This window comes from Epinephelus fuscoguttatus, linkage group LG12 (assembly GCF_011397635.1).
Source record: "Epinephelus fuscoguttatus linkage group LG12, E.fuscoguttatus.final_Chr_v1".
Lineage (NCBI taxonomy): Eukaryota > Metazoa > Chordata > Actinopteri > Perciformes > Serranidae > Epinephelus > Epinephelus fuscoguttatus.
Window position 1 is genome coordinate 950,381 of NC_064763.1, and position 257,695 is coordinate 1,208,075.

General features: G+C 42.1%; 4 protein-coding genes across 6 annotated transcripts; 1 reads left to right on the plus strand and 3 right to left on the minus strand.

Annotated features, from left to right (window-relative positions):
* Positions 1-22,047: 22,047 nt before the first annotated feature.
* Positions 22,048-200,144, plus strand: LOC125897973 (WSC domain-containing protein 1-like). Of its 2 annotated transcripts, XM_049591538.1 has the most exons (9): positions 22,048-22,329; positions 23,592-24,229; positions 96,895-97,009; positions 98,064-98,248; positions 115,823-115,944; positions 117,020-117,209; positions 117,624-117,788; positions 117,895-118,095; positions 198,605-200,144. In XM_049591538.1, the coding sequence occupies exons 2-9, from the start codon at positions 23,842-23,844 to the stop codon at positions 198,955-198,957; spliced, it is 1,719 nt and encodes a 572-aa protein (XP_049447495.1). In that variant the 5' UTR covers positions 22,048-22,329; positions 23,592-23,841; the 3' UTR covers positions 198,958-200,144. The 2 variants fall into 2 exon arrangements, with proteins under 2 accessions (XP_049447495.1, XP_049447496.1); XM_049591539.1 differs by lacking the exons at positions 22,048-22,329; positions 23,592-24,229 and adding an exon at positions 57,487-57,533.
* LOC125898007 (uncharacterized) lies at positions 51,420-52,385 on the minus strand. Its single transcript, XM_049591600.1, has one exon. It carries the CDS (start codon positions 52,383-52,385, stop codon positions 51,420-51,422), a length of 966 nt encoding a protein of 321 aa, XP_049447557.1.
* LOC125898006 (uncharacterized) lies at positions 52,627-54,372 on the minus strand. Its single transcript, XM_049591599.1, is given in 2 exon segments — positions 52,627-53,388; positions 53,390-54,372. Coding segments are annotated over 2 exon segments (966 nt in total). The 5' UTR covers positions 53,612-54,372; the 3' UTR covers positions 52,627-52,644.
* LOC125898021 (uncharacterized) lies at positions 54,699-57,374 on the minus strand. 2 transcript variants are annotated; one of them, XM_049591626.1, is made up of 5 exons: positions 56,906-57,086; positions 56,701-56,763; positions 56,478-56,540; positions 56,264-56,287; positions 54,699-56,133 (listed from the first exon to the last, which is right to left on the minus strand). In XM_049591626.1, exons 1-5 carry the CDS (start codon positions 57,050-57,052, stop codon positions 55,771-55,773), a joined length of 660 nt encoding a protein of 219 aa, XP_049447583.1. In that variant the 5' UTR covers positions 57,053-57,086; the 3' UTR covers positions 54,699-55,770. The 2 variants fall into 2 exon arrangements, 1 of the variants encoding a protein (XP_049447583.1); XR_007450550.1 differs by lacking the exons at positions 54,699-56,133; positions 56,264-56,287 and adding an exon at positions 57,153-57,374 and having other exon boundaries at positions 56,367-56,540; positions 56,701-57,037.
* Positions 200,145-257,695: the final 57,551 nt, after the last annotated feature.

Below are 257,695 nucleotides of genomic sequence, written 5' to 3' on the forward strand. Positions count from 1 at the left end.
CTATCTCTCTCTCTCTCTCTCTCAATTCAATAAGCTTTATTGGCATGACTGTAGATTAACAATATTGCCAAAGACATTAAAATTTACAAATAAAGTACAATAATAAAAGTAAGTCAGAAAACTATAAAAAAAAAAGATTAAATATATGATATATAATACAAAATACACCAATCTACAATACAATACACCAATATATAATATAGAAAAAAAATGAATAAAGAAAAATGTAGATTGTGAGTTACAAGGACTGTAAATATAGACAGGTGTGTCGGGTGTTGTGATGGTTGTCCCTCAGGCTGTGGCATAACCTGACATATGTTGCTGCTGCTAAGCTGCTCTCTCTCTCTCTCTCTCTCTCTCTCTCTCTCTCTCTCTCTCTCTCCTCCCTCTGTCCTCTTTCTCTCGTCTCTCCCTCTCTGCATGTTGAGAACTCGGCCGTCTATGTCTGTCTGTCTGTGTGTGTCATACTTCTAGTGTTATTATACACATATGATTAGTGTCACATATGTATACAATCAGATTTTAATTCAACATTTGTAGGTCTTAGTATATATTTGTGTCTGTTTGCTGCACTTAGATCCTCAAAGCAGCCAGTACATATCACTCAAGCTTTCACTAGGTCACATGATTTCAAATGAATATGGATGTGTAGTTTGATCATCACACATGTCAAAGTTTCATTAGGTCACATGGCTTGTGTCTACAAGTTTCAAATTATAAGCTCACACCACCTTCATAAGAACCTTGCATTTTTAACCCTGCGGGCCCCCTTATAAAAAATCACACCTGTCCCCTTCGGAACGGTGTGAACAACAGAAAAATATTAAATATTAACATATTTCTCTACATTTTTTTGCTTAAATCTTTTAAGCAACTTGTTCTCAGATTATGCATATCTAATATTCATTCCTTTTGAGGATTTTCACAATATATTTGCCATTTTATTTACATGAAGTCACTGTTACTTTAATGAAAAAAACATGAATTAAGATTAACTATATAATAAATGTTGGATGGATTTTTTTTATTTTATTTATCACAGTCTGTGATATGTGAATGATAAATAAAAACACCAATTTTGATGCCCCCTCTCTCCTCTCTCTCCCTTCTCTCCCTCTCTGCTTGTCACTAACTGCCGTACTGCATGTCAGTAACTCGGCCTCTTCTCCAGAGCCTTTGTGTTCCACTGTCTTGCAGGTTAACTTCTATCACAGCGGTGCCTGGATAGTGTGGTGTGTGTGGTTGTGTTGCTGCTGTGGTGTCAAATGCGTCCTGCTGATTCTGTTATCATTAGTCATTAGTCAAACTGAACTTGAAGTGCCTGTGCTGTCACCTAAGTACGTGGTCATTAATTAGCATAACAATGGCTTCACTCTGACAGACACAGGCCTGTGTATGTTTGTGTGTGTGTGTTGTTTGATCATCGCACATGTCAAAGTTTCATTAGGTCACATGGCTTAGGTCTGCAACTTGAGCTGGGGGACGACGGCGGGGGGCCGAGGTCCCTCCCAACGCTGCTTGCAGCTTTAATTAGGGACCTCGGCCTGAAAGGGCGAGGACCCTCTTGTTCTTGTAGTGTTTATTATTATTATTATTATTATTATTAGGGACCTCGGCCTGAAAGGGCGAGGACCCTCTTGTTCTTGTAGTGTTTATTATTATTATTATTATTAGGGACCTTGGCTGAAGGGCGAGGACCCTATTGTTCTTGTAAGGTTTATTATTAGGGACCTCGGTCCCTGAAAGGGCGAGGACCCTATTGTTCTTGTAGTGTTTATTATTCTTCTTCTTATTATTGTTTCTTTCTTTCATTATACGCGACTTTGAACTGGAATTTGACCCCCTGAACATGCTCCAAAACTCACCAAAATTGGCACGCATGTCAGGACTGGCGAAAAATTTTATAAAATGAAAAAATTAATCTGAAAAGTGCCAAAATGGGCTCTGTAGCGCCACCTATCTCTCTAGACCACTAAAATGGCCGCTGCAGCCAGTAGGAACGTCGTAGGAAGATCAAACCAAAACAGCCGTGTTCGTCTCATCAAGACCTACAAATCACGCACTCGCACCTTTGACCTAAATCCAACAGGAAGTGAGCTATTTCCTTTCAAAGTAAGATTTTTCCTCAAAAAAAGAAATTCCTTTAAAAATCAACTAGTCCGACACCGTTTATCGTATCGGCTTCAAACTTGCACACATTATTCTTCAACGTGTCCTTATCAATTATTGTGCGTAACTTTTTCAATCCTTGACTGGTTTGGATGTTATGGCGTGTTTCAGGTGATGTGCGCCAAAACCTCCTGATGATTTGTTGTGCCACCTAGACACACTAAAATGCCCGGTGTGACGGGTAGGAACCACTTAGGAAGACCAAACCAAAACTGTCTCGTTCGTCTCATCAAGACCTACAAATGTCGCACTGCAACCCCTGACCTAACTCCAACAGGAAGGGAGCTGTCGGTCTTTGAATGTAAGATGGCGTTTTTCACAAATTCTGTCGATCAAAAATTATTTGCTCCTACACCGTTTATCATAACTGCTTCAAACTTGCACAAATTACAGCTCTACCCCTGCTGAACATTACTTGTGAAGGACTTTGTCATAACTTGAACGGTTTGGATTTTAGAAGCGTTAGAAGGTGCAGGACACAACTCCTCATGATGATCTCTGGAAGAAAAGATGAGGGCCATGACTCTGTAATACTGTGATTAAGGTGACATTTTTCTGTCCATAGACATACAAGCTTTATATGTTTGCGTTCAGAACAAATTTATCTATCTGGTGATGTTTTCAAATTGAAGATGGGACCCACGGTTTGGCATCTGGAAGGATTTGTTTGAGAAAGTTTCAAGCCATTCTGCTCTGTGTCTGAGCTGCATGCAGTCCTTAATTAGCATAACAAGGCTTCACTCTGACACACTGTCAGAGTGAAGTGTGTGTGGTCACACAGACATGACAGTATAACATTTACCAAACTCATTCCTAAAACTTTGTCATACTTATGTGACAATAATCATATGTGTATAATAACAGTAGAATTATGGCACACACAGACAGACACGGACACACAGAGACACACAGACAGACAGACACCCACACACACACTCCACTCCCTTTTTTTATACACATATGATTAGTGTCACATATGTATACAATCAGATATTAATTCAACATATTGTACACACACTCCACTCCCTGCCCCCCCCCCCCCCTCTCTTTCTCTGTCTCTCTCTCTCCCCCCTCTGTCCTCTTTCTCCCTTTTCTCCCTTTCTGCATGTCTAACTCGGTCGTCTATGTCTGTGTGTGTTATACTTCTACTGTTATTATACACATATGATTATTGTCACATATGTATACTATCAGATATTAATTCAACATATTGTACCACAATTGCTAGAATTATAATTTTAATATTATTGCTTTCATTAATGTTGTTGTAAGCTACTGTCATGATCATCTCTCCTGCATCTCTCTCTGTCTCCCCTTCTGTCTCATGGGGTCCTGAGGATAGAGGATGTTGTATGCTGTAAAGCCCTGTGAGGCAAATTGTGATTTGTGATATTGATTGATTGATTGATCGATATTTGTTTCTTGACTCAACAGCATTCAGTGACAGTATTTCAGTTACAGATGTAGTAAATTTAAAGACTCTGCAATGTTGCACCATTGCTCACTCAGAAATATTAACAAATAATTTGCAATATTAGGCTATAGGAATTATGTTCCATCAGTGTGACTAATAACATCATTGACAGAGATTATTAGTCATTGATAGTACGTCTTTGAAGCGTCATAAAGATTTTTAAAATGTAAACAATAAGACCTACATATTATGAGCATTAAACATTTCAGAGCTGATCTGACAGACTGACAGTCTGGTCCTTGTGCACAGTGTTATTAAAACAAATAAATATAAAAACGACAGAGGTTTGATTTGATCAGCACACATGTCAAAGTTTCATTAGGTCACATGGCTTATGTCTACAAATTGCAAAATATATGCTCACACCACCTTCATAAGAACCCTTTACAGTTTTTAAAACTGAGTTTGACTTATGATTCTGGCTATTGTGGTACAACATGTGGGAAGTATATATTAATATCTGATGGTATACATATGACAATGATCATATGTCTACAATAGCAGTAGAAGTATGGCACACACAGACAGACACAGACAGACACACACTCCACTCCCTGTTCTCTCTCTCTCTCTCTCTCTCTCTCTGTCTCTCTCTCTCTGTCCCCCCTCTGTCCTCTTTCTCCCTTCTCTCCCTCCCAACACACTGTAAACCTGTGATTAAGGTGACATTTTTCAGTCCATAAACATACAAGCTTTATATTTTTGCGTTCAGAACAAATTTATCTATCTGGTGATGTTTTCAGATTGAAGATGGGACCCATGGTTTGGGATCTGGAAGGATTTGTTTGAGAAAGTTTCAAGCCATTCTGCTCTGTGTGTGAGCTGCATGCAGTCCTTAATTAGTATAACAAAAAACTCGCACACATTATTCTTCAACGTGTCCTTATCAATTATTGTGCGTAACTTTTTCAGTCCTCAAATGGTTTGGATATAATGGCGTGTTACAGGTGATGTGCTCCCAACCCTCCTGAGGATTTGTTGTGCCACCTGGACCCACGAAAATGTCCGCTGTGACGGGTAGGAACCACTTAGAAAGACCAAACCAAAACTGTCTCGTTTGTCTCATCAAGACCTACAAATGTCACGCTGCAACCCCTGACCTAACTCCAACAGGAAGTGCGCTGTTGTTATTTGAATGTAAGATGACGTTTTTGACAAATTCTGTCGAACAAAAATTATTTGCTCCTACACCGTTTATCATAACTGCTTCAAACTTGCACAAATTACAGCTCTACCCCTGCTGAACATTACTTGTGAAGGACTTTGTCATAACTTGAACGGTTTGGATTTTAGAAGCGTTAGAAGGTGCAGGACACAACTCCTCATGATGATCTCTGGAAGAAAAGATGAGGGCCAACACACTGTAAACTTGTGATTAAGGTGACATTTTTCAGTCCATAGACATACAAGCTTTATATGTTTGTGTTCAGAACAAATTTATCTATCTGGTGATGTTTTCAGATTGAAGATGGGACCCACGGTTTGGCATCTGGAAGGATTTGTTTGAGAAAGTTTCAAGCCATTCTGCTCTGTGTGTGAGCTGCATGCAGTCCTTAATTAGCATAACAAAGGCTTCACTCTGACAGTCTGTGTGTCAGAGTGAAGTGTGTATGTGTGTGGTCACACACACATGAGGTTTTAAATTACTTTAAAAATGACCTTAAAAGTATTTCCATGTATTTTATCAATTTTATGTCTCTGAATCCAAGAGACTGACCTGGAGGGTTGCAGTAAATCACCTCATTTCAAGTACAAGTCAGTAACAGTGTTACAAAGATCAGGAAAGAATATACATCTTTGAGGAAATGTTACATTCAACAACACGGTAGTCTCATCAAACACCTTTCTTTTGATGTAATTGACAGAAAAATTAAATGTAGTCTTTTTGATGCATACAACATTATGTATACTGAGTGCAATCTGTAACTCCCTCTGCCAAAAACAGGAAGTATGTAAACATGTGAGATATGTCAAAATGTCAGCAAACACTCTCTCTCTCCCTCCCTGTCCCCCCATCTCTCTGTCTCGTGTCCTGTCACTGCATGTCACTAACTCGGCCATACTGCATGTCAGTAACTCGGCCTCTTCTCCAGAGCTTTTGTGCTCCAGTGTCTCTCAGGTTGACTTCTATCACAGCGGTGCCTGGATAGTGTGATGTGTGAGGAATTTTCGAAATATAAGCTCACAATACCTTCAAAAGCACCCTTTACATGTGACATTGAGCTTGACAATGATTGCATACATTAGTTGTATACCCAAGCTTTTAACAGATGAAGAGGTTTTAAATTATTGTAAAAATAACCATAAATGTATTTCCATTTATTTGCACCAATTTGATTTCTCTTAATTCAAGTGATTGACGTGGAGGGTTAGAGCAAATTACATAATTTCAAGTGCAAGTCAATCATAGGAAAGAATCTATTTCTTTGAGGAAATGATATATGAAAAATTACAAGCTATTTTGTTTAATAACTGATGAGTCTTTGTAAAAATCATTGTCTTTTGTTATTCACTGTCCTTTATAATTCATGATTTTTCCATGGTAATGTTCTGGTATTGTGTTAAAATTTTGTTTGTAGTTATGCATTGTTATATTTGCAGTATAATGTTTACATAGCAAACCAGAGTGAAGTGTGTGTGTGTGTGTGTGTGTGTGTGTGTGTGTGTGTGTGTGTGTGTGTGTGGTCACACAGACATGACAGTATAACATTTACCAAACTCATTCCTAAAACTCTGAAAGAAATGCCTGATACCAAAAACCTGTAAATACAAGATGTCCTGGTGAAAGTCTTTTAACTCATGAAGAATGGGAATATATGTAGTCCTGCTCACTTTGAAAAATGCCATCTTACATTCAAAGACTGACAGCTCACTTCCTGTTGGAGTTAGGTCAGGGGTTGCAGCGCGACATTTGTAGGTCTTTATGAGACGAACGAGACAGTTTTGGTTTGGTCTTTCTAAGTGGTTCCTACCCGTCACACCGGGCATTTTAGTGTGTCTAGGTGGCACAACAAATCCTCAGGAGGTTTTGGCGCACATCACCTGAAACGCGTCATAACATCCAAACCAGTCGAGGATTGAAAAAGTTATGCACAATAATTGATAAGGACACGTTGAAGAATGCTGTGTGCGAGTTTGAAGCCGATACGATAAACGGTGTCGGACTAGTTGATTTTTAAAGGAATTTTTTTTTTTTGAGGAAAACTCTTATTTTGAAAGGGAAATATCTCACTTCCTGTTGGAGTTAGGTCATGGGTGCGAGTGCGTGATTTGTAGGTCTTGATGAGACGAACAAGGCTGTTTTGGTTTGATCTTCCTACGACGTTCCTAGTGGCTGCAGCGGCCATTTTTGTGTTTCTAGGTGGCGCTAGAGAGCCCAGTTTTCAGATTAATTTCGGCAGTTTATAAAATTTTTGCCAGTCCTGACAGGTATGCCAATTTTGGTGAGTTTTCGAGCATGTTTAGGGGGTCAAATTCCAGTTGAAAGTCGCGTACGCTGAAAGAAAGAAAGAAACAATAATAATAATAATAATAATAATAATAATAAACACTACAAGAACAAGAGGGTCCTCGCCCTTCAGCCGAGGTCCCTAATAATAATAATGATAATAATAAACACTACAAGAACAAGAGGGTCCTCGCCCTTTCAGGCCGAGGTCCCTAATAATAATAATAATAAACACTACAAGAACAAGAGGGTCCTCGCCCTTTCAGGCCGAGGTCCCTAATAATAAACCTTACAAGAACAATAGGGTCCTCGGCCTTCAGCCGAGGTCCCTAATAATAATAATAATAATAATAATAATAATAATAATAAACACTACAAGAACAAGAGGGTCCTCGCCCTTTCAGGCCGAGGTCCCTAATAATAATAATAATAATTAAAGCTGCAAGCAGCGTTGGGAGGGACCTCGGCCCCCCGCCGTCGTCCCCCAGCTCAAGTTGCAGACCTAAGCCATGTGACCTAATGAAACTTTGACATGTGCGATGATCAAACAACACACACACACAAACACACACAGGCCTGTGTCTGTCAGAGTGAAGCCATTGTTATGCTAATTAATGACCACGTGCTTAGGTGACAGCACAGGCACTTCAAGTTCAGTTTGACTAATGACTAATGATAACAGAATCAGCAGGACGCATTTGACACCACAGCAGCAACACACCCACACACGTCACCCGATCCAGGCACCGCTGTGATAGCAGTTAACCTGCAAGACAGTGGAACACAAAGGCTCTGGAGAAGAGGCCGAGTTACTGATATGCAGTACGGCAGTTAGTGACAAGCCGAGCGGGCGAGACGGGAGAGAGAGGAGCCCGGGCGGAGAAAGAGAGACAGAGAGAGAGAGCGGGGGGAGAGGGAGTGGAGTGTTTGTGTGTGTGTGAGTGTTATTGTGTCGCTAAAATTTGCAAATTATGAGCTGCAGGTTGCTCTAAGGTTACATTATTTTTTTTCTCCATGTCTCTCTCTCTCTCTCTCTCTCTCTCTCTCTCTCTCTCTCTCTGTCTCTCTCTCTCTGTCTATCTCTCTCTCCCTGTCTTTCTCTCTCATACATACACCCACAATGAATATTTGGTATGTATACTCTGACTAGGAGTTAAAAATCAAAAAAAAAAAATTAATATTTTTATGGTTGTTTTTCAACAAAGACAAAAAACGTCATGAAGGGGAACAGTTTCTATTTTTATTGAAAAATAGAAACTGCCCCAAAAATGATAATGCATCAAAATTGTGTTGTTATTTATCATTCACATATAACATAATGTGATAAATAAAATAAAAAAATCCATCCAACATTTATTATATAGTTAATCTTAATTCATGTTTTTTTTCATTAAAGTAACAGTGACTTCATGTAAATAAAATGGCAAATATATTGTGAAAATCCTCAAAAGGAATGAATATTAGATATGCATAATCTGAGAACAAGTTGCTTAAAAGATTTAAGCAAAAAAATGTAGAGAAATATGTTAATATTTAATATTTTTCTGTTGTTCACACCGTTCCGAAGGACAGGTGTGATTTTTATAAGGGGGCCCCGGGTTAAAAATGCAAGGTTCTTATGAAGGTGGTGTGAGCTTATAATTTGAAACTTGTAGACACAAGCCATGTGACCTAATGAAACTTTGACATGTGTGATGATCAAACAACACATCCATATTCATTTGAAATCATGTGACCTAGTGAAAGCTTGAGTGATGTGTACTGGCTGCTTTGAGGATCTAAGTGCAGCAAACAGACACAAATATATACTAAGACCTACAAATGTTGAATTAAAATCTGATTGTATACATATGTGACACTAATAATATGTGTATAATAACACTAGAAGTATGACACACACAGACAGACAGACATAGACGGCCGAGTTCTCAACATGCAGAGAGGGAGAGACGAGAGAAAGTGGACAGAGGGAGGAGAGAGAGAGAGAGAGAGAGAGGGGATAGGGAGTGGAGTGTGTGTGTGTGTGTGTGTGTGTGTGTGTGTATGTGTGTCTCTGTGTGTGTCCGTGTCTGTCTGTGTGTGCCATACTTCTCCTGTTATTACACACATATGATTATTGTCACATATGTATACTATCAGATATTAATATATACTTCCCACATGTTGTACCACAATAGCCAGGATCATAAGTCAAACTCAATTTTAAAAACTGTAAAGGGTTCTTATGAAGGTGGTGTGAGCGTATATTTTGAAAGTTATAGACATAAGCCATGTGACCTAATGAAACTTTGACATGTGTGATGATCAAATCAAACCTCTGTCGTTTTTATATTTATTTGTTTAATAACACTGTGCACAAGGACCAGACTGTCAGTCTGTCAGATCAGCTCTGAAATGTTTAATGCTCATAATATGTAGGTCTTGTTGTTTACATTTTAAAAATTTTTATGACGCTTCAAAGACATACTATCAATGACTAATAATCTCTATCAATGATGTTATTAGTCACACTGATGGAACATAATTCCTATAGCCTAATATTGCAAATTATTTGTTAATATTTCTGAGTGAGCAATGGTGCAACATTGCAGAGTCTTTAAATTTACTACATCTGGAACTGAAATACTGTCACTGAATGCTGTTGAGTCAAGAAACAAATATCGATCAATCAATCAATCAATATCACAAATCACAATTTGCCTCACAGGGCTTTACAGCATATAACATCCCTCTATCCTCAGGACCCCATGAGACAGAAGGGGAGACAGAGAGAGATGCAGGAGAGATGATCATGACAGTAGCTTACAACAACATTAATGAAAGCAATAATATTAAAATTATAATTCTAGCAATTGTGGTACAATATGTTGAATTAATATCTGATAGTATACATATGTGACAATAATCATATGTGTATAATAACAGTAGAAGTATAACACACACAGACATAGACGACCGAGTTAGACATGCAGAAAGGGAGAAAAGGAGAAAGAGGACAGAGGGGAGAGAGAGAGAGACAGAGAAAGGGGGCAGGGAGTGGAGTGTGTGTACAATATGTTGAATTAATTTCTGATTGTATACATATGTGACACTAATCATATGTGTATAATAAAAGGGAGTGGAGTGTGTGTGTGTGGGTGTCTGTCTGTCTGTGTGTCTCTGTGTGTCCGTGTCTGTCTGTGTGTGCCATAATTCTACTGTTATTATACACATATGATTATTGTCACATATGTATGACAAAGTTTTAGGAATGAGTTTGGTAAATGTTATACTGTCATGTCTGTGTGACCACACACTTCACTCTGACAGTGTGTCAGAGTGAAGCATTTGTTATGCTAATTGATGAGAGCTGCATCTCACACACAGAGCAGAATGGCTTGAAACTTTCTCAAACAAATCCTTCCAGATTCCAAACCGTGGGTCCCATCTTCAATCTGAAAGCATCACCAGATAGATAAATTTGTTCTGAACGCAAACATATAAAGCTTGTATGTCTATGGACTGAAAAATGTCACCTTAATCACAAGTTTACAATGTGTTGGCCCTCATCTTTTCTTCCAGAGATCATCATGAGGAGTTGTGTCCTGCACCTTCTAACGCTTCTTAAATCCAAACCGTTCAAGTTATGACAAAGTCCTTCACAAGTAATGTTCAGCAGGGGTAGAGCTGTAATTTGTGCAAGTTTGAAGCAGTTATGATAAACGGTGTAGGAGCAAATAATTTTTGATCGACAGAATTTGTGAAAAACGCCATCTTACATTCAAAGACCGACAGCTCACTTCCTGTTGGAGTTAGGTCAGGGGTTGCAGCGCGACATTTGTAGGTCTTGATAAGACGAACGAGACAGTTTTGGTTTGGTCTTTCTAAGTGGTTCTTACCCGTCGCACCGGGCATTTTAGTGTGTCTAGGTGGCACAACAAATCCTCAGGAGGTTTTGGCGCACATCACATGAAACGCGTCATAACATCCAAACCAGTCGAGGATTGAAAAAGTTACGCACAATAATTGATAAGGACACGTTGAAGATTAATGTGTGCGAGTTTGAAGCCGATACGATAAACGGTGTCGGACTAGTTGATTTTTAAAGGAATTTTTTTATTTTGAGGAAAACTCTTATTTTGAAAGGGAAATATCTCACTTCCTGTTGGAGTTAGGTCATGGGTGCGAGCGCGTGATTTGTAGGTCTTGATGAGACGAACGAGGCTGTTTTAGTTTGATCTTCCTACGACGTTCCTACTGGCTGCAGCGGCCATTTTTGTGTTTCTAGGTGGCGCTAGAGAGCCCATTTTGGCACTTTTCAGATTAATTTCATCAGTTTATAAAATTTTTCGCCAGTCCTGACAGGCATGCCAATTTTGGTGAGTTTTCGAGCATGTTTAGGGGCTCAAATTCCAGTTTAAAGTCGCGTACGCTGAAAGAAAGAAAGAAACAATAATAATAATAATAATAATAATAATAAACACTACAAGAACAAGAGGGTCCTCGCCCTTTCAGGCCGAGGTCCCTAATAAACACTACAAGAACAAGAGGGTCCTCGCCCTTTCAGGGACCGAGGTCCCTAATAAAAAACGCTACAAAAACAATAGGGTCCTCGCCCTTTCAGGCCGAGGTCCCTAAAAACGCTACAAAAACAATAGGGTCCTCGCCTTTTCAGGCCGAGGTCCCTAATAATAATAATAATAATAAACACTACAAGAACAAGAGGGTCCTCGCCCTTCAGCCGAGGTCCCTAATAATAATAATAATAATAATAATAAACACTGCAAGAACAAGAGGGTCCTCGCCCTTTCAGGCCGAGGTCCCTAATAATAATAATAATAATAATAATAAACACTACAAGAACAAGAGGGTCCTCGCCCTTTCAGGCCGAGGTCCCTAATAATAATGATAATAATAATACTAACATTAATAATAATCAAAACAAATCAAGATAAAACAGCAAACACAAAATGACAGTAACAAAAAGTGCAAAGTTATTCACCTAGCAACTTATATTTAAGCCTGGACTTCAGCAGTGGAGCAGAGGAACAGTTTTTAATCATAGAAGGTTTTGAATTCCATATTGTAGGACCTCTGAATCTTATACTGAACTGACCTAATGTTGTGCGGGAGAAATGACAATGAATATTTTTTGATTGCTTGGTAGGATATGAATGAATACTGGAATTTGGTATGAAAAAATTATGGAAAACAGCAGGAAAATAATCAACTTTGAATACAGTTAAACATAAAAATAAAAATAAACATAAAAAACATAAAAATACATGTCTGATAACTCAAAATTGATAATATCTTAAGTTGCTTAAAAAGAGGAGCAGATGGTTCAGAGTGAGTAGAAGTAGTGGCAAGCCTTATGAATTTCTTTTGCAACAAAAAAAAGTTTGTGAAGAGAAGCAGGAAATGTACTGGCCCAAATAATATTACAACAAGATAAATATGGGTATATTAAACTGTAATACAATGTCAGAAGACAGGAGCAATTCACTAAAGAAGAAATCATTCTAATTATGCCATAAGACTTCATAATTTGGGCGGCACGGTGGTGTGGTGGTTAGCACTCTCGCCTCACAGCAAGAGGGTTGCCGGTTCGATTTGCATGTTCTCCCCGTCTTTGCATGTTCTCCCCGTGTCAGCGTGGGTTCTCTCCGGGCACTCCGGCTTCCTCCCACAGTCCAAAGACATGCAGATTGGAGACTAGGTTAATTGATAACTCTAAATTGTCCGTAGGTGTGAACGTGAGCGTGAATGGTTGTTTGTCTCTATGTGTCAGCCCTGTGATAGTCTGGCGACCTGTCCAGGGTGTACCCTGCCTCTCGCCCGATGTCAGCTGGGATAGGCTCCAGCCCCCCCGCGACCCTCAAGAGGATGAAGCGGTTAGAAGATGAAGACTTCATAATTTTTTTGAACACAAGCTCAATATGGCTTTTCCATGTAAGGCCTTCATCAGCAATAACACCTAAAAATTTGGCATCAGAGACCTGTTTAATTTCAATGTCAGTGATAAATAATTTAGAGTCTTGTTTTGAATAATTTTTGTTTTTATGTCTGAAAATCATATAATTGGATTTGTTGATATTTAAGGAAAGCCTATTCATCTGAAACCATCTCGAGGTTTGTGCAAGTATAGTATTCGCATCTTTAATCAGGGAACCAAAGTCAGAATGTAAAAAAACTATGTTTGTGTCATCAGCGAAAATAATGGGCAGAGCGGTATCAAACTGTACAGCAAAATCATTTATAAACATCAAAAACAGAAAAGGCCCAAGAATTGAATCTTGTGGTACACCACAAGAAACCACAGTTCTATTGGAATTTATACTAGGCCTATCTATACAACCATATTGCTGCCGGTTGCTGAGATAATCTCTAAGCCAATGGATACATTGAAAACCATAACGAACAAGTTTGGATATTAGGATACTATGATCAACTGTACCAAAGGCTTTCGATAAATCCAGAAAAATGCCAATTGCAAACTTATCATTTAATGCTTCATAAATTTTGTCAACAAGTTGAAGGAGAGCCATATAGGTCAAGTGATTTTTACGAAATCCATATTGGTGCTTATACAGGATGTTGTTGTCAATAAGATGTTTCAACACTCTTGCATAGACCAACTCCTCCAAAACCTTGGAGAAGCAGGGTAAAAACTGATATAGGACGGTAATTATTGAAGAGACAAGGATCGCCTTCTTTGAAAAGTGGCAGTACCTTAGCTACTTTCAAGTCATTCGGGGACTACACCAGTTTTCAAAGAGACAGCAAGTACATGTGTTAACGACATGCTGATTGAGGAAGCTACTTCCTTAAGAAGCTTAGCCTTGATTTCATCATGCCCAGCTGCTGAGTTATTTAATTTATTAATAATTTCAAGCACTTCATTACATGTGGGTGGTTCAAAACTACATAGGGTAGTGAGATAGACCGCAATATTATCAATAGGACAGTCATTTGTAGGTGGAATTTCTTTAGCAAGAGAGTGACCCACCTTGACAAAGAAATTATTAAAACCATTCACTATGTCTAATGAAGTGGAGAACAATTTATCACTGCTTGTAAACTGAGTTGGGAATTTTACAGAGCCTTTATTCTTATTTAATAAATCTTTAATAACATTCCATGTTGCTTTTATGTCTCTAGAAGTTTCTGTAAATTTGTCAGAATAGTACTTTTTCTTTGCTATGCGGAATAGATGTGTATATGTATTTTTATATTTTTTATAAGTATCCACATTATTCTGTGTTGGGTTAGACAAGTATCTTTTATATAATTTGTGTTTTTTTATGGAAGATTTCAATAATCCCAAAGAGAACCAGGGTTTAGAACCAAGGCCTCTCTTGGGTTTTAGACTTAAAAGGGGGAAGCAATGATCAAATATATTCTTGAATATTTGAAAGAATGATTAGTATGCCAAATTAGCGTCATCCTTATAAATATACACATCATCCCAATGAGCATCTTCGATCATTTTCATAAAACGATTAATATTGACTTCACTGAATTTGCGGAATCTTACTGTACTGTTAGAATCACTATATTGATTTATATTTGTCTGATCTGATGTAAAATGAAAAATGGGGAAATGATCAGATATGTCACTAAACAGTACTAGAGAGTTAGAGAAATGAGCAAATGAATTAGTGATAATATTATCAATTAGTGTGGCTGAATTATTTGTCACTCTTGTTGGTTTGGTAATAACTGGATAAAAGTAAGATGAACATAATAAATTTATGAAGTCGATCCATCATCCATTTAATAATCTAAACAAAGGATGGGTAATCTAAACAAAGGATGGGTTTTCTTGTGATGTCATTTCTAAAGTGAGCAGTGGTAAAAGTTACAATATTTTACTATGATTAAGCAGTTAATAAGCAGACAGCATTAGCTAGCTGCTTGAAAAGGTGTCTCATGTTACTTCCACATTAAACTATATTATATGTACATCTCCACAAGATTAAACAGGGACAGTAACACAAATCCATGCATGACAAATGTGAATTTTTAAACTTCTTTATGATGTTGCATTATTTTAAACCACATCAGCAATTCAGTTCATGTAAACCAAACACACACTCCTCTACATAACCAGCAGTGATTATAGACAGTGATTATGGAATATTGACATTCTACTTGTGTATGGTCTTGCACAAACAAACTAAGTCAAACAACTATTTACTGATGGTAAACTGCATTTCATCGCTCAATTAGTATTAACTTTCATTTCATTTCATTTCATTGTTTAATGCATTTTAGAACAATGTAAATACTGCTGCTACTAGGTGTATGTAAATATAGGCCCAAATTTTACTTCATGCTGTAACTGTAGGGCTCTATGAATTGAATATGTGAATATCATGTAGATTTTTTGTTTCCATCTAATTCTAGCAACCATAAAGGTCTTCATTTAGCTTCAAAAAGCATCCTCACCAACAATTATCAATAAAAATAAAGGTTATCTTTTTTAGTAGTCCTGTTATGACATCCAAGAGCACAAGAACACATTTTTATTCTAGGTATCTCAACTGTTTCTCATCTGTGTCCACTGTTTTTTCTGCCACCAGCATTTGTGCGCAACTGCTGTGATGTCCAACATAAATTGGTCTGTAGATCATTCAATAAATGTAATTAAAAAACTTTGTATTCTTTTGTTTTTTGGGAAGTGGGTCACAAAGGCCTTCCAAGCTATGCACTTTCTGGATAACATAACAATTATCACTATATTTACATGACTTTTACATTGTGTGATCTACAGTTCATACACAGCAACATGACATAATTAATGTGTTCTCCACTGCTACATTGTGGACAGAAAAATATAGAATAGTCAATGAGGCACGCATGACAAATCAGACAAATCACACTATGACCCATTACATGTTTAATGTCTCTACTAGCAAAAACTAACATGCAGCTGTTGAACACAGCCATGTTCTGTTTGGACACTAAAAAACATGGGAAAGCAACACATACATGTAGATGTGTAAAATGTCAGTAAGACTCACATATGTTTTTTTTAATCTGATGGAAGGAGTTTGGCCAAATAACAAAGAAATGTTGGGTTTATAGTGTGATGTGCCCTGCCCGCCCCACAGTGGCAGATTTATTCATTTTGGGAGCTCAAGTCAAAGACTCATTTGCAGGGCCTCTGCATCCATTGGTCTAATGTACTGTTAAATGTGTCATCATCTACCATGGGTTTTCAACAGGTTCGAAAGCAGGTTCAGTGTGGTCTTCTATTGTCTCTTCTGAAAAAAATAAAATAAATAAATGTTAACCTTAATCTGTTGGGTATTTAATGGCGCTCCTACACTTTGGGGGCCTAAAACAATCACTCACTTTTGCATAACAGGAACTCAAGTTTAGTTTTTTAGTTTTAGTTTAGTTTAGTTTATTTTGATTAGCATTCAGAAAAACACTCCAAATTGAAGATTTACCTCAACCACAAACATAATACAACAAGGGATAAAGCTAATCGAAAAAGGTGTAGGCTGATGCTCATGCTTATTATGCCTACCCTTTTTTTTTTTTTTTTTTTTTTTTTTTTACAAAAAAACAACTTCAACAAGGCAACTCTTTAACTTCATGATCTGAGTTAGACTATAAAGCTCCAGAACAAACAAGCTTTCAACATCTGAGAGAAATAAATAAATAAATACATAAATAAATAAATTTCCATAACAAAAATCCAAGCAAATACAACCAAGACTTTCAGTATTTTCATACTCTTCTTCATACCTGATTTTTATATTTTTTTTAGGACTTTAGTTTTAAACATATTTTTAAATGTGGAACGTGAACTACACATTTTTAATTCATCTTCACAGCTATTCCAGTTGACACCTCTGACAGAAACACATCTCTGCTTTAAACTTGTTCTTATCTTGATTTTTTTTGAAAAACCCTGTTCCCCTGAGATTATTGCAACTCTGATTTCAAACAGCCTCTGAGTACTGCAGCAAAGTAAATTTTAAAGTCAAAATTCAAGTAAATCATAAAATTTAAGGGTTTTTAAATCAATAAACAATTTGTTAGTTGGTTCAATGTAGTTTGATCGATTTATAATTCGTATAGCTTTTTTTTGTAACTTAAAAATAGGATGAGTGTTTTGTATGCGTTACTCCATATCTCCACACAGTAAGTCATAGATAGAAGTAACAGAGACAGTAAAGCATGTATAATGACTTTTTGTAAAGTATAGCAATGGCTTTTGACATTTTAGTTTTCACATTATTTGTGTGTGGCTTCCAACAAAGTTTATCATCAGTTATCACACCAAGAAATTTGTTTTCATACACTCTTTCAATTTCACTGGAATTTACCTTGATTTTAAGAAATCTGTCTATTTAGTATTTCCCCGTTATTTGAAACAAGGTTAGTAATATTCTTTTTGAAAAATTTCTTGCCTTCTTCCATCCATTCTGCTCTATTTAGATAATAACTTTTATAGGACGTATCTTCAATTAAACAATCTAGTTCCTTCTGTTTATTTTTGTAAGTCGTTTACCAGGTCAGTATCAGTGGAATTTTCTACATAGTGGGTCCCTTGTTGCTCTTTTACATGTAGGCCTACAATGTTATTAGAAATGTACAGTTTTAAATATCATAAAACTACAATACACTATAAACATGGAAGGCACAATAAAATACATATGCCACAATCCATACACACATATACCACAATACATGAACTACAACAGACATACCACTATACCATAGGCGTTTCTAGCCCATTTTTGGGGGTGCTGGTGCCCCTAAATTGAATCCCAGCACCCCTAAAATTTGAGAGATTTTTAATTTTTTTTTTTGTTTTTTTTTTACTGTATGTCCCTTTTTAGCAAGCTAGAAAAGTGTCAAAGCCATACAGTACTTGGTTGCAACGTAATATTTTAACAACAAAAATACAGCAGCACCCCCTCCTCTTGCCTCCAAAATGGTTTGATCCACCCCATCCCTCCCACCTTGCCCCGACTCGGGCTCTGAACGCTCTATATGCACAGAGCAATGTGCTGCCTTCCAGAGTGGGTGATATGCAGTAGTGGTCTAAGTGCCTGGCTTAAACCAGGATATGTGGCACATTTCCTAACTTCTACCACTCAATACCAACACATTATTATCATTACCAGTCCTCATGTTTGCTGCATTTAATCATAGGCCACTGTTCATGTTGTCAGGTAGGAGTTAGCTGACGTTTTTTCTAGCTACAGGTGGTCAGTACCACTGTCCTCTGCTTGAATTGGAATGAGAGAAGCTAGCTGTTGTGTTACGTGCATGTGTTAATATTAAAGCCATAGGCGTAGGATTGGGTAGGGACGGTAGGGACACGTCCCTACTAATATTCAGCCCCTTCTGTATTGTCCCTACCAATATAAACACTGACTGTCAGCGTCCGCTCAATATGATACACAAAGGGTTAACAATCGTTGGTGTCTACCACACGTCCCACCTCTAACCTCATATTGCTCATCGATTGACTCTACTGTTATTTTCATAACGTGTGATTGGTCCTCCCCAGCACCGCTCTCTCCACTGACTTTGTGGGTGCGCGTCACAACAGTTCACGGCAGTTCATGAGGGAACAACACATACACGCGCGTCACCGTTAGCGCCCCATACCGGAGCGCCGAGTGTGAACGGTGAGTCGGTTGGTTCAGCAAATAAGCTAAACAAACACCTGTTGATATTAGGCTAACTGAATGGCGTTCCTTGGCAACTCTTTGCTAGATAATGAGATGCTAACGAGCTAATACTAGCTGAGCTAAGTTTGGCAACTATCAGATCAATATTATATGCCAGAGAACATGAAATTCCACTTCACATGATCCATCAGCAATCATAGATGTCATGTAGTAATGACACAGTTCAAATTAATGTTTGTAGTAAGATGAGATGATAGAAACAGTCTGAATAAATAAAGTGTAAACACTATAAATAATAGCTCCTTCAGTGACAGTCTTCAGCAACCATGGTGTGTGAAGGAGAGACTTAGGAGAACAGAGATCCACTGCTCCCAGTAAAAAGACCCAGTAAGAACACTGAGTTATATTTATGTAATAGATATTGGGTGTAAGTGCAACATTTTGCACACATTTGTATTATAATGGTTTTGGAGCATTTACATTTTTGTTGATTTACTTTATTTATGTTTAACATGATGAAGCTGCCTAACTTGTGTTGACATTATAGCTGATTTTTAGCCTATATACATTCAGATGTTGTTTAATGAATTACACAATTATAAAACATACAGTATGTATTCCTCAGGCTAAAACAATCAAAATCTATGACTGTTGCATCTCAGATTGTCCCACTGTTCACATGTCTTGCATCAATATATTTTTTGTCAGATGACAAGTAGTAGAAAGACTGGAGGAGATGGAGGAGGAGAGGCAGGAAGAGAGACAAAAGGAAATGGAAGAGAGACAGGGGGAGATAGAGCCTCACAGGTGAGAATGAATCGTGAAGGATATATGTTGATAGTGAGATTCAGCACTGTGACTCGGGGTAAGCTAAAATATTGATTCATGCATAATATATTTTTATACCCAATATCAATATCAATTCGGATCACTATTACCAACCCAACTGCAGGGTTGGTACTGAAGGCTGGTACTGAAGTTAAGCCCTTCGGAGTATACTGTTATTGTTATTATTATAGTTTACCCTGGGAAGCACATACGGACAGATGTGGTGAAGTTATCAGTGTATATTCATGTAACTGATAACATTAGAGAATACGTTAACCAAGACATTCTTGTATTTAGTGTAGATATCTAAATATGCATTATAAAGCAGTGATCAGTTTCACATGATGTGAAATTGCATTAAAAAATCATCAACGTACAGGTTGCCGCCATGGAGCATGTTTATGTCCCTACCAATGTGAAAATCAAACCTACACCCTTGATTAAAGCCAAGGTGCTACTGACTAGCTAACTGACTGGATGCCCATTAACATTATAACTACTATTGTGTGTATTTATTATTATTATTTTGTAGATTTCAAGCACTTTTCTTTTTTGAAGTGTATTTTTATTTATGTATTTGTATTATATAATACAGACAAGAAGGAAAAAGGCAGAGACAAACATTGAAAAAGTCAATTACTGTTAATGTGTTAATTGGGGCGGCAGTGGCTCAGTCCATAGGGACTTGGGTTGGGAACCGGAGGGTCGCCTGTTGAGTCCCCCTCGGGACCAAAATATGGAGCGTGGACTGGTGGCTGGAGAGGTGCCAGTTCACCTCTTTGGCACTGCCGAGGTGCCCTTGAGCAAGGCACCGATCTCCCCAACTGCTCGGGGCGCCTCACCAAGGGCAGCCCCCTCACTCTGTCCTGTTTGTGCATGTGTGTGTCTTTCAGACCTGTGTGTAATTGACAAGCAAGAGTGAAAACATTGAATTTCCCCTCAGGGGGATTAATAAAGTAAATAAACTAAACTAAACTTAAACTAAACGTTACATGTTGTGCATTTCATTTCAAACAAAAGTCCAAAAACATAAGTCCAAGGTCCATTTTTGGTATTTTTGGTACTCACTATAGGGGGCTGGTTTACTCCAGAAACATACATACTGTTTATGTGTATGTTGAGGAGCTGCTGTATCAGAATGAGTTATCCTCCCCCAGAAATTAGGGTTACGATATGTTTCTTTTATGATTCCAATCCATTGCTCTTTTGCTGTGGCTCAGCATTTAAATAACCTTTATCAGATTTGATGGTTTAGTCACAGACTTTCCCAAAAAGTGTTGTGCTTTACTTTCACAAATGTGGGAATGAAAATGAGTTAAAATGTACAAAACAGTAAAATTTATCTTGCTTGGCCGGGCAGCTCTCTGGGTGCTCAGCACCCCTAAACCTCTGATCCTAGAATTGCCCCTGCACTTTACTACTACACTACAGTACAAATATCACCACGTACCACAATACATACACTAAAATACACATACAACAATGCATCAATACACTATTACCTCTTAGTTTGAGTGTATTCAGCTAAGAGTGGATACAGCTCTGGTTTGCTTTTAGCCAGCACTCATTGTTAAGTATTTTAAATTGTAAAGGATTTTAAATAATTGTTGATTTTTGATTAAATTATTATTATTTTTAACATTAAGACTCCACACTATGTAGAAATTAAAACTAATTAAAAATGGGAGATGCATATCTTTCGGCACCTTTGAACACAACAGCACTTGTATCTAGGCCATGTACAGTAGGCTACATGAAGGCCTCAATTTAAAATTGAGCCATGACAAAGCGTTTTGTTATGTGCTGTTTATTGCCCTTGTTCATGGGAGGGTGCACAGACAAAGCGCTGTTCATGGTGCTGAAATGTAGGGACGTCAAGGCATCATACATGACTCATTACACAAGTCCACTCCTTTAGTAATTCAATTCCACCAACGTGCACGGCTGAATCCAAGTGGACAGCTGTAACTGATTATCTTCAAACTATCAGCGGCTAACAAGATCTCTTGTCCTGATGGGGCGTCAGAGATATGGCTGCGAAATGATGTATTTGGAAGTTTTGCTTGGTCCTTGTCCTCCATTACAGTGACAAAAGTAACACTACAGTAAAGTCGTAGTTCCTTTGCCAGACACACACAAAGCTGAATACCCTTCAAATAGCTGACGGGTGATTTGCAGTTTTTTTTTTTATCCCGCTGAAAGAAGTGTTGTTTGGGTGCAGCGCGCATGCTGCTTCTTAAGTGATTACCGACAAAATCATGGTCCAATGCAGAGCAGGCTGCATGGCGCTGTGACGCTTGGTGTCGGGAAATATGATATGGTAGATATGGTGAAGCCGCTGTTTATTATCAGGCCCCATGTGCAGCGCGAGGTGCGGACTGCTGGAGACGCGTCAGTTTGCTCAGTACAGGAGCTGTGACGCGTTCACCAATGCAAATGACAAAGATTCCCCTCCTCCTCATCCCCTTTACCTCTCACCAGCACACACACTCACGCACAGCCTACTGCCTGCGCTTCATAGTGCCGCGCCAGCCTTTGAGAGCGACGGAGAGCAGCACTGACTGGGAGAGAGAGAGACAGACAGACAGAGAGAGAGAGAGAGAAAGAAAGCGAGAGAGAGATTATATAATAACAGCGGTGGGAAATGCTGGAGAGCAGTGGAGCCTTCACTGGACAGTAAGCGGGGAAAACAGCAAACACAACGGCCATTAACCGATAACCTGAGTGATCGCACGACACAAGGATGCCGAGCGTCCACCTCACGGCTGAAGGTAAGCCGCGTAGCCTGTGTTCAAATACTATAAATGGTGGAAGCACGTTGAGGGGGTTTAAGATGGAAGACCTCGGATTCTTAAATAGGTGATGCGTGTTTACACTCGGTGTTCATTGATTTATCTTTCAATATCCCAATCATCCCGTTACATCCACACAGATAGACAGACAATGGATTTGTTAGGATCATTTAGTGTGAAATGGGGAGCTGAATAGAACTTGGGGCACCCAGACTTGATCAGATATTGTTCATTGTGCAAACTGTTGCTTCTATCCTCGAGAGCCCTAGGCTACCGCACCCCTACTTTTTTCCGTGATGGTGGTATTGGGGGGTTACCGGGTACATAGTGGCGGGTCCGCTTCACGAGTTAGAACACGAGAGGCCTCAGATGAAAAGTAGAGCTGAAGGGCATGACGGTGTGCGACTGCCACCGAGACAACAGGGCAATAATGGATATCATCGGATGTGACGGAGGAGAGACAGTCACTGGGGGGTGGACAAACAGAGCTGGTGTTACATGAGAATTTTGAATCAAGGGGGGCAAGAGACCATCGTGGCAGAAAACATATACAATAGCACACAGGAGTGGGACAGGGCTGCACATCACTGCTCCTCTTTTCAATCAACGTATCAGGCTTAACGCTAGCAATACTGATCATCCAGGCATCTTCAAAATTGTCATCTTTGCATGTTTTTTAGTCATCATCTATTAATCTTTCTACAGATTGTCAGCATACTGCTGCAATAATCCCCATTTCATAAGCACCCATAATGCTCTCCACACAGATTTTTTTTCATCCCATGATGTCATTTGAGTGTGTTAACTGAGACTAGGGTAATATCAGTGTTCAAATAAATATAATCGGACTGTGCAGGGATTGAATAAAATCTGTGTATTGAAAGGCAATCCCTTCAAAAGTCATATTAGTGAAGGTTGGTGTCATTTTCTAACTTCCTCTCTTTAAAAAAATGAATGTGATAGGAAAGCACCACCAGATGAAACAAGAATTACAGGAATTGCAGAGCACAACTTGAGGCAGGATTTGAACTGAAAACAAATTGCAGGAATGAAAGCAACAAAGCAGCAGACACCAAGGGATGTGTTTCAAGATGCTGCAAGACAGAAACAAAAGCCCATATGTCAACACGAGCTGTGCATTTAATTCACCAGGCATATACTTCTGTTCCATTAGATTGTGCTCACATACAGAGAAATACACTCAAGCTTCAAGTCTGTGCTTTTCTGTTTTTGTGCTCTAGCTTTTCCCCATGATTGTCCTGAAGTCGGTGACCACAGCCTTGGATATTAAACCTCTTTTTTGTGGCATATCCATTGTTCCACCACTGCTGTTGGACTCTGTTGTGACGAAGGACCAAGATACAATGTCTACAACATTACCAGATGCTGCAGGTCTTTCTAAGATCGTGAAGTTGTAAGTAGGTCACAGATCTCCTTACTCCTGATCCATGAAATGGCCTTTCACTGAGGTAAGAGACAGTAAACAGGATAATGGCGCCCCTCTACAGACTGCACTGCCTCTTAAAGCGGGCTCAGATGCTTCTGCTCTGTCTGGGCATTGCCTATCTGATGGCAGGCAGTATCCTGCTCCTGCAGCGCTCCAGCATCAGAGTAGCCCAGTCAAACCTTGCCTGCCAACCACCCTTGCTGTCCCTCGCGGCACCTCCTACTGCCTTCAGGACTGCCGGCCTGGGTGTGAGGGCACGTTCCAGATGGGCTGCCATTCAGCCTGTGTCCAGAGGGGGAGCAAGTGCAGGGCGACACTGGCCTGCTTCCCAAAACCTGGGGGTGCAACACTTGCATCACCGCTGGTTTCACAGTTTGCTGCCAGAGAGCACAGAGCACAGAGTCTCACCCCACAAGAGCAGCAGACATAAAGGTACGTAACTGTACAGACCTAATGGCTGTTTCTGTCAATGAATCCAATACTTAAAATTTTAAAGGCACTCTGAAATGTTAGATTTGTCGCTACATTGAGTGGACACTGTTATCCTTAGTCCAAGACTTACAGGCCCTGTAGTGTGTAGGATTTAGTGGCATGAGATTGCAACCAACAGAAATTTCTCCCATGTGCCAGGCATGTAGGAGAACTACAGGGATTGACATGAAAACCTGAATGGCCCTATCTGGAGCCAGTGTCTGATTTGTCTATTCCATGCTACTGTAGAAACTGAAAGAACTGTAGACTCTGTTTGGACCTGCTCTCTATGTAGATATAAATGGCTCATGTTATGGTAACAAAAACAACAATTCTTAGTTTCAGGTGATTATAAACAAATGAAAACATAAGACCATTATGTTCCATTTCTGCCAATATACCTCCCTAAATCCTAGACACTGGACCTTTAAATACTGAGGTTAACTTCATAAGCATCAGTACAGCTTACCTTATAGCTAACTGGCCAGCAGGCAAAAGAAGCAAAGCAGCCAGTGTGTTAACATCTGACACCTGACTGCTGCTTGCCCTATTTGTATTAATTAATATGCCAGTGAGATGTAAACAACATGAAAGAGATAGTCAGCTGAATACTATTTTTAACCAAGCAATCATGTGAATGCAAAATTAATGTTATTCTTCATCACAAACTGCAGAGAACTGAACCAAGTCTAATGAATTCTGTTGAGAATGTAAAGTTATGCTTTAACCATCAGCTACTTGTTGTCAGCTTCTCTGAAACTAAAATCCAAAACACACCGCCAGCGCCACATGACGGCAGCGTCATTGACACGAGTCAGGTGCTGCCCCCAACACACACAGGGGGTGTTTCTTAAAGTCAAGGATTCTTCCTTGGGGGGATGTGTCCTCCAAGGAAGGATCCTGCAGAAGCAAGGCAAGAGTCCTCCCAAGCATTCAGTGAACACACAATGAAACAGGCTAATAAGTGTCCCCATGTGATCGTCATTAACCCTCAGCAGACTGAGGGGGTTTCAGTTACTGTGATCATTTTGGCACTCTCCAATGTTGTTGGACAGTTTTAAACACATGCATCAGTACTGTCAGAGTCACATGACTTTTAGGGAGAATATATTTCTGGATTGTATTTAAGAGTAAGCAGAGTAATGGAGTAAAGACAACAGCTGAAAAAGTTCTAAATTATCATTAACAGTGAACACAGACTCACACAGTCTGTCATTTCACAGTGATCCATATTTTCTGTGTGTCACCACACACACTGCGCTACAATAATATGAACAGATCTGATCTGATGAGCTGCACTGTTCTGACTCAGCTGATCGCGCCAATTGTACATTAACGGGTAATCCTCTGAAATATGTTCACCTCAAAACAGAAGAGTGATGCTTTGACCTGTAGCATATTCTAATGTCTTTACTGTGGCCATTCTCACCGCGAAAAATTCAGGTGGAGACATTAATCCAAATAAATGACATATTAATCTAAATCCTGCCAAGCTCCGCGGTGCAGGTTTCATTGAGGAGGCCCCGCCCTCACTTCCAGCAAATCGTGTACTGTGCAAAGCACTGTGGGGATTTTATACCTGCGGAGGAGCCACACATGCATCCTTCGATTTCTCTGAAAGAAGGACTCAGTCCTTCGTAAAATTCGGAAGGATCCTTGACATTGGAGCAGTCCTTCGGCGGGGGTCGATGACGTAATGTCCTTCAAATTTGGCCGTTTGAGGATCCTTCCTTGACATTGAGAAACGCCTACAGAAAGCGTCATGCTGCGGGGCATCAACTGGAATTCTATCGTACACTCCACTCCGCTAGGTGGCGGTGATGTGACTAGCTGGTTGCCAACCGCCAATTAGAACAAAAAACAAGGAAGAAGACACAAGAAGAGAAAGACAACACACAACGGAGGACGACCACCACAACCAGACAACGACGGTACCTTCTTCTCTGCTCTTCAACAGAGCTGCTACTACGGGAGTACAAAAATAGTACAAAATAGGCTTTTCTCTGAATAAGAAGCGCTTTTTCAAGGCCGGCTAGAAAATAGGACAATAGCGAGAAGTGCCGCGGTGCGTCATGTCACGCGTGTCGACATCCTGCCAGTGTGGGTTTGTAAATACGCACATCTCTTTTGATGCACGTCGTACGGCGCTGGTGTGTTTTGGCCTTAAGGGACCTCCAATATGTGGTTTTGTGGCCTCTTTACAACATTTAATGTAGTTTGCCAATCATTAACTGACCTTGAAAATCTATAGCCAAGGTTGTGCACTTCTACTGCCAATAAAAAGCAGACATTGCAAAGTCAGTGAAAAGGCTCTTAGCTTTCATGCAGTCATGCTGTCTGAAATAGATTCGTGGAAGGGAGAATATGTGAGACAAATGTATGAAGAAGCAAATACACCAGTTTGTTTTTTGTTATGTGATTTACTTTTTTAGCTCAGATGACCTGGAGCTGAGGTAACACACTTGCTGTACAAGGCTTGCATGGGACACACACACAAGGCTTCATTGTCATATATGAATGGATAATCATGACCTTTGAACATTTAAGGAGCATCATTATACATTTATATGACATTTTACTTGTGGTTGCTTCAGTTTGATCGATGAGGGATTCACTAATCCTCTAAAAACCAGAGAGGGAAAAAGGGAGGTAGTGTCTTGAAAATAAATTAGAATATATGAAGATAAAAATGATATAATTCTTTGCTTGTACTCACTGTTAAGGAGCCTTTAGCATTACTTGACTACTTTAAGACATCCTTGGAGATTTCCTCTGCTGTTTAACAGTGCTTAGAAGTGACTTTGCCATTTTGCTGAAATAATAAATACAATAGAATTACCTCCAGTGAGACATTTGTTCTTCCCACCCATTCTTGAAAAGCATCCTACAAGAGCTCTTTATCCTTTATTTTGACAGACACCACATAACCACTTAGTCACTAAGAAGGATAATACAGATAATGGCCACATTTCCCAGTTAAGAGCGATCTTACTTAACCCTTAGTGACTGGAGCCTACACTCTTCCATAAGTGGGTCAAAAATGACCCGTGTTAGAATCAATGTGTTTTTATGTCAGTTTTGTCATTTTGGTTGGGAATAATAATTTGTATTATATTTTGTATGATGCTGTGGTCCACACAAGAATAATTTCATGTTTGAAATATTTTTATTTTTCACTTTTTCAACATTATGAACATTTTTAAAACATTTTGAAAATTGAGAAAGAAAATTGCACAACAGCAATAGAACAATGTCAACATCCATTTTGTGTGAGTGTGTGTGTGTGTGTATGTGTGTGTGTGTGAGGGAGGGAGAGAGGAAGAGAGAGAGAGAAAGAGAGAATATATGCGCGTGTGTAACTGTCCAGACAGTTCCTCTCTCTTTTCTTGCCTTCTTGTCTCCTCACTATATGCAGTTGTGACTTAGCCAGCTTGGTGAGCTAACTTTTTTCGCAAACTATAAAATAGGCAAATTTGATGATAGATGATAAGAAACAGATACTCTTTCACACAATAGTCATGGATCACACACACACACACACACACACACACACACACACACACACACACACACACACACACACAGTACATACAGTACTGTTAGCTAGCTTAGTTAGCTAGCTAGTTTCGCAAAGTATAAAATAGGCAAATTTGATGATAGATGAGAAACACATACTCTTTCACACAATAGTCATAATTCACACACACACACACACACACACACACACACACACACACACACACACACTACATACAGTAAAGTTAGTTAGCTTAGTTAGCTAGCTAGTGTTAATTTCTTGATACATGATAAGACATAACGTTACTCTTTCACACAGTAGTCATGATGATGAAAATGAAGATAATACTTACATGTATCAGATCTTGCTGTGTAAAACAATCTTCTTAAGGGGTGACACTTATGGTATAGTTTGTGTGGTCCACAAAATATATGTTCCTGACAGTCACAGTTGATAAGAATCAAAGGTTCCCATGAAATTCCATAGGAAATGAATGTGGGTCATTTTTGACCCACTTATGGAAGCTTGGGGTAGTAATACAAAAACTTAAATTTCTTAAAATGTATATAATGTAAGTTAAAAATTTAAATGGCATGATACCAATAACTTGTTTTTTGAGTAATAGCTGGAATATGAAATGATGACAACTTTTCATTATATCGATATTGCAAGAAAACAACCTCACCGGGTCATTTTTGACCCACTTATGCATCTAAGGGTTAAGAACGTCTTTGGTCTGGTGTTTCCCAGGTGCGTTCTTAATGCCCTTCTTAGGATCGCTCTTAAGATCGCTCTTTAAGAAGCTCTTAACAGGAGCAGGAGCAGCAGCAGGATATCTGAATGTCGCAGGTTTGGAGGGTGGATGTGTTTCTGTTGTGCCCTGATGCATTTTTTGGGTTTTCATATGTGCATGCAGATGTGGGACATGTGCAGACAAATTATGATAAATGATAGTCATGATGATTCATTTTATTTGTGTGCCTGATGTGCACAGCACACACAGGAACACACTTGTTATTCCTCATACTTATTTTTCATCTTATTATTGTTTTTCTTACGCCAGATTTCGGTGCATAACTTGTGCCACAGCTTTGAGCACACATAGGGTCTTCATAACACATATAGATTCAAGATTCAGAGTGTTTATTGTCATATGCACAGTAAGGACACACGTTTCCCTGCAGAATGAAATTTGTTCTTTTCTGTCACCAATTAATGCTAAACAATCTGAAGTATCTATAAAATAGATAAAAATATATATGGTGCGCACTGTTTTAACATGTCTACAGAGCCCCTAAAGTCCCTAAAAAAGAAAAAAAAAATCTATCTCGTGCACACGAGATACTAAAACGTGCGCACGAGATAAGCTAACTCGAGTGCACGAGATACTAAAACGTATGAGAGGCCCTTTAAGACATAATTCATATTTGGTTTCACATGTACATCATACTCTCATACATACACCACTATACTCTCACACAAACACTACTATACCCTCTTACATGCACAATCATACTCTCATACATACACCACTATACTCTCATACAAACACTACTATACCCTCTTACATGCACAATCATACTGTCATACATACACCACTATACTCTCACACAAACACTACTACTGTATACCCTAGTGTTGCACGGTATACCAGTACTAAAATAGTACCGCAGTACTAGAGTATTCCAAACGGTACTATACTGCACTTGGAAAATACCGGTACTTTTTAAATTGATTCAATTCATTAATTTATTTAATTCATTTATACAAACAAACGCCTTCCTTGTTCCTAATGGAGCACAGATTGCACAAGTGGTGTGTATGACTGTATCCTACACACCTGTATCAACATTCGCAGCTGGCACACGTGAAAAAAGCAAGAGAAAGTCAGTCTCACAAAGGGAGACATCACGAGACAACACCAACTTGGTGAAACATTTGAGTTACCAAACCGTGACGTCCGTACCGAGGTACTTACCGAACCGTGATTTTTTTTGGTACTGTTACACCCTTACTATTTATTGTTCTAAAGGTTTGTATCCAAAAGGACTTTTCCTTAGGAAAAAGTACCAGAAAGTATCGAAATTCATATTGGTATCGGTACCGAAACAAAGATTTTGGTATCGTGACAACACTAGTATACCCTCTTACATGCACAGTCATACTCTTATACATACACCACTATACTCTCACACAAACACTACTATACCTTCTTACATGCACAATCATACTCTTATACATACACCACTATACTCTTACACAAACACTACTATACTCTCTTACATTTATCATCATGTCTTATTTACTGTCATACTCTTAGTGTAACAGAGGATAATATTATATGTATGTAAATATGATAGTATGTACATGAAAGTAACAGTATATGTAAAACAAAGTTCTAATATATGTATGAGAGAATAATAATATATTTGAAACAGAAAAATAGCATATGTAAGAGAAATTAGTTGTACATGTGAATGCAAATAATCATGTGTAAGGAACAAAATGACAGTGAATGTAAGACAGAATGATAGGGTGTGTGAATGAGAATAGTTGTTTGTGTGAGAGAGTTAGGGTTGAAACGGAAGGGAGTTTGATTGAAACGGAAATAAGACTGAATTCTCAGTTCCTGATTGATTATTTTTGATGAAGCGAGAAGAAGGCCCGCCTTCCCAATCATAATATGAGAAGATGGCGGAACTTGAGAGACTCAGCCCATCAAACCATCAAATCTGATAAAGGTTATTTAAATGCTGAGCCACAGCAAAAGAAGAATGGATTGGAATCATAAAAGAAACATATCGTAACCCTAATTTCTGGGGGAGGATAACTCATTTTGATACAGCAGCTCCTCAACATACACATAAACAGTATGTATGTTTCTGGAGTAAACCAGCCCCCTATAGTGAGTACCAAAAATACCAAAAATGGACCTTGGACTTATTTTTTGGACTTTTGTTTGAAATGAAATGCACAACATGTAACATTTAGTTTAAGTTTAGTTTAGTTTATTTACTTTATTAATCCCCCTGAGGGGAAATTCAATGTTTTCACTCTTGCTTGTCAGTTACACACAGGTCTGAAAGACACACACATGCACAAACAGGACAGAGTGAGGGGGCTGCCCTTGGTGAGGCGCCCCGAGCGGTTGGGGGGTTCGGTGCCTTGCTCAAGGGCATCTCGGCAGTGCCCAGGAGGTGAACTGGCACCTCTCCAGCCATCAGTCCACGCTCCATATTTTGGTCCGGACGGGGACTCGGAACAGGCAACCCTCCGGTTCCCAACCCAAGTCCCTATGGACTGAGCTACTGCCACCCCAATTAACACATTAACAGTAATTGACTTTTTCAATGTTTGTCTCTGCCTTTTTCCTTCTTGTCTGTATTATATAATACAAATACAAAAAATAAAAATACACTTCAAAAAAGAAAAGTGCTTGAAATCTACAAAATAATAATAATAAATACACACAATAGTAGTTATAATGTTAATGGGCATCCAGTCAGTTAGCTAGTTAGTAGCACCTTGGCTTTAATCAAGGGTGTAGGTTTGATTTTCACATTGGTAGGGACATAAACATGCTCCATGGCAGCGACCTGTACGTTGATGATTTTTTAATGCAATTTCACATCATGTGAAACTGATCACTGCTTTATAATGCATATTTAGATATCTACACTAAATACAAGAATGTCTTGGTTAATGTATTCTCTAATGTTATCAGTTACATGAATCACCACATCTGTCCATATGTGCTTCCCAAGGGCTTAACTTCAGTACCAGCCTGCGGTCTGCAGTTGGGTTGGTAATAGTGATCCGAATTGATATTGATATTGGGTATAAACATATATTATGCATGAATCAATATTTTAGCTTACCCCGAGTCACAGTGCTGAATCTCACTATCAACATATATCCTTCACGATTCAGTCTCACCTGTGAGGCTCTATCTCCCCCTGTCTCTCTTCCATTTCCTTTTGTCTCTCTTCCTGCCTCTCCTCCTCCATCTCCTCCATCTCCTCCAGTCTCTCTACTACTTGTCATCTGACAAAAAATATATTGATGCAAGACATGTGAACAGTGGGACAATCTGAGATGCAACAGTCATAGATTTTGATTGTTGTAGCCTGAGGAATACATACTGTATGTTTTACAATTGTGTAATTCATTAAACAACATCTGAATGTATATAGGCTAAAAAACAGCCATAATGTCAACACAAGTTAGGCAGCTTCATCATGTTAAACATAAATAAAGTAAATCAACAAAAATGTAAATGCTCCAAAACCATTATAATACAAATGTGTGCAAAATGTTGCACTTACACCCAATATCTATTACATATATGACTCAGTGTTCTTACTGGGTGTTTTTACTGGGAGCAGTGGATCTCTGTTCTCCTAAGTCTCTCCTTCACACACCATGGTTGCTGAAGACTGTCACTGAAGGAGCTATTATGTATAGTGTTTACACTTTATTTATTCAGACTGTTTCTATCATCTCATCTTACTACAAACATTAATTTGAACTGTGTCATCACTACATGACATCTATGATTGCTGATGGATCATGTGAAGTGGAATTTCATGTTCTCTGGCATATAATATTGATCTGATAGTTGCCAAACTTAGCTCAGCTAGTATTAGCTCGTTAGCATCTCATTATCTAGCAAAGAGCTGCCAAGGAATGCCATTCAGTTAGCCTAATATCAACAGGTGTTTGTTTAGCTTATTTGCTGAACCAACCGACTCATCGTTCACACTCGGCGCTCCAGGAATGTGTCGTTCCCTCACGAACTGCCGTGAACTGTACAGTGACGCACACCCACAAAGTCAGTGGAGAGAGCAGCGCTGGGGAAAATAAAGGTAGAGCCAATCGATGAGCAATACGAGGTTAGAGGCGGGACGTATGGTAGACACCAACGATTGTTAACCCTTTGTGTACCCTTTGTGTACGCTGACAGCCAGTGTTTATATTGGTAGGGACAATACAGAAGGGACTGAATACTGGCAGGGACGTGTCCCTGCTGTCCCTACCCAATCCTATGCCTATGGCTTTAACATTAACACATGCACATGACACAACAGCTAGCTTCTCTCATTCCATTTCAAACAGAGGACAGTGGTACTGACCACCTGTAGCTAGAAAAAATGTCAGCTAACTCCTACCTGACAACATGAACAGTGGCCTATGATTAAATGCAGCAAAAATGAGGACTGGTAATGATAATAATGTGTTGGTATTGAGTGGTAGAAGTTAGGAAATGTGCCACATGTCCTGGTTTAAGCCAGGTACTTAGACCACTACTGCATATCACCCACTCTGGAAGGCAGTGCATTGCTCTGTGCAGATAGAGCGCTCAGAGCCCGAGTCGGGGAAAGGTGCTACTGTATTTTTGTTGTTAAAATATTATGTTGCAACCAAGTACTGTATGGCTTTGACACTTTTCTAGCTTGTTAAAAAGGGACATGCAGGAAAAAAAAAAAATCAAATCTCTCAAATTTTAGGGGTGCTGGGATTCAATTTAGGGGTGCTTCAGCACCCCCCAAAATGGGCTAGAAACGCCTATGGGCCAACAGCTTCACTGAGGGGAACTGCCCATTGGTTCGACAGCCCATTGGTTCGACATCCCATTGTTCCGACCATATTAAACTCATTGTTCCGAAGTCCGTTCCGAAATCATCATGATGCCCTGTGGTTAAGGTCTGGTTAGGTTTAGGCACAAAAACCACTTGGTTAGGGTCAGGAAAAGATCATGGTGTGGGTTAAAATGAAAAAGAAAGTGACAAACACATAAGCCATGAGCCTGCTCCGCCTCAAGCCGGTCACGGTGCATGATACGCCTTCCGCGAGCCGTTCAGCACTGCGGACAGTCGGACTAATGGGATGTTGAACCAGTGGGCTGCCGAACCAATGACATGGACCCTTCACTGAGTCGCTCAAGGTCTGCCATCTTTTCATATTATGATTGGGAAGGCGGGCCTTCTTCTCGCTTCATCAAAAATAACCAATCAGGAACTGAGAATTCAGTCTTATTTCCGTTTCAATCAAACTCCCTTCCGTTCCAATCAAACTCTCTCACACAAACAACTATCCTCATTCACACACCCTATCATTCTGTCTTACATTCACTGTCATTTTGTTCCTTACACATGATTATTTGCATTCACATGTACAACTAATTTCTCTTACATATGCTATTATTGTTTCAAATATATTATTATTCTCTCATACAGTACAGGCCAAAAGTTTGGACACACCTTCTCATTCAATGCGTTTTCTTTATTTTCATGACTATTTACATTGTAGATTCTCACTGAAGGCATCAAAACTATGAATGAACACATGTGGAGTTATGTTCTTAACAAAAAAAGGTGAAATAACTGAAAACATGTTTTATATTCTAGTTTCTTCAAAATAGCCACCCTTTGCTCTGATTACTGCTTTGCACACTCTTGGCATTCTCTCGATGAGCTTCAAGAGGTAGTCACCTGAAATGGTTTCCACTTCACAGGTGTGCCTTATCAGGGTTAATTAGTGGAATTTCTTGCTTTATCAATGGGGTTGGGACCATCAGTTATGTTGTGCAGAAGTCAGGTTAATACACAGCCGACAGCCCTATTGGACAACTGTTAAAATTCATATTATGGCAAGAACCAATCAGCTAACTAAAGAAAAACGAGTGGTCATCATTACTTTAAGAAATGAAGGTCAGTCAGTCCGGAAAATTGCAAAAACTTTAAATGTGTCCCCAAGTGGAGTCGCAAAAACCATCAAGCGCTACAACGAAACTGGCACACATGAGGACCGACCCAGGAAAGGAAGACCAAGAGTCACCTCTACTTCTGAGGATAAGTTCATCCGAGTCACCAGCCTCAGAAATCACAAGTTAACAGCAGCTCAGATCAGAGACCAGATGAATGCCACACAGAGTTCTAGCCGCAGACCCATCTCTAGAACAACTGTTAAGAGGAAACTGCGCAAATCAGGCCTTCATGGTCAAATAGCTGCTAGGAAACCACTGCTAAGGAGAGGCAACAAGCAGAAGAGATTTGTATGGGCCAAGAAACACAAGGAATGGACATTAGACCAGTGGAAATCTGTGCTTTGGTCTGATGAGTCCAAATTTGAGATCTTTGATTCCAACCGCCATGTCTTTGTGAGACGCAGAAAAGGTGAACGGATGGATTCCACATGCCTGATTCCCACTGTGTAGCATGGAGGAGGAGGTGTGATGGTGTGGGGGTGTTTTGCTGGTGACACTGTTGGGGATTTATTCAAAATTGAAGGCACACTGAACCAGCATGGCTACCACAGCATCCTGCAGCGACATGCCATCCCATCCGGTTTACGTTTAGTTGGACGATCATTTATTTTTCAACAGGACAATGACCCCAAACACACCTCCAGGCTGTGTAAGGGCTATTTGACCAAGAAGGAGAGTGATGGAGTGCTGCGGCAGATGACCTGGCCTCCACAGTCACCGGACCTGAACCCAGTCGAGATGGTTTGGGGTGAGCTGGACCGCAGAGTGAAGGCAAAGGGGCCAACAAGTGCTAAACACCTCTGGGAACTCCTTCAAGACTGTTGGAAAACCATTTCAGGTGACTACCTCTTGAAGCTCATCGAGAGAATGCCAAGAGTGTGCAAAGCAGTAATCAGAGCAAAGGGTGGCTATTTTGAAGAAACTAGAATATAAAACATGTTTTCAGTTATTTCACCTTTTTTTGTTAAGTACATAACTCCACATGTGTTCATTCATAGTTTTGATGCCTTCAGTGAGAATCTACAATGTAAATAGTCATGAAAATAAAGAAAACGCATTGAATGAGAAGGTGTGTCCAAACTTTTGGCTTGTACTGTATATATATATATATATATATATATATATATATATATGTACATATGTACATAGCCTATATTTATATGTCTACATATCCTGTATACACATTTTATATTTTTTAATCTTTTAGTTTTCTTCATTTTTCTTATTCAAGCTACATTGTCACTCTCCCTTTACTGTCTGTGCTTTGAGCTGCTGTGACGTGAATTTCCCAAGTGTGGGATTAATAAAGTTTTTATTGTATCTTATTTTATCTTATCTTATCTTATCTTACGAAGAGGTAAATTCATGTCTATGGGTAAATTAACAACTTGGTTTCTTTACAACTAGATGGTTCCGTTGCCTCAGCTGTACTCCTAGGATTTTTAGCAGGTGCCGCACAGTTCTCTGAGTCACTACCAAACATGCTTGGATGCATTTCAAATGCATGAATTTGTATCCATGAAGCATCCCGTGTTGGTTCAATTGCTCCTGCAGAAAGAGAGCGACATCCAGCACGTCACTACCAAGAAGGTAGTAATAGCAGATTAACACCGCAGAGCACAGCACCGCAGTGGGAGCATTCACAGCAGATTAGAGTCTACACCACGCGGGGAAACAGCAGACGGCATAACCACTGTTAGCACTGGGCTAACAGGAGTCCACCAGCACAGCTTACCGGAGGCCGATCCAACGGACCAGGTCCAGTATTTGGGCCTGCACCGTTAAGTCTTGCTAACCATGTCTGACCTGTGTGTACAGCCTTATAATCGAATCTACTGTGTCTCTCTTTACCTCACCGGCCTACAGCTACCACCACAATTATAACCCCTCTCCTGTTTCAACTCCATTACTGGCCACAGTTGTGTTTAGTCCTCCCCAGAAAACTTCCACCGACCCCACCGTGACATGCCTCCACTCACCTCGCCTGGTTGTGACAGCTGCCACCAGCTGAGCCAGAGGATCAACGAGCTGGAAGGGAGGATGAACTGTTGGAACTGCTGTACCAGTTGAGGGTAGAGGAACAGATCATGGACTCGATGGTCGTCACTTTGGGTCCACATCCACAGGAGAACTAGACTCAACTGTCCACCTCCCGTCTCCGAACAGCGCAGCCATCATGGCCACAGCTCAATGGTCCCAGTTAGGAGCGAAGCCCAAGGCTCTGGTTAACTTCACTCCCTCTCCCAGATCCCGTCGGGAGAAATCATGGACTGATGTCCGGAAAAGTACTTGAGATGGAAAGCCTCAACACAGTTCACCTTCGTCTCAGCCCCTCCAGCTGTCCAATGATGAGGATCATTTGCCCCCACTTAAAAATGACAACTCTCCTCCGCCATCAAAGCTGGCTTCCTCCATTCAATCACCCCACCAAAAGCTCCTGAAAGAGGCCATGCCCAAACGCGTGCCGTCTCCCGGCCCAACTGCTGTTGTCCCCTCCGCAAACCTGGACAATCCTCACTCCACATCCCCTTCTCACAGCACTGACTCAGGCAATGGGAACCAGCAGTCGTCACCTCCTCGTCCACTCTTCTCCCCAACCACATTAATAGTTGGAGACTCAATAATCAAAAATGTCCGCTTTTTCAACGCTGCCACACACTGTTTCCCTGGGTCCACTGTTCCCGTCATACTCAGAAAACTCCCGGCGCTGCTGTGCTTTCTTCCGTCCTCTATAAGACGAATGGTTGTTCATGTTGGCTCCGATGACACCGCTCGTAGACAGTCTGAACTGACAAAAATTTACTTGAAGGATGTTTTAAATTTTTAACCAGCTGCGGGAAATCAATTTTTATTTCCGGGCCGATTCTCACCACGGCCCGCGGAGCGGAAGGTTTTTCAAAGATTCTCAGCCTGGTTACAGTCCACCTGCTTCACTAACAATATCAACTTCATAGACAATTTTAATCTGTTCTGGAACTGCTCCCTCCTTCTCAGAGATCCATCCAAACTGGCACGTTAGCTAATGGCTAACCTGCAACACGCTGTCCACTCCACTGGCACCTCGCTGTCCACTTACATAGACAAACTCTGTACAGAAGGCTGGGGAGGTGGCATTGCTGCCATCTTCAGGAAATATATCAAACACCATCTCCATCCCTCCTGCCCCCTCATTTGAACACCTCACCTTCAAACTCTCTGGTCCCTGTCCTCTGGTCACAGCCATCATTTACACACCAGAAGAGGAATGGATTGGAATCATAAAAGAAACATATTGTAACCCTAATTTCTGGGGGAGGATAACTCATTTTGATACAGCAGCTCCTTAACATACACATAAACAATATGTATGTTTCTGGAGTAAACCAGCCCCCTGTAGTGAGTACCAAAAATACCAAAAATGGACCTTGGACTTATTTTTTGGACTTTTGTTTGAAATGAAATGCACAACATGTAACGTTTAGTTTAGTTTATTTACTTTATTAATCCCCCTGAGGGGAAATTCAATGTTTTCACTCTTGCTTGTCAATTACACACAGGTCCGAAAGACACACACATGCACAAACAGGACCTATACATGCACAAAGTGGAGAGATGTCAGAGTGAGGGGGCTGCCCTTGATGAGGTGCCCTGAGCGGTTGGGGGGTTCTGTGCCTTGCTCAAGGGCACCTCGACAGTGCCCAGGAGGTGAACTGGCACCTCTCCAGCCGCCAGTCCACGCTCCATATTTTGGTCCCAACGGGGACTCGACAGGCGACCCTCCGGTTCCCAACCCAAGTCCCTATGGACTGAGCCACTGCCGCCCCAATTAACACATTAACAGTAATTGACTTTTTCAATGTTTGTCTCTGCCTTTTTCCTTCTTGTCTGTATTATATAATACAAATACATAAATAAAAATACACTTCAAAAAAGAAAAGTGCTTGAAATCTACAAAATAATAATAATAATAAATACACACAATAGTAGTTATAATGTTAATGGGCATCCAGTCAGTTAGCTAGTCAGTAGCACCTTGGCTTTAATCAAGGGCGTAAGTTTGATTTTCACATTGATAGGGACATAAACGTGCTCCATGGCGGCGACCTGTACGTTGATGATTTTTTAATGCAATTTCACATCATGTGAAACTGATCACTGCTTTATAATGCATATTTAGATATCTACACTAAATACAAGAATGTCTTGGTTAATGTATTCTCTAATGTTATCAGTTACATGAATCACCACATCTGTCCATATGTGCTTCCCAGGGTAAACTATAATAATAACAATAACAGTATACTCCGAAGGGCTTAACTTCAGTACCAGCCTGCGGTCTGCAGTTGGGTTGGTAATAGTGATCCGAATTGATATTGATATTGGGTATAAACATATATTATGCATGAATCAATATTTTAGCTTACCCCGAGTCACAGTGCTGAATCTCACTATCAACATATATCCTTCACGATTCGGTCTCACCTGTGAGGCTCTATCTCCCCCTGTCTCTCTTCCATTTCCTTTTGTCTCTCTTCCTGCCTCTCCTCCTCCATCTCCTCCAGTCTCTCTACTACTTGTCATCTGACAAAAAATATATTGATGCAAGACATGTGAACAGTGGGACAATCTGAGATGCAACTGTCATAGATTTTGATTGTTGTAGCCTGAGGAATACATACTGTATGTTTTACAATTGTGTAATTCATTAAACAACATCTGAATGTATATAGGCTAAAAAACAGCCATAATGTCAACACAAGTTAGGCAGCTTCATCATGTTAAACATAAATAAAGTAAATCAACAAAAATGTAAATGCTCCAAAACCATTATAATACAAATGTGTGCAAAATGTTGCACTTACACCCAATATCTATTACATAAATATGACTCAGTGTTCTTACTGGGTGTTGTTACTGGGAGCAGTGGATCTCTGTTCTCCTAAGTCTCTCCTTCACACACCATGGTTGCTGAAGACTGTCACTGAAGGAGCTATTATTTATAGTGTTTACACTTTATTTATACAGACTTATTCAGAGACTTATTCAGAGATGCGCGGATGGCAGTTATAATGGCCTGGTCCGCAGTTAATCCGCGGATCGGGCGGGTCAGTTGATAAAAATGAACAATCTGATTAATGGCAGATGGGTTATGGGCGGGTGAAAATAATAGCCTAATAATAAGTTTTATTTAAATCGCACCCTTTAAAAACAAAGTTTACAAATTGCTTTGACAAACATTAATGAGGGGAAAATGTATTGCATGCTCTAAAATGTGAACAGTACATTTTAATATTTATATTTAGTCAGGCACAATCTGGCCAGCGGCCAGACTCTCATTGAGCCTAATTGAGGACCCCTGTGTATAGACTGGAACACCGGAGCATGATGGAGGGTGCGAAGGCAGTTCGAGAGAAAATTAAAAAAGGAGAGCTTAAAACCAAGACAAAGGAAGGGCAGAAAAGTTCAGTGTGGGACCGATTTAGCGTAGTGCTTAACAGTGACGACTCAAGTGCTGGATATGCAATATGCAACGGCTGTGAAGCCGTATATGTATATGATAGCCACAAAACAGGTACCTTGAACATGAAACATCATGTGTGTGATAAAACAAAAACAAGCAGGCCGAGTCCGACAAATACCTTAAACTCATTCGTCCGCCGAGACAGCAAAAGAGTAGTCCCACTGGAAGTTAGATCCAAGTTAGTGGACGACTGCGTGGATTTGTGCTGTGTGGATATGCGCCCATTTGATATTGTCACCGGCAAAGGATTCGCCCAGGTGGCCCAGAGACTAATCACCATCGGAGCTCAATATGGTGCCATTGACGTTGATGCCATCCTTCCCCATTGGCAAACTGTGTGCGACAGGGCAAAGCTACTGGCTGCTACAGATAAGGAGAAACTATCTGAACGCATCCAAAAAGTGATGGAGGATGGCGGAATAGCTGTTACCACAGATATGTGGACAGACGAATTCAACAAGAGAGCATACACAGTCCTAACATGTCACTACATTAACGAGAAGTGGCACCTAGAGAGTGTCGCATCCTGGCTACAGTGGAATTTGACTGTCTTCTCAAAAAGACCGGCGAAAATATCCATGACCAAATAACAACTGTGCTGATGAATTACGGAATATCTCTGGACAAGGTGGTTTTTGTTAGTGATCAGGGCCCAAACATAAAGTCAGCACTTCGGTCCTACCACTGGATCCCGTGCACCGCACACATCCTGAACACGGTGCTGAGACACACCTTCTGTGAGAAAAATGCAGCGGAATGCATCAAAGATGTGGTGGAAATGTTGGATACCTGCAAAAGCCTCATCACATTTCTTAAGAAAACGGGGGCTGTTGCGAGTTTGGCGCACACTGTGATCCAGGAGTGTGAAGTTCGCTGGAACAGTAAAGTCAACATGCTGGAATCTGTCCTGAAACACTATGGTGAAGTGAGACAGCTCCTGGATGAAAAAGATCAGCTGCATCGGATGGAGGGCATCTATCAGGACCAGCTGGTCCATCTGATTGAATTCCTCACTCTCTTCAAATTAGCCATTACCGGGCTGGAAGGAGAGAAATACCCAACCATTCACATCGTGCTGCTCTGGTTTCACAAACTCAAAAAACACTGCCAGCCAAAGTTTGGAGATCCAGGATACATATCTCAACTCCGCGCTCGCGCATCCCACCTGCTTGACGAGAAAATGCTCCTGACTCCCACTCACAAGATGGCCACGTTTCTCTGTCCTAGATTTAAATCCCTGGAAATGTTGACTCCGGAGGACAGACAGGAGGTGATGAGACAAGTGCGGGCCGCCCTGGTGAATGAGGAACACCGCGTCAGCCAGGATGGAGGAGAAGGCACCTCCGTCACCTACGCAGCTGCAGGACAAGGTAAATTCAGCCTAACAATGATATCATTCTTCATTAAGTAGGCTAGTTACACCGTCACTAACTTAGTGTGGTATTGTGTATGGGTAGGTGTGCGTTAATAATGAACCTAATGTCACCTGTTTTAGGTGGACACGGGACCGGGCCAGCAAAAAAGCAGAGGGTGGACTTCGAGGAGTGGGACGATGAGCCACCCAGACTGATGGATGAAGTGGAGGAGTACTGTTCCACTAACTTCCAAGTCGAGGAGTTATCAGAGGAAAATTTGCTTTCTTTCTGGGAGAAACAAGGCCGCTCATTCCCACGGCTGCAGCTGCTTGCAAGGAGAGTCTTGTGTATTCCCGCAACTAGTGCTGCGAGTGAGCGCTCATTCAGCGCAGCAGGGCGCATCATAGAGGCGAGGCGGAATCGCTTGAATCCTGGTACAGTGGATGCTATCTTATTTTTGCACAGTGCAAAGAAGAAGTCCAAAGATTAGGCCATGACATTAGATTGCATTAGGCCTGTTCGTTATTAGAGCGAGTGTTGGTTTGGCTTTAAGCTACAACATTGTTCTATTTATTTTTGAACTGCTGCGCACTTAGGCAGTGGCACATTTATAATATATGTTGGAAAAATGAACACTAACTGGACTGTTACTGTTCGTAAAGTTGCCATGACATTCAGAATTTTATTTTAATTAACAGAAAAGTGATCTGAATTTGCGAGCCTCGCTGTGTTTTGGACTGCTGGATGCCGTTATGTTTTATTATTTGTTTTGTACAGCGGCCTAACATTATTTGTTTAATTATTCTGTCATTTATATGCTCAGGAAGTTTTAGCGACTTGCAGAACTGTGAGTGAAATGTAAGCCGATGTTCAGGCTATTGTTGAAATCCTGAGAAAAGAACGTTTTCTAAAAATAAATGTTTGTTTAAAATGAGCCTACTTGTGTCGTGTGCAATACGACACAAGTAGGGGTGCTGGGATTCAATTTAGGGTGCTTCAGCACCCCCCAGAATGGGCTAGAAACGCCTATGCCCAACACATTAATTTCCCAACACACAACCGTGGTCACAAACACATTAATTTCCCAACCAACTGTGGTCACATTCTGGACTTGGTCTGCTCCGCTAATCTCAACATTCAACAGTTATCCAGCCACAATCTACACATCTCTGACCACCTGGCTATCACTATGAACGCAGACATCCCTATCCCCACCACAAAACACAACCGGACCATTACGTTCAGATTGCCTGTCTGCCTCACCTCTCCGCCGTCTGATGACCCTGCTGACCTGGTAAACTACTACAATGACACACTGTCCTCCTGCTTGGATCAACTCGCCCCCACCAAATCAAAAACCGTCTCATTCACTCACTCCGCCCCCTGGTACACTCCCGCACTTAGCCAACAATACAAAGATGCACTCAACGTTGCCCGGTCCACCCACTACTCTCACCTCATCCACTCTGGCTCCAACAACCCCAAGGCTCTGTTCTCCACCACAAACTCCCTCCTCAAACCACATGACATCACCTCCTCATCATTCACCACTGCGAAGTGCCAATCCTTCTTAACATACTTCCAAACAAAAATAAACACCATCTACAGTAACCTCAAAACCCGGTTTAAACCCTGACAATCCAAGTAACTTCCGCCCCATCTCCAATCTCCCCTTCCTGTCAAAAATCCTGGAACGTGCTGTTGCCTCACAATTCAGAACCCACCTCACCTCCAATAACCTGTTCAAATCTTTCCAGTCCAGCTTCCGTTCAAAACATAGCACTGAAACAGCCCTCCTGAAAGTCACCAACGACCTCCTCCTCTCCTTAGACTCTGGACACCTCAACATTCTCATCCTCCTTGACCTCACAGCAGCCTTCAACACCATCAATCACTCCATCCTGCTCTCCTGACTGGAATCATCTCTCCACATCACTGGCACAGCACTCTCCTGGATTCCCTCCTACCTCACCAAACGACACCAGTTCATCAGTATAAACAACTGCACCTCCCCCACCACTCCCCTGTCCCAAGATGTCCCCCAGGGGTCGGCGCTTGGTCCCCTCCTCTTCATCCTCTACGTGCTCCCCCTTGGCAAGATTATCCGTCGTCACGGCCTCCAGTTCCAATGCTACGCCGACAAGTTCCAACTGTACATCTCCACCAAAGCCATTACCAACACCACCCACTCCACACTCACCAACTGTCTCACTCAAATAAAATCATGGATGCAAACAAACTATCTCCAGCTGAAAATCGAACATAATCATCATTGACCCCACATCCCGCAACAAAGCCACCCACAGCCTCTCCCTCACTTTCGATAACTGCACTGTCTCCCTCACTACACACCCGCAACCTAGGAATCATCTTCAACAGCCAGCTAAGATTTGACCACCACATCAATCACGTCGCCAGGACTGCCTTCTTCCACCTCAAGAACATTGCCCGTCTCCGCCCCTCACTCACTTTCTCTGCTGCAGAAACCCTCATCCACACATTTATCACATCCAGACTGGACTACTGCAACAGCATCCTCTATGGCTCATCATTTAAACTCCTCAATAAACTTCAGTACATCCAGAACTCTGCTGCCCGCCTGCTCACCCACACCCACTCCTGAGACTACATCACCCCCGTCCTCTAAAACCTACACTGGCTCCCCATCACACATTGCACACAGTTCAAAATCCTCCTCCTCCTCCAGTGCCATGACTGAACACCGGCCAGGCCCGGACTGGCTAATCGGGAGGACCAGGACAATTCCCGGTGGGCCGGTCTGATGAGGGCCAGTGTTCAGTTATTTTTTTTTAATTGGGCCGGCGTTCAGTCATGGCACTGGGTATCACATATGCTGCGATCGCTATCCCTGGGCCGCCTTCACTGGCGCCCTCTGAGGTGGAGACACTGGCTCTGTGCGGGTGTGCGAGCTGCACTCCGATTATGTGCGCATACCGTTGTTTACCGACACGCCTCTTCATTAACAAAGGGCACGGATGAAGTTGAAGTCTCTGCAGCAGCTGAATTGGTCAGGTGGAGACACCGGCTCCATGGTGCTCTGCAGCGGGGGTCTGATTATGCGCACATCTCCAACAATTTGTGGAATTGACCACCGACATGCCTTCTCATCAGAAGAGTGGACGGAGAATGCCGAAATCCCTGCGGCACCGGAGGTCAAGACAACGGCTCCACGGAGGTCAGTAGCTGCGTCTGACTACGCATACATCTCCAACCACCACCGTTAAAGTTAATTAATTATCAAGTCAATGAATTGTGTGGCGTTGTAACATATAACATTATATAATTTAAATAATAGTAATAATAATGATGCGACTCCACATAACTGGGAAACTTTGTCTTGTAGCCCCTCAGAAGCAAGATCCAGCACCGAGCACCAGCCATGAGCCCACAAGTCCAGAGTGGGCACTACTTATTTGAACAGAATATAGATTCTGATATTGTTGAAAAGGATGTTGTGTTGTTAAGAATAAAGTTGAAGATGTGCACTCATGTTGAAATAAATCTACATTGTGAAGCAACCCTTACTGAATTGGAAATATTTTAGAAAAATACACTGAATTACAAGGCTTTAGAGAACAGTGCGCTATTGTAGACTTAACATGTAAGGTTATAATAGGTCGTGATCTAAAGTGGGCCAGTCAGAGGCATGAAAGTCCAGGGCTGAAAATGAGTCCCACTCTGGCCCTGCCTCCAAATGTGTGTGTTGAGGCAACACACCTGAGACAAAGAGCAGCTGCCACAAGCAGGTTCATCCTCTAACCCATTCTGTTTGTTGTTGGTTATTTCCTTAAACCTACGACTTTATTCTCGTAATATTATGACTTTTTTCTCATTAAATTACGACTTCATTCTCATATTACGACTTTATTCTCATAATATTATGACTTCATTCTCGAAATCTCCAATTTTTTTTTTTCTTCAATGTGGCCCTAATACTCCGTCGTATTATCCAGTGGTAGAGATCACAGCATTATTTTTTTAAAAGTACAATTTTATTGACAATTAACTGAAATGACAATCTTTCCCTAAACTTCACCAGAGTGCTTTGGTTGCCTAAACCTAACCACAAATAGGAGTCTGGGTGTGATTGAGGGATTCTGGTGTCATAGTCTTGCATTTTGAGTGTCTGCCATCCATCCTGACAACTACACTGTGAGTCCAGCAAGGTGCAAAAATGCAGTGTTTCATTATCTAAAAGTAATGTTGTCTCTGAACATAATCCAAGCAGTGATTACTTTGTCACCACAATGTAATTACAAAAGCTATTTAGTAATATATACATATAATTTTTAGGAGACAGAGTTTAAGGGGGACATTAGTTCTGGGCAAATCTCAGTCCTGCATCAACCTCTCCCCTCTCATTCTGAAATGCACCAAAACTTATTAGGGCCTGAGCGACAACGAAGTCGTCCGTGTAGGACCCTATTGTAATCGTGCTGTTTATTATCAGGGCCTGAGCGACGCCGAAGTCGTCCGCGTAGGACCCTATTGTAATCGCGCTGTTTATTATTATTATTAGGGCCCAAGCGATGACTTCGTTGTCCGTTAGGACCCTATTGTAATCGCGCTGTTTATTATTATTATCAGGGCCCGAGCAGGTCTCGACCTGCGAGGTCCCTATTGTTTTTCGAATGATAATTATTAGGGCCCGAGCACCTAGCAGTGCTAGGACCCTATTGAAATGCAAGGGATTTTTTATTAGGGCCCGAGCGACGATGAAGTCGTCTGAGGACCCTATTGAAATCGCGCTGTTTATTATTAGGGCCCGAGCAATGACGAAGTCGTCCGCGTAGGACCCTATTGTAATCGCGCTGTTTATTATTATTAGGGCCCAAGCGATGACTTCGTCGTCCGTGAGGACCCTATTGTAATCGTGCTGTTTATTATTATTATTAGGGCCCGAGCAGGTCTCGACCTGCAGTTATGTCCACACTGGACATAACTGCATACCTTAGTGTGGAGTTCTATCCTTGGTCAGGGAACATCAATTGATTATTATCTCCATGATTCTCTGTCTGTCTGTCCATCATTTAACATTAACACGTCAACATGTTAAACTCACAGTGCCACCTAATGGACAAATGTAACCTTTTGTTTCACACCTTTAGTCATTACTCACAGCAGGTTTTTCTCTTCCTCTTCTCACTTGGTTTAGAACTTCAGGTCTTGATACTTTGTTGCAATCATGAATATTAATTGTACTTCCTCTCGTGATTTTACATGGGTATGTCTTTGCTGATTACAACAGGACATTTGGTTTTTTACCCCATTCATACATGTACACTGTAGATTAATAATAAAATCATTGACACATTAAAGCATTACGGCTAAAGCTAAAAGCTAAACAGAATTCAATAGAGATAGCTGTAGCTCCTTTTGGTGTAAACTGGCACAAATGTCAAATAAAATGTCAAGACTGCATTCTGTTTTATAATAAACCTTTTTATTTTGAACTATTGGAGAGAGAGAGAGAGAGAGAGAGAGAGAGAGACCTAACATTTCCCACACTGAGTAAGCACTAAGCGACAGTGGAGAGGAAAAACTTCCTTTCTTCCTTTTAACAGGAAGAAACCTCCAGCAGAGCCAGGCCTAAGTATGGGTGAACAAAAAAAAAAGAGAGGACAGACAGAGAGAGAACATCAACAGCAATGTATACAAGAACTACATGAACAGCTATAGATGGAACTAATGTACATGACTACTCTTGAAGAAGGGGTGGGGGAGAAAGAGGGGGTTGACAGAAATATGAACAGAACTATATACATCAACATGACTCTAAACATAATTTTACAATAACAGTAGTAACACTTTTTTGGGGGGATATATATATTTTTTTAACCCTTAGATGCATAAGTGGGGTCAAAAATGACCCCAGGGGTTGTTTTTCTTCAATATCCATGGAATTAAAAGTTTTTATCATTTCATATTCCAGGCATTCCTCATGTTTTTGACATGAGGCCATTTGCATTTTAAAAAAAAAATCATACACATTTTAAAAAAATGTTGTTTTCGTATCACTACCCCACTCTTCCATAAGTGGGATCAAAAATGACTCTAAGCATTTCCTATGGAATATCAAGGGTTAGACCTAGGAATCTTTGATTCTTATCAATGGTGACTGTCAGGTATACATTTACTGTAGCACTTACACATCTAATGCCAGCAGTCTCACCATCCAGGAGGATTTTTATATAGCAACATACATGTCAGTATTACATTCGTTTTATATCTTGGAATACATATGATGTTATAAAATATGAACTTATTTTCCACATCCATGACTTTTGTGTGATAAAGTTATTATCAGATTAGCCTAATTGTAGTTAGCTAAGACTAGCTAACTAAGCTAGCTAGTCTTAGCTAACTACAATGTAGGTACTAGTTAGCTAGGTACTATGTAATGTTAGTACTGTAATGTTAGCTAGCTAATATTACTGCATTTGTTGTGTAGAGATAAGCAGCCTTACTATATTTATAGCTTCCTTGTGTGTGTGTGTGTGTGTGTGTGTGTGTGTGTGTGTGTGTGTGTGCACGATAGGTAGAGATTTATGCTATTATTGATTATTCAATGATGTCATTAGTAAGTGTGTGTGTGTGTGTGTGTGTGTGTGTGTGTGCATTTACTTATAGCTACATATTGATTCATATGTTTGTGTGCCATTCAAACATTGTCCTTTTTATGTTTTCTTATCTACAGTATCATGGCTGCTAGGAGGTCAGCTAGGTTTTCTGAAGAGATTGAACTAAAAAAGTGATATTTGAACATGTCAAACATGAAATCATTCTTTTGTTGACCAAAACATAATACAAATCATCATCTTTAACCAAAATGAAAGAAATTGCTTAAGTTTATCACATAAAACGCATTGATTCTAATTGGGCTCATTTTTGACCCCACTTATGGAAGAGTGTGGGAATTGGTAGGTCATGCATCTAAGGGTTAAATACTTTTTTATACTTTTTATTGTGAACAGTAGTAACACCCAACACAAAACAAAATCCAGAGAGAACGGATGGCTGGAGCTTTGCTGTCGAGGTGAAACGCAGGGCTGGAACCACCTGTAACACAGAACAGACAGAGAGCCAGCCAGGGAACACAAGCACAAATATACACTGACACAAGTAACAACACATCATGAATAAGCAATATATGTAATACTATACAAAACTATATTACACAACACTAAACATTTAAAACTACTTTTTTACTACTAATTCTGATCAACAACATTACTCAGTCTAAAGCTGCACACAATCCCTTCATGATCACTAAAAAAATAGGCAACACTACTGACTGAACATCATAAAGCGATGTTTTGATGTACACATGGTCAATAAGTGTGCGTCTCTCTGTTGTGGGTTGTGTCACATGTTGCACAAACCCTTTGTCTACCATAAAACCACAAACAAATTAGTCCCCAATTACAGCAACAGTTTTATCGAAGGAGTCCAACCACTACAGCAACGTGCTGAGATTTTCTTTGAACAAAGACACAGGGTATGATGGCGGTCGATAAATCACTGCTAACACTATGTCCACACTGTCACAGGCAGAAACCAAACACTCCAAGTTCATGTTTGGTGCCTGAACAACTTCACAGACTAAACTATTGCTACAGTACAGAACACCACCATGTTGCTGCCCCTGTAGTTCCACTGGTACTGGATTACTACTAGTGTATGACAGACGTCGGGGACGACTGTGAAAACTATAACTGTCTATCTCAGGGGTGTCAAACTCATTTTCACCAAGGGCCACATCAGCATATGTAACAAATGTAACTAAATGTAACCAAATGTAATGTAAAATAAATGTAACTACTCCTTAATGTTAAATAATTCTGAATTTATTACTTATTCAAGTTACAAATATTACAGTTGCATAGAAAAAAATATGTTTGCTTTTTGCTCTGTTATAACATAAATCCTTTTAATTTGTCAGCTTATGAAACCCACATAACTCCATCAATCAAGGATCAAACTATCCCAGTGAATAAACTTTATTCACTTGGATAGTTTGATCAACTCCAGTTTCCCAGTTCTTTGATTATTGACAAAGCCCTGGGCATGGATTTCCTCGTACTCGGGACACGCTGTAAACAGCTGCTGAATATTATGCTCATTCACTTGTCTATTTGCAAATATATGTAAAGCTAAGATGACTTCACCTGTTTCACAATTTTTCAGTATGTCTGCATCACTGTTCAGCATTGTAGTCCCTTTAGTACGCGTTCTCAGCCGATTTAACAAATCAGCAAACCCACTATCCTTCTACCTTACAATTGTTGTCAACTCAACAACCTTAAATAAACTGGACCAAAGGTTCTCAGTCACATCATCAGTGTACAACGATTTCCCTTTAAAAGGAGGCAGCTGATAAAAGTCTCCAACAGCAAGTACACACACATTTCCAAACGATGCAATATCACCTGTTTGTTTGATCTGCCTTAACCGTCCATAGATGTAAGCCAGGAGGTTATGATCTACCATGGAGATCTCGTCAATGATCAAAATCTGCAGATCACTAATCTTAGCTCTCAAAGAATTGAGCTTCTCTTCCCCCAAGGGAGTGTATGGCAAGCGCACATCCCTCCCTATGCTAAATGTGTTGTATATCATTGCTGCATTCAAATAATATGCAGCAATGCCTGTCGGAGCTGTCAGCAAAACACACACACTATCAGGATGATGCTAACGGTAGACAAAAGTCTCCCGGCCTCATACTGAATAGCTTTGATCAAAGGGCTCTTACCTGTGCCAGCACCACCTGTAATAAATACACGAAGTGGCTCTGGGTTTTTACCTGCTACCCTATCCAAATACCACTGACGGACCCGATAAAAAATGGACATCTGGGTCTCATTCAGCAATCTAATTAATGTCAAGCCCTCACTTCTGGTCATGACATTATTCTTCTTCTCTAAATGAGAAACCTGTTGCCTGTTAACAGACAAATCTGGAATATACTCCTGATGTTATCCCCTACTTGTGCATTATCTCTCTGTTCCTGCACGCACTCTAACCGCTCCAGCTCCGCTTCTGGACACAGCTCACACCAGGTATCCTCTAAGACACCCTCATTATCAACCAGATTCTGAGCATTATCCAGATCATCCGCTTCTATCTCAAAGTGACGTCTATTTGAATTGAAAATAGACTTCACAGAATGCCTGGACCCATCACTAAACCTCACATAACCGTTATTGTAAAACTTTTTGAAGGTTACACAGTTAGTGGGTTTTAGCTGGGAGTCTATGCAATGCGGCAGGAACAACTGCAAGATGCTCTGATAGAACAACTCTGGACTCCTAGTCTCAGAGAAGCGAGCATAACAAACTACAGCTGGTTGTGTCCGTGTTCTTTTACTACAAAACTGTAACTACCATTTAACTTTATAGCACCTTTACATTTCTCATTTTTAGTGAGAACACAATACTCTGACACAAATGCAGCCAGACACATGTCATTGAAAACATCATCATTTGGTCTGTTCTTGTACTGGTCAACAATGCTAGTCATCCACATGTCTTCGGCGCTAAGATCATGTGATGACGCAGAGGATGCCTTCTGTTTTAACACACTTAAAGGCCAACTCATATTAACGGTACTGTCCCCTGTGGGAATGAACATGACCTTCCTGGAGCACTCTTTCAGATGTATATTACTAAGCCTGTAAACAGCCTCCTGAGCTGACACATCCCTATGGTGCAGGTAAACACTGCTCAGTTTCTTGAGAGCCTCTTTAGCATTAACATTACCTTCTTTAGAGGCCTCTTTCTGTGTTACCCAACAGTAACCCCATTTCCCGCTCAGCCTTGGAAATGTATGAAATAATATAAACAACACAGGCATATACATCGACTACATACTGGATGTCCATATTGGCATTCCAGCACTTTAACAAAGGCTTACTGTAATGGATAATCCAGGCCTCATTAACCTGCCTTTTCAAAACAACCTGAGTGCTCCGAACACTGCTATTATAAGCTTCCTCAAAAGCCTGTTATTCCTAAATGATGAAACAGTTGTTCTACACTATCATAACAACTGTTATCATCTGACAAAGCCGTCTTAATGGCAGTCAAAATGTTCTTAGCCTGTTCCTTCTTCCTTTTCTTAGCAGCTAAGCGCTTCTCACACTCACAAGGTGCTAAAATATTTGTCGGATCAACCGGACAAGTGCACTGTTCCACAACCTCATCAGGTTCACGTTGACAGATAAATGTCCTAGCAGAAGCAAGCCCAGGAAAATTGAAACGACACACAGCGTTTTTCTTTTTACAAGTCTTTGCGTGTCGTTTCGAGTGTTGCTGCACAGATGTTACAATGTCCAACAACTCCTCATCTGATGATGTTAGTTCACAAGTCACGTACTTGTCAATAAACTGAACTACCTCCTCATCAGTGTTCTTATCAATCAGCAGAGCGTTCTCTACCCAGAACAAACAATGGACATGAGGAGAACCTCGCTGCTGAAACTCAACCCAGTAAAAGTAATCCTTAATTTTACCTATCGGTTGAGATGGAGACATCAAAACCTCCCTAAGGAAACAGTGCCACCTAAAATCAAACATTCGAGCTGCAGTGACAGGATTACGATGCAGTAAATTACATATATCAGCCCACTCTAAATCCTCTACAGTGGCTGTTTGACCCTCCTTCTTCAGAATACTATACAGCAGATTTGTCCAACGCATATCTGCTGAACTATAGGAACAAAACCAGGTGGGAACACCAAGCTGACGCACACAGGCCAGAAGGTCATGCTGTGCTCCCTGCCAAAAAGCTATAGTGCCTCTAATAGGCTTAAGAAAACGATAATCCTCATCAAACTCCAACATCTGTTTCAAAGAGTCCTCATCTTTTAAAATGTCAGAGACTTTGTAGGACCTTTGACCCCCTTTACCTTTACGTAAAGCTATTGAAACATTTGACACTACCTGTTCAACCTCACACATGTACTGCGCAAAAAATATGTATTCAGCATTACTTGCAAACCTTCCATCTGCATGAAGGATCCTATTGTTGAAGTGTCGCGACAAAGTCAAGCGATACGGCCGACACTCCTGATAAGTGTTTCTGCCTTGAGGAAACAATACAGGGAAACACTTTGCTTTATTTGTGCTATCACTAAGGAGCTTCACAGGACTGTTGCCTTCTGCTGGAGCTACATTCAAAATATCATCAAAATATTGGTCAAGCACCTCCTGACCAATATCAACAGGCATGAGACGTGTCCTGAAACATACCATGTTGCTGTCTGTCATGCAGAAGCTCATCCTCGGCTGCACTTGCATCAGTTTTAGCACTGTCTGCAGGATTGTCATCTCCAGGAACTTCAGCTTCCTGTTCCCTACAAACGTCATTTATCCATGCCTCATTAACCTCAGTATCACCATAGTAACTATTAGTCTGTTTTAAATAGTGCAACGCCTGTTTAACGCGCAGAGTATCAACAAATTGATACTCATAGTGACCTTTATAGGTCAACTTACGCTTTAACTTAACTGCCAACAAAGACCCCTCCATATTGGAATGGGGCAACAAGTTACTAGTCTCTACAATGTTAGCAGGAACACAGGTCACTGGACCATGTACTCCATTTTGCCCCCCTTTAGGCAAAGCTAACATCTTCATGAATGGAATGTGCAACGTTATCAAATGTTGCTCTAAACTATTCAAACATGCCAATTCAGGAGCAACGGGATGAACTGTGAGATTATTTGACCAACACTCTGGTGGCATCTCACCTCTATTAATCTTGTAATGGCAACTATAACAAATCCACAGCTTCCCTCGAGCTGTGTCCAACAACTGATATGGCAAATCACAGTCTCCATTACACTTGTGCAAGTAGTCCTCTGTTATGCAGTTTGCTGCTATTGAGGCTACTGTCTCCCTCTTGCTGTAGTCTTCCTGTTTACAGTGCAGCACCTGGTGTCTAAACAGGAGCCGAAAACAATACAGAACAGACAAACTCTGGGCCTTCTTTCACTTTGTCTAAAATCTGCTGCATAACAAACTCAAACTGCCCCGTCTTCTCTTTCTTTATGAGCCACTTCAGTTTAACATCAGCTGCAACACGTCTCTTATGATCAGGATTTTCACGATATTTCCTGATGCTTGCAGCCTTTAGATCGTCTCTGTGCAGTTTATTTAACCGATATTTACTTATGCAATACATTATGCTGATATTTATGAACACTAAATGCCTTTACCCATTTCCTATGGTCAACATTGTCTTTATATTTCTTTACACTAAGGGCCTTAACCCTTATCTTATATGCAAGATTCTCTTTGTATTTACCAACACTTGCATGCTTCTTCATATCCTTATGCAACGCATTCTGTTGATATTTCCTATTTTCAAATGCCCTCATATATTTCCGACGCAAATCATTTTGTTGATAGGTCATTTTACGCTGTATGTTAATCTTCTTTCTCAAATAATCACATGCATCAGATCTAATCTGATTCAAGCTACCCAGAACAGAAACATTACTCTCAATTCTACTTTGGTCTCTAAAGTTATAGCCTCCAGAAACAGGTGTGTTAACCTTACAGTAACCATAACAGTTCTGTGTTTGAGGCTGCTGAACACAGACAACTGTCTCGTAATGGTTACCATTAACATTATGCAAATATACACCTTCATTTGACAACCTACTACTCTTACAACTGTATTCAAGCCAGTGATCATTATAATAGGTGAAAACATTAACACCTAAATAATCAGCTGTGGCTTGAATCTCCAACTCAGTGGCCCAAGTACCAACATAGCGCATCCTTGACATCTTGATGTATTCTGATATGGAGGGATACTCACTTCTCAGAATACTCTGATATGCCACAGGATTGCTTTCTAAATGCTTCACAGCAGCAGGTCTTAACTTCCCATGGTACTTCTGTGTACCACTAATGGCCTGACTAACTGCCCTAAAGAAACAGTTGCCATCACCCACAATCTTCTCTGTCCTACAAGGAAACCCTAAGGGACCGACAGCAGAAGATGTGGCATCAACTCTCTCTGACTCTATGTTAACCTGATTACACAGAGCGAGAGCTACATCTTTAGAAAGGGGATGAAATTGTAAGTTTTTACATGCTACATCCCCAACAACAAAAAAAAAATATCTGAATTTACTTCAGCATCAAAAGTCTTCACCTTCTTAGATGTGCAATTTTTCAATGTGAGCTTACGGTTCTCACCACTCTTAGTGGCTGCACAGACCACTGGTGTGACAGGACTGTCCTCAGTAGGAGCAGTAACCTGTCCCTCTCTACATTCAACAGCTGCACCTGGGTGTTTCACACGAACACCATTGATCTCAAAGAGCTTGGGTGTTTTCTGAAGAGCTCCTGCAAACTTAGAAAAGTGCTCTAACAGATGCTGGAATGAACTGAAATAGAGCACAACACTCTGCCCTGCACCATCGACCATCCCATCTGCACTGCGGGCATGGGAGTCAACCACAGCATACTGCCCATCTTCACCAATGATGGCACAAGTACTGCCACTCAGTGTAAAGAAGCAGGTGTTGTATTTTGTGCACACCTTACTCAATCCATCAGAGAGACTGGTGTGCACACCCGCATCAATAAACTCTCCCTTAACAACATCAACATCTCCAGCAACGAAATCACCAAACTCCAAATCAAATGTTTGTCCATCAAGGACATGCTGCTGAGGCAAATCTGGGACACAAAGGCGCTCAGCCCCAGCAGTAATCAGGTTGCCTTCCCTCAAGGATGTGTACAGCTCATCACCTGATACTACAACCTTGTCCAGTGTGTCAGGCTGACATGAAAACACACTCTCTATGGTGTGTTTCACTAGAGCAACCAAACTAATGGCCACACACTGAAGACCGCCATATTTAAACCGCTGGTCACCTTGATGAAAACTTCCTCTAACAGAAGCGCAACCCTGGGACTGAGTGGGAGCCTGTGGATCCATCAACACAGGTGCACTGCAGCTTTCTCCCTCAACAACACACTCCTCCACGGAGATGCTACTAACACCAAACCACTATGCAGCTAACAACTCCTTCAGATTGAGGATGTGAATCATCAGGTCATTCCAGCACTGTGTTGAACACCACAGCAGACCGACCAATGTCCGAAGCCAACCCTGAAGCATTGCGCTCCCCACAATCCACCACTACGAAGTAGTCCCCATGCTGGATAATCAAGATCACTGCTCTGTGGAGATCCAAGACACACATCCCATCCCTTAACAGATGCTGCTGCAGCTCTTTACCCAACTCAGCCCCATCTTCAAATGCCACGAAGTCCTTGTAGACAGCATGACCAACATCTACGCTCCACTTCCGACCAAACAGATCAAACTGCTGCTGACCAAACCCTCTTTCCCACCCGAGCTGACAACTTCCACCCCTCTACACAAACATCATCAATATCTACTGTGTGCCAGGTACAAACTGGAGAAATGCTATGTTTGGCTGCTGCAACAACACTGCATGACACGTAAGCATTGAAATCGAAACGACATGATGCTGTACGCAGGCTGCTCCCTAACACTACTGCCTGTGGCACATTCTCTATACACCTGCAAGGCAAGGGGTTAATACGCTGACCTTGAGGCTGCACAGGCACAGGGGCAGGAGGGACAGCTGCAGGATGGGTAGCCACACAGGGAGTGGTCCCCGACACAGTACAGGTCGACACAAGGTTAAATGTCACCTCCTACAACAGAAAGAGAAAGAAAACAGAAACATTGAATATGGCAAACACAGACATCATATAAATAACTATCATGCTACCGCATTAGCCACAACACTAGAGGGCTTTGCATGGATGCTTCAAATAACTTTACCTGCCTCCTGCTCCAAGACCTGGGCTTCAGGACGGACAGTCAACATGGACAAGACAAGAAAAACAGGTTTATGTTTTTTTCTTAAAACTTTCTGTGTAAATTATCATAGTGTTTTTTCAAGATCTGTGAAATAGCTACATTTTCAACTTGTATAAAGTACTGCTTCACATTCCCTTCACACTTTTTGGTACATCACTAACAAAACTGCACCAACCTTCTTCTTTGCCTCCTCCTTCACAACACTGGCAGACACCGGAGTTTTACGTGTCGCCACCACCTAAAAATACAGAAAATAAAATCATTAATAACCTCATAAACAAACTAAAACCAATGACTTTATCTTTCCTTTACAATAACATAACACATGCTAAATTTTAATTGCTGGTTAACTGCTCAACCTGCAACACAGTCTCCATCTGGATTAAAACACTACATACCTGCTTCCTGCCATGTCTGTGCTGCTTGGCAACAGGCTTCGAGTGACGTTCCACAAGCGGTGTCTAATGTGAGAAAAACAAAATAGTTAAATATTTGGACAACAACCCGTTATAGACAAACACTGTTTGATTATTTCAAGTATAAAAAAGGGAAAGCAAGTTTATTAATAATTAATCTATCAGATGTAACTTTCTGGTTAATTACCTTGTTGCCTGTGGGAACGCCGCCAAGAGCCGATGGAACAACTTTGTCCATGGCAACCAGCATAGCAGGTGAGAACCCGACAGGATTCAGTGGAATGAAACACTCCCGCAAGGCCACTGGAGCGCCATCCACCTGTATGACAGACATGAGGATTATTTGTAAAACTTGTAATTTTCTTAAACGAAGCACACACAAACTGTCACTGTCATTTAAGTATAATAGTTAAATGATAGAGAAGAGAACATACCATATGCTGAATCACCCTCTTCCGGGATGAACCAGAGCCATGCTTGTGGTCACCAGAGTGGTTCCTCTGTAATGACAAACAGCACAAAAAATTAGGATCAATTAACAAGTTGCTTTTTCTTTCATCAAAGTATATTTACAGTGTTCAGCCTTTTACCTTTCTACCCGGCTCCACAGCTGTCCACTCGGGAGGTGGGGCCCGGGGAACAGGGACCTCCCCCACCACAATCACACGCGGAACAACCAATGGCAGAGGCCTGGGTTTGGGCGTGGGAGACACCGGGCGTGGCACCTGTGGCTTAGGTGCTGGTGTCTCCAGGTGCCGCTTGGTGGCAGCCAGCAGCGACTCCAGAAGGATAGGCATCCCCATGTCGTCACTGAGGTGCACCTACAAAGACAAAACAATGACAAAAAAAGATTAAACATTATTTTTGAAAAATGTCACTTTTACTGTCAAACATATTGTGTTGTATCATTTTACATTGGTGATATTAAAATAATATATTCTACTTACACCATCACGGCACCAAAGCTTTCGGTTGCTGAGGGAGAAGCGGTCAGCGTGGTGATAAAACTTAACACCTTAAAGAAAAAAGAAAAAAACAGATTATTGAAAAACACATTTCAAAAAGGCAATGTCAACTTTCTTACTAGAAAACTATAAGAGGGTATAGTGTTAGAAATCATATTTAAAATATACAATTCTCATTAGCCATCATACAACTGTTTAGAGCCATATCATTATTATTTTCAAACATACCGAGACGTGCCGACGCACTGAAATTCCTTACGGAAAAACTCTTGTACATCCCCCGGGACTGTCAAGCATGGGACGAGGTCCGCAACAAAAACCTACACAACACAATAATGTTAATTACAAAATTATATTGACATGTACACATCAGCCTCGTTAAAAAGAATGCACAAATAACTTACCTGTGCAGTTGGCCAGACATTGCAGACAGCGGCCAGGTACCGGCCAAAAGCGACGCCCCTTGCTCAGGCGTGTTGCTGGCCGTCAGGTTGTTTCCAGGGGCAATGATACAGACAGCATCAGGGGTCCAAGGAAGAACAGCATGCTCAACCTCGGTCCTGAGCTGGTCTGCGCATGCCCCCAGAGTGGACATGATGCCGAAGGTGTAGCGATCCTCATTGGCACATTGGCACAATCCCATCTGCAAGGGAGCGCAGATGGGACGCCCCTACAAGAAGAACAAACTGGAACAAAAGACAGGAATTCTTTTAGGCTGAAAACAAACAATTAAAACTTCTAATCATCACTGTGTTTTTATAAATTACACATACCTTCTTGTCTGGGACCTTGGCAGGAATGACCAATTTGTGCTGGCGCCCAGTGTGCGCAGAAATCGGCCATTGGTGCACTTTGTGGCACCACCCTGTGCCACGACCTGTTGATGAACATAAAATGATTTTAAAAAAGGCCAACTTCAAACTTCAAGTATTTAACCACAATATGTAAACATTTCAAGACTATGGAAATACAAATAGTTAAGAGTTTAACTCTGTCATACACCACATAAATGAAATGCTGATTTTAAACATGGAAGACTACATACATGCACCAGCATCACTGGAGGCCGCCTGAGGTGCAAGCACCTCAGTCCGTCGCGCCGCCATCCTCCACTTGCCTGCCTCGGAGCGATGGTAGGACATGCCATGGGGCATCTAAAAGTTTAAAGACCAAGTCGATCAGTTAATTACATTACACAACTTCAAATTCATTCATTACTTAGCATCTACAGAATGACAGTGAGTGGGTAAAAATACTGTTGCTATATATTGACATCTTGATAATGAAGTAGCAACAGCCTTATCTCCACAAGCACGTATGCAGCTTTAACTGTACTGAAACATGCTCACTGCTGATAATGTCAGTGTATTGTATTGACATAAAGTCTTTCCCTGACAAAGCCAAAACAAATTCACCACCAGACTGTATGTGCACATAATAACTACATTTGTCAGAATACACAGTTAATATACACACGTTTGTAATCACATCAGTTCTCTCCAAAAGGACTTATACAAATTTAAGTGCATAGTAATATACTTTATTAATTTGTGTAAATTCTTAACACAGCATGTCAAGGCTAGTGTCAGACCTCTCTGCTGTTCTTATTTCTCATATTTATTACTTAATATAAAACACAGCTAGAACCTCTGACTGAGATTTGATTATAAAAAAACAAAACAGTTGGCAGTGACAAAGCCAAAACAGTTTCATCACACTGCATTCTCACTTTTTCTTCAAATACTGTACTTGTATCATTGAATCAATTATCTCCACAAACACCTTTATTGCATTAGGACATGCCTTGTTAATTACAGAACAATTAATTCTATACAGACTATACTAGATGTTTATCAGATAGTGCTGTTGCAAAATTTAAGGAAATGATTACTCCGTCGTTAAATCCAATACCAAGTCCCTCAGTAACAGAGGTTTCCTGTACCGACTTTGATCATTTTGTCGATAGCGCCGTAGGCTCGCTGCGAACAACACTTGACTCTGTAGCTCCTCTTAAAAAGAAGTTAAAAAAGCAAAGAAAGTTCGCTCCTTGGCATAACTCTCAAACCCATAAGTTAAAAAATAATATCGTGGAAATTTGAAAGAAATTGGCAATTAACCAAACTGGAAGAATCTCGTTTAATCTTGACAGACAGTCTCAAAACTTATAAGAGGGGTCTCCACAATGCCAGAGCAAACTATTACTCAGCATTAATAGAAGAAAACAAAAATAACCCCAGGTTTCTTTTCAGCACTGTAGCCAGGCTGACTGAGAGTCAAAGCTCTATTGAGCCTTGTATTCCTTTAGCCCTTAGCAGTAATGATTTTATGAGCTTTTTTAATGACAAAATTCTAACTATTAGAGGCAAAATTCATGACCTCCTGTCCTCAGATAGTACCTGTGTAACCTCAAACACAGCTGTAAAACCTGATTTATATTTAGACTGCTTCTCCCCAATTTCTCTTCAACAATTGACCGCAGTGATTTCTTCATCTAAATCATCAACGTGTCTCTTAGACCCCATCCCAGCTAGGCTACTTAAGGAGGTCTTACCTTTAGTTAACACTCATATATTAGATATGATCAATATATCCTTATTAACAGGCTATGTACCACAGTCTTTTAAGGCAGCTGTAATTAAACCTCTACTAAAAAAGCCCACCCTGGATCCAGAGGTGTTAGCCAACTACAGACCAATATCTAATCTTCCCTTTCTGTCAAAGATCCTTGAGAAAGTAGTCGCAGACCAGCTGTGTGATTTTCTCCATGATAATAATTTATTTGAGGAATTTCAGTCAGGATTTAGAGTGTATCATAGCACTGAGACAGCACTAGTTAAAATTACAAATGACCTTCTGATTGCTTCAGACAAAGGACTTGTCTCTGTACTTGTTTTATTAGATCTTAGTGCGGCGTTTGACACAATTGACCATCAAATTCTACTGCAGAGACTGGATCACTTAATTGGCCTAAAAGGTTCTGCACTGAGCTGGTTTCAATCTTATTTATCTGATCGTTTTCAGTTTGTTGACGTACATAATGAATCATCCTTACATACTAAAGTTTGTTTTGGAGTTCCACAAGGTTCCTATTTACTCTATATATGCTTCCTTTTGGTAACATCATTAGAAATCACTCTATAAATTTCCATTGTTATGCGGATGATACTCAGTTGTATTTATCGATGAAGCCAGAAGAAAGTAATCAATTAACTAAACTCCATAACTGCCTTAAAGACATAAAAACCTGGATGAGCACCAATTTCCTTAAATTTAGACAAAATTGAAGTTATTGTTCTTGGCCCCAAACAACTCAGAGACTCTTTATCTGATGACATAGTTTCTCTAGATGGCATTGCTCTGGCCTCTACCACTACCGTAAGAAACCTTGGAGTAATATTTATATTTAATCAAGATCTGTCTTTTAATTCTCAAACCTTTAAAACAAACCTCACGGACTGCATTTTTTCATCTGCGTAATAGGCTGGATTACTGTAACTCTCTATTATCAGGTAGCTCTAGTAAGTCCTTAAAAACTCTCCAGGTAATTCAGAATGCAGCAGCACATGTACTAACAGGAACTAAGAAACGAGATCATATTTCTCCTGTTTTAGCTTCGCTGCACTGGCTCCCTGTAAAATCCAGAATTGAATTTAAAATCCTACTGTTAACTTATAAAGCTCTAAATGGTCAAGCTCCTATCTTCATATCTTAGAGAGCTCATCGTGCCATATTATCCCACCAGAACACTGCGCTCTGAGAACGCAGGGTTACTCGTGGTCCCTAAAATCTCCAAAAGTAGATCAGGAGCCAGAGCCTTTAGCTATCAGGCTCCTCTCCTGTGGAATCATCTTCCTGTTACGGTCCGGGAGGCAGACACCATCTCCACATTTAAGACTAGACTTAAGACTTTCCTCTATTTCCCCCTATAATACACCGGGCACCTTCTCTCCTTCTCTCCCTCTCTCCCTCTCTTTCTCGTATTCTATTTCTGCATCTTACTAACTCGGCCATTCTGGATGTCACTAACTCAGCTTCTTCTCCAGAGCTTTTGTGCTCCACTATCTCTCAGGTTAACTCATATCGCAGCGGTGCCTGGACAGTGTGACGTGTTAGGTTGTGCTGCTGCCGTGGTCCTGCCAGATGCCTCCTGCTGCTGCTGCCATCATTAGTCATTAGTCATACTTCTACTGTTATTATACACATATGACTATTGTCACATATGTATACTGCCAGATATTACTACATACTTTCAACATATTGTACCACAGTAGCCAGAACTATAACTATAATATTATTACTTTCAATAATGTTGTTGTAAGCTACTGTCATTACCTGCATCTCTCTCTTGCTCTCTCTCTCTCTCTCTGTCTCATTGTGTCATGCGGATTACTGTTAATTTATTATGCTGATCTGTTCTGTACGACATCTATTGCACGTCTGTCCATCCTGGAAGAGGGATACCTCCTCAGTTGCTCTTCCTGAGGTTTCTACCGTTTTTTTTTTTCCCTGTTTAAGGGTTTTTTTGGGGGGAGTTTTTCCTTATCCGCTGCGAGGGTCATAAGGACAGAGGGATGTCGTATGCTATAAAGCCCTGTGAGGCAAATTGTGCTTTATGATATTGGGTTTTATAAATAAAATTGATTGATTGATTGAATTCCACAGTTAATTACAGAACATATCACATCTATTCTCAGGCATCTCTGCTGTTAATTTACTTTATGCAAAACACAGCTAAAACCTCTGAGGTTTAAGTTAAAAAAGTCATAAATGATAAAACTTTGTGACTATTAAACCCAAAACAAATTCACCACCACACGTAATTACTTGGCCATATTCAATTACTATACGCACTTTTGCTTTCACACTGGACAGCAGAGGCTTAGACAAAGTATACTTTAAAAAAAATAGCTGTTAATATTAATTATTTGGATATACATCATTGCTGCACATATTGAATATTCCACAGCTTATTACTCCATAACTGTGAAACAACTAATGTTAGCTCACATGCACCCTCCTCACCTGCTGAGTCAGAGAACAATAGCTACTATGCTGAGCTACTGACAAAACATTGCAATTAATATAGAGTAAGTACACGCTTAGTTCATAAAGACACACAAAAGCAAGTGGCTGCCAAGTAGACCCTACTGCTAACTAGACTCACAAGTCAGTCTTTAGACGCTTTGCTTAACTAAAGACTGATGACTTTCTCTCTGATTTTGTGTTTAGATGGGCGGATACAATTTCAGAGTTTAAAAAAACTCCCTACGTTGCAGAACCAATAGTCAATCTGCAGGGCTGTCCTTCGGTGGCTTGCTGAACTCTTGTGCTTGTAAGCATAGTCTGACTAGAAACACGAATAGCGGTACATATTGGCTCAGCCATGCTCGCAGAAAATGCTGTCAAAGTTAGTGGATGTTTGTCGCGTTTGCGGTGACGCATTCTCGCCAACTAAAAGAAACAAACATAATCTTTTACAAGGCCATGACTCATCCGTCCGGCCGGACTATAACATTAGAAGGAATCGCCTTATTGTTTACAAATACTTCGGGGTAGAAAACCAGCAGAGCTTTCAGCTATATATATAGCCTATATATCACATTTTTCACATCACTGTATCACTGTTTAGACGAATCCGATGTTTGTAAAGTCTATAAACATAATGATTGAACAAACATTACTATTTCTGTATGCACATTTAGCTGGGCTAACCGTTAGCTGTTAGCCCTGTTAGCCGTTAGTGGTGTCTGTAATAGGTAATAACTCATTAAACGGTCCGCGAAAAAAATATCTTTTCCAGCGGATATCTTAGTTACAACATGATTGAGCTAGCAAAGCAGTTTTGTGTTGCTATGTGTGGTATTTATTCAGTTTTGGGAAATCACGATGTCTAGAAAGCATCAGTGGCTGCAGCTGATAGGGACAGCTAACACTAGCAGTAAAGCTAACGGGACATCATCTGTTAAAAGCCTCCTGTTGTCAGTTACGACATGAAACTACTCCAGTTAGCTCAATAATGTTGTAACTAAGACATCCGTTGGAAAAAATATTTTCTTTACGGCTGAGCACACATTTGACAAAACGGAGTTAAATCTCTCGGCATCCATTTTCAAGCTCTCTGTGTGTTTGTTTCCTTGCGGACGAGAAAAGGGGGAGCGCACATTTCCGAGGAGGCGTGTCCTTTTCAAAAATGCAAGAGGCATTGCTTTGTTGCCGGCCGTTTTCGCCGGTGTGTTAAACACACTTTAGAAAGGAGCGTCCCCAGACTATCAGAAGGCGGAGATCTCTGATTGTCTGGTGGCGAGACTAACTGCTAACTAACCACTTCTAGCTTTCTAAGCTGAGCTAGTCACAAAACATTGCAATTAACAGACTGAACATTCTCTCAGCAAAAAGCCTGGAAAGGTGTTTGTCTCTCCCTCTGAGTCTGCTAATCAACTGAATACGGCTGGGTTTGAATTCATCGCAACCAATCACAGCGCAGCGGGGATAAACAGGAAGCTCAAGACAGCCCCGCCGCCCTTGGTTACTGTTGCTATGCCTTTCAAGGCCAGCAATGCTCCTGGCATGAGAGATACAGAGTTTTCAGCAATATAGTATCGGTTTCAAAGTAAATATCATCTTACTGATTACCCTATGGGCCCGAACGACGCATAGTGCGTCCTAATTCACACCCGTTCTTCTCTGTGGATTTTCTCCGTGACCGTGCATCATAGCAAGAAGCCACGCATATCACATGAAACGGCAGAACTGTAGTTTTCCGACAAGGCCAAGCACATGTCGGTAATCCAATGTTTTCACAGCGAAAAAAATTGATAAAGTTACAATAAAATGATGTATAACGGAGCTTTCATACAGCTTTGCACACACATTACTCTTGGATGGATTACTCGCGAACACACAGAATGCCACACATATCACATGAAAGCGCAGAAGCAGACCTTTCCAGTGATACCACACACATCATTGTGCTGTCATCCCATCACGCTATAAATCCAGATCAACTGTCTACAAAATAAAAACCTGACTTTACAATCCATTATACAGATCTTGTTTTTTTTTCAAACATATGTTTATTGAACTTTTTTTTAGCAAAGCAAAGACACAATAAAACGACACAATACAGACATCCGAGCGAGACAGAGTAAGACAAACAACCCGTGACAAAACAAAACAGGATAAAATAAATAACTGAAAAGAAAAAAAAACCCTTGGCCAGATACACCCTTCACATAAACTTAAGTTATACACCAGGTATACACACATAAGTTATACTTAAACGTCTTTTTCCCAGTCCAGTTCTATCAGTCCTGCCTTAATCCTTTGAGATTTAGTGGTTCCCAGGTATTCCAAGAAGGGGTCCCAAATCCGGTAAAATAGAAATGGTTTGTCTTTTAAGGCTGTGGAGAAGGCTTCAAAGGGAATAATACTTGTCACAGTTTTTTGCCATTGATTAAGAGTGGGACCTTTATCAGAAATCCACGTAACCAGGATACATTTCCTAGCAGAGTGCAGCAAAATATGCAAAAGGTCTCTGTTACGAAAATCAGATGGTAGTACATCATTTAGTCCCAGCAGACAAGTCCTTGCACCAAGGTGCAATGGGCTCTTGAAAATGACATTAAGCTGTTGAATTATTGCAAACCAAAACTTTTGGATATGAGGATAGTCCCACAGACAATGAAAAAAAGAACCAGCAGCAGATTGACATTTGATACAATCATCTGACAAATTTGGGTTCATTCTGTGTCTGGCTTCTGGAGTAATATAAAGCCTGTGTAGAATCTTAAATTGCCTCTCCCAGGCTGCATTAGATGCTAGGAAGTTGGAAAATTGATTAAACAAGGTATTCCAAGCCTCTGGATCTATTGTAGTACCCAGATCAGATTCCCATCTGCTTTTAACTTTGTCAGAATTGTCCGTATTGAGGCTGCAAATTATCTTATAAAGTCGTTTTGTAAAGAATTTAAGCTGAATGTTGTCTTTTAACAGAGACTCAACTGGGGAAATTGCAAATCCGTCAGAGAACCCTTTTAATTTAGACAAAATAAAATTACGGACCTGTAAGAATTTGAGGAAATCATTATTTGTAACACCAAATTTGCGTTTTACTTGCTGAAATGTGAGAATTGAGCCTCCCTGAACCATGTCCCCAACTACTTTAATGCCTCTGTGGCTCCAATCAGCAAGGCCAGCCTGAAGACCAGGTGGAAGGTCTGGGTTCTCATGAAGAGGAGTTAATAAAGAAAAACAGTTACTGTAACCTTCCAGCTTCCTGACTTGTCGCCATACATTTAACATATTCTTTAAAATGACATTGTCTTCAATCAGTAGTGAAACCTTATCAAGAGATACATATAATATATTCTGCAAGGGAACCCTTCCTAAAGAGGCTGATTCACAGCTAAGCCAGGTGGAGCTGGCATCACCAATAAACCACTCCAGAAGGAATTTGAACTGTGCAGCGAACTGATAAAATGAAAGTGACGGTGTCGCTAAGCCACCGTGGCTAACAGGTAGACAAAGAAAGCTATATCTCAGCCTAGGTCTTTTTTTACACCAAATAAAAGATATTATGGAACTATTTAGCTGTGCAAGAATCTTCTTTGACACCATAATTGGGAGCATTTGTAAGAGATACAGGATCCGTGGAAGGATATTGATTTTTATCAGATGGATGTGACCCAGCAATGATAAGGGTAGGCCACACCACCTTTCAAGATCCTGTTTTATGGACTGCACAAGGGGATCAAAGTTGAGTCTATAAAGATCTTTTAAACATGGGGAAATTTTTATGCCCAGATATGAGAAGCCTGCCGGGGACCAGCGAAACGGTTGTGAAATATTTAAATCTGACGTTCGTGACCTACAAAGTGCCATGGCTTCACTCTTGGAAAAATTAATTTTGTATCCAGAAAAAGAACCATAGATATCAATTAGCTTAATCAGTTTAGGAATACATTGCCTTGGGGAGTCTAAATAAATCAAAACGTTGTCAGCATAGAACGAAATTTTATGCTGACGGTCATTTAAGGAAATTCTTTTTTATGCTGACATCTTGTCTTATGATTGCAGCTAAGGGTTCCATAGCCAGAGCAAATTATAATGGGCTCAGGGGGCAGCCCTGCCTAGTACCCCGTTCAATGCTAAAATTAGTAGATCTGAGCCCATTAGTAATTACAGCAGAGACAGGTGAAATATACAGGATCTGGATCCATTTAATAAAGTCCTCCCCATGTCCAAATTTATTAAGAGTGTAAAATAGGTAAGGCCACTCCAGCCAATCAAAGGCCTTTTCTGCGTCGAGAGACACAACCAAGGCCTCAGGGCTGTACATTGAAGAGTGCCGAATAACATTGAGTAATCTTCTTACATTATGAGAAGAAAACCTCCCACGAATAAAACCAGTCTGGTCATTAGTAATAATAATAGGGAGGACATCTTCTAAACGTGAGGCCAAGACTTTTGCTAGAAGCTTCATATCCAAATTTAAAACAGATATAGGCCTGTACGAAGAGTACTCTTCTGGCGGTTTACCCTTCTTTAATACTAAGGAAATATTAGCCTCCATTAGGGATGGAGGGAGGGCCTTAGCCTCAAATGAGGCTTGCAGCATTTCAAACAGTGGGTTAACGAGAATGGTATTAAACTTTTTATAAAATTCTGCATTAAAACTGTCAGGGCCCCGTGCTTTGTTTTTAGGGAGTAATTGAATAGAGTTCTTGATTTCACTTAAAGTTAATGGCTTATATAAATCTTCTCTCTGTTGTCTAGTGATTTTTGGTAAATTGACCTTTGCAAAAAAATGTTACATTTCTTGCTTTGAGTGTATATTAAATTGTGAAGTATATAATTGCTTGTAGAATATTTTAAAAATATTGTTAATTTCTTTATTATTATGGGTAAGAGTGCCCTGCGGATTTCTAATGCTTGAAATATTCTGGCTGTAAGCCCTGTTACGCATAAGATTAGCCAAATATCGATTGGGTTTGTTAACAAATTCGTACATCCTTTGCCACAGAAAAAACAAAGATTTTTCAACTTTCTTTGTTAATAAGGTCTCTAAGGCAGTTCTAACTATCTGTATGTCATTTCTAAATTCGTCAGATGGGGATGAATTATATTTAATCTGAGGTTCATGAAGTTCTAGCTCCAGTTTTCTTTGCTCCCTCCTACTGTTCTTTTTAAGTCCTGCTGTATATGATATAATGAGACCACGGATGTAAGCTTTTGCTGTATCCCATACCAGACTGGGGGATACATCAGGGGTCATGTTTTCTCTAAAGAAGAAATTCAGTTGTTCTTTTAAATATTTTTCAAAATTAGGGTCATGTTTCAAAAAGGAGCTGTATCTCCAAGGTCGGCTAAGAGTGTCTAATTTCAAATTACTTAAGTCAATAAAAATGGGGGCATGGTCTGATATAATAATATCCCCAATGCTACAGCCCTTTATATTTTCTAGTGACATTTTAGAGGTTAAAAAAGCCAATTCTACTGCTTGATTTATGTACAGTTGAATAGAATGTAAATTCCTTATCACTGGGATGTAAGACACGCCAAGCATCGACTAGGCCAGGGGTGGCCAACCCGCGGCTCGCGAGCCGCATGCGGCTCTTTGCCTATCAGTGTGCGGCTCTTCGATCCATTAATTAAAACCATCGGCGTGTGGCTCTTCCGTCATAAAAAATCAATTTATTGTTATGAGTGCGTATGGCCCTTTAAGAAATGTAACAGGCTTAAGTGGAGCGAGTGAGTAAGAGAGGAGTGAGCACAGGCAGGTGAGAGTGTGTGGAGTTCGGGAGGAATGCAGGACTGTAGCGCGGTGGTGATATCGCACGACAAAAAAATGTCAGGGAAGAAATGCGTGTCTTTGTGTGTGTGTGTGTGTGTGTGTGTGTGTGTGCGCGCGTGTGTGTGGAGAGAGTATGAGAGAGGGAGAGACTGTGTGTGGATATGTGTGGAGTAGTGTTGCATGGTATACTGGTACCAACGGTAGACCGCAGTAGGCTGCTACTTAAACACCACAGTACATGACATGGTGCCACTACTGTGGGATAAGTTCAAAGTCCAGTCAAAGGAGGGTGAGTGTCCACGCGCTGGCCAATAACAGCCATAGTGAGAAACGAGCCGTTCACATTTCTCTCTTTTGTGCCAGGTAACGGTCCACAAACCTCACCGCACTTTAGGGACTGTTCTTTACTTGTCAGGGGAGGAGGGTGGCTGGTTGATTTTTATTTTATTTATTTATTTTATTTTGATCCCCCCTATGTTAATCACTTATTGATGCTGTTTTTGAAGTATGAATAAGTCAATAAGTAATTTATTCCATTGAAATATCAGTGATGTATTATAGAAAAGTGATTTATCTTTTTATAAATGACAAAAGGCACATCTGCCTCATTTTTGCTGTGGTATCCTGATACTACTCAGAACCGTGGTACTTTCACTGGTATCGTACCCTGGGTCCCAATTTTGGTACCGTGACAACACTAATCTGGAGAGAGTATGAGAGTGGGAGAGACTGTGTGGATGTGTCTGTGGAGAGAGTGGGAGAGGGAGAGACTGTGGGTGTGGAGGGGGGGGATGGAGAAAGACAGTATGAGAGGGAGAGACTGTGTTTCTGTGTATCTCTATTCATGGTTATTCATTTGTGTGTGAGATAAATAAATCTGGCTTTGAAAATTGGAAATGCATGGATTTTGATTTTATGTCATTTCGTGTTTGTGTGAGAGAGGGAGTGCGTTTGTAAGCACACGTGTATGATGTGGCTCTTTGTACTACCATGGTGATTTTTGTGGCTCTTGGTCTCTGACTGGTTGGCCACCCCTAGGCCAAGTTCAGTACAAGTGTCTGAACTTGGCCTAGGTCTACTGGTGCATTGACCAGTCAGGTTGTTTGTGTTATTGTGTAACTTTGGTGAATCCAGTCTAACCTTTTTAAATACTTAAGTTACATTATAACACTAACTCACACTTTAGAATCAGGTTTATCACACACGAGGAATTTACTTTGGTGTTTTGGTGCATACCAGCAGCTAGCTAGCTAGCTATACCGGCTTATTTTTAGCACCTGAAGCTAACCACTCGTCTGCTCACCTGCCCTGCTTACTGGACGCCTAAACTTCTCATCGGGCCCAGTTTCTGGGCCCTCGCCGGTAAGTTTCCATTCTACTAGAAGATTCTAAACGGACTGAATTGTGCTACTATCATCTCAACGCTGCGGGTTCCTTTTTGGAGTCCTCGCATGTAAGTTTCTGTCTATTGCCTTAAACGTCCTGAAGCTGCTGCTGATACTGTCATGACCTCTAGCTCCTCCCCCTGGCCACATCAGTCATTACATACACAACCGGTAATTTTTCACAATTAAGACCATCACCACATGCAGGCGCCCCTGTCCACCCTGCACAACACATATTGATCTGGTCAACCTTCATCCACTTCCCCGGTCATCACAGCCACTCATGAAGCAACATCACCTCAAAGTGGCCTTATTCAACACCCACTCCCTCAACAACAAGAGTCTCCTTCTCAATGAATTCATAGTGGACAATAACCTGGACCTTCTCTGTCTCACTGAAACCTGGCAAACACCTCTGGACTATTTCTCATTAAACCAAGTCACCCCCACAGGATACACATACATGGACAAACCCCGCACAGAGGGCCGGGGAGGTGGCATTGCTGCCATCCACAGAAAAAACATCAAAACATCCCTCATCTCCATTCCTACAACCCCCTCATTTGAACACCTCACCTACAAACTGTCTGGTCCATCCCCTCTGGTCACAGCCATAATTTACCGCCCCCCAAAACGACATCCCTCCTTCCTTCCTGATTGCTGACTTTTTGACCCAGTTATCCGCAATCTCACCATCTGTTCTTCTTCTGGGCGATTTCAATCTACATATTGACAGTACTGACAATAAACTGGCCACAGAATTTTTAGAACTGCTGCAATGCTTCAATTTCACTCAACACATAACCTTCCCAACACACAGCCGTGGTCACATTCTGGACTTGGTTTGCTCCACTAATCTAAACATTCAACAGCTATCCAGTCACAATCTGCACATCTCCGACCACCTGGTAATCACAATGAACATTGAAATCCCTACCCCCTCCTCTATTCAGAGCCGGACAATAACCTTCAGAAACCTTAACTCCCTCTCACCTGCAGCTCTCTCAGCCTCTATCACCTACTGTCTGTCTGCCTCACCTCCCCCGTCCTCTGATGACCCTGCTGACCTGGTAAACTATTACAACAGCACACTCTCCTCCTGCTTGGATCAGCTCGCTCCCACCAAAACAAAAACTGTCTCATTCACTCACTCTGCCCCCTGGTACACCCCCGCACTCCGCCAAATGAAATCCCGGAAACGACAACTGGAAAGACTCTGCAAGCAAACTGGATTATCTGTTCACCTTCTCGCTTACACAGACCATCTACAACAATACAAAGATGCACTCAACGCAGCCCGGACCACCCACTACTCCCACCTCATCCACTCTGGCTCCAACAACCCCAAAGCTCCGTTTTCCACCATAAACTCACTCCTTAAACCCCTGGACAACACTCCCTCATCATTCACAACTGAAAAAATGCCAATCATTCCTCTCATATTTCCAAACAAAAATAGACACCATTTACAGTAACCTCAAAACCCCTGGAACCCCATCTCCCCACCTGCCTCACCACCTGCCACCATCCAGTTCTCTCCAATATCTCCAGCCCAGCTAACAACCCTCATGGCCGGGATAAAAACCTCCACCTACACCCTGGACCCCATACTGTCCAAACTCATTAAGGACTGCCTATCTGCCATCTCCCTGCTCATCACCGACATCATTAACACCTCCCTCAATTCTGGTTCTGTTCCCCAAACCCTCAAACTGGCTGCCATCACACCCATCCTCAAAAAACCTGGTCTCAACACTGACAATCCAAATAACTTCCGCCCTATTTCCAATCTCCCCTTCCTATCTAAAATCCTGGAATGTACTGTAGCCCCCCAACTCAGGACCTACCTCACCTCCAATAATATCTCTGAATGCTTCCAATCTGGTTTCCGATCAAAACACAGCACCGAGACAGCCCTCCTCAAAATTACAAACGACCTCCTCCTCTCCTCAGACTCCGGACACCTCAACATCCTCATCCTCCTCGACCTCACAGCAGCCTTTGATACCATCAACCACTCCATCCTGCTCTCCCGACTGAAATCTTCAGCTCACATCACTGGCATAGCACTCACCTGGATCCGCTCCTAACTCACCATCGACACCAGTTCATCAGCACTAACAAGTGCACCTCCACCACCGCTCCTCTGTCACAAGGCGTCCCCCAGGGATCGGTGCTTGGTCCCCTCCTCTTCATTCTATACATGCTCCCCCTTGGCAAAATCATCCATCTCTACGGACTACAGTTCCACTGCTACGCCGACAACATCCAATTGTACATTTCCACAAATGCCATCACCAACACCACCCTCTCCACATTCAGTAAATGTCTCTCTGAAATCAAAAACTGGATGTAAAGAAACTATCTTCAACTGAACAGTGACAAATCAGACATTATCATCATTGGTCCCACATCCCACACCAGAACCACCCAAAACTTCAGCCTCACCTTCAACCACAGCACTCTGTCCTCATCTCCGCACATCCGGAACCTTGGTATCATTTTTGACAGCCAACTTAAGTTTGACCACCATATTAACTACATCACCAGGACCCCCACCTACCTCACAGACCTGCTCCACCACTACTACTTGTGTTATTATTCTATATTGTTTTGTAAATTTAAACTGTTATTATTTTTATGTAAGTGTCTTTGAGCACTTGTAAAAACGCATTATAAAAAAAAATTATTATTATTATTATTATTATGTCTGATATAGCTTTGGCTCTTTTAGACATTGGACTTTGCGTAGGTGGCAAAGTGACAGCGATCTAGCTTAACAGCCCCTCCTTTGAAGCTAACACGCAATAGCTCAGGCAGCCAGGTTTTGAAGAAAGAGATGGGATTAGTGCCCTCGCTGCCTTCAGGTAGCCCGATGATGCGGATGTTACACTGGCGTCCCCTGTTCTCCAGATCGTCGATCTTATCCAGGGCGGCCTCTAGCTTACGACGTCCTCGGAGTCTGAGATACGGCCCTCTGCTTCGGTGACCCGTGTATCAAGTGCGGCGACTTTAGATGAACAGGCCTCGAGTTTCTTAAGAACCGGATCGATCTTTTTGTCGAAGGAGGCTTCCACACCTTTAAGCACTTAAGTCGTTATTCTGTCCACCAAACTATCAGCCTCAACGTTGCTCAGAAATGGTGACTTGTCGGCCATGTTAGCTTGGCTGTTTTGTGGCAATGTATCTTCTCTAGATTTAGCAGACTTTGAGGTCAGGTTGAGCTTTCTCTGAGTACTTGGCATTCTCCAATCTCCCGCCCAGTATTTCTGCTTCCCCTTTTCCGTCTTAAATCTGAAATAAAATCCCCAAACAGTAGTGAGCTGCGGGAGCCCAGGTGTCGAGCTGCTACTCCGCCATTTGCGTCACGTGACCCCATACAGATCTTGTTATCAGTCACTTCACATAGCGAGGAATATTGTATTTTACCACGTCTTAGGCTTGCATGTGTTTCTCCCTGTCTATCCACATTTGTAGTCGAGCTTTCAAGATGCAAATATCTCCATATTGTCCAGTTGACACTCCATCAAACTTTGTATGACAAGACAAGCGCACTTCACCTTTGCGTACACAGACAACTGCAGCCTAATTATGCATGCATGACAGGGCCGTAGTCACCATATACATTGAGGGGGACACGTGCCCCCCACCAATGCCCAAAATGTCCCCCAAATATAACTGAAACTGAAAAAAAAAAAATTATCTTGGAGGACATCATTGCACATGGTTGACTATTTTTCTGTTATCTTAGATGTAAATATTGTGTGTTTCTTTCAGATAAAACACATTTTTGACTTGTGAATGAGTCAATGGAATTGCTGGCAATAATGAAAAAATACTGGCAATCATGTCCGCCTGGCACAAACCACTTTTTTGGACAACTGTGAAGTGACAGAATGTCCCAACATCATGGTTCTTATATTGCCAGATTCCAGAGAGTCTCCTCTCTTCAGATATGGTAGAATATGTCATTTTCCAACTTGTTATGGTGAGATATATGTCAAAATATAAGAATTTAGTCACACAGAATTGTTTCTATCATTGATATAAAAATTAATATAAAATACAGGCACATAGAAGGTCATGGAATGATGGCAAATCTGGTTAGCCCAGATTGTCCTGAAAATAACAAGATATAGCATGTGCATGTAGCCTTTATAATGACTGTGATATGAGCTTAAAAGTAAAGGCAGTAAAAATACCCCCAAAAAGGCCTAGGGCCCATAGGGTTAAAAATACGTTGTCAAAAGTTTTAGGCGATTGTGATCCGTACACAGTGCTCGCCAGTTCTTTTTTTTTTTTTTTTTTTTTGAGAAAGTCATTAAATGTTGCTCATGTTTTTTTAATTGGCTGAAAATGAAATGAAAAAATGAAATATAAAAACAGACTCGCGATTGCCTCTTGCTTTGGTTTTATTTATATTTCACATATTAAACAAAGTAAAAGTTTATTCAGTGGCTATTTCAGCTTGTAGCAGCTTTTGTTACCAACAGATGCTGATTAACACACATCCTGTCTCCTAACATCCTGCTGAGTAGGATGAACATGTGGAAGAAGGCAGAGGTGGTGGTCACCTCCAACCAACTCCACCTCTTCCTCCACCACGTCTGACAGAGGTAGAGGAGCTGGTCTTGAGTCAGGTCACTGGGTGACCAGAGGCTCAGGGTAGTGATGGTGAGATGAAGCCTCATGAGGCATTGAAGCTTTGGTTCGTAAAAGGGTTCATTTCTCGAGGCTTCATGTGCACACGAAACCACCTGCTGACCAAAGTGTGTAAGACAGGCAGCTGTGATCTTAACCATGTAATCTGTGATACACGGTATTTTGTGTCAGTAATGGGTGTTGGGAATGACTATTAACAATAATAATAATAATGATGATGACGATGATGATGATGATGATGGCTGACGTGCTGACGTGCTGATGTATTGCGGTAAGCGATTTGTGTCATTTCCGGTGTTTCTGTGGCAGCATCTCTGTACTGCTCTGGTGAATTCTAGTAGCCTGCTTTCTGCTTTCTCACTTCAGTTGCTTTAATGTCTACTCCAAGTCTTAACCCACACTAGTTCTATTTGAGCACTTATAGCTCTCCTCCTTTCTACGACTTTCTCGCTAATCTCTTAGCTGTTGTTTGCACGTTACTAGCCTTGGTAGCTACATTAGCTTTACAGTTAGCGATGGCTTCTCCCTCTGCTCTTTCTTGCTCGGTGTGCCAAATGTTCAGTTATGCCTCTGCCTCCTTTAGCGACAGTGGTAATTGTAACAAGTGTAGCTTATTTGCTGCGCTGGAGGCGAGGCTTAGTGAATTAGAAGCGCTGCTCCACACCATGGAAAACCATTCAGTAGCTGCGGTAGTTAGCCAGCCCCCTGTAGCCGGTGCGGAGCCACATAGCATAGCCTTAGCCTCTGCTAGCTGTCCTCCAGTAACTCCCGTTCAGCTGGGAGGTTGGGTTACGGTTCACCAGAGGCGTAGCTCCAAGCCGAAGCCCACAGCTCACCACCAGCCTGTTCACGTTTCCAACCGCTTTTCCCCACTCAGCGACACACCCGCTGAGGTTAAAACTGAAGTTAGCAACACCAGCGGCCATAGTCAAATGTATCCCTGGGGCCAGAGCGGCAACACTGAATCAAATTTAAAACTGCTGGCTAAAGCTAAACGTAGATTCAGTAAGATTGTTATTCACGTCGGCGGCAATGACACCCGGTTACGCCAATCAGAGGTCACTAAAATTAATATTGCCTCGGTGTGTGAATATGCAAAAACGATGTCGGACTCCGTAGTTTTCTCTGGACCCCTCCCAAATCTGACCACTGATGACATGTTTAGCCGCATGTCATTATTTAATCGCTGGCTGTCCAGGTGGTGTCCAGCAAACGATGTGGGTTTCGTTAATAATTGGCAAACTTTCTGGGGAAAACCCGGTCTTATTAGGAGAGACGGCATTCATCCCACTTTGGATGGAGCTGCTCTCATTTCTACGGAACCTGGCAAATTTTATTAGTAATTTAAATCCCTGACAACCCAGAGTTGAGACCAGGACTCAGAGTCGCAGTCCTACACGCCTCTCTGAGGTTCTAGTTCAGTTACCCAGCCATAGTTTTCATAGTTCTATACAAACAGTGTCTGTCCCCCGACCACCTAAATTATTTAAATCTAAAATTAAGCAAAGAGGAGTTGCGCATAACAACCTCATAAAAATTAAAGCCTCTTCTGTGACAGAAAGACAAAACAGGAGAATTAAATGCGGACTGTTAAATATCAGGTCTCTATTGTCTAAAGCAGTGTTAGTAAACGAATTAATATCAGATAATCATATTGATTTACTCAGTCTCACTGAAACCTGGCTGTGTCAAGATGAATATGTTAGTCTAAATGAGTCCACTCCTCCCAGTCATAATAATACCCACATTCCTCGAGGCAGCGGCCGAGGAGGCGGAGTTGCAGCCATTTTTAACTCTAGTGTGTTAATCAGCCCTAAACCTAAACTAGATTATAATTCATTTGAAAGCCTCGTTCTTAGCCTTTTACATCTGACCTGGAAAACCTCGCAGCCACTTTTATTTGTTATAGTGTACCGTGCTCCTGGCCCGTATTCTGAATTTGTATCTGAATTCTCAGAGTTTTTATCCAGTCTAGTTCTTAAATCAGATAAAGTTATTATTGTAGGCGATTTTAACATTCATGTCGACGTTGATAATGACTCCCTGGCTACCACGTTTATCTTATTATTAGACTCCATTGGCTTCAGTCAGGGTGTACATGAACCCATTCACTGTTTTAACCATACCCTCGATCTAGTTCTGACGTATGGAATTGAAATCCCTCGCTATTGGATCATTATTTGATTATTTTTGATTTCTTTTTACTCAATTACACGCCACCCAGCAACAGTTACTATACTAGATGTTTATCAGATAGTGCTGTCGCAAAATTTAAGGAAATGATTACTCCGTCGTTAAATTCAATACCAAGTCCTTCAGTAACAGAGGTTTCCCGTATCGACTCCCAAATCGATCATTTTGTTGATAGCGCCGTAGGCTCGCTGTGAACAACATTCGACCCTGTAGCTCCTCTTAAAAAGAAGTTAACAAAGCAAAGAAAGTTCGCTACTTGGTATAACTCTCAAACCCGTAAGTCAAAACAAATATCGGTGAATTGGCGATTAACCAAACTGGAAGAATCTCGTTTAATCTGGGCAGACAGTCTCAAAACTTATAAGAGGGGCCTCCGCAATGCCAGAGCAAACTATTACTCAGCTTTAATAGAAGAAAACAAGAATAACCCCAGGTTTCTTTTCAGCACTGTAGCCAGGCTGACTGAGAGTCAAAGCTCTATTGAGCCTTGTATTCATTTAGCCCTTAGCAGTAATGATTTTATGAGCTTTTTTAATGACAAAATTCTAACTATTAGAGGCAAAATTCATGACCTCCTGTCCGCAGATAGTAGGCCTACCTATCTAACCTCAAACAAAGCTGTAAGACCTAATATATATTTAGATTGCTTCTCACCAATTTCTCTTCAAGAATTGACCGCAGTGATTTCTTCATCTAAATCATCAACGTGTCTCTTAGACCCCATCCCAACTAGGCTACTTAAGGAAATCCTCCCTTTAGTTAACACTCATATATTAGATATGATCAATATATCCTTATTAACAGGCTATGTACCACAGTCTTTTAAGGCAGCTGTAATTAAACCTCTACTAAAAAAGCCCACCCTGGATCCAGAGGTGTTAGCCAACTATAGACCAATATCTAATCTTCCCTTTCTATCAAAGATCCTTGAGAAAGTAGTCGCAGACCAGCTGTGTGATTTTCTCCATGATAATAATTTATTTGAGGAATGACAGTCAGGATTTAGAGTGCATCATAGCACTGAGACAGCACTAGTTAAAATTACAAATGGCCTTCTGATTGCTTCAGACAAAGCACTCGTCTCTGTATTTGTTTTATTAGATCTTAGTGCGGCGTTTGACACTATTGACCATCAAATTCTGCTACAGAGACTGGAACACTGAATTGGCCTAAAAGGTTCTGCACTAAGCTGGTTTAAATCTTATTTATCTGATCGTTTTCAGTTTGTTGACGTTCATAATGAATCATCCTTACGTACTAAAGTTTGTTTTGGAGTTCCGCAAGGTTCTGTGCTTGGACCAATCCTATTTACTCTTTATATGCTTCCTTTAGGCAACATCATTAGAAATCACTCGATAAATTTCCATTGTTATGCAGATGATACACAGTTGTATTTATCGATGAAGCCAGAAGAAAGTAATCAATTAACTAAACTCCATAACTGCCTTAAAGACATAAAAACCTGGATGAGCACCGGTTTCCTGATGTTAAATTCAGACACCAAGCACCAAGCGGTGCAAGGACCCTATTGACATGCAAGGATTTTTTTTTACTATTATTATTATTACTATTATTGGGGCCCGAGCGACGACCAAGTCGTCCATGAGGACCCTATTGTAATCGCACTGTTTATTATTACTATTATTACTATTATTACGAACATTTAATCCCCAATTTCGCCCCTTTCCCAAATTCAAAAACTCACCAAATTTGGCACACGCATTTGGTCGGGCGAAAAATTTGATATTTCGTCAGTGTTTTATGTGGACGGGGGCCAAATGGCGACATAGCGCCCCCTAGGAAATTTCATGCCTCGAGCCCTGCCTGTGAGTTTCACGTACACGCATGAAAATTGGTGGGCTCATAGAACATGCCAAGATGCACAAAAAATCCTCTTGGAGCCATGCCGTAAACCCAACAGGAAGTCGGGCATTTTGATTTGAATTTTTTTACATGTTTGAACGAACTCCTCCAAGGGATTTTGTCTGATCGACTTCACATTTGGTACAGATCATCCTGAGAAAATGCTGATCAAAAGTTATTAAAAGCTTTTCTCTATGTCAAGGGGCATGGCCACCAGGGCATGACAAATTTTGGAGATTTTCCGTTTTCTCGCCATGGAATTTCGAACGGCTCTCACGCCCACATACTTGATCTCAGCAGCTTCAAACTTGCTGGACATAATGATGGCTCCGCCCCGAATGCCCCGATATGTTAATATCACACCTTACTCATAGTGCCCCCCAGTGGTAACAGGAAGTGACCAGTTTTTACTTTAACATGCACTGATGCCACAAACTTGACCGAATCAGCTTCATTCCACTTCTAATGCATGCAGAACAAGTTGATGAAGCTACCTTATGAACACTGTGAAGCTGCGTCTAATGGTGTCCATGTGGCAGCGTGGCAACTATCGATCCCTCGCCACCAAACACAATTCGCTTTTTGATGGCTTCAGTGACCTCATCTCGTCATGAAAATTGATACATAGGTCAAGAATGGCGAGCTCTTGCATCTGATAGGGCCGTCACCCATGGGGGGGACAAAATGCCTCTATAGCGCCCCCTTGAAATTTTCAAAAACCCCTCTGAGTAGGCGTTTTTTTGGAGTAGGAAGATGAAAATTGGTACACATGTGTATGTTGTCCAGACGCACATGAATGTCTCTGGCACCAATGGTCTACTCCAAACAGGAAGTCGGCCATTTTGATTTTGACTTGTCATTTTGGCGTGATTTCCACATGTTGTATTTTAACGAACTAGTCCTAGGGATTTCATCCAATCGACTTCAAATTTTTTACAGATCATCCAGAGACCATGCTGATCAAAAGTTATTAAAAGCTTTTCTCTATGTCAAGGGGCGTGGCCTCCATGGCACCACCATATTTGATGCATCGCCATGCATATTGAAGCAGCTCTCCCTCCCACATACTTCATGCAAATTGCTTCAAAATTTCTGTACATGATAAGAGCCCCGCCCTCAACGCCTCCATATGCTTGTAGGCAATCTTGCTCATGCCGCCCCCTTGTGGAAATAGGAAATTATACATTGACATTGTCAATGACCGAAACATTGCGTTTTTTCGCTCCTGCCAGATTTTTTCTCCCTCCTCGCTCCGCGCCACAGCCCCAGCATGCCTCAGACCCCCGTGGTTGCATGGGGGAGCGAGGGCCCGATCACAGCTGCTTGCAGCTTTAATTTATTATTGTTAGGGCCTGTGCACCGAGCGGTGCGAGGACCCTATTGAAATGCAAGGATTGTTTATTATTATTATTTAGGGCCCGAGCACCTAGCAGTGCGAGGACCCTATTGAAATGCTAGGATTTTTTATTATTATTTTATTATTCTTCTTCTAATGTACATCTCCAACAGAATTGACCACATCCATCTCAAACTTGGTCAAAAAAGTTATAAGATGTTGATGACGCTTTATTGTGGAAACTGTGAGTTTTCGTCAACGGACGTGGCCATGGGCTGGTGGCGCACTTTGATGTTTCGCTGTGATGATAAACATTGCTGTAACTTGACTCCATGTGGGAATATCTTGCCAAAACTTTACACATATGATGACAGTCCAGCCCTGAACACATCTACAGAGGAATTTTGAATCACCGCCATACCATCACCTACTGGCAACAGAAAGTTACTTTATACATTCTTTGATGTCCCTCTTCCAGCAGGTTAATCAGACCCACCTCAGACTTGCTGGTCTAGTCCTTAGACCTTGATGATGCTTAAAAATGAAGCTTTTGAGTTTTCATCAAACGCTGTCACCATGGCGCTGCCTTGTTCGCCATCAAACACGATGTTGTTTTGAAGGGACAAGGGATGCTTGAAAACTCACCAAACGTGGCATACACATCACAGGTCACAAGTCCTGTTGTCTGATGTGATTTTAGTGCTTTGATGCACCAAGATGGCTCAACAGCGCCCCCTAGAATATTTCAATTAAGCAGCCCCCAAAGCTGGTTTGACCTGCATGTATGAAACTTGGTAGGCACCTGTAACACTCTATTACGTACAAAAAAGTCTCTTGGAGCAATGCTCCAAACCCAACAGGAAGTCCGCCATTTTGAATTTACTTGTGCCATTTTCGCCCATTTCCAGGGCTTGTAAATTAACAAACTTGTCCTACAGATTTAATCAGATTGGCTCCAAACTTGGTGTATGTAAGCGTGACTACGTTGTGACCAAAAGTTATCACAGGATTTGCCCAATGTTGAATGGCGCGTCCGCTGCTGAGCGTTGAATCTTGAGGTCTCGCCATGAAAAACGAAATTGCTGTACCTCTGACATAAATGGTCCAATCTCCACCAAACTTCACATGATTCATATTAGTCCCGCCCTGAACACATTTTCATTACCATATTTCCTGATAATCATAGCGCCACCTAGTGTCAACAGGAAGTACTTCTTATCAGACACTTATCTTTGGATTAACCTGAAATTTCAATCCTGTGGTCTATATATGATGTTCACAAACATGACATATCATTAGTGTCTACGTGCACTGCAGAGGGTTTACTTTTGATGTCTCGCCATGAAACAGGAAATTGCTATAAATTTGGAGTAAATGGTCTGTTGTCCACCAAACTTGACATGATTCATATTTGTCCCACCCTGAACACATTTATATGACAATATTCCGTGATAGTCATAGCGCCACCTAGTGGTGAAAGGAAGTACTTCTTACCAGACACTTTGGATTAACCTGAAATTTCAGTGCTGTGGTGTGTATTTGATGACACAAACATGACATATCATTAGTGTCAATACGTGCTGCAGAGGGTTTAATTTTGAGGTCTCGCCATGAAACAGTAAATTGCTATATTGTTGCCTTAAATGTTCTGATCTCCATCAAACTTCAAATGATTCATATTAGTTCTGCCCTGAAAACATTTATATGACCATATTTCCTGATACTCATAGTGTTAGCTAGTGGTGACAGGAAGTAGGTCTCAAACACTTATCTTTTATCTGAAAGTTAAATGCTGTGGTGTATATTTGATGTACAAAAACATGATGTATAATTACTGCGCTCTCCAACTCCCTCTAGTGGAAAGAGGAAGTGATACAAAATGTGAAATATGTCATTCCAGCACTGTATCAAGGATATGCCAAATCACTCCTGCATGCAATGTCTAACTTTGACAGAAATGAACTGACACATCAGAAGACGTCCTGCCCGCCCCCCTGAGTTGCGTGAAGGTGCGAGGGCCTGTTCATCGCTGCTTGCAGCTTTAATTATTGTAATTATTCTTCTTCCTCCAAATGAATTGCCTTTTTGGGAGGCTAAACATACCCGAAAACTCATGAAAGTTTGCACACATCTCAGAACTGGTGAAAAATTTGATATTTTAAGGGTCTTGTATGCAGGTTCCAAAAAATGGCTCAGTAGCGCCCCCTACAAAAGTTTAAGGAAACAGCCCCTGAAGCCAGTTTAACCTACATGTATGAAACTCGGCAGGCTTATGTAACGCTCAGAGACGTACAAAAAAGCCTCTTGGAGGCATGCTCTAAACCCAACAGAAAGTCAGCCATTTTGAATTTCCTGTGCAATTGTGGTCTATCCCACCCCAAGACCTTGAAGATGAAAAGTTATTAGAAGTTTGAGTTTTCGTCAATGCGTGTGACCGTGGGATGGTGTCAAAGTTTGGGGTCTTGCCACTAAACAGGAAGTAGTATATAACTCCAGCAAACATGGTCCAATCTTGCCCAAACTTCACAGGATTGATGACAGTCCCGCCCTGAACACATTTTCATTACCATATTTCCCGATACCCATAGTACCACCTCGTGGCGACAGGAAGTATTTCTCATCAAACACTTATCTTTCAATTCATTTGAAAGTTACATGCTGTGGTGTATATTTGATGTATAAAAACATGATGTACGATTAGTGCTCTCTCCAACTCCCTCTAGTGGAAAGAGGAAGTGATTCAAAATGTGAAATATGTCATTCCAGCACTGTATCAAGGATATGCCAAGTCACTTGTGCATGTGATGTGTAACTTTAACAGAAATGATCCAATGCATCAGAAGGCGTCCTGCCAGCCCCCCCGAGTTGCATGAAGGTGCAAGGGCCTGTTCATTGCTGCTTGCAGCTTTAATTAGGGCCCTAGCAGGAGACCTTCGAGGTCCCTATTGTTTTTCGAATGATTATTATTATTATTAGGGGCCGAGCCTAGAGGCAGAGGAGTGCTCACAGACCCTATTGTTTTTGGTGCGTTTATTCATTCTTTCTCCCGCCGCCTCTTTGAACTGGAATTTGACCCCCTAAACATGCTCAGAAACTCACCAAAATTGGCACGCACATCAGAACCGGTGAAAAATTTGACCTAAAAATCACCTGCTGACACCCCTGACCTAAATCCAACAGGAAGTGAGCTATTTGCCCTTTCAAAGTAAGATTTTGCCTCATCCTCAAAATATAGGAATAGGAATCTGATGGGAGTAAATTCACTCATCTAATTTGCATATTGTGACATCACTTCTACATACCTACAGCTACAGAAAGCATTCAAACATCAAAACATTCAGCTCTGTAAGGATTTTCTGATGTTTGTGGCAATATGGTTGATATTTCTAAATATTTCACAGTGACGACATAAGCTGGGGGCTGAAACGGGCGCGAGTGCGAGGTCCCACCCAACGCTGCTTGCAGCTTTAATTCTTTCTTTCTCCCGCCGCCTCTTTGAACTGGAATTTGACCCCCTAAACATGGTCAAAAACTCACCAAAAATGGCACGCACATCAGAACCGGTAAAATTTTAGAAAATCATGACATTAACCCCTAAAGTGCCAAAATGGGCTCTCTAGCACCACCTAGGCACAAAAAAATGGCCGCTACGGCCTGTAAGAACGTCGTAGAAACATGAAACCAAAACTGCCGTGTTCGTCTCATGAAGACCTAAAAATCACCCGCTGACACCCCTGACCTAAATCCTACAGGAAGTGAGCCATTTGCCCTTTCAAAGTAAGATTTTGCCTTAAAACTGCCTTTCCTAAAAAATCTTCTTGTCATACACCATTTATCCTATCAACTTCAAACTTGCACAGATGACAGATCAACTCCTTCTAATCAGATCTTATTTATAAGTTTTTCATTACTCGATTAGTTTGGATTTTATGGCCTCCTAAAGGTGAGATGTCAGAAAAACGTCCTGGCGATCTTTGAAAGCTGTCCCATAGGAAATGAATGGCAGCAGGGGGGAGAAAGAGATGAATCTTTGGGCTTTTTCTAGCCTTTACAGCGTCTCCATACTTTGTGCTACAGACTCCATTCCAACTCTCAAATGTTGCCACAGGTCTCATCTATTCACTCATGTTTTCATCTTTTTCATATCTTTTACCGTTTTTAATCTGTGCCTCTCAAAGTACCATGAGCAAAAGTGGAGAAATTCTCACTTTACAATGGGTGTGTATTGCACGGAATGCTGTGAGCTAGAGTGGAGAGGCTCTAAAAATCGTCTAAAACTTTTGTCTTTAACTCACTGCCATGGCCACAATTTTCACTGTACAGACACAATTTATACCACAAAACGTAGGAAAATTTGTCCTGCTCACAGATATGTTGACATGGAATCTCTCACATGTACACATTTTTGCTGAGTTGCTCCAAAGCGAAGGGAGCGCCGATTTTTTTCTCATTCACTCCCACGTAAACTCAGAGGAGAAATTTCTGGAAACAGCTTAGGTGCAACACATTTTAAACTCGCTCCTCTGACCACATTTTTGACTCTAGAAATATAAAACGCGGCACGTGCGTTCGCAAGAAGTGGCTGTCTCTCACCATCACTTTATTTTCTTGATTGGACCAACGGTTTGGGTATGGGAAGAACTTGTTCGAGGAGTTCAAAGCCATAATAAACAGCCTTTGCTGATCTGCTCTCATGAGCTCTCTGTGTGCCCCTCACCTGCAGGCAAGTAATTAATCGCCATGACAACAGCTGCACACACAGACACGGCCACACAGCTCTGTCTGTGTGTCTCACAATCTTTAAAGGAGAGATTACAGCAGCAGAAACTTCATTTGAAACAGCAAATACACATTATTAACCCCTAAAGTGCCAAAATGGGCTCTCTAGCGCCACCTAGGTGCACTAAAATGGCCACTGCAGCCCGTAGGAATGTCGTATCAAGATCAAACCAAAACTGGTGTGTTTGACTTACAAATCACGCGCTGACACCCATGACCTAATTCCAACAGGAAGTGAGCTATTTGACCTTTCAAAGTAAGATTTCGCCTGAAACATGCTCTTAAAAAAACATCTCCTCCTACACCGTTTGTTGTATCGGCTTTAAAGACGCACACATGCCACCTCAACTGCTACTAAACAGATCTTCTGTATAACTTTATCTCTCTCATCATCACATTATTTTCATTATTGGACCAACGGTTTGGGAATGGGAAGAACTTCTGCGAGGAGTTAAATCTCCACGAAAACAGGTCTCTCTGTGTTCTGTCTGTCTCTCTCTGCTCTTCTGCCAGGTGCACCTACTTCATCACCATGGCAACCGCTGTCACACACAAACTCACAGAAACATGGTGTGTGTGTGTGTGTGTGTGTGTGTGTGTGTGTGTGTGTGTGTGTCTAAATCTTACATGCAGACATGACAGGGGCACAATCTCCATTTTAATCCTTTAGGTGCCAGAGTTTATTGAGGAAAATATTACATTTTCATTTAAAAGTTTCAAAAGGCTGTGGCTTGAAAGTGGTGAGAGATAAAGGCATACTGTAAATGTGAAAACTATTCATCATGACCCAAAGTTTGTCATGGGAGTAAATTAACTCATCTAATTTGCATATTGTGACGTCACTAGGCGGCGGCCATACTGGATTTCATACATCTCAGTAAAACAACATTTTGAACATATTTACACAGTAGATTTCTTTTGTTTTGTGTTGTTTTTGTCATCTCTTCCTCAAAATAAAGGAAGAGGAATCTGCGAAAAATTTTAGGAAATGAAAAAATTAATCCGAAAAGTACCAAAATGGCCTCTCTAGCGCCACCTAGCAGTCTAGGCACACTAAAATGGCCGCTGTGGCTTGTAGGAATGACGTAGAAAGATGTAACCAAAACTGGCTTGTTCATCTCATCGAGACCTACAAATCATGCACTTGCACCTCTGACCTTAACCCAACAGGAAGTGAGCTATTTGCCTTTCAATGTAAGATTTCGCCTCAAAAATGCTCTTTTTCAAAATTCCTTAAAAAATCAACTCCTCCTTACACCGTTTATCGTATGGGCTTCAAACTCGCACACAAGACAGATCAACTCATCCCAATCAAATATTCTGTATAACTTTTACATTACTCGAATGGTTTCAATTTTATGGCGTCTTCCAGGTGATGTCTTACAAAACCTCCTGACGATTTTTTGTGCCACCTAGACACACTAAAATGCCTGCTGCGACCGGTAGGAATCCCGTAGAAAAACCAAACCAACTGGCTCGTTCGTGTCATCAAGACCTACAAATCATGCGCTGTAACTACTGACCTAAATCCAACAGGAAGTGCGCTATTGCCCTTTCAAAGTAAGATGTGGTTTTTCACAAATTCTCTCTCTCAAAAAATATTTCCTCCTACACCATTTATCCTATGGGTTTTAAACTCGCACACATGGCAGACCAAGCCCTGCTAAACAATTCCTCTGAACAACTTTGTCATTACTCGAACAGTTTGGATTTTATGCTGTGTTTAAGGTGACATGTCACAAAACCTCTGTACAATTTTTATGCCACATATACACAGTAAAATGGCTGCTGCGGCCCGTACGAATGCTGTAGAAAGATAAATCCAAAACTGGCTTCTTTAATTCTTCGAGACCTACAAATCACTCATTTACACCACTGACCTAAATCCAACAGAAATGAGTTATTGCCTCTTAAATGTGACATGTCACAAAACCTCTAGTCTCGTCACCAGACAATCAGAGATCTTCGCCTTCTGATAGTCTGGGGACACTCCTTTCTAAAGTGTGTTTAACACACCAGCAAAAACGGCCAGCAACAAAGCAACGCCTCTTGCATTTTTGAAAAGGACACGGACCATTTAATTAGTTGCTACCTATTACAGACACCGCTAACGGCTAAGAAATAATGTTTGTTCAGTCATTGTGTTTACAGACTTAACAAACATCGGATTAGTCCAAACGGTGATACAGTGATGTGAAAAATGTGATATATAGGCTATATATATAGCTAGAAGCTCTGCTGGTTTTCTACCCAGAAGTATTTGTAAACAACAAGGCGATTCCCTCTATAGTCCGGCCAGACGGATGAGTCATGGTCTTGTAAAAGATTATGTTTGTTTCTTTAAATTGGCGAGAATGTGTCACCGCAAACGCGACAAACGTCCACTAACTTTGACAGCGTTTTCTGCGAGTGTGGCTGAGCCATTTTGTACCGCTACACGTGTTTCTAGTCGGACTATGCTTACAAGCACAAGAGTTCAGCGAGCCACCAAAGGACCGCGCTGCAGATTTACTATTGGTTCTGCAATGTAGGGAGTTTTTTTAAACTCTGAAATTGTATCCACCCATCTAAACACAAAATCAGGGAGAAAGTCATCAGTCTTTAGTTAAGCAAAGCGTCTAAAGACTGACTTGTGAGTCTACAAAACCTCTTGACAATTTTTGCACTAAAATGGCTGTTGCGCCCGGTAAGAAGGGTGTAGAAACATCAAACCTAAACTGGCTTCTCTGTCAACTCGAGACCTACAAATCATTCATTGACACCACTGACCTAAATGAGCTAGGAATGAGCTAGTGCCTCTGAAAGTTACATGAGCAAATGTGTCAGCTGTGAGCTAGACATTGTAAATGTCTCTCCCTCATCTGCCTGTCCCACTCAACTGCATGTAATTAGCTTAACAATGGCTTCACTCTGACAGACACAAGCCTGTGTGTGTTGACAGGATAACATTGACCAAACTGACCAGCTCATGTGTCTCATTCCTACATTTTCCTAAATAAATGCCTGATAGCAAAAACATGTAAATACAAAATCTCCAGGTCAAACTCTTTTGCCTCATTTAGAATCTGAATCAAATCTGTAGCTACAACTGTGCTGCAGCACTCATGATTAAATACACGTAGTACTGCTCAGTTTCTAGTATATATTTGTGTCTGTCTGCTGTTACTTATATCGTCACAGCAGCCGGTAGACATCAAGCACGCTTCCACTAGGATACATGATTTCAAATGAATATGGATGTGTTGTTTGATTGTCACACATGCCACAGTTTAATTAGGTCACATGGCTAATGTCTACAACTTTCAAATAACACCACTTCATAAGAACCCTTTACATTTTTCAAATTGAGTTTGACAATATTTGCATTCATTTGTTGTACACTCAAGCTTTCAACAGGTCAAGAGTTTTTAAATTACTTTAAAAATTACCTTAAAAGTATTTCCATTTATTTTATCAATTATATGTCTCTGAACCCCAGTGATTGACCTGGAGGGTTGCAGTAAATCACCTCATTTCAAGTACAAGTCAATAACAGTGTTACAATCATCAGGAAAGAATATACATCTTTGAGGAAATGTTACATTCATCAACACAGTAGCCTCATCAAACACCTTTCTTTTGATTTAATTGACAGAAAAATTAAATGCTGTCTTTTGGATGCATACAACATTATGTATACTTAGTGCAATCTGTAATTCCCTCTGCCACAAACAGGAAGTATCTAAACATGTGAGATATGTCATTCCACCACAGAAACAAGGATATGCAACTCACTCATGCATTACTGTGTAACTATGACCAATACAACTGATGCATCAGCCTGCTTCCTGCCATTAAAGCAATAGAATCTTCATTTTAACCCTTAGGAGATCCTAGCGACAATTTGTGCCACTCTGTTTTTTTATTTTCAAGACATTTTGGCTGTGGTAAAGGAATATAGCTCAAATTTGCCAAAGAACATTTTTTTTTAAACTTTTAGAATTGTTTTCTGAATTCCTACATTAGCCTAAATTGGATGAGCTACAAACAAACTTACGTATTAGTGCCTTGAGACAGAAACCGTCCCATTGAAAACCCTTAACAATGCATTTTTGACCCCACATTACTCATTACATAAACTAATGCATTCCTATGGTTTCATTTTGGACTACTGGCCTTTAACTTGTAATTTTTATATTTTCCCACTAGGGGGCGTCATTGTTTCACATTTTAAAACAAAATTTCATCTTTTCACTGTGTTCTGCAGTGCCCTGACTACATAACCGTAAGTGTGTGTTGCGATTGATGTTGGATAATTGTGACTAAAAAGAGAAGATGTGTATGCTTGCGTCTGTGTGTGTGTGTGTGAGTGTGTGTGTGTGTGTGTGTGTGTCTTCTTTTAGACGGCCACACTCAAGATTATAAACTACTTTAATCATGCAAAAGGACGACTAGCAAGAATCAAAACAAAATTGTTGTAGTGCTCACTGCAACCATAGTTTTAAGTGTGAGCAGCAGTACAGGAGAAGTCATTTTGAACCTCACAAGACATTACAGCATCTGAACGTCAAGACACTAATTAGGGCAACAATACAGTGTGTACAAGTCCCCCAAATAAACCTCTGTACCTGCAGCGCAGCAGAATGTCGCACATTCACCTTTGCGCTGAGCTGAGTAAATCCTGCAGCATGTAGGGGCCTCTAAATACCAGCATGGTCATAACACACTGGCAAATTATTGAACTGCAGGCTTACATGGGGCTGCTTACTTCAGCCTGTGTATACAGGTCCAAATATGAACCAACCCTCAGCTTCAGTTGGCTGAATGAAGCCTCATGAGGCTTTTTCTTTATTTTCTGAGCCCACTAGATGGTGCTCTTGGTTTAATGAGAGGGGCTCACAGAATGGGAATTCACTGTGATTAAAACCTTTTGTTGAACAAAAAGTGCCATTTATTGGGCTGAGAAAATAGAAAAATGATTCATGAAGCTTCATTCAACCATCACTACCTCTAAAGTGAGAAATCAGTGCAAAGCATTTTGTGGGCTACAATGTACACATACTGGCATTTAAAGGGTTAAATTCCGAAAAATAAAATTAATGATTGATATGTATTTTTCAGGCTGAATAGTTAAAAGATTAACTTCTTTAATGTAGAACAGTATTTATATAATATTTTTTTACAGCAGTTTTATAAAGGCTTGTCCTCAGGGCCTCAATGTGAGTTTTTTTTTTTTTAAATCTGGCACTGCAAAAAAGAATAAATAAATAACAATGCATCAAAATCAATGTTCCTGTCAATCATTGACCAAGCTCAGAACCTAATAATATGAACAATCAAATTCTCCTTGAATTAATTTTGTGGAAATAATTTCAGTTTTCTGTTTATTTTTTCTATAAAAAACAGTGGAGCCATGTAAACAAACTGGCCATTAAAGGGCCAGTGTGTAAAATGGGTTGCAGGGCTCACTTGCTCACCCCTCCCGTCGGGTAAATGACGGTGGCCTCTTAGGGACAAAAAGCCTTACGCAGACACGAGTTTTTCAGGAGTAGGTCCATCTAGCCACGAGGTGAATATTTATTTAGAAATCTAAACCATGTTACGATATTGTAATGAATCCCTCACGAGCAGGAGACCAGAGTAGCGTTCGGGAAAAAGGCCAGTTTATTTGAGCACTCCAAAAACTTGGTAGCACTCCAGGTGGTAAAAGACTCTATCCCAAACTCTGACTCTTCTAGCGTAATACACACACTCCATACACCCATACTCGTTTACAGTACCTAGTGGGTACCCCCTCCCCTCTCTGCTCCACCAACCTCCAGCCCGCACACTGACTGACAGCGTAGCCTGTAAACAGAGCTCAGCTGTTTATTTAGCCTAGCGATATCTCCAGACTATAGTAGCTGCAATGGACGACTTTGAACGCGATTTTGAAGAGTTTCTTGTAGTGGACACAGACCCAGAGCCATACCTGTTTGAGCCGGAGCATACAGATAAGGAAATCTATGTGTTGGATGCTGAGCAGGCGAGAAGAGAGGCTGAATCCTCCGCTCCCATTTTGCTGCACAGAATGGGATTCAGTGCTACCATCGTTGGGGAGATATATCATCAGGAGGAAAAGCGCCGCAGAGAGTGCATCACAAGGAGTGAAGTTGCGTCTTCTTTTCCTTGCAGATGATGGTTCTGGTTCATTCTCTCCTGTTGCGTGGTAAGTGTGGTCCATTCGCAAACTTTATAACTAAAAAAAACTACTATCCATCGACGAACTACTAACACTCTCTGCTGTTTCCTTCTCCTTCTTCCTTCCTTCCGCTATCTTCGTTGGTTTATTTATACACGCAAAACGCGTTCTCTGGCAGGTGATGTTTTCTGTCTATAGGGACTTGTACATTATTTTATTGAAAAAATTAAACACCGCCTACAGTATATACCACCGTTTTCCATCTGTCACATACTACTACTACATTTAATACTGATAAGTCTGTTGCTACATTTATGATCATGACTGTTAATTACATACTGTATTGTTATCCAGTTAAAATTTATGTTATATATTCATGTACTTACATCACAATGTGTTACACACAAATTTTCAAAAACCCCTCCCTTTGGGATTAGTTTGTCGTAGGCAAACGAAATTTGGTACGTACATGTATCATACCGAGACGCACAAAAAAGTCTCCTGATGTCATGGTAAAATCCCAACAGGAAGTGGGCCATTTTGTTTTGATTTTTTTCATTACGGCAATTTCCACAATTTAAATTTGAGCGAACTACTCCTAGGGATTTCATCCGATCAGCGTCAGATTGACTACAGGTCATCCTGAGAACATGCTGATCAAAAGTTATTAAAAGCTTTTCTCTATGTCAAGGGGGCCCGATCACAGCTGCTTGCAGCTTTAACTATTATTATTATTATTATTATTATTTATTATTATTATTATTCTTACAAGAATGTAATCCCCAATTTGGCCCCTTTTCCAAATTCAAAAATGCACCAAATTTGGCACACGTGTTTGGTCTGGCGAAAAATTTGATATTTTGACAGTGTTGTATGTGGATGGGGCCAAATGGCGACATAGTGCCCCCTAGAAAATTTTGTGCCTCGAGCCCAGCCTGTGAGTTTCACCTATACGAATGAAAATTGGTGGGCTCATAGAACATGCCAAGATGCACAAAAAATCCTCCTGGACCCATGCCATAAACTCCACAGGAAGTCGGCCACTTTGATTTGAATTTTTGACATGTTTGAAAGAACTCCTCCTAGGAATTTCATCCGATCTACTTCAAATTTGGTACAGATCATCCTGAGAACATGCTGATCAAAAGTTATTAAAAGCTTTTCTCTATGTCAAGGGGTGTGGCCGCTAGGGTGTGACAAACTTTGGTGACTTTTCGTTTTCTCGCCATTGAATTTCGAACGGACCACACACCCACATACTTGATCTCAGCAGCTTCAAACTTGCTGGACATGATGATGGCTCCGCCCAAAATGCCCGGATATGTTATTATCCCACCTTACTCATAGCGCCCCCCTGGTGGTAACAGGAAGTGACCAGTTTTTACTTTAACATGTACTGATGCCACAAACTTGACCGCATCAACTTCATTCCACTTCTAATGCATGCAGAACAAGTTGGTGAAGCTACCTTATGAGCGCTGAAGCTACGTCTAATGGTGTCCATGTGGCCGCATGGCGACTATCGATCCCTCACCACTAAATACGTTTGGCTTTTTGATGGCTTCAGCGACCTCATATCCTCATGAAAATTTATACATGAGTCAAGAATGGCGAGCTCTTGCATTTGATAGGGGTGCCGCCCATGGGGTGGGGCAAAGTGCCTCTCCCCCTTGAAATTTTCAAAAACCCCTCCCCATAGAGTTTTTTTTTGGAGTAGGAAGATGAAACGTCACACCATGTCGGGGTTAATTTACTCTGGGTTTTCATATAACAGTGATCAGTGATGTGTGCTGCTGGCCCCGGCCAGTGGCGCAGGAGAGCGAGGGCCCGATCACAGCTGCTTGCAGCTTTAATTAAAACTTAAAACTTATTCTTCAACTTATTCACACAATTTTGTCATGTAAGGAAAGAACCTCTTCTTTGAGTGTGTGTGTGTGTGTTAACTAAATGTATAGGGCTGTCAAGAGATATATAATTAATTACATGCTCTGTGATTAATTTGTGTAAATTAAACGCATACATGAAGTTTTGCTGTGAAAGTAAAGACTCAAACTCAAGCAAATTTTGATAGATGTGTCGTAGTAAAGCTGCTGGATTTTGGACACAATTGTCTCCTTGCTCTACCACTGAAACTGGTCTGCAGTCCGTTTTGAAAGAGGGCTAGTTAGTTTGTCACAGGTAGATTTACTCAGTTTGTGTCTGAATGCCTGGTTGAATGTGGCCTGATGAGGCTGGCTGCTAGCACTAGCATCAGAAACTGTGCTCGCTCTGGTTTGCTGCTAAATGCTTAGTGGTGAGGTGACATTTCAGGCTCACAGCACGGCTGCCAACTTTTCAAAAAACCTTGGAGTGAGATTTGGTGGGGCCAACCGAAATTTTGCCGCATACACTGCAATTTTTTGTTTGGCACATTCAGCATCATTACCATACAGCAAAAACATTTTTTTTTAAATATACCATTTACCATACATCAGTAGTTCTCAATTTATTAGCCTAACTCAGAGTGAACAAATAGAACCAACTGACCCAAAAGTAAGACACAGGACACAGCATGGCTCATTTTGTACATGTTTACTTTGGGATTCTGTATAAAAAATAATGCCATCAAATAGTAAACAGATATGCAACATGTTGCAAGAAACATTTAAATAAAAATGAAACCCCCCAAAAGCTATGTTATTGAGACATTTTTGAACATCCCCAAACTATATGCAGCTAATACCAATTTAAATAAAAAATAAAATAAAATTAAAGTTTAACCATTTATACAAACAATTCCCAATATAGGGAGGCTACTGTCAAAGTACTTAAGATCTGTGTGCTTTGCTGTACTTGCTTGTGGCCTTTTTTGAGGCCTTTATGATTTCTGGGGAAGGCTCCCACGTGAAGCAGGGCTCCAGGCGAGCCATCTTTATTGTCATTATTGATGACAGGGTTCCATCCAGAGCCAGGCTGTTCCTGGTTTTAGTCTTGTTTAGTCCCACCACAGAAAACATTCTTTCTGCATCTGCAATGGAGTAAGGTAACACCAGGACCAGCTTTGCAATGGTGGCAAGCCTCATCAACAGACCTAACCCTGTCACCTATGAAGAATGAACCAAGAACACAGTGGAAAAAAAATCTATCCCTTTGAAAGATGAGTAAAGGTTGATAATTAATTTTGTCTGAAACAAAATGCATGCACCTACTGGATATGATGCTTTATACATAGCCTACACAACAAATTATTCTAATTTGTATATACTACAATATATACAGTAATTAATATACAATTATAAAGCAGCATGGAGGAATGGTTTTGTATTATATATAGATAATCAATATTATTTTGATTATCTATTATATATAGATAATCAAAATAATATTTATAAAGCTCTCAAAATGCCTTTAAATTATCTCACAATACACAAAAAACAAATATGCAAACATTACTTAAAGTTTAAGAGCATAAACACTTAACATACATACCTGAAAAGAGTGGGGGAAATCAACGTCTCTCTGCCGCCTCTTCTTCTTCTTCTTCTTCTTCTAATAGAATTCCGGCAAGCCGTACACTCACTTCTTCGTTACCCCAATGAGTGCAATTCCGGTGTCAATTGGGCCACAGCACCGCCAACATCCAATATAGCAGTCGGGAGGTGTATTACGCAAAACAGTTTTTTTTTTGTTTTGTTTTGGGTTTTTTTGCTCAGAAGGACATTTCAGCATGAGAAATCAGGGTGTGGCGTGAGAGTGTGTGAAGCCAATCAAATGCGTGTGTCTCACGGCCAGTGCGTGAGTTGGCGGCCTTGTCGCAGTACTCTGATGTTATGGAACAGTGCTCCTATCAACAGTTACATTCCAGTGTTTTTTAAATATATACATTCCATTCATGGAGCCAAGCAGCTTCCATCATGTGACAAGGCCACTGTGGCCTTAAATGACGTAATGGGTCTCAGGGCACCAACGGCATTAATGAGTGTTAATTTTCTAACATGTTATTTTTTCTGTGATGTTTGTCTGTGATTAATACCAATTGTTATTTTGACTGCCCTATATAATACCAATTGTTATTTTGACTGCCCTATATATTATTTAATTACATCCTGGCCATGCAGGACTGCCCCTGACCAAACTGGGGCCCTAAGCGAAATTTTATTTGGACAACATAAATTGATAGGCTATAAACTTTAGCCAATATATTATATATTGGCTAAAGTTTATAGCCTATCAATATATACGACCACCAACCGGTCATTTTACCACTCCTTTTCATAAGAAGTGAATGTATAGGGCATTAACAAGACATTCAATAAATGTTATTCAGGGCCGCTGGAAAAAAATAATTTCTCCAGTCTAGACAGAGACTGGAGACAGAGATTCCTATCTAATGAGTAGCAGCTTAGGTGTTTGTGCCACAAAGTTTCATTTCAACAACATATCCACCTTCAAGTGAAAAATGAGCTTCCTCTTGTTTTGCTTTTTTTTTCCTCTTGCTCGCTCCTGACTCGTGTTGTCTTTTGGACAACATGTCAACAACTCTTCACCTGCTGCAGCTCTGCAAGTGCCTGCCGGTGCACCCCTCTGATTGGTCAGATGTCGAGTGCTGTCAATCATTGCAGTGACGCGGTCAGATTACAGGTCTCTTCTCTCCTTCCTCGAGCTGATTCTATGCGCGCCTCGCGGTAGCACATATGCACATCCATTGCGCATATACGCAAATGTGTCCCCTCACGTAAATTGTGGCCCTCCATGGAAGATGAAGCCCTACGCACAGCGAGTGTTCTGCGTTTAGCAAGGGGCGGCCCTGTGGCCATAGCAGTATTAACCTTGCTGATATAATCTTAGCATTGAAAAATGAAACCATCAGGAGCTAACATTAATGTTAAGTTAGTTGGAACTTTGGCTGAATAGCTCAACTTATGATGTATGATGTAAAAAAGGTAACCTTGGTGATGTTACTTGAGTAGTCCCAGAGCACTAACATCAGTAATGTTATAGGCTACAATCTGTAATCTGGGAAAAAGTATGCAAGCTAACGTAATACTCTGTAGAAATAAAGTTGACACCTTAACACATCAGCAAAGTTAAGTCCAAATTGTGGTGGCTAGCGTTAACTAAATCAAAACAGCTCAACCTCATCAGACCAACTAACAGTTCCAAGCGTGACATATGGTTGTATAAGCCAATTACATTAATCATAACGCTTCACGACGCTGTGAGAGTGTTACCTTAAGGCATACAAATCAGGTGCCAAGCACTAAAGCCATGAACTTTTTTTTATTATTATTTTTGACAGTTTAGAAGGTGTGGTTCTCATTTCATTCCTTGTGACCCTGTCCTTTAGGGGGACCCTAGGAAATGCAGTGTCAAATATGGTATGATTTAGATACACAACATGTTTTATATTAATAAACACCACAGGATGTCTTTGATGATGACAACATCAAAAACTGACGTCAAGAACTGACATCATCAGTTCAAACAGGCACACTTTGAACAGGCACTGTACTACTCCTATAAAACTAAGGATAAGGAGCAGCACCTCACATCTGAGAAGCCAGAAATTATCCTTTTTTTGACACATGATTTAAATGATGTAACTGATGACCAAATCGCAGTCAACTAATCTTTTTGATAGATAGATAGATAGATAGATAGATAGATAGATAGATAGATAGATAGATAGATGATAGATCGATCGATATATAGATTGATACTTTATTGTCTGAACCAAATGGTACCAGAAATTCCTCTTTGACAGGGCTCAACATAACATTTACATGTGCAAGACATTACAGACATTATAAAAAGACCTACGAATCTAAAAAATACACAGGATGGAAAAAAACAACACACATTGATACATAAAGAAAAGAACCAGCAGTAATATCAATTTTGTCATTTTGTCGACTGACTAATCAATTGACTGTTTATTTCAGCACAGAATGTCTTTGTAACACAAACACGCTTTACAAATGTACACTTTTCTATTGTGAGGGAACTTGCTGAGTGGCTTTACAAGGAATCTTTCAGTCTTAATGATTTTCTCTCACATTCAGGAACCTACATGGGTTGCTTTCTGCACAATGCCAGTGATCGAGCCCTCGGAGGAACCATGCTTTATGACCTGCGCAAAATGACCAGTTCTCTGTGTCAAGACACCTGCTCAGAAAGGTAATGCATTTGTGGGGGGCTCTTGTGAAGGGACCACAGAAGGCCTGCTGTTTGAGAAAATGCTTTGGATCTCAGTCTCCTCCATGAATGCCTCCTGTGTTTGGAGCCAATGCAGAGCCAGGTGGCTGAATGACAGTAAAGATGAGGGGGGTTAGAGAGGGGAGAGTGAACACCAGGCCAGGACAGAAGGCTTGATCTATTGCAGAAGAAGGCAGGAGGGAGGTGTGTATGTGTTAGAAAGCTGAATGAGGTTAGTGCAATCAGTGAATAAATCAGAGGTTAGAGAGTGCTTTCCTGTGGCTGCTGTGTACATTTCTCTGGGTCAGTGTGAGCTTAATTTGTGGCATTGAAATGACCATCCAAAATGTCAAGGAAATATGGGGTGGCAAGTGGATTTTTCCAAGCAAACTTAAGGAATGACCCGCTTAAATTATTCCTCTTAATATCTTAGCAGCGAGGAAGCAGTGTAGCTCCAATTTAACAAAACAACAGAAGACAGACAGATACAGTCAGATGGAGTTGGTGCTTATACTTGAAGCCCACTAAGCTCCCCTCCCCAATCCCCCAACCACACAGAAAGCAGTCATGCTTGTTACCTGAGTGAGCCAATTACCATGATGAGTAAAAGTAAAAAGTCAAGGCAATTTATGAAGAAGCTTCAAAGTACATATATGAAAAGGTCAATTTTGATGAGGTCTCTGTCTTTCCCAAGGAGTGAAGATGGAGAAGATGAGTCATAACAGGCTTGATATGTACAATACAGATCACAGGTGGCTGCAGTTAAGCTAGAAGAAGGCATTAAAAGTCAGATGAGTGCAGAGGAAAACGCACAGGGGATGGACCACACTGACGATTTAATGCTGGGAAGTTTGAGTTAAATGATACGTTTACAATGTTAACTAATGTCCTGTGGAATGGCAAAAGTTTGACGTTATGCATAGCCTTTTGCTAAGGCATTAACTGTGTTTCTATCTGTGTCTGTGTGCGTGCATGCGTGCGTGCGTGCGTACATGCGTTCGTGCGTGCATGCATGCGTGCGTGTGTGTGGTGCTAGTGGGTACCAGTATGCAGGTCTGGAGTATGGAGCTGAATGCCACTGCGGGAACCGGATCAGTAGCCCACGGGCTCAAGAGGAGGATTGTAGTCTGATGTGTCGGGGTGAGAGGGGGTCTCCCTGTGGAGGTGTGGGTCGAGTCTCCATTTACAAGGTGGAGGAGCAGCTGCCAGGTCACAGAAAATGTGAGTCAGCTTCCCTCAGGGAAGACACAGGACTATTTACTTTTTATTTTCTGCACAAGCTGTTCTTTGGGTGCTGCAGGAAAGTGAGGTATTAACTGATTTTTTTAAACTTCAATTCTGAAATATCAAATCAGCTGACAGAACACAGTCTTAGTAAACATGGTACTCTTCTTACATCCATATGTATAACCATGTTAAAGGATAAGTCTTTCGCCAAAATCTATTGCCTGTATAATCAAAACCTTATATATGTTATTCCTTTGAACTCCAATATTGTCTAAAATGTATTAATAAACACATCAATGATTAGAACATACACCATCCTGCTGCAAGAAATACTTACTATAGCGGGCGTTACCAAAGTTTTTAAACTACAGCTTCACTTTATAGTGATTGGTTTTATTGTATTTATCCTTGTTTTATTCTAAATGTTGCACTTGATGTTTGGTTATGATTTAGTTTTTCTTTATGTATGGCAACCCCAATAGAAAAGAACATTTAGAAATACATAAGCCCTTTCTCCACCAAACTTTTGAATGAAACGTAACCCTTCATGTTACCTAGATCCTAGGTCTGTTTAGTGTTTCCACTGCAAACAGTACTCTTAAATGTTGGTGGGGTTGTTGCCACTCATTGCTCTGTCCAGCACTTGTTGTATTTCCTCATAGAGGGAAGTCTGCACCTCATTTATTGTCCACAGAACATGATTGCATGCTGGCATTTTCACAACAAAATTGAACAGGTTGCAGTGAGAGTCTCTCTCCATGGGATATTTAAAAACACTGGGTTTGTGCATTCAGTTCTTCTTTGGCAAGCTCAGGGGTTTAGTGTTGCCGGAGCCCACAGGAATGATACTTGAGGATTAGAATATATGCAACTCACATAATCTGGTCAAAATTCATATGTATTTCTAAATCCTTTAAGATTTACTCATTACTAAACGTGTCTGTCATCCAAGAGAGACAATAAAAACTAATGGAATGGTCAAACTTGTCATAATTAAATAGTGTGCTGATAGATTCACATCATCAACTCATACATTGAGTAACTTTACAAGTTAACATTTCACCTTAAAAGTCTGCCCAGTGAATTAAGCAAAACATCAATTCATTTTATAGTTTATTAATATATGTACAACTTGTACACCACAGTATGAACAGTGGTTACATAAGCTTCAAAACCAGCCACAGCTCAGCCTTGAGCAAGAGTGATTGTCCTATACTGACAAATACATGGACTGCAGTGTTTTTAGCTTCACTCTTTAGTTCCAGATCTGTGTGCTAGGCACTCCAACAGAAAGGTGACCAAAAAAAGGGACAGTAATTAATGATTCCATTAGTACTGTTAGAGCCATTTTCAAAGAACTCAATCCTGCAGCAAAGTCAGATGAGCCCTGGACACAAAGTGCAACGGCACAAAGCAATGTTTCAATACCTCATAAGGACATGAACGTACAGTGGAGGAAAACAGAGACGTATGGAACCACACAATATGGACACACACAAAATGAAACACTTCATGTGCCAACCAAAAATGAGCAGCATGCACCAGCTGAGCAACCAAACGTACATTCTGTCCAAATGCAAGGAGATCTGTGCACCATAATGCATCGACAGAATGAAATAACAGCAGCTCTTGTTCAACAACAGTGCTTATTGTCATTACCATCTCAAGACATTCCAGTATTCAATGGTGATCCTCTTTTGAGCATGGAGTGGAATCAAAAGCTAACAAAGCTGACTGTCTTTATTTTCTGGAACAGTTTACGAAGGGTCAACCCAGAGAGTTGGTGAGGAGCTGCCAGCACATGGTTCCTGACAGAGGTTATCAGCTGGCTAAAGAACTTCTGTATGAACATTTTGGTAATGAATACAGGATTGCTGCAGCTTATATTGAGAAGGCCCTGGCTTAGCCTACAGTGAAGTCAGGGGATGTGAAATCACTACAGGCTTTTTCTCTGTTTTTGCATGGTTGTTGCAATGTGATGGAGGAGCTTCACTATATGCAAGAGCTAGATATGCCAACCAACATGCGAGCAATAATGACAAAGTTGCCATTTAAATTCAGAGGAAAAATGGAGGACAACAGCACATGAAGTTTTGGAGAGGTATAAACGCAGAGCTTGCTTTAAAGATTTGGTGTCATTGATTGAACAGCAAGTTAAGATTGTTGGGATTCACAGGACCACAGATGATTTTTCATTTGGTAGAATCATAACTGGAGATTTAAAAGCTTTTTCCTCTGCATGCTCTTTGTTCACCAAACAAAGACAGCTCTGTGACACCCATCTCCACAGGAGATCTCACCTCACACATCAGTGAGACTCAAGTCCCAAAACTTGATTGGACAAGACCTTTTATAGTGACATCAATCAATCAATCAATTTTATTTATAAAGCCCAATATCACAAATCACAATTTGCCTCACAGGGCTTTACAGCATACAAGATCGCTCTGTCTTTTGGACCCTCACAGCGGATAAGGAAAAACTCCCCCAAAAAAAACCCTTTAATGGGGGAAAACGGTAGAAACCTCAGGAAGAGCAACTGAGGAGGGATCCCTCTTCCAGGACGGACAGATGTGCAATAGATGTTGTACAGAACAGATCAGCATAATAAATTAACAGTAATCCGTATGACACAATGAGACAGAAAGAGAGACAGAGACAGAGAGAGAGAGAGAGAGAGAGAGAGAGAGAGAGATGCAGGACAGATGGTAATGACAGTAGCTTACGGAAACATTAATGAAAGTAATAATATTATAGTTATAATTCTGGCTACTGTGGTACAATATGCTGAAAGTATATATTAATATCTGGCAGTATACATGTGTGACAATAATCATATGTGTATAATAACAGTAGAAGTATGACTAATGACTAATGATGGCAGCAGCAGCAGGAGGCATCTGGCAGGACCACGGCAGCAGCACAACCACACACGTCACGCTATCCAGGCACTGCGGCAGTACGAGTTAATCTGAGAGACAGTGGAGCACAAAGGCTCCGGAGAAGAAGCTAAGTTAGTGACATCCAGAATGGCTGAGTTAGCAAGATGCAGTAATGGGATATGAGAGAAAGAGAGAGAGAGAGAGAGAGAGAGAGAGAGAGAGAGATGAGGGGGGAAGGTGCCCGGTATATTATAGGGAGTCCTCCGGCAGACTAGGCCTAAGTCAGCCTAACTAGGGGCTGGTACAGGGCAAGCCTGAGCCAGCCCTAACTATAAGCTTTATCAAAGAGGAAAGTTTTAAGTCTAGTCTTAAATGTGGAGACAGTGTCTGCCTCCCAGACCGTAACAGGAAGATGATTCCACAGGAGAGGAGCCTGATAGCTGAAGGCTCTGGCTCCTGATCTACTTTTGGAGACTTTAGAGACCACGAGTAACCCTGCGTTCTCAGAGCTCAGTGTTCTGGTGGGATAATAAGGCACTATGAGCTCCCTAAGATATGACGGAGCTTGACCATTTAAAGCTTTATAAGTTAACAGTAGGATTTTAAATTCAGTTCTGGATTTTACAGGGAGCCAGTGCAGAGAAGCTAAAACAGGAGAAATATGACCACGTTTCTTAGTTCCTGTTAGTACACGTGCTACTGCATTCTGAATTAGCTGGAGAGTTTTTAAGGACTTACTAGAGCTACCTGATAATAGAGAGTTACAGTAATCCAACCTTGAGGTAACAAAAGCGTGGACCAATTTTTCTGCATCTTTTCGGGTCAGGATAGGCCTAATTTTTGCAATATTATGCAGATGAAAAAATGCAGTCCGTGAGGTTTGTTTTAAATGAGAATTAAAAGACAAATCTTGATCAAATATTACTCCGAGGTTTCTTACGGTAGTGGTAGAGGCCAGAGCAATGCCACCTAGAGAAACTATGTCATCAGATAAAGAGTCTCTGAGTTGTTTGGGTCCAAGAACAATAACTTCAGTTTTGTCTGAATTTAACATCAGGAAATTGGTGCTTATCCAGGTTTTTATGTCTTTAAGGCAGTTAAGGAGTTTAGTTAATTGATTACTTTCTTCTGGCTTCATCGATAAATACATCATCCGCATAACAATGGAAATTTATCGAGTGATTTCTAATGATGTTGCCTAAAGGAAGCATATATAGAATAAATAGGATTGGTCCGAGCACAGAACCTTGCGGAACTCCAAAACAAACTTTAGTACGTAAGGATGATTAATTATGAACGTCAACAAACTGAAAACGATCAGATAAATAAGATTTAAACCAGCTTAGTGCAGAACCTTTTAGGCCAATTAAGTGATCCAGTCTCTGCAGTAAAATTTGATGGTCAGTAGTGTCAAATGCCGCACTAAGATCTAATAAAACAAGTACAGAGACGAGTCCTTTGTCTGGAGCAATCAGAAGGTCATTTGTAATTTTAACTAGTGCTGTCTCAGTGCTATGATGCACTCTAAATCCTGACTGAAATTCCTCAAATAAATTATTATCATGGAGAAAATCACACAGCTGGATTGCGACTACTTTCTCAAGGATCTTTGACATAAAGGGAAGATTAGATATTGGTCTATAGTTGGCTAACACCTCTGGATCCAGGGTGGACTTTTTTAATAGAGGTTTAATTACAGCTACCTTAAAAGACTGTGGTACATAGCCTGTTAATAAGGATATATTGATCATATCTAATATATGAGTGTTAACTAAAGGTAAGACCTCCTTAAGTAGCCTGTGACATGTGACTCTGTGATGTCACAGGCATCTGTACAAGATCTGCTCCCTTCCACAGAACTTCCTCTTCTTGCTCCAGCTGTTGAGCCCAGAGGCCCAGACCACTAAAGGGAGGGCAATTGATCACAGACTCTCTGACCTGAAACAGAAAGGTAGAGTTGCAAACACAAGGTTTGCAACTGGCTTTCCAGCAACAAGGAACTAAGTGAGTTAGCACCCAGCGTCTAACTCTGCAAGGACCCCGAGCGACCAGCCTCCTCGGATCAGAACCTTCGGAACAAAGGATACAACAAAGACTGCAGCTGAAACCACACCTTCCCAGCCTTCTTCTGCCGGCTAACAAAAGCAGCACACCACCAAGTGACTCTTCCCCCCATCCATTCAAGGATTGGTAATGTAACAACTGGGCATAGCTTATCACAGCTTTACAGGCTAAGCAAGACTGTTTAACTTGTTGCATGTGATTTGATGCTGTTCACTGAGTTATTGCTGTGATTGTTGGCAGTTAGGTCATTGATTCGTTGGCTTTGTCAAAGCTAAGTGTTTAGTTTGCTAATACTGTTCACAAACAGATTCTTGCACACAACTAAACAATCTCTGCACTAATCCAGACCGTTTGCAACACACATCACATTGACATAGACCCATTAACAAACAGGCTTTCAAAAGAGCTACACCCAAACAGGCATATCAAAGCTCCCGCTTCTTTTCTTTTGTCTTTGTCCTGACCACACGGTCAGACAAACACTTCCCCCAAAAACTGAAGCAGCCTTAATTTGGCCATTTTGGTAGCTTTCTGTTGTCAGCCATTTTGTTTTGTAGGCCAAACGGCTCCTTGATCACCACACCTCTCTCTCTCTCTCTCTCTCTCTCTCTCTCTCACACACACACACACACACACACACACACACACATATACACACCAAGCTTGTATATAGTTAGTTAGAATTTGTGTGTTTTGGTTTGCTTTGCTAATTTGTGAATAAATATAATTCTTTGGAATCATGCCTGCTGTCTGTTTAATGTTGCACAAGAGTGAATGAATCGTCAACCTCTGCTGCGTCAAGAACTCCGAAATCCTTCAGGCGTTACCGTTAATTTTGGTTGTTGTCATTAATTTAATTATTAATCAAAACTCCAAATTAATAGTTAAGCCTATTTTATGAGACTGATATCTTTAACTGGCTATCATTTTTCCCTTTACGGGAATGGTGGCCCACGAGGTGATTTAATATTAATTAAGTCATATTATTTAACATAATTATTAATTATTAATAATAATTATTAATTATTTCCGATAGCCAATTAAATCCCAACATATTTGGTGCCTCCGTGTGAAGCCTAGTGTGTTGATCTCAACATTTATGGTGCCGCCGAGTGAGGTAAATATATGTTGACCCCAGCAAGATCATTTCGGATCCACTCTTTGGGGACATCCAGAACGCGCCAAGTGGTTCACCTGTGTTAAAACCTGTAAATAAGTTCGAGAATCAATCCACGTTTACAAGAGTCAGAGGTAACAGCTTTGCCACTACAGTTACTACTGTTGACACAACCAATGGTTCATGCTCAATCCCACAGAGGCAGGACTCAATGGAAAAGTCTAAAAATGCATGCGTGTGTTGCTCCCAGTCTCACACATTGGATGAGTGTTGTAAAATCATTTTTCTAAAGGAAAAAAGGATGTGTTTTGGCTGCCTGTGTAGTGGAAACATGAGCAAGTATTGCGACAGGCGCCTAACTTGTAAAGAGTGTGGTCAGAATCATCCTACCGTGCTTCATATTTCTGAAAGGTCAAGAACTGACACAGAAAGTGAAAACTCTAAATCCACCAGATATGTTAAACCACCGTCATCAGAAACATGTGGTCATACAGGGGCCGGAAGGGAGCATAGCATTTTGTCCATCCTACCAATCCAAGTGAAATCCACCAGGGGAGACAAAGGGATACAAACCTATGCATTTTTGGATCCTGGCAGCACAGCAACTTTCTGTTCAGAACATCTCATGCGAAAGTTGAACGTCACTGGTAGAAGAACCAGTTTCCTTTTACGCACCATGGGGCAAGAAAAGGTTGTTTCCACATATGCTTTGGATGGTTTGGAGGTGGCTGGCGTTGAAAGTAAACATTTCTACAATCTACCAGAAGTGCTCACACAAGGTAAAATGCCTGTGACCCTGAACAACATTGTCACACAGGAAGAGCTGTCAAAATGGCCTTACCTCTCTGATGTCCATATCCCCTGCATAAATGCCAATGTTGACATGTTGATTGGTACCAGCGTCCCCAAGGTATTGGAACCTTGGGAAGTTGTCAACGGCAAAGGGAATGGCCCTTATGCAGTCAGAACTGTACTTGGTTGGGTGGTTAATGGTCCCCTTCGAGACGGAGAGAATAACAAAACTACAGGATTCTCAGTGGCGTCCGCCAATAGGATTTCTGTGTGTAAGCTGGAGGAGATATTGAACAACCAGTGCAGTCATGACTTCAATGAACGATGCACAGAGAACAAAGGAATGTCAAGAGAAGACATCAGGTTCTTAAAGATTATGGATGAGTCAACACAGCTTCAGGGTGGCCACTACAGTATGAAAATGCCCTTCAGGAAAGAACAGCACACTCTTCCAAATAATCTCTCCATGGTCAAGCAAAGGCTGCTGGGATTGAAGAGGAAGTTCAAAAAGGATGAACTCTTTCACCAGGAATACACCAGCTTCTTCACTGATGTTATAAGGAAAGGCTAAGCAGAGAAAGTGCCTCAACATCAACTGGATGGAGAAAATGAAAATGTGTGGTATATTCCACACCCAAAAAAGGTACTTTGCACATGGTGTTTGACTGTTCTGCTGAGTTTGAGCGAGTCTCTCTCAACAGCCAGCTTCTTTAGGCCCAAACCTGACCAGTTCACTTCTTGGTGTCCTTGTCAGATTCAGACAGGAGCCAGTGGCATTCATGGGAGACATTCAGTCTATGTTCTACCAGGTTAAAGTGGCTGAAGAGGACAAAGACTTCCTTCACTTCCTGTGGTGGACTGATGGTAAAGTGGGTCAGGAGATTGTGGACTACGGGATGACAGTTCATTTGTTTGGTGCCATCTCGTCTCCAAGTTGCGCCAGTTATGCACTCAGGAAGACAGCAGAGGATAATGACGCTCACTTTTCATCAGAAGTGGTGAACACAGTCAAGCAAATTTTTTATGTTGATGACTGTTTGAAGAGCATGCCCTCAGAAGAGGAGGCAGTTATAATGGTCAAAGCTCTCAGCAACCTCTGCCTAAAGGGAGGCTTCACTCCGACAAAGTGGATCAGTAACAGCCGGACAGTGCTGCAAACCACTGAAGAGGAGCACAGAGCTAAGGACTGGAAAGAACTTGATCTGGATAGGGATGAGCTTCCAGTGGAGAGAGCCCTTAGGCTACAGTGGTGTGTGGAGTCGGACACATTCAAGTTCAAAACTATGGTGAAAGAACAACCGCAAAGCTGGCGAGGATTGTTGTTCATAATCTACTCCGTTTATGATCCCTTGGGATTCCTTGCACCAGTGACACTGTCAGCCAAAGTATTATTGCAAGAGCTGTGTCGGGAACGTTGTGGATGGGACGACAAAATACCTGCAGACATTAGTAATCAGTGGACAGGATGGCTGGAAGATCTGAAAGGGTTGGCTTCATTCAAAGTTGACAGATGCATCAAGCCTAAGCACTTTGGACAGCCCCTTAAAGTGCAGCTGCATAACTTCTCTGATGCCTGTGAAAATGGATTTGGCACAGTCACCTACCTCAGAACTGAAAACTGCAACAACCAGGTTCATGTCTCCTTCCTTCTAGGAAAAGTGAGAGTTACGCCCCTGAAACATAACCATACCTCGTCTAGAGCTTACAGCTGCTGTCCTTGCCGTTCGTGTGGATCAGATGTTGAGAGCAGAATTGGAGCTGCCACTGGAACAGTCAACTTTCTGGACGGACAGTACTTCAGTCCTTAAGTACATAATAAAATGAGGACAGGCATTTCCACACATTTGTGGCGAATCGGGTGTCAACCATCAGGGATACAACTCACGTCTCTCAATGGAGGTATATCAATACCAAGGGCAACCCTGCTGATTACGCCTCTATGAAGGTTGGAGACCTGCTGAATGGCAGTAGCTGGATTGAGGGCCCAAAGTTTCTCTTTTACCCAGAGAAGGATTGCCCTTTAGACATCACAGAAGCCACAATTGAAGCTGATGATGTAGAGTTAAAAAAGGATGTCACAGTAAATGCAATCGTGACTCTCCTAATCCTACAGACCAGCTCCTGGCGTACTTTTCCGATTGGAGAAAACTAAAGGTGGCAGTTGCATGGTATCTCAAATGGAAGAGGATTCCCCTGCAGTTGAAACAAAAGAGAAAGGAAGTGGATGCTCTTGAATTCAACAGAAAGGATGCATATGAGTCACATGTGTCACTGGAGATGGAGAAGGTCAAAAAGGCAACAAGTCAAACCTTGTCCACATAGAATCTCTTGGATGCTGAGATTGCCATCATTTGCTACAGTCAGCAGAGAAGATTCAGAGAAGAGATTGCCACCTTATCAGCCGGAAAAGCTGTGCCAAAACACAGTTCCATTTACAAACTAGTCCCATATGATGGACTTATGAGAGTCAGAGGTCGATTGAGTAGGGCAGCTTTGCCAGAAGAGACAAAGCATCCACTCATCTTGTCAAAAGATCAACACATCTCCACACTCATACTGAGACATATCCACCAACAAATTGGCCACAGTGGTAGAAATCACATCGCAATGCTGCTTCTGCAGACGATATGAAGGGAGGTTGGGTGAGCAGAAGATGGCTGACCTACCAAAGGAAAGGCTCCTTCCTGATCTCCCTCCCTTCACAAATGTGGGAATGGATTATTTCGGGCCTTTTGAGGTAAAGAGAGGTCGAAGTCTTTGCAAACGTTATGGTGTCATCTTTACCTGTTTTGCAAGCAGAGCTATACATTTGGAAGTGGCTCCATCCCTGGACACTGACACATGTATTAATGTGTTGAGAAGGTTTATCAGCCCCAGAGGACAGGTGTCATCTATACGTTCAGACAATGGTACCAACTTTGTGGGGGCTGAGAAAGAGCTGAGAGAAGCACTCGCAGCAGTAAATCACAATCGGATAGAGAGAGTTTTACTGCAAAATGGCATCGAGTGGAACTTTAACCCACCTTCAGCATCACATCATGGTGGTGTCTGGGAACGCATCATTCGTATGGTTCGGAAAGTTCTCACCTCTGTGTTACATCTGCAAACTCTGGATGATGATGGACTCCACATGGTTTTGTGTGAGGTTGAGGCAAAATTAAATGGTCGCCCCCTCACTAAGCTCTTAGACGATCCCACTGATCTTGAACCGCTTACTCCTAACCACATTCTCCTGCTGAAAGGAAAACCAATCTTATCACCTGGACTGTTTAACAAAGATGATGCATATGTGAAGAGAAGATGGCGACAAGTTCAATACATCGCGCACATGTTCTGGAAAAGATGGGTACAGGAATACCTCCCTTTGCTCCAAGAACGTCAAAAGTGGAATCAACAAAGGAGAAATTTTGTTCTTGGAGACACTGTTGTGGTGATGGATTCTGCTGCTCCACGTGGATCTTGGCTTCTTGGCAGAGTTTTGGAGACCTTCCCAATCAAGAAAGGCCTGGTACAGTCTGTGCGTCTTCAGACGAAGACAAGCATCTTAGAAAGACCTGTCACTAAGCTATGCCTATTACAAGAGGCTGCAGGTGGCTAGTGCTGAGATTCATAGTGATTTCTTGGTGAAACCAGGTTATGCATACAAAATATTGGATATTGTTTGATCCAATTTCGGTCTCTATTACAAGTATTATGGCTCTGTTATTTAATTTGGAGGTAATTGTAATGTCAGCTGCCATTCACAATTAGGGGCCGGTGTGTTAGAGCCATTTTCGTTTGTGTGCATTTATGTTCATTTGATGTACTTACCTGTGGCCACCGTTAGTGGTGCTCTGGTGTCATTCTGTACTGTGGGGTGTGGGAAAGTATAAGTAGAAGAAGAGGTGATTACATAGGTGTATTGTTGCTAACCGGTAGAAGCCAACAGTTTTTGACCGTCATATCTGTCATCGTATTGGTGTGCAATGCGTGATTTGTTTGATCTGCAAGTTATTGGTATGTACGTGAGTGTGTGCAGAGTTCGGCGTGGGCCACATGTGATTTAAATGGAAGATAAGGAATAAATCTTTGATAATTGCATGGACGTTCCTCAGTCTCATTCATTAGATATGTCACGGAAGACAGACACCTCAACTCAGAAGTGCCACTATAGCAGCCCCTTATAGTGGCTTATAGGATTCATTTTGTTGTTTTGTTTTGCTAAACCAAGTCACTATGTACAAGTACCATCCACAACCTTTCACAATGGAAAAGGAAGAAAACGTGTACTAAACTGAACTGGACTGTACGGGACTGCTTGGTGGGAACAGGACTCTAGACACTAATCACACACACACACACACACACACACACACACACACACAGACACACACATTTTCAGCTTGATGTAGAATATGCGATACATTGCATATGAACTGATATTAGAAGTGACTGAAATAATAGAAGCCTGTTTTCAAATCTCTGAAAAAGTCAGCGGTTTTAGGCTCTGTTGCTGGGCAGATTTTGCAAATAACAGCTAACTTCCTCTCTCCAAAAGAAGCCATAAGCTATGTGGTTTTCACGATTTAGTCTTATTTGACTTCTTTTGGTTTAGGCTAAGTTTGCATCCCTGCTCTGATAGTCATTCTATGGGCACTAGTTTCGCAGACTGGGTGAGGCGGGGGCGCAGTGCACCTGCGCTTCACCAACTGAGTGTGGCCAGGCGGATTTTGCAAGTTTGGCACACTGTGCGTGCTGACGCAGCTACTCCTCTTTCCCACCTCCGTCCCTCCTACCTGCGCAAGTCGGAAAGAGGGAGGAGAGAAGGCGTGGAGTGCGTTTTACACACATCACACCAATCAAATGAGCCCCTCTGATTGCCCTTAAATGTGCCACGCGAAGGCGTAGTAAGAGTTTACTCAATTCGCCATGGCAGAAGAGAGCAGCAGCATCAGATGGCCAAACTTCTCCCAGGAGGAAACTGGTGTTTTGGTCCGGGAGGTCCAAGCTTGCAGTGTCCGAATATACGGAACTGCAAGCAGACCTCCACAGGCTGATGATGCAAAGGTAGCCTGGGAGGAGGTCACCACAATTGTAAATCAATGTTGCGTTTCTCTCGCGCACGCGTGCGCTCTTTCGCACTCTCTCGCACTCTCACTCTGTTTCTTTTCTTTTGGCTTTTCTAAGATGACAGATGCTAAATATATACTCCCTATCTGATGCTGTGGCTGTTTGTGGTTGGCTGAGAGGGATGTGAACTCATTAGTTTGCAGCTGTGTTAATCAAATCAGGTTGTGTTTCCATTATGCGTGCCAAACGTGCCAAACGGTGCCAATCCCCTTTGATCTGACATCAGATGTGACGAGACAGTCGATATAGAGATACATTTATGTGCTGATTGCAGATAGTTGCATTGAATAGTGTTTTTTGGGGTATTTATTGCATTATTAATGTGCCTGATATTCTGGAAACCTGCCTGTGAGGTTTTGGTGACGTGTGCGCACTGTCCGCTGGTCAGCCAAACTTCCACTTACACCGGCTGCACTCCGCCTGCGCTGACAGTAGACCTGGTTTCAGCTGGCGAGCTTTTAGTGCACCTTCACTGAAGCCTTTTGGCACGAAACTGTCACTGCGCCAAGCTGGATTTGTCGACACCTCCCCCTGCTGCCTATATATATATATATGTATATATATATAGCAAGGGCCTTGGCCATCTTGCACCGCCATGTATGTAAGGCAGCCCGAGCGGACAATCCAGCCAGCCAGAGAACGTGTTTCGCGTGTATAAATAAACCAACGAAGACAGCGGAAGAAAGGAAGGAGGAGGAGGAAACAGCAGAGAGTGTTAGTAGTTTGTCGATGGATAGTAGTTTTTTTAGGTATAAAGTTTGTGAATGGACCACACTTACCACGCAACAGGAGAGAATGAACCAGAACCGTCATCTGCGAGGAAAAGAAGACGCAACTTCACTCCTTGTGATGCACTCTCTGTGGCGTCCTCCTGATGAAATATCTCCCCAACGGTGGTAGGACCGAATCCCATTCTGTGCAGCAAAATGGGAGCGGAGGATTCAGCCTCTCGTCTCGCCCGCTCAGCATCCAAGTTCCTCATCTGTATGCTCCGGCTCAAACAGGTATGGCTCTGGGTCTGTGCCCGCTACAAGAAACTCTTCAAAATCACGTTCAAAGTCGTCCATTGCAGCTACTATAGTCCAGAGATATTGCTAGGCTAAATAAACAGCTGAGCACTGTTTACAGGCTACACTGTCAGTCAGTGTGCGGGCTGGAGATTGGTGGAGCAGAGAGGGGAGGGGGTACCCGCTTGGTATTGTAAACGAGAATATGTGTATGGAGTGTGTGTGTTACGCTAGAAGAGTCAGAGTTTGGGACGGAGTCTTTTACCCCCTGGAGTGTTACCGGAGTTTTTGGAGTGCTCAAATAAACGGGCTTTTTTCCCGAACGCTACTCTGGTCTCCTGCTCCTGAGGGATTCATTACAATATCTTAACATGGCTTAGATTTCTAAATAAACGTTCACCTCGTTGCTAGATAGACCTACTCCTGAAAAACTTGTGTCTGCACAAGGCTTTTTGTCCCTACGAGGCCACTGTCATTTACCCGACGGGAGGGTAAAATGGGTTGAAAACAGTGACATCAGAGGGTGCTATAGCACCCTTATCTACAAAAAGCCTTGCGCACGAGTTTTTCAGGAGGAGCATTTGGGAAAAAGGCCAGTTTATTTGAGCACTCCAGAAACTCCGGTAACACTCCAGGGGGTAAAAGACTCCGTCCCAAACTTTGACTCTTCTAGCGTAACAGACACACTTCATAACTTTACACACATACTCGTTTACCATACCGAGTGGGGACCCCCCTCCCCTCTCTGCTCAATCTCCAGCCCGCACGCTAACTGACAGCGTAGCCGGTAAACAGAGCTCAGCTGTTTATTTAGCCTAGCAATATCTCTGGACTATAGTAACTGCAATGGACGACTTTGAACGCGATTTTGAAGAGTTTCTTGTAGCGGACACAGACCCAGAGCCATACCTGTTTGAGCCAGGGCATACAGATGAGGAACTCCATGTGTTTGATGCTGAGCGGACAAGAAGAGAGGCTGAATGCACAGAATGGGATTCGGTGCTACTGCTACCATTGTTGGGGAGCTATATCATCAGGAGGAAAAGCGCCGCAGACAGTGCAGCACAAGGAGTGAAGTTGTTTCTTCTTTTCCTCGCAGATGATGGTTTGGGTTCATTCTCTCCTGTTGCGTGGTAAGTGTGGTCCATTCGCAAACTTTATAACCAAAAAAACTTTTCACTACTCTCTATCGATGAACTACTAACACTCTCTGCTGTTTCCTCCTCCTTCTTCCTTCTTCCCGCTGTCTTCATTGGTTTATTTATACACACGAAACGCATTCTCTGGCTGGCTGGATTACCTTACATACATGGCGGCGCAAGATGGCGACCTCTCTAAAGCAAGGCCCTTGCTATCTTCATCTTCTAACCGCTTCATCCTCTTGAGGGTCGCGGGGGGGCTGGAGCCTATCCCAGCTGACATCGGGCGAGAGGCAGGGTACACCCTGGACAGGTCGCCAGACTATCGCAGGGCTGACACATAGAGACAAACAACCATTCACGCTCACATTCACACCTACGGACAATTTAGAGTTATCAATTAACCTAGTCCCCAATCTGCATGTCTTTGGACTGTGGGAGGAAGCCGGAGTGCCCGAAGAGAACCCACGCTGACACGGGGAGAACATGCAAACTCCGGCAACCCTCTTGCTGTGAGGCGAGAGTGCTAACCACCACACCACCGTGCCGCCCAGGCCCTTGCTATATATATATATATATATATATATATATACAGTACAGGCCAAAAGTTTGGACGCACCTTCTCATTCAATGCGTTTTCTTTATTTTCATGACTGTTTACATTGTAGATTCTCACTGAAGGCATCAAAACTATGAATGAACACATGTGGAGTTATGTACTTAACAAAAAAAGGTGAAATAACTGAAAACATGTTTTATATTCTAGTTTCTTCAAAATAGCCACCCTTTGCTCTGATTACTGCTTTGCACACTCTTGGCATTCTCTCGATGAGCTTCAAGAGGTAGTCACCTGAAATGGTTTTCCAACAGTCTTGAAGGAGTTCCCAGAAGTGTTTAGCATTTGTTGGCCCCTTTGCCTTCACTCTGCGGTCCAGCTCACCCCAAACCATCTCGATTGGGTTCAGGTCCGGTGACTGTGGAGGCCAGGTCATCTGCCGCAGCACTCCATCACTCTCCTTCTTGGTCAAATAGCCCTTACACAGCCTGGAGGTGTGTTTGGGGTCGTGTCCTGTTGAAAAATAAATGATCGTCCAACTAAGCATAAACCGGAGGATGGCATGTCGCTGCAGGATGCTGTGGTAGCCATGCTGGTTCAGTGTGCCTTCAATTTTGAATAAATCCCCAACAGTGTCACCAGCAAAACACCCCCACACCATCACACCTCCTCCTCCATGCTTCACAGTGGGAACCAGGCATGTGGAATCCATCCGTTCACCTTATCTGCGTCTCACAAAGACACGGCGGTTGGAACCAAAGATCTCAAATTTGGACTCATCAGACCAAAGCACAGATTTCCACTGGTCTAATGTCCATTCCTTGTGTTTCTTGGCCCAAACAAATCTCTTCTGCTTGTTGCCTCTCCTTAGCAGTGGTTTCCTAGCAGCTATTTGACCATGAAGGCCTGATTCGCGCAGTTTCCTCTTAACAGTTGTTCTAGAGATGGGTCTGCTGCTAGAACTCTGTGTGGCATTCATCTGGTCTCTGATCTGAGCTGCTGTTAACTTGCGATTTCTGAGGCTGGTGACTCGGATGAACTTATCCTCAGAAGCAGAGGTGACTCTTGGTCTTCCTTTCCTGGTCGGTCCTCATGTGTGCCAGTTTGTAGCGCTTGATGGTTTTGCGACTCCACTTGGGGACACATTTAAAGTTTTGCAATTTTCGGACTGACTGACCTTCATTTCTTAAAGTAATGATGGCCACTCGTTTTTCTTTAGTTAGCTGATTGGTTCTTGCCATAATATGAATTTTAACAGTTGTCCAATAGGGCTGTCGGCTGTGTATTAACCTGACTTCTGCACAACACAACTGATGGTCCCAACCCCATTGATAAAGCAAGAAATTCCACTAATTAACCCTGATAAGGCACACCTGTGAAGTGGAAACCATTTCAGGTGACTACCTCTTGAAGCTCATCGAGAGAATGCCAAGAGTGTGCAAAGCAGTAATCAGAGCAAAGGGTGGCTATTTTGAAGAAACTAGAATATAAAACATGTTTTCAGTTATTTCACCTTTTTTTGTTAAGTACATAACTCCACATGTGTTCATTCATAGTTTTGATGCTTTCAGTGAGAATCTACAATGTAAATAGTCATGAAAATAAAGGCAAAACGCATTGAATGAGAAGGTGCGTCCAAACTTTTGGCCTGTACTGTATATATATATATATATATATATATATATAGATAGATAGATAGATAGATAGATAGATAAAAGCATAATTATAAGGCTATGAAAACCAAACGAATTTTATTTTATAACGATTATACACTTGTATAAACATATTAATGGGATTGACAATAAACCATGCCAAATATTACACACTGGCCCTTTAAGTACAAATAAAACAAAACAAAACAAAAAAAATCTATCTATCTATCTATCTACTAAAAAAAGTCATGCATTTTTTATTTAAGTACATTGTAAAACTATGTAGAAAGTGGCACGTGTTTAAAAATACTAATGTAATTTAAGTAATGTAAATGTACCTCAAATTTGTACTTAAGTATAGTACTTAAGTAAATTTACTTTGATTACATGCCACTGCTGGTCAGCAGACGGACGCTTAGTAACTGAAATGAAAAAAAAATGGTCTGACATGAAACAGCTTAGCATCCATCCATCCATCCGTCACATCAAACACATCTGTGTGCTTTCTCAAAATGTGTTCCGTGTGTGAGACCACAGCATCTCAGAGCAGTATGCAAGCCATTCAGAAGCTGAACATCATTTAGGGGTTTTTATAGTCATAATTGGATTCTTTAGCCCACAAATTTGATAGTCCAATCATTCTAATTACCCTTAGACATAAACAGAAATAATCTAAATTTAATTATATGATATGCATGCTTTTTTTAATGTTCCTGAAATTTAAAACTTGTGTTTCCTTGCATTGAACAAACAATGTATGGACTGTGAAAAATGAACAAAATAGGAGAAAATTAATTTATATATCACTTCCTGCATGATGTTCAGTATCTACTTGTCTACCCCCTTTTGCACGGAGCATGTCACAGATTGCCTCAGATGCATCATGATATAAAGTAATATGAATTTCATGTAAGAGAACAGAAGCATGTCAGTATACCTCCTGTGACGATAACAGGCCAGTATACACAATCATGTTACTTAAAGACAACCACCACATTATTGGTGTTTGCAGCCGAACTGTGAATGTATTGTACACCAAAATTCAGTTAACTATAGAAATGTAACTAGTGCAGGAATACAAGGGACAGCTTATTTCAATTCAACCCTGATGCTGAATAATTCTCTTCTTAAAAATCAGTTTATTTCTTGGTAAACCCTTTATCTGCCTTCATCAGTGAATACATTAAAAAATACTTCCCAATCCTGGTTAGTGTGCAGCTATTTTCTCATGTCTACTTTTTCCTTTCCAGTCAGAAATGTTCACTATCGCGGTTGCTTCAAGTTGCTGAAGAACACCATCATCACCTTTCCCATCTACACCTTTCAGCTCAACCTAACCAGACAGTCCTGCATCGAGACCTGTACAGATAAGGTTTGAAGTAGTTCTCTGAATTTACATACCTTATGATCAAATTATGGCACATAGCTTTCTGAACTCCATGCACAAGCCAACATGCTTGCACAAAAATTTAATAAGTGTACTGATGATGTCAAGATAGCTTTGTTTAGGTCTTATTGTACTTCATTGTATACTGCACACCTGTGGTGCAGGTACAGTGCTGCAAAAATGAAAAAAATCCAGGTGGCATATAATAATGCATTTAGGATTTTACTCAGGCATCCAAGATGGACAAGTGCAAGCCATATGTTTGTCAGCAGTGATGTGCCCACTTTTCATGCTGTTCTAAGAAAGTTTATTTACAGTTTTATGTGTCGACAAAGAATGGAGTCATTATGGCCCTAGCGGTGCCTGCACAAAGTGACACAACATATTTGTCATACTTCTGGAAGCACTGGAATAGATGCCTGTATGTGTTTTAAACCTACTTGTTGTGTTGTTTTTATTGTATTGTCTGTGTTTTTGTATATGGACTTGAGTCTGGAATAAAGTTTGTCTGTACTATACTGGTGGTTCTCCACTTCATAGACACTGCACAGCTCAGAGAGCTGTCTCCACTACTAGGAGATCACATATAAGGGCAAAGAGCTCCTTGGATTTTGCTGAATATTAAAATTTTAATGTGCCTCTAATGAGAAGCAGATAGTCTGGATCCTGCACTGAGATCTTACTGGATGCAGCTATGTCTTCTCTGAAAGCAAAAATGGCTGATAGAAATATTGTAGATCATCAGAAGGTGAATGGATTGTGAATAATTATCATGCTGTGATGTGTGTGCATGTATGTATGTATATATATGTATGCATGCATGTGCGATTATGCATAACTTTTCTCAGATTTTTACTGCAGTTTTATGTCATTGTGCTTTGACATTGAGCATTTTGATCTAAAAGTGGAAAAGTGGGAAAAAATAATGAACAAAACTAATACATGGAGAGATGATGACACTCTGGCTGAACTGAGCTGACAGTATGGATCTTCAGAGAGAAAAATAATTATGATGAGTTGTATAAATACATGGAGAACATTTGTGCTTTTTGGTTTATAGGAGCTTCCACTGGCTGTGTTCAAGGAGCCCCACTGTTTCTGTACGTGGATGTCCTCTCTTTTCGGCCTCAACCAGCAGTCTGACAACCAGCAGTGTTTGGGGAACACTGGGCTGAATCACACAAGCGACTCCACACCCACAGCATCCATTGAGCATGACCACTACCAGGTGTATCACACGCCAGTGCTTGGTGAGACACGATGTAATAATTTCCTGCTGTATCAGTCATTTTCACGGATCACACAAAGCAATTAAATATCCGGCCTCTGTTTCCTCCTCTAAAATGGTCTGTAAAAAGATCCTCAGCTAAGAGTGGTCTATTCTGTGACACTGCATGAATGTAGTGTTGTTTCTATAGTGAAACTGAGTGACGAGGAAATTGCTCTTGAAAGCAGTGTAAAGATCACACCAGTAATCTCAACTGTTTCATTTTTTGCCTTCTTGCAACCATGCTGTAATCTGGGTCACATATGACTTGTTCTGTGTTGTGTTGTGAAAATGAATCAGTTTTGGGCTCTCTGCATCCACACTTTCTGATGCATACTGATCTAGTCCAGCTCTGCTTTGTTTTGTAACTATACCCAACAACAAAATCTTCTTTTAGACTCCAGGTGCAAAGAGAGGATGTTTCTGCCTCAGAGATCCAGCTCCCTCGTGGCTCTTTCTAGTTTTCCTGGTGCAGGCAACACCTGGGTACGACACCTGATTGAGCTTGTGACTGGCTACTACACTGGCAGCTTCTATTTTGATGGCACACTGTACAACAAAGGTGGGGAGGGCACCTCACCACTGCTCAAATGAACGTCTAAATGAGTGTTCTGTGAAATATTGCGTCACAGCTGACCCTTATCCATTCATTTATTTACCGGTACCAGGTTTCAAAGGAGAGAAGGACTACTGGAAGAGTGGCCGCAGCATCTGCATAAAGACCCACGAGAGCGGCCAGAGGGAGATTGAAATGTTCGATTCTGCCATCCTGTTGATTCGAAACCCTTACCGCTCCCTCATGGCTGAATTCAACCGTAAGTGTGCGGGACATCTAGGACACGCTACAGATGCACAGTGGAAAAGCAAAGGTACTGTCCAGTTGTTTTTTGTCATATACAAAAAATTGCCACAGTGAAGCAGTCATTGGCAATAGAACTCAAGCCATCTCCAACACTGCTCATCTGACTAAAATGGAAAGATTCTGTACTGTGTGTATGTCTGTCTGTCTGTTGATTTACTTGACAGTTGTTTATCCAATGGACGTCAAATTTGGCAGATGTATTGTTGATGAGTAGTGTAGTGTGTAGTGTTGAGCATGGGCTCTTGAGATCTATGGGACATATTTATTAGTAGTTGTATTATCCAGTAAACTGCTGAATAATATATATGAATATGTATTGTAGAGTATTCAATTTCAGTTTCAATTTCTTTTTATAAATGACATTGTTGTCAAGCAGTCAGTGCCACACAGTATGAATTTTGCTGTGATTTCTCTGTTACCAAAACAGGGCAAAGTAATTTTTGTTTACAAAGCCTGTTAAATAACAGATTTGTAGTGTTTGCAAAGATGCCTGAGAGTGTGGCTACATCATATAGGTGAAGTGGATTTCATTGATGGCTGCCTCACATTTAGTAACATGGAGAGACTTTTTAATAAATAGTAAAAGTCAAAAGTGGCATTACTTTAGCATCCAGTAGTGGCAATATTTCTGAAAGCATTAGACAGGATACAAAAAACATATCTATTTTATGCTTTAGAAGCTGGTACAATATACAACATGAGTAAATAAAAAACATACTATTGCTGTTCAGTGTAATCATCTGTTTAAAATATCATCTGTATGTTTGAAAGAAAGCATGAGACATTTATAACCATATTTAGGCTCTTATTCTGTGTACCTGATGTTTACATATTCTTATTGTAAATGCTGATTTTGCATTCACACAGTTCTGATCGAAATGTTTATTCTTCTTATTCTTATTTAACCGTACATTTTTTAAATGACTGCAGCTTCTCATACTTTGAGCTACAGAAACCATTCAAATATCAAAATGTTCATCTGTCAACTGTCTTCAAGGACTTTCAATTTTCAATTCAATTCAATTTTATTTATAAAGCCCAATATCACAAATCACAATTTGCCTCACAGGGCAGTGGATAAGGAAACCCCCCCCCCACCCCACCAAAAAACCCCTTTAACGGGGAAAAAAACGGTAGAAACCTCAGGAAGAGCAACTGAAGAGGGATCCCTCTTCCAGGACGGACAGATGTGCAATAGATGTCGTACAGAACAGATCAACATAATAAATTAACAGTAATCCGTATGTCACAATGAGACAGAAAGAGAGAGAGAGAGAGAGAGAGAGAGAGAGAGAGAAAGAGACAGAGAGAGATGCAGGACAGACAATGTTAATAGCTTACAAAAACATTAATGAAAGTAATAATATTATAATTATAATTCTGGCTATTGTATAATAACAGTAGAAGTATGACTAATGATAACATACTTCCATTATACTTTCATGTTTCTATCATTTAACCATCTAATTCCTGAGGGTGCTATTGTAGAAATTATTATGGGTGCATCTTCCAGTGAGATAGCGGAAGTAGCAGTCAGACAGGTAGTTGCATTTAGTGTCTTTGGTTAGTACCAGTGGCCAATCTTAGTGGCTAACCACCAATGTTAGTTCTTTTTGAAAGTAATTCTCCTTCAATTTAACAAATATGGCTTTGATTATAAAAGATGTTTAACTAATATTAGCATGTTCAAAATTGTCTTTGTGGAGCTCTGGTACCTGTTGTGCTGTCCGTGTCTGTAATGTTAGTAAAAAATAGAGTGAGCTTAATTTGTGGCTTCAACAATTGTGTGTTAAACATGTTCTCACAACAAAATGGGATTGTTCCTGTAACCAGTGGTATAGTTTCCATCACCTACAGAGAGATGAAAAGAGGAATGGCATTGTGAGTATTGCAAGAGTGGGATGTCAAGGCGAGATTCAAGATGGTGGCACCAAAAGTAAGACAAACGAAAAAGGAATAAAACTACATTTCTGGTCAGATCACAACTACAGCACACCTTCTACAACCAGTCCGGAGTAAAGTAACCTTACAGTGGAGGATTTAATGGACCTTGAGATATTCATTGACCACTACCAGCGAAACAACAGGACAGGACCCAAACTTAGAAAAACCCCTGGAAAAAAAAAAAAAAAAAAATCTTCAACAGACTTGAATGACCTTAAAACCACTGAAATTGAGGAGCATCACTTGTAGTAGACTGACTGTAGAGCGATGGACAATTATTCTGCATCACCAGAATCATGCCATTACTCTTCTACATGAACTGAAATTAACTAAAACATCCAAAACAATAAGACCATGGTAACTGAAATATCTTAAAACTCTCACCCTCCATCACTCTTTGTATAAAGAAGTGCTCTGTACTGCCTCTGCCTTTGTGTATCTTTTGCTCTTTTATTGTTGTTTGTCTTGATGTTCTGTGTATTCACCACTCATTTGTATGTCCAGTCACATGTCCAGTCTCTGTAGTTCATGTTATATATTATGAGTACAGACAGCTTTAATATCAGCTCATTGACTTACAAATCCTTCTTGGTTAATGATTTGATGAATGAAAAGAATCTGCACTGAATGTTTTAGGAGAGACCTGGCTTAGCTTCACCACTGGTGTTGCAACACTGATAGAAGCTTGTCCTGCAAACTATAAATTTTATCAGTCACTCAGACAAAAGAGGAAAGGAGGGGTATTATAGCTATCTTTCTGCATAGTTTTTGTGTAATGACACTGATCTGGGTGAATTTACATTCTTTGAATACCTTGCACTTGAGCAGCATTATCAGTGCTCATCATTACATAATATTGGCCACCAAATTATTCATTAGTATTTCTTAAGGAATTCTAAGAGCTGATTCCACTAAGTGTCACTAGATATGATGGATTAATTTTGAATGGAGACCTGAACGTTCATATCAACAAAAAGATTGATTCCACATCTACTGAGTTTATGAATGTAGGCCTACCTGACAGCTTTGAGCTTACTCAGCATGTAAATAAAGCCACTCATCAGCATAGTAACATTCTAAACTTGGTAATAACAACAGCGGTAAACACTGACAATGTTTCAATATCTCAGTTACCCATCTATCTATCACTGTGTTTTTTTGGTGCCAAACTAAACTCAACAAACTAAAGGTGAAGTTCTGGTTCAAAAGAGACTTTTAGGTGGCAAGGCTGAAGCAAAGTTTTCTAATATAATGACATAATTTGAGTCATACAGGTAGGGCTGCTCTGTAAATGATATGGTTAAAATTTTCAACAATACCCCGTCTTCTACTTTAAATACTGTTGCCCCACTAAAGGTTAAAAAGAGGATGACTGACATAATTTCCCCATGGTTAAACAGTAACAGTGGCTTCGGTTACATGATGGCTTCTCATTCGGAATGAAATGAATCAGAATGAAATCATTCGGAATTAGTTTTTCCAGGTTCATTCCGAATGAGGGTTTACACGGGAGATCAGTTTAATCATTCAGGTCTGCACATATCATATTCAGCACACAAGAAAAAACAGAACTGGAACTGGTAAACACCTTAGAGCAACAAATTAAACTCTTAACAGACCAATATACTAATAACTAGGGATGGGTGCCGACACTCAGTATATTTATGGTACCGGTGCTGACGTATACGGTAGTAATAAGACCGGATAACAACGCAAATTTCGGTGCCCCATTTCAGTGCGGCCGCGCCCCCTGCGTGTTCAATTGTAACACGGCGCTGCACGTGACCTTTGTTTTCACATGCACTGCAAGTGTGAGACAGATGAAGAAGAAGAGCTTCCAGTCAAGATGCCGCCCAAGGGGGGAAAGCGTTCCCAAGTTTGGCTTTACTTTTCTTTAAAAGATGCAGACTCTGCGACTTGCCATAAATGTCTCAAGAGTTTTATGTGTAGGGGTGGCAATACGTCGAACTTAACCAAACATCTGAACATGCATGGTATATACCTGAAGGTTGAAAAGCACACCGTTTTTGATAGCTTGTGAGACCCCTCGCCAAGCACATTATCTGCGGCCAGTCCAAGCATCCCCACCGGTAAAGATGAGAGCCCCAGCCCTGCTGCCTGTGTTGTGGACATCACTGATGATGATGATAGTAGCAGCCTTTCGTTGTTGAGTAAGTATTTTAATGTTGTCAGTGGTAAATTAGCCTACTTTGTGTAAGCAAGCAAGTTAACACACTAACGCGCTAATGCTGAGGTAGCAAACAATGTTGCAATGCCAAGCTAACAATTGGTGTACTACGTTCGACATTTCTGCCAAGTGTCAGCTTTTTCTTAAAAGTTAGAAGATTTGAGGGCAAAATGTTAAACTTAGGATCTTGCATCAAATTTAGACGGCACAGTTTATGCAAAATGTGACAGTCTGGCTGGTTGATGGGCTAGCCTACATTACTGATTTTGATCATCTTATGTTGTTCAAGTTGTAGCCTATATGAATGTAAAATAATGATGAACTTAAGTTATTTCACCAGCATTAGGCAGCGTAATTAAACATATGTTATATTTTTAATAGAATCAGACATGTCTGGGCCTGGGTACCTATTATAGCAGTCTTGTGCTTTCATCTACCCGACCAGCGGCTTTAAGTAGAAAATGAGGGAGGGGATGGCATGCAACTTGTGCAGATACTAATGACCTGAAGAGGACTAGAGTCGACCTTAAGAGAAGACCTGAAGAGGCTAGACCTATATATCATGTTAAGTGTTTAAAACAAGAGCTAGACTATATGTTTGTCCATAGCAATTTCATGTTTATATTTTGTATCACTGGCTTTCCAGCTACAGCAGTGACTCCCTTTACCCTGGCAAAGAAGGCCCAGCTGACCAAAGAAAAGGTGGAGGAAGTACATAGAGCGGTCACAAAATTTGCGGTGAAGGGCCTTCACCCATTTTCCATAGAGTCACCATCAATCAGGTAAATATGTTGTCATGTTATGTAAAAATAGTGTTTGCTGTGTAGGCTGAACTGCCATGCTAAGACGTTACCACCCTCAACCAGAGATGGCCTCTCCAATATACTCATTTCTGCATGGTATTCTGTGGAGAAGAGCAATATCATCCAGAAGTTGGGGCAGGTCAACAAGGCAGCCATCGCCTGTGATGGATGGACCGGTTTGGCACAAGACCACAATCTCACTGTGACTGTCCACTATATCTTCAGAGGCAGAGTAGAACAGAAGGTGCTGAGCACTGAAGCAGTCTATGAGTCACAGACAGGACCAGTAGTGGCCAAGGAGATAGCCAATGTTGTGGAGGAATTCAACTTGAGTTGAAAAATAATTGCTGCCACAGTGGACAATGCCAGCAACATAGATGTTATGAAAAATCTGAATTTCTTAAAAGTGGGGTGCTTTGCCCACACACTAAATCTAGAAATACAGAAGGTGTATGAGATCCCTGCACTGTCAAAGTGGTGTGCCAAGATCCGTGTTGTTGTGGTATGGCTCAAGCGGTCTACCCTAAGCAAAACTGTACTCTGTGAGAAGCAGTAAATCCTCAGTGAGTAGCATAGATGTAATAACTTATCTCAAAAAGTATTGTTTATAATGCCAGCAATTGTTTATTGTAATTGAAAATGTCTATTTGTGTTTAAGAGTTGCCAGAGCATAATGTAATTCTGGACGTAAATACACGCTGGAACTCCCTCTTCCTGATTGTGGAGAGATTTATCGAGCAGTACGAAGCAATTCAGGCAGCTGCTCTGGATCAACGGCTGAGGAAGCCAATGGAGGACAGGTGGATGACAAGAGGGTCACTTGCTAGAGAACAATTAACAATTAACAATTAATTTATAATTTACTCTAGTCTTAACATTAGTATTCATTTTTCCCAGACTAGAAAAGCTAACAAAATGATTTTGATAAGGCTGAGGAGTTCATCAACTGCATGAAAGGCCTTTACACTTCAACCCTGTGTGTGTCAAGTGAGAAGTCTCCCACATGCAGTCAAATCATCCCCATCCTGACCAAGCTGGAGGCGCACTTCAAAACATCAGAAAGAGACACTGGTTTCACCCCTTCAATAAAACAGAAGGTCTGGGGAGATCTGCATGGGAGATATCAGGTATTCTGCATTTGCAGACAATATCTGTGTTCACAAAGACAGAGGGAGAAACCACACCAATTTCAGTATTAGATAGACTAATCATGTATTTCTTACAGGATGAAAACATCCAGAATTTTCTCCAGGAGGCCACACTGATAGACCCATGTTTTAAAGCTATGGACCATTTCATTGCTATTCTGTTGCTAGGGCAACAACTTTGGTCCCTGTTTACTTCCTGTCAGCTTCTGCGTTAACATACATTCAAACAGGAAATACAAAGGGACCCATTTAGAATGTTTATGTTGTCCAGTTTGAAACAGTCTATAGTTGGTAATCCTGTTCAGAAAAACTTCTTGTTATACTGGGTGAAATGGTCCTTCCATCCTGAGAGTAGTCAATACATAATGTATTCAGAAAAAGGAACGAAAAAAATCCAACCTCTGTGGCAGCTGCAGGCATGTAAAAACTCTGACCAATCCCTGCCATTCGGTGCGAATGGAAAGAACCAATCAGATGCCTTCATGTCTTGTCCTGCCCGAGCCCCCCTCTGTCCCTCCCTCCCTCTTCCCTGCGTGCACTCATCACTTGTCACCATTGCCGGAAATATTCAGCACACTCCTCAGCAGAAATACTGAGTTAGCAGGAGTTTGTTGAGCAATGGCAGAGAAAATGCAGCGAAAAGTATCACTTCCAGCGTTACTTGTAACAGCTCGCCCTGCTAAACAGGCTGAGAAAAGAAAGTCGGAGGCAGAAAAGGCTGCGACAAAAAAGGCTTTGGATAAAGTGAGAGGACAAACCAGACATCAACATCGGTGCAGCTTTTGAACGGTGGAGACAACTGAGGGAGCTGAGGGGCCTGAAAAGTGATGCAGAGGTTGCTGTCTTTCTGTTGGACAGGTAATTATTTGTTTGCTTCGGGGGGATTTGTTATTTTACTCGGCTCTCCTCTGCCCTGCTGCTGACTCCTACTGCAGGGTGCACGTTCAAGTTTGTGTGGGGCCGTGGCTTTGGATGGAGCACCGACAGGAGGGGGAGGAGGGGGTGGAGCTTAGAGGAGGTGCCGCTTTCAAATCTTGCTAGCTCTCCAACATTACCAACTAAAGCTTTAAAGGCAGGCTGGAAGTAGGTGTAGCTGATGCGTGGTGGGACAGGTTGGCGAGGGCAGCAATTGCAAATGCTACAGCAGCAGCACCACAGGTATTTCACTGTATGTATCTCTCTGTGTACTCACTACTCAGTGCTCATTTTCAAATGCATCATGCCCATGTTATTGATTCTGTGATAAAGTAATGCTGTTTTTGGGAAATGTGTGTGTGTGTCTACAGCCTCCAATAGAGGGCCCTCAGACAGAAGTTGAGGTTGAAGATGAGGAGGAGGAGGAGGAGATGGCATAAAAAACTGTAAGTTCAGAAGTTCTGAATCAAAACCACACACTATCTAGTTTAGAATGCTTTATTTCCTATAGAAAACTTAAACTCCTTTTTGTATTATTAAGCCAAGAAGAGCTCAAAAGAAGTCAGCCCTGGAACAGGTGTTTAAAGATGAAGACCGAGAGCTTCTCAAGGGAGCTCAGACAACAAGCAGAGCTCTGTCCATCACTGAGCAAGTGCAGAAAGAGATAGACATCTACAAAGGCCTGCCTGCAATCACATCCCAAGAGGGATACCCTCCCTAATTGATCTGCTCTCTCAGAAAATTATTTGTGCGTCCAGGCCTCATCAACCCCATCAGAGTTTTCTCCACTGCTGGACATACGATTAGTCAGGAATGATGTCACATATTGCCAGAGAAAGCAAACGTGAAGGACTGTAAAATTAGCTGAATTGGTTGTGTGTGTTCTGTGTGTTTGTGTTTTGCACCCAAAGTTTAAGATGGAGATTAGCCTGGTGGTAATGGTAAATTATGGCTCTATTGCTAGGTTTGATACAGAATAGTTTTATTTGAGATTTGTTGTGACATTTATTTTATATTGGTTAATTTATTACTTATACATCATTTTATTTATATTTTTTTAAGAATTTGAGAGTTCAAGTTTATATTTTTAAGAATTTAAGATACTGTGTGTGTCAGAAAATGCCTTAAAATAAAAAGACATTGTTTTAGGACAAGATTTGTGTGTTTTCCATTTTTTAAAGTATCGGTTTGAGCACCGTTTAAGCACCGGCACAGTTTAAAAAGTACCGAATAGGCACCAGTATCGTTTAAACCTGTATGATACCCATCCCTACTAATAACCCCAATGAACAAATACAAAATGAATTGAACTAACTTAAAACTCAACTGGAAAGTATCATACACAAGAAAACACTGCTTCTTATCCAACAACTCAAATATGACAGCTTTTAATACAGTAACAAATCAAGCATCTGGCAAATCTACTACAACACAACACTGTTATGACACTCTTATTAATACCTAATAAAGATCCAACTCACCCTTCAAGCTACCGCCCACTCTCACTCATCAACACTGACTTAAAAATTATGACCAAAACACTCACAGCCAGAATAGAAAGAGTCACCCCTATCCTAATCCACCCTGACCAGACAGGCTTCACCAAAAACTGACATGCTTCAGATAACAAACAAAAAAACAACAAAAACAAAACAAACCCATAATTCTATTATTAGATGGCGAAAAAGCATTTGACAAAGTAAACTGGAAATTTCTATTTCGCAATCTACACAAGTTTGGTTTTAGAGAGTCGTTATCCACTGGATAAGAACACAGTATACCTCACCTAGGGCCACAATAATCACAAATGGGATCACTTCACCAAACTTCACACTTCACCAAGGAACCAGACAAGGATGCCCACTCTCTCCATCCCTCAAAATCCCCCCCTTCCACTTCACACTGGCAATAAAAAATATTTAGGCATTAATATTTCCGCCAGGCTGTCAGAGTTATTCAAGCTTAATTACACCCCATTGCTCAAAAAACAGAAGACGATCTCAAACGCTGGACGAAGCTCCTACTCACTCTCACAGGACAAATAGCTACAGTAAAGATGAAAACCCTACCTCAGATTAATAACTTGTTCTCAATGATTCCCACCACCCCCATCGACAAATGGTTTAAAACACTAGACTCAATAACCACTCAGTTTTATTGGAACAACAAAAAACCCAGAATCTCACTTTCAACATTACAAAATAAAAAATTGCAAGGTGGCTTAGAAGCACCAAACTTTCTCCACTACTTCCTGTCAAACCAATTGCAATATTTATTTAAATGGACGCAAAAGCACAATTACAACATTCCCTAGCTAGACTTGGAACAAAATCATTGCAAAGCAACTTCAGTCGCAGACCTCCCCTTCCTACCCCAATCAATCAAAAACTGAATTACTCTAAGAATACCACAATCCACACAACTCTGACAGCCTGGTGGAAAACCAACAAAATCACAAAAATCATCACTTGCACCGTGTAGATACATTCCAATTTGGCACAACGTGCACTTCCAGTTTTTCAGCACCCCTATTTTCTTTCCATCATGGCATCAAAAAAAAATCACCCATTTCCATCATCTGTTTCAAAACAATCAATTCATATCTTTCAATGCATTAATCCAGGAGTATGGGTTGGGAGAGACCAGTTCCTCCACTACCAACAATTAAAATTCTATAATGAAATCCAAAATTAACATCACCAACAACACACTACAGCCATCCAGACTAACCAGCGAGATTATGAAAATCCAAAACTCAAAAAAAAAATCATCTCAAAACTTTATAAACTTATATCCATCTCAGACACTTGCGTAACACTCCCAACCACAAAATGGGAAAATGACCTGGCTCTCTCTCCCAACCTCGACTTCTAAATAAAAATCAATAACAACATCTTCTCTATGACCACTGATGCAAATTTACAACGTTTAATGTTTAAAATGGGATTGGCTGACACAGACACCTGTTCACAATGCATACCAGGTAGCACAGGTGATTATCTGCATGCCACCTGGGTCTGTCAACCAGTTCATTCCTTCTGCACAGCAGTCACTTAGAAACTCACTATCATTTTGGGCTGCAGAGTCCCATTGTCCCCATCACTCTGCCTCCTAGGAGATACCACACAAGTAGCCCTCCAGACTAATCACAAAAACCCATTACTCACCTCTTTAACTATTGCCACTGGCTCAACTCTCTTTCAGAATACATTTCAGTAGAAAGAATAACTGCTCACAAAACAAACCATATATCAGTCTTTAATTAAACTTGGAAATCATTTCTAACTCATCTCAACCCCAAACAATACTTATCAATAAACCAAAGCCACGTACATGACCTCATGTCCCCGCCATGATAACCATCCTCTAAACACCACAATAAACCCAACCATACATACAAACATCTTTATTTTCATTTATTTATTTGTTTATTGTCTTGAACGTAATTTTTTCCTATTTCCCCCCTTAGTATTATTATTATGATTATTATTAGGGCCCGAGCGATGACAAAGTCGTACACGTAGGACCCTATTATAATTGCGCTGTTTATTATTAGGGCCCGAGCGACGACGAAGTCGTCTGCGTAGGACCCTATCGTAATACCATGTCAGGACTGGCAAAAAACTTGATAAAATGAAAAAATTAACCCCAACAGTACCAGAATGGGCTCTCTAGCACACAAAAATGGTCATGTCACTGCGGCCCATAGGAATGTCATAGAAAGATCAAACCAAACTGGCTTTTTCGTCCAGACCTACTAATTACACGCTGACACCCCTGACCTAAATCCAACAGGAAATGAGCTAGTGCCTCTAAAAGTAACATGAGCAAATGTGGAGAAATTGTCAGCTGTGAACTAGACATCTTAAACTTGCGCTCAAGATCACATTTTTTGACACCACAAACACAAAAACCTAGCCTGAGTGTCAGACTGAAGCTCCCAGAACCTTCAGTCTGACATGGCTTCCATTGAAGACGATTTACAAGGGGGAGGGAATTTGATTTTTTCCCTAACCAATCAGTAGAGATCAACGACTCACCCAGAATCTGACGTCATTAGTATCCATGCCTCGGGGGTGCCGAAAACAAGTGAGCATTGCCAGTTTAAAATGTCTCCGTTGTCGTGTACGCCCAGCTGCATCGCCGTTAAATCCAGTTTAGCAGCTTCCTTAATTTGGTCCTCCATTAACGCGAGTAGTGGCGAAATACCTCGATAGCATCGTGAATGTCGTTTGTAGGATCTGCAGTGGTCGCCATTGTTGCTATCCTCACCAGTTAGCCACCGGCATACAGCTTGACATCAGCGTGGCGCTGATTGGCTAATTGCTAGACCCCCGGCGTTCATTGGTCCGTCCAGCTCAGATTGACGATTGGACACACGGTTTGGGCATAAAAGGGAGGAGTTTGAGATATTTTAAAGCCATCTGCATCTGCCTGGTCTCACACAGCTTGTCTCTCCCTCTCAGTGACGGACTCAGGATGTTTGAAGAGCAGGGGCGAAAAGGAAAAAAGGGCACCTACTGCATGATATAGGGCCCCATTGGTGCGACAAATTTGATGAAATGAAAATCACCCCAAAAGTGCCAAAATGGGCTCTCTAGCGCCACCTAGACACACTAAAATGGCCACTGCAGCCCACAGGAATGTCGTAGAAAGATCAAACAAAAACTAGCTTGTTCGTCTCACCGAGATCTACAAATCACGGACTGACACCCCTGACCTAACTCCAACAGGAAGTGAGCTAGTGTCTCTGAAAGTAACGTGAGCAGATGTGGAGAAATTGTCAGCTGTGAGCTAGAGAGGAGAGGGGTCTAAAATCATCGAAAACTTTTCTCTTTAACTGTCTACGTGAGCTGGAGGCCCAACACTGCTTGCACCTTTAATTTTTAATAAACTTCCGTCGACCACCTACTGGCAACAGATAATGACTATTTTCATACTTTGATGACCCTCTTCTAGCAGGTAAATCAGACCCATGTCAAATTTGCTGATAAAAAGTCCTTGATGATACTCAGAAATCAAGCTTTTGAGTTTTCATCAAACACTGTCACCGTGGCAGCGCCTCATTTGCCATGAAACAGGAAGTTGTTTTTAAGGGGCAAGGGATGCTTGAAAACCCACAAAACTCAGTACACACATCAGAAATCTTAACTTGTGTTGTCTGATGTGATTTTTTTGCTTTGATGTGCCAACTTTTCTCAGCAGCGCCCCTAAAAAAATTTGAATTTCCGCAGAACATTTGACCTTGAGTAATGACACTTGGTAGGCATACGTAATACTCCAAGACATACAAAAAAGCCTCTGGAGCCATGCTCTAAACCCAACAGGAAGTCAGCCATTTTCAATATACTTTTTTTGTGCATTGAAAGACCTTAATGATGAAAAGTTATTGCAGGCTTGGATTTTCCTCAATCCGTGCGATCGTGGCTAGGTGCCAAACTAAAGTGTTCCTCCATGAAACAGGAAGTGCTTTTTAACTCCATCATACATAGTCCAATCTGCCCCACACTTCATGTGTTTTATAAGGCTCCAGGCCAAAAGCCAACTACATGCACATTAGATGTCATGGTGACTGCGCCATCTTCTGCCAAGAGGAAGTATGTTTTGTCAGACACTTACCTTTTGATTTACATGACATTTACACAGTGAGGTCTGCAACATGATGTATAATTAGTGTCCTCTCCAGCACCACATAGTGGAAAAAGGAAGTAGTACAAAATGTGAAATACAGCATCTCAGTACCCACACTCCATGGAGGATATTCAATTCAATTAAATTCAATCCAATTTTATTTATAAAGCCCAATATCACAAATCACAATTTGCCTCACAGGGCTTTATAGATATGCCATCTCACTCCTGCGTGCTAGGGGTGTAACAGTACACACAAGTCACGGTTCAGTACGTACCTCGGCGTGAGGGTCACGTTTCGGTACGGGGTCAGTACAACAGGGAAAAAGCAACAAAAAGTTACACATGTATTACACTAGCTTTTTTTCCATTTATTTTGAACAGACACCAATTGACTGCAATAGAATAGAACAGAATAAAACATAAAACAAATGCATTGTGTTCTCATACCATTCATTCTTTTTGTTCATACAGAGGAAAAGAAAAAACACAATTTCTTGTGGGGATAGACTAAGGTAGTCAGGTAGCACTTGCCAACTGGCAACTTTGGTAACATCATTATAAGACATTTCCAATGTTGTATTACACAGTTAAATGTAAACGGTGAACATACCCTCACATTAGCAATATTTCTATACTGGAACAAATCAAACAAAAAATTTCAAATAGTTCCAAAACTGAAAATCTCTTGAAAATACTACAAAATAAATAAATAAATATAAAGTAAATAATAAATAAATAAATAAATAAATAAATAATAAGTTTCAATTACTCCAGCCTAAGGCTAATGCAAAAATAAAGGCAATACAGAATTGAATAGCATCTCCTGGTGTGAAAATACAAAATAAATACACTGTAAGAAAAAATAAAATCTGTGCCTTTAGGAGCAATGCATCACATGTGTGATTAACTGAGTCTGTGAGTTCAGCTATGTACCTCTTGAGAAGGTACTAATGTGTTTTTCAGTTTTGAGGTTTTTCTTCAAAAACATGAGTTTGTCTACGTTGGGTCTCATTCATGAAACGTGAGCAGAAGGAATTTGTGTGTAAACTGTTTGCAGACGGAAATTTACGTGCATGTCCACATTCATCAATATTTTAGTAGCTCCGATCTTTTCATAGCTACTAGCAAGATCTACTCCTGCTCCTGACCACTCGTAGTGCTTGTGTAAATGTAGTAAAGCACATAAATATTGCTTGTCACTATTGGAAATTACAATTTTAATTAATATTGCGCTCCTACCTTTGAAACACGTAATCTAAACATGACAAAATATTATAAATATAACACATTTAGTTAAATCAGTTGGCAGTTAGCAGATTTAAGATCCAGATTAGGTTCATGATTGTGAATTATCTATGTAAATCGACTCAATAGATTCAATCAATCAATCAATTTTATTTATAAAGCCCAATATCACAAATCACAATTTGCCTCACAGGGCTTTACAGCATACAACATCCCTCTGTCCTTTGGACCCTCACAGCGGATAAGGAAAAACTCCCCCAAAAAAACCCCTTTAACGGGGGAAAAAAACAGTAGAAACCTCAGGAAGAGCAACTGAGGAGGGATCCCTCTTCCAGGACGGACAGACGTGCAATAGATGTCATACAGAACAGATCAGCATAATAAATTAACAGTAATCCATATGACACAATGAGACAGAAAGAGAGAGAGAGACAGAGAGAGAGAGAGAGAGAGAGAGAGAGAGAGAGAGAGAGATGCAGGACAGACGGTAATGACAGCAGCTTACAACAACATTAATGAAAGTGATAATATTATCGTTATAGTTCCGGCTACTGTGGTACAATATGTTGAAAGTATATATTAGTATCTGGCAGTATACATGTGTGATAATAATCATATGTGTATAATATCAGTAGAAGTATGACTAATGACTAATGATGGCAGCAGCAGCAGCAGGAGGCATCTGGCAGGACCATGGCAGCAGCACAACTACACACGTCACGCTATCCAGGCACCGCTGCGATATGAGTTAATCTGAGAGACAGTGGAGCACAAAGGTTCCGGAGAAGAAGCTGAGTTAGTGACATCCAGAATGGCCGAGTTAGCAAGATGCAGTAATAGAATACGAGAGAGAGAGAGAGAGAGATAAGGAGAGAAGGTGCCTGGTGTATTATAGGGGGTCCTCCGGCAGACTAGGCCTAAGTCAGCCTAACTAGGGGCTGGTACAGGGCAAGCCTGAGCCGGCCCTAACTATAAGCTAAGATTACACGTTCTTTCTACATGTTGAATGATGATAATAAAAATATCCATAAGGACAGCCTCTTTGGACTCAGTGCCTGGGTTCAGCAGCCTCTTCGGACTCGGTGCCTGGGTTCAGCAGGGGCAGCAGGAGCAGCAGGTGGTGGAGCCACGAAGGAGCACACGCCAGCTGAAAGAATTATTTGAGACAACATGGTTTTTTGTTTGTTTTTTTGTGGCTTTTTGATCATTTGAATGAATAAATCTGATTTGAAAAATGTTTAATTTGTGTTGGCTGCAGCTGTAGCCTATAAAACAGAGCTTTAGGCTATTAAGATTCAAATAATTTGAAGACGATGCATACAAAACTGCTGTAGGCTATATGTTATCCGTATCATTTTTTAAAATAAATGTTAAATAGCTCTACATTCCGACAGCCATCACTGATTTAGAGTTTATCCATTACACACAAAACATCTCTGGTTTCCCATTCCCACTTCATTCAAAACCCCACAAATGAATCTTCTGTTTGTTTGGTGACCACTATGCTATCAGTGATGGTTTTCAGAATGTATTATGATACAACACCTTACCGCCTGGGTTAGATGTTCACTCCAGTGGAGGCATGTCACTGTCTCCATGAGGAATAATTCCTGACAGAGAGGTCTCCACAATTATGCCAGCGATGTGCTTGTCTGCAGCAGATATTTGTGACTGTGAGCCTCCTCCTCCTGTGGCTGCTGTATTTTTTTTGTGTGTGCTTATGCGTTTCTTTGCCTCCAGTTTCATATCAAACCATTTACGCTTCACCTATGACATGGTTCTTTGTACTACGGAGACAACATTAACAGTATCTGTTACCTCCCTCCAAGCCTTCCCTTTGCCTGTCCCTGTCACACCACTGCTAACTGAAGAAAATAAAATGTTTTTTCTTAAGTCCACTTCACCCAAAATTATTTTGATTTCCGCTTCAGAAAAATTATTTTTTCTTTCTTTCTTTCTCTTTCTTTCTTTCTTTCTTTCTTTGCGCCATGACACCTCTTTATATGGTGGTCATTGGCTATTCATGGGTGAGAATTTATGCTAATTGCTGATTACCGGGTGCGCGCTGTCACTTTACGATGGATTGGCATTCATGATCATACACATGTGTTTACGATCAAATCTGAGTTTCCCGTGGCGTTCCTGAATCCGGAGTAGGTTTTTAGTAGTGTAGGCTTTTATGTGCAAATTTACACACAGATTTAATAACTTTTCATGAATGAGACCCATTGTCTGTAGTGAGGGCAGATCTGCTGGCAGTAACTATATGCCCTGCTGTCGAGAAAACCATCTCGCTGGGGACTGAGGTGGCAGGTACAGCCAGGTAATGCTTTGCCAACAGATTAGGATAAAGATTAGGATAAAGAGACTCCACCAGGTGAGCGTGCTAGAATCGATTGAAATGCAGTCCTTTGCCATGTAGGCATACACTTCATCCTTTGACTGCTGCCTCCAATCAGGCCGGTAACTCTGCTCTGTTCTGAAGTTTGAGCTATTAAGATCTGCCATGGCTGACTTCTTTGGTGGAGGGGAAGATGCTGCCTCAGACTGTGCCGTCACTGGAAATGAAGTCGCCTGTGATGAAGTTGATGGACTGGCCTGTGTAGTCTCTCTGGTCTCATCCTGCAGTACAAAATGACAAAAACAAGTAATAGCAAGTGAGTTCAGAGTACAACAGTTCAAGTAAAGACATGAGAGAAAGTTCCAGGTGGGGCAGTGTCTTGAACCTTGGATCCAAAGCAGTGCACTTGTGAAAGAAGTCCTGAAGTCCAGGGTCAGAGTACTGGTTTTGCAGATTATGTCTGATGGCATGCTTGATTTCCCTGCGAGTAGGATTGTCCTCATTATTTGTTCCATAGATTTCAAGGTCATTGTTTTCAGTGGTAAGATCATAGAAACTGATGGTCCTGTTTCGGTGCTCAATATTGTGGTGATTGTCTTCAGTGGCTTCACGATCTCAACCACACTCTCTGCAACGCTCACCTCCTGATCAGTCAGATTGGCAATCTCCTTGTTCTTGAGGGCCCTCTCTGTTAGTGCTGAGTAAACAGCCGTTTGCTGTTCAAGATACCTCTCAACCATCTCATAGCTGGAGCTCCAGCATGTGGGAGCATCATTGATGAGACGATGTTTTGGCAAGTGCAGCCTCTCCTGCTTCTGCTCCTAAATATATGCAGCCACTGTGCTCCGATGGAAAAAAGAAACAGCTCTTCTGATTTTTCCCAGGAGTCGAGATACCTGGTTGACTGCCATAGCTTTCTGTGATGCTAAGTTTGAAGTGTGGGCAAAGCATGCAATTTGTGGACCCAGTCCTGCTTCATTAACTGCATTAACAATGTTTCTTGCATTGTCTGTGGTTACTGCAATGGTTCTGGGCTTTTCAAGTTTCCACTCTGTTACTGCCTCTTGTAGCTTCTCAGCTAGGTGAGTGTTGGTGAGGTGATGAAGTGGGTGATAACGGTGAGGTAGCTTTCAGTGGAATGGGAGGTCCACCCTTCAGTTGCTCGTGCACGCTTGTAAATGGCAGGGACCACAGAGTGTCCTATCCACCACAGAATGGCTGATGTGCGCACGGGATAGGACACTGTAGTGTGGCTCAAGCACTTTCAATAAATACTTGAAGATGGGCTCCTCTACTACAGCATATGGGCACATGGATGTGGATATGGTATATTTGTTTTGGTGATGTTTTTGGCCCTGTCTGTGTTCATGTCAAGAGGCTGCTTAAAAGCAGCGGGGATAAGTTGTTGCACACAAGCTGTTTTTTCGTCTCACCTGTGATAGACATATCGGGGTGATGCCATCTCAAATGTGTTATTTTTTTTATTTATTTAATTTTTTTTAATTTTATTTATTTAAAAGGGACAATGTACAGCTCAAACATAAATGTCACCATTTGATGCACCGTACCAGATTATAGCTTCAAGCTAATTCGCATCTGTAGTCCCTTGGCAGGTCACAGTAAAAAATACAGTACAATAGCAGAACAGATAAAAACAGCATACAAGGATAGACAGAAAATAACAAGCTACTCGCGCACAGACACACATACACACATACACACACACACACACACACACACTCCAAAAACCAAGTTCTAAAGACCAAGTCAGTGATTACAGAGCTGAGCAGCTTTTAACAGATTTTTTAGGGTGATTTTGAAAGTGCTGACAGAGCTGCAGCTCCTCACAACATCAGGCAGGGTGTTCCACTGATTAGTGGCCTTTACAGAAAAAGCTGATTGCCCAGTTACAGAACGGCGAAATGGTATGGTACAATCTCGTATGGAGGATATTTTGGAGGATCTGATAGAATTTAACAGGCGAGTATGCACAAAATCACACAGCGGAGGGGGGGCCAAACCATTTAAAATTTTATAAACTACACACAAATTGGAAAATAACCTAAAATTTTCAAAGCTCAATAAGTTATATTTCTCCAGTATCCTGCAGTGATGGTGACGCATTGGCTTTTTGTCTAGAGTTTTTAAAGTTTGTTTGTATAAGGACTTGAGAGGTCTTAGAGTGGAATCACCAGCCTGCCCCCAGCAGGTGATACAGTAAGACATACGAGACAGAATCATGGCATGCATAAATGTCTTGGCTCCATCCAAAGAAAGACAGTTTCTGATAAGTCTGAAATTTACTAGGTTGTATTTTATGGATTTAACCATTTTTTTTAACATGTTTCTTAAAGTTCAAATTTGAATCCAGAATCATGTCAAGATATTTAAAATCAGTAACTATGTCAATTTGTTTGCCTTTAATTAGAATACCAACATTAGGAGGTTGTACCATGGTTTTAGAAAAAAACACACATTTTGTCTTATCTACATTTAAACTCAGACATGATTGATCAAGCTAAAGAGTGATCCTTTCCAGCGCAGTTGTTAACTGGACAGCTGCTAAGTCAGCTGTTTTAGCATGTACATATACAACAGTGTCATCTGCGTACATCTGTAGGTCTACATCAGCACACTCTTCAGCGAGATCATTAATATAAAGACTAAATAATAGAGGACCTAAAACTGATCCTTGTGGAACGCCCATAGTGCACTTCATGTAGTTGGACTGTGCATCACACACTCTAACACATTGCCTCCTGTTTGATAGATATGAGGACATCTAGGCCAGCACTCTAGGAGAGAAATTAAATTTAGTAAGTTTTGATATTAAAACACTGTGATTGACTGTATCGAATGCTTTATGCAGATCTAAGAATACAGCACCGACTACTCCTCCTTTGTCAAGCCTTGATTTAATTTGCTCTATTAAATACAAGGTAGCAGTCTCAGTGGAATGATTGGCTCTAAAACCAAATTGCATACGATGTAGACCAAAATTGCTAGTGTTAAGAAATGTAGTCAGTTGTTCAATGATGACCTTCTCAGCAACTTTTGAGAGTCCTGGCAGTATGCTTATAGGTCTGTAGTTACTGGCATCAAGGCGGTCTCCAGATTTAAAAACAGACGTGACAATGGCACATTTCCAGTCCTCAGGAAAAAGGCTCAATTTAAAAGACAAATTAATTAAATGAGTAATAGGACAAGCTAAGATATTTTGTGTGACTTAACAAACTTGGTGTCAAGATGAAAAGCATCTCTACTTTTGGATGTTTTTAAGGAGCTGATGATTTTTTGTACTTGTGACACATTTGTTTCTATCAGTTCAAAAACCTGATCTGTTGTGTCCAATGAAACAATATCCAGTTCCCTTGGTGAAATTTTTTTCCCAAGTTCACATACAGACTCAAGAAAAAAATTATTAAAGGCAGAAGCAACAGCACAATAATCTTCAATTAACTCTCCATGTACTTTTAGTGTGAGATCACCTAAAGATTTTGGATTCCTCCTTGTGAGATCATCTATGTTTTTCCAGAGCATTTTATTGTTGCCTTTTGCCTCATTCAATATATTGACATAAAAACGAGATTTAGCTAACCTTAGCTCTTGGATAACTTTGTTTCTTAGACTTTTATAGAGCAGCATGTCAGTGTCTCTTCTAGTTAGGGGGCCAAGCCCGCGGGGCCTGGGAACCGCGAATGCAAGCATACGCAGTTCCCAGGACCAGCGGTGCTGGGAACCCTATTGTTTTTGTTTGGGTTTTTATTATTAGGGGGCCAAGCCCGCGGGGCCTGGGAACCGCGAATGCAAGCATACGCGGTTCCCAGGACCAGCAGTGCTGGGAACCCTATTGTTTTTGTTCGGGTTTTTATTATTATTATTATAATTTTTCTCTATTTTTATTTTTCCGTTGGTAAAAGTGATGCTGCAGGCTAAACCATGCAAGGGAGGGTGGTGCCATTTGGAGGGTTGGTCCAGACCCCTGCACGTACCTCAGATGCAAAAAATGACATAGGTCCGTCAGCAGGGGGCGCTATAACCAAGGTCAACGCATTTTGGGCTATAACTCCCACACTGTATGTCACACATTCAACAGCCTCATATCCCCAGATTCCCTGAATAGTGCTGAATCACCTGGGCTGGGCCATGCCCATTTCCGCCAATAATTTTTTGTCACAAAATCATGAAAACTGGAAAACCTGCTTTTTTAAACTCCTCCTTGGGATTTTGTCCGATCGGCGTGAAACTTGGCACAGACAGTCGTCAGCTGGACCTGATCTAAAGTTATCAAAAGAATTTTGTTCAGTACAAATATGCACAAATTATTAACAAATACATTTTGCTAGCTACCTATAAAAACGCAAACTGTTGCATATCTCAGTCAAAATAAATGCTAACAACACTAAATCTGAGATCCTTGCTTGGCATGTGACTCTGAGGGTATGAGCCAAATTTGACTAATGTTGGCCACTAGGGGGCACTGCAAATATGGGAAATTTATATCTCTCAAATGGCAGCACTGATTTGTACGACATTTGGTGAGTTTATCACGACTGGTCAAAGTGGGCGTGGCTTATTACAAGATCAACAACAAACATTTATTTTTATACTGAGGGCTTTGAAATTCACAGGGTATATATAGAATAGCACACAGACCACCCATACCAAAAATTGTGTGTCTACTCCACTAGGTGGCGCTATAACAGAGGCAAACGCGTTTTGGCCAGTAACTTCCACATTTTAAAACACATCTTCATAAACTTTATATCCACGTGTTCCCTAAATAGAGTTGCATCTTCTGACATAGGCCACGCCCACTCCCACTGCATATGTCTCTTAGTAAGTCACTAAAACCTAATTTTTCAAACTCCTCCTAGCGTTTAAGCTCCATCTGCACGAAACTTTACACATACAATCTCCAGACTGGCCTGATCAAAAGTTATCAAAAGAATTTTGCTACTCCAAAAAATGCGGTACTTATAAATAAACATTTTTTTTCTGCTAGCTAAAAAACACATACCGTTGCATATTTTTGTCAAAGTAAAAGCTAACAACGTCAAACTCAAGTCAACCAGAGGCTCTGGGCCAAATTGCCACAAATTAACCAGTAGGGGGCGCTATAAACAGAGAAATATCAAGTGACATGAGAGTTGATCAGATTCGCATGAAATTTGGTGAGCGTGATGCAGAGTCGCTCCTGAGGCCAGCCATAAAGCTTAGTGATGTTTGGTCAGGCCGACTTCCAAGGGCTCCACGACACCCAGGGGCCGAGTTGCGCAGGGAGGCTTGGCCCCCGTTCACAACTGCTTGCAGTTCTAGTTTTAATTGCCTTCCTTAATGCAGCATCTCTAGTTTTCATTAGCTTCCACAAATTTACATTAAACCAAGGTAAATTGTTTTAGGTTTTATCTGAATACTCTCATTGAATCTATCCCTCACAGAATTAATTTTGTTAGTGAAAGTGTCACACCCATAGTCCAGATCTTCAGAGGATAGTACGTCACCCCAATTCAAACTGTTAATTTCACTTGCAAATTCTTCTTGCCTAGCTCTTGGTATGCACTGACAGATTATTGTCTTGTTAGTTGTGTTCTTGAATCTATTTTTAGACAACTTTCTAGCACATAGAGTTAAGTTATGATCAGATAAGCCAGTTAGTAAATTATAACTTTTAGTTATTCTATCAGGTTTGTTGGTAAATATCAGATCAATTTGCGTATTGGAACATTTTGCAATCCTAGTTGGGCCTTTCACTAGTTGTTCTAAGTGGAATTTCTCTGTGATCATTTTTATTTTTTTCCTCTTGGATTTGTCCTCCCAGTTAACATTAAAATCACCCATGAGCAATAATTCTTTGTTGTGATTGCACTCTTTCAGAACTTCTGTGAGTTGATCATAAAAAGTGCCACCTGCAGAGGGGGGCCTATAGACACCTATGATGTTAAAAGGCATTTGTTGAGACAAAATAATTTTTATCCCTACATATTCCAAGGTGTTACCTGCTTTGTAAATCACACGTTCACATTTAATGTTTTCTCTAACATAAAAAAGTACCCCTCCTCCCCTGCCATTAGGTCTGTCTCGTCTAAAGCATTGGTACCCAGGCACCGTAAATACACTTGCGGGAGTAGACTGTTTCAACCACGTCTCAGTCAGACAGAGAAAGTCCATGTTTGAGTCAGACAAAAGATGAATTAACTGATTACTTTTTGGAGTAATGCTTCTGATGTTAAATTGTCCGCCAAATAGTCCCCTCGGTTTCAGCTTCGGGTCCCATAGGACTTTCGCATGATTGACAGTTTGAAAAGTTCTGAATAACCTCTGCCTCCTCACTGCGGGATAACAACGCACGGTGGGGTCAGCAGCAGATTTATTCATTAGGTCATCATGCCCGATGTTAAAAGAGTTCAGTTTATAAAGGGAGAAGCCCGGCTCAGAAGGTTAATGCTTACTCACCACCGGCACCGAAGGAGTCCCGGTCACACTCGGGCACAAATCAGCACAGAAATTCTGCAGCGCTCCAGTCACTGGCCCCGGATTCGGCTGGACATCTCCGGACAGCAGGAGCAGCGTGAAGAGGAGACCTGCCATTCTCCGAAACGGTGTGACCGATGACCGGTCCGCTGGAACAGTGATTTGCTCTGGTACTTGTGCTCGCCTGAGCCGCAGGACAGAGGAATAGATCGCATAATATCCCAGCAGATTGTCGTGCAAACTCACTGACAGATTGTCGTTCAGCCGAAAGCCGGCGTTTGATCCAGGTCCAAGCGCCGGGGGCGCACGGTGGCACAGGTGCTTTCCATCAGTGCTGATTGCTCTGGCCAGGTGGATACGTACAGGTGATACAGCAGTGAGAAGCAACAATAGTCCAAAAAGCACTCCATGAAACACATCCCAGGTCTTTTTGCTGCTAAAAAACTGCTTTGCCCTTGGTGCAGTTTTTGATAGGCATCCTCTGTGATACGGTAAACGGCCTCCTTGATGGAAAAGGATGCGCGGGGTCGTAGGACCTGCCACACTGCGACTCCACGCAGCCGCCATGATTGATTAACAGGTTTGATGTATTTCCAGTGATGTACCACACCTCCGTGAAAAATGTCCGGTCCACCACTCATGTGCCATTGCCGTTATGTTGCACTGGAAAGCCAAAGTGCTCTGATACGGGTGATTTAAATGAAGCTCTTCTAACTGCACACTCTCCATCACTTTTCTTCTCCGTCTGTTTTTGTAACTTTTATTTTTTATTTTATTTAACCTTTATTTTACCAGGAAATAGTCCCACTGAGATTCAGAATCTCTTTTACAAGGGAGTCCTGGCCAAGACAGCAGCATAATAGTTCCACTAAAAACTGTTTCTTCTTCGTCTGTAATGATGTTTGCTGGCAGCTTTTAGGCTCATTACCGCTACCTTGATTGAACTGAGGACTCGACTTTTTTTTAATACTCACTCAGATGTATTTGTCATATGACTGATTGCACCGAACCGTGACGCCCATACCGTGACGGCACGGGACGAATACAAATACCGTTACACCCCTACTACGTGCAATGTCTGACTTTCACAGAAATGAATTGCTGCATCAGCCGGCATCCTGTCAGCAACCCCGAGTTTTGCAGAGGTGCGAGGACCCATTCATCGCTGCCTGCAGCTTTAATTTTTATTAGTTTAATTGTTTTCTTTTCTCCTCTTCCCTCACCCTTTCACCTGTCAACCTGTAGAGTATAGACACACACACACACACACACACACTACAGCCAACATAACCTTGTTACCTTATCCCCTAACAACAATTAATTTACTGGCCTGTAATCACTTTTGTCATCTTTCATGTCTGACCTGTAAATATGCTAATAAGCTAATCAGTAGTGCTTTGGAAAGGAACAAATGCTTGGAGATAACTTTTAGAGTATTGGTTGATCATATTATCCCCTTTCACGTGTAACAGGTAGTGTGTTTCACGTTTATTTCCCAATAACTCTAGGAGAGTAGATTAGTGTACCATTACCACTGGAAAACTGGTTCCGTTTCAGCGCCAAAAGTCAGCCCATAATGCTGTGGTTTCCATCCGTGCTTTTGCTATTCATCTTGATTGTGGAACTATTTTTTCAGCTGCCTCACACCTGTATGTAAACTTCCGCTTGATCATTCGTTTGACCCTGAAGCGTTATACACTCCAGCCCACTTGATGGTGATAATGCTCCTTTGTGTCGGTGTCGCCAACCAGCAGGAAACCATTGCAATGTAATTGGACACAGAGGAGAAGCAGAAGAAGAAGGTTGGGTTGTGTTCAAAGGCATCGTACTGCAAAGGTTGTTTACAAGCGAGTAATCCATTGTGCAGTTGTTTAAACTTATTACAAAACTTTTTCGTTCCTTCTCGTTCTTCCTCCTGGAGTGCACACAGCACTGTTGAGCCAGCACTTTTGCTGAGATAAAAGACGACAATGACCACAACCTTGTCATAAACAACCCCCTTTCCGTCTTTGGTGGCGGATTTCTACCAACGGACAATGAGGCTTCTATAGAAAACCAATGGGGTAGACAAATTGTCAAATAAATCATCACGGAAACCACAGTTTGCTACGATTTTTATGTTAGAACATCAACGAACACCACTGACCACTTGGTGAGTTTCATAGCTTTGAAAACGAATGTTTAGGGTGGTTTTAGGGACAGATTCACACATGGCCATAGGCAACAGTGTTAAGCCAGGCAGGGGAAAGCCAAATTCTCCGAAAATGAGCAATCGTCACTATTTTGGTCTTAGCCAATCTATTTCATCATGAACAACCCAGAAATGGGACTCAAAGTGCAAAATACCAGACTTCTTCTTTAAACTGCTTACTAGTGATGCGCATGTCAGAGTCTTTTAAAACCAATCAGGCTTGTTAGAGGCAACCTGCAATGCCCAAGTTGTAAACATATATCTTAAACAACCTAATTAACCGAGCCAGCCTCCAAGCTACCAACTTATGTGTTATAGTAGTGCAAATGTCAGGACTAAGGACTGAGGCAATGACAGAGACGAAAGCTGGAGTACCACAGCGCTCTCCAAGGTGCTGCTGATTCTGCTGCTGGAATCAGCTACAACTAAGCTGTGACTGGGAAGCTCCCTTTCCACCCTGCACACAGTCACTGGAAAATATAGGTTAAATATATAGATTAATTTTTCCAAACAGTGTTCTTTATTGTTGAATAGCAGTTGTTGAATGAACATGAACTCTATCTGTCTCTCTTTGTGTCTTTAATTCTCTCACACACACAAACAATGCATCCTTAGCCTACATCATAACTGTGATCTTCAACAAAAGAGTAGCCTTATGTGGGGGCAGCTGTTGCCCAGAGCAAGAGTGGGTTGTCCACTAGTTGGAAGACTGGAGGTTCGATCTCCAGCTTCTCCAGCCCGCTTGTCAAATTATCATTGGGTAAGATACTGAACCTCAAACTGCTCCTGATGACTGTTCCATCGGTGTGTGAATGGTTACTGTAAGCACCATGTAAGGTCGCCATAGCCACCAGTGTGTGAGTGGGTGAATGGGACATGTAGTGTCAGAGTGCTTTGAGCTGTTGGAAGACTAGACGGGTGCTATACAAGTGCAGTACATTTACAGTTTACTATTTACCATATGTCATCTATACTGTCTTTTTAGCTGAGTGTTTAATAGCACTGTGTAGAAAAAGTCCACAGTTTCAGGATCTATGTAAAACCTGTTTTGATGTGCTTTGAAGATACAACCAGCTGAGCTGAAAGCATGCTCACTGGATGTGCTTGTTGCTGGAATGCACAACACTGCTCTGGCAAGCATTGAAAGGAGAGTAGGTATTTGTTACGGCGCACCTTCCAAAAGACAAGGAGATCCTCCTGACAGTCCTCGACAGTGAAGTCTGCAGGTAACACAGTACTTCATCTGGCTCCCCTATGTCCAGGGTGCCATCTTCCCACTTCATGAATCACAGTCTTTTTAATAATTGCTCTGGCCTAAAAAGAAGTAGGTGGCCAGTGTTTGGACCTGACCTATCACAATGGCTATCAGAATTAATAATCATTATTAATAATATTATTAATTATATTGTAGTGTGACCATGTTAACATTAAATCACCTCATGGGGCAGCAAAATGATAGCCAGTTAATGATATCAGTCTCAGAAAATACACTAAACTATTAATTTGGAATTGTGATTAATAGTTAAATTAATAACTAGAACCGGAGTTATCATACTGAAAGTAAAAGTTGAAGGGTTTTGAAGTTCTTGACATAGCAGAGGATGACTATTCATTCACTCGTGCAATGTTAAACAGACAGCAGGTATAATTCCAAAAGTATTTATTCACAACAAAGCAAAGCAACAAAACACACAAATTCTAACAAGCATGGGTGTGAATATGTGTGTGTGTGTGTGTGTGTGTGTGTGTGTGTGTGTGTGTGTGTGCGCGCGCGTGTGCACGTGTGTGTATGTGAGTGAGAAAGAGAGAGAGAGAGAGAGATTTTTTGATTTTAAAATGGACCTTTATTCCAGGGTTACTCCTGTTTACACAGCCATTTTACAGAAACTACAAACTACAAAATAGACAACAGCAGCAAAAAACACACAAAAACACAGAAAAACAAACAGAAAAACCTGCAAAACCACATCAGGACTGCATCAGAAACTGAGAACCAAGGAGTTATCCCGCACAGAACTAAACAACTCCTGCACCCCCCAAATGTTGATAAAAGTATCCATCCTGTTGGTCAGGCTGTAAAAACCACACTCCACCCAGATAGCTAGCTTGGCCAACCCTGAAACGTAATTAATCAATGTGTGTGTGGATCTTTTCTTTGCTGCGTACTTCGGACCTTAAATGAAAAGTGGAAATGAGAGATGTTCCCCTAAACCCTGAAACCAGTCCTGTCTGAACACCCTGCTCAGCCTGGAGCACTGAATGAACAGATGTTGAAGTGTTTCTGTCTTTGGATAAAAAGGACAATTGTCCTCCATACCGGGATCTAGGTGCACTAGACATCTGTTTGTAGCTATGGCCCCATGTACGATCCTTCACTGGAGGTCACCCGTCCATTTGTCAATGGGACCTTTCTACAGGGACCAACAACAGCCCCTCGGGGACTCCAAAAAACTTAGTCCACCATGACACCTTCACCCCTGCCAGCGACCATAAGTTTGAAACCTTCACAGTGAGGAGATAGATGGCTTTTTTCCCCAACTGACTCAGGCCTAGTCCACACGAGCAAGGGTATTTTTAAAACCAAATTTTTTTGGCCTCCAGTTTTTAAAAAAACTGCGGCCATATGATCAGTGTAATAAAAAAACCTCCGTCCACATGACACCGCAAATTCCACTATCAAGCAATGTAATACACATGCCAAAGCAGTAGGTGGCAATATAACTCCTAACTGTAAGGCCATTGTAGTCAATCAGAAGGCATTAAAACGTCATTACCAGAAAAACAACAACAAGCATACTATTATGCAGCAGGAGCAGTCTCCATAATAGCACACTCTTGCGCCTCTGTTGCTGGATGTGGTTGAGTAGCGTTAGTTGTATGATACAGCCACAAAAAAAAAGTTCACCCTGGACTCCGGTTACAAATAACTCCGGATACAAGGGCCCAAAACTGCAGTTACATGTGGATGAAAGGCCAAACCGTGAGCAAAGAGTCACGGTTTTATAAATACCCGCGTTGGTGTGGACAGCCCCTCAAAGTCCCCCAGCTCTAGGGTCCTAAAAGATAGCAGGGTGTCCTCCTCATCCTGCCACCCCCAATAGCAGGAGAGACAGCGATGGAAGGAAAGGCATACTCATGTTCATCATCCCACTGGTCAGATAGAGTACAGTCTTCAGAAAACGCACTGAGGGCAGCTGGCAGGGAGGCACAGACCTCCTCCACCAGCCTGAGCAGCAGTCTGTTGGAGCGGATGTTAAGCAGCTCAGTCAGACAAGGGATGGACATCTTCATTAGTTGGCCCAGCTTCACTATGCTGGCTCAGGTGTCCCCACAGCCTTTCAGTGGAATGAGAAGACCTGCCATGCCTGTAAAATAGACTGGTAAAAAGGTGTCAAACCAGTCAAGTCTATGGACTAGGGCTGGAGCATGATGATATTTGTCCAGTCCTAAGTGTCCAGCTCTCCTCAGCAGCAGACAGGCAGTGTCCATCCAAGGCGGGCTGAAGTTGTACAACAGTTTTTGAGCTGTCTGCAGTCTGAAGGCTGTGATATGGGATGTGATGTCCACCAGGCCCTGTCCTCCCTCCTGCACCGACAGGTATAGCACCAACAAGGGCAACCAGTGCTGCCCTGAACAGAAGAAGTCCAAAACTGCTTCTGAACTGAAACTGCCTATTCGATCAGGCCTCTTGGTGGAGGCAGGACTATCAGTCTGTGCCACAGGGTCAAGGCAACCAAGTTATAAACAATCAGGACCCTGCCCCTGACTGATTTAGACAGTCTGGCACACACTCTCTCCGCAGCACCCTCCCAGTTCTACCTCTGAAAAACTTCAGTTCCCAGAAAAATCCCCTATACCTTCATGCCATGCCGCCCCCAGCTTAGATTTCCTGGTAGCTGTGGAATCTGCCTATCTGTCCACTGCCCAACCAGCAGTTTACCTTTGCTGAAGATGTCCTCCCATATAACTTTAAACTGCCAACCAGGAAAGCCACATCCCTGTGGTCTCTCACAAAAACACTGATGTCATCCGTGTAGTCAGATACCACCAATGAATTAATGAATCCATAAAGTTTTTCAGCCTGTTTTAAAGCACTTTTGAGAGGAGTTTATAGTCTGCACACAGCAGAGCCACTGGTCTCCAGTTCTTAAGAAGAGCCAAATCTCCCTTTTTTGGCAGAAATGAAAGGACTGCAAGGTGACAGGAAGCAGGTAACAGTCCTGTCTGAGAGCTGTCCTGCATCACCTGCCACAGGTCAGCTCCCAAACACCTCCAGAAATGCTGCTAAAAGTCCACAGGCAGCCCATCTAGTCCAGGAGCTCTAACAGAAGCCATCTGACCCACGGCAGCAGTAAGCTCCTCCAGAGAGATGTCAGCATTGAGGGCAGCCATGCCACTGGAGCCCCGCTGAGGGAGGCCCTGCAGCAGCTCATCCACGCAGTCACTGCTATAATCCTCCAACCCAAAGAGGGTGCTGTAAAACTCTACAACATGCTGCCTCATCTGGACGGTGTCTGTAGTCACAGTATCATCAGGAAGGCAGAGACAGACCATCGGTTTGGCCTGAGAGATGGACCTCTCCAGGTGAAAGAAGAAGGATGTGGGTGCGTCCATGTCTCTGATACTGATGAAACGTGACCTGACCAAACCCTTTTAGCCCCCTTGTGTAGAAATGAGCATAATTTCTGTTTTTTTCTGCCGAAGCCTCTGGCTGTCTGTGCTATTGTCAATGAATAAACTGTTCTGCAAAGACCTGATTTACTTTTCTAAATTCGCAACTACCTTCTTTACCCTGCCTATGGAATGACTTGTGTACTGCTGACAGAAAACTGGTATGTTAGCTTTATCCACGTCTCACCCCTGACTCAAAGATGTAAAGTCCCCCATTCTTTTCCCTCCAAATTCCCCAGAATGTCTCAAACTTTTGACAGAAATTGTTGTCCTGGAACAGCCTGATTTTAAAATGCCAGTATGAGCTGTTCTTCCTGGTTGATGAGACATGAACATCTAAGGTGACAATGTGATGGTCAGTGAAACCTACAGGGTAATTGTAGCTGTTCAACAGTCTGTTAGTAAAACAGATATTTAAACCCTATCCAACCTGGCTGCACTCATCCTACCATCTGACACCTTAATCCATGTAAACTGCCTGTCCTGGGGATGTTTGACCCTCCACACGTCTAAGCTGAGATGACCTGTGATAGGGAAGTGGATGAATGTAAATGAGGTTCCTCTCTTGTCCTGTCTAATGTGAACTTTATGGTACAGTTCCAATCCCCACCCATCACTACATACTCACCCTGATCACACTGTTTTAGGAAATCGTGCAATTTGTGAAAAAGCTCCAGTCAGTCTGAACCCCAGTTTGGAGCATAGATGTTTATGAAACAGAAAGAAATGTCCTGTATTTTAGCCCTGACCACTAAAAACCTGACTGCCTGGATCTCAGTAGTGGAGATGATGTCTACATAAAGCCCTAAAGAAAATAAAGCTCCTATACATGGAGAGAAATAAGTGAGACAGAAAAACCTGTCCCTTCCACCACAAACCCTAGTCTGTTTCATCGTTCCTGTCACTGTGTATTTCCTGCAGAAAAATGACATTTAATAATTTGTGTGAGATCATTTCTGAAATTACTGCCCTCTTCTGCCCATCCCCCCCATTAATGTTCAAGGAGCCAACCCTCATCATGTGCATACAGGGCTGAGAGAGAAAGGTATTATAATCAGGCAACAACAACAAAGATCACCCAGTGCAACAACATCAACATCATCCTCACTTAAATCTTAACCTGAGTTTTTTTTCCTCTGCTAGCCTTTAGCATCCTTCTCAGACTTGTTACATGTTTTTAAGACAGAAATGTTTTTTCTCATCCAGCAAATCCACACCAATGACCTCCTGCAAAGTCACCACACTTTTAATGAACTTCTCTGCATCAGGAAAATACTTTCACTGATTTGCCAAACGTTTCATCAAGGAACTCATTTATCTCCTCCAGTTTATGCAGCTCTCCACTGTATGACTGAGAGTCTGCCACAGAAACAGTCAGAGTCAGTGTCATGCTCCATCTCCTCTTCACCCGCTACCCTCTCCACTCAACACAGCTGTCTGAGCTCTGCAGCTACAGCCTCACTCTGCTCTGTTACCTGGCCACCGTGTTTACTTACCTCCTCCTCTGCTCTGACAGTCTGGCTGTCATCAGTCATCTGTCAGAGACAGCCCACTGCTCCTCAGCCTGGCTGTCTACCTGCTCGCTGTGGACCTCTCCTGCCTTGGGCTTAGACAGCGGAAGGGCACTGCCCCCGCTCGGAGCTGCGGCACTCACCGACTCGTCAGCTGACCTGATCACCGACTCGAGGCTCCCCTCAGCCGGTGCGCTGCTGGCTCGGGGCCGCCCTCCCCCAGCCTGTGCAGACAAGCGATCCGCTCGTGCCCAACGTCCCCACACTCAAAACACTTGATGCTGCCTGTGCTGGCATACACCATGTAATGTCCCTCTCCATGTTTCACTTTGAATGAAACCTCCAGAGTCTGTGATGGACAGTTTAGAAACATGAATACCTGACTCCTAAAAGACTGAACGTGCTTTAACTTTTAACTCTTACAGCCCAGGCCAACAGACGGAAAGCCGGTCGCCAGGTTCCTGCTGAAGATCATACAACCACACAGTAAGTTGGAAATCAACTTACAAAATCTCAGCAGTCTCACCACACACTCTAACCACCAACTCCCAGCATGCAAGAGAGAGAGAGAGAGAGAGAGAGAGAGAGAGAGAGAGAGAGAGAAAGAAAGGGTGTGTGGGTGAAACAAAGGCTGTTTGGCCTACAAAACAAAATTGCTGACAACAGAAAACTACAAGATGGCCGAAGCAAAGATGGCTTCAGACTGGGGGAGGTTTAGCCTGACTGTGTGGTCAATCAGGACAATGACAAAGGAGATGAAGGGAGTCTCCTGTTTGGCTGTAGTCATGTTGACAGCCAAGCGATATGTTGCAAAAGGGTCTGGGTTTGTACAGAGGATGTTTAGTTGCATGCAAGACTGTGAAAAGCATCAGGAAACTAACATCACTTAGCTTTGGTGAAGCATACTAACCAATGACCTAACTGCAAATAATCATAACAATAGCTCAGTAAACAGCATTAGGTCACAGCTGACACAGTCTTGCTTAGCCTGTACAACTGCAATAATAATATGCCCAGTTGTTACATTATCAGTCCTTGAATGGAGGGAAGATTTGCTTTGTGACGGGCTGCTTTTGTTAGCTGGCAGTTGGAGGTTGAAAAGAACTGCGGTTCCAGGTGCAGTTTTTGTCGTATCCTTGTTCCAAAGGTGCAGATCTGAGGAGACCTGATACTCTCTGTCCTTGAAGAGTTAGAAGTCTGGTGCTAACTCAACTTGGTTCTCCTTGTTGCTGGGAAGTTAGTTGCAAACCTTGTGTTTGGCGCACTAACTTATCTGGTCTTCAGGATCTGTGCCACATTGAGAGCAGAGCTGCAGATCTTGGCAGAGCTGCATATCTTGGTAAAATTCCTGTGTTACACGGACCATGAGAGAGTGCGCACTCCGGCATGCGAGGGTGGAACGTTTACCTGAAATGGGGCAAAGGTGGAATTTTTCCCAGACCTCTCCAAAGATGTGCAAGGTAAGAGAAACATGTTCACAGATGTTCGCCACATATGCATTAAAACAGGCCTGGGCTATTCTCTACAATACCCTGCCGTGTTCTGGATGACAATTAATAGAACCAAGCGCTGCTTCAAGGATGCAGAGGAGGCAAGGCTGTATATTTCACACAAACAACCAGCTCAAGAGGATGAACAGAATGAAGGCAAACTAACTGTAGAAGGTAAAAGCTTTTTTGCATCAGTGACTCTATACAGATGTGCCTACCTGTGTTTTATGGGACCAAAGAACTACCTTAAGATGGCCATTTCACGGAGGGAGAGACTTTGCACATGTGTGTTTGCACACTTATCTTTTTTCTTTTTTTTTCTTTTTTCAAACCCTCCCCAGGATTATTACGGAACAATAACTGTCTTGTTCCTGTGATATAATGGTCAGCTGTAGTTTTAAAGCTCTCTGACATTCTTTATTTAATTTTTATCATTATTTTTCTTACTTTTATCATGTACGTCATCAGTTTTTTATTTGAGCTTTTTCTTGTACATACACTGGAGCCTGATTGCAATATGAGGCTTGGACTAAGTTTAGTCAGACTTACAAAACAAAAGACTGGACGTTTTTCGCTTTTTCAACTCTAAGAAAATTCTTCGAGACTTTGGAAACTTCCCCATTATACTAGGTGGAGACTATTACCAGTGTCTCCATGCTTTCTTAGACATGTCTAAGGCTGGGATAATCAGACCTTCTAAAACCCAGACAGCAATCAAAACGTTCTGTAAACATGGTGGCATACATGATACACTGCTCAAAAAAAATAAAGGGAACACATAATCATCACAGTGTAACTCAAAGTCAATCAAACTCCTGGGATATCAACCTGTCCAGTTAGGAAGCAGTACTGATTGTGAATCAGTTTCACCTGCTCTTGTGCAAATTGGACTGACAACAGGTGGAAAGTAGAGGCAATTATCAAGACAACCCCTTTTTAGGAATGGGTTTGCAGGTGGTGGCCACAGACCATTTCCCTCTCCACATCCTTTCAGGTTGATTCTTGTGTGCATATTGACTCAATGAAGGTGGCATGGCCCGACGTCCACAAGTGGGGCCTGTGCTCACACCCCTGCACCGTGCAGCCCGATTGACATTTGCAAGAGAACACCAAAATTGGCAGATTCGCCACTGGTGCCCTGTTCTCTTCACAGATGAGAGCAGGTTCACACTGAGCACATGTGACAGACGTGACAGAGTCTGGAGATGCCATGGGGAACGTTCTGCAGCCTGCAACATCCTCCAGCATGACCGGTTTGGTGGTGGGTCAGTGATGGTCCAGGGAGGCATATTCTTGGAGGGCCGCACAGACCTCCATGTGCTAGCCAGAGGTACCCTGACTGCTGTCAGGTACCAGGATGAGATCCTCAGACCCAATGTCAGACCATATGCTGGTTCAGTGGGCCCTGGGTTCCTTCTGATGCATGACAATGCCCGACCTCATGTTGCTGGAGTGTGTCAGCAGTTCCTGGATGACAAAGGCATTGATGCTATTGACAGGCCCGCCCGTTCCCCAGACATGAATCCAATCAAGCACCTTTGGGACATCATGTATCGTAGCATCCACTGCCGCCACATCGCACCACAGACTGTCTAGGAGCTGACTGATGCCCTGATCCAGGTCTGAGAGGACATCCCCCAGGAGACCACCTGTCGTCTCATCAGGAGCATGCCCAGACGTTGTAGGGAATGTATACAGGCACGTGGAGGCCATACACACTACTGAGCCACATTATGAGTTGTCCTGAGGAAATTCACAGAAGTCGGATCAGCCTGTGATTGGATTTTTCCACTTTGATCTTGGTTTCCATGGATTGTTCTTACATTATTTTGTTCTCAATGAATTACACTATGTAATCAATAAAGATTTTCATCTGGAATATTTCATTCATCAAGATCTGGGATGTGTGATTTAAGTATTCCCTTCATTTTTTTGAGTCATTGTATATGGAGGCTACTTAACCCAACTAATCTGGATTATACATTTTTCTCAAACAGGCACTCTGTTTACTCTCATATTAATTATTATTTTTTAATGACACGTTCTCTAATCAATAACACTGGACCCTGTAACATTGGTGCGCTAGCTATATCCGATCATTGCTCCTGTTAATCTTGAGGTCACAACTGGCCACAAGGAGAGAACCAAAACATGGTGAATGATCACCAGCATTCTGCAGGACAAAAAAGCACGTGAGAGCCTCAAAAATCATATTCATAACAAAGACAGTGCTAAACAAATTTATGTCTGGGATGCCTTCAAAGCTTATATCAGGGTTGTCGTAATTCAACAAGATGCCACATTAAGAGACTTGAAAAGGAAAAAAACTAATTGGTATGAGAACAAAACCAAAAGATTGGAAAAAGAGTTTTGGACTTCCCCCACTGAGTCTCGCCTCTCAGACCTAGTCAAAGCTAAAAAAAAGAACTTAATAAAATATTCTCTGAGAAAGCAGAGTACCCTCTTTTTAAGGCTTAAACAAAAATGGTATGAAGGCTAGGAAACTCTTGGCTAGTCAGTTGAAGGCCAGGCTCATCAAATAGCAGGGGTTAAAGATAAAATGGGCAAACACATCACAACCCACATGGAGATTAATCTAACTTTTAAAGAATACTACAGAGAACTACACTCTCCAGATAGACAGCTAAACACTGACAAAACTAAAGCTTTTTTTGAGCACCTGAATTTGTCAAAACTATCTTAAGAAAACATGCAATGGCTGGACCGGCCAATAACAGCTGAGGAATTGGTGCAAACAATCAGGGCCCCATTTCCCAGTTTCAACGTACCTTAGCGCTCTACAATGGTCTCTAAGATAGACCTTAGCTAAGGAACTTCTTTTCCTACGAGTGTTTCCCAGACTGTCTTAGCGGGTGCTCATAAGGAGAGCTGCTAAGGTACAGTACATCGGAAGTTGGAGCTCTCCACCACGGTGCTGAAAGTATATGAATTGATGCTGCATGCACCGACTGATCTCATATAAAGGTAAAAAAAATCAATCAATCAATTTGATCAATCAATTTTATTTATAAAGCCCAATATCACAAATCACAATTTGCCTCACAGGGCTTTACAGCATACGACATCCCTCTGTCCTTTGTACCCTCACAGTGGATAAGGAAAAACTCCCTAAAAAAAACCCCTTTAACGGGGGGAAAAAAATGGTAGAACCCTCAGGAAGAGCAACTGAGGAGGGATCCCTCTTCCAGGACGGAATCTCTGAGGACTAATGACTCCCATCCTCTGCAGGAGGAGATAAAAGCTCTGGAGAGGTCCTTCATCGATAGACTGATTCACCCAAAGTGTGTGAAGGAACGCTATCGCAGGTCCTTCCTGCCTGCTGCTGTCAGGCTACATAACCAGCACTGCTCTCAGTACACTGCACCATGGACACTTTAGGGACACTATGTACACTTTATGGACACCGCTATGAGCATTGCTGTCCCCCATGTTGTTGTTTATTTGCACATTCAATACTGACTTTGCACTAAATATGTTCACTTTAATCCATTGCTCACTTTTTATCCACTGCTCATTATTATTATTATTATTATTATTATTATTATTATTCATTGCTGTTTCTTGTATTTTTTGTACTTTTTCTGCATACCTAGTTTTTTTTTAAGTTTTTAAATATTGAAATCTTTAATTTGACTCTTTACCCTTGACTCCTGTAACACTGGAATTTCTCAATTGTGGGATCAATCAAGGTGTATCTTATCTTATCTTATCTTATCTTATCTTATCTTATACACCACAAGTTGAAAAATCTAACTAAAAATCTCTAAACTACAACAAGACAAGACAAGAAGGACAAGGACAGAGGGAAAACAACGGAGACATAGCATTGTATACATGCTTGATATACACAAAAATATATACGTGCATGATACATATTTTACATAGCACAATATCAAATTGTAGTTTATATTATGTGCACTAGCTCACACCTAAGATTGTAACAAAGGGTGCAACTCATCAGTACATCAGGTTACAGCAGTATAAGGGCCCCATATTTTCATGCAGATGTCTTGCCTATCTATTAGCTTGTAACATAGTCTTTCATAGGAGGAGATTTTAGCCATTTGTCAAACCACTCCTTCACTGATATATCTCCTTTAGTTTTCCAATGTTGCAGCATTATTCTGCATCCAGTAATAAGTGCTGTCCTGCACCATGAGATTTGATGAGTATTAAGCCCACTTCCTTTCGGCAGTGCACCTAATAGACAGAGCATTGGTGTCTGTATGAGTGCAGAGGGCATCACTGTATTGATGAAGGCAATAATCTTAGACCACAGAAGATCTATCATAGGGCATGTACATGTACAGGACATGTACAGTACAGCATATGTAATAGGGTGCCACAAGTGGTGTCACATCTCCAGCACATGTCAGAGTTTCTAAGTCCTAGCCATGCCATTTTACTTGGGGTCCAATAAATTTCCCCCCATGTTCCATTAGATATCTCTTCCCCGATATCCCTCTCCCAGCATCTCTTTAGACCTTCAGAACTGGGTGGGTGAGAGCCCCTCAAGAGGTTATAAAAACATGATGTTTTTCTTTTTAAGTACCAATCCTGTTCCAATCTATCCTGTATTTCGGTTCTGCGTACAAGTGGTAGTTGTCTAAGGCATGCCAAAAATGCAACTCCGTCGCTGCAAGTACTTCCAAAAATCCTTACTTGGGAGTTTGTACTTTTCTCTTATGCCTGGTACACACTACACAATATCAGCCCGATTCTAGTCCGACGCAGCGACGTACAGTGTCGGCATGGATCGTAAACGACAATGAGTGTAGTAAGCGACAATTAGTTTCATCTCCTGTAGTGTGTCATAGTTAACAACAACCAACACCACGTCGGGACGCCGCATGACGTTCCAACTGAATGTCTAGCATGTTTGATTTTCTTTATGCCGTTCACAACTGCTCCCGTCACAGCCGTCACTTTGACCAGCAGAAACACAGAGTGATCTGCTGCCGTAGACAACTGTATGACAACAACACCCCAGCCTTTTTGATATTTTTGATAATGCCACAACAGAGTAAAAAGGGAAAATGATGGTGTGAAACAGAAGAAGAACTTTATCATCCTTGTGAGTACTGCCATCAGCATCAAGCTAGCAAATAATGTTACTTCTTTAAAATGGAGACGGATATAAAGTAAGAAAATTGAAAAATAGTGGTGGAGCTTTTACTTACCACACCTGCAAAGGGTACCAGCTTCATCTGAAACAGACTACATTATAAAGGGCCATTATTTATTATTTCCTCTGTATTTTTATATTCTTACTTTACTATGCTCCTGTTTGCCTTGATAAAGTTAATGCATCGTGCCCTCATTTCAAACTCAACACTTCCTGTATCTTTTTCAAATTGAAAGCCCCTTATAACTTCGGTTGAGAGAATCCCTTCATTTTCTAAATAGGCTTTAATTGTGAAACATTTGCAGGAACTTATTGTGGAGGATTCAGTGACTTGTATGTTTGCATACAATACCTCAAATGTAGCTCCTGCTATCTGCTGGCACTTTTTACATTACTACAATAACATTTCAGTTGGCACATGAACAGACACAGTGACTGAAATAATAGTAAAACAAAAGAATTGACATGCTCGACTCACCGTCTGAAAAATCACAGAGTGCACTATGGTGTGAACCATCATATAGTGCCATGCCTGTCGGCCAAGTCACGGCACAATTTTATGACACTACAATTGTGTAATGTGACATAGTGACTTTCAGAACGGGCAGAAAAGTCATGTAGTGTGCACCAGGCATTAATTGTTCAAAAGACATGATTTGGTCTCCATTAAATAAGTCCCCAATATACACTATTCCCGATTTCACCCATCCAGACCAATAAAATGTTCGCCTTGGTTTTCTGATCCCTTGAAGTCCTGTATAGCACACCGTTGCTCACAGTTAGCCTATCCTAGTGCTTCAAGTATTTCGTGACAGAGACGGTCTCCTTGAACCTTTCTCTCCTAGAGGGCTTCCGATGTCTCTCAATATAGTACACAACATGAGAGAGAATTCTGTCCTCCAACTGCTTGTCACAGAGGTCCTTTTTGGTGTAGGCAGGTAAGGTGTCCTGTCAAGGTGGGACCAATTGAGGCAGATAACTGTAATTGTAATTTGTAAATGTAATTTATTATTTGAGAGGGACAGTACAAGTTAATGAACATCACCATATGAGCAATACAATGATGTAAACATGCCAGATTGTAGCCATTGACTAATTTCCATCTGTTGTCCCTAGCAGATATCCCCTAGGTAAAACACAAATAAAACAGATAATCACATTCTTAAAAAACAACAACAATACATCCAGTTGATACATATAGTAAAGTGCCAACATGCCTCAAGTACAAACAATAACAAAGTGCAATCAGTCTTAATAAAGTGCATATGGCAGTACTAAGTGCAACGGTCTGGATAACAGTATAGTGCAGCAGTCAGTAAGTAAACATGTTTCGATATCAGTCAAGTATACATTCAGTAATGTAATTCTAAATTACACAGTTTTTATATGCATTGTATCTGTAATACTTCAACGTATTGCACAATAATAGCCATAACTGCATAATATTTACATGTATTGCACAATATCATACCTACACTGCACAGTGTTGAGCACGTAACGTACACACACCCTAAAATACCTATCGCCTGTACACATCCTAGTAACCTATAATAATACAAAAGCTATGGTGATGATTGTTTTATCTGATAAGAGCTATGTTACTAATAATAACGACTAGTGATATTAATTACTTTGCCCTTATTATTATGACTAATAAGCTATACTAATAATAATCGCTATTAATAATAATGACTACATCCCCCAACTTATTATTATATCTAATTGACTATGTTAATAATAATTTCAGCTAATAATTACTAATAGTGTGTACAGATCTGGTTTGATAATAACCAGTTCTTTAGATGCTTTTTAAAGGAGCTATAATATATATAAGTGGGGCACTCTCTGACTGTGAGTGGCAGGCTGTTCCATAACCTACCACCCATGACAGATAGGGCAGCCTGGCCAAAAGAGGTCCGCCTATAAGGGACTACACAGTCTCCTCTAACTACTGCTCTAGTGACCTTGGTTGAGGGTTGAGTGTACATCAGACAGGCTTGTTTAAAATCAACTAGGTGACTGAAACTCAACAAATCATATTTAGGGGGAAAATGTTACAAGTGTGGTGTGTTGATGGCTTTTTGTCAAATATTTTCAGGGCTCTGTTGTAAAGTGACTCAGTTGATTTAAGTGTAGTCGTACCGGTAAAGGACCAGTTTGTAAGACAGTACTCTAAGCGTGAGAGGATTACTGAAGATAAAAACATTTGAGCTGCTGTGTCCGTCAAGTTATTTCTAATTTGCTTAAAATTCTGCAGATGAAACTTGGTGGATTTAGAGAGGATGTTCACATGCTTCTTGAATGTTAAACAGGGATCAAGAATGACTCCAAGGTATTTGAATTCGGTTGCTATACCAAGCTCCTCGCCGTTTAATAACACGTTCGAATTTGTTATCTCTAGATGGCGTTTACCGAACATCATACAGACTGTTTTTTTGGTGTTCAGCAGAAGGCAAGATTTAGTTAGCCATTCTTGAATACAAGATAAGGCGCATGTGAGGGAAGTTGAGACTTCAGAAATTGTTTTTGCCTCTCTAAAGATCACTACATCATCTGCATACATTAGGGTGTGTACATTCTGATATTGATTAGGCAAGTTATTAATAAATAAGGAAAATAAAATTGCCCCAGGACTGACCCCTGTGGAACCCCGACACAGCACTCAAGGCTGGCTGATTTAATACCGTCAACAGTCACATGTTTCCTCTCGGATAAGTATGAGGCAAACCAGTGTATAGTGTGTTCTGAGAAATTAAATTGAGTCAATCTGGACAGTAGAACTTGATTTACAGAATCAAAGGCTTTTTTTAAATCAAGAAAAACAGCCCCCACAAGAGCGTTCCTATCCAGCAGACTTTTAACCTTTTCTAAAAACACACATATGGCTGTCTCAGTTGAGTGATGGGTGCGGAAACCGAATTGCATGGGGTGTAATGTATGACCCAGGTTGAGATGTTTCATTAGTTGCTTGTTAACCCATTTCTCGGCTACTTTGGATATTATCGGCAAGGTACTTATTGGCCGATAGTTCGATGCATCAGTTTTTTTCCCAGATTTAAAAACTGGGGTTATTGCCACCACTTTCCAAACCGATGGGACATATGCATGCTTGAAAGAGAGGTTGATAAGATGGGTGATGGGGTGAACCAGGGAATCTTTATGTTGTTTTAAAAAAGTAGTGCTAAGCCAAAAAGCGTCTTTTGCGTTACTGCTTTTAAGACCAGAGATCAGATCAGCTACATCATAATCAGTTATCTCAATGATCGTGAAAACAGGACTGTTGCTGTTCAATGGGCTTTCAGGAGAGGGGAACAGTTTAGCAATCTGCTTGAAACTGTTTGCTAGGCTGATAGGCTCCTTGACTAGGTTGTTATTTATAATAAGTTCTAGGTTATTATTATCTGGCTTGTAGTGTTGGCCTGTTAATTTATTAATATTCTGCCAAACCAATTTTCCATTTCCATGTGCATTTACAATGATTTTCAGAAAGAAGTCAGCTTTTAACTTTCTCAAAGTTTGAGTTACTTTGTTTCGCAGAGAGGTAAATTTTAGTCGGTCCGTAGCCAAGCCAGTTTTTAGTGATTGCTTTAACAGTTCATCTCTCTTGCACATCACCCTCCTGTAGTCCTCGTTTACCCATGGTAGTTTAGTTTAGTTTAGTTTATTTGTTTATTTGAAAAGGGACAATGTAAATTAATCAACATTTTTTTAAAAAAAAATGTAAAATGCACCCGAAATAGCTGAGAGGCTACTTTTCATTGGTAGTCCCTTTGCCAGTTGTTAAAGGCATCAATAAAATAAAACATCCAATATATACAGTATATATAAAAAAAATAACCCATTAAAGATAAACATTCTCTACGGCACACACATACCGTTGAGTGACAATAACCCACAACTGCATGATGCACTCCTATATAATATTGAGGCAAACATCAATGTTCACATGTTTGTGTTTCAACAAGCCATTTCTTGGCGTTGCGCTTCAATGAATGATATGACGGAGATAATCTGATTATGTTATTAATTATGATTATTATGGTACTGAATTCCATTGATGTGATGCTCTGAAGGAGAAAACTGCCTGACTGAATGTAGTTTTTCTTAAGTTCTTAAGTATTTGTTAAGTACTTGTGCCACATCAGCTGGATCATGTATTATTGTGTCACTGACCTTTAGTTGAATTGTATTTCTAACGGAAATGTCTTGTCCAATCAGTTTGTTGATTTGACTCCACATGGATTTTGAGTTCCCATGACAGTTTTCAATAATCTTGGTGGAAAAAGTCTGCTTTTGCTTTTCTCAGTTGCCTTGTCACTCTGTTCCTTAACATTACAAATTTCTGCCTGTCACTGCTCAGTTTGGACTTAGTGGCCATTTTAAGGGCGTTGTCTCTGTCCTTCATTAGTTGTTTTATATTATCGTTTATCCGGGGAGAGTTTGTTTCCTGTTTTTCCGTTTTATTTTAACAGCAAATTCATTGATTTTATTTTGTAATTTCTCTGTAAAGTTTTGGGTAGTTATTTCCAGATCACTGTTAATTTTCTTGATATGAGTACCATGTTATGATCTGATAGCCCAGTAACCATGTTGTATGTCTTTGTAATCCTTTCAGGCCTGTTGGTGAGGATCAGGGTGCTGGTATTGTTTGTAATTCTTGTTGGACCTGTAACCATCTGAGTTAAGTTAAAACTATCTGTGATTTGTGTCAACTTTTTCTTGAGATTTTGTCCTCCCAATTTATATTAAGATCAACCATCACTATGATCTCCTTCTTGAAGTCGAACTGATATAACATTTCCTTGAACTGATCATAAAAGCCAATGTTAGCAGATGGCGGCCGGTATATAAATATTATTGTAAGGGCCATCTGAGGTGCAAGAACCATGTTTAATCCAACACACTCTAAATCATTTAAACCTTGCAATTCAATCTCACTGCAACGGATAGTATCTTTCACATAGATCATATCCCCACCCCCCTTTCCGTCTTTATGGTCTTTCCTGTAAGTGACGTAACCTGGAACTAAAACAGCAGCACTGGGAGAGTTTTTATGTAGCCATGTTTCTGATAGACCAAGAAAGTCTAGATTTGACTCTGTTAGCAGGTGGTTGACCTGATCACTTTTTGATTTTAAGCTTCATATATTTAGATGTCCGCCTAATATACCCTTAGGTTTTGCTTTGAGTCCCAGATTGTTCATGAGTTATTTACTGTCTGGAAGACTTTCCACTTCCGATTCATTCAAATTGCTCTGTTTACTACTGTACGCTTGATTTTCAATACCGGAGGAAGACAGTTGGGGGCACTAGTGGTGGAGGTGGTGACCTGCGGCGGCAGCACTACCGAGGAAGAGGGGGAAGTCAGTCAGACACGTGTGAATGTTGTAGACTGAACAGCGTGCTGGATGTTGTGAGCGAGTACCCTGCTGCCCAGACCAGAGGGGTGGACACCGTCAGCTCGGTAAAACTCGGAGCGGTTCCAGAACAAATTGAAGTTATCAATGAAACTGAACCCGCTCAGAGTGCAGGCGGCTTGGAGCCAGGAGCTCAAGCTGAGAAGCCTACAGAAATGCAGCGCACCACGGGCGAAGGAGGGGAGGGGCCCAGAGATACAAACAGACTTCCCGCAGCTGCTCAGAAAGTTAACATGTTCTTTAAAATGCTCCTTTGTTACCTCGGACTAGCGAAGAGATGTATCATTAAAACCTATGTGTATAATCAGTTTTTTGACCGAGGATGGGAGTGAGCCCAGCAGCTCGGGGATTTTTTGGAGAAGAATTGCAGCGGTGGAGCCTGGAAAGCAATAGGTGACAGCATTAAAAAAGCGGACGTTTGAGCCGTATGATCACCATCAGCCACCGGCAGAGGGACAGCTGTGGTGTCACTAGGCGCAGCATCCTGGACATGGCGAGATGGGATGGAGGGCACAGCAGCCTGGAGGACTGGAAACTCCTTGGTCGACAAGACATTATAGCAGTTGGAGGTGCTCAGGCTTGGGGGAGGAGGAGCTGTGTTTACCTCATTTTTGCGACCACGTACCACCACCTCAGACCAGGGAGCCTCACGGTTGGGTGTTGAGCATGAAGCTGGGTCCTACACAGCGGTGTCGTTGTCAGAGGATGGTTTATTGGACTGTTCTGCTCTGCTCAGAAAAAGACTGGATAATCTGGAGAGCTGAGTGGTCAAGCCGGACAGCTGTAGCTCTTTCTTCTCCAGCTCCACAGAAAGGCGTCTGACATCCTCCTTGAGGTCAACGATCTTCTTATATGCCTTTTGTAAGAGGACGCCGTCCTCACAGTGGACCGGAGAGAGTGGACGGTGCTGTAAACTTATACGCCTGGGCTCCGTCCAGGAGCCCACAGCGGTGATACGGCAACTATAACCCAGGAGAGGTCAGGAGACTTACCGCCGAGGGCCCAGGAAATGGGCCCGCTGCTGAAGGATGTCTCAGGTAAGTCTCCGCTTGTTTTTCCCACGCTCTCAGTCGTAGGGTATGCGTGCCCAATGGTCTTCCTGGTTGTGCTCACACAGGCCAGCTGTGCTGTCAAAGTGCAGTCCCACGCTGTCAAAATGCAGTCCATGTAGTGTTGAGCCATTAAAACCTTGAAACTTGTGCATCTAGTGAGTGTTTATCTTTGCTTGAATACATTTTTTTTTCTGCCTTTCTGCATCTCCATGTGTTTTGCTGTCTTACAGTGCAGCAAGACTCTAGGTCTCTGAGAGGAAGGCCTGGAGGCTAGTGAGTTTCTCCTTTTTTTCTTACACCTCTCTCTAGAGGTGAAGTGCCCCATGACCTCTTTGACTGACCTATTAAACAGATAACAAGCAGGGATTACATCTACACAAGACAAGACATCAGAGCAGTTGTGATTGTGGAGGGCTGTAGCAAAATTTTGTTGTTGGCTTCTAGGTATAAAATCATAGAGAGGTGTAGAATTTGCAGGTTTTCAGAGGGAGCGATGTCGTTTTATGAGCTTCCTAGTAAAGAGGATGGTATTGTGATCTGAAAGGCCAGTCAGGAGGTTATAGGTTTTTGTGACTCTGTCAGGACAAGTTGTAAATAATAAATCTATTCTTGTTCTAGAGTGATTTGTAAACCTGGTAGGCTGCTCTATTAACTGGGTGAAATTGTGGTGATCCATAATTTGTTTGAGAGTCTTCCTGTCTTTTTTTTACATCCCAGTTGACATTCAGATCCCCCACCAGTATTATTTCACTATCAGAGCTAAAATGGTTCAACAGGAGTTTGAGTTGGTCATAAAAATCTGACCTTGCGGATGGTGGACAATACAGACAGATTATTATGAAAGACATTTCAGAAAAGAGTGACACTTTAACACTGACATATTCGATTTTCACGTCACTAGGTGCCATAAGCTGGGTGCACTTTAGCAAGTTTTCAACATTAAGTAGGACACCTCCACCTTTGCCATTTCTATCCTGTCTAAACACAGTGCAGCCTGGTAATAATATAGCAGCTTCAGGGGAGGAACTGGATAGCCATGTTTCAGACATGCCTAATATGTCGATATTAGAGTCACACAATAAATGTTCAATTTGTTCCCGTTTAGACATCATGCTTCTAATGTTTATGTGACCGCAAAGTAGCCCTTTGGGTTTAAGTTGATGGTCCCAGACTAACCTGGCATGGTTTAGTGTCCTGAGAATTTTAGTGGCCAGATACTTCTTTAGGATGGGGTTTCTAGTCATCCTGGTCAGCCCTGGTGCTGGCCTATGGAGACCTGCTGATGGTATTAGCGCCCTCTCAGCTGCTGGGCTAATGTTAGCCATCGGCACAGCCCTGCTGAGGGCCGCTGGTGGTAGGGGAAGCCTCTCAGCTGCTAGGCTAACGTTAGCCGTTAGTGAGGCCCTGCTGAGGGCCGCTGGTGGTGGAGGAAGCCTCTCAGCTGCTAGGCTAATGTTAGCCGTCGGCGCAGCCCCGCTGAGGGCCGCTGGTGGTGCTAGCTCCCCAGCTAACACTGGTGGTGGAGGACGCCTCTCTGCTGCTAGGCTAGCATTGACTGTCGGTGCAGCGCCGCTGAGGGCCGCTGGTGATGCTAGCTCCCCAGCTAACACTGGTGGTGGAGGACGCCTCTCCGCTGCTAGGCTGGCGTTGACCCTCGGCGCAGCGCCGCTTTGTCTCCAAAAGTACATCAGGAGCCAGAGCCTTCAGCTATCAGGCTCCTCTCCTGTGGAATCATCTTCCTGTTACGGTCCGGGAGGCAGACACCGTCTTCACATTTAAGACTAGACTTAAGACTTTCCTCTTTGATAAAGCTTATAGTTAGGGCTGGCGCAGGCTTGCCCTGTACCAGCCCCTAGTTAGGCTGACTTAGGCCTAGTCTGCCGGAGGACCCCCCTATAATACACCGGGCACCTTCTCTCCTTCTCTCTCTCTCTCTCTCTCTCTCTCTGGTATTCTATTACTGCATCTTGCTAACTCGGCCATTCTGGATTTCACTAACTCGGCTTCTTCTCCGGAGCCTTTGTGCTCCACTGTCTCTCAGATTAACTCATATCGCAGCGGTGCCTGGACAGCGTGACGTGTGTGGTTGTGCTGCTGCCGTGGTCCTGCCAGATGCCTCCTGCTGCTGCTGCCATCATTAGTCATTAGTCATACTTCTACTGTTATTATACACATATGATTATTGTCACACATGTATACTGCCAGATATTAATATATACTTTCAGCATATTGTACCACAGTAGCCAGAATTATAACTATAATATTATTACTTTCAATAATGTTGTAAGCTACTGTCATTACCTGCATCTCTCTCTCTCTCTCTCTCTCTCTCTCTCTCTTTCTCTGTCTCATTGTGTCATGTGGATTACTGTTAATTTGTTATGCTGATCTGTTCTGTACGACATCTATTGCACGTCTGTCCGTCCTGGAAGAGGGATCCCTCCTCAGTTGCTCTTCCTGAGGTTTCTACCATTTTTTTCCCCAGTTAAAGGGGTTTTTTGGGGAGTTTTTCCTTATCCGCTGTGAGGGTCATAAGGACAGAGGGATGTCGTATGCTGTAAAGCCCTGTGAGGCAAATTGTGATTTGTGATATTGGGCTTTATAAATAAAATTGAATTGAATTGAATTGAATTGAGGGCCGCTGGTGATGTAGGCTCCCCGGCTATCATTGGTGGTAGTGGAGGCAGCTGCCAGCCCGCAGCCCCAACGTGGATGTCAGCTGGTCAGATAGCAGCCCCGCTGCAGATGATGATAGCCGCCCAGCTACCAGGCCAGCTGAAGATGTTAGTAGCCCCGCCAGAGGTGACAGCCGCTCTGACAGCAGACCCGCCGGGGATGACAGCCGCCCGGCTCGCAGACCCGACGTGGCTGCAGATGATGATAGCCTCCTGGCTATCAGGCCAGCCAGAGATGTGTGCAGCCCCGCAGGAGGTGACAAACGCTCCGACAGCAGACCCGCCGGGGATGACAGCTGCCTGGCCCGCAGGTCCGACGTGGATGCCAGCTGGTCATATAGCAGCCCCGCTGCAGATGATGATAGCCACCCAGCTAGTAGGGCAGCCGGAGATGTTATAGATTGATCCTCTGCTGCTAAACCGCTAGCCATTAGCACAAGCCCACTGCTCCCCGATGTTGTCGTTTGGGGCCCAGCTGCTAGGCCGGCAGTTGTCGGCGCGAGCCCACAGAGACCCACCGGAGACAACATCTGCTCTGCCAGCAGGCCCGCTGGCAGTGTTAGGTGCTTGATCAGTAGCCCTGCTGGTAGTGACAGCTGCTCGGGCCACAGACCCCCTGGACGGACGCCCTGTTGCTGGGCCGCAAACCATACTGCTTGTCTCCTTCCTCCTGAAGGCATTTCCAGTGTTTGGGCCCGGGCACTGATGTACGTCTCCAGACAATAACAGGTAAAGTGTAATGATGATGAGATTGTCCCTTTGATGTTTACCTCGGATTTCGCCGTTTTGCTTATGCTGATATCTGCCCATGGTGGGGACAAACACCTGCATTAGAGTGTGTTTGCCAAACCCAAGGAGCTTGACAGTGACTCGGTGTGCTGTGAGGTTGCAAGGAGTCTCCTTTGACATTAACGAAGGACCTGTATCTAAAAAGTTTAAAATAAAACCAAACGCTAACAGCGCTAGGAGAGCTCCCGTCGCACCAGTCCTACCAGCTGCTGCCATCTTAAATATGGCTCATTATGGCTCAATATGGCGATGAAGTACTGCAACACTTCAACAGCACGGGCCCTCGGACCAGCATCCCACTCAATGTGTGACTGTAGTACAGCAGACACATCCTCCGCTACAACAGACTGAGTGTGCATTTGTAATTGACTGCATGTGGACTGGGCACTGACACTCACAGAGAGGGTTTCTTGTGACCACTGGATGACTGGAAGGCATTCTGGACAGAGGAATTTGACACATCTTTGGCCTTGGTGAGAAGACCTGCATAGGGTTCATCAAGCAGCCTGTGGCCAACACTCACTGTGGCAAATGGTACATGGCTCAGGGCATCAGCCACAATGTTTTGCTGACCAGGGACATACTTGATATCGAAGTCGCAACTTGCCAACTTGGCTACCCAGCGTTGCTCACAACAGCCTAGCTTTGGCTTTGTCAGGATATGAGTCAACGGGTTGTTATCGGTCCAGACTGTGAATTTGTGGCCTTTCAGCCAGTGGCTGAACATGTCACAAACTGACCATTTCAAGGCCAGAAATTCTAGCCGGTGAGCTGGGTAGTTCTTTTGGGACTGAGACAATGACTTGCTGGCGAAAGCAATGGGTCTGGCTCGGGTTTCACCCTCCTGAACCTGAGACAGAACAGCACCTATGCCATCCAGGGATGCATCAGTTGACAGCATGAAGGGATGGGTTAAATTCGGATGAGCCAGGACGACACTGTGAATCAGTGAGGACTTCAGGACTTCAAAAGCCTGTCCCTGCTCCACTGTCCAGTCAGCAGCACACAACTTTCTGCCTGACAGTTTGGGGAAAACTGCTATGCAGCCCCTCAAACACCATCTTCAGCTGCTGTAAGGCAGTTTCCGCGTCAGGTGCAAACACCAACAGATCATCCAAGTTGTCCGAAAATGCTGGTCATCATGCGCATGAAGCTCCCGAGGCTGTTGCAGGGGCCCTGCGGCAGACAGTTGTTCTCGCCCATGGGAGTGGTGAAGGCTGAGTACTTCCTGTTGTCCTCATGGAGCAGCATATTATAGAACCCAGAGGTCAAATCCATTGTGCTGAACAGACAGTTTCCTCCCAGTGCCGCTAAACAATCTGCCTGGTGAGGAAGGGGATGGGCATCCTTCAGGGTTCTCTTGTTCAACCAGCAGAAGTCTGTACGATCTCCTGTAGATCTCCATTTTTTACCCATACAAGCACCAATGGTGGTGCATATTCACTGGTCGATTTTCTGATGATCTTCCTTTCCTCCATCTCACTCAGCACTTGGTGCAGCTTCTGGTACTGGCCAGGGGGCACTTGCCTGTATGGGAGCCTGAATGGTTTGTTGTCTGACAGGTGTTTTCGGTGTACAAAGCCCTTCGTCTCCCCAGTCAAGATGGTGGGGTGAAAACACATCCTCATACTGCAAAACAAGGTCAGCCAAATTCCTCTTGCAGTCCTCAGACACTTCACATGACTCTATATGAACACCACTGAGCCCAACTGACCTGAGCTTGTCTTTGGCAGAATTTGCGTCTGCAGAAGGCGACACAGCTGATTGAATGCAGCTAGCAAGGGGAACCTCTGAGCATTCAGCAACATCCATGTCCTCAAGTGCTACAACGGTGTAGACATCAGCCAGGTTTGCATTCCGCCTTAATATCACAGGCTTGTTAGATGTATTGATGAGCTTGTGGGGACCCATCTGTCTCCCCACAATGAAGTTAGGAGCTTTGTGACCAAAACACCTCTGGGAGCTGAGCGGGATGATGTTGGCTGTCATGATGGTGCTGCTGGGGAAACAGCAGTGTTTTTGGGCAGTTTTCCCCAGATGAGATATTCACAGCCAGGCTCAAGGCAGGTAGCTGAGTTACACTTTACTGTACAGACCTTGTCAGGAACATAATCACCTTTCCAGGGGTTCAGACCAGATAGCATGGACAGGAAATGTTCAGTTCCTGGATTTCTGGTTGGGCAGGGGCCGGACACTGTCTTCCATTAGGACTCACATAGCTTGGACTGATGCAAAATGTGTTTTATCACATTGGTATCAACTCATCATGCTGTTCAGGAACAACAAGTGTGGGGACTAACATTTTACAGCCATACACTTCCATCTCCACATCAAAGGCACTCTTTTGCTTAACACGAAGTTCACCACATCCAACAAGGGCCACATTCATATCAATCAGTTTTTGGTCTGTTATCACTCCAGCCTCTCTTATCTTCACTTCAGCTGTCTCACTGATGCTGCAGGCCGTTGAACCACTGTCCAACATTCCGCCAATTTTCACTGTCCCACCCATGTCCACAGTTGTGTAGAAGAGACTGTCACTGCTACCAACTCTGTGAACATTCTGATAAACAACAACTACAGAGTCATTACATGAGTCTCACAGATGTGTAAACAGTCTCAGCATCAGACATGTCATCAGTTTTGGAGTTTGTGGTGTGACCTGTACTGCTTCCCTCCAAATACAGGTTGGCTAGTTTCCCTCAGACTGGGATTGGGAGGAGTTATTAGCAGGACAGTTCAGTCTGGTGTGGTCAGGGGCAAGGCAGGCAAAACACAGTCTCTCAGACATGCAGTGTGAAATGGTGGTGTGGCTTGAGTCATTACAGACTTTACAACCTGCTTCTCTGTTACGCCGCTCACAAGAGGCACACTGGAACCTCCCACCTCGAATTGGATGAGAAGTGTTGCGCTGTTGCATTTTCTCCATCATCTCCTGAAACATGTCGACCATATGAGTCTCTCCTCTGACTGTTGGAGATTTTGTGCCACAACTGGTACAGAGGCTTGGCTTTGAGCATGCTTAGGACCACCCTCAACTGAGACAGGTGCTGGAGAGGGGCATGGAGGGTGACACACATGATGTTGGGCTTGGAGAGGGGAGGGTGAGGGTAATGGAGTTTTACACTGCTCATATGCTGCTAGGCTCGATGTTGGTGGGTCGGGCTGTTCAGAGGTAATGGTGGTGATGTGGCTTTTAAGTTGCGTAGCACCAGTGGTTCTGCCACTAGCCCTTAACTCACTCTGATAATCATCAATCCTCAGCTGAACATCACGTGAGGTCCACTCATGAATAGGCTTACACTTCAAAGTGTAGGACAACTCTGGGTGAGGGCAGTGTTTGACGAACATGAGAGCCACTTCATCATTCATGCTCTCTGTCTGCTTCCCTCATCTGCGAAGGCCCTCAAGAGGGAGGTCCGCCACCTTGTTCAGTCTTATCCAGTAGTCAGTAGGGTTTTCTCTGTGCTTGGGCAGAGTAGCGTAAAAGTCAGCGAGAGGGAGACATGAGGGAGTTTCACTGAAATAGTGGAGAAGAATATCATAATATCAGTTCAGGTTTCATCTTAACATGAAGTGTAGGATCATTACGCAGGGCAATCTTCACAACATCTCTGGCCTTGCCCAATAAGTGGCTCATGATTTCTTCTGCTTGGTCACACACAGGAGTTTCTCGTTTTCTGAGGTGAGCTTTAGTCATGTCAATCCAGTCCTGGACCAAGTATTTGTCAGAGTTGTAACCTCTGAATGTCTGGAGTACTTTATCAGGTTTAACATGAACTGTCACATGCGGGAGGTCATGTCTGTTCACGTCACATTGTGTATTTTGGGTGGCAGAGGCAGTCTGGTGGTCACTTTTCATGTTTACAACACCAGCTGACATTAGCTTAGCAACAATGGATTCACCAATTTGAGCACCTAACTGCCCTACCATGTCTGTGAGGTGGTGAATGGCATCAACATCACTGCTGGTTGTGGAAGTAAGGGGACCCTCCCTCATTATCCCACTAACAGGGGAACAACCTGGGCTCTGATTAAACCCTGTTTCTGCACAACCATCAGGCGTGAACTTTGAATGTCCTACAGCCCTACTGTCAGCAATATAACTGAACCAAACACCCCTACCTTTAGGTAAAGTAGGACTAGTAAACCTATCAATTGATTTTTTTAGCAGCCACTTTTAACCATTAAATGTACTTGCATTGTGTATTTACACAGAAACAAAATGGAGTAGAAAAAACAAGTTAACTGGGAGTACAAGAATAACATATATAGCAGTAATAAAAAGTCATCAACTCAGGGTGAATTTTTATTTTATTTTTTTTAAGCAGAGTGCCCTAATCCACAGTCTCTTCTAAACCTGACCGCAGAAAAAAATTAAGATCAGGACGCCAGCACAACATCCATGGCGATGAGCATCAAGCTGATCAAGAAGATCCAAAGGGTCATGGCACCAGTGTAACGAGTGTGTGAATGGGACACAAGGGAGGATGACCCAAAGAACTGTTTCCTGCATTTATTCGCTCCTGCAGAAGACGTAAAAACACATTATTTTCCTTCTAGTCTTTTCTTCTGCACCTCTGCAGCCCTAGCAATGCTAAACAGCACTGTGCAGATTTTTTCTCAATCTCTCAAAATACATATACATTCAAATTTTTGTTTTACATTACAATATGCATTCTACTCATTATTCATATCACAAATCAAGAGTTTTAAAATTTCACAGGAAAACATTTGATCTACAATCAATTTTACAACAAATCTCCTAAAAACCAGAGAAAAACCCATATACAAGAAGACAGTGCCACCTGGTGGACAAAGGAACATGAAGCTTAGGTTGGACTAAACAGAAATAACAAAATTTATAACTTGACAAAGAAAAACATACCTGCAGAATGCATAAAAACACATTTTTTTTGCCTTCTGGTCTTTTCTTCTGCAGCTCTGCTCCACAATATTCCGTGTGCGGATATGGGCCTCGTTGTACCTTATTTCTCCGGCAATGGTCAGATGAGAACAGGTGTAAGGAGGAAGGGGTGTAGGGGGTATGCAGTATCACCTTAATAAAAACAAATCAATCAATATGAAACACGCTCTTGTTTTTAATGTAATTATTTTACAAAGGATTTTACAAATTGACTTACCTACAAGCCAGCCATCTCCAAACTCGCCATCACGCAACTTGGAAAACAGAAAACTGTTTCTCAGAATAGAAGAATCGTGTACTGACCTGGGATATTTTGCCACAACGTTGGTAATGATGCCTTTGGCATAACAAACACACTGCACATTCAATGAAAGCGTGTGTTTGCGATTTCTGTACACATGCTCAGTGTCTGCGGGGGGCACAAGCACATGGGTGCAGTCAATCGCTCCTATAACTCTGGGAAATCCAGCTACTGCAAAGAAGCCTTGTTTGATCTCATTCAAGGAGTGCAGAGTGCGTGGAAACCTAATAAACCTGGCCATCCAATGTGACATGGCATTGAGGACTTCAGACAACACATCTGAAAAACGGGATTGGGAGATCCCAGCTGTAATAGCTACCGTACGCTGGAATGACCCAGATGCAAAATGTAAACTTGCAAAGAGTTTTGTCATTGCAGGTACTGCGTGACTCCTTCTCGTGGCTCGCTCCAAATCTGCTCTGAGTTCCTCCAACAGCTCCAAAATGGCAATGCTGGATAGGCAATATGTTGTAATGATTGTTTCCTCATTCATTCCAAAAATGTTCACACCAGGGTGAAAAATGCATTCTCTGCATCTTCTTTCATCGTTTCAATGTCTCCTTCTTGCAACATTAACCGCAGCCATGTGTGTGTAATTACGCATACAAACCATTTGCACCTCCCTTTGACACGTGTTAAATATATGCAGTTTCTATTTGCAAAATTGCTTTCAGGTTTGATAAATCACTTTGCATGTGCTAAATTAATATATTTCCATTTTCTCCTCCCAGCACACGCAAAATTGCGTATAAACGCCCCATATTGCATATTCATTGCAGCAAATGTACTAACTGGATGCAGACACACTATTTTGCACGTTTGAAAGACACAACTCTTAGTGTGCACTGTTAGTAAATCAGTTTGTATATTTTTTTTGCGTGTGCAATGAGTTTGCACACATTTTTATACACGCAAACCTTTAGTAGATCCGGCCCTAAGAGCACTACTGCACAGCTGATGCGTTGCATGTAACATGGTTCTCCCCTTTCAGCTTATAGTGCCACATCAGGACTGTGTTGGTTGTTGAGCAGCTGTCCCCCTCCGTATCCTCTGGGGCATCTTTAAAGGGGGACAAAAACTCTCAGACTGTGTTAAGGACTTCCAAATGGATGCCCTCCATGTGCTGTTCTTGCGCCTTGTCTCAAAAAGCAGCTCCAGAATCTCCCTATTAGTTCTGGGCAGTATAACAAAACATTTGTATTGCAGTATTTTTTAAGATTCCACGGGTTTCACAGTATATCACAGAATTTCTTTTTTGTTTTTTCTTTTTTTTTTCTGCATAACTGGCCTTTATATGGGCTTAAATAGGTTTATAGTGCTTTATTCTAATGTTAGCACTACATAAACACCCATAAAAACATCTCAATGCCATAACATACAGTATATATACTAAAAGGTTTGATTACCATAGGGTTTGCTTGGCCCCACAAAATCATTCTGTAATGAAGGAATCAAAATGCATTAACCTATTTCAGAAGGTGTAAAGTAGTAAGAACAGAACTTAAAAATCAACCTGCCAAAAACTTCAACACTGCTTCTTTTTCAAAATATTTCAAGATTATTGTGAAACACAGCATTCAAAACTTTCAGTATATATGCATGATGATAATGAAATGTTTTGTATTTTAGTTTTATGTTTTATGTACTCCCCGTTAAAGGGTTTTTTTGGGGAGTTTTTCCTTATCCCCTGCGAGGGTCCTAAAGACAGAGGGATGTCGTATGTTGTAAAGCCCTCTGAGGCAAATTGTGATTTGTGATAATGGGCTTTATAAATAAAATTGATTGATTGATTGATTGATTGATTGATTGATTGATTGATTGATTGACTCCTAACAGCAGAATAAGCCACAATAAACCTATGTATTCAATGTATTTAAAAAGATATTTCCAAATATTCAGTTGTATAAGTAAGAAACAAGCCAAACATTAATTCACATTAGGTTATTACGTATATGTGCCCTGTTAAGATATACCTGGAATGTACTGTTTGTTTGTTTTTGTGATCAAACTTTTATTGGGTAAACAATTAAGTTACAATAACCCAACAGGAGGGTTCATAAATTGTTTGATTGTCAACACACAAAAGGGCATAATAGGCTAATAACAATATGAAAAATACAAACTACAATAAACTACAAGAGTAATATTACATGATCTTACTAACCCGGCCCATCCACACCTTAACCCTCTACAAAACCAATACACAACTATAAACATGTAATAAAAATGAAAAGAAAAAAGAAAAGAAAAAGTAAGCCCCATGCATGCCTGCCTAAATGCAAGGGGATGTGTACCAAAAGAAGTAAACAAAAAATAAACATGTACATGAAGACAAAGACTGTAACACAAAAAACAAACACACATACACACACAGACACACACCCACACATTCTAAACTTCAAGTGGGGAAAAGGGATGCATAAAGACAGCAATGTCACAGAGAGTGATGAAAATTAGCCATAAGCTGTAAAGTTAAATCACAATGTGTTTTAGAGATTCAGCTGTTGACTGCCAAATGTCTAACGTTTTCTCAGTGCAGTTGACAATTCCAAATACACTACATCTAAGAAGAAAAGAACCCACTTCCTGACACTGAGCACTTGTGAGGGCTTCCATCATGTAACTACCAACTTTTACCGGCTGTAAGGCAGCAAGTATGACCCGCTTGTTCAGTCTAGTGATGTTCAAATCAGACAAGTCGTTCAATAACAAAACTGGTATAGTCGCTGGAACCGGTTCTGATACTAAATCAGATAGTAGTGAAGCAACATCTGCCCAGAATTGTGCTACTGGAGGGCAATCCCACAAAGCAAAGTTCCAGGGGACTTTAGAGTACAGAAGGTACACAAGGGAGAATTAGCAATTTCATGTAGAAAAGTTTGCAGGGTGTTAAGTAAGTCCTATGACTAAAATTAAAATGTATCTGGCAGCACTCTGTCTTATCATTTGCGCCAGGGGTTCCAAGGAAAGGGCAAAAAGTGATGGGCTCAAAGGACAGGCCTGGCGTGATTATCTAGTGACCAGAAATGGAATAGAGAACAGTTGGCTTTCATGGCATCAAGGGACATCACAGCTAGAGGAGCTTTAGTATCTTTCGCAGCTTCAATTACATGCAGAAGTTGCCTGACATTGTCAGAGGCAAGTCTGGACTTGATAAACCCTGTCTGATCACAATGAACTAAAAAGGGCATAAACTTCTGGAGATGCTGTGCAAGCAATTTGGCATAAATTTTTAAATCTGCATTTAATAGACTTAAAGGTCTGTAACTAGCACAGTCTGTCGGGTCCTTATCTTTCTTTAAGAGCAAAGATATAGGGGCGGTATTGACATCTCTTGGAAATGCACCTTTCTCAATAGCTGCTGTAATCATATCTAGAAGCAAAGGGCCTAGTTTCTCCCAAAATAAAAGATAAAACTCTGGAGGAATTCCATCTAAGCCAGGGGATTTATTGAACTGCATAGACCGTGCCGCTCTCTCTAGTTCCTCTAAGGTTATGGGACTGTCTAGTTTCAAGAAGTCTTCTACTTCTAGAGATGGTAAATCTAGTTGTTCTAGATAGCTCTTACACCTACTTGCATCTAACTGGACCTCTGATTTGTATCATGTGGAATAGAACTCTCTGAACGTATTATTTATCTATTTGGGTTCTGTTATAATGTAGCCTTTAGCTGACCTAATGGAGGGGATGTCTGCAAAGTGCTCGTTAGATCTGATCTCATGGCCAGTAAATGGCTTGGTCTTTATCCATGAAAATAGTATCGTTGTCTGGTTGTTGTTTTAAAATGTCACTGATTTCTCTTTTGATAATGTTACGTTCAATCTCAACTTGTGAGGAGTAGTTATTCTGCAGAATGAAATCCAGTCTTAAAAAATCAGCTTCAAGTGTTTTTTAACCTAGCAGATTTTGCTTTGCGTAAATTGGAACTAAATAATGTGGCATGACTTCTAATAAAACCTTTCACTGTTTCCCACAGGATTCTAGGATCTTCCACTGAATCAATATTAAAAGAAAGAAAGTCATCTAGCTGCAACAGAAATTGTGTTTTAAATTCTTCATTCCTTAATAATGAAGAATTAAAGCACCACCTTGTGGCTCGTTTAGATACACATTTAAGAGTGGTGCGACAGAAAACCCTTTTGTGGTCTGAGAGAGCAATAGGGAGCATCAATCGTATCATCAATCGTTTGAAAAAGATGGGGAGACGAAAAAGGAAGTCTGTTCTAGAAAATGTTTTATGTCCATGAGAGAAAAATTAATAGTATTTTAGAGTAGGTTTAACTGAGCGCCAAACATCCACAAGACCCAAACTTTGAGCCCACGACCGTAGAGCAGCAATAGCCAGTTCCTGGTCTCTTGAAGGATTTGAATGGGAGCGATCTATACTAGGGTCCCATACAGTGTTCATATCAGCCCCAACTACTATTGAATATTCAGTGATTTATAGCATTTGTTGGGTTAAATTGTCATAAAATTCTTTGTCAAATTTGTTGGGCCCATAAATAGAAGCAGGAGCAATTTTCTGCCCATAAAGCTCAGCTTTAACAATTGCTATTCTGCCCGCAACATCTGCCCAAACATCCAGCACTTTGATCGGAAGATAATGCCTAGCTATTACTGCAACACCCCCGGTTTTAACGTGATAGAATTTATTAGCAAGACGCTTGGAATCCTGTCCTATCAAATGAGTTTCCTGCACAAGGGCAAGATCAATTTTCTTACAACGGAGTAATGACAAAACACTTGTTCACGTGTGTGGTGCATTTAAGCCACCAGCGTTCCACACTAGAATAATCAGATCACCCATTATCGCACTGGCCTGATCTCAAAAGAAATCAATATAATGGAAAGGGAAAATATTGGCAATATCCGGGCACATTTCCACAAACTGACCACCACTCTAAGTTTTGAATTTTGGAATTTTTCATACAGCACTTCAGATGTGACATGACAAGACTACACAGTTCCCCCAACGGACACTGACAATGACAAATAGAAAACGACACCAAGTTAAAGACTAATAAAAAAGACAAGACATGACCCAAGACATGCATAAAATTAACTTTGCAGGCAAATGGGCTAACGTTATGCTGATCTGTGACCAAATATGGATATGGGGCAGCAACATTCCATTCCAGCTCAACCTAGTGACTTGTATCAAACTTTTGCTAAACAAACCAAGTTGAACATTGCAGTGCAGCATGTTAAAGAAATCCAAAGGAAAACAATATACCAACAGTAAGAATATCTATTGACATCATTGGGCATAATGCCAGTGGCGAAACAGAGCATATAAGATAAAGTTATGGCTACTCAGTTATCTACTTCACCAAATGAACAATTAGCCTACGCTTAGAAGTAATTTAACATATCACCCACCACTCGAGATTGCAGATGAGATCCATATAAGTCCAAGGGAAATCCAAAAGTGTGAGAAAATGCGAGTAAGGTCCACAAACTGAAATGTTAAATGGGTCCAAGTGGCTAAAATAGCCAACTAGCTTAAATCCCAGCGCCAAGGCTAGTAGATAGGCTAGCAGATAAAAAAGTAGTTCTCTCTGGGCTAAGTATATCAGTCAGTTAACAACACAATCTTGAGTGTGATGTAACCCAGCAAGGGGTGACAGGATAGCCCACGTCAGAAAAACGGGGGATCTAACTGGCGCTGGTCCTCATCATCTGTAGCCATCTCCATGATGTGCTGTCATTATTTCATCCTGGATATCTCCCAATGAGGGAAACCACTCTGGCAGGGAACGTGTCAGGAATTGGATGGCATTAGATCATTCCACCCCTTCAGCTAAACCAATGCTCCGTCTCGTCGCGACCTGGACCCCTCTCTGAGCATGGCTTCCTCTCCACCGGCAGCAGGCAATGTTTGGCCACTCCGCTGAGGGGCCACATCATCAGCTGTCTTCCCGGGCAACGACATCCGCATGTCGGCGTAAGATCCTGAATGAGGCTGTGCTGAGACGCTCCGGAGATCCCCACTACTCTAAACCGGGAGATAATTCTCCTCATGGGACTGGTGCTGCTGCCCCGCCGCTACACTTGTCTGCTCGGACTCCTCTCCCGGTGACCCCAGCACACGGTCCAGACACTGACCGCCCGCTGCCTTCCCCTGGTGAGCCGCAGCCGTCCTCTCCTTGTCCCCTCTTTCCCCCAACCACTCTGATAGTGGGTGACTCACTGTTTCCCTTGAGCCACAGTTCAATTCTTTGCATCACAGACCACCCCACCATTCCACCTCTTTTATCAGTGAATTCTCAGAATTATTATCAATCATACACACCACCTATAACAGAATTTTAATAACTGGTGATTCTAATTTACATGTTGATAATACCTCTGATCCAATGTCAAGAGAATTTTTAAACCTTTTAACCTGCATGGATTTTAAACAGCACGTCACACAGCCAACTCACAACAGAGGACACACCCTGGACCTGGTCATAACCTATGGCCTGTCGACTGGTGTGTCCTCTGTTGTTGACCTGGCTGTGTCTGACCACTACTGTGTGTATTTTAACATCACCAATTTTAGCCATCAGGAGTCCCCGGTGAGAACAGTGAGGAAATGCTATCTAACTTCTGAAGTGGCTGCAAAATTTTATCCAGATTTTACAGAACACTCCTGCTCAAATTTTACCTGCACCCTGTGATTTTATTGTGGACAATTTTAACAGTAAATTAAAGTCAACACTGGACTCAGTGGCTCCACTTTTAACCAAAACAATAAAAACAAAATCTTCATCCCCATGGAGAAATGATGCTGCCAAAAAGTTGAAGAGAAGATGCAGGAGTGCAGAGAGGAGGTGGAGAAAAACTAAACTGACTATTCATTATGAAATATGATGTGAACAACTCAAAACCAACAATAATACAGTCAAACAGCCAAGAATATCCCACTTTTCAAAACTCATCACAGACAATAAAAACAACCCCAAATTCCTTTTCTCCACCTTCGATCTTTTAACCAGCATCAATTTTAACAAACCATCCAAGATTTCAACAGATGCCCTCTGCGAGGACTTTGCAGACCACTTCAGAAGTAAAATCGATGATATCAGATCCAGTCTTTTATACCAACAGAATGTAATTTTTAACACACCTGGATCATTGCTTTTACCTGAGGAAAGACTGGAGAGTTTTGCTCTGGTTGATGCAAGGACACTTGGTCGAGTTTTCTCCCAGGTAAACCCAACAACCTACCTTTTAGACCCGATTCCCACTTTTAAAAACATTTTATGGATTCTTTGAGGAAGAGATTTTAAACATAGTAAATTGCTCTCTTCAGATGAGTGTCTTCCCCACTGCCTTCAAAACGGCAGTGGTGAAGCCCCTTCTGAGGAAGAGTAATTTAGATCCCAACATTTTTAATAATTACCGACCTGTATCCAACTTGCCGTTTTTAAGTAAGATTTTAGAAAAACTGGTTTTTAACCAGTTTTTTTTAAAAGAAACAATATTTTAGAGAAATATCATTCTGCTTTTAGGATGAACCACAGTACCGAGACAGCCCTTTAAAAGATTTTAAATGATATCAGGTTGAATGCAGATTCACAAAAACTCACAGTCTTGGTACTACTGGATCTAAGCACCGCCTTTGATTCAGTAGATCACCACATTTTATTAAACAGACTCAGACACCTGGTGGGCCTCTCTGGTACTGTTTTTAACTGGTTCAGCTCTTATCTCACAGATCGTTGTTTCTTTGTAAGTATGGATACGTGTTCCTCCAGAACACTTGAAATTAGGTGTGGGGTGCCCCAAAAGTCAATTTTAGCTCCACTTCTTTTTAATCTATATATGCTTCCCCTTGGGCACGGCATCAGCTTCCACAGTTACGCAGATGACACACAACTGTGCATCGCTGTGTCTCCTGATGACACAGGGCCAATTGATACCCTTTTAAACTGTATTTTAGATATCAAGTCATGGATGGCAGTGAATTTCCTACAGCTCAACCAGGACAAAACAGAGGTTTTAATTAATGGTCCTGAAGGAAAGAGAGAGAAAACTACAAGATTTTAAACCTTCACAATGTGTAAAGAACCTGGGCGTCATTTTTGACTCTGAGCTTAGTTTTATTCCACACATAAAAAAATGTAACAAAGATAGGTTTTTATCATCTTAAGAATATAGCTAGAGTACGCCCGTTTCTCTCTCAGGCTAACACAGAGGTGCTGATGCATGCTTTTATCTCTTGTCGTTTAGATTACTGTAATGCCCTGCTCTCAGGTCTTCCCAAAAAGACCATCTCTAATCTGCAGCTACTCCAAAACTCAGCCGCACAAGTGCTGACGAGAACCAGAGGGCGGACGCACATTACACCAGTTTTAAAAACGCTACACTGGCTCCCCGTGTGTTTCAGGATCGATTTTAAGGTTCTTTTATTAGTTTTTAAATGTCTTAACGGTCTCGGGCCATCTTATTTATCTGACCTGCTTTTACGTATTGCGGTAAGCGAGTTGTGTCATTTCCGGTGTTTCTGTGACAGCGTCTCTGTACTGCTCTGGTGGATTCTACTAGCCTGCTTTCTCACTTCAGTTGCTTTAACGTTGCTTTAACGTCTACTTCAAGTCTTAACCCACACTGGTTCTGTTTAAGCACTTAACGTTATAGCTCTCCTCCTTTCTACGACTTTCTCGCTAATCTCTTAGCTGTTGTTTGCACGTTACTAGCCTTGGTAGCTACATTAGCTTTATAGTTAGCGATGGCTTCTCCCTCTGCTCTCTCTTGCTCGGTGTGCCAAATGTTCAGTTATGCCTCTGCCTCCTTTAGCGACAGTGGTAATTGTAATAAGTGTAGCTTATTTGCTGCGTTGGAGGCGAGGCTTAGTGAATTAGAAGCGCGGCTCTGCACCATGGAAAACCATTCAGTAGCTGCGGTAGTTAGCCAGCCCCCTGTAGCCGGTGCGGAGCCACATAGCATAGCCTTAGCCTGGGCTAACTGTCCTCCGGTAATTCCCGTTCAGCCGGGAATGGTTGGGTTACGGTTTGCCAGAAGCACAGTTCCAAGCCGAAGCCCACGGCTCACCACCAGCCTGTTCACGTTTCCAACCGCTTTTCCCCACTCAGCGACACACCCGCTGAGGATAAAACTCTGGTTATTGGCAGCTCTATTTTGAGAAACGTGAAGTTAGCAACACCAGTGACCATAGTCAAATGTATCCCTGGGGCCAGAGCGGGCGACGCTGAATCTAATTTAAAACTGCTGGCTAAAGCTAAACGTAGATTCAGTAAGATTGTTATTCACGTCGGCGGCAATGACACCCGGTTATGCCAATCGGAGGTCACTAAAATTAATATTGCCTCGGTGTGTGAATATGCAAAAACGATGTCGGACTCCGTAGTTTTCTCTGGACCCCTCCCAAATCTCACCACTGATGACATGTTTAGCCGCATGTCATCATTTAATCACTGGCTGTCCAGGTGGTGTCCAGCAAACGATGTGGGTTTCGTTAATAATTGGCAAACTTTCTGGGGAAAACCTGGTCTTATTAGGAGAGACGGCATGCATCCCACTTTGGATGGAGCTGCTCTCATTTCTAGAAACTTGGTAAACTTTATTAGTAATTTAAATCCCTGACAACCCAGAGTTGAGACCAGGACTCAGAGTCGCAGTCCTACACGCTTCTCTGAGCTTCTAGTTCAGTTACCCAGCCATAGTTTTCATAGTTTTATACAAACGGTGTCTGTCCCCCGACCACCTAAATTATTTAAATCTAAAATTAAACAAAGAGGAGTTGTGCATAACAACCTCATAAAAATTAAAACCTCTTCTGTGACAGAAAGACAAAACAGGAGAATTAAATGCGGACTGTTAAATATCAGGTCTCTATCGTCTAAAGCAGTGTTAGTAAACAAATTAATATCAGATAATCATATTGACTTACTCAGTCTCACTGAAACCTGGCTGTGTCAAGATGAATATGTCAGTCTAAATGAATCCACTCCTCCCAGTCATAGTAATACCCACATTCCTCGAGACAGCGGCCGAGGAGGGGGAGTTGCAGCCATTTTTAACTCTAATCTGTTAATCAGCCCTAAACCTAAACTAGATTATAATTCATTTGAAAGCCTCATTCTTAGTCTTTTACATCCGACCTGGAAAACCTTGCAGCCACTTTTATTTGTTATAGTGTACCGTGCTCCTGGCCCGTATTCTGAATTTGTATCTGAATTCTCAGAGTTTTTATCCAGTCTAGTTCTTAAATCAGATAAAGTTATTATTGTAGGCGATTTTAACATTCATGTTGACGTTGATAATGACTCCCTGGTTACCGCGTTTATCTCATTATTAGACTCCATTGGCTTCAGTCAGGGTGTACGTGAACCCACTCATTGTTTTAACCATACCCTGGATCTAGTTCTGACGTATGGAATTGAAATTGATAACCTAAAAGTCTTTCCACAGAATCCCTCGCTATCGGATCATTATCTGATTACTTTTGATTTCTTTTTACTCGATTACACGCCACTCAGCAACAGTTACTATACTAGATGTTTATCAGATAGTGCTGTCGCAAAATTTAAGGAAAAGATTACTCCGTCATTAAATTCAATACCAAGTCCCTCAGTAACAGAGGTTTCCCGTACCGACTTTGATCATTTTGTCGATAGCGCCATAGGTTCGCTGCGAACAACACTTGACTCTGTAGCTCCTCTTAAAAAGAAGTTAAAAAAGCAAAGAAAATTCGCTCCTTGGTATAACTCTCAAACCCGTAAGTTAAAACAAATATCGCGAAAGTTTGAAAGGAATTGGCGATTAACCAAACTGGAAGAATCTCATTTAATCTGGACAGACAGTCTCAAAACTTATAAGAGGGGCCTCCGCAATGCCAGAGCAAACTATTACTCAGCATTAATAGAAGACAATAAGAACAACCCCAGGTTTCTTTTCAGCACTGTAGCCAGGCTGACTGAGAGTCAAAGCTCTATTGAGCCTTGTATTCCTTTAGCCCTCAGCAGTAATGATTTTATGAGCTTTTTTAATGACAAAATTCTAACTATTAGAGGCAAAATTCATGACCTCCTGTCCTCAGATAGTACCTATCTAACCTCAAACACAGCTGTAAAACCTAATATATATTTAGATTGCTTCTCCCCAATTTCTCTTCAAGAATTGACTGTAGTGATTTCTTCATCCAAATCATCAACGTGTCTCTTAGACCCCATCCCAACTAGGCTACTTAAGGAGGTCTTTCCTTTAGTTAACACTCATATATTAGATATGATCAATATATCCTTATTAACAGGCTATGTACCACAGTCTTTTAAGGTAGCTGTAATTAAACCTCTACTAAAAAAGCCCACCCTGGATCCAGAGGTGTTAGCCAACTATAGACCAATATCTAATCTTCCCTTTATGTCAAAGATCCTTGAGAAAGTAGTCACAGACCAGCTGTGTGATTTTCTCCATGATAATAATTTATTTGAGGAATTTCAGTCAGGATTTAGAGTGCATCATAGCACTGAGACAGCACTAGTTAAAATTACAAATGACCTTCTGATTGCTCCAGACAAAGGACTTGTCTCTGTACTTGTTTTATTAGATCTTAGTGCGGCGTTTGACACAATTGACCATCAAATTCTACTGCAGAGACTGGATCACTTAATTGGCCTAAAAGGTTCTGCACTAAGCTGGTTTAAATCTTATTTATCTGATCGTTTTCAGTTTGTTCACGTTCATAATGAATCGTCATACGTGCAAAGTTTGTTTTGGAGTTCCGCAAGGTTCTGTGCTCGGACCAATCCTATTTACTCTATATATGCTGCTAGGTAACATCATTAGAAATCACTCTGTAAGTTTCCATTGTTATGCGGATGATACTCAGTTGTATTTATCAATGAAGCCAGAAGAAAGTAATCAATTAACTAAACTCCATAATTGCCTTAAGGACATAAAAACATGGATGAGCACCAATTTCCTGATGTTAAATTCAGACAAAACTGAAGTTATTGTTCTTGGCCCCAAACAACTCAGAGACTCTTTATCTGATGACATAGTTTCTCTAGATGGCATTGCTCTGGCCTCTAGCACTACCGTAAGAAACCTCGGAGTAATATTTGATCAAGATTTGTCTTTTAATTCTCATTTAAAACAAACCTCACGGACTGCATTTTTTCATCTGCGTAATATTGCGAAAATTAGGCCTATCCTGACCCGAAAAGATGCAGAAAAATTGGTCCACGCTTTTGTTACCTCAAGGCTGGATTACTGTAACTTTCTGTTATCAGGTAGCTCTAATAAGTCCTTAAAAACTCTCCAGCTAATTCAGAATGCAGCAGCACGTGTACTAACAGGAACTAAGAAACGAGATCATATTTCTCCTGTTTTAGCTTCTCTGCACTGGCTCCCTGTAAAACCCAGAATTGAATTAAAACCCTACTGTTAACTTATAAATCTCTAAATGGTCAAGCTCCGTCATATCTTAGAGAGCTCATAGTGCCATATTATCCCACCAGAACACTGCGCTCTGAGAACGCAGGGTTACTCGTGGTCCCTAAAGTCTCCAAAAGTAGATCAGGAGCCAGAGCCTTTAGCTATCAGGCTCCTCTCCTGTGGAATCATCTTCCTGTTACGGTCCGGGAGGCAGACACCGTCTCCACATTTAAGACTAGATTTAAGACTTTCCTCTTTGATAAAGCTTATAGTTAGGGCTGGCTCAGGCTTGCCCTGTACCAGCCCCTAGTTAGGCTGACTTAGGCCTAGTCTGCCGGAGGACCCCCCTATAATACACCGGGCACCTTCTCTCCTTCTCTCTCTCTCTCTCTCTCTCTGGTATTCTATTACTGCATCTTGCTAACTCGGCCATTCTGGATGTCACTAACTCGGCTTCTTCTCCGGAGCCTTTGTGCTCCACTGTCTCTCAGATTAACTCATATCGCAGCGGTGCCTGGACAGCGTGACGTGTGTGGTTGTGCTGCTGCCGTGGTCCTGCCAGATGCCTCCTGCTGCTGCTGCTGCCATCATTAGTCATTAGTCATACTTCTACTGTTATTATACATGACTATTGTCACACATGTATACTGCCAGATATTAATACATACTTTCAACATATTGTACCACAGTAGCCAGAACTATAACTATAATATTATTACTTTCAATAATGTTGTTGTAAGCTACAGTCATTACCTGCATCTCTCTCTCTCTCTCTCTCTCTCTCTCTCTCTCTCTCTCTCTCTCTCTCTCTGTGTCTCATTGTGTCATACGGATTACTGTTAATTTGTTATGCTGATCTGTTCTGTACGACATCTATTGCACGTCTGTCCGTCCTGGAAGAGGGATCCCTCCTCAGTTGCTCTTCCTGAGGTTTCTACTGTTTTTTTTTCCCCGTTAAAGGGTTTTTTTTGGGGAGTTTTTCCTTATCTGCTGCGAGGGTCATAAGGACAGAGGAATGTCGTATGCTGTAAAGCCCTGTGAGGCAAATTGTGATTTGTGATATTGGGCTGTATAAATAAAACTGATTGATTGATTGATTGATCATATCAACCGTCACGGATCCTGAGGTCCTCCGGCACCGGCCTTTTAACTGTTCCAAAAGTTAGAACAAAAACCCACGGGGAGGCTGCATTCAGTCATTATGGCCCTCACTTGTGGAATAGCCTGCCGGAGATTGTCAGGACTGCAGAGACTGGTGATGTATTTAAAAGGAGGCTCAAGACTCACCTTTATCGTTTGGCTTTTAACTGATTTCTTTTACTCTTTTAATTCTTACATTATCTGTTATTTTAATTTCTAATGCTTTTAAATGATTTATTTTTAAATCTTTATGCATTTTATTATTATTAATTTTCTAAATCTTCATTTATTTATTTATTATTATTTTATCTCATACGTTCTCATATGTTTTATCTTATCATATTGCCTTTAGTCTTTTAGTTTTTAGCTCCAGTGTTGCTCCAGTGGGCCTCCACACTGATGTGGTGTGCCCAGTCTGCCCGCGGGGACGTTGTCCTGGAGATCCCTCAGGTCTGGAGGCCTGGGGGGCTCTGCACCATTTGTGGATGTGGAGTCCACCCCAGTCTATCTGGGTCGGGGTGGTCTCTGTGGCGGCGCTCCCTGTGGCCGTAGGCTGTGACACCTTTCCGTGTGGATGAGTTCCCCATAGATGATCCTTTCCTCACCTGGTTCCTCAGTGCCCAGCCATGTTGACTATATTGACCGTGTGTGTGTGTGTGTGTGTATTTTTATATGTGGGGGTGGGAGGGGAGGGTTTTCAATGTATATGTAATATTTTTGTTGTATGTTTCTATTCTGTGAAGCACTTTGTGCTGCATTTTTAATGCTTGAAAAGTGCTATACAAATAAAGTTTGATTTGATTTGATTTGATTTGATGATGGGGAGGTTGCACCTTCGGTTGCGATCTTCCATGTCTGCTAGCTTTAGCTGCATCTGCTCTAGTGCTGACTCGCTAGCTAGAATACCAGCGTTGTTCCTCACCTCAGATCTCATTTCCCCAATTTCTGCCTTCACAGTCCCAATGGTCCCGTTCAATGTCGTTAAATCTGCTTGTATAGCACACAACTTTCTTTCAGTGTCTTTTGCAATTTGCTCCAACTGATTGAAGCGTGTCTCCAGAAAGTCACATTGCTTTTCTAGCACCAGGTCGGCTAATGACTCAACATCAGAGCGATTTGCCTTTAGTCTGGTGGATGCTGCTGTTGATTTCTCGGAAAAAAACAATATATTAAACCAAGTTTGTATAAAATGACGTCCACCAACACCACAATTTTTACAAGTCAAGGTTGAGGAGCGAAAAATTATGCTGCTATCTTGTCCAACAGATCACGTGACCTTCCAGGAATGTAGTGTTTTAATCATGCTCTGAGCCTCTACTTCTCCACTGTCTGTAGTGGGACCACGTCGTTCGTAATGCTGCTCCAACACTTACTTTTCCTGTCACATGCAATGCAACTTCAAACAATGTTTGACCCCTTGGTTTCACTGTTCCAACATTTCAACAAACTTTTCTGCTGAGGTGATGGTGAAGTAAGCTAGTGCTAGTTGCTAATGTTATCACCTCCAGCAGCAACAGCTGCCTGACAAACTAATATGACGTCAGTTTTTGTAATGCCTAAAATATTTCCACATAGCAGACACTGTCAATCAATTCAATCAATTTTATTTATAAAGTCTAATATCACAAATCACAATTTGCCTCACAGGGCTTTACAGCATATGACATTCCTTTGTCCTTTGGACCCTCACAGCAGATAAGGAAAAACTCCCCAAAAAAACCCTTTAACAGGGGAAAAAAATGGTAGAAACCTCAGGAAAAGCAACTGAGGAGGGATCCCTCTTCCAGGACGGACAGACGTGCAATAGATGTCGTACAGAACAGATCAGCATAATAAATTAACAGTAATCCGTATGACACAATGAGACAAAAAAAAAAAAGAGAGAGAGAGAGAGACAGGCAGAGCCAGAGAGAGATGCAGGACAGACGGTAATGACAGTAGCTTACAACAACATTAATGAAAGTAATAATATTATAATTATAGTTCTGGCTACTGTGATACAATATGTTGAAAGTATATATTAATATCTGACAGTATACATATGTGACAATAATCATATGTGTATAATAACAGTAGAAGTATGACTAATGATAACAGCAGCAGCAGGAGGCGTCTGGCAGGACCACGGCAGAAGCACAAGCATACATGTCACACTATCCAGGCACCGCTGCAATACAAGTTACCCTGAGAGACAGTGGAGCACAAAGGCTCCGGAGAAGAAGCCGAGTTAGTGACATCCAGAATGGCCGAGTTAGCAAGATGCAGTAATAGGATACGAGAGAGAGAGAGAGAGAGAGAGAGAGAGAGAGAGAGAGAGAGAGAGAGAGAGAGAAGGTGCCTGGTGTATTATAGGGGGTTCTCCGGCAGACTAGGCCTAAGTCAGCCTAACTAGGGGCTGGTACAGGGCAAACCTGAGCCAGCCCTAACTATAAGCTTTATAATGTGGAGGCGGTGTCTGCCTCCCGGACTGTAACAGGAAGATGATTCCACAGGAGAGGAGCCTGATAGCTGAAGGCTCTGGCTCCTGATCTACTTTTGGAGACTTTAGGGACCACGAGTAACCCTGCATTCTCAGAGTGCAGAGCTCTGGTGGGATAATATGGCACTAAGAGCTCTCTAAGATATGACAGAGCTTGACCATTTAGAGCTTTATAATTTAACAGTAGGATTTTAAATTCAGTTCTGGATTTTACAGGGAGCCAGTGCAGAGAAGCTAAAACAGGGGAAATATGACCTCGTTTCTTAGTTCCTGTTAGTACACGTGCTGCTGCATTCTGAATTAGCTGGAGAGTTTTAAGGACTTACTAGAGCTACCTGATAATAGAGAGTTACAGTAATCCAGCCTTGAGGTAACAAAAGCGTGGACCAATTTTTCTGCATCTTTTCGGGTCAGGATAGGCCTAATTTTCGCAATATTACGCAAATGAAAAAATGCAGTCTGTGAGGTTTGTTTAAAATGAGAATTAAAAGACAAATCTTGATCAAATGTTACTCCGAGGTTTCTTATGGTAGTGCTAGAAGCCAGAGCAATGCCATCTAGAGAAACTATGTCATCAGATAAAGAGTCTCTGAGTTGTTTGGGGCCAAGAACAATAACTTCAGTTTTGTCTGAATTTAACATCAGGAAACTGGTGCTCATCCAGGTTTTTATGTCTTTAAGGCAATTATGAAGTTTAGTTAATTGATTACTTTCTTCTGGCTTAATCAATAAATACAACTGTGTATCATCTGCATAACAATGGAAATTTACAGAGTGATTTCTAATGATGTTACCTAAAGGAATTATTAACTATTTAAAGAGTTAGCTGTGTTTGCTTTGATTTCATAGTTATCACCGGCGTTTTCGCTCGGCCTGCTTTAATTTATACATTTTGGTGGCAACTCGGTTGTGCCAATTTTTGTGTTTATAGCCACAGCAATCTAACCTTTATTGGTGAAGGCAGTGCTCTCACTCCCGCTCCCAGCATAGGTGTGTTGTCAACCTATTGACTTTATAGTTAGCTGAGGTGTTTATGCTTAAGCCTAACTTATTTGTTGCAACCCTTATTGGTGACGGTAGTGTGTTCGCTCCCCCTACCAGCATTTGTTGTTTTTCTCTAGGTTAAATTTTGCTGGTTGTCACTATGTTGGGCAATGTTGGGCCCGCAGTTCTGGGGCCGGTTCCGAGGATAAATCTATGGGGGCCATAATTCGTATGGCCCTGGCCCGCCTTCAGTTGGATGTTCCACAAGCTCAGCTGGCTCCTGCCAGTGCTTTTTTCAGGCATAGTCTGGCCCCTGCCACCTTTACTGTGCCTCCGTCAGATGAATACTTGAGGGAGTTGCATGCATGCTGGAGGGATACTAGAGCCCTCTCTCATGCCACATCCAATGGCTGAACCCTGGCAGCCATGCAGGATGCAGCCAAGTTTGGTTTGGGTCGCATGCCAGTGACTGAGCCGACTATAGCTGCTCTCATTGTCTCGCCTGATGAGGCTCTGAGGCCAGATGCAAGGTGTCCTCGCCCCCAGTGTCGGGTCACAGATGACCTGCTCTCCAAAGCCTATGATGCAGCGTCACGCATGTGACGCATAGGTAATTCATTGTCACACCTCATGCTCGCTCTCTCAGCATCCCTGCAGGAGGCTACGCTGGATGCTTCCATCCACAATTTTAGTGATGTGTCTCTGCAGGCTTTTGCGCTTATGTCCAGAGAGCTTGGGCGGTTGATGTCTACTCTCGTTCAGGCTCGTCGCCACGTTTGGCTGGCACAGTTACCTCTCACTGAGTCATGCAGGAGGACCCTCCTCAGTGTTCCGGTGGAACCTGGTGAGCTGTTTGTGTCAGCTGCTTTAGAGGCTCTCGAGCACACGGTCCAAGCCAGACAGACAAGACAACAGCTTTCTGGGCTTCACAGAAGTGCACCTCCTCCCAGCAGGCCTAGGGGTTCTTATGGCTGCCCCCCAGCGCCGCTCTCATCCACAGACTTACCCCAGTGGCCACCTTAGGTCTCAGCGCCAGGCTCAGCAGCCTGCTCAGCGGGCGGCCCAGGACTTTCATGTCCCTGAGCGACTGCCCTATTGACAACCTCAGACCTTTTATGCAGCCCGTCGTCCCCCCAGAGCCTCTAGGGGCTGGGGGGCCAGGCGTTGAGGGCCCGGGGTCGGTCGTCGGCAGTTTTTCCCAGCAGTAGCTCAGTTACTGGGTTGCTTCCACCACGGACCCTTGGATGATTTCCAGCTTAACCCAAGGGTACAAACTTCAGTTCCGACACCGGCCCCTAGCCTTTGGCTGGGTCAAGATGACCATCATACGCGACCCGGCAAAAACCCAGGCCCTGAACCAGGAGTTGTCCACACTCCTGGACAAGGGTGCCATCGAGCCGATAGATCACCTGTTGCAACCTGGGGGGTTCTATTCGACCTACTTTCTTGCGGAAAAGAAAGACGGCGGACTCCACCCTATCCTCAACCTAAGGGGACTCAACAGGTTCCTGAAGGTCTTGAAGTTCCACATGCTCAGTACTGCAGAGGTTCTGTGTACTGTTGCCAGAGGGGAGTGGTTTACATTAATCGACCTGGAAGATGTTTTCTTTCATGTGCCCATTGTGCCACACCATAGGCAATTCCTGCGGTTTGCCTTTCAAGACTGTCATTTTCAGTTCAGGGTGCTTCCGTTTGGCCTTTCACTTTCCCCATGGGTGTTCACCAGGTGCGTGGCAGTAGCCCTATCACCACTACAGTCGCGGGCATGAAGATCCTGCCATACCTGGACGACTGGCTCATCTGTGCACCATCCCAGTCTCAGGAGGCCCAGGACACGGGTCCTCTCTCATGTGGCCCAGCTGGGTCTCATGGTCAATCTCAAAAAGAGTTGCCTGGTTCCCTCACAAAGTGTAATTTTTCTGGGGGTGGCCCTGAACACGATCACCATGAAGGCCTGTCCGTCGCCTCACCGGGTGGACGACATCCTCCGTCTCCTTTCCCTCTTCCAAGAGGGCAGGTGGCTACCCTATCTCCAGTTTATGTTCCTCCTTGGAAAGCTGACGGCTGCTGCAACTGTGATTCCCTTAGGTTTACTGTCACTACGCCCCCTTCAGAGGTGGCTGAACAGTTTCCACTTGGATGCCAAATGGCACCGGCACAGGAAATTGAAGGTGTCGCGGCATTGCCTCCTCGCTCTGGCTCCATGGAGAGAGCGGTCATATCTGCTTCAGGGCATGTCCATGGGCTCCGTTCTATCCCGTCGAGAGGCCATTACAACAGATGCCTCCCTCTCAGGATGGGGTGCAGTGTGGCAGAACCGAACAGCTCAGGGGCTGTGGTCTGCTCAGGACTGCACAGAGCATATCAATGTGCTGGAGCTACGGCCCGTGCACATGGCACTCAGGTACTTCATTCCATATCTGAGAGGGAGGCATGTGCTTGTACGGTCAGACAACGTCTCAGCTGTCTCTCACATAAACCACCAGGGGAGCACCAGGTCTGCACAGCTGTTGCAGGTGTCCCGGGATCTCTTGATGTGGGCGGGCCCCCGCCTAGCCAGCCTGAGGGCAATGTATCTGTCTGGGGAGCAGAACCAGGCTGCAGACTTCCGTTGCAAGCCTCCGCCAGGGGAGTGGCAGCTTCATCCAGAGGTGGTGCTCAACATCTGGGACATATTCGGCAGGGCAGAGGTAGATCTTTTTGCCACAGAGGAGTAGACCCATTGCCCCCTCTGGTTCTCCTGGGCAGAGGAGACCAGCCCTTTGGGCCAGGATGCTCTCGTCCACGATTGGCCAGAGGGTCTTCTTTATGCATTCCCACCAATCCCTCTGATTCTCCTGGTACTGCAGAGGGTCCTCCAGTGGGGCCACAAGTTGCTGCTGGTAGCCCCCTTCTGGCCAGGGAGGACATGGTTTCCTCTGCTGCTCAGGCTCTGCCACAGCTTACCATGGCGTCTCCCTGACAGGAAGGATCTCCTGTCTCAGTTAGGGGGCCGAATTTGGCATCCCAACCCTCACCGTCTGCAGCTATGGGTCTGGCCGCTGCAGGGCCCGACCCACTGCTGTCCAATTGCACAGACACTGTCCGCAATACTGTACTGAATTCCAGGGTGCCTTCTACCAGAGTCCAGTATGAAAACAGGTGGAAGTTGTTTTCTGCATGATGTTCGGACAGGGATGAGGACCCAGTGCGCTATTCAGTTCCTAAAGTGCTGGAGTTCCTACAGTCGCTCCTACAGGACGGCCGGTCCCCCGCTACCCTGAAGGTATACGTGGCAGCCATTTCCTCTCGACATGCTCAAATCGATAACAACACTCCCCATCCACTGGGTGTGGTCCTGTTGCCCGGATCTACTGCTTCCTCTCAATGAGGTATGTATTGGGATTTCTCTTGACTTTGTTGTTATGGGTCATCCAGTGCTTAAAGCACCACCTCTGGTGGTCAGGAAGGATGAAATAGAACAAAAGTTCCGTATGTAACCATGGTTCTATGAATCCTGGATGACCGCCAGAGTGTTCTGTCACTCAGAATCCTTGTGGTTTCGCGAGAAGATTCTGCAGGAACAGATCCTCTGATGTCACTGGTGACTTTGTTGGTATAGATACTCGACCTGCGCATGCGCGAGATGGAGACATTCAGTGCTTAAAGCACCGCCTCTGGCGGTCATCCAGGATTCATAGAACTGTAGTTACATACGTAACTTTCAATTTTGGTAGACAAGGGTCAAAGGTTAAGGTCGCTGTGACCTTGCATCCATGTCATTCTCATGAACGCAATATTTCAAGAACAGCTTGAAGTATTTTCTTCAAATTTGGCACAATCATTAAATTAGACTCAATAATTAACTGATTAGATTTTGGTGGTCATAGGTCAAATGTGAGCCCATTTGTCTCATTCTTGTGAATGAGATATCGTGAGAATACCTTGAGGGAATTTCTTCAAATTTGGCACAGATGTTTACTAGGACTTAGTGGTGAACTAATTAAATTTTAGTGGTCAAAAGTTAAGGTCACTGTGACCTTGTCTGTCTCATTTTTGTGAGCACAACATCTTAAGAACACCTTGAGGGAATTTCTTTAAACTTAGCTCACTTTGACTCAACAATGAACTTATTGGATTTCAGTGGTCAGAGGTCAAGGTCAATGTGACCGCTCATCTTTTTCATTCTTGTGAATCTCATATCTCAAGAACACCTTAAGGGAATTTCTTTAAATTTGACATAGGCGTCCACTTGGACTTAACAATGAACTGATTAGAATTTGGTGGTCGAAGGTCAAAGGTCAAGGTAAGTGTGATATATTTTTGGCCATAACTCAAGACTTCTCATGCTAATTATGACAAAACTTCACACAAATGTCATATAGGATAACAATAATGAAGTGAAGACACTGTATATTCAAAAGGTCAAAATTCAACTTCATTATGACATCATAATGTACTGCATAAAACACTTTTTTGGCCATTACCCAATGTCATAACTCAGGAGCAGAAGGAGAAATATTTTGGTCAGATACTGGTAACACTAATCTTGGGTGTCAACCTTAAAACTGTGTTGACTGTGTTGATCTTCTTTCTTTGTGCTGTCCAGGGAAAAATGTGTGTGAAGCATCCATGTTTTCACTGTGGTGGCAAATAATAATGACAGACCAATCAATACAGTTCAATAATATATCAATTATGCATTCAATGATTTAACAATAGTTGGAACAAAGTACATATTACCTGCAGGTTTGAGCAACAGAGATAGATGGCCTGGTGAGAAAATCAAGAGCAAACCAAGAGAAGAGAAGAAGACCTAGACAAGTCTCCGCCTGTGTCTCTTATAATTCAATTTGATCCCCTATCCCATATCTGCAGTGGGGACATTACTTCCTAATAAGGCAACATTCGGTGGTCAAATCAAGCACCCAATAGCCAAGCATCACATTCCAAACATTACATCCTCTCTCCCTGTCTGCCAAGCCCTTAGGTAATGTTAGAGCTGTCCTTAGGCAATATTAACCCAATGAGGACTGAGTGAATGAGAATATAACAGTGTTGTAGATACTAACATGAATGGTATAATAAAAGTATAAGAGTAATACTGTATTGTATTGTAACATGTATTATGTATTATAAACCACTACATAACAGGCATGGATGTAAACTGTAAGAGAAACTTGACTGGTGCCTGGAGGTATACGACTGTGGGGCGGTAATTCTCGTTATGGGATTACGGGAGGGGAAACTGCTCTAGTGGAAGCTTGGAGGAGTGTGTAGGACTACAATTATGATTTCTGATTTCAACTCTGGGTTGTCATGGTTTTGAACCACTACTTAACTCTATAAGATTCCTAGAGATGAGTGCAGCTATTAAAAATGGCAGTTTTAAAATTGGCTGTGTTTGTCCTGTCACCGTACATGTGCGACATCTGGGCCAATCACTGTACATTCAAGTCACTCATAGTTCCTATTGTGCTGGGAGAGTGCACACTTTGAAGAGGAGCTAAAACAGTCCCTCAAAACAGCATTCTAATCATTACTATCACTCCTGGTTCTTACAATGCAGACACAACAAAAAAGGAAGTTCTTAGACCTTCATTCTAAAAACCGTAAAAAAGTTCCTCAGGTCTAAAAACGCCCATTATGGGAGAGAGCAGTGACTCAAATTACTTAAGAAAATACAAAAAAAGAGTCATTTTGCAGTTGTGTACGGCTGTATTTAAATAATATTAAAATGTAAAAAAAAAAATAAAATAAAACTGGCTGCCACAACCTGGTCTGAGATCATTTAGGTAGTTTGTGCACCCTCACATCAACATTGAAACTAGGGTGACCAGACATTCCAAATAATTCAGGACAGCCCCTGTCTATATGCTGTGAGACTCAACTTAACTTGGGACAGAAGAGAAAAAAAGTTGAGTAGACCTAATTTGGTGAAACAGTAATATTGAAAAATGCTGCACTGAACATATCCCAGACTGTTGTGTGTTTTGGAGTGCCACAATATTGTCATGAATAATAAATAAACTATCTTTTTTCCATCCTCTGTCATCTTACTAAACAAAATATTTTGTCAGATATTAGTGAGTGCGTCTTTTTTTTTACAGTATCTTTTTAAGATATACATTAATTGTTAGCACTGTTATCCCAACATTTTGGCCCACATAGTTATTACTTATTAACTGTTTCATCTCATGTATTACAACCCATGGCAGAGAAAGTATTTTAAGCACATGAATGTTTGTCTAAGTGTATGTCATGCCGAAGATAAATTTTCACATGGGTGGACAATAAAAATGTCTACTCTATTATATTATTCTATTCTATTCTATTCTATTCTATTCTATTCTATTCTATTCTATTCTTTAGCAGTGATATGCGCAACAAGCTGCTACTGTCACCACAATATTGTTACTCTCTTAATATACAAAAATGTTCAGATCAAATCACTTAAGGTGGCTGTAATTCCCACTTTTATTTATCAAAAATGTCCTGTAGTGTTTGTAAAATACTTATGAGTATTACTAATGTTGTCTATTGCTCTGATAAGTAATGGATTGCTGATGTCATTCTATCCATTTTACACCAGAGGACAATGAAATAATTGTGATAAAAATATCTAAAAAATGTGTTTGTAAGCTCATACAGCTTAATGATAATCATAGCTGCTGAATAGACATGTAAATGACTGTAACATAACTGTCACATGTGTAATGAGTCTTGTAAACACAGCAAGGACATTGTGCTTCACATTATCCTAATTTATAGGCTACGTAGTAGGTAATCCTAATAATTTACTCAGTGTTACGTGAGAAAGCGCTGTGAAGCACACTAATTTCCTGTGGAGTGTTGCCCAATTGCTCTCAGCACCTATGTCTATCAATAGGGCCGTTCACACAAGAAACAGCATGTGCTGAGCGCCTAGGCCAGCTCGTGATCTGCAGCACAATCAGCATCTGGTCTTTTTTTCTTGGAGCGAATCTGGCAAGAAAACACAATGGAAATGTATTGCAAACTATATAAAGTACATATTTATTATGATAGAAATATTTGTCAGTTGTGTCTAAACAGAGAGCAAGAGAGATGAGCAGAGCCACACATGCAATCACAGACACACAAGCAGACAGAGACAGAGCTCTACATGTGATTTAAGCAGAGCAGAGAGCAGAATCACTTGCTGACCGGCACAGAGAAATGTGCGTCTGGTGTAAACAGCCAGGCAACTGGTGACAGGTGGCTGTATGACAATTAACCAGTCAGGGTGCAATTTTTTTTTTTTTTTTTTTGGTGCAATGAGTCTTTCCACAGAATCCCTCGCTATCGGATCATTATTTGATTACCTTTGATTTGAGGTGTTAACCAACTATAGACCGATATCTAATCTTCCCTTTCTTTTAAATATCCTTGAGAAAGTAGTTGCAGACCAGCTGTGTGATTTTCTCCATGATAATAATTTATTTGAAGAATTTCAGTCAGGATTTAGAGTGCATCATAGCACTGAGACAGCACTAGTTAAAATTACAAATGATCTTTTGATTGCTTCAGACAAAGGACTCGTCTCTGTACTTGTTTTATTAGATCTTAGTACGGCATTTGACACAATTGACCATCAAATTCTGCTACAGAGACTGGAACATTTAATTGGCCTAAAAGGTTCTGCACTAAGCTGGTTTAAATCTTATTTATCTGATTGTTTTCAGTTTGTTAATGTTCACGATGAAACATCCTTACGTACTAAAGTTTGTTTTGGGTTTCCACAAGGTTCTGTGCTTGGACCAATCCTATTCACTCTATATATGCTTCCTTTAGGTAACATTATTAGAAATCACTCTGTAAATTTCCATTGTTATGCGGATGATACACAGTTGTATTTACTGATTAAGCCAGAAGAAACAATCAATTAACTAAACTTCATAATTGCCTTAAAGATAAAAAAAAAAAAAAAAAAAACCTGGATGAGCACAATTTTCCTTATGTTAAATTCAGACAAAACTGCAGTTATTGTTCTTGGCCCCAAACAACTCAGAGACTCTTTATCTGATGACTACCGTAAGAAACTTCAGAGTAATATTTGACCAAGATGTTTCTTTTAATTCTCATTTAAAACAAACCTCACGTACTGCATTTTTTCATCTGCGTAATATTGTGAAAATTAGGCCTATCCTGACCCGAAAAGATGCAGAAAAATTGGTACACGCTTTTGTTACCTCAAGGCTGGATAACTTTAACTCTCTATTATCAGGTAGCTCTAATAAGTCTTTAAAAACTCGCCAGCTAATTCAGAATGCAGCAGCACGTGTACTAACAGGAACTAAGAAACAAGATCTTATTTCTCCTGTTTTAGCTTCTCTGGCTCCCTGTAAAATTCAGAATTGAATTTAAAATCCTACTGTTAAATTATAAAGCTCTAAATGGTCAGGCTCCGTCATATCTTAGAGAGCTCATAGTGCCATATTATCCCACCAGAACACTGCGCTCTGAGAACGCAGTGTTACTCGTGGTCCCTAAAGTCTCCAAAAGTAGATCTGGAGCCAGAGCCTTCAGTTATCAGGCTCCTCTCCTGTGGAATCATCTTCCTGTTGCGGTCTGGGAGGCAGACACCGTCTCAACATTTAAGACTAGCCTTAAAACTTTCCTCTTTGATAAAGCTTATAGTTAGGGCCGGCTCAGGCTTGTCTTGTACCAGCCCCTAGTTAGGCTGATTTAGGCCTAGTCTGCCGGGGGACCTCCTATAATACACCGGGCACCTTCTCTCCTTCCCCCCCTTCTCTCTCTCTCTCTCTCATGTCCTGTTACTGCATCTTGCTAACTCAGCCATACTGCATGTCACTAACTCGGCTTCTTCTCCGGAGCCTTTGTGCTCCACTGTCTCGCAGGTTAACAGGTTAACTTATATCGCAGCGGTGCCTGGATAGTGTGACGTGTGTGGTTGTGCTGCTGCAGTGGTCCTGCCAGACGCCTCCTGCTGCTGCTGTTATCATTAGTCATACTTCTACTGTGATTATACACATATGATTATTGTCACATATATATACTATCAGATATTAATATATACTTTCAACATATTGTATCACAATAGCCAGAATTATAATTATAATATTATTACTTTTATTAATGTTGTTGTAAGCTACTGTCATTACCATCTGTCTTGCATCTCTCTCTCTCTCTGTCTCTGTCTCTGTCTCTCTTTCTGTCTCATTATGTCATACGGATTACTGTTAATGTATTATGTTGATTTGTTCTGTATGACATCTATTGCACGTCTGTTCGTCCTGGAAGAGGGATATCTCTTCCTGAGGTTCCTACCATTTTTTTCCCCCATTAAAGGGATTTTTTGGGGAGTTTTTCCTTATCCACTGCGAGGGTCCTAAGGACAGAGGGATGTCGTATGCTGAAGCAAATTGTGATTTGTGATATTGGGCTTTATAAATAAAATTGATTGAATGATTGATATATAGATATATTGATTGATTGATGGATTGATTGATTGATTGATTGATTGATTGATTGAACCAATCTTACATCCAGCATGGTCACTGTTTTTATGCTTCTCTGATAGTGACAGCTGTGGCCAGAGGCATTATGTTTTCAGGTTGTATGTTCACACATCCATCCATATGTATGTGCTTACAGTACATCCATACATCCATATGTCCCCATGTGAACATGATATCTCAGAAACACTTTAAAGGAATTTATTTAAATTTGGCGCAAAGGTCCACTTAGACTCAAGGATGAACTGGTTAGATTTTGGTGGTCGAAGGTCAAGGTTCATCCATCTCATTTTCATGAATGCAATATCTCAAAAGGCCTTGAGAGAATTTCCTCAAATTTGGCACAAATGTCCACTTGGACTCAAGAACATAGGTGTGGACATTCCCAGTCACCTCTCTGTCAGCTCCACCTAATTTGTGCTAAATCTGTGCTACATTTATGCTCTACCTCCATGCAGCATCAGTTTCTATAAAGGTATCAGGAACAGTAATATCATATGACTCACCGAAACTTGGCTTAATCCTGAACAGCTCCATTCAGCCAGGAGACTCTTTTTCTATATGCAGATCTGACAGAGCAGAGGACTCTGGTGAGAGGAGAGGAAGCTGTGGCCACATAACCCCACACACCCTCATCTTCTTGCCCTGTCTCATCAGGTTATCTTAATGAAAACAGTCAAGGACAAGAAATGGTTTGTGGTATGAGCATCAGCAGTCTTTTAGTCTGCATATGGTTTTCATTGCCTCGATGAGCTGTGTGTTACAGACACTGCTGCAACTGCTGACCATGTAGGTAAATGGACCACACCAATGGGCCAGACCAGTTAATAACACTAACCTTCTATTGTACCAGTCTCTTTCACTTCACACAGTATCTCTGCCTCACACCCCTTTCCACAACTCCCCTTTAACCCAAACAAACTGTGGGTAATGTGTAACTGCTAACCTTTGTGCAAGCCTTCTTTAAGCACATCCACATTGGAAATGATTTGTGTAAATATTTTTCGTTTGTTCACAGAATGTCATGTATAGCTTTCAAATTTAAAAATTACATCTATTTGTTCAGATATTTTTTTTACACATTTTTGCTTCGGATATGGTGATACAAAACTGCAATTCTTTTGACCCTATTTTGTTTCCATACCTCTGTTCCCATTCTTTATCTACCCTGTGCTCTTTTTCACCTGCAGAATGGCCAGAATTTGTCTCCAGCTATGCCCCCTGGTGGGCATCCCATGCTTTGAGCTGGCTGAAGTTTGGACGCCGCTTGCTGGTGGTGCACTACGAGGAGCTGCAAAGGGCTCTTATCCCCCAGCTGAGACTCATCACTGCCTTTCTAAACATCACCATGACTGAGGAGAGGCTACTTTGTGCCCAGAGCAACCAGGATGGGCATTTCAGACGCTCAGGAGCCCAAACGTCCTCCTTTGACCCATTCACTTCTGACATGAGACGAACGATTGACCCCTTCATCCATACTGTTGACCAAGCATTGCAGAGTAGGAACTTTAGCGGACTTCCCCAGGAATACCTTCCCAGATGATGATCTGAAAATCTCATACACTTAGTCCTTTAAATTAATGGCCCAGCAGGGGTTTGCAAAAGAGCAGTTCTTCCTCGAATGCTCTGTGGAGAACAGACACTCTGGCTGATGTAAGCCGACCACCTGACTCTTTGAAAAGCCAGATGCGCTGTGAATGGCCTCACTGGAGTAAACATGACCATTCATCATGAAATCCCATGATGAACAGTGATGAAAGCCTCTGGGCCAGGACTGCCTCACTGAGAGTCACAAATATGACCAAGACTCAGTGAGAATTTGACATGATTTGTTGGCCTGCAGAGTTGGAATTATCTAGCAATGAGCTTGACTGCACAAATATGAGAGAGGTATTCCAGGGTGGACTCATTTTGGTTGAAGAGCATTTTCTATGGTTCTTTGTAATTTCACAATAGTACATATATTGTTTTAGCATACACTCGTTAATAAAAACGGCAAGTCATTCTAACACAGATGAAAGCAATGGTATTAGCATTATCCTGATTATTCTGAATTTCTGTGGTAATCTACTGGTCACTTCAAGTCTGCAATCATGCCAGATAATATCCTTAAAGCTGCTACATGTGGCTGTCAGGACTCTCCATGCACCTAGTTTGACTTTACATGAATTTAGACATGTGTTGAGCCAAGCTGCTTTAAACTGTAAACTGAGATGGAGCTGGTTCTATGAGCATTTTATTTCATTAAATGCATTTAGTTTCATTTGAATGAAGTTGTTTACTTGTACTTTACTCAAAATGTTTTTATCGTTAATAGACCAAGGTGAGTCTCTATAGCACTTGGATGCTATGAGTATGTGGGTGCTGACACAAGCTATGTGTAAAATGAAACCAAGGCTAAACTCAACATAATCAACCCAAACCAAACAAACCAAAGAGAGTTCCTCAAAGGCACCAGCCTTCCAGGAGGGAGAGAGAGAGAGAGAGAGAGAGAGAGAGAGAGAGAGACATCTTGGATTCACCCAGCTTTTAAAAGCCCAAAGTAGGTGAAGCCAATCCCTAAACAAGGTGGGAGGGGCAGGCAATCAAGGAGGCTCTGAAACAGGAAAGCAGAGGCAGGAATGCAGGAAAACACACTGACCAAGGCCTGTGGCCATCACGCACTGTCTCAACAGGTTTGTGTGTTAGGTTCTCACACTGAGACAGTTTTTCAGAACACTTCCAGTGAAAAGGATTGAAGTTCAGGTGGTTGCGTTCCCAGTGTTTTCAGTAACCACAGACAGAAGCTAGGAGAAAGCAAACACACTGTTCAGTGTACGAATCCGAACAAAAGCACTTGTTGATATCACTCGTTCAGAAAGTGTGGATGCGCAGATGTACCACTTAAATTATTTCAGGTATAGACTGGAAGAATGGTGCCACCTGATGGTTGGTTACAGACTTATAGGCTTTCATTAACTGTACTTTAAAAGAACAACAAATTACTGATTTCTTGAAATGCATAATGTTTAGGCCAGGCTTTAGTACTCATATCTGAGTTGTCTTCTTCTTTCGGCTGTCCCCTTTAGGGTTTGCCACAACGAATCATCTGCCTCCATCTAATCCTATCTCTCTGCCTCCTCTTCTCTCACACCAACTGACTTCATGTCCTCTTTTACTACATCCATAAATCTCCTCTTTGGTCTTCCTTTAGGCCTCTTGCCTGGCAGCTCCAACCTCAGCATCCTTCTACAGATATATTCACTATCCCTCCTCTGAACATGTCCAAATCATCTCAGTCTGGCCTCTCTGATTTTATCTCCAAAACATCTAACATGAGCTGTCCCTCTGGAAGCTAGTTTAACCTACGTGTATGAAACTTGGCAGGCTTATGTAACACTCCGAGATGTACAAAAGAGCCTCTTGGAGGCATGCTCTAAACCTAACAGGAAGTCGGCCATTTTGAATTTACTGTGCAATTTTGGTGCATTTTTGGCCAATCCAGGGGTCCTAAATGAACAAACTAGTCCTAGAGATTTCATCCGATCGACTTCAAACCTTGGTCTGTCCCACCCCAAGACCTTGAAGATGAAAAGTTTTTAGAAACTTGAGTTTTCATCAATCTGTAAAAGTCTTTTGACGTCATGGTAAAATCCCAACAGGAAGTCAGCCATTTTGTTTTGAATTTTTTCGTTACGGCGCTTTCCACAACTTAAATTTGAACAAACTCCTCCTAGGGATTTCGTCCAATCGACTTCATCCAGAGACCATGCTGATCAAAAGTTGTGCTCTGCATGTCTGTAGGTCAAAGGGCGTGGCTGTTAGGGCGTGACAAATTTTGCCGACGTTTCAGTTTCTCGCCATCAAATTTCGAACAGCTCTCACGCCCACATACTTGATCTCAGTAGCTTCAAACTTGCTGGATATGATAATGGCTCCGCCCTGAATTACCCAATATGTTAATATCCCACCTTTACTCATAGCGCCCTCCCGGTGGAAAGAGGAAGTGACCAGTTTTTACTTTGACATGTACTGATGCCACAAACTTGACCCCATCAACTTCATTCCACTTCTAATGCATGCAGAACAAGTTGGTGAAGCTACCTTATGAACGCTGTGAAGCTACATCTAATGGTGTCCGTGTGGTGGCATGGCCCTATCCCTTGCCACCAAATACATTTTGCTTTTTGATGGCTTCAGCAACCTTATATCCTTATGAAAATTGATACACAGGTCAAGAATGGTGAGCTCTTGCATCTGATAGGGGCGTCGCCCATGGGGGACACAAAATGCCTCTGTAGCGCCCCCTTGAAATTTTCAAAACCCCCTCCCCATAGGGGTTTTTTTTTGGAGAAGGAAGATGAAAATTGGTACATATGTGTAAGTTGCCCAGACGCACAAAAAAGTCTCTGGCACCAATGGTCTATTCCAAACAGGAAGTCGGCCATTTTGATTTTGACTTGTCATTTTGGCGTGATTTCCACATGTTGTATTTTAACGAACTTGTCCTAGGGATTTCATCCAATCGACTTCAGTTTTTTTACAGATCATCCAGAGACCATGCCTATCAAAAGTTGTGCTCTGCATGTCTGTAGGTCAAAGGGTGTGGCTGCTATGGCGCTGCAATTTTTGATCCATAGCCATGCAAATTCAAGCAGCTCTCTCCCACATAATTCATCCAAACTGATTCAAAATTTCTGTACATGATAAGAGCCCCGCCCTCAACACCTCCATATGCTTGCAGGCAATCATGGCGCCCCCTTGTGGAAACAGGAAATGCCATGTTTTACACTGACAAACACCAACCTCAAGCTCCTGACCTGATCAACTACATTTTGTGGCCACAGGACGATAAGCTTGAAGAATCTTCATGGCGACACACGTATCCTGTCATGTTGCAGACTGCCGCGGCAGCGGTGGCGACATTTGATCCTTCGCCACGAAATATCAACTTGGTATAAATCCTTCATGCATTGTCCGATTTGCTCAAAATTTCACGTGTGATGAAGGTCCACCACTGAATGCACCTGGCCACATCTGTTTACGCTCGTAGTGCAGCCTGGTGGATGAACAAACCATTGCGTTTTTTCGCTCCTGCCAGGTTTTTTCTCCCTTCTCGCTTCGCGCCACAGCCCCCGTGTGCCTCAGGCCCCCATGGTTGCATGGGGTAGCGAGGGCCCAATCACAGCTGCCTGCAGCTTTAATTAGGGCCCGAGCGACGACGTCGTCCGTAGGACCGTATTGTAATCGTGCTGTTTATTATTATTATAATTATTAGGACCCCAGCAGGTCACAGACCTGAATGATCGCATTTTTCACTGCCTGAACATACCCCAAAACTCACCAATCTTGGAATATAAGTCACACCTGGCGAAAAATTTTTATAATCTATTGTCCTCCTGAATTTCCACCACTAGGTGGCACTATTATTAAGGAAAGTGCGTTTTGGCTGATAACTCCCACATACTTTGTCGCACCTTCAAAAACCTTAGATCCACGCATTCAGTGAATTGTGCTGAATCTTGTGGTATAGGTCACGCCCATTTCCAGTCATGTTTTTTTTCCCGCAAATTCGCAAAATGTTGCAAACCTACTTTTTCGAACTCCTCCTAGGCAATTTCATCGATTTGCACAAAACTTTGCACACAGCATCTGTGGAGTCTCCTGACAAAACTTATTAAAAGAATTTCGATATTCCAAAGAATACTTAAGTTATTAAATAGCAACTTCCTGCAGATTTAGTACAAAACAGGAAGTGTTAGATATCTCCACATTGGTGTGTCTGAATGACATGAAACTCAGTTTATTACTTCCCCATGAGCCCCTGAGGCTCTGCGCAAAATTTTGGGTGATGACGCAAGGTGGCGCTCTTTAAATTGAAATATTTTATATCTCAACAACAGTTGGGCGGATTAACACGAAACTTGGTATAATTTTTGTCAATGCCCTCCTGAGGATATCTGAGGAAGGACTTACCGATCCGCCACTAGGTGGCACTCTGGTGGCCGTCTAATTTAATATTTGGCACTGTGCCAACACCATAACACTCATGGAAATAAAATTGATAGGGGTGGTATAGACTGGCCCATGTAACTCACACACCAAAAATGACCAGCAGGTGGCGCTATTTTCAATGCAAAAGCGTTTTTGGCTAATAACTCCCACATAATATGTCGCACGTTGTTAAATCTTCTATTTACGTTTTCTCTGAATTCTGCTGAATTGTGTGGTGTAAGCCACGCCCACTTTTGTGTAACTTTCCATTCGCTAAGTCGCGACAAATCAAAAAAGTACTTTTTTGAACTGCTCCTAGCCGATTTGACCGATTTGCACCAAACTTTGCATGTAGCATCTGTGGACCCTCCTGACAAAAAGTTATTAAAAGAATTTTGATTGTCCAAAAAACAGCCAAAATATAAATCAACAAATTCCTGTATGTTGTTTTCAAAACAGACAGTCTTTCATATCTTCACCAAATACAGTCCGATTACGACAACACTTTTGCTAATTGTGTTCCATGGCCTGATGAGGGTTTGTGCAAAATTCGGTGCAAATTGGCCAATAGGTGGCATTCTGGTGGCAGTCTAATTAGTGTGAACGGAAGTAAATTGGAAAATCTTCAAATCCTCTTCAAAACTTATCAACTTTCAGCCTCTTCTTGTCCCTCATACTTTGAGCTAGAAACACCATGTCAACTTTTAAAGAGTCAGAAGACCTTGAACTATTGGACATGTATTCAGCTTCTACTTTTTGGAAAAATACATACATGGGTTGGGTGCCTACCTGTATACTGGAAATGTAAGTAAGAGATAACATTTATTTTTTTATTTATCACAGCTGACAAGACTTCTAGGTGCACGCCCCCCGACGGCAGCGTGCCCCAACGCGTGTGGACTGCGAGGGCCCACTCATCACTGCTTTAATTAGGGCCCGAGCACCTAGCGGTGCCACCAAAGCCTCTTGGAGGCATGCTCAAAACCCAACAGGAAGTCGGCCATTTTGAATTTACTGTGCAATTTTGATGCATTTTTGGCCATTTCCAGGGGTCATAAATAACGAACTAGTCCAAGAGATTTCATCCGATTGACTTCAAACCATGGTCTGTCCCATCCCAAGATCTTGAAGATGAAAAGTTATCAAAAGCTTGAGTTTTCGTCAATGCGTGTGACCGTGGGATGGCATCAAAGTTAGGTCTCGCCACTAAACAGGAAGTACTTTATAACTCCAGCATACATGGTCCAATCTTGCCCAAACTTCACAGGATTGATGACAGTCCTGCCCTGAACACATCTACATGTCAATAATTAGAGATAAACATAGCGCCCCCTACTGGCAATGGGAAATGTCATGTTTTAGACTTTAATGTACATCTCCTACAGACTTGACCAGATCCACTTCAAACTTGGTGAAATAAGTCATAAGACGTTGATGACGCTTTATTGTGGTAACTGTGAGTTTTCATTGAAGGACGTGGCCACGGCCTGGCGGCAAGCTCTGATGTTTCGCCGTGATGATAAACGTTGCTGTAACTTGACTCCACATGGGAATGTCTTGCCAAAACTTCACACATGATGACAGTCCAGCCCTGAACACATCTACAGAGGAATTTTGAATAACTGCCATAGCGCCACCTTCTGGCAACAGAAAGCTACTTTATACATTCTTTGATGTCCCGCTTCTAGCAGGTTAATCAGACCCACCTCAAACTTGCTGGTCTAAGTCCTTAGACCTTGATGATGCTTAAAAATGAAGCTTTTGAGTTTTCATCAAACGCTGTCACCGTGGCGACACCTTGTTCGCCATCAAACACGACATTGTTTTGAAGGGACAAGGGATGCTTGAAAACTCACCAAACATGGCATACACATCACAGGTTGCAAGTCCTGTTGTCTGATGTGATTTTAGTGCTTTGATGCACCAAGATGGCTCAACAGTGCCCCCTAGAATATTTCAATGAAGCAGCCCCCAAAGCTGGTTTGACCTGCATGCATGAAACTTGGTAGGCACCTGTAACAGTCTATCACGTACAAAAAAGCCTCTTGGAGCCATGCTCCAAACCCAACAGGAAGTCCGCCATTTTGAATTTACTTGTGCCATTTTTGTGCATTTTTGCCCATTTCCAGGGCTTGTAAATTAACAAACTTGTCCTACAGATTTAATCAGATTGGCTCCAAACTTGGTGTATGTAAGCGTGACTATGTTGTGACCAAAAGTTATCACAGGATTTGCCCAGTGTTGAATGGCGCGCCCGCTGCCGAGCGTTGAATCTTGAGGTCTCGCCATGAAAAATGAAATTACTGTAGCTTTGGCATAAATGGTCCTGTCTTCACCAAACTTGACATGATTCATATTAATTCCGCCTTGAACACATTTTCATTACCATATTGTCTGATACTCATAGACCCACCTAGTGGCGACAGGAAGTAGGTCTCATCAAACACTTATCTTTCGACTTATCTGAAAGTTACATGCTGTGGTGTATGTTTGATGTACAAAAACATAATTTATAATTAGTGCGCTCTCCATCTCCCCCTAGTGGAAAGAGGAAGTGATACAAAATGTGAAATATGTCATTCCAGCACTCTATCAAGGATATGCAGAGTCACTCCTGCATGCGATATCTAACTTTGACAGAAATGACCTGACGCGTCAGAAGGCATCCTCTCAGCCCCCCCGAGTTGCGTGAAGGTGCGAGGGCCCGTTCATCACTGCTTGCAGCTTTAATTATTATTATTATTCTTGCGACATTTCGTGCCCCAATTTCGCCCCTTTCCCAAATTTCAAAATGCTTCTAACTTTCCACATTCTTTCGTCCACATCCAAAATTAGATATTTTTGGGTGGTTGCACATGGTGAACATGAAATGCCGAAATAGCGCCCCCTACAAATTTTCAGAAACCCCTCCCCTTTGGGGTTAGTTTGTCGTAGGCAAACGAAATTTGGTATGTACATGTATCATACCGAGACGCACTCTTGATGTCATGGTAAAATCCCAACAGGAAGTCAGCCATTTTGTTTTGAATTTTTTCATTACAGTGATTTCCACAACTTACATTTGAACAAACTCCTCCACGGGATTTCATCCGATCGACTTCAAATTTGCTACAGATCATCCTGAGAACATGCTGATCAAAAGTTTTTAAAAGCTTTTCTCTATGTCAAGGGGCATGGCCGCTAGGGTGTGACAAATTTTGGCGACTTTTCGTTTTCTTGCCATAGAATTTCGAATGGCTCTCCCGCCCACATACTTGATCTCATGTATGTTGTCCAGACGCACATAAAAGTCTCTGGCACCAATGGTCTGCTCCAAACAGGAAGTCGACCACTTTGATTTTGACTTATCATTTTGGTGTGATTTCCACACCTTGTATTTTAACAAACTAGTCCTAGGGATTTCATCTAATCGACTTAAAATTTTTTACAGATCATCCAGAGACCATGCTGCTCAAAAGTTGTGCTCTGCATGTCTGTTGGTCAAAGGGCGTGGCTGCTATGGCGCTGCCATTTTTGATCTATCGACATACATACTCAAGCAGCTCTCTCCCCCACATAATTCATCCAAACTGCTTCAAAATTTCTGTACATGAGCCCTGCCCTCAATGCCTCCATATGCTCGTAGGTAATCTCGCTCATGGCGCCCCCTTATGGAAACAGGAAATGCCATCTTTTACACTTACAAACACCAACCTCAAGCTCCTGACCTGATCAACTACATTTTGTGGCCACATGATGATCAAGTTGATGAATCTCCACAGTCACACACGTCTTGTCATGTTGCAGGCCACGGCAGTGGCAACTTTTCATCCTTCACCACGGAACATTAACTTGATATAAATCCTTCATGTATTATCCGATTTGCTCGAAATTTCACGTGTGATGAGGGTCCACCCCTGAACGGATCTGCCCACATCTGGTTACGCTCATGCCGCCCCCTTGTGGAAACAGGAAATGCCCTATTATACATTGACATTGTCCAATTTGCTCGAAACTTCACGTGTGATGACAGTCCACCCCTGAACGCACCTGCCCACATCTGCTTGCGCTCATGCCGCCCCCTTGTGGAAATAGTAAATGCCCTGTTATACATTGACAATGTCCGATTTGCTCGAAACTTCATGTGTGATGACAGTCCACCCCTGAACAGACCTGCCCACATGTGGTTATGCTCGTAGGGCCACCTGGTGGATGAACTAAACATTGCTTTTTTTCGCTCCTGCCAGGTTCTTTCTCCTTTCTCGCTTTGCACCACAGCCCCCACATGCCTCAGGCCCCGCAGTTGCATGGGGGAGCGAGGGCCCGATCACAGCTGCTTACAGCTTTAATTATTATTATTATTATTTTTTTTTTTATTCCGCCAAATGAATTGAACTTTTCAGGGCTTAAACATGCGTGAAAACTCATGAAACTTTGGACACTTCTCATAACTGTGTGAAAATTTGATATTTCAAGGGTCGCATGCTCAGGTTCCAAAAAATGGCTCAGTAGCGCCCCCTACAAAAGTTTGAGGAAACAGCCCGTAAAGCCAGTTTAACCTACGTGTATGAAACTTGGTAGGCTTATGTAACACTCCAGGACCTACAAAAAAGCCTCCCCAGTGAGCAAAAAGTAGTCCAGATCACGTCTAAAAGACAGAATTTCGGGACATCCAGAAGACGTCTTGAGGGGAGCCAGAATGAAAGTTTTTTATACGTCTTTTCTGGACGTTGTTAGGACGTTCCCATCTGGACGCCAGAAGACGTCTTGAGGGGAGCCAGAATGAAAGTTTTTTATACGTGTTTTCTGGACGTTAGGACATTTCCTTCTGGATGTCAGAAGACGTCTTGAGGGGAGCCAGAATGAAAGTTTTTTATACGTCTTTTCTGGACGTTGTTAGGACGCTCCCATCTGGACGTCAGAAGACGTCTTTAGGGGAGCCAGAATGAAAGTTTTTTATACGTCTTTTCTGGACGTTGTTAGGACGTTTCCTTTTGGACCTCAGAAGACGTCTTGAGGGGAGCCAGAATGAAAGTTTTTTATACGTCTTTTCTGAACGTTGTTAGGACGTTTCCTTCTGGACATCAGAAGACGTCTTGAGGGGAGCCAGAATGAAAGTTTTTTATACGTCTTGTCTGGACGTTGTTAGGATGTTTCCTTCTGGATGTCAGAAGACGTCTTCTTGGGAGCCAGAATGAGAGTTTTTATACGTCTTTTCTAGACGTTGTTAGGACGTTGTAAGACTGTTGTTGAAAGTACTTACTGCAGACATCATTTCTAGACATCCACAGGACGTCCAAAAGGTATCCTGAGAAGATGCAAAAGACCAATTGTCATGACTGCTTTTATCATTTTTTCTGTGAGAAAAGAACCCTCAAAGATCTCTGGGGGTGCCTTGAACCCGTTTTAGAACCACTACAGATTGACCATGAAGATAACCTTAAATGTAGTATGGACCTCAGTTTAGTCTTATTGTGGCAGAGTGGGGGGGGGGGGTATGCTAGGGATGCAGAGCTCGACAACGCCACCCAGGGGAATTTCACCCCTGGGAATATACCTACACTGTTACAGGATTACTTACTGGCAACACAGGTTCAATGTAACACAGGGCCAGAGACGTGATTCACATACAAAAATATATACTTTATTTTTGAGTTAAAAACATAATTTCTCTTTAAAAAAAAAAGGGCTGGAACAAACAGAGGCAACCAAATAGTTCAGGGCTGGGGCTTACTACGGCGGCAGGAAACCAAGGAGGGAGAAACCAAATCAAACACCACCCGTGAAGCACACCAAATACTGAACTGTGAAAGCACCACCACCAGGAAAGGGACTGCCGCTCGCTTTGGCCCACAGCACCTGTAAGACAAAGGAAGAATTAATTATTTTTGCCTCCTTAATCAATAAATGAAATCAAATACAAAACAGAATCAAGGTTGTAAAAAAATCAGAGAAATAATCCAACTTAAACACAATCTTCCAAATTAACCAAAAGAAAGAAAAGAATAAACAATGAACAAAATGAAACAAGTCTTAAGGAGTCTGTTCCAACCGTCGAAAAGGTGTGTAGGTGGGCAGCCTGCCTCACCCAAAATCTCTTTACAACAAACCCCCAGCCCGCACCACCCTGCCGGCCACGCCAACCACGGCGGTCAGGTTCCCTCGGCACAAGCTAATTGCTCCCCCCGCAGCCACACCAGCCATGCTGCGCAGTGACAAGCAGATCAGTGAGACCGAGTAAGGTTCCCCATGAGACATTCAGGCAGGTGGGAAAAGGCAGCCAACTCACCTTCCTTTTAAGGCACGCAAGGTTCAGTCAACGCGGAGCACACACGAACACAGTGACGGCCCACGCCAAACAATCCAGCCGCCTCGACCACGCCACCGACGCTCACTGCCAGGACCAGGGAAAGGGGGGCCAGCTCGGTGATGACACCCTTTTAAAGGTGCGCACCGACCAGCACCTCAAGTCCCTGGATGACTGGCACAGCGCCCCACAGCGACTGGGAGTGCTCCAAAGGGCACCCGGTCACATTATTAAACCAGGTAGCAGGGGTGAACAGTAAAAGGAGTGCCTTCCAAGCTCTTGTGAAATGCATTGACTTCAACAACTAAATGACAATTCAGTAGATCAATAAATACAGACAGCTGTTCAATCATCCATGGCAAAACTGACAACTCCAGAAAGCAATTACTTCAATCTCAGTGTATTAACATGAAAATTCTAAAATTGAACTTTAGCAAAGTGCTTGTATCTCACATTTTGTAAAATGTGTGACTGACTTCAACCAGGTTTGCCACTCTTTGTAATTTAACAGTTCAAGAAGAATTGTTTCAAAATTAAAGACCAATACTTTACACAAAAAATTGTTGTTGTTGTGCCGTACAAGGATTTCTAACAAAGGCCTACACTTTATCCATAAACTTTTGGGCCTATATGTAACAATCAAAGCCTGAGACCACATGTTGGCGCCCAAAAGAACAAAGGAATCAGTCAACCCCCTTTCTCTGTGTGAATCAGCTGATTCAAACCCCAACACAGCACCCCAGCTGACCAGCAGAGGTCCCTTGAAATGCACAGCTCCCATTGGGTGAAATCCGCCATGGCCAACCCCGCACCGATGACGTCATGCCGGGGTATATCATCACAAAGCGTACCTGAGGGAAACGCTTCTGGCTGTGATCCTCATAGCTAATAGAAGTACCCACAACTGTTCCTAAAGCTTAGCAACTCGTCCCACGTGGTGAACGCTTTAGAAAGAGTTATTACTGTGCACAGTTAGACGCGTTTTAGGCCTACGGATTTCCCTCGCTGGTCGAGCTGATCTCCTCTCCCTCACTCTGTGCGCCGAGGAACACAGAGCAGCCCGGTACGAGACCACGGATTGACCCTCTCACCCGGATGCCCGCGGATGCGAAGTTTGGTAGATAACAAGGACTGCCTGCTTCAAGAAGAAGGACAAGGACCCCCTTCTTTCCCAGTGATTCCCGCTACGAGCCGGGTGCTCGCCTCGCCAGAGACTTGCCCCCTCGCCGAGGACCCGTTAGCCGCTGCGAGCTGCTAACCACTTCACCTCTGCCGTAACAAAGGACGCACGAGGAACGACCGACACATCACTCCACCTTCTGCAACAGCAAGAGGCTTTAGCTCTGGGCAGATATTAGTTAGTGTGTGTCTTCTTTTTGTAAGGGCTTGTTGATACGGGCCGCCGCGTCCGATTTTGGCTGCATTGATATTGTAAAAATATTGCCTGTGTTGCTGCTGTCTGTTATTCTCCTGCCCGTTTGTGTCTGCTTGTAATACGTAGTGATCCGACCTCGTCGGACCGCTATTGTGTCGCCCCGCACGCGGGATTGATCAGTACTTCGGCTGTGTTGGTTCAATGTCCAGATTCACGCCGCTCACCAGCTGAGCCGAGCGCGTCTCTGCGTAACACAGACGGGTTACTGCATCTCAATACCGCCTGCGTGACCACACCTCTGAGTGCTTCCCTTTCTCTCTTCCTCTCTTCCACTAACCTACACTTGGAGCCGAGCAATTTGAACTTCCCTCTCTACCGGCTCCCCTCCTTTTTGAGTCGTGTGCTTTCTTGGCGAGCCGCCATTGCATGACGTAGCTTGCTGCGTCACAGCCGCCATCTTGCTACGCTCACACCTCTCTCTCTCTCTCTCACACACCCACTCGCTCAGACATACATACACATACACACACACACACATTCTCGCTCACTCATCCACTTTATCCCACACCCTCATACACACCCACACACACACACACACCCACACCCACACACACACACACACACACACCCTTCTTGATGCTTGCTGGTTGATTCGGTAATGTTTTATAGTTGATAGGGTTTATAGAGCAATGTTGATGTTGGTTGTAAATTAATGTCATCAGTGTGAATAAACCCTGTTATACTGCAAAGAGAGGTTGTTTTGGTTTTTCATTGTATACTGTGATGAAGCTGGTTGACAAAGTCAGTGCCTGAGCTCCACTCCTTCCTGTTCATCTTATAGTTGCTGATATCTCCCTAGAATTAGCTTCCTAAGTGAACACTCTTGAGACTGAATTTACGTCTGATCACTGGTCCGGTTTTCCCGGTGGTGCCCCGCTGTAAGCTAATTCGATTATTATGCTTATGTAATAATTAATTAATTATTAATTAATTAATCAAATATTTTAATAATCCATAATTAATATTAATAATTATGAATTATTGCCAATGATCACATTTAGCTCCTCCTCTTCCCAACATTGTCGTCTTGCTAAATCCTGTTTAGTCACCACAAAATATTTGATGTCTCAATAAAAATGCCCAGTTGTCGCCATAAAATCATCTGTGCCTCATTAGAAATATTGGTTTTTGTTGCCAAAAATCATCTACATCTTGGTAGAAAAATATCCAGTTTTCTTGCCCCAAAATTGTTAAATCGTTCAAAGTTGACAGACCACACAAAGCTCAAAATCAAGGACCTTTTGGTAAATCCAAGCACTTTAAAGTTCCTATCTTCATTCCTATCTTTTTAATTCATGCACTTTCAAGTTCTTTCCAGACATGTGGCAACCCTGTATAACAGTGTGAAAGGCGAAAACACACAACATACAAGGGATCCACTGATATGGAAATTGTAGCCTATACAGATAACATTAAAATTGCGGTTATGGCCGATAACTATTTACCGATGTCAATACGATCTGTACAAAATCAAGTTTCACTGATAATTACATTTTGGACATATTGAAAACCACATGTAAACATTGAATTTGAAAAAGCAGTCTCTCTTTATTTCTATAACATTCCACCATAATTATAATAACAATAGTTTAACATATATATATATATATATATATATATATAATAACAGTTTTGGAACAAGAACAAACCCACTAGGGTTGGGATCTGTATCAGGTTCTTTTTTGGAACCAGGTCCAAAGTTCTGGTTCCAGAACTGGTTCCATCACATTTGGAGTAACGGTTCCTGCAAACAGTTCCTAGATTGTAAAAAAAATTAGAGCGTGGCACGGGCCGCATACTTCTTTCCGAACCTGACCGAGCCCGACATTATTTAATGACTAAAGCACTGAGTTTGTGTCACACAGTTGTTATGGTTACAGGCTATTTAACAGGCCGGGCGTGCACCGTGGGTGCTCAGCGGCGTGTTTGAGACGGGAGCGGGTGCCGGGAGGTCTGAGGCTTCCAGCGAGGGGAGAGGGAGAAATATAACAAAATAAGATAAAACAGGAAAAACCTGTCTCCCTCTTTTATTTAATTTTTAGCGTTTAATCCAGGTGGAGGCTGGTGGCGGGAGGTCCGAGGCTTCCAGCAAGGGGAGCGGTGTGTGTTCTGTTCAGGTGTTGTCACGTAAATAACAGTGCCCAAGCATGAATGCGTAGAAGTATTTTTTATTACATTGCTGTGGTTAATTTGAGGTAATAGTGTTACTGTAGAAATCAGAGAATCACTTTTTGTTGTTATATATTCTCAGGGAGATGATACAAGCTCTAAATCTGAAATACACACCACACACAAATGTGTATTTTCATCTAATTGTACTGTGCAACAGTTAGAATAAAGTTTTTGTATTTGTATGATTGCATTTGTGTTTATTATATACTTGTTTAAGTATAGCAAGTATAATGAATATACGGTAATGTAGGAATTGGTAAGTAATTGGAATCATTAAAATCCTAACGAGTCCCAACCCTATTAACCACCAAGTCTTTTGACGAAAAAAGTGCTGGTAAAAAACAACAAAGACAAATTTTCCCACATTTAAACACCCTTTCAGAGACATTCAAAAAAATTAATAATCCTGGGAGACTGGGCAAAACTCAAGAGAATGAGCAGAAATACAAACCTCATAAATCTATTTCTCCAGTATTTTGGCACTTCAGGCATACTGTGGTTGATATCTGAAAATGCTGAAGGACGTCACTGGGAACCGGGTTGTAATTTGAAGAGGTATCCCCAAGCTACAAGTATCAGACAAAAAAGAAAAAAAAAATTAACCCAACAAAGCAAGATTCTTCAAAATAACAGCCTTTGAATCCCATACTATGAAGTCATCTATTCTGATCTCAAAACTTTGTTGAATTTCACCAAGATGACAGGTTTGCATCCCTGCATCTGTACATTTCTGCTTAATTGAGCTTACATTCTGGTGAAAATTGCAAAGTGATTAGCATGTATGACTTATTTATGATGAATTTTGTTTTTTGATTTTTTAAAATTCCCGACGCTTTCTGATGCAACCACCAAAACTATAAGCCCATAATGCCAGCCAAAGATGTTTGGCATAGGACTGGACCTAAATGCAAAGTTAATTTATTTCCATGCATGGGAAGGCAGATTGCCCTGGAATAATAACAATGTTAGGGTTATATGCAATAGAGCCTCTGTACCGCTCTGAGCTCAGGTCTTAATTATTCTTAGTGCCACACACATAGTAAGTCAGCAGGCATATACTGAGCCTACCATGATCATTCTGCTCCAAAGTCCAAACATCTGTCTTGAGACACATTACAAGTAAAATGTATGAATAATTACCTGTCGAGAACTTTGTGCGTGCAGTCTTTAACGTCTCTCCCACCCACTCTCGACAGTTGACAAACCTGTTAATACAAGCATTTTTATTTTTGTATTTTTACTAAAACATTGCAGTCCTCTGCTGTGAACACATAATGAGCTGCGGAGGTAGTAGAACCACACACACACACACACACAAAGGAGAGACGTAGAGATGCTGGTACATGTCTGTTTAAACGGGAGTTTAGCCGACTTTGTTGCATTCAACACCAGAGTTGTAAGCGCCAGAGTCAGAAATGGGGCTGTTCAGTTTGTCTCTGTAACGTCACAGCAGGCACTGGTGTCTATCTGTAAAGGTTTTAAGTGTGAAACATCATTTTAGATGTTGATAGCATAATACAATGTACATCATTGTGATAAAGAGTGAAAAAAATAATGAAATAATAATAAAAATAATAAAGTATATGTATTCTTGTAGATATGCATTTTACCACAAGTGATAAGGTGCTGGAAAAATTTGAAAATGACCCTTAAAAGTGCTGTAACAGTGCTTGAATCCGACCATGAGAAATGTGTACAAACCCTGATATTGCACAAAGGTCTAGAGGATACAGACTTCTATTGTAGATATAATAGCCGTAACATATTCTTTATTTTATTTTGAAATGTGTCATTTATGATAAGTGGATATGTGAACCAGAATATTTATGGTTTAAAGAGAGAATTAACATTCTATTCAGTTTCATGAAGAAATTACAGCGTTGGAAATATCTTACTGTAGCAGTATGGCCGTAGCTGTGTGCTGCCTTAATTGGTGCTGCAGTCTCAGCATGTCTCTGCTGGGGGCGCAGCCTATAAAGGTGGGTGGTTGTGCTCTGGGAGCCCTCTTGCCTGTAGCTTCCGGGTGCTCCGCCTCCACCACTCGCTTCACCTGGTCGCCTCACGCCGGATCGCTCGGCTCGCTGATCCCCGGGTATGTGCAATGCTGCATGGGTTTGTGTGCTTTTCATTACGTTGTGCAGCGATTGTCAATTGGCTTTGTCCCTCATGCAGTTCCTGCACCTGGGTGTCCCCTCTCCATGGTCGGAGACAGTCGCGGCACATTGAGTGTCTCTCCCCCGGCACCTCGTCTCATGTGCTCCAGCGTGGAGAGGAGTGATCCGCGGTCCTCTGCCACATTTGTAATCGCGCCGCTGCGGTGCGGAGCTAGACGTCCTAATGCGAAAGTTACCAGCATAGTTCATTTTTAGTTTTAGATCCTAAAACGTGTCTTTCAATGGCAGGGTGCGCACATGTGTGATCATCTCCACCAGCTCTAACCCCGCCTCCTCTGCACGCCGTGTTGGTCGGCTGCTGTTTTGTCTGCGGCTTTGTGGAACTGTTTTGTGAGCCTGTTTTGCTGTGCTGTTTTGTGCGGCTGCTGTGCAATTGTTTGTTCCCACTCATCCAACTCTACATCTTCAACATTGCTGTTGCAGGCACTCATTAGGGTGGTTGCCTTTCTTACCCTGGGTTGGGCATATCTTAAAATACAACCAACAATGGACTGATTTTTATTAATAATAGTTTCCTCTATTATTGGGTTGCATGTATATTGGGGTTTAGTTATTTTTGATAGTTAATATTTTATTTCTTTGCCTTGTGTTTGAATTGTCTTGCATGTTTGTTTGGGTTTACTTATCCTCGTTTATTATTTTTCTTTCTTTAGTTGTTTTGCATGTTTATTTGGGTTTATCAGTTCTGATGAATTCAAGATTATTTCTGATTATTTTGTTTATTTGCTGTGGTTTGTTTGACAATTTCCCTTTGTTTGCATGTGTTGGGTTTTGATCATTTATGTGCAGTTCATTAATTCACCCTTGATTTAAAGAGCCCAATTTAGTTATTTGTCAACTTAGTTAATTGTCAATTTAGTTATTGTCAGTTTACTCATTTGCCAATTTACTTATTTGTCTTTTGTTTATTTTGTTGGGTTTGCATAGGGTGAGTGTGTGTGTGTGCATAACGATTTTATTGAAGAACTGTCTTAACAAAATATATTAAATAAAATGTACTTACTTTTTATACTGGACCCAGTCTCAAGTCTTCATCAGTAAAACGAACTTGTGTGGTATAACAGTGCAAAGGTTTAGCATAATTCTCCAGGTGAAATTCCTGGGGTGGCGTTGTCGGTAACTGATAATTAATTTAACACTATTAATTCCCTTATTAGCTGTTTGGGTGTGGTTGGCTGAGTCAAAATTCTCTTAAAGGTAATTATTAAATTCTCAGCATCATTCATCCCGACCCCCTTGTTGCCATATTACCAAGGTATCAAAATGGCCCTGATCTTGCAGAGAAGCCTCCTTCTCCTTGAACTCCTCCTCTTCACACGACTTGCAGAGTGAGGCTCACTGCTCATCTGCAGCTTTTTGATTTCTTTGTGTAGCTTCACAAAATTTGTTACATTTTTTGGAATTCTGTCAATGAAGGAAAATAAAAGTTGTATTACTCATTACAGGGATGCAGACAGAACACTTTGATATTTTTCTATCTTAAAATTATTAATGCCAACCATTTCAAGGAGCAACTTTTCAATTAGGCTAAATAACCTTCAAGTGACATAGCCTACCACGAGTGCTGCATTCAGGCATGATGGTTTACATCAGGGCTATTCAACAATATTGTTTAGTGGGCTGCATTAAGCCAAGGGACCGGGGGCCGGACATTTCCCTGAGCCATTATTCTCATTATGGATGTACGTTTAACACAACATGCCATTTTCAGAACTGTTACTTTGCTACATGCCAAAGAGACCTAATGATATTGCTGCAAAAACTCAAAATCTTACTAAGAATGTCCTATTTCTAGTAAAAATGTCTTATTTCCAGTCAAAATATCTCATAACACTTAAAATAAGACACAATCACCTAAAAAGTAACTTGTTTTTAGACATTTTTCAGGAGTTTTAAGAATATTTTCACTTGTTCCATCAGCAACAACATATCCAATAAGCAAAAACTTGTAATAAGTAAGAAAAAAAAAATCTGAGGATGGAACAAGTAAAAATTCACTTGAAACTAGTGAAAAATGTCTAAAAACCAAGTTACTTGTTGGGTGATTGTGTCTTATTTTAAGTGTTATGAGATATTTTTTTACTAGAAGTAATTCTTGGTAAGGTTTGGAGTTTTTGCAGCGAAATAATCATAGAAAGAAAATTGTTTAATTTCATTTTCTTTGCAACACAAGCTAAGTAAACAGTAACTTAATTTAGTCCTGGTAAAATAAACAAATGTATTGTAAATGAGTAGGATTTCTGTGAGGGTAAAAATAAAACAGTTAATCATTTACAAGTGATTGATAGATGAACAGATCAGTTAGTTTTTCACCTGTTTTATCCTCCCTATAGTCCCAGATTAAACACATTCAAATGATGAAAGATGTCTCTTAAAATCTATCATCTATCATGTTGTTGCAAACACGGGGAAAAGTGATCATTTCCTCCCTCAGTTCACAGTGAGAGGAAGGGTAGGTAGTTTTACAGTCAGCGATGAACAGTGGATGTTGTCTGATAAACTAACATTAGTATTTTAGTTTGAAGGATTTATTGTGAAAAAATGTCCGTTATTTGCGCGACTTTTTTCTTCAGGTTTTCCATTTTAAAGATATTTTTTGGGGCTTTTTGGGGCTTTTTAGCCTTTAATGTATAGGACAGACAAGCGTGAAGGGGGAAGAGAGAGAGGGAGTGACATGCAGCAAAGGGCCACAGGCTGGAGTTGAACCCAGGCCGCTGCGGCAACAGCCTTGTACATGGGGCGCCTGCTCTGCCACTAAGCCACCAGCGCCCCCAGGTTTTCCATTTTAAAACAGAACTTATTGGCGGGCCGGTTTGACTTGATTGGTGGGCCAGATCTGGCCCGTGGGCCGCCAGTTGAATAGCCCTGGTTTATATTGTTTACATGTCTAGAATCAAATTTCTGGTTTAAACTGCAAATAGGGATTTGGAATGATGATGCCACTGTAGGCCTCATCCTTGAAACTATAAAATCCAAACTATAGCCAAATTAGCATATGGCGAGTCTGGGGTAATACAGCTGTTGTTCTTACTATAAGGCTGATATTACATTAACTGGTGTGATGAATAACATCGCAGATAAACTGTTGAATACGCACATAGCAACTGACACAGTGAAAGGGTGCAAACACATCCTTCTTTACACAGGTCTACAAGGGCTGCTTCCAGAGTCTCCTAATTGCATCCATGTTTCCTCTCCTTGCCTCCTTTCCTTGCGTCTAAGTTAAGTCCCTCCCACCGAGGAGAAACGCTAGGAAACCAGCGAGAGAGGAGCTGAGGAAACATGATTTAAGAGACATGAGACATCCTCTCCTCTGCGGCGTCATGTGTCGCGACGTCCGCTTCTGTTGAGCGCAGCAGAGCTGGAGCTGTCAATCACCTATAACAGCAGGAGCGACTTTTGATGGAGTTCAGATTTGCACACATTTGCAATGTTCTAGTACTAATAAAAAGGTGCACAGTTATCACTGTCAGAGCAGCTGTTTCCTCGCTGCAGCCTGTTACCTGTTTATTATCCAAGACTAAAAAGAGAGATTGAATTGGCTGAATACCTTACAACTCCTAAGACCAAAGAAAAAACAAGATACAGTTTGGGAACATAATCTTAGGAAAAAAGACATTGAAAAACATGGCTAGACCACCCAGACACTGTTAGCACTGTGATGTCTAAGAAATACAGATTTAAATGCACTTCATGTCATGTCCAAAAAATGACAAGATAAGGGAAACATAACCTTGCATTAGCAGAAATCCTCCCACATTTAAAAATCATTTCAGAAACACATAAAATAATTATAATTCTGGAAGAGGCTGGCCAGAACTTTGGAAATACTCAGTTAAAACCAGCTAGACTCACTAAAATGAGAATAGTTAGTACACCTTAAAGCTCTGTCCACCATAGGTGAGCTGCCACTACATTCTGAGCTTACCTCCACTTTAATAAGCAGGTTTAAAACAACAGAAACTGACACCTTTGATTTTCGCCAAACGGCAACAAGTTTGCAGGTTTGCCAGACAGTTGGAAATAACTTTAGGTGAGACATTTAAATTCTCTTGTTTTTTTATAGCCAACACTTTGCAGGGCTGGATTGGAGATGCATTCACATTTGAAAAGCCCGCATTTTTGTAGGGAAGGAGAACATCTACTTCAAAAGAAGTGCTGTCAATCAAATAAATAAATGAATAAATAAAATAATTTATCACACAATTTGATTAATGGTCTTTTTGGAATAAAGGCAAAAACAGGTATATTTTCTGCTTGTAAATGTTGTCAGTCAAGAGCAATTGTACTAGTGTCTAGTTTCTGTTATGAAACTAATAGATATACTTACGGTTGGTTGACCCTCCCTGTTCATGGAACCTTGGTGTACCTGAGGAAATCAAACCAGAGATGTCAGTCAGTGCAGATACTAAGTGATATGAATACTTCAGTGTTCAGTGAATGGCAATACTCACGACTGGTTGACCTGTCCCGGTCCACGAACCTCGATGGACCTGAGCAATCCAAAAAATAAACATCAGTTAGTCTGTCATAAACATTACTGCCAGTGTAACACTGCTAGGGCTACGCTTGCAATTTGAAATAGAAAATTAGTAGAAACACTTACGGTTGATTGACCTTCCCCGGCCTTGGGACCTTGGTCAACCTACACAACTCAAACCAAAGACATCAGTCAAAAATTAAAGATGCTGAGTGATCTGAATGCTTTGGCAATCGGTGACCTAAAATACTAACATTTAGTTGACCTGTCCCGGTCAGTCATAAACATTAGTGCTAGTGCAACACTGGTATGGCTCCACTTGCTGATTTGAAATAAGACAATTAATAGAAATACTTACAGTTGGTTGAACCTCCCTGGCCATGTGACCTTGGTGTACCTGAGCAAGTCAAACCAGAGATGCCAGTCATTCGGGACAGATACTACGTGATATGAATGCTTAAATGTTCAGTTAATTGCAATACTCACAACTGGTTGACTTGTCTTGGGCCACAGACCTCGATGAACCTGAGCAATCCAAAAAAGAAACATAAATGACAGATACTAAGTGATTTGAATGCTTTGCTATTCTGTTACTGGAGATACTCACGACTAGTTGACCTGTCCTGGTCCACAGACCTCGATGAACCTAAGCAATCCAAGAAAGAAAGATCAGTCAGTCATAAACATTAGGGCTAGTGCAACACTGGTATGGCTCCACTTGCTGATTTAAAAAAGCAATTAATAGAAATACTTACAGTTGGTTGAACCTCCCTGGCCATGGGACCTTGGTGTACCTGAACAAGTTAAACCAGAGATGTCAGGCAGTCAGAGCAGATACTTAGTGATCTGAGTGCGTTGGTATTCTGTAACTGGAGATACTCACGACTAGTTGACTTGTCCCGGTCCACAGACTTCGATGAACCTAAGCAATCCAAAAAAGACATCACTCAGTCATAAACATTAGTCAGGGCCTGAATCTCACTGCAGGATAGCAGGTACTGTGCATAATTTCAACAATTCCCGCAAATCCAGCACTACTCTAATTTCCAGACTTGTCGGCGTTTTTTGTTGTTGTTGTTTTCAGAGCATATGCGACATCTGAGTAAATATATCAGTGTATCATATTTCACATCATCTTTACTTGTTCTTAATAGGCGATTGTAGCCAAGTACCATAATGGCATGCAAATAAAAACTCAGGTAAGTTCAATGTCTGGGCTGAGGCAAAAAGGTTGGGATTCTGGGTGCAAGCAATGCAGTAACGAGACGTTGGTGTTTTTTCCTTTCATGTGGCTCAGAATGGCCTTCTTCCTCATGTTGGTGATGTCAAATGATTTCACACAAAGCTTGCATCTAGCTCTATGTGTGAATTGGGAATCCTTGGCCAACCAGTATTTATATACGGTATTGTCAAGCCATCCATCCAAAAACTTGCATCTACCCATTGTGAACCACGTGAAACTCGTCTTCTTGTCGAAGGTGCAGTGTTGGAGTGAAACTTGATACCTGGGGGGCTGGAGGAGGGTCATGGGGCAGCGGACTGGGCATACCACTTGTCAATCAGGTAAAAGGGGCGGTATGTTTTCTGAGACGTTTGCTCTCACACAAACTGTGCTTGGCCTGGCATAAAACACGATCCGGATTGATTAAATTATTTTTGGAAATACCTAATTTTCTATTTTAGAAAACAGTATTTTACAACAGTGGTAATAGTGTGGAAACATAAATATTTTTCCATACTTTATTTTTCATTTTCCATACTTTTTAATACCTGGAAATTGATCAAATTTATTTCCATACTTTTCCATACTTTCCATACTTGCGTAGGAACCCTGAGCTCGAAGCGACGGCACGGTGCTGCAAAATTATTGCCGCCACTGCTTCAGAACTGGGGCAGATGCACGTCTCTGCTCCAGTACGTCAGCGGAGCTCAAGCTGCAGTGCACTTTCTCTCTCCTCTCCTCTCCTCTCCTCTGACACAGGGGGAGGGGCAGACGAGGGCAGGGGATGCGTTAAGTTTTGTTTTCAAGCTGACAGTAAAGTAGCCTACTCAAGAAAATAAAATGGAGTTGGTTTTATGGTGTTTAAATGCCAACACCCGAGCAGATATAAACCAGTGATAGGAGCGCACAGAACAGTCACCGCAAGCAGAAAACTATCACAGCTGGGGCCTATTTCTGCTCCGCGAGCGTACAACTCAGTATCCACATGCACGGGGCTGTGACGAGCGCGCGCGACTCTCCCTACGCACTCGTTGTGCTCAAAACTTGCTTGCTCAGTTTGTCTGTCGGTCTTCACAGTTAAAGACAGAGAGTTGTCTGAGAAAACAAAGTGAAATAGTATTTAACAGCTGATTCTGTTTTTTTCCACTTACACCTCAGAAAGAGTGTTAGACATTATAGCAAAAGCTGTTTTAACCCACTTATAGATTTGTAAAACCTATATTTTGCTTATGAAAACAGAAAAGGGGTGTTATCACTGATATTTCCAAATCCAGACCACATTAGACAGATGAAAAAATTTATTCTACAGAGATATATTGTGTGATTGTATTTCAAAAGGTAAAAATTATATTAATAATTGAAATAATATTACTATGACATAATATTAGTCCCTAAAAGAGACGGGGGATTTGGGCAAAAACCCAGTACTTAAATAAATGGACCTTTGACTCATTGAAAAATTTCTTTGTGGACCTTTAAGATTTGTATTTGAGTACCCCCTGCCCTACACAATAACAACAACAACAACAACAACAACAACAATAATGATAATATTTATAAAAAAAAAAAAAAAAAAAAAAAAAAAAGAGCTCTAATACCATTTTTTGGATTGGTATCGGCGCATATATGTCAGAATCGGATCGGAACTGAAAAAAAGTGGATCGGTGCATCTCTACTGTCTCGTGTGCTTGATATATTTTTTTTTTCTTTGTGGAACTTTAGGGGCTCTGTACTTTTCTGCTAAGCTGAATGATAAACAAAAGTGTAAAGAACACTCTTCCTAACTATAGACTCACCTTAGTTGAGTTGTTACTGTCCACCACGGTAACTTGTGTATTTGTCTGTTGGGGAAAGACAGGATAAAATCAGCCAGTGTATCAAGATGCCAGGAACACATTTAGGTTTTATTATAGTCAATATTGAGATCACGGTTATTAGACACAATTGACGTATTAAACATCATGCATTTATTTAACTTTAAAAAAAAGAAAGAAAAAAAGGTCTTTAACAATGGAACAGTATTTTTTGTTGTTCCTCTTCTGACTCCTTGTTTCCAATTGCTTCAACCTTTCATGTGGACCAAAGGCTCTCTCTAGGTCATCTTGGCTCAAGTTGAACTAAACATGCCACAGCATGCCTTAAGCTTTTATGGAGGGGCGAGAGCACATAGTTACAAAGTAACAAGGGTGCGACTAATAACAAGACAAGACAAAACCAGAGCATCACTGCAAAATGGAATGCAGCACAATAATTTTATCTTGTTTTCATAATTGTGGGAGGCCGTAATTATAACTGAGATTTGCCTAATTGCCCAGCCCTAACTAAAACCTCATGAAGTGCCTCTATACTATACTATACCTCTGAACTATACATGCACACATACACTTTATCCAGTCCATAAGCTCAGTTTTGCACTACTCATCTGTTTCTCATATTGCACTGTTGCTACTGTAGCTCAGGTTTTATTTATGCCTCTACTTATATCTTATTTTTTATATTTGCATGTTGTGTCAAGTGTACTGTCTGCACTGAGGGTCTGAAGAGAAAAGCAATTTCGATCCTCTGTATGTCCTGTACATATTGCAGAATTGACAATAAAGCTGACTTTGACTTTGACTAACACCTACTCAAAGCCCCCTAAATACCTCCTCAAGGATCTCTAAAACCTGCTCGAGGACCTCTATAACCTCCCAGAGGATCTGTAAAATCTCTGACACCTCCTCAGGTACCTCTAAAACCTCTTACACTTATTCAACAATGTCTACAATGTATTTAACAACAACTAACAACACTTACGACGCTCTTGTGGTGGTACTGTTCTCTGTAGCCTAGCGGCTAATTAGCGGCTAGCGAGCCGGCTCAGCGCACCCCACCCCCACCCACCGGCGCAATGTCGAAGCTTCTATTTAAAATCGTTTTGGGCTCAAAAACTTCGATTTTCCAAAATGAAGTCGAAGGTCAGCACTAATGTGAACACACGACTCCTACATTGTTGAAGTGGCCACATTCACCAGAAAATAAGAAAAGGCTAACGTCAGTTAGCAGGCTAGCTAGGTAACGTTAGCTGTTGCTCCACGTGTGTGCATTAACCAGCAAGTAGATTTACCTTTCACGTTGGGCCCGTTAGAAGTTTATTTGGTCATTACTCTTCATTCCCTGTTAGCAACAAGTTTGTAAATGAAGCTACGGTTGCCCGTGGTTCATGTGTGTGCCGAAAACTGTTTACCAACTGCCTATCATTTAGCTTTGAAGCTAAAGCGCGAACAAACAAGCACACATAACTTACAACTTTTCCCGATCTTTTGGAGCGAACAACATTACATAGAATGATTTAAGCTTTCAGTGGGATAACCTGTGTTTCAAACAAGACTAGCAAATGATAAAGTTTCATGAAATCATTTGTCACACGTTTTTCTACCTTGCAGAATCCTCTCCAGCAGCAGCTCGGTGAATCCGTGGATTTTCGAGTGTCCAGGTAGATCCCTCACTGAAAATTAAGACTCGTCAAATCCATCCGCCATAGAGTTAGAGAAAGCCGGTTTAATTCCAAGCATTTGATCAATAAAGAGATTTGCATCCGCAAATTAAAACAAAAAAAGGTTGTCAGAAGCAATTTTACTCATGACATAACTTTCAGTGTTGTCCCAAAAGTAGAACTGTTTTTCACAGCGGAGGGATCAGAAAGTAAGCCCTCCTCCCCTCCCAAAAAGGTGTTTCGACTCAAGTTACAGCACCTTATGTTATGCAGTGCTCACACCTAATTAGAAAAAAAGATTTAAAATAAAAAAATTCAACAATAAAAATTACGGTGGCTTATTGCATTCATTCATTCATTCATGAATCATTCATTCATCATTCATTTTTTCCCCGTTTTTATGAGATCCCAACAGTTGAGATAATTCTTCTAAAAAAACAGTGAAATTTTATTTTTTTTAATGAATGCAATAAGCCACCATAAAAAAGTGGAAAGGTGCTTGGGGCATTACACAAGCCAAAAGGCATGCGATTAAACTCAAAAAGTCTGAAGGGTGTACAGAAGGCAGTTTTGGGCTGGTCTTGCTCTGACACAGGAACCTGATTGTAGCCACTGGCCAGATCGATTGTGGAAAACCAGCGGGCTCCAGAAAGTGCATCCAAACTCTCCTCGATATGAGGCAAAGGGAAGGCATCCTTCCTGGTCTTGCTGTTTAGGAGGCGGTAGTCCACACACAGACGCAGGCTACCATCTTTTTTTCGAACCAAAACGATGGGCGATGCGTAGGGACTACTGCTCTCCCTAATGACCTCAGACTCCAAAAGCTGATTGATATGAGCCTTCACTGCTTCATATTCTGAGGGAGGGATGCGTCGGTACTGTTGCTTAACTGGAACATCATCAAGCAAAGGTATGTCATGGGAAATAAGGTTGGTGCAGCCCAAGTCACCGTCATGGGCTGAGAAGACGGAGTGGTATTTGTGCAGTAGGGATTTTACATCTGCCTGCTCCTGTTCAGTCAGTGCAGACAGATCAAGTGACTCTACCCTATCTGGCACTGAGGGAGTAGCCATTTGGGAAGAAACAGTTGCCAACATGGACCTCTCCTCAGTCACACCGGCAGGCAGGCTAACAACCTGAGCAACTCCCAAGGTGCCAAGACCAGTCCGTGGATAAAGAAGAACCTCGGTTGTCCCAACATTGACCACAGGGACATACACTGTACCCCGGACAACTTGTACAAGACAAGGAGAAGCTAGCAGCCCAGCAGGTAGACCATCTTCAGGGGGCTCAAACAGTACACTTTGACCAGAAAACTGTTCGGAACAGGTGCTAGCAACCAACTTCATCACCCCACCCGGTATGCGCACAGCTCACCTGCCCCGGACCCTCACAACACCGGTGGGGTTCCCTGGGGCTTGGGCGGCAGACTGGTGGCACCTCTGCAAGGCTGCAATGACTGGACCAGGTGCTTGTGAAACAGAAGGTGAGTCAAAAAGATAGGGGCCAAATGCACCAAAAAGCTCTCTATAGCACCTGCGAATCACATTCATTCCCAAGATTCCAGGAACAGAAGTCACAGCACCAGTGGGGTCTTTAACAACAAGGATTCCACAGCAGGGCATCACCTTGCCACAAAGTTTGACATCGAGCTCCAAGTAGCCGATATAAGGAATTTCTAGGCCATTGGCCGCTCGCAGCTGTAGCCAGTGACAAGAGTGAAGACGATCATAGCCCCAAGGTGCAAAATGTGCCAAAAAGAAGCTCTCTGTGACTGTGGACACCATGGAACCTGTGTCCACCAAGCATGACACTGTGACTCCCCCAATGGAAACATCGATATTTGGACATGAAGCAACTAATTCAGCTGCTGCACCTTCCTGTGAGCCTAAGGACTCCCCAACTGAGCTGTGGCTCAACAGCTCAGTGGGCTTCAGTTTTCCGGCAGGTGGGAAGAACGAGGAAGTCTGGCAGTATTGGAGTTCAAGCCAGCTAAAGAATTAGCACGGGGCCGAGGGGGAGCCCGCACGCCATCACACTCACGAGCAAAATGGCCGGGCTGCTGGCACCTCCTGCATATTAATGGGCCATTGCGAGGAGCCGGACCTTGGGTACGGGGGGCCTGCAGGGAGGCAACAGTCTGGGTGAGCTGGTTAAGCTGCTCCTGCTGGCGCTTCAAAAGATCCATCAGCTCACCGAAACCGGGCCCCTGAGATGTAACATTAGGGGTAGGCTGCACACAACCCTGAACCCCATACTGAAGACCATAAGCTGATGGCAACGAGAAACTGCGCCCCCTGGAAGCCCCTGGAAGACCCTCCCTCTCCCACCTAATAGCCTCACCCCGTAGCTCCAACAGAGTGGCGGTTGGCTGGCAGCGAACAAACTGCTTAAGCTCCCTCCGAAGAGAACTATCAAGAACATGCTCAATAAATTGGTCCCGAAGGAGAACATCAGCATTAGGCATCCCATCAGGCGCACACTGCTGGACCTGTGCCATTAAAGCCATGAGGGCCAAGGAAAACTCCTGCAGCGTCTCTCCTTCAAGTTGGCGCCGAGAAAAGAAAGCCTGCTGTAAAGTGACATAAGATTGAGCACAGCCATACAGCTCCTTTAAGATGGCAAGAACCCGGGCTGGGTCTCCACGCTCCGCGCTAGAGCGAAACTTGATCTCCTCCTTTGCTTCTCCCTCCAAATGATCAAAAATGAAGAAGGCTTGGTCAGCAACAGAAAGATGGCGGGCACGTGCACACGCCTGAATCTCCTCTACCCATTCAGCTATCCCAATACCAGTCTTACCATTGAATATGGGCACTTACGATCTCTTGGTATGACCACTAGCCGCTCTGTGCCTGCAGAGGCAGCACTTGCAGACGGAACATGACCGTCCGGAGCAGAGGAAGAGGAAGCGGCCCCGCCGGAGCCCCCTGAGGATGCAGCCCGCTCCTGACGAAGTCGCTCGTTATCTGCCTTAAGCTGCAACACCAGCTCCCTAAGCTGATTCACCTCCTCCTCCATGCTGACTGAGGGAACGCTGCACCAAGCCTAACAAAATGGTATGAAAGATTGGATCCTAGAATATACGCTGCTGTTTTGGCTCTCACTACTAAGGCAAATAAAATACCTAACACACACACACACACAAAAAAAACCCCTAATATTAAAGTAAACAAAATAACAAGAAAAAAATGAAAACACGTCTCTGCCCCTTAATTGTGGTAACCCTGCCGACAACGCCAGAATGTGGCGAGTTGGGGGGGGGGGGGGGGGTGTTTAAATATCAGTATCAAGATTCAGGTGTCCGACAACGCCACCTGGGGAATTGCACCCCAGGAAATACTAGACTAAGATTTTAACTAGATCAGGTCACACAGATTCGTAAATCACTGAGGCGAGACGGTTTGTAATTTTAAAAACAAACAAACTTTATTAAACTAAATTATACAAAATAAAAGAAACAATATGTCACACACCACACATAATATAAAATAGGCACTTGGACAGGGGAGGGGAATAAGGTCAGGGCTGGGGCTTACCATGCGGCAGAAACCAAAAAGGGAGAAGGGATCCTCAAAATAAACCACCCGTGACACTGCACACACACACAACAAAAAAGGGAGGGGGTTTGTGAAGAATGCACCACCACCAGGGGTCAAACTGCCGCCGTCAGCCACCAGCACCTGAACAAAAAAAAAGAGAACAAGGATTAATAAAACATGCCCAAGGACTAAACAAAAATTGGTGTGGACTAACTAATAAAAATTACAAAAGAACCGTAATTTAATGAACCTAATTTAACCCAACTGAAATCCAATACAAGAAAATATGAATAATTAAATCAATTTATCACAATTAATAACCCAAAAAGATAAAGAGAAAATTACTGAACTAATTGAAAAGAACCACCAAAGAAACACGAATGAAACAAATTGACACAAGGTTTAAAATAAAGAGATCATGGTTGGTGGCAGGGGCAATCATGTAGGCCCCAGCACAGCCCTTAAATCAATGGGACCTCAGTCAGTAGGTCCAGGCGGCCACCAGCCGCGTCGGGCCAAAGCGTAGTCCGCCCCACAGCAAACAAATACAAAAAAAACCAAACAAATTTTAAACAGGAAACCAAACACCAAAATGAAGAGAAAAGAAAAGAAAGAAAAGAACCAAAACCAGAAAAGCCAAAACAAAATAACCAAAACAGAATTAGAACATAAAAACCAAAACAGCAACGCAGCTCCAGGAGTGATGGTCAGTGATGGCCAGAGTTACAGGCCACTAAAAAAAGAAACAGAAACAAAACCTAATATTTAGTAAATTAATTAAATGAATTGAAACTAACTTAAGAAACCAAATTAATACATACCAGGGGCACCAGGCATGCACAGCGAACATAAACAACCAGCGGATGCGAGCCTCACAGGACGCAGCTTTAAACACACACGGCCTGAGAATTACGCATAAGAGAGTGATCAGCAGGGAGCCAAGCAACAGTTGAAAATGAACAGGCAGACAACGTGCGGACAACATACCAGAGCGGACCAGTAGCTGAACACAGCGAGGCTCCAGCGAGCCACTCCCGCCTCCCCCGGACCAAGCAGTCAGCTGTGCTGCAAGGAGTGGAGAGCGTGTGACCAAACTGCGCATTACGCACATACAGAGCAAAAGGAGAAGACCGCAGATGCTTACCGGGGTAGAGAAGATTTGTGTGCCTTGACGGCGGTCACAAACACGGGACGGCTGCACCAAACAAACACTGCACGCCAAACAACGCTGACACGCCACGCCACAGCCACCACGGGAGCAAGCAAGGAGCGGAAGAGAGGACGGGGCATGGCCTCACACCTGAATATAACGGTGCGCATGGCACCGCCCCGCAATCACGGTGGTTGGAAAGCAAACACAGTGCCGAATAGTGGCAAGGAGGGAGACAACCTCTGGCTACATCTGCACAAAGGATTTGCTTATCAATAAGTGCAAAGAATACAGATATACAAAATAAATAAATTGTTATTGGGGAAACACATAGTACAAAAGAGACAATTTTACTATTAGATAAGAAACTTTTTTAGAATATTTTAGTAAATATTTTAAGATATTTTATAATTTTGTAGATACAAACAAAACAAACAAACATGGGATTGCAGTTCTAAAAAAGAGTACAGTTTTAAACAGGAACACTGCTTGGAGAATAACAACACCAAATACCAGTTCACAAAAAGGGCCTAACGTCAAAATCCTCATTGAGGCCATTAGGTGACATGGTATTGAGAAAGAAAATCCAGTAGGTCTCCCTTTGAAGGAGTCTTCTTTCAATATCACCACCCCTACGTTGTTTGTTAACCCTCTCCACTCCTAGATAGCGCAGAGCACTGACATTGTGGCCTGCTTTTTTAAAATGGGCCGCAACAGGGCTGTGCTTGTCGCCTAATCTGATCTTGCTCCTGCGTTCACTGATTCTGGTACGTAATTCCCTGGATGTTTTCCCAATATACGCAAGGCCGCATGGGCAACGGATCATGTAAATCACATGTGTGGTACTGCATGTGATGGTCCCACGAATAGAAATGTTGCGACCTGTGTGTGGATGGGTAAAAGTCTTGCACCTCTGCTTGTAGACACACTGGGAGCAGCCCCCACATTTGTAGTTACCTGTTGTATCTGATACTCCCCCCTTGGTGCTAAGTTTAGGGAGACAATCCAAAAACACTGGTACATTGTAAACTCAGACCCTAAACTCAAGCATGTGTTCACTGAACCACCCAAACTAGTGTTTAAACGTCCTAACAACCTCAGGGATAGCCTGGTTAGATCTGACATCAGCCCCCAAAACACACCAAAACCTCTCAGTCTACCAGATGGTAACTGGGAGCTCTAATTCATTGTGCAGATTTTCTTCTTCTCTCTGCATGGACCCCCATTATCGAGCATCTGACCTAAAGCAGGATTGGATGTGCGCACAACTACTCTGTCTTCTTGCCATGAAACAGGGAATTGCTATAAATTTGGAATAAATGGCCCGTTGTCCACCAAACTTGACATGATTCATATTTGTCCCACTCTGAACACATTTATATGACAATATTCCGTGATAGTCATAGCGCCACCTAGTGGTGAAAAGAAGTACTTCTTACCAGACACTTATCTTTTGATTCACCTGAAATTTCAGTGCTGTGGTCTATATTTGATGTACACAAATGTAACATATCATTAGTGTCTACGCGTGCTGCAGAGGCTTTACTTTTGATGTCTCGCCATGAAACAGGAAATTGCTATAAATTTGGAGTAAATGGTACGTTGTCCACCAAACTTGACATGATTCATATTTGTCCCACTCTGAACACATTTATATGACAATATTCCATGATAGTCATAGCGCCACCTAGTGGTGAAAGGAAGTACTTCTTACCAGACACTTATCTTTGGATTCACCTGAAATTTCAGTGCTGTAGTGTGTATTTGATGTACACAAACTTGACATATCATTAGTGTCTATGCGTGCTGCAGATAATTTTGATGTCACACCATGAAACAGGAAATTGCTATATTTTTGCCGTAAATGTTCTGATCTCCATCAAACTTCAGATGATTCATATTAGTTCTGCCCTGAAAACATTTATATGACCATATTTCCTGATACTCATAGTGCTACCTAGTGGTGACAGGAAGTAGGTCTCAAACAGTTGTCTTTTGATTTATCTGAAAGTTAAATGCTGTGGTGTAAATTTGATGTATAAAAACATGATGTATAATTACTGCACTCTCCAGCTCCCTCGAGTGGAATGAGGAAGTGATACAAAATGTGAAATATGTCATTCCAGCACTGTATCAGGGATATGCCAAGTCATTTCTGCATGCGATGTCTAACTTTGACAGAAATGACTGACAGGTCAGAAGACATCCTGCCAAAATGCTTCTAACTTTCCACATACATCGGGCCCCATCTGAAATTCGATATTTTTGGGCGATTGCACATGGTTGGCGCGAAATGCCGAAATAGCGCCCCCTACAAATTTTCAAAAACCTTGTCGTAGGCAAACGAAATTTGGTATGCACATGTATCATACCGAGACACACAAAAAAGTCTTTTGACGTCATCGACTTCAAATTGGCTACAGATTATCCTGAGACCATGCTGATCAAAAGTTATTCAAAGCTTTTCTCTATGTGAAGGGGCGTGGCTGCTAGGGTGTGACAAATTTTGGCAACTTTTCGTTTTCTTGCCATCGAATTTAGAACACCTCTCCCGCCCACACACTTGATCTCAGCAGCTTCAAACTTGCTGGACATGATGATGGCTCTGCCCCAAACACCCCGATATGTTAATGTCCCACCTTACTAATATCGCCCCCCGGTGGTAACTGGAAGTAACCAGTTTTTACTTTCACATGTACTAATGCCACAAACTTGACTGCATCAACTTCTTTCCACTTCTAATGCATGCAGAAAAAGTTGGTGAAGCTACCTTATGAACGCTGTGAAGCTACGTCTAATGGTGTCCCTGTGGCGGCGTGGTGACTATCGATCCCTTGCCACATGGCTTCAACGACCTCATATCTTCATGAAAATTGATAAACAGTTCAAGAATGGCGAGCTCTTACATCTGATAGGGGCGTTGCCCATGGGGGGACAAAATGCATCTATAGCGCCCCCTTGAAATTTTCAAAAACTCCTCCCCATAGGGTTTTTTTTGGAGTAGGAACATGGAAATTGGTACACATGTAAATGTTGTCCAGACGCACATAAAAGTCTCTGGCACCAATGGTCTACTCCAAACAGGAAGTCGGCCATTTTGATTTTGACTTGTCATTTTGGCATGATTTCCACATGTTGCATTTTAACGAACTAGTCTTAGGGATTTCATCCAATCGACTTAAAATTTTTTGCAGATCATCCAGAGACCATGCTGATCAAAAGTTATTAAAAGCTTATCTCTATGTCAAGGGGTATGGCCGCTATGGCGCCTCCCTCGCCACCAAATACATTTGGCTTTTTGATGGCTTCAGCGGCCTCATATCCTCATGAAAATTGATACACAGGTCAAGAATATCGATCTCTTACATCTGATAGGGGCGTCGCCCATGGCGGGGACAAAATGCCTCTATAGCGCCCTCTTGAAATTTTCAAAAACCCTCCCCATAGGGTTTTTTTTGGAGTAGGAAGATGAAAATGTGTAGATATGTGTAAGTTCCGCAGATGCACAAAAAAGTATCTGCAACCAATGCTCTTCTCCAAACAGGAAGTCAGCCATTTTGATTCAATCTTTTCATTTTGGCGTTGCTTTTGTGGTTTCCACACCTTGTAATTTTACGAACTCTGCAGATACAAAAACGACAATCAGAAGTCATTTATTTTTTTAATGTTGTCAACAACTCCCTTACCATGTCTGTGTTTCTAATTTGCTGCAACATTAAGGGTAACATTAATAGCCTTTAACGTAGGTCCTGGGGACCTGGGGGTGAGATGACCTGGGGTTCTGGGCCCAGTATTTCAAAACTTATAATCTGGATCAGAATAATCCGGATAATAAAATCCTTCTTCTCTCAGTCAGGGATCAGTGTGATCCTGCTGACTTTGTCTGGGTATTTCAAAACATTGGCAGGGTGGATCACTTTGATGCCAATCTGACTGGATACGGATTTCCAAATCTCACGACTCCACCCCCGGATCTGAAACGATTCCCCTTTAGGGGCGTGGCTTTCAGATTATGACCTGTTGTGCTGTGTCTACATGGCGGTCTACTTCACGAAAAAAGCAGTTGGTAGCACAGCTTTCGCATCAAAATGTAAGTATACCATTATCTAATGTGTAGTGTTTTTAAGACCATATGAAGGCCACTCACCATCTGATGTGAGCCAGCTATTTGAATTGTCACCTACTTAAAACGTGGGCATACCGATCTCTAATTGAGCCGAGGTCATGCTAACAGTAGCTAACGTGGCTCCATTGACTGGAGTCAGCTGTCAGTCAGTGTTGGAGCAGAGAGGGGGAGGGCGTCCCCGCTTGGTACAGTAAATGAGTATGTGTGTATGAAGTGTGTGTTATGCTAGAAGAGTCAGAGGACGGAGTCTTTTACGTGCTACCCCCTGGAGTGTTACCGGAGTTTTTGGAGTGCTCAAATAAACGGGCCTTTTTCCCGAACGCACGAACAGGATGTCGCGCAACACCCCGTACAGCTTTCATAGGCTGCCTTTGTCGGACAGCGAGATGCTGAAGTTGTGGCTAGTTGTGCTACAAATGGATGCTAACACTCCTGTCCAGACACTGTGCCTTGCAGACCATCGGGTCTGCAGTGATCACTTCTCCCAAGATGACTACTGCCAGCCGAAGAAGAGAAGACATCCAATCCCGAAACACCTCTTCCTCAAGGAAACGGCTGTCCCACAAGTAGGGAGAGCTACAGGCACAGTGGAGCAAAGCTCGTGACATCACACAGTCCAGAGGTAAGGGAAAGGCTAGTATGCTATTTATAGAGATAGCACTGGCGATCTGAACCGGTCAGTGGTGAAAAAAAGCACTTTTTTAATGGCCCGTTTATTTGAGCAGGGGGTAGCATGTAAAAGACTCCGTCCTCTGACTCTTCTAGCGTAACACACACTTCACACACACATACTCACTTACAGTACCCAGCGGGGACACGCTCCCCCTCTCTGCTCCAACACTGACTGACAGCTGACTCCACTCATAGCACCCATAACACTGGCGATCTGAACCGGTCAGTGGCGAAAAAAAGCACTTTTAATGCGCAAACTTATACGGGACGCATTTGCCCCCGTTACCGTTTTAGCTCGTTTCGCGGCTTAGAACGAGTGGTACCCATGAATCATACGCACACATACACATGGGGAAATAGGGCCCAGGTTGAAAAATACCGAAGTTGTCCTTTAACTTTACCGGGCCCTATTAGCAGCTGGCATCTTTTAGTAACCGGGTCTAAAAAAATTTTAATAAATAAACGGCGGCCTCTTTTATAAACTGGACGCGTTTATGTGAGGTTTTGGCATTTATAGAGCGGTAGACCTGGATTACACACACATCCAGACACAGAGACACACATCCACACACACATAAACCCTCACTCAGGCACATGCGCAGTTGCGCACCCTCAGCTGATTGTAAACAGATAAGATGGCGACAAGATGTGAATTCAGTGTCAATTTAAAACTAGAAGTTTTGAAATATTCCGAACAAATGTCGGGGGAATGCGCCGCGAGGCATATGACTCCTGGTTGGCAGAGGACAGCAACAAGACCTTCACAAAAGGAGGGAACGTGAGAGCAGCTGAAAAACGCAAGATAACGGCTTACTGGCGACAGAGAAGTCCGCCTCCAGGTCCAGTAATTTCCTCTTTCGTTGGTGTCATGACTGCCCAGCAGTACCTGGACAACCAAGCCGTGGCGGCACACAGGTATGTCACATTTCTCTTTGTGTCAGTAACGGCCCACAAACCTCACCGCACTTAAGGGACTGTTCGTTACTTATGGAGGGACTGTTCTTTACTTGTCAGGGGAGGAGGGTGGCTGGTTGATTTGTATTTTATTATGATCCCCCCTATGTTAATCACTTATTGATGCTGTTTTTGAAGTATGAATAAGTCAATAAGTAATTTATTCCATTGAAATATCATTGATGTATTATAGAAAAGTGATTTATCTTTTTATAAATGACAAAAGACACATCTGCCTCATTCTTGCCATGGTATCATGATATTATTCAGAACCGTGATACTTTCACTGGTATCGTACCATGGGGGGTGGGGAGCGGTGGGGGGTTGGGGGGTTGGGGGGTTGGGAGGGGCACCAAGGGATGGTTCACCCATGGCGTAAAACTAGCCAGGACCGCCCCTGGCACTGATATTTTTACCGTAACCATCTTTATCTATGGAAGCCCATTTTCGCCAGTAATGGAAAAAAATCGCCATTCCTAATCAAAATTGTGAGATAAAAAGTCATAATTATGAATGTAGCCTAGTTTTACAATTAATTTGTGGCATGTTGTCTTGTAAGGTGTGTGGCATCACGGTGGCTGCAAATGGGACAGAAGATGAGATGATTCACTGTTTCAAGGCAGGACAACTAGCACACTGTGCTGTAGTAAATAGTAAATAGTTGTGATTTACAAAAACACCAAAAACAATTTTTCTGTTAAAGTAGTTTGTTACTGTAAATAATACAGTACTTTATTTGTAATACTATATAGAAAATATACATTTTTACTGTAAAGACAAGTTTACATAAATATTTTTGCTGTTTCAATTTAAAAAAAAAAATACAATATTTGTATTTTCAAATTTGGCTGTGATTTTTTTTATTTTTTTTTTATTAAAAGCCTCCTTCAAATAGTAGCCTGCCCCTATTTGTAGCCTGGTCCCAAACTAATTTTTTGTTAATAGTAGCCCCGGCTACTATTTGAGGAAATCCGATATGTATGTAACATACAGTCACTGGCCACTTTGTGTACACCTGTGTAATCTAGTGCAATCCAATAGAACAACTATACCATGATTTTTCCCTGAAGCTTATAAATTTTCGGTTATTGTTGATATAGTCTAGAAAGTGGTGATTCTACTTTGTTTATTATTGAGGTCATAATGAATGGTGGTGGTGTACTGGGGTGGTCTCCTAATTTTGTCTAATTGAGGGGGACAAAATATTAGGAACACTTTTAAATATATTGCACTCCAGTACACCAACACCACCCACTACGACCTCAATAATAAAGTAGAATAATCACCTTTCTGACAAAAGCTGAAAATGTAAAAGCTTTGTAAATGTAGAATGTGTGGCAGAGCTGCTGTATTGGATTGTATTAGATTGCACAGGTGTACCTAATAAAGTGGCCAGTAAGCCCCACATTTAAACCACCAGTCCATGCCTGTTCTGGGTCTCCCTACAGCCCCTGGTTGCTTGACAGCCTCAGCCCCTGAGACCATGCTGATCAACTGTCATTAAAAGCTTTTCTCTATGTCAAAGGGTGTGGCCGCTATGACGCCGCCCTTGCCACCAAATACGTTTGGCTTTTTGATGGCTTCAGCGACCTAATAACCTCATGAAATTGATACACAGGTCAACAAAATCACATGTAAGACACAGGTCTTACATGTGATAGGGGCATCGCCCATGGGGGGGACAAAATGCATCTATAGCGCCCCCTTGAAATTTTCTAAAAACGCCTCCCCATTGGGTTTTTTTTGGAGTAGGACCATGAAAATTGGTACACATGTGTATGTTGTCCAGACACACATAAAAGTCTCTGACACCAATGGTCTACTCCAAACAGGAAGTCGGCCATTTTGATTTTGACTTGTCATTTTGGCGTGATTTCCACATGTTGTATTTTAACGAACTAGTCCTAGTCCAATTGACTTCACATTTTTTACAGATCATCCAGAGACCATGCTGCTCAAAAGTAATTAAAAGCTTTTCTCTATGACAAAGGGCGTGGCCTCCATGGCACCACCATATTTGATGCATCACCATGCATACTGAAGCAGCTCTCTCTCCCACATACTTCATCCAAACTGCGTCAAAATTTCTGTACATGATAAGAGCCCCACCCTCAATGCCTCCATATGCTCGTAGGCAATCTTGCTTATGCCGCCCCCTTGTGGAAACAGGAAATGCTTTATTATACATTGACATTGTCCAATTTGCTCGAAACTTAACATGTGTGATGACGGTCCACCCCTGAATGCACCTGCCCACATCTGGTTACGCTCGTCGCGCTACCTGGTGGATGAACGAAACATTGCGTTTTTTCCCTTCCTGACAGGTTTTTTGTCCCTTCTCGCTCCATACCACAGCCCCCGCATGCCTCAGGCCCCCGCGGTTGCATGGGGGAGCGAGGGCCCGATCACAGCTGCTTGCTTTAATTTATTATTATTATTCTTCCTCCAAATGAATTGCCTTTTTGGGAGGCTTATCATACCAGAAAACTCATGACACTTTGCACACATCTCAAAACTGGTGAAAATTTTTATATTTTAAGGGTCGCATGCTTGGGTTCCAAAAAATGGCTCATTAGCGCCCCCTACAAAAGTTTGAGGAAACAGCCCCTGAAGCTAGATTAACTTATGTGTATGAAACTTGGTAGGCTTATGTAACGAGAGATGTGAGATGTACATTTCCAGGGGTCATAAATGAATGAACTAGTCCTAGAGATTTCATCCGATCGACTTCAAACCTTGGTCTGTCCCACTCCGAGATCTTGAAGATGAAAAGTTATTAAAAGCTTGAGTTTTCATCAATGCGTGTGACCGTGGGATGGCGTCAAAGTTAGGGGTCTCGCCACTAAACAGGAAGTAGTTTATAACTCCAGCATACATGGTCCAATCTTGCCCAAACTTCACAGGATTAATGACAGTCCTGCCCTGAACACATCTACATGTCAACAATTAGTGATAAATATAGTGCCCCCTACTGGCAACAGGAAATGTCATGTTTTAGACTTTAATGTACATCTCCTACAATGTTGACCACATACACCTCAAACTTGGTCAAATAAGCCATAAGATGTTGATGACGCTTTATTGTGGAAACTGTGAGTTTTCGTCAAAGAGCATGGCCATGGTCTGGTGGCGAACTTTGATGTTTCGCAGCGATGATAAACGTTGCTGTAACTTGACTCCATGTGGGCATATCTTGCCAAAACTTCACACATATGGTGACAGTCCAGCCCTGAACACATCTACAGAGGAGTTTTGAATCACAGTCATAGTGTCACCTATTGGCAACAGAAAGTTACTTCATTCATTCTTTGATGTCCTTCTTTTACAGTAAGAGCCACTCAAAAGTTCCCCTTCCCAGCTGGCTGTCAGCCGGCTGCCTGTCGACTCCCATCCAAATCACAGCCAAGTTCCAGCCGGCTGCATATTAGCTAAATATTTAGTTTCGCCCAGAACATTTAGATTTAAAATTTAACATTTAAATTTATATTTAGCATTTAGATTTAACATTTAGATTTAGATTTATATTTAGCATTAAGATTTAACATTTAGGTGCCACATTTAATATTTAGATTTAACTATTTAATATATTTCTAAGTTAACAAATATTGCTGTAAATGTGGTGTTAAAAAATTCACAACACTTTTTTAAACATTGTTTGAAGCTAAATGTGGCAACATGTTGATGTTATTTTCAGCGTGAGACACTTTACAAACAGCACCCATAGTGGCCGTGAGAGATAAAAATATACATCGTGCGCACGTTTTAATTAATTTGAACCTTATTCATTCATTCAGTCATTCACTCTGCACTTGCTGCTTTGCATGGGATTGTTGTCAGCAAAAGGCAATTAACAAGGATATTGAGAGTTTTAGAGGATATGCTGTGTGTAAAACTGTGTGTAATATCTGATATTATTTGTGTTCTTGTGAAGAAATCCCGCTGGCTCTGCTGCGCCTTCCCAGTTCAATTACGCACAGCACAGGCGCTCGGATGCTCGTAAAAAACCCATGAATGAAGCAGCAGTCCTGTCCTTAGGTGTTTCTCAATATGCGTTCTTGTCTGTACTTGTGTTCTTGTGTCCCTGTGAAACGTCATCAGCCGCAGCCCAAGTACTGTCCCAATACACAAGTTGGCATTTCGCCAAGAACGGTCAAGAGCCCGGAAGTTTTCTTGACACGCCCCTTTTTACCGAGGATGCATTGGTTGGTAACTTGTACGTTCTTGTCAACACAAATATCCCGGCATGCATTTCGGCAGTCGAGAGAGCCCCGGGAAGCTTTGACAAGGAGGACAAAAGCTGTAAGTTTTTTACAAATTTTGTATGCTATTTTATCATAAAATTCACTTCTGATGAGTTTTTATGTGTAAAATGAACTGTGTAGACTTCAAATATAGGCAGTTTTACGAAAATTGACGGCGAATTTAATATTTGCTCTAACATTGTAGGAGTTGAGAAGCTCCATAAACTGGCTCGCCTCCAGGCAGCGCCTGCGGGGTTAGCTGGTTAGCTAGATGGCTTGCTCTGGTCTGCTCACCGACCCCTCTTGTTTTCCCACTGTCCCACAGTTAGGTGACAATGGCAGAGGAGACTCAGACCCACAACTGTAAGATATGTTTCATTAATATTCGTACCACTGTTATTGTGTCATTACATTAATTTCTGAAAAAAATGTAACGTTAAGTAACGTTAGTTTAATAGGTTGTAGCCTGTCACGTTAGCCTAGCATTATAGTTAACGATCTCTGTTATTCTGACATTATATTCTGTGTGATGTTAACGTTACCATTGTAACTTCAAGGGACAACAGAGCAAATAAGTGCCCTAACTGAGTGGCGAGCCGCCAGTGAGGTCCTGTTTACAGGTAAGAGGAATTCTTCAAAAAATGGATGGGAGTGAGTATGCTTTTTATGTGTTTGTATGTGACAGGCGGTGGTCCATTGGTGTGTTTGTATCAGACTTGATAGCCTCTTAGAAGAATTTGATGCACCAAAAATAAAGAAAACAAATACAAAGTATAAAGCTGAAGTAAATATTATAAAAGTAAATTGTAACCTGGTGAACAGATAAGTAATTTCCCTCTGAGGATCAATAAAGTTATTCTTATTCTAGGCTGTAGTGTGGTATTAAACAGTGCAAAGTACTTGTGAAGTGCAAAGAAAAAGTACAGGTGACAGTTATGTAATTATCAACTTAAACAAAATGACTAATTTGTACTAACAATAATAATAATAACTTATGTGTACAACTGTCACTCAACTATTCCTTGCATGCATGTACTGCCGAAGTGCAATATTGCCTTCATACGAAATGTCTGCATTATCATACCATAACTACATCATATCGAATAGTTTGCACTCCGGGGGCAGCACTCCATAAGCCCGCCCCTGGTAGTGGCATCTAATTTGACCACCACTACAGGTGGTGTTGTCACCTCCCCTTCCTCTGCCCCTCCCAAAGAACGGGCCAACCTGCCGCCAAGAAAGAGGGCCAGGGTCAACCAGGAGCTCCTGGAGTTCCTGAAGGAGCAGGCAGAGAGGGAAGAGGCAAGGGAGCAGCAGGCAGTGGAGAGGGAAGAGGCGAGGGAGAGATCAGCCACTGAAAGGGCTGAACGATACTTTTCTCTCTTTGAGAAATTTGTAGATAAATTATAAAAAAAAAAAAATGTATAGTTGATTAAATTTAATTTAACAGTTCCTAATTATTGTTTGTTCCAAATTATTGTTTGTTGTATTTGTTTTTGAATAAATATTTGAAATATGGAGTTTCAGTCTGTATGGTAGATGAACAGTTGTACATAAAGTAGTAACATGCAGGCATGTGTTATTTAGACTTCAGGGGAGACACCAGAGGTTATGATGATAGTCAGAACAATACCTTCTTCTCAAAATGGCATCTGCTACATGGAACATTTTTCTGATTTTACTTGCAGACAGCCATCAAATATGGCATGCTTCTTTCTAACTAAAATAGTTGATTAAGTGAGGCATTTTTTCCATTGTCATTGCCATTCTGTGAGGTGTGTAATTTAAAAAAAAACAGTTAATAACCATATATACAATCATTTTAATTATTCATTAGCAAAACAACATTGATAACAAGTAACAATTTAACTATATACACAATCATTTTTAATTAATCAGCTAAACAATATAACAATTTAACATCACAGATACACACACAATAACTTTAATTTCTGTGTTAGTTATAGTCATACTTCCTCAGAAAAGCAGGTTGCTCTGCAGGGGCAGACACCTGCGCAGCAAGCCTGGCCCGGAGGTTGTTTCCAGAGAGCTCCAGTTCAGCAGCACCAGGAACGTTATCTTCCTCCTCCTCCTCCTCCTCTTCTTCTTCCTGGATGTCCCCTGTCAGCAGGCAGAGATTGTGGAGGATGCAGCATGCGGCGATGACCTTTGGTGCAAATAGAGGCTGGATCTCCAAAGCCCGGAGGAAGATGGCCCTCCAGCGGGTTTTAAGCACGCTCAATAATGTTGCGGGCCTTGGCATGGTGCCTGTTAAAGCGTGCCTCAACTTGGCCTGTTGATTAAAACACAGTTAACATAAAATACATGTAGTGTTTCAAATGGATAGATAGAAACTTCAGTGATCCCGAGGGAAACCCAGGAAAGCAAATGCAAGGCAACAACTGTAATAAACTATTCTGTGTATTCTTACCTGCTACAGGCTAGCAGTATGGGGTCATGAGGGTCACCGGATGCTGCAGCCAAGGGTACCCCCCATCTCCAAGCAGGTAGAAGCCAGCTGGTGGGTACAGGGACTCCTTGTACATTGGACATCTTCGGAGGATAAGGGCATCATGGACTGACCCCGTGTTTCCAACGTAGGTGTCCAGAAATTTCCCACCACTGTCACACACTCCCTGGAGCACCACTGAAGGGAAGAGCTTGCGGTTAATGTAGCATTTCTTCTGTGGTTCTGCAGGTGGGAGAATGGGGACCCGGCACCCATCTACGGCACCAGCCACACACCAAAATGCCTCGTGCCCAGCCAGACGTGCAAAGCCTGCCCCCACCTGCCTCCATCTCTTCAGGCTTGGGGAAATGGATAACCTTGTGGAGGATGGCCATCATGTCCTCCACTGAAGTGTGGACTACCCTGCCAACTGTGGCCCTCGGCATGGCAAATATGTCTGCTGTAACTCTATAGGAGGTGCCACATGCCAGCCAGTAGAGACAGACAGCCACCTCAATCTCATGGCTCCAACCATGTGGCTTTTGCCAAGGCAGCATCTGGACCAGTAAATTGATGGTCTCCCTGGACAGCCTAAAGTAGGCTGACCAAACTTTCTCTTTTGCCCGGACATGTCCACTTTTCACGTCCTGTCCGGGGTGTCCGGGGGGTTTTTATAAACTGATGTCTGGTTTTCCGTGCCACTGTAACAAAATTTCCTGTTAAATTACAGTAAACTACTGGCAGCTACAGTTGCCAGCTTGAAACTGTTATTCTACAGTGTACCTACTGTGATCTACAACAACAGTTTATTACTGTAAAACAAATTACAGTACTATGCTATATAGAAAATACACTTTACAGTATAATACTGTCAGCTGTTTGGTTGCCGTTATACTGTTATTTTACAGTTCCTACTGTATTCTCCATAAACAATTTATTAGTGTAAAACATATTGAATACTGTAGAATGTGATTTTTACAGTATAACACTGATATAAGCTTATTATTTAAAAGTTTTACATTTCAAAATGAAAACCCCTGAAAGTTGCTGGCACAGAAATCGCTTGGACAAGAGATGGCCTTACAACATTAGGCATTTATTAAAGCTGAAAATTTTCAAAATCCATAAAAAACATCATTACTTGTGCTGAACAGGATCTCATATTCCTTTTTTTCTGGAACTATAACAAGAGATGGCTAACATTGCATTTATTACCCTTTGTATTGTCTGGTTTGACTGTAAAGCATAAAGTACAAATTATCAGTCAATTCAACTTCATTTAACTCATCACCACAAGTTTGTTTCCTTCCTCCTTTTTCCTTTCTCCTTTTTCCCTTCCTTCCTTCCTTCCCTCCTCCTTTCCTTCTGTCCTCCCTTCCTTCCCTCTTCCTTCCTCCTCCTTTCCTTCCTTCCCTTCTTTCCTTTCTTCCTCCCCCTACTGTCCTTCATTCTTTCCTCCCTTCCCTCCCTCCTTCATTCTCCCTTCCTTCCTTCTTCCCTTCCTCCCCTCTTTCCTCCCTTCTTCCTTCCTTCCCTCTTCCTCCTCCTTTCCTTCCTCCCTTCCCTCTTCCTTCCTTCTGTTCTTCTTTCCCTTCTTCCTTCCTTCCTCCCCCCTACTGTCCTCCATTCTTTCCTTCCTTCCTTCCTTCCTTCCTTCCTCTTTCTTCCTTTCCGAAGACAACAGGAGTTAAAGTCACCGCATCAATTGCATAGCAGCTAAGAAAACTAACTAGAAACTAACTAAATTATTATAAAATACATTCCATAAGAATAACAATTAACACATCAAACCGGTTCTCAAAAATGGTGAGTCCAAAAACAAATCTGGAATGGCACATTTCAGACAGACGGACTGAACTATATTGGCTACATAAAGCCCCACTCAAAGTCCACAAGATTTTTTATGAGTGTGGCCACACGGGGATTCACAGTTGCTGCCTTTTTGTGGACCAGCTTCCCCATCTTCTTTGACACCACCTTCCCCTGGCTGGTCTTTCTTCCCCTCTCAGGATTGATACCAATAAGGTGCCTAAAATGCAAAAGTAGAGAGTGTGTATAAGATATTGGGTGTGGTAAGTAAAGATTATTTGCATTTAATACGGAATCCTATCACATTCACCAAATAAAAATTTAAGATGTTTTCACCCCTGTCTCTCATAATTATGAGATAATGATCTTATTTTGAGAAACAGTTATGATAAACAAAAAATTCAGGATTACAACAGATCAGTTGTTGCCATTATGACTATTTATTTCAACACTGACTTGAGGTATTATGAAACATAGTTTACTTTGTAAGCAGTGATTTTAAGACTTTGATCTGGAAACTTCAGGTAGATACAAATATCAATACATCCCAATTATTCACACCAAGGTGGAAATCAAATCAAATCAAATGAGTGTCATAATGACCTCATCTTCTGACAAAATATCCTGTTAAAAACAACCTGAAGTGTCAAAAATCGGTGCCTGGAAGTGGGCCTGTAGGCTCCCGACCTTGAACCTCTTGTCTCTGTCAGTTGCTCTCAGATGTCGATTTGGTATCTTGTACTCAGTAGCAAAAACTCTTAAAGAATCACTGGAAACAGGCAAAGTCCGATGCAATCAAGTTTAATGTGTCAACAGGCATTAACACATACAACTTCGTGAGTCAGCCCCCGGGATGCGACTAAAATCCTGCTCTCAGCGTCCTTGCTTATATGCTGGTGGAGATTCAAATGAGTCTCCACCTCTTTTTGCTAATCCTTCCCACTCTGGGCCAATTCTATTGGTGGAGAACTTTTCTTTGTGTCCAATTCTGATTGGGCCCATTTTTAATGGTGTCATGCAGCCTGGAATTTCCCAAATTTCCTTCCCTTATGTCTGGTTTCGTTTTTACTTTATTTTTAAAAAAAATATGTGAATTCTAGGGACTTTCTACACAGTCCACAGTGCCCTTAATTTCTTGTAAAATAAAGCCTTAGTCATACAATATGTGAGTGTGTGTGTGAATCATCATTGAACAAAACATGGTGTGTCCTTTCAGTAAGTGCATACAACATCACATAATAATCTGATCTGTGAATACATTAACAAAACTTAACATTGATCCAAAGCCTTTATAATACCTTATACTTGACTATATAGTTTTCTTTATAATCAATTTTGAGTGAAAACCTTATTACTTGATTCATTGAACACAACTTTTACACTACATTCCCCCCTTTGGGGCTACATAGTCCCATAACTACGAATCAAGAGGGGAGAGAAAAATATATATTCCCCCCTTTGGGACTTTATAGTCCCATAACTATTGATTAAGATTAACTAGTACCACACATGAATCATCTGCTAATGATCATCAAAAACTTCATTTCATAAATCAGATTTCAATAATCATCGTTATCTCACCCCTCCCGTCATTAATGAATAACATGTAGATTCTTATTCAACAGTAAGCATAGATCACAACTCATTGATTTTCATCCAAATCACGTATCAATAAGCATCATGACATCATTGTACATGAGTTTCATCATCATTTTGCCTTATCTATTTCAGTTCTTATGGCTTAGGTATTGCTGGGTCGCCAGCTGCCCTCTCAGCACAGTGAGCTCGGCCAAGAGAGTGTCTCTGAACTCAGTCATCTCCTTGAGTTGAGTGCGCAACTGCAGCAGCTCGCTGGTGGCACGCTGGTGATGTTGTCGGCTCAGCGCATGATTTTCTCCTTTCCTGATTGCGTAGATGTCACGGCGAATTCTACGCACCTTCTCACGCAGGGGGAGGGGGAGACTGCGTACCAGCATACGGTAAGGTCCTTGGCCAACAGCATGAAGCTGTGTACGCAGCGTGTTTTCAACTTCACGATCCCGTTTGGTCTTAGCCCTTCCCTCTGGCAATAGCCATAAATTGGCTTCGATGAATTCTGGAACTATCCCATGTTCATCCTGCAGCCTGTGGCGTGTGTATGACTGCAAAGGTTGTACTGGCGCGGGGCCTATTGGTCTGCCCCTTTTATTCTTTGGTTGTTCAGCTGGCTCTGGAGGGGGTTCAGGGGTAGTGGGGGAGTAACTCAGCGAGTCAGCATCATCGTCCGTAGCTGATGAGGTGTCATCACGCTCACGGTACTGGTGAGAGTGGCATCCACTCTGGCATGGCACTTGTGGAGAGGTGGGTGTCTGTACCTCTTCAGTTTTCATGTCGTCCTGTTCTGGGACTGGGTTAACTGGAGCTTGACCTCCCCCAATGGGGGTGGCCATTACTGGATAGGAAAAATCTGGGATCAATCAATCAATCAATCAATTTTATTTATAAAGCCCAATATCACAAATCACAATTTGCCTCACAGGGCTTTACAGCATACGACATCCCTCTGTCCTTAAGACCCTCACAGCGGATAAGGAAAAACTCCCCAAAAAAACCCCTTTAACGGGGGAAAAAAAACGGTAGAAACCTCAGGAAGAGCAACTGAGGAGGGATCCCTCTTCCAGGACGGACAGACGTGCAATAGATGTCGTACAGAACAGATCAACATGATAAATTAACAGTAATCCATATGACACAGGGAGAGAGAGAGAGAGAGAGAGAGAGAGAGAGAGAGAGGGAGAGAGAGAGAGAGAGCGAGAGAGAGATATGCAGGTAATGACAGTATCTTACAACAACATTAATGGAAGTAATAATATTATAGTTATAGTTCTGGTTACTGCGGTACAATATGTTGAAAGTATGTATTAATACCTGGCAGTATACATGTGTGACAATAATCATATGTGTATAATAACAGAAGAAGTATGACTAATGACTAATGATGGCAGCAGCAGCAGGAGGCATCTGGCAGGACCACGGCAGCAGCACAACCACACACGTCACGCTGTCCAGGCACCGCTGTGATATGAGTTAATCTGAGAGACAGTGGAGCACAAAGGCTCCGGAGAAGAAGCCGAGTTAGTGACATCCAGAATGGCCGGGTTAGCTAGATGCAGTAATAGGATACGAGAGAGAGAGAGAGAAAGAAGGAGAGAAGGGGCCCGGTGTATTATAGAGGGGTCCTCCGGCAGACTAGGCCTAAGTCAGCCTAACTAAGGGCTGGTACAGGACAAGCCTGAGCCAGCCCTAACTATAAGCTATATCAAAGAGGAAAGTCTTAAGTCTAGCCTTAAATGTGGAGACGGTGTCTGCCTCCCGGACCGTAACAGGAAGATGATTCCACAGGAGAGGAGCCTGATAGCTAAAGGCTCTGGCTCCTGATCTACTTTTGGAGACTTTAGGGACCACGAGTAACCCTGCGTTCTCAGAGCGCAGTGTTCTGGTGGGATAATATGGCACTATGAGCTCTCTAAGATATGATGGAGCTTGACCATTTAGAGCTTTATAAGTTAACAGTAGGATTTTAAATTCAATTCTGGATTTTACAGGGAGCCAGTGCAGAGAAGCTAAAACAGGAGAGATATGATCGCGTTTATTAGTTCCTGTTAGTACACGTGCTGCTGCATTCTGAATTAGCTGGAGAGTTTTTAAGGACTTACTAGAGCTACCTGATAATAGAGAGTTACAATAATCCAGCCTTGAGGTAACAAAAGCGTGGACCAATTTTTCTGCATCTTTTCGGGTCAGGATAGGCCTAATTTTCGCAATATTACGCAGATGAAAAAATGCAGTCCGTGAGGTTTGCTTTAAATGAGAATTAAAAGACAAATCTTGATCAAATGTTACTCCGAGGTTTCTTACGGTAGTGGCAGGGGCCAGAGCAATGCCATCTAGAGAAACTATGTCATCAGATAAAGAGTCTCTGAGTTGTTTGGGGCCAAGAACAATAACTTCAGTTTTGTCTGAATTTAACATCAGGAAATTGGTGCTCATCCAAGTTTTTATGTCTTTAAGGCAATTATGGAGTTTAGTTAATTGATTGCTTTCTTCTGGCTTCATTGATAAATACAACTGAGTATCATCCGCATAACAATGGAAATTTATAGAGTGATTTCTAATGATGTTACCTAACGGAAGCATATATAGAGTAAACAGGATTGGTCCGAGCACAGAACCTTGCGGAACTCCAAAACAAACTTTAGTACGTAAGGATGGTTCATTGCGAACGTCAACAAATTGAAAACGATCAGATAAATAAGATTTAAACCAGCTTAGTGCTGAACCTTTTAAGCCAATTAAGTGATCCAGTCTCTGCAGCAGAATTTGATGGTCAATTGTGTCAAACGCCGCACTAAGATCTAATAAAACAAGTACAGAGACGAGTCCTTTGTCTGAAGCAATCAGAAGGTCATTTGTAATTTTAACTAGAGCTGTCTCAGTGCTATGATGCACTCTAAATCCTGACTGAAATTCCTCAAATAAATTATTATCCTGGAGAAAATCACACAGCTGGTCTGCGACTACTTTCTCAAGGATCTTTGACATAAAGGGAAGATTAGATATTGGTCTATAGTTGGCTAACACCTCTGGATCCAGGGTGGGCTTTTTTAGTAGAGGTTTAATTACAGCTACCTTAAAAGACTGTGGTACATAACCTGTTATCACCTGGATGTTATCAGCATGGCTGGGAGTGGATGATGGTGACAGCATTGGACGAAAGGTGGGGGTTGGTGGTGGACTACACCTAAAGGCAGCGAGGTAAGCCTGTGTTGGCGTCATCAAGCAGGGAGCGGAACTGCGTCGTCCACCCGTCTGAACATCTTCATCGGTGTTGCAGGGGAGCACCTGACGGCTGCCCACAGGGTATGGTGGTGGAGGAGGACGAGGGGGTCCCATCACGCCTGGCACCTGCTGTTGATACCGGAACACTGGCTGGTCCTCTGGGTCTTGTTGGTATGGGTGTGGGGTTCTCCAAGGCTCAGCCATGGTTTATATCTATCTCAAAGATTGGTAGAGGATATTTTTAATATACTATCCCTTCCTTGTTAGTGCTGTGTCTGTCCCTTTCAACATTAAATTGTGTACATAAGCCATGCAAGCAAACTTGACTACATATAGTGGCTAATTTGTTAGTAGAGTAGTTAGTGGGGTAGGTGACAGCAAAACCTCAATCCTACATCATTTCCTCATATTCTGCCTCAACTGAACTCCATTTCTGATTATCCTGACCCAGTGTATTGTTTGGTATTTCATACTGATTCCCCTCAGTTAATTCTGTGCATTGGTTGAAATTCTTAAAGTCTTTTCCTCCAGGGCCACTCATGTTTTCATACAATTCTGTGACAGGCTTGGGGTGGGAACTGTGATCTATTATAATGAATTGTCCTGCGACGCTTGCCATTGCTCTTTTGATGAGGAGTTGCACTAAGGGAAGAATGCAACATGTTATCACACAAAGAGCTAAGACTACAACTCCCAATAACATTCCTATTGTATACAAAATCTTTCTTGGGGACAAGGATGACAACCAGTCCCAAATCGAGGAAATCTTAGTGTTCCAATTAGAGTGCTGTACATGTTGGTCCCTTAGAGTGCGTATATTCTGTAAGGCGCGAGTAAGGTTGCCATCTTCCCCTGTGTGCATAGGGATGACGGTACAACAGTGTTCCCCAATCACGTCACAAACCCCCTGATCTTCAGCAAGCATAGTCTCAATAATAAGCCTGTTCTGCACTGTCATTAAGGATGTGGCATGCAATTGTTCACTCACGCCTTGTAAGGCCTCTATTGTCCAATTCACAAATCGTTGCTGGTTATACCATAAGTAATTTACCCAGTGGCTATTACGGGCTGTATACTGAGCATTGACTATAGCTCCCCAGAGTGGCCAGGAGCCTAATACTCTACCCGAGTCTATCCATGCATCTGATATGGCTTGGTGGTCTGATGGAACTCCCTGTGGCACCTGATCCCATGTAATGTACACACTGGTGTCTTCCTGCCAGGAGGAGGTTTGGGTACTAGTTGATCTACGACGCCGACTGTTAGTTGTGTCGTTTGAGCTGCTATTTGCAGTCAGCATTACAAGTTGGCCTGTTAACATGAGTGGGGTACAGATGCCTGTCCAATTTGCTGGCAGCACAACCTTTACCTGTAGATCTTCTTCACACATCCAAAATATGTCTGCCAGTGGTGTTGTACCATTAGTTAAATTGAATGTCATAATCCAGGTGGTATCATTATAATGACGTCCCATCACATACGAGTTATTCCCACCATTCACCACCTGATGACACTGAATTTTGGCTTCCTGGGTTGTATTACACACCTTCTGTACCCCGGTAAGTGATGTGCTGCCCGCTGTCGAGGATACGTTCCCTACAATCTCCTCATATCTGCACTGGATCAACTTCTCTGCTTCTTGGGAGGAATTAGCAGCAGTAGCATTATTTAACCATTGTTCTATGTTATTTCCCCGTGCTACACAAAATGGGAATACAAGATTTGGCGCCAAATGTACTACTGGGGGCATGTGAAACTCCTGCTGGAACTGATCAGAAGCATTGTTAAAGGTTCCAGGACAAATTGCAGTTGTGTTGGACCACCTTGCTTTTCCTGCTGCCATCCACATAACACAGGCAGTGAAACATGTCTTATGTTCCCAGCATTTATCTATGTTTGGGAGTGGTCTGACCCCTGGTAGGCCTCTCCTTCTATGGCATGCTATACACGTGATGTTAGTTACTTGTTTGGCAGAGTATTCTAGCCACTGGTAAAAAAGGTTGTACTTCCAAGTGGTGGTTTTAATTAGTTCTACCCTCTGCACCACCACGTCTCTTGGTTTTCTCTGGGACGGTGGCTTCAACTGGAGCCACTGGTGGGCTATTTTAGAGGGGACACTGTGTCCTGTGTTTGCATTAGTGCAGCCTCTCATGTCACACATTACTCTTGCTGTCACCTTTCCCTCTGCAGTGCAGTGTGAACTTATAGCTTGACCATGCAACCTGATGTCTCCTGGACCCTCCACCAGAATGTCATCATAAGCATGTGATTTGTAGTAGGTTAGTTGTATCGTTTCCCTATGTGGTATCTGTCCTTGTTTTACAGCTATGGCTCCTAAGGCCACCAAGCACTCACTCATCTGCCTCTGATGCTGACTGCCCAGTTCTACCCCTGCACTCTGTCTCACTCTTAGGATGAGCAACAGGGTTAGTAGCACTACACCTATCACTCCCACATCAGCTCCTCCTTTCCTACTACTCAGGCCCTCCCGCTTGTCGGGGGGCTGTTCCTTCTCCTGGGTCTGATCCCCTTGTGTCTGTGCCTCCTGAGTTTGAGTTTGAACCTGATTCTGAACCTGAGTCGAGGCTTTCCTCTCCCTCTTCTCCCTCTGCCTCTGTTCCCTCTCTCTCCTCTCCTTCTGCCTCTGCAGCCACCTCTCTCTCTGTACTTGTCCCCTCAAGATCTTCCCTATCTCTAGCAGATGGTGACTCATGAGGTTGAGATTGGCTGCCAGTCCTGGAGGTTGAGGAGCTCCTCTCTGTTGAGCTCCCTGCCACTGTTGATACCCTCTCCTGTAGTGACCCGCTGCTCTCACTCTGGGCTGGACTGCTGCCATCTCCCTGGGCTGCCTCTGCCCTGCGTCTTCGTGCGACGCGGGCTGATCTCCTTGTCCCCTGATCCTGTGGGGTGGCGTCGCCATCCCCTTCTGGTTGATCACTTTCTGGGGTAGCTGCTCTCTGCCTGGTTCTAGGCCAGGGTATGGGTCTTGCTGGGCCTTGTGGGTTAGCTCTGCAGCAGTGGTTAAGATGAAACCAAACGTCCTTACCTTCAACTTTCAAGGCAGTTGGTGTGGCAAGTATCACCTTGTATGGGCCTTCCCTTCGTGGCTGGTCCCACTTTCTTTTGAACACCTTGACGTACACCAAATCTCCAGGACGTATTCTCTGGAGGTCTCTTGGGATGTCGACCTCTGCTCTCGGTGGCACCCTTCACCTGCTGGAACACTGCCCTGTGGATGCGAGTCAGACATCGTAAGTAATCAAACATCTCACCTTGTAACTGTTCCAGGGACGGTCCCTCATAGGGACCTCTTAAGTATGGTAGCGGCATGGGCCGGCCCGTAAGCATTTCATGCGGTGTTAGATGCGTGACTCGGCTAGCTTGTGAACGCATAGACATCAGTGCAAGTGGTAAAGCATCCACCCAGTTAAGCTTATTTCCACTATCTGCTACTATTTTGGCTATTTTGGTTTTCAAAATACCATTTGCCCTCTCTACAGCTCCCTGTGATTGGGGATGGTATACGCAGCCAAATTTTTGTTTGATCCCTAGTTGCTTCAGTGTTTCTTGTATGACGTTAGACACAAAATGGCTGCCATTGTCTGATGATATGGTGTCTGGCATTCCAAATCTTGGGAAGACTTCTTGACATAAGAATTTGGCAACTGTCCTGTGGTCTGACTTTGCAGTTGCTTTTGCCTCCACCCATCTGCTAAATCTACATATGACCACCAAAACGTACCTCATTCCCCTGACTCTTGACTGTGGTCCCATGTCTATGTAGTCTAGCATGATATGTCTAAAGGGACCGTCGGGGGGTGGTATGTGTGCCAATGGAGCTGAAAAAACTTTCCTGATGTTATGTTGTGCACAGATATCACATTCATTTAATACCCTGTCCACTGTAGCTGCCATAAATGGTGACCACCATACTGCTTGTATTTTCCTTAATATCTCCCCCCTTGCGCAATGGTCACTACCATGCGCCCAAATTATGGCATGTCTTAACAATAAGCTTGGTAGGACAAAATGGCCATGAGCATCTAACCATACACCCTGCAGCGGTCCTGGTCGCATGTTCTTTATAGCTCCCCTTTTTGTCCACAAACGTTTTTCAGCTTCGTCTACCCTATCCTGGGCAGTTTTAAGCGAGGGTAGGGAAGTGAGTGATTCACAGTCTTGTATGGTGAGTATAGGTGCCATTGTTGCACCTATTGCCGCCCGTTTGGCCGCCTCATCTGCCAGGTTATTACCTTTTGCTATCAACGTATCTGTTTTTTGGTGAGCTGGACACTTAATTACAGCTAGAGCTTTGGGAAGTGACATGGCCTCCAAAAGGTCAAGAATGGCAGCTCCATGGGTTACTGGAGTGCCGTCTGCTCTACGAAACCCCCTTTGTTTCCAGATGTTGGCATGAACATGACATACACCGTAGGCATATGCTGAATCTGTGTAAACATTTAGTGATTTTCCTTTTGCCAATTGACATGCCGCTGTTAAAGCTTTTATCTCTGCGAGTTGAGCCGAGCAAGGTTGAGCGAGGCTACAGGATTGCAGTGTTACAAAGCTTTGATCAGTGTTATTGAGTTGAACAATACCATATCCTGCATGGCTACCGGTGCCGTCGCGAAAACAAGAGCCGTCAACAAACAGTGTAAGATCTGCAGGAATTGGTTGGTTATGTAGGTCTTCCCTGGCACGCATAAAATTGTCTGTTTCATGAATGCAGTTGTGTGGTGCACCTTCTGTAGGCAACATCAGCTTTGTTGCAGGATTAACAATGGTGCAGCGCTGTATGTTAAGTTCAGGGGCAGACAAAACAACTTCATAGCCCGTGCGTCTGGCTTGCGTTAAAACAAAACGTGGACTTGTCAACAATGCATGAATTTGGTGAGACGTGTACAGTGTCACTGGATGTCCCATGGTCAGCGATGATGCTTTCTGAAAGGCAAAGGCAGCTGCTGCCAGTCCCTGGTAGCAGGGTGGCAAACCAGCTTCTATGTTGTCAAGTTTGGTGCTGTAATAGGCTAGTGGTTGTTTACCTGTGGGTGTGTCTTGCATCAGGACAGCACAGGCAAACCCAGATTTCTCTGCAACGTAAAGATGAAAAGGTTTAGCATAATTAGGAGTTCCCAATGCGGGAGCAGATTGCATGTCACTCTTTAAGGCTTGGAACGCTGTCTCCGCCTCCTCTGTCCACTGCAACTGTGCTGTATTGTTTGTTTGTCCTGCTGCTCTAATCAGAGCCCTGAGAGGAGCAGTTTTTATAGCATAGTCACAAATCCACGGTCTGCTATAACCTGTCATACCCAGAAAAGACAGCATCTGTCCAACCGTTTGCGGTTGAGGGGCCTGGATTACTGCTTCTAGCTGTGAGGGTGCAATAAGCCTTTTGTCCCCAGATAATTGTCTCCCCAGATATTCAACTGACTGTTGGCAGAATTGCAGTTTGTTTTTGCTGACTTTGTGTCCACCTTCTGCCAAGGCCGTGAGTACAGCAATGGAATCTTTTTCACATTGATCTTTTGTGGCACTACAGATGAGCAAATCATCTACATACTGCAGCACAGTGCTTGACGCATTCAGACTAGCCAGATCCTGTGTCAAAGCGCGGTTAAATAGTGATGGTGATTCGGAGAGGCCCTGTGGCAAGCGCTGATACGTAAATTGCCGGCCTTCATACGTGAAGGCAAAAAGATATTGAGAATCTGGATGCAGTGGTACACTGAAAAAGGCCGAACATAGGTCGATGACTGCGTACCACTGAGTGTTTGGTGGAATATTTGAAAGCAATGTATGAGGATCAGGAACTTGTGGTATTTCCCCGTCTATTACCGCGTTTACTGCTCGTAAATCGTGGACCAAACGGTAGTCTGTTGAATTTGGTTTTCTTATGGGAAAGATTGGCGTGTTGCAGGGACTTTTAGTCTCAATCAACACTCCAGCCTCCACCAACCCCTTTATTGTTGGTCTGATACCGTCAATGGCATGCTGCTTGAGAGGATATTGTTTTTGATATGATAAGTTAACATGTGGTTTTAACTTAATGTGAACTGGTTGGGCTGATTTTATTAGGCCTACATCCGTCTTATGGACTGTCCACAACTGTGGTGGAACTTGGCTTAGCATTTCTTCATGTTCTGTTGCAATTGCCATTTGTGTGGATGTGGTGACATTTACCGCCACCTTTTGTGCTACAGCCTCATCACCTACTTTGAGTGAGATCCTGATGAACTGCTTGTCTTTAGAAATGTGAATGTACTTGTTTTGCGTGGGAGTCCACTCTTGCACCTGCAGCGCACGCCTGACCATAGGACCAAGATGATGAGACTCACAACGATCTGCCACCAACAGCGTTACATGTGGTGTGGAATTTGGCACTTGAAACCACCCTGTCAATTCTTCCGGGAGGTGAACAGCAGCTGCTACACCCTCTGGCCCCAGAAATATGTCTTCACTTGTGATCAGATATGGTTTTTTATTGATTACAGTATCCCAGCATTCTTGGTAGTCCATGTGAGTTCGATCTTTGTCATACATGAGCGTGCAGTGCAGTGGCAAAGTGGGGGGATGTACTGTATCATAATGCATGTGAATCCATGTCTCCCATTCAGTCCATTTCTGTTTAAGGTGTGACTCTTCAGGTGACAACTGAAGCCAATAGACTAGGGCCTGTTGTCTTTCTGGTGTGGTCTGGGGAAGCTGAGACATCATGCTATGTGGGGGATCGTCAGGGAAATCCAAATACAGGCCATCTTGAGTGCACATAATCTTAGCCTTTAGAGGACATAAAATGTCTCTTCCCAACAAATTTACTGGAGTGTAGGCTGAATACAACAAAGGAGCACAAATGACCTTGCCTGCAATGAGCATTGGAACCGGCTCTGTTAGTGGTATGACTTGTGATTTCCCAGAGAAGCCTATGGTCTTTATCGATGATGTGGACAGGGGGAGCCTTGAGCCTTCTTTTCCAATGCATGAATATGTGGCTCCAGTGTCAACCATGAAAGGATATTCACGGTCCTGGATAACAACAGGTATGATTGGTTCATCATGTGATTGTAATGATATAGCTGGTAACATCAGTTCCCCCTCAGGCTCCTCTGGGCATCCCTACCAAGGGCGTGGCTGTTCCATGTTAGGCCAATTCTGTGCTGGTCCCTCCCATGGGTTACTGGGGCACTGAGCTCGTATATGGCCTGGCTGTCCACACCCCCAACAGAGACCATCAGATGGAGCCTGATTGGTCCCTGGGTAAGTTGCGCCCATGTGGGGTGGTCCCGGTTGTTGATTGAATTGCTCCTGATAAGCCGGTTGGTTGCCTGGAATGTAATTCCTGCCCCCTCTCCAGCCACGGTTTCCTCCACGGCCCCGCCCTCTGGGGGGTCGTTGAGCGCCACCACCTCTTGGTGTCTGCATTTGGTAGTAGTGATGGTGATGTGTGGCGTTAACAGCAGGGTCATTACCTGTTGCATTGGAGTCGGTCTGGGTTGGTTGTGGAGGGGCTTGAGGCTGGCTACTCTGCGGAGCCACCTGGGTTGCCGCTACCATGGGAGCCTGAACCTTGGCTTTTTCTTTCTCTTTCTTCACCATTTTGCTTAATTCTCCCAGTTGTAGCTGAGTTAGCCTAGTGGCCAGTTGTTTATCATCTTCTTCCTTTTTCTTTTTGTCCTTCTTATAGAGCTCGACATGATGGACGATATGTTCTGTAAACAATGGCCATTCCATCTTCATCAGGCCTACCACACCCTCTAGGCGTCACTGCACCTCTTCAGGCATGGCCTTTTTTACCATCATCTTAAAGAGACTCTGAGTGGTTTTGTTAGCATTCCATGCTTCACCCGTCTCCTCCTTCCATCTCTTCTGGAAATTGTGCAGAAATTTCGAGGGACATTCATCCTCTCCCATGGTTTCTCCTTCCAGTTTGGATGGGTCCCTTTTTGCTGGGTAGTGTTTTCTTAGTTGTTCCCACACACGAGATCGATAGCCTCCAAATTCCACTCCATCGTTGATATTATTTCCAAAGGCTGCAGTCAATCCAGCATCTGCAAATATCTCCTTGGTGTTCTGTTTTCCTGCCACATACATGAGGATAGCTTTGATGTCACCTACTGCCAACCGCATGCCGGCTGTAGTTTCTTCCAAGGCCAGTATCCATTTATCAGCACCATCTGTAAGTATTGGTAGGCGTTCTGCCAGGCCTATCATGTCCATAAATGGCCAAGGTTCATATTGTCTTCTGCCACTGGTCTTTGTTATTATAGGGTACATGCTAGACCCCTCACTATCGTCATGCTCTTCTTCAGCCATTTTGAGCACTTTTATGACTCTCCCATTTCTTAGTTTCATACCTTCTGGAGTCAGACTACTGCTGTGCACCGAGATATCGTGTGGCGTCGGAGCTGTGTCCGTGTTTAGCATGTCCCCTGCTTGCAACTGATCTTTCTCCATTGTGCCTTGGAGCCGTAGAGTAATGTGCTCTGTGGTGGACTTGGCATTAGACCTTTGTTCTTTAGTCGGGCTTTGAGGTTGTTTCATTCCTTCTTCCAAAGCCTCTATTTCCTGAGACATGCAATCCAGTTTTTTGTTGGTTCTCTCAATCATGTCCTGCATTTGTTGCATCATGCCTTCTCTCCCCCTGTCCTCCCCGGGACTGTGGTCATTTTTGTCAACCGGCATGGTACTCCTGTTGTTGAGCGTGCCACGTGTTGGGTCAGAGGCTGCCCTCTGCTTCAGCCAGTCTTCCTTGAGGCGTCCCATCTCTTGTTCCAGTAACCTTTCCATGTCAGAGGTGCTTTGACGTCTCTGTAGTTGCTCTTGCCAGAACAGGCGCTCTTGTTTTTCCTTTTGTGGATGTTTGACTTCTCCAACAGAGACATCACAACAGCTTGAGTGGTACGGCTTGGTGCCTTTTAACTTCAATTGCCTATATCTCTGATTCTTACGTTGCTTTGCGTGTGGGTCCCGTTCTTCAAGGGAAGGAGCCTCTTCTTGACTGGTACATCCTGTCAACTCCATATCAGTGGTCCAGGCACCACCACTGCCTCTCCTGTTGTGTGCTCGCCGGGTCTATCTCTAAGACTTCAACTTCTTCTTCTTCTTCATCAGCTATCGAGCCATCTGTACTTTCTGTGTCTGAGGCAACAGATGTCTCCATTGGCAGCTGGACTCTTGGAGTTGATGTTTTCCTTTGTTTAGGCTCCTTTTGGATGTGCTTGTTTAAGGTTACTGTGAACGTCCCTCCCATTTGGTCCCCCAGCTCTATGGTATCCAACAATGGATATTGTCCCATCACTGGTTGTGCAG

What these genes read in the sequence shown, in the direction of transcription:
- LOC125897973 (XM_049591538.1), top strand. Translation starts at nt 23,842, where the DNA reads ATGGCGCCCCTCTACAGACTGCACTGCCTCTTAAAGCGGGCTCAGATG. An exon ending in TCGAGACCTGTACAGATAAG is followed by an intron (nt 115,945 to 117,019) that starts GTTTGAAGTAGT and finishes TTTGGTTTATAG; the next exon opens with GAGCTTCCACTGGCTGTGTT. An exon ending in GTATCACACGCCAGTGCTTG is followed by an intron (nt 117,210 to 117,623) that starts GTGAGACACGAT and finishes ATCTTCTTTTAG; the next exon opens with ACTCCAGGTGCAAAGAGAGG.
- LOC125898007 (XM_049591600.1), bottom strand. Translation starts at nt 52,385, where the DNA reads ATGTGTGAGGTTGAACAGGTAGTGTCAAATGTTTCAATAGCTTTACGT.
- LOC125898021 (XM_049591626.1), bottom strand. Translation starts at nt 57,052, where the DNA reads ATGTCTGTCATACAGGTGGATGGCGCTCCAGTGGCCTTGCGGGAGTGT. An exon ending in GCGTTCCCACAGGCAACAAG is followed by an intron (nt 56,764 to 56,905) that starts GTAATTAACCAG and finishes TTCTCACATTAG; the next exon opens with ACACCGCTTGTGGAACGTCA. An exon ending in GGTCTTGGAGCAGGAGGCAG is followed by an intron (nt 56,134 to 56,263) that starts GTAAAGTTATTT and finishes TTTCTGTTGTAG; the next exon opens with GAGGTGACATTTAACCTTGT.